The 228,086-nt window shown below is 51.6% G+C and overlaps 1 protein-coding gene and 1 pseudogene across 2 annotated transcripts; one reads left to right on the top strand and one right to left on the bottom strand.

Annotated features, from left to right (window-relative positions):
* Nucleotides 1–7,419: 7,419 nt before the first annotated feature.
* PHACTR3 (phosphatase and actin regulator 3) lies at nucleotides 7,420–214,791 on the bottom strand. 2 transcript variants are annotated; one of them, XM_027623329.2, is made up of 13 exons: nucleotides 214,158–214,788; nucleotides 104,034–104,195; nucleotides 100,408–100,485; nucleotides 94,081–94,263; nucleotides 84,863–85,075; nucleotides 79,651–79,825; nucleotides 78,674–78,921; nucleotides 45,183–45,336; nucleotides 16,071–16,126; nucleotides 12,099–12,160; nucleotides 11,072–11,212; nucleotides 9,781–9,857; nucleotides 7,421–8,028 (listed from the first exon to the last, which is right to left on the bottom strand). In XM_027623329.2, exons 1-13 carry the CDS (start codon nucleotides 214,273–214,275, stop codon nucleotides 8,013–8,015), a joined length of 1,683 nt encoding a protein of 560 aa, XP_027479130.1. In that variant the 5' UTR covers nucleotides 214,276–214,788; the 3' UTR covers nucleotides 7,421–8,012. The 2 variants fall into 2 exon arrangements, with proteins under 2 accessions (XP_027479131.1, XP_027479130.1); XM_027623330.2 differs by lacking the exon at nucleotides 94,081–94,263 and having other exon boundaries at nucleotides 7,420–8,028; nucleotides 214,158–214,791.
* On the top strand, nucleotides 178,684–180,323 carry LOC113938147 (annotated as a pseudogene).
* Nucleotides 214,792–228,086: the final 13,295 nt, after the last annotated feature.

Raw genomic sequence — 228,086 nt, 5'->3', positions numbered from 1 at the left:
TCTCCAGAGAAGATGTCCAAATAGCTAACAAGCACATGAACATGCACGGAATATCATTAGTCATTTAGAAATTGCAAATCACAACCATAGCAAGATGCCGCATCACACCCACCAGAACGGCTAGAATCAAAGGACTGAAAATAAATATTGGCAAGGTGGTGCAGGACTCGGAACCCTGTGGGTTTCCAGGGGGAATAAACACTGTAGCCCCTGTGAAAACCAGTTTGGTGGCTCCTTCAAGAGTTAAATGTGGAATTATCCTGTGACTCCATAATTCCACCCTCTGGCAATACACCCACAGAACTGAAACCAGCTATTCAACAGATACGGTACAGGAATATTCGTCCACAGCAACACGAGTCCTGACAGCCAAGCATGGAAACGCCCTGAATGGGCACTAAGTGAATAAGCGCGGGTTGTGCGTCTATACCTGAGCTGTGCCTCGGCCATAAAAAGGAAGAAGTACTGATTCATGTTACAATGTGGATGAACCTGAAAAACATGCTACTGGGAAAAAAATAAACACAAAAGGTTACACTGTAGGACTGGATTTCTATGTAATACCCAGAATATGTCGATCCACAGAGACAAAGCCGGTTGGGGGTTGCCAGGGGCTCAGGGAAAGGGAAGATGAGCAGTGCCTACTTCAAAGATAGAGAGTCTCCTTTGGTTATAGGATGAACCAGCCGGAAACAGTGGTCGGCTGGCTCCGAGTGTATTAGACGCCGCTGAAGTGCGCTCTTGGCATGGTTAGCTTCCTGTTCTCGGCACTTCACCTGAATTTACTTGGAAAAAATTAATGAAAACCCACAAAACCTCTCTAGAGGTGTCCTTTGCGCTTAAAACCCAACCTTTCGATCAGGGCCTGAAAGTCCCTCCGTGAGCTGGACTTTGCCTCTTTCCCCACCCTAGCTTCCGGCTCCTCTCCTCTTCCTCGGCGGACTGCCAGCACTGTGGCTTGAACAATCCTGTTCCTGCCACGGGGGCTCTGTCCTTGGGCCTCTGTTCCCACGGGCACATGCTGTCCTCTGGGACTCACGTGCGGTCCTCGCTCACAGTCCTATCCCTCCAGAAATTTCTTTCTTCCTCCCTTCCATAAACCCCACTGCTGTAAATTCTATGAGAACAGGAACCTTGTCTGTCTGATTCACTTATGAGTGGTAACTTAGGTCACTATTTCCAGAGCCTAAAAACGTGCCTAGAGAAGTAAGCCTGCAACAGTGTGAATGAGTGAGGGAACGAATATAGCACTTCTAGGCAGGAATTTACCGAATTCAGGGAGGGCGGATATGCCTGAAACTCTCAGATCCTCAAATGCTGTACAGTTGTTGCATTTCCACCAAAACGGATAACGAAGTATTAGTCAATCAGCCACCTGCGTATCTATTATGTGTCCCATACTGTGCTTAGCTGTGGATGCAGAGATAAGAAATGAACCGTTTCCTTGTACTTAAAAGGAACTTAGCTCTCGGAAACAAAGTGAGTGTTGCTGGAGGGGGTGGGGGTGGGAGTGGAGTAACCAGGTGACGGGCATTAAGGAGGGCACTCGAGGGAATCAGCACTGAGTGTTCTATGCAACTGATGCATCACTGATCTCTACCTCTGAAGCTAATACTACACTATATGTTAATTGAATTTAAATAAATTTTTTTAAAAAGATGATTTTAGAAAGATGTGACGTGTGTATCCATGTTTTGTAAGAACAAGGAGCATGTGAATTTCAAAAAAGTAATCATAAAGAATTCTATGGATTTCCATTTTATTGGCCCCTTGGAAGAATTGTGTAGGTGTGTCAAATGTACATAATAGACTTTATTATCAAAGAAGATACAATGTTTTTGATGGTTATATTTGTGATGTTTAGTTTTGGGTTTTTTGAAAAACAGTAGGGCTCAGTCGGTTAAGCGTCTGACTCTTGATTTTGGCTCAGGTCAGGATCTGATGGTTGTGAGACTGAACCCCTCATCAGGCTCTACACTGAGTGTGGAGCCTGCTTAAGATTCTCTCCCTCTCCCTCTGCCCCTCTCCCCCCCACTCCATGCTCTCTCTAAAAACAATTCATTAAAAAAAATGAAAAACCGTAGGTCAAAAAAAGTCCATGGAAATATTCTAAAATAATATCTAGAGGAAAATAATTCAACATTTTTTCAGGAATACAGATGTTTTGAATGAGATCTATATGTTGCACTGTCTTGAATTTTAATTTAGATACTATAATTTTGGTTTATGCTGCTGTGATAGCAATAATTTTAAAAGTACAGGGAAGCTGGAGCAGTGTGGGTTGTCATACTAATGAAATGCTTGCCTTTAACATCAATAAAGCCTTTATTATTTACCTCATAAAATGTGAATTTTATGCAACTCTCCTACTGTCAGTATGAGTTTATAACGAACATTGACGTTTGGGACAGATTTGATGTCAAAAAATTTTAAGCATATTAAAAAAATGTAATTGCTTGACTTTGTTCTGTGTAATTCATTTTTAACATTTTATATATTTATTTACACTTAAGAAAAATTAGAGCAGGAGTTGGCAAATTATCTAAAAGACCATAAAAAAGTGTTTTAGGTTGTGTGGGCCAACAGGTAAATTGGAGAATATATGTAGGTACTTGCATAAACATGTAAGAACCATTCTTGGCTTGCAGGCCATTAAAAAAAAAAAAAAAAAGGCAGGCCTGGTTGGTGGGCTGTCATTTGCAAGACCCCTAGTGTAGAAGAAAACTTCTAAAGATCAGATCTCTCTCTTCTTTACTATACAATGTATTTCTCAATTTATCTCACTATTTAACAAAAATAGTGATTTAAATCAATTTTGTATTAGCAGAGCCTGTTACGTGAGTTAACTAATACAGCCAGAACTCCTTGATTTTCCTATTTCAAACATATTAAAAATAAATGAATCATTCTAGCCAAAAATTTGTATTTCTTACCGGGGTTGCAATTTAACACCATGTTGGTGTAGGCTTATCACACTTCCTCAACCAAACTGAGCTGCAAAGTGGCAACTATTCCAGAAGAACATATGGGAGAGAGAACAAATTTTGCATCATTAGTATAACCAAGCTGAAATATTTCTTAAATACTCAACTCTAGAGACGTTACTACAGAGATGTCAATGCCACCAAATTCTGACCCACGGATGCCTAGCAGATCCTCTGAGCCATAGTGGGCTGTGTGGTTTTCATTCCACACTTAATTCCACAGTGAACTGGCAGTCTACGGTGACAAAGTCTGACGACTCCAACCTCAGTGCAGGGTGTGAAGCTCATGGTTGCTGGAGCCAGCTCGGCAACCACCTGTCACTACCACCTGTTAACAGCTGACCCACTCACCGTTACTGTCCCTGGATTCCTATGTAGCTCCTGAATACATCGAAGGAAAAGTTAAGGAAAAGTTAAAGCAAGCTTGGAAGGAATCGTAAATGCTATGAAGAAACAACTGAAGTAGAATGTTGATCACAAGAACAGAGCAGGAAATAATGGCAACAAACGAAGCTAAGTTGGAATGTTAAAAACTGGAGCAAGGTGTTAGATGTTCCTGAGACCACTCTGTGCCACACCAGGAGTCACCACTGTAACCAAGAAGTTCTCCCGGTGGAAAGCAGGGGATGCACCATCCGTTTGGGGCACACACCTGTGCATTTTCAGAACATGCATCTTTGAAAAGGGGGAATAAATTGCATTTAGAAAGCAATAATGTGCATTTAAAAGCATGGTTTTTCACTTTAAGAATTATTAGTGTTTACACCATCTCCAGATTTTCTAACCATGGCTTATTGTCAAGAAAATGTGATTTTTAGAATTTCCCTATTCACCTTCTTTAAAGGGGATTTAACTGCTGAAAGACTTAAAAGTTACTTTTTATTACTCTAAACATAAAATACCATTGTTTTCATGAAGCTGTGGGAATTTGTAACTAGTAGCTTCTCCGTTGTTCATTCTAACATTGTCTAAACATGAACTAGTTGGGGCGCCTGGGTGGCTCAGATGGTTAAGCGTCTGCCTTCGGCTCAGGTCATGATCCCAGGGTCCCTGGATGGAGCCCCGCGTCGGGCTCCCTGCTCTGCGGGAAGCCTGCTTCTCCCTCTCCCACTCCCCCTGCTTGTGTTCCCTCTCTGGCTGTCTGTCAAATAAATAAAATCTTAAAAAAAAAAAAAAACATGAACTAGTGATATGTTCTTATATCATCAATACATTTACAGAGAAATTAATTTATGGTGATTCACTGTTTAAAAATATTTTCATACGTTCAGTTTGAGTCTCAACATGTTTCTTAATGAGCATCTTCTCATGTTTCTTTCACACGAAAGACTGGAAAAAATCTCTGGAAAAGAATGGGGTTTAGATTAGAAGCATGTGAGACTAATAATTTTAACAACATAATAGAATTCTACATTTCTGGATTTGAACTTGCTATTAAAGAACTTGGCTTATTTGCAACGACGTGGATGGAACTGGAGGGTGTTATGCTGAGTGAAATAAGTCAATCAGAGAAAGACATGTATCACATGACCTCACTGATATGAGGAATTCTTAATCTCAGGAAACAAACTGAGGGTTGCTGGAGTGGTGGGGGGTGGGAGGGATGGGGTGGCTGGGTGATAGACATTGGGGAGGGTATGTGCTATGGTGAGCGCTGTGAATTGTGCAAGACTGTTGAATCACAGATCTGTACTTCTGAAACAAATAACGCAACATATTTTAAGAAAAAAGAAAAAAGGTAACAGGAGAGGAAGAATGAAGGGGAGTAAGTCAGAGGGGGAGACGAACCAGGAGAGACGATGGACTCTGAAAAACAAACAGGGTTCTAGAAGGGAGGAGGTGGGGGGATGGGTTAGCCTGGTGATGGGTATTAAAGAGGGCACGTTCTGCGTGGAGCACTGGGTGTTATGCACAAACAAATAATCGTGGAACACTACATCAAGAACTAATGATGTAATGTATGGTGATTAACATAACAATAAAAAATTAAAAAAAAAAACTTGGCTTTTCACCTCTAAAATTTAGACTTGTAATTACTACGTATTTCCACAAGATGGACTTCTTGATGTTAGGGTTTAGGGATTGCTTTTATTTTTTTTAGCCATTTCAATTGTCTAAAAATTATTTAGGTAATATAATTTCAAAGTCCTTTTGACATGTTTAAAAATGTCCTTTTTACAGACTTACAATGTACTATTCCCCCTATCATGCCAGGTTAAAACTTGATACTTCTAGAAGTGATTTAATTTCCTCTCATAAAATAATCAGTTATGGTTTTTACATCTTTTAAACTCCTTAAAAACAATTTCTTTAAGGACTTCATATTCACTGTTACTTTAATAGTTAATCATAGTTTATTTTGTGGAAACGAGAACAAATGATTTGTGAAGTTAACGCATAAACACCTAATGACTCTTGGTGGTGAAGAATTGTGGTAATTCAGATGTTGTGACTGTTACTGAATGGGGAGGCAGCAGGACGGTTTTTTCTAAGTCTTCAGGCTCTTAAGTATATACACTTTCTCTTCAAATTTACAGAACATATGTAAATGTATATACAGAAGCGTGTGTATCACCCATACCATGAGATTTATAAGCTGCTTTTTAATTTTGTTCCTCCAACTAGGGTGAGGGACATTCGGGATGCCCAACAGAGCCTCCCTCAGCGCAGGGTTAGGTGTACGTAGTAGGTGCGGAGTGAACACACCTGACTCACAGTTTCAGTTGCTCTCTCGACTTCTGTAATACTGGATAAGGACGTGAAATATGGAAATACAACTTAAGGGAATAGATTTTGATTAATAAAAATACAATAGGGAAGTTAGATACTGTTGCTAAATATTTTGGTTGCAATGAAAAGGTCTTCTGGTCTTACGATATCTTAGAACCCTTAAGCCTGAACCAAACCAAACCCTCCACTGGGTCTCCTGTAACTTATTTCCATTTTGAATTGTATTTATCCATTCGTTAATGGAATTTTACTTGGGCAAAAAACCTGAAAATGTGTCCTATCTGCCAAGTTACCTCTAACCAGGGGCCCAGCTTCCAAGCAGTACTGTTCCTTTTGGCCTTGGGGGCCAGCATGGTTTCGGAAAAAAGCACCCTTTTCCCTTCTTTGTTTCGTAGTAAGTGCATTGATATTTCTATGTGAAAGAGATTGAAATCTTACTTTTACATAATTTGGGCTCACACTTAATATTCTGAACTGAGTAAAACAAAATAGGGAGCTGCTAAAATGTAGTTTAGAATAGGAAAAAAAATGAAAGTTTCCTGGAGGTTGGCCACAAATACTGGGTTATGAATAGAGTATACGTATGTATTAAGTACACAATATATAAACATACACATAAATGCTTGTAAAATTAAAGAACTGGGTTCGAGTTAGAAAAGCTTTAGATGTCATCTCATTTCATAAAGAAATTGAGGCTCAGAGAAGTGATGCAGTTCGCAGAAGCCTGCACAGCAAGGAAGTGGTAGAGTTGGAATTTTCCCACCATAACGGGGATTTCTTTTAGAGAGTCTAATTCAACCAACTGACACCACGTTCGCTAGCATCTAGGCTTGATCACAAGTCCTTCAGGACGAACTGCTGCCACAAGGGTTGAGCAGTTTCCATGGGCTCCTGACCCACTTCAGTCTTAAAAGAAGCTGAGCAGGAAAGGTCATAGAAAGCCATGAGGTAGGGTGCGCAGCGAGGAGTCACGGAGGACATGCACCTGCTCCAGGGGCTACTGGCAACCCCACCAGCGGCTAACATTTACTGGAGGTGTAGAATGTGTTGGTCACACTCATCTCCTTTAGAAGTTACAGCAATATTTTGAGAGAGATGATCTTCCTAGAGAGAAAATAAGTATCTTGGTGAATAGCGCAGAGCTGGGATTTAAGCAACAGGGTCTGCAAGCTCCTCAAGTCAGGCTCCAAGCCACGGGGCTTCCTGCCTCACCACGTACCAGGCGGGAGGGCGGGCGGACAGGCTCACCTGTGAGGATGCTTTTCCAAAGGCCAAGGAAAAATACCTTTCGGGGAACATTATTTTTTTTATTTATTTATTTTCCCCCTTTGTGCCAACATTAAGTTTTACCTTCGTGCTAGGGTAAATGTCCTCTTCGTAATCTGCACTCCATCTAAACCTTTGTCTCTTATAACAGAGTTTTCCATAATGTTTGCAAATGTGAACCTAAAAATACTCAAAGACAGCCTAATTTTCATCGTGGCAGAGTTTTCCACCAAGTTGTTGCTCATCTCTGGGTTCATTACTCAATGATACATGAAGTTAAATTAACTTGAAAAAGATAATCTGATTTTCTAAGGCACAGGTACTAACAGAATTTACAAAACAAAACACACAAAAAGTTGGAATTCTCTTTTATGTGTCTGGATCTGATGGCTCGAAAGGACTAAAACTCGACTTATTTCGCAGATCTCCGCTCTCCTCCCAACTCCAAAAAAACGTAAAACCCAGGTTCATTTCCTGCAATAAGTAGTCATTTAATTAAAGAACAAAATTAACAGGAATCAAAATGTTGCAGCTGTATTTTTTGTTAGACATTATATAAAAAAAAAGTATAATACAGTCAATAATTTTGTGGAACATGAACTTAAAGAGTTCTCAAATTAACTGTGATCAGAATAAAAATGTCTGTTCCAACAGAATCCCGAACGCCGCTGCGCCGCACGTCCTGCGTCAGAGGCCCGGAGGTGCGCCCGCGCATGCACGTCCCCCGGCCCCCGTTTCACTGCAGAACTGTAAGACCAGGTTCGAAGGCAAATGGCCGTTTTCTTCTGGGAGAGCAACTCTGGGTCTCCACTGGGCCCAACAGTTTCCACTCTGCAGACACCAGAGAGCGAAGGGCGTCCTCTGGGCTCCCCGCGTACAGGCGAGCTCAGCCCAGACTCCACCTGCCTCAGTGCGCCCGCTCCTCTCGCTGACGAGGCAGGGAGTCATGAGCCGAACTTCAGGAAAGTTCCCTGATGAATATTCAGTGTTGGTATCAAAAATTAAACACAAATTCTTCTCAGAAGAAAATCTCTATGGCCTGTGGAATCTAGGAATTATAAAAAGACAAATAGTGTAAGCTCATACGTTCCCAAGTTAAAATGGTCAAAACCTCCCACAAATGTATGTGTGGCTACTGAGAGCTGCTCCGAGAGCCAAGATGGAACACAGAAGGAGGCGCCCGCCTTGCTTCAGGCAGTGGAGGGCCTCCGAGGGCTCCCGGGCCTGCGCTGGACCGCACAAGGGATGATGGGCTGAGCTCTGCCCAACAGCCGGAAAGCTGCTGGTTAAGCTCTTGAAGTGTGCAAGGCCAAGGCTTTGCGACAACAGGAGAAGTGATGAATCGGTTAATAAAACCACCTTTCGGAAATGAGGGTTACCGTTTTGTTTTGTTTTTGTAAGTTGGTAATGCGCTTGTGGTAACGTGTAATACATTTAACAAAGTCTCGGGTGACTAAAAATCCTGTTCTTCTAAAAACTGATACTAAGTGCTAAAATGTGGTATAAAGACCTTAGGAATTATTTCCTGATGTCCAAGTTTTGGGCCAGCTCTTAAAATTCTATCATCCAAGAAAGGTATTAAAGACTTAGGAGAGAAGATGCATATCTTCAGTAAACAACTCTTACTAACGAGTAATGGGAAAGTGTATTCGCTATTTTGACATTAACACACGGAACACTATGTAACCATTCTATCCTTTTAACATGGTAAACATGAAAAATAGCTTTAAATGTTTCACTGGACAATGTTGATTTCCTAAACATTTCCGAGTGTTCTGGATAATCGAAACTAAGATGATCTATTCCTGCCCAAAGGTATGCCAGTCACGGGGACCTTAACAACTTCATAAACTGTTTACTTGCCGTCATTTCCTCCTGCTCTTACGGCCGCCTCTTCCTCCCTTAATATATTCACCCCGAAACCGTCCTGGAGGATGGAACCCCATCACACCCGGTTCTGCCCCACAGCCACGCCGACCTTACAGAGTTCGTCTCCTAGACCACCACAGGGGCCACTTGGGGACCAACCAGAAAAGGAAAGGACTCTGCTATTTTAGTTTAAGGCAGTACCCATCCTCAGGATCTCCGCTCTCTCAGTGTTTGGGGCTCCAGCGTCTCTAGGCCAAGGGGCCGTGGCAAAGGGCCGAGGAAAGAACATCCCTCCCAATAAGCAAGGGGAAGCCAGTCTTGCCCCCGCCGCCCCCGCCGGAGGCCCCGCGGCATCTGTGGACACCAGGTCCACAGCACACGTTCCCCACAACGACAACAGGACGGCTTGGTGCTGGCACATGGCCGATGTGTCCCCACCGCAACAGAGGCTCCCCGGAGCGGGGGCCCCCTTGACCTAACGCCTCGCTGCTGTCTCCACGCCTGGCATGACCCCTGGCATGCCACAGGGACTCCAGTATTTGAGTCTGGGGGAAGCATCAGCTTGTGTTAAAGATGCGAATATAAATGCAGGGAAGACAGGAACGGGTGAATGGAAGGGGCTCGGTGGCCTCCTGGCGGCACAGACGGGTGGGGCTCTGAAACGAGAGGTCTGGACACTACAGGAGGGGCGGCCGACGGGCAGGCAGGTCACGTTCACTGCGCATGAACTCCTTAAGGCCTGGACCCAGTAACACGGCTCTGCAGCCCGCCCGCCCGCCCGCCCGCGCCCCTAGGAAGCCGCGTGTTCCATCCGGCTCTCTGCAGAGACGCTGAATTTGTTCACCCAGACCCGCAGGTCTTTGTCTTTCTTTTCGTTTTTTAAAGAAACATGTGGTAAGTACCACTAAAGTCATACACACAGAAATCCGACCTTGTCAGATGCTTGCTTGATGCGTGTACTTCCATCTCGTTACTCTTGTATTCGTTGAGCTCCTTACGAATGGCTGCCTGAAATTCAAAAACAGGACGTTAAAAAATGAACACAGGAAATCAGTACCCAGGTTGTGGATGAACAGTAGTTCCTAATCTTCACTGAGTTCTGTCGTGCCGTAATCTATTTCAAAAGAAGAAGAAACGTGGTTGGGCCTAGCACAGCCTCTGACACTCGGTCGCAGTCACCCCCAGCCAGTCCCCCGCTGTGTCCCAGAGAGGCTGGTGAGGCCGCCCACAACCCCCACGGCACACACCACCACCGCCGCACCGAGCACACGCTGAGCCACCTGACGAAGGAGGAACAGCAAAATAATGCGGCAAGTTCGGCTTGGGGCGAACTCCCGCGGAATTCTGCAATGAGTTCATTTGGAAGCTGTTCTCATTTGGGCACAGGGTATGGCTCTGTGTTGTGACAAACAGCATCATAGCGCCTCAGGCCTGTCACCAGCCCGCAGGGACCCTGCGCTCCCTTGGAGGAGCCCTCCGGGGCCGGCTAAGGGCCGGGGAGAGGCTCTGAGTCAGGACGCGGGTCCACACGTATGACCCAGGACAGGCCTGCTTCTCACGGGGATATTCTGGGCCTTACAGGAAGCGATGCTGGCCAGGCGGGATTCAGAGACTCCGTCCAGGCAGAGCGAGGCTGGGGGAGGGCTCACTCAGCCCCTCCGCTTCCCCCACAGCTTCTGGGACCTGCCGCTTCCTCGCTCCCTCCCCGCGCCCCACACCAGTCCCTTCAGGCTGCTCCGGAGGCCCCCAGAGACACCGCACACCTGAGCGGTGGGGACGGAGCCAGAGCCGCCTCTGTCTACACTGCCCGTGTCACTGCAGCAGACTCTGCCTGAGCCCCGTCCTCTGCCTCTTTTCCACCAGAGTCTCTCAGCTCCCACACTCCTGACATCGGGGACTGGCTCGTCCTGGGGTGGGGCATCATGGGGCGTTCAGTGGCATCTCTGGGCTCCACCCCCCCACCCCCCATTTCTGACACCAAACATGTCTCCAGACACCGCCAAGGGCAAAACTGTCCCCTAGTTGCCAACAGCCATGAGCCCGGATCAACTCTGTGAAGCCGACATCGGGGCAAAGCACAGCCACAATTTGAACATCTGCTGGCACCCCCCCCACCCCGGCCCCGGGTCCAGGAACAAACTCGCTGGCCCGCCGTGGTCTGCCCTCGCGTGGTACGCCCCCCCAGCCCCGCCCGCCGCCCAGCATGGTGGCGCCGTCTGTACCTTGTCGGCCGCGGACAGTCGCGTCCAGGGTTTGTCTGCCCGTCTGTCATAGTCCTGAGCTTTGGCCACTTCCACATAATCGCTGAATCGGATCAGAATCTTCCTGTCTCGCAGTTCATCCACCGTGGGTCTCTGATTCAGCTGAAATCAGAGATGGCCCGTGAGCCGCCCACGGCCACACCAGCGTCCTCGAGGACTCAGGCAGACAGCACGTGTCTACAGGGACGCGGGACACTCGGGAACTGGGAGACACATGGCCAACACCAACAATCGCCCACAGGCAGAACTGAATTCCAGCCCCCGGCACATTCTGTGCCGGCGGCCCAGGCTCGGGGGAAGCTCGCTGAGGAAACTCGGGGGACGCGTTTGATGGCAGCAAACACTTGCTCCGACTCCCCTTAGACACGCCCAAGTCAAAGGTCCAGAGAGAGAGGATGCTGCCCGGAGCAGCACCCCGAGGTCAGCCTCAGGAAGGACGCCTGTTCACCTCCGGCGGGGGGAGGTCCCCTGCCCGTCCTTGCTCCGGAGCACGGAGAGCGGGCCGGCTCGCGGGGCTGTGACCTAGGCTGGCTGCGGCCGGTCCCACCTTCACCCCGCGGGTCCCACACCAAACCCTGGAGGCCAAGAAAACTTCTGCCACTGGAGCTTCTGGACAAGCTGAAGGTACCAAGGAGCCTGAAAGGTAAGTGAACGCTGACACCCAGGGATGCTCTTCCTACGCTCTGTGTGAAGATCTCAGGTACACGCAGGTGATGCCCAGTCACCGTCTGGCTCCCTGGGGATCCGTGGAAATGTCATCGGGCCTCACCTGCCGCACAAGCTGCTTCCCCCCGACCCGGGGCGCGGAGGGCGACACCAGGAAGGGCAGCGGTGCCACCTTCCCAGCGTCTGGGGAGCGAATTCGCTGCCATCCAGGAAGACATCACTGAGCGACACAGTGAGGCCCTGTGTCACCTGCCCTCCCCTCACCAGTGCACCTGTCACCTGTCCCTCAAGATCCAGGGATAAGACACTGAAATCATAGTACCTTTCTTGTCAATCTTTGCTTGATTTCTCTTCTTTCTTCCTGCTCTGTCTGATCATTCCTTTCTGTGAAAGATTAAAACAGAAAGAAAAAAAGAAAGAAAAACAGGTTGAGACTCTCCTCCTTTTGGCGGCTGAGGCAGGCTATCAGGGACACCCCATGTCACGGCTGGTCTTCCTCCACTTGGCCGGCCACACTCAGACCGTTCTCACTGCCATACAGAGACGCTGGCACCAAGAGAAGCTTCGCCCACGTTCCAGCCCTTCTCCTCGGCTTTCTCCGTGCTGGACTCAGCACAAAAACTCAGCTGCGCAAATTTATTTGCAGGAGAAACAAGAAGCAGCCCTCCCTCCCTCCCTCTGCCCCAACCAAATATCTACCCTCTGTCTGTATATTTACATCCAGGAGTATAGATGACTCGCACAAATACTTTCAGCAGGGTAAGTAAACGTGCACATCCGTGACTACTAATACGTACCACATACGAATATCATATATGAATATTAATAAACTGTCACTGCTTTTTTTTTCCCTTCTGCTCACTAGGTATACATACAGACTTTCAGCCAACCAACATACATAAGGAACACCCTTCTCCAGACTCTGGGCAACATATGCTTGCCTGGAATTCATACTTTCAGGGCATATTTCACATCTAAAGATACCATGCACCCAGCTGACTCTCCCCTGCAGGAGCGAGCTCACTCAGATGGCATAGCCTTTTAAGGGAGCCTCAGTGCTTCACTAAACTCGGCTTCGCCGCTGAGTTGTGACTATTAACATTCAAGCTGTGTTCATACCTACACGCGGGAGCTAAAAATAGAGAAGTCAGAGCCGTGGTGTAAAATGCAGGCTTTGCCCTGAGGTACAAGATAACGGATGTTCTATTTCTGGCGCTCCGGTTGCTAAATAAAGCCTCAGGTCCCAGGCTGTAGGAAGCTCCATTCCTGGGAAGGGAGGCTCATCTGCTGGCACAGACTCCTAGAAACACGGCTGGCTCGAGAAAGGGGGGCCCTGCTGCTTGCACTTCACATAATCTCACATCATCCGCCTTGACTTACAACATTCCACACATTTGTGCATTTGGGGGATTGGGTTCACGGGTGTTAGATATAGGGTACTCTTCAGTAACTTTTTTTAAAACGAAGACTTATCTTGCATTTGAATGTTTTAGAAAAGGAAATGAAGCCCTTTTATGTTCTTGGTTCCTAATCTAAGTGATAAAGCAGGAGAAACCACACGAGGAAGCTCTCTACAGAAAGTTGATGAGACAATCAAGAAAAAATTGTGGAAGTACCAATATAAGGCCGACCATAAGGGATTTCAGTGATGACATGACGCTAATTCTGCGGATTTCTTAAAAAATAGGCCCTGGACAAAGGCCAAGGGCCGCCTCCATGTGAAAAGGGTAAAACAAAACCAGATCTTTGTCTTTAATGACCAACAGTGTCATTACCAAGGTCACATGAGTGCCGCAGGTGCTTTGGAGAGGTGGCCAGCAGGGGCCCCTCTGGAGCAGGTGCTCTGTTGGGAGCCAACCCCCCCAAAAGTCCTTCCCCAAAGCTTGAGCCCACGGCTTCTCTCTGAGCAACACCTAGTGATGGGTTTGTGGACCTTCGATTCCCAGACCCAAAAAACGCTGTGCCTTATACAAACTAAGGGATCCACGACCACAGCCTCCCTACCCAGATGTTCTAGAAACAGAGCCAGCAGCTTGGAAGCCACGTTCGAGTCTTCTGTAAACCATCAGAGATGCACTGTTGCTTCTAATGCAGGGGTTAGAACACAGCCCGTAGAGCTGGGCAACCTTTGGCTCTAACTCCTTGCCAAGATTCATGTCAAAAAGCTGTATTACTCCTTTAGTTAGCTTCCTTACCAGGCCAATGGGGAGTGCGGTGCCACACCACACCAATTCAGCGCAGGTGCATAAGCAAGCCCTGAGTACCGTGGCTGGCACAGCGTGGGTCTAACGTGGGAGCATCGGGTTTGGGGTCGTCACCTGCAAAGGGGCCACTGTCTTATCCACAGATGACCCCCAAGCCGAGTTCCGAGTGTCCGTCAGACCTGATCGCAGTGAGTTGTGAGCCCACACTTGCAGATGAGCAGATACAATGTGACAACATTCTAAGGATTGATTATAGGCAGAAAATGCCCTAGAGCAGGAGGGCTTGAAGCCTGTGTCAGGGGCCTGTGATGATGCTGTTCTACGCTGGACCACACACGGCTACTCTATTCTCAGCTCCACAGAACAGAACAAAACAATCGTCCACTGAGAACTAGCAAGGAAATTCGCAGACACTCCCACTTGGGGCACTTGAGATGCTCCTGAGCGGACGCACCTGACTGGCTCAAGAGTGTGGAAGGGACCGCCGTGGCCTGTGCGGAGGAAACCCACTCTCCCCTTCTGTTCCCTGCACATGAGTGCATCAGTCCCAGTTAACCACTCTGCACCTCCACTCACCAAGCACTGGTGCTATTTTTAAGGCTCCGACGTTTATTTGCAAAGACTAATACAATTGGAGGTGCTTACTGGTGTGGGGACGTGGCATCCCCAGGAGCGGGGCCGAGATCCATGCGGAGCCGAGCCTGCTCACGGGGAAGCCCCGCCGCCCGCTGGGGCAGCAGACCCCTCTGCTCCAGCCCGCCCACCATCTCCTGGGCTGTGGTTTTGGGGGCATCTGTGAGGTCATTGCTTTATAAATGAGTGGTGGAATTTTTAAACATTCAAATACTTGGTGACTGAAATAGCTTGACTCTTCTGCCTCCTGGATCAAGCAGGTAGAGTCCACGAAAGGTTCTCTTTAAATCCTCAGAGGAGACCAAGTTCACACAACACAGAAGAGGAGGGGGGAGCCTCTGTCCTGGAGCCAGATCTTGCGTGCCCCGCCTGCCCCACCCAGCCTGGGGCAGGTCAGGAGCCCTCGCCCCTGGGTCCCAGCCAGGCCTCGTCGGGGGGCAGGCTCAGGTCTCACCAGACATCAAGACGAGCATCTTAAGTCTGACATCAAATACACGGAATCCCTTCCCTAAGGGTGAATTATGTCCCACCGTCCAAAATGGAGGGGCCCCGCTCACGCGGGGCGTGGGGTGGGGGGGAGGACAGGTAGCAGCCAGGACCAGCAGGGGGCTCTGCCACCCACAGGCTTTCTGGCATAGCGTCTGCTGGGGCGCTGCCCTAACTTCGGGAAGAGCTCACAGAATAAAAAAACCAAACTCAGAGAATATCTGCAGTGTTCATCACGTAAAGAGGAAAAAGAATGAAAATGCTTTAAAAATCCAGGCTCTTCGAGGACACCTTTTGTAGAAAATGTTTTGAAAACTAAAGTCTGCTGGCCGGACAGAGAACTCTCCGAGAAACACTTTTCAAGGGGTTTTACCACCCCCCAAACCATCCATGGCGTCCTCTGCACCGGGGAGGTTGTTTGAGGGCACTGTGACCACACACCTGCTGGGGGAAACCCAGGCCACATGGAGCCAGATGGACAGTCCTGCAATGGCACAGATGTGAGCCCCGGGGCAGGTTTCCCGGGGTTTCCAGGTCCCTGGAGCGGCTGGCTTCGCCTTGCCTAGCTGTGGCACCCCAGGGCTACGTGCTCCTGCCCTCGGGTTTCTGACATTGTCCACACCTTGCCTGTGGTCCCTGTGCCCATCAGGACCCCCCTCCCGAACTGCCAGGGAAACCTGCTCCAAACCCAGAATGCAAAGAGGATACTGAGCCATTTCCCCTAGATCTACAGGGCTAATTAAATAACCCGAAAATAGGGATATCTTTATGCCGCAAGGAGAGCTCTCTCTCTCTCTCTCTCTCTCTCTCTAATTGTAAAAGGGGAGATTTCCAAGCACATCAACTTCAGGGCTTGCTTCTGCAGCCAGACTTCACAGGGCTCGGGGAGCACCCAGACCGCAAAGCAGGCTGTGCAGGGAGAACCCGCCCCCCAGCCTCCACACCGGAGCCAGGGGTCCCCAGCTACTCACGTTTCAAGATGTTTCTTCTCTCCAGTTCCTCCACGGCCGGTCTTTGGCTCAGCCGTCTGCGGAAAAACACTAGAATTACATTTTGCACCATGCTGGCTGCAGATTCCGCCTGGTCTCTGCCAGGGGCAGAGGTGGCCGGAGCACCCCCGAAGATCGCGTCCCCAAAAGCTGGAGGAGGGGAGGGGACCCCTGGCCACGGCTTCTCGCTGGCCAATCCAGTAAGATCCTGCACAGGACGGAGGTCGCCCTCTGTCACGGAGTTCCTGGGGCGGACCCCTTGCCACCTCGGGATGTGCAGCTCATTTCCAGACCTGCCGATAGCAGCCCCCCAGCGGGACGCCCCCCAGGCCGAGCTCCGCCACTGCCGCCCGCCGCTGGGGCGGCACCTGTCCCGCTCCTGTCCCAAGCAGCCTCGCCGGCAGCCCTCGGCAGGGGGAGTGACAGGGAGCGCCGCCTCCCAGCCAAGCGGAGCCAGCCGCAGAGGGAGGGGCGCCCCCACCCGTCCCCCCTCCCCCCCCCGCCCCTGCCCGCCCCCACCCCACCCGCGCCGTCCCGGCAGAGGACCAGGCTTTCCAGCCGGGTTTTGAGTTGAAGGAGTCGGAGGATCCAGCCAAAAACAAATACATAAAATAAAGAAAAGGCTTGTCAGGAGAGAGAGGCATAATTAGCCAAATTTAGTGCCAAGTGCTCATTATTCTTGTAACTCTGGTACTGTTGTCCTTGGGTCAGAGCCAGGACGTCCCACTTCCGGCCCCGTTACCCCCCCCCCCCCCAGAGACAACAAGGCTGAGCCTGTGAACGCCCAGAATCTGGGGCCACCACACGTTGCCCCAAAGAGGATGCAGCCTCCAGAAACATTTGTCTCCTCTTCACAGTCCCTGTCCCAGCACAAAGCCGAGGGCGTCCCCAGGGCTCCCCTGCCCCTCCCTCCGCCGAGCGCACCACGGTCGCGGGCTTTGTGCGCCCCTGGCTCTGTGGGCGGCTGCTTCCACGGCTCGTCTTGATGTCTGGTGAGACCTGAGCCTGCCCCGCGACGAGGCCTGGCTGGGACCCAGGGGCGAGGGCTCCTGACCTGCCCCGGGCCGGGTGGGGCAGGCGGGGCACGCAAGATCTGGCTCCAGGACAGAGGCTCCCTCACCCTCACCGAAAGAGCCCCGATGCCCCTCACACGCTCCCTCAGCAAAGGACCAGGGAGGCGGTCCCACGCCTCTGGACGCAGCGCTGAACCAGCTCCCGCTGCCCTGGAAAGCTCAGAGTCTAAGGACGAAGGTAGACAAACCGTAAAAAAATGAACAAAACCATTCCAGGGGGTGTAACGCCACAGAGGAAATAGGACAAGGCATGTGACGAGTGAGCAACCAGGCGGGGGCAGGGGCGGGAGGTTTCGGGGAGACCCCTTTCCTCTGAGACCCTCACGAAGGGGAGGCCAGCCACGGGAAGATCACACCTGTCTAGCCGCAGTGCCCCTAACTGCTCACACACGGGGCCTGAAGATGGCGGGGGGGGGGGGTAGTGATCATGGCAGGTTTCGTGGAAGAGGGAACTTTGGGCAGAGTTGTGGAGAATCTATAGGGGGCAGAGCCTGGTGACAGGCGACACCTGAGGACTGAGGCCACAGATTTCCTCAAACCTGGAGAGTATCCCGAATCCCCACCGGCAATGCCTCCCCACCCCCGAGCCTCTTCTTGCTGGAGGCCTGTCTTCTCTTCCAAAATGAGAACCCATCACAGACTTCCCCAGAAGTGTGAGAACTGAATGAGGTAATGCACCGAGTGTCTGTGAATGCTAGCTTGGCACAGGGTAAGCTCTCAAAAATCATCTCAAGAAAACCCAACCTGTCAGCTGCCAACTGGCCACGGATCGAGTGCCCAGAAAGGCCCGTCACCCAATTCCTGCATCTCTGAAAAGCATGGACAGCTCACCACCAGGATCTATGCCACTGGGCCACGTGAAGGTGGGCCGGGCCCTGCCCCGCACCGCGGGGTCCTCCCAGATGCCACCGGGCTAACAGCACAGCTGGCCTCCAGACCACCTCCGACCCGGCTAGAATGGGCAGTCCTCTGGGTGGACGCAGCCCGGTCAGGGACACCGCTACGAGCAGAGCGCAGGCACCGTCACTCACTGACCCTCCCCGCAGAGACAGCCCGGGCTGGAGCAGAGGACCTGAGCCGCTCTGTGTGGTTCTTTCCAGGAGAGAGGATCCCAATCACCGGGGATGGGGGAGGAGGGGGCCCCAAGGGCAGTGCTGCGTGTCCAGAGTTCCAGTCTAGACTCACCCCTACCCAGGAGGCCACCCAGTACACAGGATCCCACTTCATGAGACTGTGAATTTCTGCCTTGGGTTCGCCCGACCTTCCTTCATCACGTTCTGGGAGCCCCTACTCATGACACGAGGAGCCCTGGGGACAGGGTGGTGAGATGTGGGACCCAGTCCTGTGCCGGGGCCTGCAGGCTCTCCTGGGGTACAGAGACTCACTCTGTTATCACGCAGCACAAGGACAAAGCCTAGGGTAGGTGGGCTGACATGGACAGGGCCGGCTCCCTGGAAGATGCTCCTGGAGTTGAGATCCAACAGATAAGTGGGGATTGCTAAGCGAGGAGGTGAAGGAAGAGCAAGTGCAAAGGTCCTGAGATCAGGAAGAATTCTGCAAGTGCTCTTTAGACTGAATGGAGGTGTGTGAGCATCTCTGGGGCAGGAGAGCTGGGTGGGGGCACAACCTGGAGTCCGGTGAGGAGTCTGGATTCGTTCCAGGAGTCTGAGAAGGCATACGATGGTTTGAAGCAGGAAAGGGTGGGGCAGGGTTGAGGGGGTGCCAAGGTCAAGTGTGCCTTGGGAAGCCCTCTCTGGACCCCTCCAGGCTGCTGTCCAAGAAAGGACAGGGCAGAACCCACCACAAGGAGACACCAGCCTTCCCAGGGCCAGGACCCCCGTCAGATAGGAAGGACGGGTGCTCCGGACCCGCGAGCGGCCAAGGGCTCTGTGAAATGTTCACGGCACCAGAAAGGTACTGGCTCTGGAGTAAGAACAATGCAAACTCCAAGGTAGTACCCATTAGACTAAATATATAAACCACAACATTCTGTCCACTTGCTGCCTGGAACTTGGCTCAGCTCTCTGTGTGGGCTGAGGCTTCCAGAAGCAGGAGTGACAACGACCCCACTTACTGTCAGAGGCAGACAGCGATGAGACCATGAAGGCCCATAGAGGCAAATGTGACCAGGTCTTACCGCCCAGGAAGACCCCGGGGCCTGGCGCCTGTGACCACACACAGTGAGACCAGGCGGCAAATGAGAGCACAGAGACCCCTCTCCCTATGCGGCCCCGAGGCAGGGGATGCTGCTGGAGCATCTTCACTTTCCTCGGTGGCAAGGGGCTCTCAGAAGGACCTGCAGACACAGCCCCAGGGTGGCTGGGCTGGGGGGCTGGGGGGGTCGGGGGGGCCTTGGCCTCAGGGAGGGCGTGGGTGCGCTCCAGCCCCCAAGGGTTCCCAAGCTCCTCCTGGAGGCTCCTCCTTCTCGCGATTCAGAAACGCACCCCAGCGAGCGAGGAGTGAGGGGCAGGTGCCGCTGGGGAAGATACGTTCTATTTCTGACTCTTCCCACGGAGAAAGCTGGAGTGTGGCGGCTAATTACAGCGCCACGGGGGGTGGGGGCGGCAGGAAAAGGAGTGTCAGGGTAGAGAGAGGCCCCTGCCCGCCTCCTGGCCCGGTCCCCACCTGTGCACACAGGAGACCTAGGGAGGCCGTGGGGGCTCGAATGGGAGGCGAAGGTCTGGAGCACCCAGCGAGGGCAAGGTGAGGGGTGTGGTACCCCACGGGACAGCGTATGCACACGTGGGTCCCCATGAGGGCCCTGTCACCAGCTCGTGCCCCTGGTCCCACGGGGCCCTCCCGCCTCTCCACTGAACAGACACCCCACACCCGACCCTGTGCTGCGAACACGGGAAACAACAGAGGATGGAGGAGACGAAGAGCGGAGGGTGTGTGGCCAGCCAGGATGCCTGCGAGGGCCGCAGGAGAGAAAGGATGCAGTCGCACCGTCCACGAGGCTCTGGCTCTGCACAGGGTGGTCATGTTTCCATCCCGTCCCCACCAGCACCGAGGGCCACTGCACAGGCACAGGGCCTGAAGTCGGGCCTCAGCTCTGCCACCTGCCAATGCCCTCCCGGACCTGAGCCTCGGGTCCCCAGCAGTCACCTGCCCCAGTGACCCCTCGGGGTTCTGAGGGGTGAGGGCACTAAAGACAAGGAGCTGGCACACAAACAGGGGACACTATTGTTACTGATACCCACAGTGCTCACCCGGTGTGCTGAGGCCAGTTCTCTTCCAGCCTCAAACGAGGGAGCTGCAGTCTCTAACCTGTTGGCAGCCTCTGTGCCGGCCAGGATCCCCAGGAAACACTCCTCCATCAGACACTCATTCATACTCCCTGCATCAGACACACACAGGCCTCCGTCAGACATTCATTCCCTCCTCCATCAGACACTCATTCATACCTTCCTCCATCAGACGTACTCCCTCCCTTCCCCATCAGACACTCACAGGCCTTCCTCCATCAGAGACTCGTTCACCCCCTCCTCCATCAGACACTCATTCATCTCTCTCTCCATCAGACACACACAGGCCTCCCTCCACCAGACACTCGCTCATCCCCTCCTCCATCAGACACACATTCATACTTCCCTCCATCAGACACACACAGGCCTCCCTCCACCAGACACTCGCTCATCCCCTCCTCCATCAGACACACATTCATACTTCCCTCCATCAGACACACACAGGCCTCCCTCCACCAGACACTCGCTCATCCCCTCCTCCATCAGACACACATTCATACTTCCCTCCATCAGACACTCACCCCTCTTCCCTTAGACACTCACTCACCCCATCCCTCCTCCAACAGACACACACAGGCCTCCCTCCATCAGACACTCACCCCTCTTCCCTTAGACACTCACCCATCCCTCCTCCATCAGACACACACGGGCTTTCCTCCATCAGACACTCATTCACCCCCTCCTCCATCACTCATTCATACCTTCCTCCAACAGACACACTCCCTCCCTCCCCCATTAGACACTCACAGGCCTTCCTCCGTCAGAGACCCATCTATCACTCACCCCCCTCCTCCATCAGACACTCACTCACCCCCCTCCTCCACCAGACCCTTGGTGCCAGGCTCACACCAGCACAGGCACAGGGTGGTGACTGAGGCCCAACCATCTGCCACCTACAAGGAGGTGACCCGGCTGCACCATCACACAGCGCCCACCCCGTCCTACTGCCCAGTGACCGTGGGCTCCAGCAGCTACCCTGGGCCAGTGGTGCAGGGACCCGGTGCTCACCAGGGTTGGGGGGTTCCCTACACTTCCCCGCCCCCTGCAGCCAGGCAGGGCTATGCGGATGGTTCGGAGCAGTGACTGGGAGCAGGAGAGCTGCTGGGTCTGGACTGAGCCTTGGAAGTGGCGTGGGAGCTTCTGCGGGCTCCCCTCCCCTCCGCAGGCGCCTGGGCCTCACCCCAGACGGCAGAGCCTCCAACCTGAGAGGCCCAGGCCCGCCTCCATGTGAGGCCAGCTGCCCTGGAGGCTCGCCCTGACCATGATGGACTCTGCATGGGAGGAGTACACCTGTGCTGCGTGGGACCACTGAGGCTGGGGCTGTCACCACAGCGCCGTCTGACCTCGGGAGGCACAGCTCGGGCCACAGCTGGCCGTGACCCTGGCTTTGGCCCCAGGGCACCATGCCATATGGGCCAGGCCTGGCCTCCCACCTCTGCCTGCAGCCTGGACCAGCCCAGAGCCTTCTCCAGCATGGGGCCAGGCCCAGGGAGCCCTGCAAGGCCAGGTGGACCGAAGGTGTAGGTGCTCCTCTGCCCCACACCATCGGGGTCGGGGCACCAGACCTTGACACCAGACCCATCAATGCTCCACACTCCAAATACAGCAGGCAGGCGCATTTTTGGCTCACAGGATACTTCAAGAAACAAGAACATGAAGGAACATATCGATTGGGAGTTTCACTTTCAAATACCTGTTTCCTGACTTTCCCGGGACATACAGAAGAACTGGCTACTTGGGAGCACACCCCTGACCTCCAGGGATGGCGTGGGGCAGAGTGGGCACCCTGGTGCCCGGCAGCCCCTGCGGCTCACCTCCTTCCAGGCCCGGTCAGCGGTCCTGCCCAGGCCTTGGCCAGACCCCAAGACCAGGGCCCCAGAGCTATCCAAGGACAAGAAGCCATGATGTGGGCTAGACCCTGCTCCGCGGCTGGAGGGGAGGCTGGCGGGGAGGCGGGGCAGGAACCTGCGTGTGGGCAGTGCCACCGAGAACAAGAGACACCTGCACACCCACCCCCGGCCCGCGCTTGGGGGCTCTGAGCACGGACCCCACCCACCCCCGGCCCGCGCTTGGGGGGCTCTGAGCACGGACCCCACCCACCCCCGGCCCGCGCTTGGGGGGCTCTGAGCATGGACCCCCACCCCCCCCCCACCGGCCCACACTCCAGGGGGTCTGAGCACGGACCCCACCCCCCACCCCTGGCCCGCACTCTGGGGGCTCTGAGCATGGACCCCACCCACCCCCGGCCTGCGCTTGGGGGCTCTGAGCACGGACCCCACCCCCCACCCCCCACCCCCGGCCCGCACTCTGGGGGCTCTGAGCACAGACCCCACCCCCCACCCCCACCCCGGGCCCGCACTCTGGGGGCTCTGAGCACAGACCCCACCCCCCACCCCCCACCCCCGGCCCGCACTCTGGGGGCTCTGAGCACGGACCCCACCCACCCCTGGCCCGCGCTTGGGGGGTCTGAGCACGGACCCCACCCCCCACCCCCCACCCCCGGCCCGCACTCTGGGGGCTCTGAGCACAGACCCCACCCCCCACCCCCGGCCCGCACTCTGGGGGCTCTGAGCACGGACCCCACCCCCCACTCCCGGCCCGCACTCTGGGGGCTCTGAGCACGGACCCCACCCACCCCCGGCCCGCACTCCAGGGGGCCTGAGCACGGACCCCACCCACCCCCGGCCAGCACTCTGGGGGCTCTGAGCACGGACCCCACCCCCCACCCCCCACCCCCCCCCCCCGGCCCGCACTCCAGGGGGCCTGAGCACGGACCCCACCCACCCCCGGCCCGTGCTTGGGGGGGGTCTGAGCACGGACCCCACCCCCCACCCCCGGCCCGCACTCCAGGGCGTCTGAGCATGGACCCCACCCCCCACCCCCCGCCAGCACTCCGGGGGCTCTGAGCACGGACCCCACCCCCAGCCTGCTGCTGCTGAGGGGTGCGTGTTGGGGTCTGGGGAAGTGTCCGACTGGTACCCCTCTCTCCAGAACCATGAGGCCCCAGGCTTCCATGAGCCCTGTGAACCCCAACTCTGTGATGTGCTCCTGTGCTCGCCACCTATCATTTGCCAGGGAAACTGAGTCACAGGAGTCGAACTCCAGCTCACCCTGACCCCCATACAAGGGCCACCTTCCCCACGCTCGCTGTTCGTCCTCTTTGACCTGCACCCGCTCCGCGGGTCGGGCTGTCCCGTCCACAGACAGCAAGGCTCAGCGCGGCCCTCTGGCTCACACCGCCCTGCCTGTCCCCATGGCCCCGTTCTCACCCGCGGGACTTGCCCAGCCCGCCCTCTGCCTCAGACCCTATCACCCACCGATGAGCACCCTCTGCCAGATACACCGCAGAACCCCCAAACAGGTCCTCACAAACAGTTCACAAAACCCCAGAGAAGCCTCTGGAACCACGCTCTGTGGGCTGAGCCTTCCCGCCCTTCACTGGCCCAATTCCCTGGGGGAAACGGCTCCTTTTTCTGCAGAGCGCAGAGCACCCGGGGAAGGGCCCTGCTGGGACTCAGCGACCGGCCCCGCACGCCTCACAGCAGGACCCCGCGCCCCCCCTCACGTGCCCTGTCCCCGGGCGGCTTGTGTCGGGGGACCAGCCGCACACTCCGCCTGCTGCTGCACTTCCGGCCCCGTCCAGCTTGCCCTCGCGTGCCCTGGCTCCCCACGCCCCCTGTGGCCTTGGGCCCCCACTCGCCACACCTGCTGTGCCTTCACCAGGCTTTCCGAGAAACCCCCCACCCTGGTACATCCGACCCGATTCACTTGCCTAGAGAAGGCCTTTCGGGGTGCAGCAGCCGCTGCAAGGTGAAGGGCGAGCACCTCGGCCCAGGTCCCTCTAGACCTTCAGTCCTGACCCCGCCACCCTCCAGCTCTGTGACATGGGCAACCCCCTGGGCCTTCTGAGAGGCACTTTTCTCCCCTGAAAACGGGAGGACGACCACCCACCTCTCGGGGTTGCTGCTAATGAAGTGAACCGGCCCAGACGCCCGAGCCCAGGGCCCGGCACACGGCAGGCCCAGGGCTGTGGCAGTTCCCAAACTGTCCCCACACGGCGCTCAGGGTGCAGGGAATTGGGGGTGCAAAGGGACAGTAGGCCTGGCTCGGGGGGGATGTGGTTCAGAAGCAGCATGCCCCAGCCTCAGGCTTGGCCCCACTTCGTACCGGAGCCCCAAACCCCACTCCGTCCATGGCTGAGGTTCGAACGCCACTGACGTCACCCCGCAGTGTCAAGCAAGAACTGAGAACCGAGTCCTTCCAAGGAGGCAGAGTGCCTTTCTGGAAAGGGAAGCCTCAGCTGCCGAGCAGACAGCTTCACACCCACGGGCCGCCGGGCTATTCTGGGAGCTCCTTCCCGGGAACGCCGCGCCTGCCGCTCCACCAGCCTGGAACCACCAAGGCGTGCTGGCATCCCTGCCCGGGACGGATTCCCCCGGCGGGGCGGCGTCTCTGCAGTCATTCCGCGGGGATTCCTCCCGCCACACACAGGCCCGTGCCGCGCGCTGACTTTGGGTAGCTCCCCCGGGGCGCTGTCGGGGCAGCAGACCCACAGGGGCTCGTGGGCCAGCCTGAGAAAGAGGGTCAGGGGGGCGAGGCCACTCGAAGGGGTGACCCAAGAACCAGGCCACAGAAAGCAGGGACAGGCTACGGGCTCTGAGGGGGTAGAGCCTTCCACGATGGGGAAGAGTAGCTCCCCCAAACCAGAGCCCCGTGTCCTTACAGTCATCCCACGTTGGTACTGTCCTGTGCTGTGGGGTCTGCGCCCAGCCCGAGGCCACGGCATCCATGGTTAAAGGAGGCGGGGCACGGGGGGGGGGGGGGCGGGAGAAGAGGTGGGGAGGAGGCAAGGTAGCAGGACTGTGCCAGGGACGGGAGCCCGAGGCCCGGTTCTGACCCAGCAGTGCACAGCCTGAGGTTAGCTGCCGTCCAAGCCCAGCAAGGCCACCCCCACGCCCCCTCCTGCTGCCCACCCCTGGGGAGACGGGGGCAGTGCGCGCACACCCAGAACAAGGCAGGCAGCTGGCCTGTTAGGGACCCAAGTCTCCCAGGGGTGGGGCCTTCATCCACCTGGCCCCTTTCCTGCCCCTGACTTCCCACGGCCATGGCCCCTGCCCCAGCGCCTCCTGCAGGGCTGGCCGCTCAGCCGGGGGTCCTGGGACGTGCTGAATCTCCCGGGGGCACCGGCAGCCGCTGTGGTAAGCGGGTGGAGCCCAAAGCCACCATCCCCCCAGATCCCACTGAAGTAACAACACAATCACAGGTCACTGTGTCACGCGCAGAACGGCGGAGGGCCAAACGGAGGGAAATTCAGGGTTGGCCAGAGTGTAAACCAACGGTCCTCCACCCCCCTTCGGTTGGACGTCAGCGCCATCCACCAGGATCATAGATGCCCATATCCTTTGACCCAACGATTCCAGCTCTAGGTGGGCAGTTTCTGAAGTGCTCTTATGGGCGCCGATGCGTTACAGCAAAATGCAGGGCAGAGGCTTTACGCCCATTTAGGGGCTGGGCAAAGAAAGCAGTTGGCCAGCAACAGAACTCTGTGCAGACATGAAAAGGACAGGGTGCATCTACGCTGGCCTTTATTGGAAGGCTCGTCCAACTGGACTCTGGGAAGAACAGGCAGAAAAGTGAAGACAGAAAATGCAAAATCATGTTGTGGTTAAGAATCTGGGCTCCGAACCCGGCTCGGCTGGGATTCTAACTGCTCCACAAATCAGCTATGGGATCTCCAACATGCTCGCGAACTTCTCACTGCCTTTTGCTCAGTGAGAAGTGTCCACCTGGCAAGGCAACGGTCCCCAGGTGTTCCTTCAATCCCTTATCCAGGTGCCACAGTGGAGGTATTTTGTAGATGTGAATACAGTCCACAATCAGGTGACTGTATGGAAAGGAGACTGTCCTGGATGCTCAGGGTGGGCCTGGTCTAATCACCTGAAAGGCTTTGAGAGCTGGGCTCAGGCTCTCTGGTGAAGAAGGAATTCCGCCTGTCGACAGTGGCCTCTGCCCATGTCAGAGGGTCTCAGCCTTTCCCGATGGCCCATGTCATGGATGCCAGACCTGCCTAGCCAGCCCCACAGTCACCCATGCCCACACCTTGCAATAAATCCCTTATTTGTCTCCTAGTGGGTCTGTTTCCCTGGTGTCCGACCGACACTACCTCCTTGCCCATAAATGAGGATGGCAATACTATGGGAGAAGCTCTCTCCTGTGTCCCCACTCACCGACTCCGGATGCACCAATGCTCCCAATCCTGCAAGGCCAGAGCCCAGTGAACGTGCTCAGCCTGCAGCGGATGCTCCCCAGCCTGTTCTCAACAGTGAACTCTGCGCCCATCGGGAACTGCTCCCTTTGTTCCCAAACCTATGTGTACCAGGTGTACTTATTTTTGTGATTAGCTAATTTAATTAAGTTTTATGCACACTGATTAAATGCCTTAATACGGGTGTGAAAGGAAAATTCTGTGAGAACAGGGTTGAAGGCTTGGAGTCAGGAAAGTGAAGATGCTAAAAATAGTGCTGTTGGCCTAGTGTGGGGGAGGGAGCAAAAACGATGGGAGGGAATCGAAAACTCTGGGAGGAGGCTGCACTTAGATCCTTCCAAGCGCCTCCCAAATGCTCACTCCCCTTCAAAGAAACCGACACTAGAAACCGTACTGGAGGCACCCCACCTCTGTGTCACGAAGAACACTCCAGTGTACGTCCTCCCTCAGCGGAATGTTCTCCATTCTCACCTGTGTGACTCAGGCTAAAGGAGCATTTAGAGCGAGAACAGATCGTGTTTATAATTTCAGCTTTTAACCGTCTTTCTGATGCATTGCCGGTGTCTCGCCCTGTCCTGTCTCCCCGTGGGCCTGGGAGCCATGGGCAGGGGCTGTGGACACGGGCCCAACCTAGACGACGCAACACCAAGGCAGATGGGAACCAAAGCTCCACTTGAAACCCTCCTCCACCAGACTCCACCCCAGAGGATTTCTACGGGACACGCAACCCCATCAAATGCACTCAGGAGCACCTGGACCTCACAGCCCGGGGGGAGCGGGGAGGGAGGGCAGGCGTCAGGGACTGGGGTGGGGCGCAGGACCTGGGCAGCAGCACCCCTGTACCTGGCATGCGGGGAGCATGTCCCGTGTCCCACCACCCCGTGCTGCATGTCCCTGCACCTCTTACACACTCGCGTAGCTAGCCCCCCTCCCACCCGCCCCGCCCCTCGTCCAGAAGGCACTGCCTCCATCCTTCCCCATTCCCCGGAGCTCGGAGCAGAGGTGGTGCACAGTTGCTCAGGAAGTGTGTCCTTGAACTGAGAGGCCATCAGAGTGGATAATCACTGAGGAAGGGACAAGAGCATCTGTCCACGTCACCCCAGCTTCCTGCCACCTCCCGGCGCTGGACCGTACGTGCGGCACTCCCCTGAGCCCACGGGGGCTCCACGGAGACTCCGCGGGCCAGATTGCTTTAGAAGCTGCTGCTACCTAAGATGGAATGTTTCCATTCCCTCGTCCATCTGTTTGCTCATTCCTTCCCTCTCTCTTCATTCTATCTACACGACAAAATTAACTTGAGCACCCATAATAGCACAGACTGCTAGTTTCCTGCCTGATCTCTAGTCTCCCTTCCCATGCAGCACCAGAAAGCTGATTCTGCTCAGGGCAGCCTCTTTCCTAGCCAAACCTGGCCACGTGGAGGGGTTCTGACCAAAGATATGCCGAGGAGCCTCTGGGAAGAGCCGATTCAGCTGGGATGTATGTACCTTTGGGACTTAAACGTGATGTCTGGTGCTCCTGCAGCCATCTTAGACCATGGAGGATAAATGCCAGTGTGAGCATAACTGAACAGGAAGACAGAAGGAACCTGGGCTCTCAGTGACTTTGGAATAGTCACGGCAGACCCAACAGTCTGCAACTATTCCACGAAGCAGAGTGGCTCTAGGCCCGGTGTTCAGAGCCAGCCTACCTGGGTCAGATCTCAACTAAGTGGCACCCTACTTGTGTGACTTTGAACGTCTACCTAACTTCTCTGAGCCACTGTCCCCTTAGCTATAAAATACAACAAACATAGTACTTACATCTTGGGCTTCAGCGAATGCAGGCCAAGCAGAGTCCACAACACATAACACAAGTTTAAAAAACGTTACACGCTACCGTGTCACTGACAACTACAGCCACAACTCACATGAGTTAAGCCCCGATTGCAGGTAGAGCGGGGCCAGGTGCATTCAGTCCCTGCAAATGCCAAGCAGGCAGGAACTACATACCCATTCCCTAGGCTCAGGTGGGTAAAGTGATGTGCCCTGCTGAGTCTCCAAGTCCCAGCCAGGGGACCTTTAAACCACCAGACCACGTGCTCCCCTGCTTTGGGATTCATGTTCTATTGGTACTGAAGGGAGTTGATGTCATTTTGCATTTTCTTACAAAACATGCTGTACTTCCTTGACAGACTTCCAAGCAACCAGGGAAAACAAAGAGCAGCTGACCCTGGGGCCGGCTCAAGGCTCCAGCCTCCCTGCACAGTGACACAAACAAGGGAGCCTGAGTCCCACACACTGGTGCTTCCTGAAAACTATGAGCTCCACCCAAAGACCAAGATTTACATTTATGTTCTCCAAAAATTAGATTTGTCAAACTTTTCCTGATTTGGAAGCTCTATCTTCTGTTGCTTAGCTACCTCCATCTAAAAGCAGAATGTACAAGATCTACACCTTAGATGCTGCTCTGACCGGACCCCTTTGGCCTTGCCTGCTGCCCAGGCCTTGCGGGACCTCGGAGCACCCTCCCTCTGGGGCAGAGGTCACGTCTTACGCTCCCCACAACACCCCACAGGGCCTGCTCACAGCCCTGCCTCTAGCGTTCCTTTTGCAGTTTTGCAATCAGTCCTAGAGAGCGCCCTCATAGATGGGGGCATTCCTGACTTTGGAGGCTGTGTAATATTGGAGGCCGGCCCCTCACCACGGCAGTGGTGCAAGGAGGTGCTGCCAAGCTGACAGCCGAGAGGGTTTGGCAGGATAAAGTAGACCTGCCCTCCCGGCATCTTGAGCTTTCTAAACAGAAAGAGAAGCAAATGGGCGCCTGGGTGGCTCAGTTGGTTAAGCGACTGCCTTCGGCTCAGGTCATGATCCTGGAGTCCCGGGATCGAGTCCTGCATCGGGCTCCCTGCTCAGCAGGGAGTCTGCTTCTCCCTCTGACCCTCCCCTCTCTCATGTGCTCTCTCTCTTTCTATCAAATAAATAAAATCTTTAAAAAAAAGAGAGAGAGAGAGAAGCAAAGCCCCAGGAACATGCCCAAGACCCCTGGGAGCACTGAGAAGCGCGTCAGGGAAATCTGCTTCCCCCAAAGTGGAAGAAAGGCAGAGAGACTGCTAAGCAGCAGGGTCTGTGATGCCCGTCCTCCCACACAATGCCCCCCATCTCTGCAGATCTGGCTCCAGGGGAGGCCCCTGACCGGGCTGTGGGTGTGGGTTTCAGCCCCCTAGAAGATGGATGGAACCCAGGGACATCAAGGGGCTGAGGCCAGTGTCCCCTAAGTGCTTCCTGTGCATGAGACTGGGCGTGTTAGCGACCCTGCCGAAGGCGACCATGATGAAGGTGGTGACAGAATGAGGACGGGTAACAGAGTGATGAAGACCCTGAGGAAGATGCTCAAGGTCTGATGAAGGTGACGGTGAAGAAGATGGAGATGCTAACACGTGCTGACGTTCGGGACCAGCCTGTACACACCGTCGCCCCCGATCCTTGTGGCAATAACGCGAACACATGCGGTGCCCGTGGGGCCCCCGCCTGGCCCAGGGATCCGTATCGGGGAAGGGCTGTTTCTGGTGGGAATAGAAACGTTCTAGAACTGGCGGTGGGGGCCCACAATGGTACAAACACACAGAAAGCTGTGAACCGCGCACTTTGAAAGGTGAGCTAACCAGTACAGACACTGTAGCTCAATGAACTGTTAAGACAGAAAAGACAACTCCCTATCCCTGTGGGAATCCTTACAGGGGCTTCCTCCCTGCCAGGCAGCTCTAGGCATCTCCTGTGTCCTGTCATAGGGCCTCCATTCTGCAGCCCCGCAGGATGGACTCTTCTGGGAGCACTCCCATTTTACGGAGGAGGAAAGGGAGGTGCAGGCCAGGAAGGTGTCCGCCCGTGGTCATGCAGCTGGAAACCAGGACCCGGATGGCAGCCGAGGCCTTCTGGACAGAGCTCAGCCACAGGGAAATGCCGTCCGTGATCGGGGTGAGCAGGGGTCCTACCCCAGCTCTCAGAGCGCCACTGCACCCTGGCCAGAGGAAGAGGAAGGTTCCACGGGCATTGCACAGAGCACTGGCGACTACCCTCTGGGCCTTGACGCTTCTGCTGCCCACAGCCGGATTAGATCCTGGTGCGTTATTTCTCTACGGCAACTCTATAGTCGAAAACCCCCTACGCTCAGCACAAGCAAGAAGGAGCTTCTCAGAAAACAAGCACGCAAGGGATTTTATATCATAGGTGCAAAGAGGTGGCCCCAGGCCAAATATGGCCCACAAATGTGTTTTATGGGGTCTACACGTTGTTTTTTAAAATGTGAATAGGCTGCCAACATTTAACCGAAGGAAAATTCACATAAACATCCCCAGTTTCTCTTGAAAGATCCCACCACACTGGTCCTGCATTCCAGAGGTGACATCCACACTTTGCTGGATAGCAGCTGCCCCCTTCAGCAAGGACACGGACTCCCCACCTGCCACAGATCCTGCCCGGCCCTTGTCCCTTTGGAACACGAGGGCTGGGATTTCTCTGTGGAGTGAGCTGTGGAGACACAGTCCGACTTCCCCTCTGGAGAATCAGATGGTGAGTCTTTGTCACTGCAGTAAAACTCTACTCTTCCTCCTGAAAATGCTCAGGGAGCTTTCGGAGCAGCCCTGTCATCTGCCGGCCTTCCGGGGATGGTGTGGGGGAGCGTGGGGGACTCCCACCCCAGGGCCCGAGGACCTGCAGCCCAGGTGAAGCCCAGTCTGGTCAGCTGGTCTGGGGGCAGCCCTGCAGCAGGAGATGCCCTGCAGCAGACCCTGGCGAGGGCACGCCCTGGGACAGAAGCACACTCCAAAATTAGGAATGCCCAGTGTGGCTCTGAAGATGCACATGACTCACAGATATGCTTCTGAATGTGTTGGTTACACATCAAACTGGTGAATGGAATCATTGCTTAAAGATATCCAAAGACCCCACTATGTAAAGGACGTCATTCATTCAATACATATTTACTTTGTGGAATCGAATTCTTACTGAATTGCAGCCTACCCACTCTGTGGGGTCCACCTTGATGTCCATCCATCCAACCATCCATCTACCCACCCACCTAACTACACCACCACTTAACCGTCCATCCTTCTATCCATCTGTCTGTCCACCCACCCATCCACATAACTATGTGTCCCTCCACAGCCCTCAGCTAAGCCCTCCAGCTACCCGTCCATTCAACAGTTGCTGGCTGGGAGCCTGTTTTGTACCAGGCGGTAGGGCAGGCACTGGGGTTAAAGCATCAAAGAAACAGGGTCCTTCCCTTCTCTGCCTCGGGGGAGAATCATACGAGCAAATCAGTGGTCTTGAACCAGGGATGGCCCATGGCGCATTTCAGGGTGCTGTCATGGGGCTAAGGCCGTGGGTGCTGAGGACTCGGATCGGAGCTGAGCCGGGCAGGCTCAAGCTCATGTCCTCACACAGCTACTCCCTGGCTACGAACAACTCTGAGCCTCAGTTTCCTCACAGGCAAAATGGAGATGGTGAGATCTATCACCTAGGGCTTAGCTACCATGACATCATGAGGTCCTGAGCCCAGACAAGCAGTGGCTACACAGGTAAAATTCTAGTAATGTTTGCATGTCCAGGATGCATAAAGCTTGCCTCCGATTCTTAAATCCGTGACCTTAAAGGTTAATAATCATGGACATGACGCTGCATTTTGCAAATTTGGGATTCACAGTGAAAAAGAAAGCCCATTATGGCTCCAAATGTATGTTCCCCACATAGCTGTGCTTCTTTTTGCTGAAGATGCCCAGCTGCTAAGTTTTTTTGTTCGTTGTTTTTTATTTTTGTTTATTTTTGGTTTTTTTTGTTTTTTGCTCAAGACTGATCTTGGGCACAATGAGTTCTTTATGAATTTACTCATCCACCTTATTCCCTCCACTTTCTAAAAACTCCTTTGGAAACTGACCCATTGGCAGCTTCCGACACTGAGCCAATGAATGTGATCTGATGCATCAGGGAGCTGAGCTCAGCCTCTCAGGGTCCTTGCCGAGGGGTGAAGCTGGTGCTGGCAGAGTATTCTGCCACCAAGGGGGGTCCTCAGCCTGAGACCTCTCCTGACTGAGTCCTAGGCCAGCTGCTCAGACTCCACCTCTGATGGATCAGGAGAGCTCACGCCCAGCCCTCCTCGGCATCTGAGGAAGAGCATAGCCTTCCCCATTGCCCATTTCATCCAAACAGAAACACTCAGCTCCTAATATGCCCGACCCCAAATCCCAAACTATTCAGCAAGGGCCAAGAGCTCAAGCCCTGCAGGCTTTCAAAACAGAGAAAAGTGGATTCCAAGTCCCCTGTATCTTGCTTTGCTTGCATTTAGTGCTGCCCCATTTCCAGGAGATCAAAAGGCTTGCTCTGTCCCTGGAGGTCAGGGAGAAACTGCTGGCCACGCGCTCGCTCTCTGTGAAAGCAGCGTGAAGTCAGAGGGAAGATACCTGGTAGGAAATGAACCGACAGTAACGAGAAACACACGATCCTATGAAATACCATGCCGGTCCCTCAGTGTCCTCAATCCTGAGCTGGTGCTGCTCTTGACCACAACCAATCAGTTCCAGGCTGCCAGCAGAGGCTCCCCACGGGGTCTCCCCGACCTCCTGCCGGCTCCCCGCGCGGTCTACACACCCCTTCTGCAAGCTCACCTGCACTTATGGATTAACCACTGCTAAACATGCCAGGGACCTGGACGTGCCAGGGGTCCCACCAAGGCTGTCCAGACCTGGACAAAGAACCTCCCTCACGCCTCTCCCTTCCTCCTGCTTGGGTCCCCTCCCTGGGGGGCAGAGCATCCAGATCCATCCTGGTGGGCGAGCACCTCAGGCCCTCACCCTCTCCCCCAGTTCTGCTCCTCCCCTCCCGTGCTCTCAAGTCCACACCCCTCCACCCCATGGCCCATGTGACGGTGTCCACCTCCTTGGCCAGCAGCACCTGCAGGACCAGCGTCCACCCGCCCAGCCTGCTCCCTGCACTCGACCCCCCATGTGTCGGCAGAGCGGTCTTCCTCAGATGCCTCTCACCCCACTGCGCTCCTGCTTGTGACCCCTCAGGGGTGGCTTGCCGCCTCTTGCAAAGACCCGACGACCTCTGTTCACTGCTTAGCACCAACTTACTGAGCACCTACTGAATGCATCAGGGACACATTAGTGACCAGATAGGCAGGATCCCAGTGTCCTGCGGAGGGGGCGGGGGGGAGGGAGACGGACCGGGAAGAGACAAAGAGGCAATTTCAGACAGCAGGGTGATGAGGAAAACAATAGGGTGATGTGACTGGAGAGTCAGGGAGAGTAAGGGGGAGGGGTGGTCATGGCAGGTCCCTCCGGGGAGGTGACCCCTGAGCTGAGCCAGGGACAAGCAGATGCAATTACCTGCGGATGGGGAGCATGGAAGGCCCACCCCTGGCCCCGCTGGGCCCTCTGGTCCCGGGCCCACCACGGCCCTCCACAGGAACACCATGTCCCCACAGCCACACTGGCTCTGGACTTGGTGCTTGTTAGCCGAGAGAGGGGCGGGGGGAGGGGGGTGGTCCTCTCAGCCTGGAACACCCTTGTGCTCCTGCCCGCAGGTTGACGGACGCCTACGGAGCCATCAAAATCGTGCTCCGAGCCACCCACTCTCAGATGCCCGTCCCCCATCCCTGCCTCCCTCCTGCCCAATCCCCTCTCCCTCCTAGACGCTGCAGCTCCGTGGTGGGGGCCCACGCCTGTCTTTGTGCATCTCAGAACAAGACTTTTCATTCCTGCCCCCCGGACCTGGACGTTTCTGTACTTGGGGGTGAGCACTCTGCTGCGTCCACGGGCATTTGGAACTGCTGGAAAAACCAGTCCTGCCAGCACGCACGGTGGGGGCTGCAACCTGGGCCTGCGAGTGATGTTCTAAGGGCTGATGCTGTGACAGGTGCTCGGAGTCCCCAGCCACACGGGACCGAGAGCAGAGTCCCAGGGCTGCCGCCGCTGAAGCAGGCAGACTCAGTCCGGCTGAGGGGACGCTGGCTGCTGCATTAACAGGACACGTACTGGAGGCTTCAGCAGCAGGTCGGCAGCTTTCTACACCGTGTGCAAGATGGGGGCAGGACACCCTGGCATCGGGTGGGGAGGCCCAGTGGTTGGGGGCAGGGGCTCTGGAATTTACTGTCCAACGCTCACTAACTGTGAGACTCGGGGACACCACGTTGCCTCTCTGGGCCTAGTTTCCTCATCTGCAGAGCAAAGACAACACTCCCGGCCCAGGACTTCGGTCAGGCCAGAAAAGCAATCGGCTCAGCAACCCACCAGCAGCCAGGGGCCAAGATCCTACTGTTGCCGTTATTACCAGGAAATGGAGTCACAGACACGTGTGTGGAAGTGAGACTCGGGGGCCATGCAGGTTCAGGCACAACCCCGCTGTGGAACAAAGGCCCCGCTTACCCCGGCCGGCCTCGCAGCCTGAACTGCTGCTCACTGAGCATGTGCTGTCCCAGGCCCTAAAACAGAGCCGCCTCACCTCCCACAACTGCAGGATGGAGATGCCTGGCGCTCGGCTGGCACGCTAGGTCCCGTGCGCCAGGGGGCGAGGCACAGGCACCACGGGGCAGCTGTGCAGCAGAGTCTGCACCCACGGCGACGCCTTGCCCCCACGAGGCTGGAAATCACAGCAGGTGTGCCGGCAAAGGTGAAGTGGGAAGACAGTAGCCAGGCTCTCGGGCACATGTGCTGCGGGCATCCTGAGTCCCTGTCACCTGCGCAGATGCTGGGGGCAAGCACGGTTAGGGCCCCCAGGCGGTAGGGGGAGAAGACTGGGGGTTGATGACCTCCCCGGGGCTGCACAGCGTGGTCTGGCTGCGGTCAGCCTGACTCTGGGCACCCTACTCCGGGGCCGGGCTGGATCCGGACCCCCATACAGCAGTGGGTCACATGCATCAAGTCATTAACATTTGCTCCGATCGGGGATCTCGGTGCCGACCTCGTTGTCTTGATGGGAAGGATGGGCCAGGACAGTGTCTCCCACAGAAGCAGCCCGCGTGCCATCTGAACGGTGGGAATGCCCGTCTCTCTGCACGGTCCTGAAGGCAAAGAGGCCGGAAGACTTGGAGGGTCGACAGATGCCTCGTCTGCTCCACAGCGGCCCCAGCACCACCACCCAACCCCAGCAAAGCAGAACCTGCTGACGGCAGAATCATCGTGTTTCCTTGGGACCCAAAGTTAACCGTCACAGCATTCTTCTCCTCTGTCTTTCATCAGAAACTCCCAGAAGTGGAATGTTCAGTGAAAATGCACTCCACACCGGCTGCTCACTGAGTCCCAAGCCACGCGGCTGCCACAGAGGAAAACGCGTGTGAGCCGCCACCTCACCGGGGCTGCGCAGGATTCTGCGGCTCCTTACTATTACTTAGGTCAGTACAAACGTTAGAGAGTCATATTTTAAAGTAGTATTCTTTGAAAGTTTTGCTGTCATTTTAATTGGGGATGAAAAGTTCTTTGTTGTTAGGAATTTCCGCATCTGCAGTTCCTAATGAAGCTCAGAGCTTCCCGTGGGTTTGCTTACCACCTTGGCTCCCTTCTCGCGAGCCACATGCGCTTCAGGCTTGCTCACCCGCGCACCTGCTGGGGTCCACCTGTGTTCCCTGACAAGTGGCCTCACCCCCGAGTGACGGGGACGCCGTCTAATTCAAGGTGGTTTTCCTCCTCCTGCTCTTCTTGCTTTCCTTCTCCTCCTGTTTCTGGAAACGCAGCTCATGACAATAATCCATAAAAAGGAAAACACGGATGTGTGAAAACGAGCCCTGTAGTTTTACTTTAAAAGTACAGATCTTGAGGGAAACTCCCAGTCTCTTGACTGTGGGAGGGAAGAGCCAAGATAGCAGATGCATCTGCTCCTTTGAGACGAGACATTACTAAAAACCAACATTTGAATTCTGTGTCACACTACGGAAACCCTTCTGACAGGATGCTAACGTGGCATAATCTCATATTTGCTAAGAGGGCCTCCCTAAAAAAATATGTATTTTTACTTACTTTTTACAGTAAAATCTAGAAATAATTTTGGAATCATGTATAGAAAAATATATGCCATAGAGATAAAATGAAGAGTTGAGGAAATCCAGGCAAAGGGCACACAAGGGAAGGTCAAACATGGACCCACACCTCAAATGATAAAACAGCTTTGCCACAGGTAGCTGCACACTTGGCTCTGAGCGTCCTGGTGGCCAAAGCAAAAAGGGAAACACAATTAATTACAAATTGTACATTCTCTCTCTCTCTAAGTAGGTTCCACACCCAGCATGAAGCCCAACATGGGGCTTGAACTCACAAGCCCAAGATCAAGACCTGAGCTGAGATCAAGAGTTGGACGCTTAACTGAGCCCCCAGATGCCCCTAAAGTGTGCATTCTCCTTAAGATACTAACGGGCAGCTGTCATGCAGAACGCAGTTTATTGGGATCCTGAAGCCTCAGAGAACAGTCTTCCCAGGGTCCCGAGGAAGAGACACAGTGCATCTCAGGGCAGCTGGGACACTTGAGGAAGAAGCGCCCTGTTAAAATAGAGATCCCTACTCAGGAGATCTGGAGCAGGGTCCAGGAATCTGTATTTTCACAAAGCTCCCTAGTGATCCAGATGCACAGTCAGAGATGGGCACTGGTGTAACCAGAAGACCAGTTAGCCACCCACGTTTCCTGCTGTGCACCCATGGGCAAGTGACTGCACTGTTCTGAGCCAATTTTCCTCATCTGAAAAATAGGACCATTGATACTAGCTACCCCAGAGAGCCCTTGTGAGCCTTCAAGGGGAGAATATTCAAGAAGCACTCCACAGGAGGCTGGTACGGAAAAGACTCTGAATAAACGTTAGCAACGACCATTATATGACCGTCTTGCAGGATGCCTGTGGGACTGGAGCCGAGTCACTCAGGATGAGCTGGGTTCCCACCCTGCAGGGTGGGGGGAATGGAGCAATACTTCTTCAATTGGCAAATATCTATCAATGCCCGGCTGCTGTGAGGAACCCCCACACCCCCCCGCCCCCAGGCAATGAAGCTTCACCCCCGCCCAAAGGAATGGCTTCGTTTCCAGCAATGAAAAATCATTTATTTTTCTGGTTAGCCCACAAAAAAGAAAGGTTTCTGTATTTTTGAAATTCTGTATCCACAGAACGGAGACCCTGCAAGGGACTCTCACCACCCTGAGGCTTCAGTGGACAGAAGGTACCAAAGCTGGTACTCAGGTCTAGGCAACCCCACGATAAAGCAGGTGCCAATCTCCATCCCTCAAAGCATCCAGCTTCTTCCTTCAAATTTTGCGGATTTCGAGGCGACCATGGTGGGTGGGGGCAGTTGCACATTTTTTTTTTCCCCTGGGAACCTTTGTTTCCATGGAGGCTGAGTGGTGGCAAACTGTTCTGGATAGAGCTGAACAAAATGTACAAAGAGACAAGCTCGAGGATCATTTAACTCCCGTGTTAACATGCTAAGTACCAACGCCCAAAGGACAGTACTGAGCCTTCATCAGCTTCTCAGGACGTGGCCCCGGAGTGGAGGGCCCCCCACGGGACAGTTAATAGAAAGTACGTGCATCACCCAGGCCCCTCTGTCCCAGGCAGATTATACAGCAGCCACAAATCACATTGAGAATGAGAACAGCAATCACATTGGCATTAACAACGATGCTGATGCTACTGTGCGACCTGCAGGTGAGTGTACAGGGGATGCTTGCAGAATCCTCCTGTGCAGGTGACCACTAACCCAGGGGGGCCCCTAGCCAAGCGCCTACCAGCAGCAGGTCCATCCCCCTGAGCGCCTCCCGCCAGGAACATGCTTTCTGTTCTTGCAAGGACTAACCAGGGGGAAGGCGCTGCCCTGTCTCCATCTTACAACCAGGAGGAGACTCAGAGATGGCAGGCTTTTCCCAGTTCCCACCACCGTGACGGGGAGGCTGGGATCGAGCCTGCCTGCCACATTTCCCCAGAGCCTGTGTATGGCTGAGGGGCCCTTCCTGGACATCATGAACCCCGCACTACTCCACGGGGCGGGGGGACACTGCATCATCTCTGTCCCCCCACCCGGACAGGGACAGGAAATACTCTGTGCCCAGGGGCCGGACGTGTTGGCTGGAAGCCCCCGGATGCCCCCTGAGAGAAGTAAGCCAGACCACGATGAGAAAACACAAGACCCTGAGATAAAGGAGGCAGAACTCTCCCAGAACGCTTCCCCTGGGCCTGGGGGTGGGGGGGTTCCAGGAGACACACCTGGAACCGTGGGACCCCGAGCAAGTCACTGAACCTCTCCTAAAGGCTTAGTGTGCTCATCTGTAAAATGGAGATAAAAAGGGGGGAAATCGGAGGGGGAGACGAACCATGAGAGCCGATGGGCTCTGAGAAACAAACTGAGGGTTCTAGAGGGGAGGGGGGTGGGGGGATGGGTTAGCCTGGTGATGGGTATTAAAGAGGGCACGTTCTGCGTGGAGCACTGGGTGTTATGCACAAACAATGAATCACGGAACACTACATTAAAAAGTAATGCTGTAATGTCTGGTGACCAACAAAATAAAATTAAAAAAAATAATCGGAGGGAAAAAAAAAGGAATACCTATTTTACCCAGTTCCTGCAAGGATTAAATTAAATGAAGGAAAACAAGCAGAACTTACTGCACGGGGTCGGCCCTGACAAATGAAACCTCCCAGGCATCCTTAATTGCCACGCCCTCTATATGGTGCACAAGTCCGTGCCTTTGGGCATGATTTCCAGAACACACCTACTGTGTGAAATGCAGGCGCTGTGGGTCCCTAACGTGCTGCCTGCCTCCAGGTGGACACGTTTCAGAGGTGCGCTGCCCTCCTGTAGGGAGGGAGGCCTGTGACTTCACAGAGTCCCCAGACCCAGTGCACGGAGCCAGGGACTGTGACTGCTTCACCAATAGCCCTGGGAGTGCCCCAAAGATAAAGTCTTCAAGGTCTAGAAATTAAGGAAAATAAATCAAAACAAAAACAGCCAGCACACTGGAGGGGGACCAGTGGATGGCGTGCTGCCATGGCAACCAGGGCTGAATTATTGAGAAAGTGTTAGCAGAAGACCCTGGAAGGAGGCAAAACAAAGACAAAGGGATCCAATTAAACCGTTTCTGCGGGGAAACAAGTAGCTGACCTTCCGGGACGCAACTTCTCAACTGCCACTCTCTGGAACCCCAGAACTAGACCCGCTTTTCTGTTTTCACACCTGGTGATGAATGCCCAAGGAGCTGCTCTTGTCCAAGATCTAAAATTAATTACAGACTCAGCAAGTAATGGGCGAAACCCAGTCCAGGGTGTGTGTTCGGGGTGCCTCTCCAAGCCCTCCAGAGCGGTTCCTGGCCCCCACCGACAGGGGTGGGGGGGCTCCCTGGACTTCTCTTACTCCAGGCATCCTCGTGATAATTTTGTCCTGTGTTTGAACTACATATACATCACCGTTCACTACTTTTCTCTTTTTTTTAATAAAGATATTTTTTTATTTGAGAGAGAGAACAAGCACGAGCGGGCAGGAGGGGCAGAGGGAGAGGGAGAAGCTGACTCCCCGCAGAGCAGGGAGCCCGATGCGGGGCTCGATCCCAGGACCCTGAGACCATGGCCTGAGCCGAAGGCAGACGCTTAACGACTGAGCCACCCAGGCGCCCCACTATTTTTCTCTTTAAATCAATTCACTTAATACTCTATTTTGAAAGAGAACTTGGTTTACCAAATAGAAAACCATTAGCAGTTGGCAGAGCTAAAAGTCAGCCAAAAAATAATACGGTTGCTTCTGGGTAGGGAAGGATTTTTTTGAACATGACACAAACAGCATGAAACATAAAGTATATTAGAGGTCGGCAAACTATGCCCTGTGGGCCACTGCCTACATTTGTAAATAAAGTTTTATTGGCACGCAGCCAGGCGCACTCACGCCACACGGCCTACTTGCTGCGTTAGTGCTGTGATAGACTTGTGTTGCTACAACAGATGCTGTCGGGTCCACGAAGCCGAAAATATTCACTCTCTGGCCCTTCACAGAGAAACCTGTGGATGCTCGAAGCACGATTAGTAATCCAATGACCTTCCGGCACACAGGAAAGTGTGAACAAAATGAAAATACGAGCCCCCAAATTGAGAAAGGAATGGAAACCACAATTTCCAAAGTACACTCCTAAAATTACTAAGACAAAGAAGGCAGCAGGTTAAGTACGTGAAAAGAAAAAGAAACCAAGTAGCTGATAAACACTGAGAAAATGTTCAATCTCACTAGAAATAAGACAACACCAAACCTCCTGTGAGCGCACATCCCATCAACAAGACCAGCAACAACGTACACCAAGCTTGACTAATGAGCATGTTCTCTTGGCCACAGTGACTGGCTCAGGGACGAGCATGTGACCCAAACTTGTCCAACCAGCCCCCTCTATCCCCTTGGTCAAGGTGATCGCTTCAGGAATGGGCTCCTGTATAGATGTAAGCCTGGAGCTTCGGGGGTTAGGACGTCCGAGTGAAAGAGCCAGAGAATGAAGTCACACAGAGCACAAGAGAGTCAAGAAACAGAAACAGACCAACTCCTGTCAATGCCATGCAAGCATCTGGATCCAGCCCTGCCTGTAGCACACCCAGATGCTGCAAGCCCCACAGGGCAGACAGTGCCTCTGTATTGTTTGCTATGACACCCTAGCACCCTGCACGGTGTCTGGCACATCATGGTTATTCAGCAGGTAGCTGCTGAGGCACGACTGCATGAGTACGAAGCAGTTTGCAAAGAAATGGAGGCAGAGAGAGGATCAAGACAGGTCGTTCCATCATGACTCCAGCGTGTGGCAGGAGGCTCTATTCATGGCACTCCCCTCTTCCCGTGGCTTCTCACGTGAGCCTTAGAATACCCCGGTGAAGAGACAGGAAACCTCCTTTATCATAAAAACAATATGTAAGTAGAACATGGGGCTCATGCTTCAGCAGCAACACTGACAGGAGACTGAAGGCTCGGTCCCTCGGGGGTCTACAGACCTGGAAGCTCTTGTCACAGCCCCCTGAACAGTGCTGTAGTTTGGGAAGCACAGACTGTCCCGTTCTTCACGTGACATGCTGGAACTGGAGCCCCGCGAGAGACGTGGTCCACCCGTGCTCAGTAGCTGCTGGGACTATACCATGAGGGCCGGATCCCCGCAGCCTATGATCCACCGTGGGGTCCGGGAGCCTCACCTGCCTATGCAGGCTGTCAGGGCCACACCAAAGCATTAGCCATCCAAGTCCCCCCAAGGTGGTAACACCATACCCCCAACCTCATCCCAGGATGTGGAGACCGTCCCCACCACCTCCCTGGTCCTCAGTCTAATATTCCTCCCACTACACCAGTAACTCACCGGGGGGGGGGGGGTGGTGCATGAACTTCCCCTACCCACTGTGGGTGAGGTCTGGGCACGTGGGTCTGGGTGGACACCCCACAGCCCCCCGGAACACCTCCAGCACAGCTGAGGCCAGAGCGATGCCAGGAGTGGCACTGCCCACGTGGCCATGCACGTGGCCGTCCCAGCACCCAGGAAGAAAAGGCCTCCTGGCTGCACACACTGGAGCAAAGATGCCCCGCCTCCTCTTCTAGAGCTGCACCTTGTGCTGTGGCATTAAAGGCTCTGATGTGTCCCGTGGCAAAGAGACCATTCTCGTAACGGTTCCCAATGCCTGCCGGTCTTTAGGAAACGCTGGTCCACACCCCCCTCTCCGGAGGGCCTCTGGGAGACCACGCCCCACAGCAGGCGCTGACCCTGGTCTGGGGCTCCGTGTCCTGACCCTGTCCCCTCCCCTGCCCTGGGGCATCCATGCCTGTGCCCAGGCCTCCTCTCCTCTCCGTGATAGCTGAACCCCTCAGGGATCCATGCATCTGTTTCCCTCCCCCCTCCCTCCTGCGTGTGTTTCTTGAGCATCTTCCCTGGACCAAGCACTGGAGTGGGCGTCAGCCACACGGGAAGGGGTCTGAGGCCGCTGCTGTTCTCCAGGAACTCCCGAGCTGACGAGAGTGACCTCCATGGCCCGGGCCTGTATCTCTAGCAACTGCCACCGTGCCCACCCCTCACGAGTAAATTAAGTCCTTGTTGATTGACCAGATGAAGTGATAAATGCTTGACGGGTATCACAATCTCACTGCAATCAGGCTAATATGGTCCAACACTGGGAGGTTCCCTCACCACACATTATCAGGCAATTGGTTAAAATGTTCTGGTCTCAGGTTTGGATGGGGCTCATGGATCTGCATTATAAGAAGCTTCCCACGGGGTTCCTGAGCCCCAGGTCAGCACCAAGCACCCTCCGCCACACAGCTTTGAGCCGATGCAGGAAGAGGACCCGGCTCCCAGAGGTCAGCAGCCCAGCCTCGAGCACCTGCCACATGACAGGGGCTCTGCAACATGCCTTCCTTATGCGATCTCCCTGAAACAGACAATGACCTTGGAAGGTCAGCACTCCATTTTACAGATGAAAAAAACAAGACCCGGGGGAGGGGGGTAAGGTCACCTAGCGCATCAGTAGAGAGAATTCAAATGCAGGTCTGCATGATTCCAAGTCCTTAAGACACTGGCTTGGCATCCCAGAGGCCTGCAGTAACGTGTGCCATGCTGAACCCACCCCTCCCCCTGCCATGGGCCTGGCAGCTGGTCTCATCCCCATTTTACAGGCGAGAAAACCGAGGTGCAGAGACTCACAGCACCCACCATCTGGGCTTCACCCATGCATGCTCCTTGGCCTCCACCCTGAAAACACTCAGTAAAGGATTTCAGTAGAAGGTGGGTACACTGGGGTCCATGCTTCTCAGCACAGAGCAGAAACAAGGGTTGGTCCACTTGAACACAGAGCCCTGGGCCTCAGGCAGAGGAAGGACTTCCTGGAGAAGAAGTCCAAGGTGACCTTCAGATCAGTGCATGTTGACCAGGACGGATTCTGTCCCCCAGGGGCCACTCAACAATGACTGGAGACATTGCAGCTTGTCACAGCTGGGCGGGTGGGGGGCAAGAGGAGTATCTTTTGGGTGGAAGCCAGTTTGCTGCGGAATGTCCCACCAAGACCCCACAGAGTTATCTGGCCTCAAATGTCAAGAGTGCCGGGGTTGGGAGATCCTGCTTGAGACCTTCGTTACTGCACATGTGGCCCACAGACCGGCAGGAACGGCATCCCCGGGAGCTTGTCTAACACGCAGACCCTCAGGCCTCGCTGCAGATCTGCTTCATCAGAATCTGCATTTTCCCATGGTCGCTGCAGGTGACCTGGGTGCAGGGGAAAGTGAGAAGTGTGGGTCAAAGGCAAATCAAGGGTGGGGCCCAGGGACAGCTGGTGTAGCTCATCATCATCAGATTGTCTCTTCCTACTCTGCAGGACCAGCTTTGGGGTTTAAAGAGGGAATGGGTGGGCTAGAGGGGATCCAGGACACCGTTCCTTCAGCCCAGCCTAGCCGATACGCCACAGGTGCCCAAGGTCGGGGAGATGGCAACATGTGGGCGGCTGAGTGCAGCACTGGGTGCCTGAAAGCCCATTAATATTTCCTCTCCAACACCCACATACAAATCTTGGGGCTACGATTTGGCCCGTCTCTTTGGGAGGATTGGAAGAAGCAGAGGCCTAGCCTGCTGGAAGAGCCTGACTCCCAACAAAGCCCTTTAGTCCAAGCTCAGCTCTGGGCTGGCTTCGTGGCGGGGGACGCCGGTGAGAGCTGGGAAGCCCAGTGTGCTCTGGGTTCTGGACCCCCGTGACCTCAGTTCCTGGAAAGCAACCTAGAGTCAGCCAGCACTTGAAACCGCCACATTGTCCCCGTCTCTCCCCCTCCTTACAAAGCATCCTTTCGCAGGTCACATAACGATCCCAACAGACCTCAGCCGCAGAGACCCACAGCTGCATGCTGCACTGGTCCGCAGCCCAAGGCACCTCCAGCCGGCCAGCCCTGGGGACCGCCAAGGGGAGCCTGGGAGCAGAAGGTGCTCACTCACGGCTCTGGGACACAGCCAGGTGGCAGATGGGCCCAACTCAGTGCACACACTGTGCCCCCAGTATAGATTTACAGATTTCTTGAACAACTTAGAGGATCTGGCAATACTGACTGCAGTTCTTGCAGGAAAATGATCAGGTGGGACCCTTCTCTATGCCCTGGACACCGACAGAGCACGTCCTCCCCACTCTGCCACTGTCTCTCCCCACAGTGACCCCCTTCACTCCTGCAGGCGCCCGCCTGGATGCTGTAGACCAGAGCTTCTCCACTGGGGGGGGGGGGGCAGGGGATGTGCTCCCCTCCCTGGGGGCATTTGGAAACGTGTGGGGACAGTTCTGATTGTCACAGGAGGATGTCACGTGTAGAGACCCAGCTTGCTGCTCAGTACCCGAGGGTGCACGGGACAGCCCCCACGACAAAGCACTGTCCTGTCCCCCGTGCGGAAAGTGGCGAGGTGAGAAGCCACCGTCAGAGCCCCGTGAGGGCACCCTGAGACAGCGCGGTCCCGGGAAGGCAGGGCCTCCGAGGGGCTCGGGCTGCCCAGTGGGACACAGCCTCCGCTTGTGGGGACGCGCCACTACTCACTTGGAGAGTTTCATCTCAATCTGCTGCCGGATTTCCTGTCTCTCTTCATCAGTCCTCCTGGGGAAAATATTCCTGTCTTCCAATTCCTGCTTGCTGGGCCGATTCCTCAGCTTCACCGCCAAGAGCTCCTTCTTGCATTTCCTTGGCAGTGTTCCTGAGCGCCAAAGAGGGGGAGAGAAGGGGAGAAAACACGTGTTAGTCAACCGCTGGCTGGCTGATCTAGCCACCCACCTGTTGGAGGGAGGCTTCAGCATCAGAGCCGTGGGGGTGCCTTTGTCAGCTTGGCGAGCCCTCCAGCGGGAACATGGGCAACACTGGGACAAAGGGCTGTCACCACCCATGGGCCACACCCTCCACGCGTGAGCGATCGGCCACACATCCCAGGCCTCCAGGGACCGTCCTGGTCACAACACCTGTTGCCCCGGGGTGATTATTAGTGGCACCCAGGTTTTCTTCTGAGTGTGGACCATGACTTATAGTTTACTCCCCACATGGCAGCCCCTCCTCTCCCCCTTCCCCACATGGTCCACACTCCCTACTGACCACTACCCTCTGGCCACGTGGGTCTTCTTTGAGTCCCTAGAACATCCCACCTCAGGGCCTCCACTGCCAGTCTGCCCTCCGCCTGCCACCCTGCTCTGCTGGACCATCCACGGCCGGCCCTGTCGCCACAGCAAGCCTTGAACCTTCCTGAAGAGGCCCAATGGGGCTCCAAACACCAGCACACCACACAGTTAATCCCCCCCCGTATCTCATCTCTTCCCCGTCAGTTACTTTATTCCGGCTCCTGCTCGAGACCAAGTTCAACGGCAGTCTGCCCTCCCGGGCCCCAGATCCGTGCTGATGCAGCATGTTCCCAGTGAATACTGTTGAATGAAGGAATGGGGAGGCTGACTCAGGGTCTCCAGGCTGAGGCTGATCTTTATTTCCACACATGTCTAGGATCAGCTGAGTGGAATCAGGGTGCGAGTAAGATCTCAGAGAATGGAATGTCTAAATTAAAAGAAGTGGGGTTTGGCAGTGTTCACGAGCAGAGAAGGATCATTCATTAGTGGGCTATTCGGAAATGGAGGTGTTCTGATTCGTTGAGCTTTCTGAATGAGACTCCCCACCTGCCCTGGAGAGTAACTGCGAAGTACAACGCAGGGTGTGTGGTTTTGTAGCTCTGTTGGGACACAGGTTTCAATTATGGGGCTCAAACCATCATCCACCCGTGGGTGGAAGGAAAGGTTATTTCTCAAAAAAAAAAAAAAATGGCTCCTGAAGACAGCCAATGTCCAGTGTCAAAGATGGGACACAAAGTGAGAAATGAGTCTAATAACGTGATAGTTTAACAGAAATTTGGGATAAAGTGAGACACAAAAATTGGGGCTCAGCTGAGATTTGAATTTCTAATATGAGCTTGTTTGCTATGTGTTTTATAGAGACAGAGAAAAATAGTGACTCCACAAACCATTTCAGCAAGGGCTCCAGCCTGAATTTATTTTAATAGCATTATAAATGACTAGAGCCCTATATTTATAGGGTCATAAAAAGCCTGAAGGAGTCACATGCATTTCCCATTAGTCTTTACTGTGTGTTCTGGGAGAAATCGAAAGCTATGGTGGCATTCATGAGTTAAGGGAGTCTCGAAGGTCTCGGGACAAATCCTTCGTGAATGTCAAGGGTCTAATACATGGCAAGGAGGGATTGCCATTTTCGGAGAACCAGAATGTGCTCAACCATGAAAGAGCCCTAAATGCGGTTTAATCTTTTTAGCTTTTGATAACGAAAGTCTTTTAAGCCCATTGCAAATGTCTTGGGTTTCTTATTATAAACTTTAATCATATTTGTTCTTCACTGAGAAAAAGCTCCCCTCATCAGAGATTTCCAGATGTAAATGAGAATTCGCTCTGCACCGGGAACAAGCGGTTCTCCCAGCCTCCCAGGCAGAGCCTGCGCACACAGTAGGGCCAGCACAAAAACTTAGGGGACCACTTCAGGTCTTCTCCAGAGTGTCAGCATGTTACTAGGTTTTGTTACTGAAAAGTCAAAAAAGGAAATTTCCAGACAAATAGCTTAAAATGAGCCTTTTCATAAATTTGCCCGGCACGTGCACCTGACCATCAGCATCAGTGTGACTGAGCACGCGTCCCAGAGCGCAGGCGCTAACACAGAGCAGGAGGTGAAGCTGGGAAACAGCGGCTGTGAGACCTTTCTGTCCAGACTGTGGGAAGCAAGCCAGCTTCCCTCCCCAGGTGCCCCGGGGCACACCTATGTTCCCGTGTTCTGACCCAGAAATCCCACTTCCGGGATTTCTCCCAAAACAAGTGGCACGAGCACATAAAAACACATAGAAAGGTATTCACCCAGCATCATTGATGAAAGTAAGAAATTACACACAACCAAAAAAGCCAAGAAAACACCTGTCAGATTACAGTGCATCGTACCACTGGACCGTGGCAAGCCCATCAAAAATGGTGGTGTGTAAGCTACTGAGTGCCAGAAAGACATTCACGGGATGCTTGTAACGTTTTGTAACAGCAGCTTGCACGAAAGTATGTATGTCATCTATAGAAATATATTTGTGTATGTGTAGGTGTCTAATTTTGCAAATATATTACAAATTGGCACAGAAATGTCAGGAATTGATCATTTTATGTATTCATTTGCTCTTCTGTATTATATTTTTTTATCACATAGTTCCCTTATACGAAAATAGATAATTATTTAAAGAGAAAGAACAATGCTGAGTGACATCAGCAACACGCTGGAAAATTCTCTCCTCCGTAAAAGCAACAAGACAACTGGCAAAAATGTTCAGGATCCACTTTTTCGGGACTCTGTAAACGCAACACAGGGAACATTTATCCAAGGAAAAGAGGCTGACTCTCTGTAAGGAAGTTTCACTCTGTCCGACACCAGACTCCTCCTCCTCCAGCCCTGCGGCAGCCTTGAACTCCAAGAGTTTGCATTCTCCTCGAAGACCAGCCTCCCAGCAGTCCCTGGAGGGCACAGCCAGGCCTGGTTCCCCAGGAACTGCCATCCTCTGACCCGTGTGCGGGCTCCCCAGATGCCCCCACGTGCAAGGCTGGCCACGCCGGATCCGATCAGAGCTCACGCAGCCCAAAATGTCTTTCCCTGGGTGCATTTGTTGAAAACTCTATTGTCTTTCCAAGGCCAAGACTCTCATGGACCTTCAGACCAGTGCTGCTCAATAGCCTATGGAGTTCTGTATTGGCAAAGCCAATAAAAAAAAAAAAATCAACGTATAGACCAAAATATTAAGTAAATTAAAAGTGAAAGCCTGATGTTGCCACATCCAGTCCAACACCAGCAAACGCTGGGGGCACCTTTCCAATGCACGCAGCTGACAGGCAGGGCATGGGAGGTAGATGGGGTGATGCTGCTACCTCTCCCCAGGTACCAGAGTGGCGCCGGGACAGCCACGGAGGAGCAGAACGAGGGCTCCAGCTCAGCCAGCAGGAGGCAGCCTTGCACACGCCTGCTCACTGATGCCCCAGCCCGTGTGGCACCCCCAACATCCCCCAGGCCCCTGTCCCGTCAGCTCCCATTACCCACCCCAGCAGAGCAAAGGAGGCTCTTGGAGAACTTCAGGCCGTCAGTCACTCCTTTTTTTTGTGAGAGGCTCCCTTGTCTTTCCCCACAAGCCCCCGCACCGGTCTGGTGTCCTCCCGCCTCGACGGCTGCACCTCAGTCTTCTTCACTGGTTCCTTGTCATCTCCCCAGCTCTGCATGTTGGGGTACCCTGGGACTCAATCCTCAGACTCCTCTGTCCACACCTGCTTCTCACATGACTGCCTCTGTCCCATGAGAAACTCCATCCCCACTATTAATGGCTCGGGATTTCCCCAAGCAGCCACACCTTCTTCTCTCCTGTACTCCAGACTTGCTTACCTACTGCCTTCAGGATGTCCCCACCTGGGTCCCTACCTGGCATCTCAAACGTAGCATGTTCACAACCAAGCACCTGCTCTCCCGCTGAAGCCCAGCCTGGCTGAGCGGCATTCACGGATCTGCTCAGGGCAGCCAGGCACCGGCCATGCTGCGTCTACTCCACACCCGGCACCGAAGTGAGGGCCGTGTGGTGTGTGTGGCTGAGCCTGCTCAGGCGAGGGAGGGAAAGGGGCAAATAAGCACCTATAATGACCAGAAACACAGGACGTGTGCCTTCTACGTGTGCATGCTCACAGCATATCCGAACTACCTGTTTGCCCAGCTCTTTCCCTGTGGTCGTGGCATGAGCTAGAGACATTTTCACTCACAGAGAAAAACAAATCTGCCAGGCTCATCCATGGAGAGGACTGTCCCTTGTTCAATGTTTCCCATACACAAGTTCAGAAAGCGCCTGCTGACTTGCATAGCGCCAGAGAATAAGCCACAGAGGAAAGGGGCATGAGGTAGAGCTCAGGAAAGGCTTCCTAGAGGAAGCGGGATCTGAGCTGGGGCCTGAAAGCGGCTCCCCACCCCACCCGGGGACATGTGGTCCCAGAAGCTAGGTTCACTCCATTGGAGGAATGTGCCAGGGAGATCTGCCTTAGCCTCCGAAGTAAAAGTGACGGCATGGACTTCTGCTTCTGGCCAAGACGGAAAATGGAGACTGGCTCTTCCTCCCAAAAAGAAAACAAAAAAAAGTCAAGCTACACGAAACGATGGTGAAGGTGCTGGAAAGCACAAAGATCCTGGTGGGACAGGAACCAGGTAAAGGGAGCCCTACGGATGCCCCACTTCTGCCCCCCCCCCAGTCTCTGGGCCGGGGACGGAGTTGGGGGGAGGGAGGAACTGGGAGGAGCCTGGAAGGTGAAGGAGGAGACCAAGGACCCCTGAGTCTGCCGCATGGAACTGGGGGGCAGGAGGCCAACCAGATGCAGAACCGAAGATCTGGATTTTATCAGAGGCTGGATTTAAACCTAAGTAAGAATTGCACTCAGTGCAAATAGTCTGAATACCCTCCTTAAAGGCAGAAATGCTCAGAATGGATAACAAAGCAGGACCAAACTAGATGCTGCCTACAGAACATACATGTTGAATGCACAGTCTTAAACAGCCTAGAAGTAGCAGGGGAATGATGCAGCGCTCTAAGCCCGACCACAGGAAGGCTGAAGGGGCATGTGAACAGAAGACACAGTTGGTTTCCCAGCCAAGAACCCCATCAGGGATAAAGGAACGATCTGAGTGATAAAGGGGCAACTTCATCATGAGGATGGAACAATGCTAAGTATTTGCGAACCTGGCAAGAGATTCAAAACCATAAAGCTAACCTGACAGAGAGTAGAAAGGATAAATCTAAAGGGAGAGTTGAAGGTTTCGAGACTGCTGTAAGTAACTGTAAGAACAAGTGAAGGAAGCGTGCAAGGATGTGGAAGACACGGACACCACCATCAAGCAGCTGGATCTGACTGGCGTTTAGACTGGTGTTTATAAAATCCCCGCACAGGAGATCCCACTGCTTTCTCAAGCGTATGTGTGGCGGCTGCCAAGATAACCACGGGCTGGGTTATAGTCCAGTCTTGACCGATTTAAAAGCACTCCAATCCTATAAGACACGCTCTCCGATCAGAGTGAAATGAAACTGGGCACTGGTAACAAAAAGATCTCCAGAAAAGTACCCAAATCTTTGGAAACTACATTAAAAAAAACTTTGGAATAACCCTCAGTTCCAAGAAGAAATCAAAAGGGAAATTAGAAAATATTTTGAAGTAAATAAAAACAGAACATATCAAAATGGTGGTGGGGGAGATTTTAAAGGCTTTAATGCCTGTCTTAGAAAAGAAGAAAGCCTGGGGCGCCTGGGTGGCTCAGTTGGTTAAGCGACTGCCTTCGGCTCAGGTCATGATCCTGGAGTCCAGGGATCAAGTCCCACATCGGGCTCCCTGCTCAGCGGGGAGTCGGCTTCTCCCTCTGACCCTCTTCCCTCTCGTGTGCGCGCACGCTCTCTCTCTCATTCTGTCTCAAAAAAATAAAAATCTTTATAAAAAAAAAAAAAAAGAAAAGAAGAAAGCCTTCAAACCAATGACCCCAGGTTCCATCTTAAGAAACTAGAGAAAGAAGAGCAAATTAAACCCACGGAAGTAGAAGGAATCATAAAGATCAGAAGAGAAAGTGAAATCAAAAACAGAAGCAAAATGAAAAAAAAACAATTGAAACCAAAAGCTGGTTCTTTGAGAAGAGCAATAACATTGATAAAACTCTAGGCAGACTTATCACGGGAGAAAGAGAAAGGGGGGGAGGGAAGGGGAGGGAGATGCAGGGAGGGCACGGGAGGGGGAAGGGAAGGAGAGGGAGGGGGGAGAAAATACCAACATCAGGAAATAAGACAGGTGATCTCTCCATCTGATTCTATGCAAACTACCAAGGCTCACTCAAGAAGAAATATAAAACCAGAATAGACTTTTATCTATTAAAGAAATTGAATTTGTAGTTAAAAACCTTCCCCCAGGGGCGCCTGGATGGCTCAGTCAGTTAAGCATCTGCCTTTGGCTCAGGTCATGATCCCGGGGTCCTGGGATCGAGCCCCGCGTCGGGCTCCCTGCTCAGTGGAAAGCCTGCTTCTCCCTCTCCCTCTGCACCTTTGCTCCTGCTCTCTCTCTCAGATATATCTTAAAAAAAAAAAAAAACAAAACAAAAAAAAAACTTCCCCCATAGAAAAAAAACCCCTACAGGCCCAGATGGATGCATTGATGATGAAACATGTAGTAAATAATACCGATTCTATTTTTTTTATTTTTTTATTGTTATGTTAATCACCATACATTACATCATTAGTTTTTGATGTAGTGTTCCATGATTCATTGTTTGTGCATAACACCCAGTGCTCCATGCAGAATGTGCCCTCCTTAATACCCATCACCAGGCTAACCCATCCCCCTCCCCCCTCCCCTCTAGAACCCTCAGTTTGTTTTTCAGAGTCCATCGTCTCTCATGGTTCGTCTCCCCCTCTGACTTACTCCCCTTCATTCTTCCCTCCTGCTATCTTCTTCTTTTTTTTTTTCTTAAAATATGTTGCGTTGTTTCAGATCTGTGATTCAACAGTCTTGTACAATTCACAGCACTCACCATAGCACATACCCTCCCCAATGTCTATCACCCAGCCACCCCATCCCTCCCACCCCCCACCACTCCAGCAACCCTCAGTTTGTTCCTGAGATTAAGAATTCCTCATATCAGTGAGGTCATATGATACATGTCTTTCTCTGATTGACTTATTTCGCTCAGCATAACACCCTCCAGTTCCATCCACGTCGTTGCAAATGGCAAGATCTCATTCCTTTTGATGGCTGCATAATATTCCATTGTGTATATATACCACCTCTTCTTTATCCATTCATCTGTCGATGGACATCTTGGCTCTTTCCACAGTTTGGCTATCGTGGACATTGCTGCTATAAACATTGGGGTGCACGTACCCCTTCGGGGCCCTACATTTGTATCTTTGGGAATAATACCGATTCTATACAAATAATTTCAGAAGGTTGAAAGAAGCATGATAACTTTAAAGCCCATCCTACGAAGCTAGGATGGAGTGATGTTAAAACCAGAAAAGATATTTGAATCAAAGAAAGACTTAAAGACTGCCACACCTCAACAACACTGATATAAAGTCATAAACAATTTTAGCAAATCAAATCCGAGAATTTATAAAAATGAGAATACACCATGACCAACTGGGAGATAACCATAGGGTTATCTCAGTAGACTCCCCTGTACCTACGGGGAGCTTGCCCAGTCAGAGCTGGAAGGGGCCCACCAGGCTCCCCCCGCCCAACCCAGGGAATGCCCTGGAGGGATGACGAGGCTCAGGGAGACCAGAGCTGTCCCAGTCACAGCTGAGCACAGAGCCAGCAGGCTGCCTTCTGGCTGTGACAAGTAAACAAGGACATTCACTTGCTCAGCTACAAAAACATGTCCTTGTCGCAGTTTCAGCTTAAAGCAGTATTAGGAGGGAAAATATCCCCTTTCCCGCCCACTTCTCAGCTCCAGAAGAAACCACTACTATGTTTTAGATTTACTTCCAGATCTGCTTCTATACAATTAACAACTTACCCGCACGTCACTCGTACGTTTTATGAAAGTGGGATCACGGCGTACAGGGCACCCTGCCTATGTGGTCCCACTCACATATCTGGCTCTGGTCCAGATCAGGGTGAATCAACCCAGCTCCTGCCCTTTAAGGGCCACCAATGATCCAAGACTGTGATGGTCACATAGCCCGTCGCTTGCTGATCCAGACCCCCAGGGATGGACACCCACGTGTCCATTTTTGCTCTTTCCCCAAAGCTACAGCCTCGTCCCTGGGACAGGAGACTCCTGAGCCACAGTGGGGCCAGTTTCACCTCCGACAGGTGCTCCTTTCCCCACCCTGCCCTGCTTTTCTGACCCTCCTGGGAAGGAGGAGGAAATGTAAATGGGGCTGTAGATAAGTAAGAACATATGGCTGAGAAGCTCTGCAGTTAAAGATAAACTCGCCATGAGATAGCTTTTTCTCAATCGGTGGCACTTTGGAATTTATCCTAAGGACGGAATTACAGAGATGCACAAGTCTTTGCTCCGAGGATGCACCCCGTCACGTTGCTAACATGGCCCGGACTGACCATCCCAGCTCCCCCGGGGGCTCCGGCCACAGGAACTGAGGCTGGGAGGCTTTGGCGGAAGAGAAGCAGCAAGCTGGGCTGGGTGCCAGGAGAGAGAGAGGCCCCCGCGTGCGCCAGGGCCCGGCTGGTGCACGAGCCCACGTGAGAGAGGCCCTCCAGCCTGTCTTGGCACAAGCAGTGACAGGGTGGGGCCGTTTTTCATCGGCAGTGACGCTGTTTTAGCTATTACACACTTTATCCGTAGAATTTGTATTCAGTGCTCTTTTATAGTTTTTTTCTCTGCTAAGATTCTCCATCTGGTCATTCATCCCATCCTTTAAGACCCTGAACGTACAACTGCAGGTCTATCTGGCTTTGAATGCAGTCTGGGTGGGGTCCCCCTGCCCCCCTGACCTCCAGCACCCCGGCCCAGGCCTCCCTCCCCCAGGTGACCAGGGCTGAGCCTCGTGGAGCCCTGCCTGCTCAGGGCACACTCCGGCCCCTGGCTCGCTCAGTCTCCCCGCCAGGGTCCGGGGACCCCCTTCACACGGCTCATCTGTTCCAACTGCCTGCCCTACAAATTCCAGCTGCTTCGACAGCCCAGAACACCCCCTACATCTCCTCGTCCCAGTGAGACCACCTCCCTGCCCCACCCACCCAGGCAGATGCCCAGGAGGAAAGCCGGACAAGCTGCATGGGGCTCACCCCGTGGGTCCCCTGTCTAACGGGGGTGACGGTCCTGCCTGCGGTCCAGTGCCCCCAGACAGTGGCTCCCACACCCAGGCCAGGTCTGTAGCTGCCCAGGCCCGAAGCAGCAGGGCTGGACCCCTTCTAAAAGCAACAGGGGCATTCATAAATGCTGCCACTGGACTCCCAGAGCCTCAGAGGCAAGGACTTGCTCCTACCCATCTCTCTCCCCAATGCAGGACGCAGGGAGGGGCTTGCATTTCCTGAATGAACAGAGGAGTTCTGGGAAGACAGGGAGGGGAGGAGGCAACTGCCGGAGCTTGAATTCCTAGAAACACGGCATGGACACGATGGAGAACGGAGACCCAGGAAGGCGGGTGGGTTTCCCACTCGAGGGGACAGCACTGGCTTCGGCTCTTACAGAGCTAGGGGCAGTCAGGGCATCTACAAGGGTACGAGCAAGGACAGGACCCCTGGGGCTTCTGTGCCGTGGAGCCCTACAGCCAGGGAGGAAGGCCGGCCACTCCCGGGGAGAGGCTGTGGGGACGGTGCGTGCCGATGAGCCAGGAGAGCCAGGAGCTGGTGGGACATCCAAGTTATAGGGGCAGGCCAGGGACAGGAACCGAGAGCAGGGAGCCAAAGAAGGCAAGGAGCAAGCCGGGCGGGGAGGCGGCAGGGCCATGGAGAGCGAGTTTGAAGGTCACTGAGCCACGGGGACCACAAACAGAGGAGAGACTGCCAGGGTGCCCAGCCCCTGCCATGGGGCTGCAGGGAAGGGGGTCACGTGGCTCTTGCCCATGGGGCCCCCGAATTCCTACAGTCGGCTGTTCCTTAAGATTACTGCTCTTCTGCATCTAAGAAACCACGCTGTGGACCCACCTGCCTTCTAAAAGGATTCCAACCTCCTTTTCCCCATCCATCTTGTTCAAAAGGAGGCGGCAGGCCCAGCCCTTCATAAGAATTCTCAACCTGACGGGGGAATCCAGAGGCCGGCATCCTGGGCTGACAACCCTCCCCAGGAAGAACACATTTTTCGGCGTGTATTTCAAACGTGAGCTGGGACAGCAAATCTAAGCGAGTGATTCTGTGGATCCCCCGTTTTCACGTCCCCAGGGCTCTCGGAAGCCTGGCTTCTGGAAGAAGCAGGGTGCTCTGCCCCATCTAGCAGCTGCGCTCACGTGGGAGTCGGGGCAGGAGTCGGGGCCTGTGTCCAGGGCCACCATCAGCTGGCCACACAACCCCAACCAGCCACGTAATCTCCTGGGCTTCAATTTGTCGCTGGTGAGATGGGCTAACAGCCGAGGTCACATCACCTCTGTCATCACTGAGGACCTACTAGGTGCCGGCACGCGGTTGAGAATGGTACAGAAACGGGGCATGGGAGGAGTCTGCGACCACTCAGCTGCCACACACACACACGGACACACGGACACTGTGTCAGCAGAATCAAAGCCCTCAGAGGTGTCCACTTCCTGACCCCAGAAACTACGAATGTGTGACCCTGGATTAGCCAGGGGCGGCCAACATCATCAACGGGGTGAAAGATGGTGGCAGGAGAGCCAGTGTCAGAGGGACGTGAGGAAGTCTCCGCCGGCCACTGCCAGCTTTGAAGGTGGGGCCGCGAGCACAGGGCACGGGCAGCAGGAGCTGGGAAAAGCAAGGAAGCGGTGCCCCCTGGAGTCTTCAGAAGGTGCAGAGCCAGCTGGCGGCTTTAGTGTGGCCCAGAGCGACCCTCAGGAGTGTAAGCTAATGACGTGTCTTACTAAAACCAAGTCTGGCAATTTGTTACCGCAGCAAGAGGACAAAACAAGTCCCCGAAACTCATCCCTGACCAGTACCCTCTCCGTCTTTATGCGGCTCCATCCTGGCCCCAGCGGGCCTTGGGTTCTCCAACTGTCCAAGGGAGGAGACCACATCCTTCTGAGGGGAAACTGAGGCTCTCAGAGAAGGGGGAGCCCAGGGCCCCTCCCCCTGCAGCGGATGAGCCCCCGCTGGGGGAGGAACTGGGGTGGGGGCACAGGGGGCACAGGGAAAACAGTGCGTCACCTTCACCACCACAGGGGAAGGATATTCAGATCTCTGAAACAAACGGCCTCTGAGACTCAGAGGCTACGTGAGGCTTGATGACCCGCGTGAACGAACAGAAATGTCATGTGTCGCTTGGGTCTCGCTGGAAGTAGGGGATGAAGAGGGAAGGTGGAAAACAAGACCAAGTAGCCCTGAGGATCACCCAGGTACACAGGCTCACCTGTCTCCCCCAGACGTCCCCTGGCTTCACTCACCATGCATGCAGGAGGCGCTCAATAAATGCTCCTGAGGGACTGTGGGGTCCCTGGTCGATCATGAGCCGGTCAGGGCTCCCCTCATGAGCTCACAGTGCAGGGAACCCCTTCCTCTCCCCTGAATTCTCTCTGAGCCGGTGGCCCCACCAACCCCGCTCCTGCCCACTTCTCCTCTCTGACTCAGCCTCCCCCCGGCCCCAGTGCTATAGACTGAGGGGTGTCCCCCGAAAACTCATGGCCCGATGCCCTACCCCGATCTGGGCCTGTATCAGGAGATGGGGCCTCTGGAGGGGATTAAAGTTGAGGTTGTAAGGGCGGGGCCCTGACCCGATCACACAGGGGTCCTGAGAGGAGAGGAGAGGAGAGAGACCCCGAAGTTGCCAGGCCTCCCCTCGTGCTCACAGGAGGACACGGTGAGAAGGTGGCTGTCTGCAGCCAGGAAGAGGGCCCTCAGCACAGACCACCTCTAAGACCTCCCACCTCCAGAGCCGTGACACGAGAAACGCCTGGTCTCCCAGCCGCCCCGTCGCTGGCATCCTGTTCCGGGGCCCATGCCGGCTGGTAGCCCCAGTCAGCCCCACCTTTCCCCGCACCCAGCCAGGGCCCTCCTCACAGCCCCCATCTTCCTCCCCCTTGCCCACATGCCGCCCCAGCCCAGGCACCTCCCTGAAGCAGGCGGGTCAGGACCAATGGGTCCACGGTCTCGATGTACTTCCTGCGGGGGCGTTGGAGCGGGTGGTGTGCATCAGGGCGTCCCAGAGCATGCAGCTGGCCTGCGCGCCAAGGCTTTATGATGTGGAAATCCACACGTTCTCAGCTGTGCACATCCTGGGACTCCTCCCTCAATCCTGAAATTGCCTCTCAGGGGGGCCTTCCTCCCCACGTGTGTGGGTTGCCTGCAGGCTGGGCATTCACAGCAGTGTGTGTTTGCTCGTGAATGACGGGGGCACACTCACATCCACAGAGCTAGAGAGGCCTGGGTTCACAGTGGCACATTCCTAACCCCTCTTCGCCTTGATCTCAAGATGGGACAATAGTAGTCCCTGCGCCCCATCAGGCTGCCATGGGGGTCAGGGGTGGACTGCACGAGAAGAGCCTGGGAGAACCCTGGCAAGAAGTAACGGCTCAAAGATACAGTTCGGCTGCTGTAGGTCATCACGGGTCTGGGAGTCCGCCCCCCGCCCCCCAGTGACTGCACTGTGTCCAGCAAGAACCACCCAGACCCGAGACTCCGCCACACAAGGCCACCAGGTTGTCCCCAAGCCTGCCCTGGAGCATCTTGCCTCCCAGTGACCATCTGCAGCACCACCTGGCGTCCGCGGAGGGAATGGCGGGGGTGCCAGGCCGGGCTTCCAGCAGAGGCAGGGAGCAGGTGATCTGTGAATGCGTGCCGTGGGGAGGACAGGTGAGCCCTAACTCAGGACAGGTGACTTCACAGGACTCCTTGCAAGAAGGTTTTCAATACACGCTCTGCCACATCTGAAATGGGATTCTATTAACATAGTACATTTTAGCTTTTGCTTTTCACAATGTGTCCCCCGGGAAAGGGTCCCGGAGCCTGCAGAGAGGGTCACCTCTTCTTCCAGCTCAGGCAGTGCAGGAAGTGCTCAGCCGCACCTCTGCGCACACCTACGTCCACATCCGTCCAGCCCGGTGTCCTGGGATTCCTCGCCCTGACATGGGCCTCTTTGGACTCCTTGCCTTTACGCTGAAAGGCAGCTTTCCAACGTTAGCAGGGAGCTCCTCGGATAGTCTAGTTTGTCCTTAGAATCCTCAGCCCAGAGCTAGGACATACAGTACTTCTTGAATAAACAATAAGGCATATTTAGAAGCTTTAAAAAAATTCTAGTTCTTATACTATTTTACACCAAGGATAAACTCTGGACCCAGGGCGTCAGAGTCACCCCCACCCCACCTGCGGGCTCTGACACGCTGACTCCCAGGATTCTGTAGGTCAGGCTGTGGCAGGAGATGTTAATACTTATATAGTGGCCATTCCATGTCCTCCCTCCTCCGTTACTCTTTCTGTGTACATTTTGTGATGTTTGCAGCATATTTGAATGGTACCACTCATGCAGTGTACAAATATCCGGATTGTACTTTTTCCCCTGGCTACTGGGGTGCACCATCAGAAAACTGTCTGAGCTTCTCTCTAGATCATTGGCGCTAAATCTGGTCACAGTCCCCCTGAGAGTCGTTTGCTAGGTCCCCCGTCCTCAGGGTAAAGTCTAGCCCCTGTCACCACCTGAGGAACCCACCACAGGAGTTCTGTCTCAGTTCAACGTATCATTTGGATTCACAAGACTATCACCGCCCCGATGTCTCCCTCATCTGCTCAGCACAAATGGCAGCCAAGGAGTTCAATGGGTGGGTCCCAGAAGCAGCTCACATGGCTCCCCAGAACCGCCCCCAGAGCCCCCCAGGTGAGGCGGCTCAGGTGGGAGGATCAGGCAGGGCTGGGAGCCGCCCCACAGCTGCTCAGGGGAATCACTTCATCCTAGGACAGCTCCCCGGGCTGAGTTGCCAGGTTCCCCTCAAGCCTCACTACACTTGGGAACTCAAGGGTTTATTGCTTATTTATTGTCTTTTCAAAACAGGTATGATTTGATGATCAGAGTCATTTTTTCACCATTAGCAATACTGGCTGGTGACGCCATGGCTGGTATTCCTAGTCTTGTCAGGTTACTTGGGAACCCGGAAAGCGATAGAGAATAAGACCCTCACATTAACCCTTGCTCCATTAACAAAAACCCTCCCGCACACACACGCCAGGCCCCACACAGCCCATGCCAGCTTCCTAAGTGCACCTTCTGTCCTGTCTGAGACTTCACCCACCCAGCAAACTCTCCTTCGTCCTCCAAACCCCCGCTGAAGCCTCCTGTGCCCTCCCCATCACGTCCACCCACCACCCACCCCGCTCCCAGCCTGTCTGCCCCCTACTGCAGGCTGTCAAGCTCTTATCACCTGTTCCGTGTAGTCCTCAAGGAAGGACAGTGCCTTCCCAAAAGTGGCGATGGTCTATTTGTGAATGATAAAAGTAAGACAGGCTCATTCTGAAAGGCCAAGCAGCATAGACAGGTGGAAATTTTAACAACTATCTTAAACCGCCTGCAACCCCTTCCTCTCCCTGCCCCTCCCATTCCCAGGAACGGATGCATGAAGGCGCTGGGGGAAATGGGTGCTTCCTGCTCTGCCTGGGAAGGGGATGTCAACACGGCCCCCCCACAGTGCTTTCCCCAAGGGTCAAGTGCAAAAGGCACATACATACCAACCTGGCATTTACTTCCAGGACTTTCTCCTAGGGATGCATTCACAACATTGCCTGAAGTGGGGAACAGACTGGCCAGACGTGATGTCCCACGCCCGAGGACAATGATCCAGATGCACACAGAATTCTGTTTCTTGCCCGCACATGCACACGCGCACACACACACACGCCCTCTCTGTGTGGCCTGTGTGCCTGTGGGAGACGCCCTCGCCCCCGGCCCTCTCTAGGACCACCTGCAACTCTGGGGGACCTCCTGGAAGAGGCTCTGCCCTCACACGCAGACACATCTCTCTCTGTTAGCCCTGTATGCGCACAAATAGCTGACTCTTTCCTAAGCAGATTTGGAAAGAAACAAACAGTAAAAACTACACTAGTTCTTGTTATCCTTAACTTTGTAACGAGCACAAAGTAAATGTACATCTCTAAAAGTCCCTCATAAGCATCACGATCAGCACTCTAACACTCCTGAAGAGGACACTGCTTTGTACTCGTTACAAAGTTAACAAGTACAGTACCATAGGTTTTACTGTTTCTCCCCTAAATAGAATCAAAAAGAAATAACCGTGGGGAAAGAGTGAGCACCTGCATCACTTTGAACAGCACCTCAGCTCTCACTCCCCGTCTTCTAGAACCTGAGCTGGACGCCACAAAAGACACACAGTGGGCGTGTTTCCTGCAGGGGCCTGGGGCTCGGGCTAGAAGACCCCCATTGAGGTCCCAGCCCGGGGCAAAGAGGAGTGCACTCATTTGTGCTTGGACCTTTGGCGTTCCTGTTTCACCTTGAAGATGATTAATACGCGTATACACCGGTTTTCTATTTCTGACTTTCATCAGCAGCTTTGACTAAAATGTAATTGGTTGGTCCTGATCATACTGGGTAAGAAAATGTCTGCTTCCTCATTTATTCTTTCTTCCTTATAATATAGAATATGGTTGTGTGTGCATATTTACATAGTTAACAAAAACAACCATTTTCAAGTTCTATCACCTCCCGATACACCTTGGATGCACTTCATGCTCAAGCCGGAACATTTGGTCGAATGCCTGTGCCCACTGCAGACACGGGATAAAACCTGACTGGTCCCCGACTGATGCCCACTCGGAGCGTTTCCAACTTTCCTGTCACAATTATTACACGTGAACATCCAGAGGCATCAGCGCTTCTCCACCAAAGGCAGCTACTCTCCTCTGGGGACATTTGGTAATGTCTGCAGGCATTTTTGGATGTCACGATGGGGGGTGGGCTGCTCCTGGCGCTGAGGGTGGGAAGGCCAGGGATGCCGCTACAGTGCACAGGGTACCGCCACCCACAGCAGGGACGCCCCGGCCCCAAATGTGACAAGTACCAAGGTGGAGAAACCCTGGTGCATATAAACCTTTGTGCATGAGTGCTAGGAGAGCCACGGGAGAAATTCCTGGGAGCAAAGTTGCTGGAAGAGAGAGCACAAGCATGGACAATTCCAACAGCTCTTTAGGGGGGTCCCACCCCTCTGCCGTGACCCCAAAGCACACGCAAATGCGGACTTCCCTCCCTGGGTCTCTGCCCACTGTCTTGTGCTGCTTTGGAGTCCGAGGTACCCGGGCTGCATGCAGTCCACCCCCGGCCACCTTGGGCTTCTCTTTTGACCTTGACTGTCCCCACAGAATAGCCTTTGGGGTCAGCATGCCTCACCGATCACTGCCACCAGCCGGTGCTGAGCACAGCTGGGGAATAGTTACCCCTGGGCCACTCTTCCTACGCTCATGGACAATCTGATAAGCGCTCACTGCTGACGGTCAGCAGCTCGTCGCCCCCGGAGCGGAACACAACCAGATGTGCATGTGGGGTTCAGCGAACACCCAACAGCCCTGCAAGTACTATTAGGGCATGGAGCAAAGTGCACAAGTTACTCCCTGTACTGGTTACATCTCAAGCAAAAGCCGGTGGGCTGTGCATCCCTCCACCTCCTCCTCAGAGGCCCTGTCCGCTGCCACCACGCTTAGGGCAGGTGTGGTGCCTCAGAGGCAACTGCTAGGTGTCAGGGACATTACGTGAGGGCATACAGGATGCCTGCAGTTACAAGGTGCATGGGCATCAGGATCTGGGGGCTCTGACAAACATGATTTCACATTTTCACATGAAGGGGAGTGATGAGAACACAGACGATGGCAGCCACCGCGTGAGCCCTGCAGGTGGTCACAGGTGATGCCTCGTCAGTCCCCTGGCAACCTGACCAGGCAGGCCCAACTGTCACCAGGTGTTACAACAGGGAAGCTAAGACCTGGGAGTCCTCCCTCCCAGTCAGGGACAGGTGGTTCACAGCAGGTGCCACCAGAGGCCTTCTCAAGGCGTTCTTCCCCAGTGCAAAGGGCCCCTGAGCCTGTCCTGCCAAATAGGGCACCCAGCAATTGTTGATTCTCCATGTCCTTGTTCTATCCTAAAGCCATGTCCAAGGACACAAATGTATGGATTACATTTCCCAACAGAGGACATACCTGTTTGGCCACAGGGACGCTGACACTCTGGTTAAACTAACGAATTGGCTGAGGGAATAAGGAACAAATCAGCTACAGAATATCAATAGAACTGGAGGCGAAACTCCTTCAGATCCCGGGCATGGTGGCACTCGGGCTCTCCCCTGTTCTTGCCCACTTGTCAGTGATGGCGATGATGATGGTTATTAGTGCAACACCACTCGGAGCACAGGGAGTCAGGACTCCGCCGGGTGAACTGTCCCTTTTAACCACCAGGATAACCCTCTTATCACTCCCATTTTACAGATGGTGTATCTGAGGCCCAGAGAGGTTAAGGGAGTCATCCAAGGTCACCGAGCTAGAAGGGATACATCCTGGCAGGTAGAGAGACTGCAACTGCTACAAAGTCTCTCTGTGCACGCAGTAAATCCAGAGAGGAAGGTGCATCTGAATGCACAGCCAGCCCTTAACCACGAAATTCCTGATGCTCCAGACTGAGTATGTAGGATGGTGCTAGGAGGTGCTTAGGTCATGAGAATGGAGCCCCTGTGATGGGATTCGAGCCCTTCTTAAACAGACTCAAGACATCTTGTTCCTCCCTCTGTCCCTCCACCACTGAGGACACAGCAAGGAAATGGCCACCTGCTAACCAGGAAGGGGGCCCTCACTAGACCCTACATCTGCTGGCACCTTGACCTTGGCCCTGCCAGCCTCCAGAACTGTGAGGAATAAATGTCTGTTGTTTAGGCCATGGAGTCTATGGTATCTCGTCACAGCAGCCCAAACAGAATCACACACCCGACGTGGGGAGAGCGGGGGCACCTGCTCCATCCCAACATGAATGCCCTGGCTCTGCAGGTTCACCGTGGTGAATACCCAGGGCAGAGACTGTCGGCACGAAGGGACAAGTGGCCCAGGTTGCTGAGGATGCTTTGGGACAGGTGCTCTCCCACACTGGTAACTCCTTCTCCTGCAGCACTGCTTGCTGTGAAGCCCATCTGTCCTTTGCTGTCCGCCCCCACCCCCTGCCCCGGTCATCCAGCAATCTCCCAAGCACCTGCTATGTGCCATCCACTGGGCCAGTGCAGGGACAGTGGACAAATGAGACAGATGTGGCCCTGAGTTCAAGATAGGAGAAAAGAGGAAAAACAAATTTCTTGACAGATTTTAAGTTTGAATCTTGGGGTGGCAACAGCATAAAAACTGTTCCTTATAAAATTCACCTCTGAGTGAGCAAAATGTGCTTTCCAGGTTGGCATACAAGGAACCTGGAAGTCACCACCCTGTTCTAACACCAAGTAAAAAGCTGAACAGACTCAAAATTGCCACCGCTTCTTGGATCTGAAAGAGAAGGACGACACAGGGCCAACCACCGCCCCGAAGAATGGAGACGGACAGGTGAACACTGAGTCACGGGTTCCAGAGCAGCGACTCGCGGACAGAAGCCTCCACGGGAACCAGCGCCGGGGCGGGAAAACCTGAATGGTAATTGAGGACTTGCTGGAGGCTCAGGTGGACAAGTCTGAGAGTTAGAAACTATAGTCAAAGTCACAGGGGCCCCCCACTGTACGGGGGGTTTTACCACCAGGAGCCCGACCAGGTTCCCACAGTGAACGTCAGAAAAAGAATCCCCTTCTGCTTCCCTCCAGCCGGGGAAAGGGGAAGAAGCGATCTGAAATACCCCAGAACCTTCTGTTCTCCTTATCAAGGTCTCCCTCTGGGGAAACTAGTTCACCAGAGCCTAACCCACTGGGGTATCATCAGAACTACATGATCTGGCAGAAGGGAGACACCCGACTCCAGCCCACAACAGCCCTCCGGTCCCACCTGAGGTGGAAAATAAAACCGAGAAACACTTGCGAGGTTCACAGTCCAGAGACATGACTCACGGACACAGTGAGACCCGGTCACAGGCTACAGAACACGCCCCCTCCTCACACCTCCCCTCCGCGTTACCAAAGCCCTGTTTACAGCAACTCCTTTTCCCCGAGGCGTCAAGTCCAGCTAACAGGAAAACATTACAAGGCATCCCAAAAGGAAAAATCAACCAGGTATGGCAGGGATGTTGGAATCATCAGCAATTTAAAACAACCCTGATTAACATGCTAAGGGCACTAATGGATAAAGTAGACAGCACACAAGACCAGGTGAGCAGCATGAGCAGAGAGATGGAAATTCTATGAAAGAAGAACACAGAATGCTAGAGATAAAAATCTGTAACAGAAACAAAGAATGCCTTTGATGGGATTATTAGTAGAATGGACACAGTTAAGGAAAGAATCTCCAAGCCTGAGGACATCTCAATAGAAACTTTAAAAACCAAAAAGCAGAGAAAAAAAAAAACTTAAAACAGAATATCCAAGGATTGACTGACAATTATAAAAGAAGTAGCATTCACATAATTGGCATACCAGAAGGAGAAGAACGAGGAAGGAACAGAAGAAATCTTTAAAATAATGTCAGAGAATTTCTTCAAATTAATGTCAAACATCAAACCACAGATCCAGGAATCCCAGAGAATACCAAGCAGGGTATATGCCGAAAAGAAACAAAACAAAACAAAAACTATGCTTTGGCATAACATCTTCAAACCACAGAAAGTCAAAAATAAAGAAAAAACATTCTGTAAGAAGCCAGAAGTAAAAACATAGACAGAAGAATGACAAAAAGATTTCTACCCAGCTTCTCCTCAGAAACCATGCAAGAGGAGAGTGAAATGAAATATTTAAAGTGTTTAGATAAAAAACCCACCAACCTAGAATTTTATAGAAAGTGATAAATCATCCTTCAAAAGTGAAGGAGAAGCAAAGACTTAGTAAGACAAACAAAAATCAAGGGGATTTGTTGCCAATAGATCTGTCTTGCATGAGATGTTAAAAGAAGTTTTTTAGGGAAGGAAAACAGTGCAGACCAGAACCTTGGATCTGCATAAAGAAAGGGAGGCCATCAAGAGGAAATAGGTAAAGGTGACAGAAAAACTCTTATTTTTCTTATTCTTAATTTATCTAATAGTTTATTCAAAATAATAATAACTATGTATTCAATCACATATACTTATGTATATATCAAACATACTATATGTTTATGCTTATGTACATACCTCATATGTATATATGTGCTTTTATGTAAGTGAAAGGAGGTTCAAAAATGATACAAAAGACAGAGGAAGGAATCAGGATGATCTTGTTACTATAAGGCACTCATGCTACCTGTGAAGTGGTCTAGCGTTATTTAAAAATGGAGTTGGATTATATGTATATTATATAAAACACATAAACTCAAGGACAACCACGAAGAAAAAGTATAACTGCTACGTAAAGAAAGGAGAGAAAATGAAATTATACAAAGTTCTGAGTTAAAACCACAAAAGGTAGGGATTGCTGCGAAGATGGCAGAGTAGGAGGACCCTAAACTCACCTCATTCGTGGATACAACTAGATAATATTCACATCAGTGTAAAGAACCCAGAAAATTCTAAGACTGGCAGAACAAACTCCTCCACTAGATGTAAAGAAGGCCCAGAGTAGGGAGAGAAACAGACTATCACAGCAGCGAGCCTGCACAGGGAAGGTGGTGATTTCCCTATAACCTCTGGCTCTGAAAACCAGAGGGCTGAATTTTTTGAGTTCTTACAACCAGTGGGTCTTAAAACCTGGAATTTTAAACATCATGAGGCAGGAGAAAACTGAGTCCCAGCCCTTAAAGGGACAGGACATCAAACAGTCCATGGAGATAGAGCATAGAAGCCTCCTGGGGCATATCAGAGGGAGTGTTATTTACTCATCTCAGAGCATGTTCTAGAGGGACAGAGATTGCAGGGAGACTCCTCCAGCAGCAAAGGAGCTGGCAGGAGCCGCCTCTCTCCCCTGCCCCACAGCATAAGAACACTGCCAGCTGTGGGAACCAGCACAGCACCAATACTCACTTCCTCACTTGCTTATCCATGCCCTCTCCCTGCCATGCTTCAGTGGATCCACCCCTCCCCCCCCCGGCCAAGCGTGCCTCAGCCACAGTGCTGCCGGTCCCCTCCTCCAGAAGACCAACGCAAACCTTGCTAACACTGCATCTCACCCTGCTTGCTTTGTGGATCCACATCCTCCCATATGCTCTTGGCCAGAGACCATCCAAAATGATGCCACAAGCCTGGCAGTGCCTAGGCAGCCCTGACAGGGACCAGTACCACTCCAAATAGACTCCTGCCCCAAGGAGAGGGAAAGATAATCACACACACCAGTCACACTGCAGACTCCCAACAGTGGGCTTGGGGTAGACATCTGGTCTGACTACAGGCCCTGACCACCAACAAAAGCATCTCAGGGGATGACATAGGGAAAGCACCCTGCAGTTTGGTACTACTGCATCTCTGGCAAATTCCTGGTCTGACTCAACGCAAGCCCAAGGAGGCCCCAGACTGGCCCACTAATACCACAGGTACCAAACACTGCCCACAACAAGCCAAGAGAGTGACTGCAAATGACTGGACTGAAGGAAAAAGTGGCTCAGCCACAATAGCAGGGTGCAATGCAACACACATAGGAGACACCACTGAGGTATTAGGTTCTGGTGAACAGGGGACACTGCATTGCAGGGCACTATAGGACCTCTTCTTCATAAGGCCACTATGCTCAAGAGCAGTAGACAAAGCAGAATTTCATAAAAGGGAGTTAGAAAAATGAGGACACAAAGGAATACATCCCAAATGAAAGAACAGGACAAAACCACAACAAAGAGACCAAACGAAATGGATGTATTATCTCTGGATAGAAAATTTTAAGTAATGATCATAAAGACACTCCCTAAACCTGAGAAAAGAGTGGAAGATCTCAGTGAGACCCTTAACAAAGAGATAAAAAAGAACCAATCAGAGATGAACACAAAAAATGAAATTAAAAATACACTAGATGGAATAAATAGCAGGCTAAGGGAAGCAGAAGAACAAATCAGCAGCGTGGAAGACAGAGTAATCGAAAATAATCAAATTTAGCAGGTGAGAGAGAAAAAATTTTTGCAAAATGAGAAAAGACTCAGGGAACTCAGTGACACTATCAAACATAGTAACATTCATATTATAGAGATCCCTGAAGAAGAGAGAAAAGTGAGCAGAAAATTTATTTGAAGAAATAACAGCTGAAAACTTACATAATCTGGGGAAGGAAACAGATATCCAAATCCAGGAGGCACAAAGATCCTCCAACAAAATCAACCCAAGAAGGACCACATCAAGACACACAGTAATGAAAATGACAAAAAGTAGAGATAGAGAATTTCAAAACAGCAAAAGAAGACAGTTACATACAGGGGGAAACCCCATAAGGCTAACAGCTGATTTTTCAGTAGAAACTTTGCAGGCCAGAATGGAATTGCATGCTATATTAAAAATGCTGAAAGGGAAAAATCTGCAGCCAAGAATATCCAGCAAGGCTATCATTCAGAATAAGGAGGAGAGATAAAGAGTTTCCCAGGTGAACAAAGGTTAAAGGAATTTGTCACTGCTAAACCAGGCCAACAAGAAAAGTTAAAGGGGACGCTGAGTGGAAAGGAAAGACCGTAAGTAAAGTAGGAAGCACAAAAGCAGTAAAAACGTCTGTAAAAATGAGTCAAGGGACTCAAGGGACAAAATAAAAGGATGTAAAGTATGACACCATATACTTAAGACATGGCAGGAAAAGGAGTAAAGAATGGATTTCAAGTTAAGTGATGTTCAACTTAATATAGTCTGCTATATGCAGAAGAGGTTATATACAAACTTAATGGTAACCACAAATCAAAAACAATAGATATGCAAGCAATGAAGAGAAATGAATCCAAGTACATCACTAAAGAAAGCCAAATAATCATAAGAAAGGAGAGCAAGAAAAGAAAGGAAGAGAGAGGAACTATAAAAACAGCCATAAAACAAGTAACAAAATGGAAATACATACTATCAATAATTACATTGAATATAAGTGGACTAAATGCTCCAATCAGAAGACCTAGCGTGACAGAATGGATTAAAAAAAAAAAAAACATCTATATGTTGCCTACAAGAAACTCATTTCAGACCTAAACACATCTGCAGATTGAAAGTGAAGGGATGCAGAGACATTTATCATGCAGGATGTGATAAGAAAGCTGGGGTAGCAATACTTTTATCAGAGAAAATAGACTTTAAAACAAAGACTGTAACAAGAGACGAAGAAAAACTCTATATAACCATAAAGGGGACAATCCAACAAGAAGATAGGACAATTGTAAATATTTATGCACCCAACATAGGAGCACCCCAATATATAAAACAGCCAACAACAAATATAAAGGACCTAATTGATAATACAGTAATAATAGGGGGCTTTAACACCCCACTTACATCAATGGACAGAGCATCCAAATGGAAAATCAACAAGGAAACAATGACTTTGAATGACACACTGGACCATATAGATTTAACAGATATATTCAGAACATTCCATGCTAAAACAGCAGAAAACACATTCTTTTCAAGTTCACATGGGACATTTTCCAGAATAGATCACATATTAGGGCCACAAAACAAGTCTCAACAAACAAAAAGATCAAAGTCATACCATGCATCTTTTCTGACCACAATGCTATGAAACTAGAAGTCAATCAGAAGAGAAAGTCTGGAAAGAGCTAAAATACATCAAAGTTAAATAACATGCTACTAAAGAATGACTGGGTTAACTAGGAAATAAAAGAAGAATTTAAAAAGGACATGGAAACAAATCAAAATGAAAACACAACAATCCAAAATCTTTGGGATGCAGCGAAGTTCTAAGAGGGAAGTTTACAGCAATACAAGTGTACCTCAAGAAGAAAAATCTCAAACAACCTAAGTTTACAACACATAAATGAGCTAGAAAAAGAACAAAACCCAAAACCAATAGAAGGAAGGAAATAAAAAAGATTAGAGCCGAAATAAATGACACAGAAACTAAAAGAAAAAACAAAAAAATGAAAAAACAAAAAACAATAGAATTGATCGATGAAACCAGGAGCTGGTTCTTTGAAAAGATTGACAAAATTGCTAAGCCTTTAGCCAGACTCATAAAAAAAAAAAAGAGGACTCAGAAATGACAGGAGAAATAACTGGTAACGCAGAAATACAAAGGACAATGAAAAATTTTACACCAACAATTGGACAGCCTAGAAGAAATGGATAAATTCCTAGAAACATATAACCTACTAAAACTGAATCAGAAAGAAATAGAAAATTTGAACGGATTACCAGCAAGGACATTGAATCAGTAATCAAAACACTCCCGAAAAACAAAAGTTTGGAACCAGATGGTCTCATAGGTGAATTCTACCATACATTTAAAGAAGAGTTAATACACATTCTTCTCAAACTACTCCAGAAAATAGAAGTGGAGGAAAGCTTCCAAATTCTTCCTAGGAGACCAGCATTACCGTGATACCAAAACCAGATAAAGACACTACAAAAAGAGTACAGGCCAATATCACTGATGAATATAGATGCAAAAATCCTCAACAAAATATCAGCTAACCGAATCCAACAATACATTAAAAAAATCATTCACTATTTGAAAAAGCACAAATCCATTCATGATTAAAACAAAAACAAAAACAAAAACCCTCAACAGGGGTGCCTGGGTGGCTCAGTCAGTTAAGTGTCCAACTCTTGATTCTGGCTTGGGGTCGTGAGATTGAGCCCCACATTGGGATCCACACTCAGCACAGAGTCTGTCCCTCTCCCTCTGCTCTTCCCACCACTCATGTGCTCTCTCTCAAATAAGTAAATAAATCTCAAAAAAAAAAAAACCACTAAACCCTCAACAAAGTTTAGAGGGAACACACCCCAACATAATAAAGGCCTTAAACAAAAAACCCACAGTGAACACTCTATGGAGAGAAACTGAGCGCTTTTCCCCTAAGGTCAGGAAGAAGACAGGGATGTCCACTCTCACCATTTTATTCAACGTAGGACTGTAAGTCCTAGCCACAGCAATCAGACAACAAAAAGAAACAAAAGGCATCCAAATAGGTAAGGAAGAAGTACAACTGTCAGTATTTGCAGATGACATGATACTGTATAGAGAAAACTCTAAAGACTCCATAAAAAACTACTGGAACTGAAAATGAATTCATTAAGGTCAGAGAATATAAAATCAATGTACAGGAATCTGTTGCAATTCTATACACTAACAATAATGTAGGGGCGCCTGGGTGGCTCAGTCATTAAGCATCTGCCTTCGGCTCAGGTCATGATCCCAGGGTCCTGGGATCAAGCCATGCATCGGGCTCCCTGCTCCGCAGGAAGCCTGCTTCTCCCTCTCCCACTCCCCCAGCTTGTGCTCCCTCTCTCACTGTGCCTCTGTCAAATAAATAAATAAAATCTTTAAAAAAAAAATCATGTAGCAGAAAGAGAAATTTAAAAAAAACACAATACCATTTACAATTACACCAAAGATAATACCTAGGAATAAACCTAACCAAGGAGGTGAAAGCCCTGTATACCAAAAACTAAAAATCACTGATGAAAGAAATTGAAGATGACAAAAATAAATGGAAAGACATTCCATGCTCACAGATTGGAAGAACAAATATTGTTAAAATGTCCATACTACCCAAAGCAATCTACAGAGTTACTGTAATCCCTATCAAAATACCAACAGCATTTTTCACAGAACCAGAACTGTCCTAAAGTTTGTATGGAACCACAAAAGACGCCGAATAGCCAAAGCAATCTTGAAAAAGAAAAATGAAGCTGGATGCGTCACAATTCCAGATTTCAAGATATATTACAAAGAGGTGGTAATCAAAACAGTATGGAACTCGTACAGAAATAGACACACAAACCAGTGGAACAGAAAAGAAAACCCAGAAATAAACCCACAATTATATGGTCAATCTTTGACAAAGGAGGCAAGAATATACAATGAGAAAAAAAGAGTCCCTTCAACAAATGGTGTTGGGAAAACTGAACAGCTACATGCAAAAGACTGGAACTGGACCACTTTCTTACACCATACACAAAATAAACTCAAAATGAATTAGGGACCTAAATGTGAGACCTAAAAGCATAAAAATCCTAGAAGAGAGCACAGGCACTAATTTCTCTGACATCAGCCATACCAACGTTTTTCTAGATAGGTCTCCTGAGGCAAGGGAAACAAAAGCAAAAATAAACTTTTAGGACTATGTCAAAATAAAAAGCTTCTGCACAGCAAAGGGAACAACCAATAAAAAGTAAAAGCATACTGAATAGGAGAAAATATTTGCAAATGACATACCTTATAAAAGATTAGTATCTAAAATATATACTTATACAACCCAACACCAAGAAAGCAATCCAATTAAAAAATAAATAGAAGACACAGACATTTTTTTCTAAAAAAGACATAAAGATGGCCAACAGACACATGAAAAGATGCTCAACATCACTCATCAACAGGGAAATGCAAATCAAAACCACTAGATTTCACCTCACACCTGTCAGAATGGCTAAAATCAAAAAACATAATTGTTGGTGAAGATGTGGAGAAAAAGGAACCCTTGTGCACTGTTGGTGGGAATGCAAACTGTTGCAGCCACTGTGGAAAACCCTATGGAAGGTCCTCAAAAAATTAAAAATGGAGCTACCATATGATCCAGTAATCGCACTACAGAGTATTTACCCGAAGAATACAAAAATACTATATTTGAAAGGATACATGCATCCTCATGTTACTGCACCATTATTTACAATAACCAAACTATGGAAGCAGGTCATGTCCAGCAACAGATGAATAAAGAAGAAGTGTTGTACACATACAATATATATTATTCAGCCATAAAAAAGAATGAAATCTTTCTTACCATCTGCAACAAAATAGATGGAGCTAGGAGGTATAACGTTAAGTGAAATAAGTCAGAAAAAGACAAATACCATATGATTTCACTTATGTGTGGAATTTAAGAAACAAAATAAATGAACAAAGGAAAGAAAAGAGACAAAGCAAGAAACAGACTTTTAACTATAGAGAACAAACCGATGGTTACCAGGAGGGAGGTGGATGGGGATGTGGGTTAAACAGGTGATGGAGATTAAGGAGTGCATTTGTGGTGATGAGAACCCGGTGATGTCTGGAAGTGCTGAATCTCTATACTGTATACCTGAAACTAATATAACACTATATATTAACTATATTGGAATTAAAAGGATACAAAAAAATAAAACCACAAATGGTAGAATAGAAGAACAAAGAATAAGGGCAATAAATAGAAAACAGTAACAAATATGGTAGATATTAATCCAACTATATCAATGGCCTAAATACACCAATTAAAAGGCAGAGATTGTCAGAGTGGATCAAAAAATAAGACTCAACTCTATGTTGTCTAGAGAAACTACTTTAGATATAAAGACACAGAGATTAAGAGTAAATGGATGGAGAGAAATATACCATGATAACACGAATCAAAAGAAAATAGGAATAACTACATTAATTTTAGAAGAGCAGATTTCAAAGCAAGGAAGGTTGTCAGGGATAAGGAAGGGCATTCCATATGATAAAGGGGCCGATTCTCAAAGAATGCATAACAGTTCTTAACAAGTGTGCACCTAACAACAGCACGTCAAACTATTTGACAAAAACAGAACTGCAAGGAGGGGTAGATTAACACACTATCATAACTGAGACTCCAACACCCTTATCTGAGAAGCGGGCAGATCCAGGAATGGAAAATCAGTAAGGACTTGGTTGAACCCCACAGCACTGACGACCAACTGGGTATAACTGACACCCATAGACTACTTCATCCAGCAAGAGCAGAATACACATTGTTCTCAAGGTCACATGGAACATTTACCAAAATACACCACATTCTGGGCCATAAAACAAACCCTCACAAATTTAAAAGAATACAAATCATATAATGTCTGCTCTCAGAAAACAATGCAGTTAAACCAGTAAGCAGTAACAGAATGGCAACTGGAAAATCCCAATATATATGGAGGTTAAATAACACACTTCTAAACAATACATGAGTCAAAAAAGAGATCTCAGCAAAAATTTTAAAATATTTTGAACTAAATGAAAATGAAAACACAACTTATAAAAATTTCTGGAATATGGTAAAAGAGCTTAGAGGGAAACTTATAGCATTGAATGCATGGATTAGAAAAGATCTAAAATCAGTAATCCAAATTTCTACCTTAGGAAACTAGAAAAAGAACAAATTAAATCCAGAGTAAGAATAAGGAGGGAAATAAGGGAGCAGAAATCTGTGATATTCAAAATATCAATAGAGAAAAATCAATGAAACCAAAAGCTGGTTCCTTGAAAAGATCAATAAAAGTGATTAGCCTCCAGCCAAGATAACTAAGAAAAAAAAGAGGCCACAGATTACTAATATCAGAAATGAAAGAAAGAACATCATTACAGATCCCATGGACGTTAAAAGAATAAAGAAATACTACGAATCACTCCATTCCCACAAATTGCATGACCTGGAGGAAATGGACCAATTCCTTGAAAGATACAATCTGTCCAAAATCACAAGAATAAACAGATGATCTGAACAGGCCTATATCTATTAAATAAATTGAATCAATAATTAATAACCTTACAAACAGAAAGCACTAGGCTAAGATGAGTTTACTGGTGAAATCTGTTGAAATTTTAAGGAAATTATACCAATTCTGTGCAATCTCTTTCAGAGGACAGAAGCTGAGGATAGGATGCTAACTCATTCTGAGGCCAGCATTACCCTAATAAAACCAGACAAAGACATTACAGGAAGAAAAAACACTACAGACCAATGAACACAGATGCAAAAATCCTCAATAATATATTAGGAACAATTATTTAAGCTGTTAAATAAGTTTTAGGGGCGCCTGGGTGGCTCAGTTGGTTAAGCGTCTGACCTTTGATCTCAGTTCAGGTCTTGATCTCAGGGGTCATGAGTTCAAGCCCATGCTGGGTGTGGAGCCTACTTAAAAAAAAAAAAAAAAGTTTAAAAATGCTAAATTGTTAAATTGTAAATGTTTATGCTAAATTTAAATGAAACACAAAAATTCTAAATTAAGTAAATTTTAATTAGCAAATTAGCTAGACCTGGACAGTCACATGTTAAAAAAAATAAATCTTGACACAGACTATATAACCTTCACAGAATAGGTCACACACCTAAATGTAAAATTCCAAGCTATAAAACTCTTAGAGGATAACATGAGAAAACCTAAGTGAGGTTGAGTATGGTGATGTCCTTTTTGAAACATTGCCCAAAGCACAATCCACGACAAAAATAATAAGCTAGACTCCATTAGAAACTTCTGCTCTGTGAAAGACGATGTCAAGAAAATAAGACCGGACACAGATTGGGAGAAATATGTGCAAAAGTTACATCTGATAAAGGACTGTGATCCAAAATATAAAGAGCTCTTAAAAGAAGAGCTAAGAAAATAGATAACCTGATGAGTCCAAAACCTTGACACCCCACCAAAGATACACAGGCAGCAAGTGAGCATATAGAGAGATGCTCCACATGATAGGTCTTCAGGGAAATGCAAATTAGAACAGTGAGATAGCACCCTACAGCTCCGAGAAAGGCCAAAATCCAGAGCACTGACGACACGAGACGCTGGCGAGGATGTGGAGCAGCAAGAGTTCGTTCATGCCGCCGGGAAGCAAAATGGCGCAGCCACTTTAGAAGACAGCTTGATGGTTTCTTACAAATCTAGACATAGTCTGACCATACCAATCTGGCAATCTCACTCCTTGGTATTTACCCAAAGGAGGTGAAAATCATGTCCACATGAAAAACTGCACATGGGTTTTTATAGCAGCTTTATTCATAATCGCCAACACTTGGAAGGAACTAAGATGTCCTTCAGTAGGGGATGGATAAACCATGGTCCATCCAGACAATGCAATATTACTCAGCACTAAAAAGACATGAGCTATCAAGCCGTGAAGACATGGAGGAAAACTTAACTGCACATTACTAAGTGAAAGAAGCCCATCTGAAAAGGATACACACTATATGACTCCAACTATAGGACATTCTTGAAAAGTAAAACTACAGACAATAAAAAGATCAGTGGTTGTGGGGATGGGAGGAATGAACAGGGGGAGCACGGAGGATTTTTGGAGCGGCGAATGAATGCTATGATCAACACAAGTCATTGTACATTTGTCTAAACACACAGAAGGCACAACATCAAGAGTGAACCCTTCGGGGGATAAGGGGTCAGTGTAGGTTTATCATTTGTAACAAAGGCATCACTCTGGTGAGTGATGCTGGTATCAGGGAGGCTAGGCAGGTGTAGGGCTGGGGATGCACATGGAAGTCTCTGTAACTTTCTCTAATTTTCCTGTGAGAACCTACAACTGCTTTTAAAAAATTAAATCTTAGGGAGCCTGGGTGGCTCAGTTGGTTAAGCGACTGCTTTCGGCCCAGGTCATGATCCTGGAGTCCCGGGATCGAGTCCCACATCGGGCTCCCTGCTCGGCGGGGAGCCTGCTTCTCCCTCTGACCCTCTTCCCTCTCGTGCTCTCTATCTCTCATTCTCTTTCTCTCAAATAAATAAAATCTTTAAAAAAAAATTAAATCTTAAAAATTCACCTTTGAGGAGCCTGAGAACGTTCTTGGTGTCCTGTTTTTACCCAGCACTGACTGCACGTAACTGTGCATGCTGCAGGCTGGCACAAAACATCACACGTGGTCTGTCACACATCTTGCTGTGTTGACCAAGACATTTTATTTGCTCTGCACAGAAATCCAACTGTCAGACTCAGAGTACAACAGATACATTTCTCACTACAACTAGTCAGGTAGGACAGCCTTCCAGCTGATTCACAAGGTAACCTGCCTTGGATGAGGCCACCACCAGCTCTTAGAAATGAAATTCTAACGATGCATAGGATGCCACCTCATCAGAGAATCCAGGGTGACACATCTTTGGACTGTTCACATGGCACAGGCCAATGCCCGCAAAACCTCTTGAACCCAAGAGAAGCAAATAGCTGATCCTTGCCGCCATCATCCCACCAGGCAAAGAATACGTTCATGGGCCTTTCCCACTGAAGTAACAGTCCTTCCAAAAGTAACACTTCTAGACTTTTTCTAGAACCAAAATAGAATTTTTTCCTCCAAGTGATTTATCTGAGAGGTTCTTAACTTGGAGAGAATCACGAACACATAGGAGAATGTGTAAAAGCAAGGAAACCACTTTCCACACTGGATTTCCATGCTTTGGGAACCCCGTATCAGGCACGTGGGAGGAGCACCCAGAGGCTCAATTTGTAGAAGACTGGAATCTCCAGATATTCCTGATGGTGTGTGCAACAAGCCCAGCCCACAGCAGGATGTTCTTAGGGTTGAACGTGAGGCCTCGATCATGAACCCAGAACACTGGTGTGCACGGGGGAGGGGACCGAGGCGAGGATGCTCCGCTCAGGGTTTGCAAGTGCAGCACATTCCCAGGCAGCTTGGCCGTGAGCCTGCGCACGTTAGCAACAGTGTTTCTAGGAGTTCTACCTTCCCTGCTCCCATTAGACCACAGTGGCTCAGTGAGGAGCATGTTATGCCATCGGGAGTGGCTGGAGAAGGTGGAATGGTGGCCGCAAAAGAAACGTGTACCCTGTATCTGTGAATGTGACCTTATTTGGAAAAAAGATGCAATTTGTCTTCCTAGATGTAATTAAGGATGTCAAAATGAGGAGAGTCATCCAAGATTATCCAGATGGGCCCTAAATCCAATGACTAGTGTCCCTGTAAGAAAAGGAGAGGGCATGTCTATGGCCATAGCACCCTGGACATGCTCTAGCTCGCCTGATCGTGGTAGCCAAGTGGGATGGGGCGTGGTTAGTACTTGGATGGGATGAGGGAGAGGGCCCAGGGAGCAGAGGAGAAAGGGATGTGACCACGGAGACAGAGACTGGGGGAAGCAGCCGCCAAGCCCAGGAGAGCCTGGAGCCGCCAGCAGCCGAAGAGGCAGACAAGATCCACCCCTAGAGCTGGAGGGAGCATGGTCCAGGGGGGTAGAGGCCAGAGGTGCCGCTAAACACCCTCCAAGGCACAGGGCAGCCCTCCCCCCAGAGAATCACCCAGCATCACTGGTGCTGAGCCTGGGGGCACCTGCACCAGCCTGGCATCCTCGTTTTCACCCGCCGTTCTCAGACATGTCCCGCATGACCCCATCCCTCAGAGGCTGACAGGTGTTCAAGGAAGAGAATTCTGGGGCTGGGTAAGCTTGGGAAAGTCCACAGGCTGCAGGCTCCTCTGACACATCCAGAGTCCCTCGGCCAACGGCTGGCTCCAAGTTTCTGTCTCAGTGATCAAAGTCAGCCTCTTCCCCACGCACAGAACACTGGTGCTCCTCACACGCTATGGCACCCACCCCTAGAAATGCCTCGCTGGCCGGGGTGGAAAAGGCTCAGAAGTATGCAAGGGGACAAGAAGGCTGACAGCCAGAGCTGCTAAGCCTGAGCTCCGTCCACCTGGTCACGGTGGCTGATGCTCACATCCCTTCAGGACAAGCCAGGACCAAGGTCAACGTCAGCCCCTTCCCCATTTGCCACCCGACACCCAAGGAAGAAGCAGCTTGCCTGGCTGGGTCCCTGGTGCCTCCACCCAGAGTCCTCTGCCCACGGTGGTGCCAGCATGAGACTGAGCCCCCGGCACGGCGCCGGCACTCAGCACAGCCTGCACCCTCCCCGGGCTCGCTTGGCCTGGCCTGCACCTCCTCTCCCTTCACCACGGGCCCTGCGATGCTCTAACTCCCTGAGCCTGAGTCCTCGAGGTAGGACGGAACGGTTACTCTGACCTTCAGAGCAGGCTGTGAGGACAGGCCTGGAGCTGGGCTTCCGACGGCCTTGGGCACATGCGTTCCCACACAAGCAGGCACTGCGCCAGGGATGGCCGCCGGCTCCTTCTCGCCCTCCCTTCACCTCATCTAGCTTTCCTGGCGGCAATTTCTGCTCTATTTTCCAAACGCTGGACCTCCGAGTACCAGCTGTACAACTTTCTGCCGTGTCTTCCTAAGCAGCGACGCTCTCAAAGTTACTCACGGAGCCTCTTTTATGTGTTTTCAAAAACACACGGAAATCAACATGCAGTTACCAAAATAAAACGGGCTCACTCAGCATCTCCTAGTCCCGGCCCAGGGCCCGTCTGCGGGCGCCCCTGCTCATCCTCAGAGGTGCAGGCCCCCGCCCCAGCCGGGGGGAGCACCGCCTCCACCGGGGCCCCGCACCCCGCACCCCGCGGGCTCCGGCCTCCCCTCACCAGAGATGATGGAGTCGTTCAGCGCCTCTTCATCCTGATACACCAGCAGGTCGTCCTTGAGCTCCGAATTCACGATCAAGTTCTCCTTGTTCTCCTCAGACCCCTTGGCGGCAGCGCGCTTGCTCTCCGCGACCCCGTCAAAGCTCCAGGCCTCCTCCCTCTCCTTGCCCCGCTCCACGCTGGACGTTCTCGACAGGCGGACGTCCACCCGCTTCTTGGGGGACGCTTTACTGTCCCTTCCTTGAAAACTGAAGCAGAAGACAGTTTGGGTTACGCGCGGTCCGCTTCCCCGCAGGACCCAGCAAAACCGGCCTGGGGGCTTGTGAGGATGCTGCAAAGGCGGTCCCCAACTGCGTGCGGCGCCCAGCTTCTGTCCTGAACGCGCAGGACGAGCAGCCGCAGACGGCGCATGCGCGGTCCCGAGGCGCGGAGGCATGCGCGTGGGAAGCCGGCCACGCTGCGCACGGCACGGGTGCGGCTCCGGCACTCCCCGGGAACCGGGAAGGGCACTGCGCTCGCAGGGCTTCCGCCAAGCCCTACGTGCGCCCCGTCAGCGGGCTGCTTTGCCCTCCATCGATCACTTCTCTTTCTCTATGGCCACGTGAGGTCAAAGATAAAAGAGTAAGCTTCAGGAACAGGCTTTGTCCTCCTGCTAATGGAAACTCAAAGTCTTCAGGGCCTGGGACAGCGTGACAGCTACTTCTCTTCCACGGGCGCTCGGTCCCCCGGGGAGAAAGGCAGGGGCTTTGGGGCCAGGCTCCCACCCGTGAACGTCCTCTCCCAGAATGGGGCAGCCAAGACCAGAGCCCGGTGCGAAGTAAAAAAGTGGGGCTCTTGTCCAAAAATTAACAATTTCAGGACAGTGACAGCAATGCACGGAGCCCAGTCCGGGGGCCCCGTGACTACACAGGGTACACCACAAGGCTGATGGGGATTCGGGCACACAGGTCTCCTTACCGGCAGGGAGAGGGCCTCACCTGTCCTGGCGATGCTTGGTGGCCAGTGCCCTGTGCAGCTCCTCAATGACACGGCTGGGGGGCAGCGGCCGGTGGACAGTGGTGAGATGTGGGGACCCCGTGGGCGTGGAAAGCTGTCCTCGGAGGGGAGGGTCAGCACTCTTCCCGCCAGGGCCCTGGAAGAGCGCAGGCTGGCCTGGAGCGTGAGAGGGACCAACGAGAATGTAAGTCTCTGGGAGCCGGGAGGAAGGACTCTGCAGAAAGACAGAAGCCCGAGAGCAGAGGACACAGCCCCCTGGCCGGGGGACCCTCACACCCTGTTCCAGACGTTGTGCCAGGTCCCCTGCGCCCAGAGCCAGAGACAGGGCTCACCTCTGTCCAGCTCCATCCACGGGCCCTCCAGCCTCCAACCCCGGGAGCTGAGCTCTATAGGCTCCCTGCAAGGTCTCAGGCACAGAACGCCCTCCTTCCTGACGCTCTGCTACAGATTTGGCTTCCCGAAGCCACACTTCCTATCGTGGAAACAAGCACAATCCCCCCAGCTCTGCAGGGTCTGCAGGGGTTACTCAGCCTGGACCACCATGGTCCCTGCTTCTCCACATCTCCTCCAACCCTCTCCCTGTACCTCACCGAGTGGGAGCTTTTGGGAAAGCGAGCCTCTCCCCTTCTCCTCGGCACAGCATCTGGGCTCTTGGCCCGGGCCCTGTAGGCTGCCCTGCTCGGTTCTCTGGCTTCATCTCCTCCATTATCCCCACCAAGCTCTCTTGGCTCTAGAACAGGAGGATCTTTCCAATCCTTGAGGGAACCACACTCTGCTCTGAGCCTTTGCACAGGCTGTTCCCTTTGCCTGCAATGCTTTTCCCCTCCCCTGTCTGTACCAATCTCACTTCATCAGGGAGACCTTCTGTGAATCCCCACCCTTGTGCAGAGCCCACCATACCTGCCCGTAGGACTCAAGGCAACCCTGAACACCCCTTTCCTCCCACTTGGAATGAATTACTTCATCAGGTCCGCTCTTCTCACCTGACTGTGCACCTCTGGGCAAGGCCTATGCCTGCTGTATCCCCGGGCCTGGCACTTGATGCGTGTGCAACAGGCATCCATTTACATGAAATGAGTCTGAAGACTCAGAAGAGATTTGCTCAAGTCCATCCTAAAAAGGTGAGGCTTCCCTCCCTAACAGATACTTCCTGAGTGTTCACTCCAAGTCCTGCACGGCGTCAGGTGCTCAGGGAGGCAGAAAGCATGAGTTTTTCATTACACAGATCTGGCCTCCAGGCTCCATCTGCTACTTACCAGCTGGAAGACCCCCATAGGCAAGTCCCCTGAACTCTTGAAGTCTCAGCCTTCTTATCTGTAAAGTGGGCCAAGAGCTCCCTGACAGGGCCAGCAGGAGCCCAGCTGCTGGGGTGGGGCCTGGCACCTGTAACATGTCGCTCCCAAACATGTCTCCGCAGAGGCAGCCTCCAGGCTCCCCCAATTTGTTTGACTGGGTACAAATAAATCAACTCCCTTTTTAGCCTCAACAGGGAGAGAGAGACACACACAGATCTAAACCACTCCCTCAAAGACAAAGCCTTTCTGATGTAATCCTAGAATGTGGACAGTGTCAATAAAAAACAAACAACAACAACAGCAACAAACCACATATGCACAACTAGAAGAAAAACTAAGTCCCATTGAAACAGGTGATTTCTTTCTTCACAAGCACCTGCTTCTGTGAGCATAGCCAGATAACACCAAACAGCCCAGGCCTTGCCCTCGATGGGCCTCGAGGCTGGCCGGATGAAACCAGGAGAGGAAAAGCAGACAGAAAGCCAACACAAGAATTTTAGGGAGAGCTGAGCCAGGCAGGTGGGCTGAGCACACCTGAGATGGGGAGCAGGTGGGCTGGGCTACGGAGCTCAGGCGAGGCTTCTCAGCAGAAGGGCCATCTGATCTGACACCCAAGGGATGAGACGGTACCAGCCATATGCAGGGCAGAGCAGACGAGGGCTCCATCCCGAGTGTGGCCCCCAGAACCATTCCAGTTCTCTACACTCTGCCAGCTCCACCCCTGCTAGGGCAGCCCCTGCTCATCATGGGGATCACCTCCCGAGCACGTGATGCTCTGTCATTGCCTGGAATCCTCCCTCTACACTTGCTAGGAAGGCCCCACCAGCCCAGGGAAAGGGAGGTGACATGGCTTTGCCTGGGCTCACTCAGCCTGGACTCTAAGTGCTTCCCACATGCCGCTCCACCAAGCACTTGCCCTGGCCCGCCTCGTCCAGCCTGGCCCGCCTCGTCCAGCCTGCCTAGGGCACCTCTTACCGCTCCCGTGTCTCAGGTGAGCAACCAGGCTCCAAAGCCAACTCCAAGTTATGCCTCCAGGGTGTGGCAGGGGCCGGGATTGGAACACCTTTAAGGGTAGTTGGCAGAGGCCGCAGGACCCCCTTACAGAGGGACAACTGTCCCCCAGCCGGGCAGGGGAAGCTTTGCCCTGAGGGGGTTAACTCACATGGGTCCTGGGTCCAGGCAGGTGAGACACAGGTGAGTCAATGAGCCTCATGCAGTTCATACAAACAGGGGGCGAGGGTTCCAGCAAACACAAAAGCACCAGCTCACCTTAATGGGCTGGTGGGACTCAGGGGGCTGCCAGATAGGAAGACTTCAAGAGGAGCCAAAAATTTGGATTACAGGTAAAAGTTACATGTTTGACACATGTTAATATTTAACACACATATTTGAATGTTTAAAATGTTGGCAACCCATTAAAACAAATTAAACACCATTCAGACCCAGCAAGGCAAGTCTGTGAGTGGGCCTGGGGGCAGGGGAGACGAGTCCCTGACCTCTGGTGGAGGCTGGGGGCACCGTCGAGACAAGAAAGAGCCCCGTGGGGACTCCGCTTGTGCATGCTGTCCAGCTGGGTCCCAGTTAAGCCCAGGTAAGGGGACTTTGTCCTCTGCTGCCACCTAGCGCTCACATGCTAAAGCAAACATTTCCCCCAAAAGAGAAGGAAAAAGAGGGAGAATGGAGAAAATGAAGACAAAGGTACCAAAATGGGGTCTCAGCTGTTAAAAAGAGATCCAGACCAAAACCACCCTCCCGTGCTCTCCCTGTTCCTAATCCAGTCCCCAGATTAGTCCCCCATACTGGGGGTTCTGGAGCTCCTGGGAAGGGGAGGGCGGAAGTCAGAGGCACCGAATATGAGGCCCTCGGGACCCAGAATTTCGGCTGTGAGAACAGGCAGAGGAGTCACAGTAGGGGAACGCGTGCAGCCTGAGGCCTGATCCGTCCCAAGCACAGGGGAGGCAGGACATCTCGGGGCTTACTGAGTTACCCAGGGACCAGAACAAATTATGCGTGAGCCAGAAGAAAACGTGGTGGAGGCTGCCTGATCAGATGGATTTCCAATTGTTTCAGGTCCCCGTGGATGGAGAAGAAAATCATCATAAGAACAGTAACAAGATGCAGGACAGTTTGATTCTGCTCAAAACTTTATCTGTGCAGCCCTCTCACTGACACACTGCAGGCTTGGACTCCTTCCCAGAAATGTAGAAACAGGCAGGCCGGGCTCAGAACACGCATCTGCTCCTTCAATCGCAGCCACACACACTCGCTGAGCACCTGCTATACGCCAGGTGGGGACTTAGGCTGGTGTCTGGGATCTGGTGGGGTCCGGCGGGGTCCTAGCCTGCTGTCACCAAGTCCCACCAACTGGGTAGCTCAGAACAACAGGACTTCATTCTCTCATAGCTGTTGAGGCCAGAAGTCTGAAACCCAGGTGTCAGCAGGGCTGGAGCCTTCTGAGGGCTGACAGAGAAACATGCCAGGCCTCCCTCCAGCTCCTGGTGGCCGCTGGTGACCCCTGGCACCCTGGCTTGCAGACAGGCCACTCCAATCTGTCTCCACCTCCGCATCATCTTCTGTGTCCTTTTGGGTCTCTTGTAAGGACATTCTCATTGGATTTAGGGCCCACACGAAGGCAGGATGATTTCATCTTGTTCCTGATGTAATTATGTCTGCAAAGACCCTTTGCCAAAGAAGGCCACGTTCTGAGGTTCCGGGTAGATGTGAATTTTGAGGGGACACGGTTCAACCCACTGGGCAAGGTGAAGTGATGTGGCAAATACCAGAAGGCAAGACGCATGTTGCTATGGGGTTGGGGTTGGGGACAGCTCCCCTCAAGGAGGGACAGAGATGCCCAGGCACTGACCGGGTGAAGCAAGGGGAAGAATATTGGAGCAGGAAGAGCAGTGGGAGGGTCACAAGCCTCAAGCCCAGAACTTGGGTCGAGTGTCATTAGCTATGGGACTTGGGACACGATGCTTGGAGCCCCCGAGCCTCTGTCTCTTTAACTGTGAATCGGGCACACATCCCCCCACCCCCACCCCAGAGAGACTGGCCCGCACATTAGGAACACGTGGTGTGTACTTGGGCCTCCTTGTGGCCCAGCAAGAGGGACGGAGCAGTATGGCGGGTGGAGGTCAAAGCTGCTCAGGTCTGCCGTCCACATCCTCTCCATGCCCGCTGCCCTCAGAGGCCACAGGCGAGGATTTACATTTCAGAACAGTCACCGTTAAGAACGTAATGGCCTGCTTCCCCCCAAGACTAGCCATGTCTCCTGTTGCTACCCGTGATGGGACAAGAAATGCCCAAACTCCAAAGGTGAATGTCCCGACTTCCTGGGATTATTCAGCCAGTGTGGCCACAGCTACGGAACTGGATGCTTTTGGGGGCCTCCCCCCAGCCGAGCTCCCCTCTCTGATCACCACCCTATAGGCCAGAATTTATCTCTGGCTCTGCCTTGCAGGATGGAGCTCACTGGGGAGACGTGGTGAAACAGAGATGAGCAGAGACTGTGAAAGTGAGAGGTGGGGACAGAGTGGGGAAGGAAGGGGAGAGGGAGAAAGAGTAGGAAACAGAAAGACACCTGAACATCCAGACATATAGACAGACAGACAAAATCCTCATCCTGGGGGCTGGCTGCATCTTCTGCATTCAGGTTCTAGAAGACACTTTTGACTCCTGCCAACAGACTGCTCCATTTGCTCGAGGGAGCCCGAGGGTTCTGCTCCTGACAACCAGAGCTCCCTGCTAAGAACTGCTCTCCTGTCTCCCGTTTTGCTCCCCTGGACCTGCCCAGAACCCTGACCACAAAAGCAAAGGGTGAGAACCAGCCTGCGGTGGGCACCCCACCAGGATGAAGGTTTGCATGAATGAATGGAAGGATGTATACATGAGGACCCACCTGTGACGTTTTTCGTGGTTTTGGAGCCTGCCTTGGGCGGTGGGGTGGGCAACAGCGGGGGGCTGGGGAGCTGGCCCACGGATCTCTCCAGGGGTCTGGGAGGACTGTCCAGGGAGTCAGACCCAGCTAAGGCTTGAGAGGGTTCATCGGTGGTCGGCGGGAGGTTGCCAGCGGCGTCTGCTTCTTCACCTCTGGATGTGGACGGCATCTTGGCTGGTTCAAAGGCAAAACAGAGCATTCACAAGCCATTCTTCCTCTGGCTGGGGTGGATGGGAGCAAGGACAGTTAAGGCAGCTTGGGCTGGGTAGGATTGTGAATAGGAACAGGGTACAGAGGGGACGTTTCAAATACAGACCTGACTTCTTGTGAGTTCAGAGGTCAATGGAACTGTCAGAAGTAGACAGGGGGAGGGGGGGAAGTAGGGGAGGATGGGGAGGAACGGGAGGGGAGGAGGGGAGAGGGAGGAAGGAATTTCAAGAGCACAGATAATGCTGTCCCTTTTCCCACTCAATAGGTGGTGCCAAAGTTCCTGCTCCCGCCTGACCTGGGGATGGTGGCCATCACAGGTTTTGTAATGAGACCTGCCCAGGCTCCCATCAGCCCCTGCACCAGGATCCTGGTAAATTACTAAAACCCTGGTGCCTCCATTTACCCACATGTGACATCTGACAAACACCAACAGTCCCTCATGGGATTGCTGCAAGGTTTAAATGGGAAGTAACAAAAAGATGAGTAACTCAGCAGCTGTTGACTTTACAGGTCTGGTTTTCCACAGCCCTGGCCCCTGACATGGAGGTCCCCGCAGGCGGTACGGGCGGCAGGGAGGCCCAGCTTTGCGGAAGGGTCAGCCTGCCCAGAGACCCGTGCCCGTCCCCTCTCCTCCCTGCTGCTCCCTGAGCACCATCCCTGAGCCTGTCTACCCCTCGGCCTTCTCCCAGGCCGTGGACACTCCCTTTTCACCTCTCCCTTCATCCGGCTCAAGTTCTACTGAGCGTCACTGCACCACCTACCCCACTGACACCCCCAAGTACTCTGCCTCAATTCCTTTCCATTTAGCTCCCTGGTGAGACCTCCGCCCCCCCCCCCAGTTCCCAGCCCGTGAGTGCTGCAGGAAAAGATGATGGAGGAACCCCGGTGTCTGCCCCCTCAGGACTGCCACAGTCGGGCTCAGCTCTGCCTCAGACTCTTGCCTCCAGCTCCTCACCTCCATCCTCCCAGGGGGCCTCACCACCAGGGGAAACTGAGGCATTCAGACAGGGGTGGGGGCACTCTTCTTGGATGCCTGACTCAAACACAACGGTCCCTGAAACCCCAGATCCTGATACAGGATCCCCATGCCCACCCGGGATCCCAGCACTCCCTGCCTTCTCAGAGCATGCCCCAGGTGCCCAGCACGGTACCTGCTATACATCTCATTTTTTAAGACCAGCTGCGGAGGAAGATACAAACACTCATCAGGAACAGCTTGGTAGAGCTGGTCCTAAAGTCACAGTGTGGGTGGGATTCATCCATCAGGAAGGGTTCTGGAGGGGCCTGATGGGCGGGGCACTGTCCGTGGTGCTGAAAGCACGGTGCCAGCCCCATCCCTGCCCTTCAAGAACTTCCAAAGAAACTTCAGAAGTGGACACTGCACATTCCACGGATGCCATGTTATTACCATTTCTGTTCTTTTACTATCCATGGCTGACTCCACGGCTGGGACACTCTCGTGGCACAACATGGACAGGCCAGTTCCTCCCGCTGGGCCCTGGAGTTCTGGACAAAGTGAGCAGTGTATGACCTAGACTCCACAGGTTCCCTTGGCTGTGCTGCCAAGGGAAAGGCTAACAGGGAGACTGAGCAGCCCAGGTCAGGGTCCCCACACCTGCATTGGCCAGGGCAGGTCCACTTGATCTGTCTCAGCTGTCCTCTCAACACGTTCCTCTTCAGCTTCCAGACACCTGTTCCCTGGTTCCCTCCAGTGACACTGGCCACACTTGCCCAGCCTCTCACCAGCTCCACGTGGGCTGCCTAAGACCCAGCCCTCAGTCCACGGCTCCAACTCTCCCATCCAGTCCTCTGGCTTCAGAATCAATCCCATCTTTCTGTCAACCCTTGACCTTCCCTCCAAGCTCCAGACTCGTACATTATCAGCCACTGTGACATCTCCATCTGGAGGTCAGAAAGGCAAAATGAAACATTCCCAAACCCATCTCTTGATTTCCCAGGGGAAAGCCCTCCCCAGTCTTCTCCTCCCTCACTCTCACCCATCCATCATCCAACCACCCATCTTGCAAACGTCCTGGCACAATTAGGGGTCCAGGCCGCCTTCCAGGAGCCACAGACAAGTCACTAAACCAGACAGATCCTTCACCAGGCTTCCTACACAGCTCACCAGCTTTGCAGCCACACTGGATACCCGGTACCTTGCCCTTTGTATATAATTCATGGATAAATCCTGTGTGATGTACTTCCAAAATATTTCCCAGCCATGTCCACTTTTCCTCCCTGTGCAAGCTTCCAAGGCCTTTGCCTGGACCACAACAATGGCCTCCAGGCTCCGTCCCTCCCTGTCACACCCCCACCCCAAATCCATTCTCAAAACCAGGGGTTAGGAAACTTTTTCTATAAAGGGTTTTGCAGGGCAGAGTGTCTCTGTTGGTGCAGAGTCCAGAAGGCTGGCCAATTCAAACAGCAAAACTCCCCTGTGTCCAAAGCGGATATGTGCCACCCACAGAACTTTCTGAGATGCTGGACAGATTTCCTCCCTGTCCATTTCAGCAGGCCACCAGCCATGTGTGGCCAACGAGCAACTGACAAGTGGCCAGTGTGACTGGAAAGCTGAATTTTTATTTCATTTAGTTTTAATTAATTTAAGCAGCCATGCTGCTAATGAGTACCAAGCTAAACAGGGCAGCTGCAGACTTCTGGGAGGGAGTCAATGGTCACAGCCCATACCCCCTCAATCAGAGAGAGACTGCAGGGTAAGCTTCTAACAGTTCCATGGAAATCCTCTCTCCCCACCAGCCCAAGGTGGAATGCAGGTCCCCCACCTCTGCCCTCGCCCCAGGGCCTAACACACCAGCAGATCTCACTAAAATCCCCTCGAACACCTTCCCACAAAACTCATCCAAGTTCATCACACATGAACCCCTATATGTCCCTGACCTGTCTGGGCCTCCACAGGCTGGGAAAGAGGTACTCCAGCATCTTTTTCAGCCTACATCTCCCTCTACAGCTCATGTGAGTGTGTAGCTACCATTATAGTTTGGAATCTTGTTGAAATTAGAACATTAACATCCGGGGCGCCTGGGTGGCTCAGTAGTTAAGCATCTGCCTTCGGCTCGGGTCATGGTCCCAGGGTCCTGGGATGGAGCCCAGCATCGGGCTCCCTGCTCGGCAGGAAGCTTGCTTCTCCCTCTCCCGCTCCCCCTGCTTATGTTCCCTCTCTGTCTCTCTGTCAAATAAATAAATATCTGTCAAATAAATGTCTGTCAAATAAATAAATAAAATCTTAAAAAAAAAGAACATTAACATCCATTAAAGTCTTAAGTGCTAGATCAGAAAAAAAAATGGAGAACACAATGTCAGTTTTCCAAGTTCCCCGCATTTGGGATCCTCCCTCGGTGAGGAGGGGAGGGGGGCAGGGGTGCTGTTCATGCACTCCCCTGACCAGCAGAGGTCACTTCTCACCAACTGAACTCTCAGCCAAGACTCCTGTGTCATCCTACAAACCTCAGCGTAGGGCTCAGTAGATGAACAGAAGTGACTGAAGCTGAGCCAAGTTTGTACATCCATGACTTACTTGCACATTTTACGAAACATTCCACTGACATGCTTCTGTGTGGCCCCCACGTACTCCCTTGGGCAGGGGCTGATAAACGTTTTGTTTATGTCCAGGGACAGAGAGTCAATATTTTAGGCTTGGCAGGACAAGAGGTAAACCCAAGAATATTATGTAAATGTTTCTGTAACAAGAGAAAAAGCTCTCCCTGCCCTTTAGCCTGGGAAGTGCTGCCCAGGTGGTAGGTATGCTTTGAGCCCATTTATCACCCGCTGGATACATTCCAAGACCAGGAGTGACCAGTGCTACAAGAGAGTCCTGGTGGGCTGGGGGACAGCTACTGTGTCCAGTTTCGCTGCACCCCAGTGACACCTGGCATGTCCTCGGTCTCAGGTTGGACAGCTAGCCATGGGCTCGGCAACTGGCGGAGTCCCAGGCGGAGATGGGACGAGCCCCGATTCTGAGCAGTGGGGAAGGGTGGCCACCGGTCAGGGAGGGGCAGTCTCCGCTTGGACTGGGTTTACAGTCCCGGCACCCTCGAACGTGCCATGCAGACACAGGTGGCAGCCAGATCTGACCTAAAGCCTGCAGTTTGCCATCCCCTCCTCTACTTCAGAAACAACCCGCATTCCGGAGCATTCTAGAAGCAGAGTGAAGGGGTATCCCCTGCTTGACGCTGTTTTGGGCTATAGAATATTATGGTTAAAAACATGTTTGGGATCAAACTCCAACTTGCTGCTTCTGGGATCTGTGGTCTTGAATAAGCAACAGCCTCTCTAGGCCTCTGCTTTCTCAGCTTAAAATAAAAAATTGGGCTGTTAATACAATGAACATAGTACATGCTTTCTGAATGCCACTTTCCTTTAATTAGCACACTCATGGGAATGAACGCCAGAGCCAGCCCCTGCCCAGCAACAAACACTGAACAGCCACTGGTCCCGTTCAAACCCAAAACAACAGATCTTTCCAGGCTTCTCAGGGAATGCTGTGTTGCTGGTGTAGCACCATCCCAATAAAACCAAGAAAAACAAAATCACCCCAAATACAAGGGTCCAAAGTCAACCCAAACCACCAAACTCAAACTGAGGGTCAAAGAAAACAATGGTCAGAATCTTTGACAGCATTTTCTTCCTAAGATATTTGTGATGTTTGGATAGAACTCCCGCCGCTCCCCTCCAAACGCACACAGCAGTTGTGGGCACGTGGAAGCCGCAGACCCAATTTGGGTGTTCCCACCTGGCCACGGAGCTGTCTCTCTGAAGCTGGGAGCTTCTTGACACACATATGGTCCCTCCCTCTCCCCCAGCATAGTCTGCAGAAGTCCACTATTTAAAAGAAAGCAGCTAACCCTCCAGGACACAGTGAACACCACAGCAGACGTCCACAGGGTGTGCCCGAGGACACAAGGTCATCCCATTCTGGGCCCCCGGACATTTCCAAGAATTTCCTGGGGCCAAGAAGAGAGCCCAGCACAGTAGCTGCCTAGAATCCAGCTTTCTCTGTTAGGCATTACTAACAGCACAGAGGGACGGGCCGGCCCACAAGCAGGTGGCTCCATCGGGTGCTGACGTGCAGGGTGTGGGGGCAAGAATGACAGAACAGCGTTCGATCACAGCTGGTCACCCCGAGCTCCGCATCGGGCCCTGCAGACCTGGGACCCCATCGTGCTTTAACTACAGCAGCCCCCCTCCATCTTTAGGGGATACATTCCAAGACCGCCATGGATGCCTGGAACCATGGAGAACGCTGAACCTGACAGGTCTTGGGTCTTTTCCTCTAGATGCCCGCCTAAGACACATGCAATTCATAGATTTGGCCCAGGAAGAGATTAACAGTAACTTGTAGAACAGAACAATGATAACCACATCCTGTAATAAAGGTTCTGTGAATGTGGTCGCGCTCTCAGAAGATCTTACTGGACTGTATTCACCCTTCTTGTAATGGGCGAGGATATGAGCCTATGTGAGATGTAGTGAGGGGAGGGGCACAGGCCTGGGGCTGACCACTAGGTTACTGTCCACCTACTGACCGCACATCAGGAGGAGACGCATCTGCTTCCACACAGCGGCTGACGGGGGGGGGGGGGGGGACTGAAACCACAGAAAGCGAGGCCACGGATGGGGGTGGGGGCCACTGCATTCACCACATAAGGATGAAGCCCAAAGCAGGTCACCCCCGTGGCAGCACAGAGGTGGCTCCGCAGACCAGATTCCTGACCTTCACAGAAGGGGCCGGGCAAGGGCGGACAGGTGAGGCCATGTGGGGGGCAGCCAGTGGCCATGGCTCTGAGGGAACACCAGCTCGGGGGGGAAAGGGGGATGACACGTTGATGGCTGGAAAGAAGCTGGCTGCACACGAAGATTTAGGTGAAATCTCCTCATTTTTAAATGTTGACTTGCAATTTTTTTTAAGCAGGGAGTTTAAAGTCTGTTAGATTTTAATGTGCTCCCTCCCCAAGGGGTTTTGCTCAAGCCCAGGTTTCTCCAACAGAGACCTGGGCCCCAGGGGTGGCCAGTGTTCCTGGGGCAGAACTCCAGGCCTACAGGGCTGCCAGAGACCCTGGTGGTGGCCTTCCCCTGCCCGCCCCCCCCCCCTGCCCCGCTCAGTAGCAAAACGCAGGTGGACTCACATCCCCAAACAAGCATGCTGACAGAGGCAGGAGTCTGGGGCATCTGCAGGCAGCTGAATCCTGCGTGTTACATGCCTTTGTCCCCAAGAGAGGCTTTTACTGCGAAGACGGAGTACTTGGGGTGTGTCAGGACGGAGTTAGGGGATTCCTGGGGATTCCATAATTTTAGCAACTCTGAGAGGTGGGGGTGGCATTATCCTCATTTATGGTTGACAACACAAGCTCAGAGAGATTGAGTGACTTAACCACTGTCACACAGCTTAGTTGAGCATTCAGCCGTGTCTCAAACCTGGGTTGGCCTGCTATCAAACACATTGCCTGAATTCCCTAACTCCATACCTTGGGTTAAATGAGCTAGCATATGTGTAGTGCTTAGAATGGAACCCTGCACACAACCTGTCTCCGTTAGAGATTTCAGACTGTTCTCCGTGTTCCTGGCCTTTGTTTGCTGTGTTTTCTTCTACGTGAACAAGTTTTTCATTTAAACTTGTTTATTAGGAGAACAGCCCTTCACTACCCTCCATGAGAAACCCGTTCCCCTTGTGCTAAGGAGAACAAACACCACCGTTAAAAAGTTTTCTAGTGAGTCGCCACATGCCACCTACGTGAACTCTTCTACCCTAGGGACACAGGACCCCACTGAGGGCAGGGATGCGGAGTGCAGCTCGAGGAGGACATTGTCACGGCCCCACATGGACCAGGCCTGGTGGTCTGGCTCACTCCCCAGGCCTGCTGCCCCTCGCACAGGGCGCATCCACGGCCGCCCCCCCCCCGGGGGGTTCTAGCGGGGCCTTCAGCTCCTCTTTCTCCATCTCACCCTGGCTCTGGCCACACATACAAACCGTTCATCCCATGGAAGTCCTATGGTCTGCCCTGCTCCCTGGCTAACCACAGCCCACCGAAACCCAGCCTGCGGGCTGCTTCTGCCAGTATGGTTTGTGGGCACATAGCCACGTGCTTTTGTTTGCACATCTTCTGTGGCTGCTCCCAGGCTACACGGAGGAGGGACATGGTTTCATCAGGAACCTTCTGACAGAAAGGCAACCATAGTTAAGTGGTCCTGTGCAGAAGCAGCTTGTGGACCCTGATTTCAGTCTTTGCAAAAGTTCTTCCCCTATCGGGGAAGCTCTTTCCCTCCCTCTCTGCCTGGCCAATGCTATTCATCCCTGGGCTGCCCCAGCTCCCAGGCTCAGGGAGGAGCCCCATGTGCATGCCCACCATCATGGACTTCGCTGAAGAGGTTCGGCAGGTTTGCTCACCTCCTCCCATCACTCTGGGGGACGAGACCCAGACATGTTTGCCATTATGACCCCCCGACCAATAGTACATCCTGCCCAGGAGAAAATCCTTAATACAAACCTGTGGTCTCCATAAACCAACTCTGCTCTCAGGAATTCTACCCCTCCACCAAGCATGCAAAGAAAGAGAGCACCTGAGGTTGGGGAGTGGGGAGGCAAGGGCAACAGGTATAGTCCTCCAAGCTGAGCAGGCAGAAGGAACCAGCTACGGAGAAGTGCCCAGCACCAGCGGCGAGCCCTGCAGAGCGGGAGGCTCCGTGGCCAAGGGCAGGGCTCGCCTGCAAGGACCCCAGGTGGAAACACACCAACTACCACCCTGACGGAGTCTGGTGTCTGGGGACACCGGGACTGTCCCAAGGGTCACAACCCTTCAGACCCCAAACTCCTACCACATCCCCACGCTGGGGTGAAACCGGAGAAGCGCAGCCACCCCCAGGATGGGCAAAGCAGACCTCTCGGCAGGGGCCTGCCGACCCTGGAGGGGTTTCACTGGCCAGGGCCGCTGGTAAAACACGGAGCCATGAGTCTTGTTGGCAGAAGGAGGCCGCAGAGACCAGATGCCTACCTGGCTCTGAAGCCAAAGAACCCGGCGGGCCCGTGCACAAGGCCTGGACTTCCAGCCTCCCACACGTGTGGAGACCGCCCAGCTTCAGTCCCCACACTGTGCCTGACATATTTTTGGCTGGCTACTTTACGAGGGAAAATGCTTCCAGCTTGACAGTGAGGTCCCCCTGAATATTTCTATAAAAACGCTGCTAATGGGTCCGAAAAAGAGGGGGTAGATATTTCAAAGCACCCAGGGACTCCTTTGATGGATTCATGTCTTCCTTTTCTCCCCACCTTTTTCCTCAGCCAGCACCTGTCCTGGTCTAGTCAATTAAAACCACCACCACGAACCCCACCGTCCCCAGTGATAACCCAGTGCAGCTCCTCCTGCCTTCGAACAACCCTGAATACGAAGGACTGCTGTTCCCATTTCCCAGAGGCTGGAAATGAGGCTTTGAGCAGCACACCCAGCATGCCCCACGGAGACGCGGTGAGGAGAGCCCGGCACGCAAGGAGCGAGGCATTCGGCAGCCCGGCCAGCACCCCGAGGCTCCAGGTGCCGTGTGGCAGGCACGGAGGCCAGGCTCCATGGAGGAGGGAGCCCTCTGCTGAGGATTTAGGCCACTGGGAAGGTCCCTCTCCCTCGTCCTGCCCCACAGTCTTGGGCTCAACTAAGATGCTCCCACTGGACACTGGCTCCCTTGGAGAGCATTTTCCCGCTCAGAGGTTCCCAGCAGCAAGCAACCGCATCCCAGGAAGAATGTATATGGGGAGGCCACCTGTGAATGTCTTCAAGCACCGACACCTCTGGGCTGTGCCAGGCTTGGGAAGAACAGTAGAGAAAAATGCTCTGGCAAATGTTGAAACCCAACCACAGGGCCGAGCACGGCAGGGCCTGGAGCCCAGAATGCTACCCAGGGGGCCACCCAGGCCAACGGCTGTCCTGACAGCAGCTCAGCCCTGCATGGTCTATGGCCAGTACCTGCGTCTTCAGAATAGGAGTCCGAGGACACCGGCTCGTCCAGGGAAGACTGGTCTGGCCCAGTGGCCAGAGGGCTTCCGGGCAGGGCTTCTTGTGAAGTCAGCGTCTCCTGCTTGGGGGTGGAGGGCTCGCTCTGTGCGGCCCGGGGCCCTCCATCAGGGCTGCAGGCTTTGCTTTCAGCATCTGCAAGGAAAGCCAGCCGTCAGCCGAGCCCACATCTCCCTTCCTACATGCTTTCACTCGTGTAAGGGGCCTTCCTGGGAAGCGAGCCACCCCAGGCCCCGGCATGGTACCCCCATGTCTCTTCCCCACACCTCCCGGGACTCCCTCTCCACATCCAGGCTTCCTAAGGAGGCCCAGGCACTGTCACGCCCCCAGTCCCCTGGTCTGTCCACTGCCTGCCTGTGGGAGACTGGCCAAAGCCTCCACCCACATCGGTACCCCCGTTCCCATGCTGGCCTCCGCCCTCTGGCTTGCTTTGGCCAATGGGGCCATGAAGCAGCAATGCCTTCAAAAGTGCCCGCACGCTCCCACAATCGAGCCGCCGCCTGTCCTCGCTGCCGGGACGCGCCAGGCCAGCAGGCTGGGGATGGAGCTGCTCCCGTCCGGCCAGCAGAGGCCAGCCCCAGATGGGCCCACACATGCCGACGGCTGTCTGCCCCGAGGTGCTGTAGGTGTTATGGAACATTCTCGTGGCTACAGGTAACCAATCCGCTCCCGCGCCCACCATTCCACCATTGGTCCCCTGGCACGCAAACCGTTCTCCACCGCCCACGGTGTGCCTGGGCCTGCATCCACCCCCGGGAGAAGGCGAGGAATAAGAAGAGTCAATCCCTGCCCCCAGCTGGCTCAAGCTCTGAGGCACTGCAAGCCAAGGACTGAGGGGGCTCAGAGCAGGGAGTCCCTGGGTGTAGACAGGTGGCCTTCTCCGAAGAAATGACCCCAGGCTCCCAGCAGGGCTGAGAGGAGGACTCAGTGCCTCCCCTTGCTTGGGGCTCAGTTGCTGGAAACTTTGAGGGTCTGGCCTATGATGGATTGATCATCTCCAGCGTCCTATTTTACCGAAGAGGGGCTTGGTGCTCAGGGGCATAACTGGTCCCGTCCCATGGCCACCAGATGGCAGGTCTGGACTTGGAGACACAGACAGCTGATAACAATCACCACTTCCAAGATGCAGAGCACAGACCAGCACGTGGAACACCCCCACGCCCCACTCAGATGCCACATCCCGTGCACAAGGCCACCCTGCACAGAGCAGCATCGTAGGGTCACCAGCCTGGCTCAGGACCACTGCCTCCCATCACTGTGGGGCATGGGGGGTTGATCTCAGAGTTCCCTTCACCCAGGCCAGTCTCAAGCCCCACCTGCTGCCCTCCGGTCCTCCAGCAACGTCCCTTTCACCCCAGAAGTGGACTGGTTGGACGAGAAGTAGAAGGTCAACCTCCCCATGGGCCCCATCCCACGGCAGACCTCTCTGGCGTCCACTTCCTCACCTCGGAGACGGGGAGAATGGCATCACTACGCGCTTCATGGCACCCATGTGGCAATTAAATGTGTTTATCTACACAACACGCCAAGCAGAAAGGAGGCCATGTGCTTGCAATCATCCTTACTACTACTGATGAACTCTGACGAGCAGGACAGACGGCCCGGCCCCTTGGCTGGGCGCAGGTGCCCAGGTGAAAGCCACAGGCTTCCTCGGCGGAGCCCTCACCGCACCCAGGACGTGGGCCCAGCCCACGGCGCGTGACCCCACAGGGATGGAAGTGGTCACCATGGCCCAGCACGCCCCCCAGGGCCACAGCCCTCTCCCCAGGAAGGGCAGAAAGGTCAGCCAGGCTGGAAGTCTGGAGATCTGGGGCTCGGAAGAGCTCATCTCTGCAGCCGTGTCCCCTGACCAGAGGGTCCTGAGGAGGGTTCAGCAACCTTTCCCAAAAAAGAAACAGAAGGCCAGTATTTTAGACTTTGTGGGCCACATGCCATCTGGCCCATACTGCATAGTCTTTTTTGTAAAAAAAAAAGACTTTAAAGTTTAATAACCATTACTCAGCCCAAGGGCCTTCCAAAAACTGGTCCTGGGCCAGGAACAACCTGCAGACTTGCATTATGGTTCGTCAACGAACCCCGACCCAGGAAAAGACCCAGACGCCAGCCAGGAGAACACACCCAGTGGGTACAATGAAAGGTCACAAAGCTCAAGCTCAAAACCGTACTTCCTCCCACCTTTGCTCAGGACTGCTTTACACGTCCTCCCTGTATGGCTGGGATGGGCTCTGCCACCAGCTTACTTGGTCCTTGGCAACAGAGGACAGAGGACAGCCAGCCCCACCAGAGACACGGCACAGGTACCCCGCAAGCACCGTGTCAGATGAATGCACACCTTCACCAGGTGAGACTGCAACCCACTGTTTACAGAGGCGGACTCCGAATCTTAGAAAGGAGAGGCCATTTGCTGCCAGTGATGGACAACCCCCCCATCATCATCACCAACAATACAGTGGTCAGAACACTGAACCTGGAGGGCCCAATGGTCTGCAGCCTGCCACCGGCTCGGCAGAGGCTCCACCAGACAGGCCGTCGGAGCATCCTCCACCCGCGTCCCAGCTCAGTGCACCTGTAGGACTCTTCTGGACCATGCTCAGAGCCCCCGTTCACAATCATGTTCAATGAAAAGTTACAGTTCCCAAAATAGCGCTGGTGGCAGGGCGGTTGCTAAGGAACGCTGGCTGGGGCGGGGGGAGCTGTGGGTGGCTGTCCCCTGTGCCTCACTGTTCAGCCAGCCCTCCCTCCAGGCCGATCTCCATCGGATGCCCATCCTCCCTGAGGGCTGTGGGGGGAGCACACAGCGGAGCACCTAGGTTACACGGAGCAGCCGCGGTGACCGGGAACATGCCGCAGACACGCACACACTGCCCCTGGCATGCCTGCCACACAGAAGCCACACGCACTTGATTTGTCACTCTCCACCCCCCACCCCCTCCAGGAAGGAAACCTCGTGCCTCTCAGGTCAGCAAACACAACACCAGGGGGACAGCGATCTCTTCTATCCCATGGTAGTGGACGAAATTCCTTCAGTTAAGAGAACGCCAGGCAGACACCTTCGGGAAGATGGAGGAATGCGCAGGCTCCTTACTTGCTGCCTTTGGGTGAGGACGGAGTGGAGGGGCCGGTGGGGCACTGCCTTGCCCCCACCTGTCACTGCTGGATCAGAGGAGTGTGACCAAAGCAGGGAAGACAGAGTGGGGGAGGGGTCACCTCCTCCCGCCCCACCCACACCTGGTCCAGGTCCCATGTCTCTTAATAGCACCCACAGGTCCTTCCCAGGTTCCGGCAGATGACCAAACTTCCCAGAACAAGAAGAGGGGTGGGTCAGGCTAGTTCATAAAATGCTTGGGTTCATAGGATCACAAAACAACACCCCCAGAGAGGGACATAGGCTTGCCGCCCCCCCCCCCCCCCGGGACTCTCTCCTGCCGGCCAAGCCCCGGAGCCAGCTCGCACCGTCATGCTGCTCAGCTTTGTGGGCAAACTCCCAGGTGACAGACATGGGTGGGGGGGGGGGCGGCAAGCATGCGTGTGGGTTTGTCCTGGCCAAGGAAGCTCAAGTGTGAGGTCGGGGGCAGCTCTGCAGGGTCTGTGCCCGAGCCCGTGGGGGCCTCTCTGGGCCCCACGGTCACGGTCACCCACACCCCCCAGCCAGGTGCCTACTGGGCGTGAAGTCCTGGGGACAGCCCTGCGCACAGGCTCGGTAGCACGGCCGGCCGCAGGAGGTGCTCCGGCTGCAGACACGTGCCTGGCTGAGAACAGGTGGTGGCAGACCAGGAGTCCATTCAAACCCAGGAGGGACTCACCCCTGCACCTGCACCAGACAAAGGCCATGGGAGGGGAGGGGAGGGGGCTCACAGCTCAGCTCCCAACCCAGAGCCAGGAGGGGGCTCCACACCCCCACCAAGGATTCCTAGCAATGAGCAGGAACGCTGGTTCACCCAACACCAGGATGAATGAGGGGACGCACATGGCCTGGCTGGGGCTGGCCTTCACCCCCAGCGGGAAAAGGCATTTTCTAAGCAAGTGCATGGCAAAACACCAGTGCGGGGCGGCCTTTACCCCAGGGGCCTGCTGCCAAACACCATCTTAGATCCCGTTGTCCCTGCACACTCAGGGGAGGGCACACAGGCAGGAAAGAGTTCCACAGAACAAGAGCACGTCCCCCTCCTCTCCCTGACCCCAGACCCCTTCCCAGAAGCACCCTACTACCCTGCTGCTAACACGTCACCCTCAGCAACTCCCCCGGCAGGCTCGCTGCAGACCCACTCAGCCCACACCCCTGCACTGCCCTGGGCTTGTCACCCAGCAGCTTCTGGGGGGTGCAGGGAAGATACCAGGCTCTGTCGGACCCGGGGCCCCCTCCCCCTTTTCAGTAACCCTGCACCTCTCCCACCTTCTCCCCTTCCTCCGTGGGGCTCTGCTTACGCTGCTCCTCCCGGCTGGAAGATGCGCACCACCTCCCCGCACTCTCTGCTTCTCAACTTTGATGTCACCAAAGCTGGAGGCAGCTGGGGAGGTTTATAAAGCACAGGTGCCTGGGTCCCGCCCCCAGAGTGTTTAATTGACACGCTCCCCAGGTGATGCCAGTGTGCAGCAGGCTCTGAGAACCAGCCTGTTCTCCTTTGCCCTGGGGCCCCACTGAGACATCACGCCCTACCCCTGCCCAGGCCGGGACCCCATGTCTCGTTGTCCGGATGCTCAGCTCCGCTGTGACTTTCTGTTGATCTGTGGGATTATCTACTATGGCATCAGTCTGTGAGCGCATTTCCAACTCTTGGGGAAGGATGCTGTTTGTTGGACCCACCTGGTTCCCGGCTCATAATCACTCAGCAAGACAGAGTGTGATCTAACGTGGGGGTTGGCAAATGACACGCTGGGAGCCAAAGGCAGACACCGCCTGCTCCGTGTGGCCCGTCAGTCCATCAGACAATGTCTTTAACAAAGGCTCAGAGTTGAGGAAAAGCAGAGCCCCCCTTCCATTCTGCACCCACCCCTTTATTCTTCCGACAGGAATCAAATCCACACCTCTGTTCCCTCTTCATTCACCAGCGATGGTAATGTCTGTAAGGGTGATAAACAGGCCTTTAATGTTGTTCTCATCTTCCCCGCCCCTCCCCAAGGTCCAAAGGAAGGTTTGTTGGCAACATATTCAAAATGCAGAGTTTGGAGCTGCGTTTTCCCATCCCGACTAAAACAGTCCGAATTTCCATCAGCAATGACACTCCCCGAAACCTGAGGGTCAGACTTTCAAGACCAGAGCACCACAGCACCAGGGACCAAGCGCCCCATTCACACGCAAAGTTCCATCACCCAGAGTAAGCACTTTCGTGCCTGGTTTCCCAGGAACACGGCATCATCGAAGCCCTTCCCCCTGCAGCTGAAGACAAGGAAGGAGAGCAGAGACCACCATGGGTTTGAGAGAGGCCAGAGGCAGAGCCTGTTACACATCGGGGTACCCCGGCTTCCCTAGTCCTGAGACCTGGGCCAAACCACACAAGCACTGGACACGGAGACAGGAGTTCCACAGGCTCGCACAGCCTTGGGGAATTGACGCCACGAGGCCAGGCCCCCCAGTCGGGAGGCAAGAGCGTGGTTGGGCTGTGGAGAGAGCTCCCGGCCGCGGCGAGGTCCGCCGACACCGGAGTCTCCGGAAGGACGAAGCACGGAAGGTGTGCATCAGGACCCGCGTCTGTGCCTCGTCGTCACCGAGAGCACAAGACCAGGGAGGGAGCTCCAGAACTTTGTGAATGAACGGCGAGCGGTAACAGCCAGTGTCAGCCATGGGCAGACACCCCCGTGGTGAGACCTCCAGAGCAGAGTGTGGACAGCGGCTGGGCCCTGGGATGCATGACCCCGGAGTGGCCCCTCCTGGACCCTCACGTTCCTCATCTGCAGAGTGGGGTCAGCACGGCCGGGGGGCTGGGGGTGCAGGGAAGGGGTGAGGCGGGTCAGCGCCCAGAATACCATCAATACTTCCCAAGGGGTGACAGGGTACTGGGCCGCGTGAGTCAAAATAACCTGCCCGAATTGGGGGTCATGGCCAACAAGGAGGCCAACACCACCAGCTCGGGGGACGCAGGACAGAGCGCCAGCCCGCCCCGTCACCTGACAGGTGACTGCTCTCAGCTCCATGCCCTGTGCACAGGTGGCCCGGAACCTCAGGATGGGCCAACGGGGAACAGCCACTGACGAGGCCTCCTTGGGCCCAGCCCCTGCATCTGGACATTGGGCGCCCCCGATCACTGCTCCGCCCTCAACGGGCCTCCGGGCCCCACTTACCCCGCTCCATCATCTCCAGCAGACCCTTCTTGATGAGCTCCTCCCGACCTTGCCTGCCGGCCATCTTCTTCTCCAGCGCTGCACAACACAAACATGCTGGTGAGTCAAGGGCACCACGGCCTGCCTGCACGCCCTGCTTACAACAGGGGCCTGCGGGGTTGGGGGCCATGGTGGGGAGGCGGGGGCTTGTCCAGGAATCCCAAGCTTTCCTACCATGGGGTCTGCCGAGCGTTGCACAGACGCACACCGAAGGAAGCCCATTCGGCGGACTACTTAAGGCAATAATTTCTGTGATTCATCTGAAAAGCGACGCCTCGGATAACCTTCCCTTCCCTAAGCTGACTTCCTGTCCATTCCTACCCTTTGCCAAATGCTCCTTAATGTCCCCACCTAGGACCACATCTTCTCTCTGCCCCCAACACCCTGGGGCACTTCTCTGCGGGTCCTGTTCTCTTTAGCTCACTACATCCTGATGGCTCTTGGGGTCTGTCCACAGAATGGTCCTCTGTGTCACTGCCCCACCAGAGGTGCCTCCGATAAAAACCCCAGCTTCAAGCTTTCAAAGAAGTCACCGAACAGAGAGGGAGGGGCCAGCCTCCCCCACCCCAGACCCCACGGTTCCAGTTCTCCTCAAATCCTCCTCAGAACAGCCTTCCCGCTGGGCAGCTCGCCCCAGACTCGAAGCAGGGGCCTCACTCTGCTGGACAGCTTCTTTTCTTTATCTGTCCAGAAAACAATTTGCCTATACTAGAACTCGGTTTCCAAATACCACCCCATGCAATACCTTGGACCCCATTACAAACATGTAATGGCAATGAAGTTATGTATTTAAAAATATTTACTGAGCACCTACTATGTGCCAAGTGCTGGGTACGCACTGGGGAGTCCCTGGGGAGCAGAACCAACTCATCCCCTCTCCCTCCAGAGCTCTAGGGGCCTCTGGGCGGGGAGCAGGCAGTGATAACGGGGCTGTTCTAATGATGAGAACTAATAAAGCCTTTACTGAGCACCTACTTGTAGCAGGCATGGGGGAGAAAGAAAGGTACGGCCTCTGATCATGGGCATCTACAAATGGGCAAGTGGAATGACCCAGAACCTGAGGGCGTCTGGGAAACCGGCTGTGCTGGAATGTCAGGGCTGGCTTCCCTGCGGGTGTTCACACCAAGAGCAGAGCATGAACAGGGAAAACCCAAACATCAGGAAGAAGACATTTTCAGGCAAAGGGAACATAATGTCCTTTCTTAGTCCAACTTCCAGGAGCCGGAAGCATGCAAGAAACGGAGAAACTGAACCCTGACTTGGGGAGGTGTATGTAGAGAGGCCGTCGTCCGGTCTAACAGATGGGGGTGAGCAGAACCGGGGTGGAGGTCTGAAGAACCGAGGGACCCCATGGTCCGGCCAGCCTGGGGTGATGCTCACACACAGGACGGCACCTGCCCTGACTCCTGAGCCTCCCAATGACCCAAAGAGGCAGCTGCGAGGGTCTGCTGTCCCCATCTCAGGGGACTGCTCCCCCAAGCAGGTGCCGGCTCGGGGCCCCCTTCCCAGACCGCAGCGACGGGGAGTCATCCTCGCCATGCAGCCCATGCTCACCCTTCCTGAGCCACTGTTGGCTTTGTTTGTCTCTTTAAATCACCTTTAGATTTACTTCCTCATGCTAACCAACAATGCCTGTGAAATCGGGGATCGATATACTGAAATAAATAACATCCCACACTTTGGGGGGAAGAATGGTTTAGTATAAATAAACGAAAGGCAGTCCTGTTCCTCAGATTTCCAAATGCCTGATAAAGGGCCCCCCCCCCAGGTGGGGCTCCCACAGGTATTAACCTGCAGACTTCAGTGCACCTGTAGGGACCCCCAGCATCCTGATGAACTTACAGGTCACTCCCCTGTAGCACGGTGCTGAGGGGGCCTGGGGTGTGGAGTCCCGCAGATGCACAGCTCCACATTCCAATTCTACGAACCAGAGCACATCAGGGGCTCCCGAGGTCACAGAGGTCACCGTGCCCCGGCCCCCTGTGCCTTCCCCAACTCAGTGCCTTTGCATTCCCTCTGCTACGATGCTGTTCCCTGATTTTCTCAAGGGCCCAGTTACATCTGGGCTCAACAGTGTTCCTCACCTGAAACTTCTCAGATCATCCAGCCCAAAGTGAGACCCAGCTCCTCACGCCTCCTCCCCAGCACCTGCTCAGCTCCTCTGCGGCCCTGCCAGAGCCGTGATGTCTCCCGGGCTTGTGCACACGCTCCCTGGCCTGTCGCCCCCATCCCCACTGGGCAGAATGCTCTAAGTGCGCAGGGCCCGCGCCCCCCATCTACTCTGTGTGGGGCACACAGCAGGTGCTCAGGATTCCTGCAGTGACACTGATCTGCTTTCATTCTCCACATGGAGGACTGGTCAATCAGCTTCTTGGGGGGTTAAGAAATCATTCCTAAAACATATAACAAGTGTGACTGGAGGGCCTGCTGCTGTTAGCAGCCCCTTCCCCCCGCCCCCATCGGCTCTGTCTCTGCAGTCTGCAGGGCTCTGAGGCTGCACAGGAGACCGGGGCCCCGGGGACCACTAGGGAGAGCAGCCTGAGATCAGCACTTCCCAGGCTGGTCCCCAAGGCCTAGACTGATTCCACGTGCACGGCTCCCTCACTAATGGTCTCCAGCCGTAGCTAACAGTATACCGCTCAGCAGTGTGGCCCAGGGGGAGCTGAGATGTGGTCTCCCCTGGGGTTTGCTTCTCGGAGCACCGACCTCCTTCCCCTTCACCAAGGACACCCTGTCATCCGGAGCCAGACTGGAGCCAGGCTGCCAGGGCTCACACCCCAGCTCTGGGGCCTGCTGGCTGCTCAAACCTGGGCCTGGCTTCCCCTACACCAAGCCTGCTGCCCCTCCCCAAGATGGGCAGGGTCCCAGGAAGAGCGCTAGCCCATGGGTTGGCCCTGAGTGTTCACTTGGTCACTACTTGCCATCACGGCCAGCAATGGTGTTGTCACTTCATCTGTCGTCCAGGGTCCCGGCCATAGTTCCTGGTGTGGATGCGAGGGGGTAGGGGCAACGGTACAACCTGTCGCAACCCAACCTCCCACAGAGCTGGGACTGGCAGGGTGTAAGGATGCAGCCCGAGGTGAGTGAGGGAAGGAAGCTTCTGGGTCCTCTGGTGGGAGGGCGTTGGGGTGGGAGGGCCTGATAACCAGCCTCTGCAGGAAGAGCTTAGGAGCTGGAGACGGCTGGCTCTGGTTTCCAGTAAGAGGGGAAGCCTCCAGGAATCCAGGCCAAGATGAGGGCCCGGACCCTCCCAGTCACACGCAGGTGGCTCCTGGGGAGGGCAGGCCCTGGCGTTCTCAGTGTGGTCAGCAAGAACAGCTTGGCCCAAGCCAGCCTCCCCGCCCCGGCCTGCAGGGACTCTGAGACTACATCAGCAAGGTCCCGGTGACTTGTGTCCCGTGGGTCTGGGCGGTGAATGGGTTGCAGGTGTGCCTGGTGCTGATCTGCCCCAGCCAGAAGAAGGCTGAGCAGCTCCTGCCGTCAGGGCCCACAGAGCTCAGCTGGCCCTCCAGTGGGGGCTGGGGAGACAACATCAGCATGGAGAAGCACGGTGACCGGGGCACCAGCTCCCTCACCCCCATGCTCACCGGACGTCGTCTGCTTCAGTTTTTCGTTTTTCTTCTTCCTCCATTTCCAGGGTTTGAAGATCCTGCCCAGGGTGGCCAGTTTGCTATTCCTCCTCACCGGGGGAGTTCGGATCCCTGAGACCAGATATTCGGAGCGCGCTGGGGGGGCTTGGTCCATCTCATCTGGGAGGGGAACATTGAGGAAGGGCTCACGTGATCACCAATCCTACATGACTCCATGGCCGGGGGGTTGCTGAGGTGCCTCCGCTCCCCCAAGGGGCCACCAGTGACTCTCCAAAGCCTGGGGCTCATTCCCATGGGCAAGTGCCCACAGGTAGTATGTACCAGCACCTGAGTTCATGTGCTCGCTTCTATGGAAACCCTCCCCGCCAGAACCCTTCTATGGCCTACTGGAAGCCCTCCCCCAACTTTGCATTTGGCCACAGCAATCTGAAGACTTCTCAAATTCCCCATGAAATCTCTCCCACCCCAGGACCTTTGCCCAAGCTATGCCCTTCGCCTGTGCTGTTCTCCTCGGCTTCTTTGCCCTGGAAACTTCAGCCACTAGGCTAAATTTGACTTTCTCTGCAAGTCTCCACCTTCTCCTGTCCCAGACAAGGTTCAGAGCCTTGCCCTCTGCTCCTGAAGCTACCTGTACAGGTATCAAGGAGCAGCAATGGTCCCTGGGTGCCTGCCCTCTAGCTCAGCTGTCAGCTCTCTGTCTCGGACCTCAGCACAGGCTTGGCCATGCTCCTCGCTGAAGAGCCATGGAAGGAGTCCGTCCATGAATGGTCCAAGGAAAGTAGCTCTCCTTTGGATCCTTTGTTCAGAAAACTAGGCCATTTTTGCACTCTGTGGGACACACACAGATGGACATCCAAGGACACTCAAGGTGCTGTTTGTCACACACAGGAGACTGGTATCATCGACAGGCCACTGGCTAAGTCACTGATCATCCCTCCCCTCTGTGACCTGTGTACAGACATGGAAGGAAATAAAGCAGATAGGCAACTTGGCCAAGATCGATTGCTAGGTCAAGAAAATCACGCACAATCACACAGCATATGCCAGCAACGTGCGTAAGGGGGTCATGTCCCTGCGCATGCTCTTAAGCGCAGAGAACACATCTGTGGGGCCCTCAAGCCACGGGGGACACGCGCTACTGGGGAGCCTGGGTGAGAGGAAGACATGAGCTTCACCACTGGCCCTTCAGGAGTTTATGATGTGTTCATGTTTAAAGAAAGAAGATTTGTTAGAATAGAAAACAATGCAATGGACAAGACCGAGAAATCAGAGAGCCACGTGAGAGGGACAAGTGTTGCTTCCACGGCTCACCAGGACCCCCATCCGCTGAGTGAAACTCAGACCAGAGCTCAGGCCAGTGCCGGGAGGATGGAGAAATAAGCTTCAGTTGACCCAAACCCCTCCTGGGACAGGGAAGGGACCTTTCTTCTGGCAATGATGAGGCTCCAAGTGCCCTAGTTTTAATCTCTCCATAGCCCTTGGGCGCATGTTCACAGACCCACCAGTGCTCCCAAGCATGGTTGCTGGCACACGTGCCCAACCTTGGCCAGGGCCCTCCATGCACACATGTACACACATGCTGCACAGCACACACTTAGCTCCACACCCAGTGGGTTAATTCACCTCACTGCTACCCACAGGCAGGGCGGGGAGCCCGAGTTTATACAGAGCTGAAAGGCCCCAGAGGGACACGAAGATGCTGGCAGAGCAGGGCTGGAGTGAGGGGATCTCAGGAGGGTTTTCAGCAGAAGGAGGCCACCAGAGGGGCCAGGCCCTGCGATGGGCTGGTTGCCGTCAAATCTAGCTCAGTGCCCCACGTGATGGGCGCCCCAGGGACATGCAGCCCTGGCGAGGAGCAGCCAGGAGATCCTCAGGGTCTGACACTTGTCAGTAGCCCAGGGCTCATGGCAAGCCCCAGCCCCTCTGAGCCTCGGTTTCCACATCTGTAAAATAAAGATAATGGTCATCCCTGATGCGTAGTGTTGAAAGAAAGATCCAGGGTGACCACAGGGTGGCCGCGGAGACTGGACTCTTAGGTAAACACATTTAATACTAGTTCATTGACAGTATGTTACAATACATGTAAAATAATATTATCTACGTTTTAAGGCTCTATAGACCCTCTGGTTAACATACCATGCTAGCATGGTGTCTCCTGTAGAAATTTCCATGGTGACTTATATTATACAAGGAACATAAGAATTATGATGGAGTGAAAGTCAGTCCCTGCTTGTCTGGGTCAGGTACTATCTTACTTCACCCTCACAGTACATCTATGAGATACAGACTGATCATATCCACCTGATAGGTGAGCACACTGAGGATCAGAGCCGTGAGCCATCTTGTTGATTCACAGAGCGAGGAAATGCTGGAGGTCGGGCATGACCTTGAGCAGCCTGACTCCAGAGACCCCCCCCTTGTATCTTCTAGGGTGACTGTAAATTTGTGTCCAGAGCAGGACACAAATGTGTGAGACACCAACAAAAGGCATAAACCAGGACCGCCCCAGCCAACCCGGGTGTGTGGTCACTCTCTCTAGCTGTTATTGTTAACTGTAGAGCAGAGACTATGTCCACAGCGGTCAACAGAGCAACCCCGTGTGGAAGAACAAGCCTAGGGGGTGTCTTGTTTGAGAAAGCAGCTTAGTTGAGCTTGTTTTCATCTGTGTCCGCAGCACCCGGCCCCCAGCGGGGGCCCAGAAAGCGAGGGCTCGGGAGGGATGTGCGGGTCATGGACCCCTCCCGCCACCGTCTATCTCCCCAGCTCCACGCCCCAGGCGCAGGATGCAGACGGATCCTTCTCTTCCCAGACGCAGTTTATTCTGTGTTATTACCCTCTCCTTCCCTTCCCACCCACGGACACCAGATGGAGCAGAACTGCTAGAGCCACATGGCCCCAGAAGGCTGCTGTCCAAGGCATTTTGGCACAAGGGGGAGAGAACTGGCCAGGTCCCCCTAAGCCTCTAGGCTGGTTTAAAGATGAAGGTGAAGATCCCCAGAGATGTGCAGGGGGATAATGGACCATTGTCATCACTTGGTTTATAACCCACAAAAGATGGGTGGCAGTTACCAGAAACACAGGGCCCACAAGATAAGCGTCTGCAGAAATCCAGAGGAAGGGGAGTCTGGACAGGACCACAGCGTCAAGGGCTTAGAGACACCACACGGACACCAGAGGAGGGCACACACATGGTTCTGAGCTTCCCAGCAGCCAAAGCAAAAGGGGGCAGCACACAGAATAAACCACAAATTAGACCCCAAATCCCACCCCGTTGGCTACCCACACCACGGTGACCCCGGTCCAGGCCACCAGCGGCTCCCCCCAGATGCCTCACAGGTGTTCTAACCGGGCCTCCCCATGGTACCCCCACCCCCTTTACAAACACAGCTCTGGTCACGTCACTTTTCTGCACATTCCCTGCCCTTTCCCTTCTCCCACAGCACAAAGTGCTGGTTGATTGCCAAGCCCGGACAGCTCCCCAGATCGGCATCCCGCGCCCACCCGCTGTGCAGTAACATTTCGGGCACGCCATGGAAGCCAGTACGGTGTGGCTGTGCAGAATGCAGGTGCTACGGCCAGGCATCTGGGCTCACATCCTGGCTCTGTCACTCACAGATCGGGGCAGACGTGCTGACCCCATCTCCTCCCTGCACCCTCGCGCCTGCCGTGGCCTTGCTGGGGAAGTGAGGGCACGGGACTTCCCACGTCCTTGCCTGGGGCTCGGCCATGTGGCTCCCTGAAGTGGTGGAAGGTGGGCAGAGGGGACAGCTATCCCCCTCCTCCCCAGCCCCTTCCCCCTCCCCACCATCACTACCATCTTTATTTGAATGCCTTGACTCCCTGCTCCCCCCACCCCACCTCTGCCCCTGTTGGCTGGAGCAGGTACAGGGTCCTCACAAACAGCCTGGAGCACAGAAGGGGCTGTACCCAGTGGCTTGAACTTGACCCAAAATTCAGCAGGAGCCACTGAGGGACCTTCACCTCCATTTACCAAATATTCAACACACTGGCCCAGGACAGACACCTTCACCTGAGCAACTCCTCGGGGGGCCTGCTGTCTCCAGGGGAGCAAAGCCCAGGTGGCAACAGGCTCCGGGGACTGCACCCGGGAGGAGCTGCCCTCTCCTCTCCCCCCCCCCCCGCCACCTCCCCCAGCGGGCCTCAGGTACAGGGCCTGGCCCAAGGACAGGAATTTCAGAAGAGACGCTGTAGCATCCAGTGAAGGATTCTTTACCAGAACCTCCAGGGCAGAGACGACGTGAATGTGTTGCTGACTATGTGCGTGGCGGTCCATGTGAGCAAGAGGTGGGTGTGCGTCCGCCCGGGCACGGTGTGGCCCCACTCACTCAAGAGTACGCAGGAGGGGCTGGGGCCCAGCGTTCTGGGCGGGCACGTCCCCGTACGTGTGTGTCCGCAGAGGGTGTGTGTCCGCAGAGGGAAGGCGGGGCTGGGTGGACGGGCCTGCAACCCTCTGTCTCCAGCCCGTGAAGTCAGCCGGTGTCTCTGGGGCTCGGGAGGAACCTACTCCCCGCGCTGGGAGGCTCCAGGAGGTGCAAACACATTAGCGGATCCCTCTAGCCTCGGAACAACACAGTGGTGCTATTCCAGAGCCACCTCTGCCACCTGCGAAGCATTAGCAGTTAATTAATGAAAAATGTTTCCCCACATCTGCGTGAGGAAGTAAAACATGCCGCCACAGGGCAGGCGGGGGCCTCCCGGGGTTTTCGAAGGATGGATGGGGCAGGAGGCCAGCCCGGCTGACAGCAGACAGCTAGAGCTGAAGGGGCAGGCCCCAGCCCTCTCCTGGTCCCCTCAGGGCCACATTGTCCCCTGGAGCCCGACGCTGCCCACCTCCCCCCACCAGTGGAGCCCACAGACCTGCGGCCCGGCGCTGTTCTAGAACAAGGCAGGGAAGGACACCAACGCCCCCGTGACGGAGCTCACTGGGCTACCGGGCTAATTCTCACACCTGACCCGGGGCCAGCTCCTCTCTTCATGACACCCATCCATCCTGGCTCTGATGGCTCTAGGATATCATCCTGGGGCCTTCTGTTGATGGTGGTCATCTGTCTTTCCCACCGGAACCCACGAAGCTCTGTGAGAACAGGATCTGTGGCTGTCTTGCTCACCGCGAGCCCCTGCCCGTCTCTACTGGTGCCTGGCTCCCAGCCGGTTATTAAATAAACCCATTTGGCCTGTGTAGCTGGGGTGTGGCGCCCCCGCGGCCGGAGCCTGGACCTGGCCCCCATCCGTCTGACTCCAAAGTCCACTCCTCAGTGAGCTGGGGCATTCCTGCTTCCTCATCTTCTATCCACGGACCTCCTGTCTCTCTCTTCCTGCCCTTGGCCTTTCCCCAAAACACGGTGGGGGGCAAGCCCCACCCGCTGATTCCTGGGTGCTGCCCGCCATGTGGCTGGCCTCGTGGGGAAGGCAGGCGCCCTCCGCATCAGACACTACAAACACCACTTCGGGCTCGTTTCCCCCACTCATTTGCAGGCTCGTTCGTCAGGTATGGGCTGTGGCCTGCCGGGGGCCAGGGCTGCTGGGCGGGAAGCCGACCTGCTCACGGAGCAGGAGGAAGACACAAAGATAGAAGCAAGGAGGGAACTTCAGAATATGGAATGACTTATGTCAGAGGCAAACCAGAACGGACCAACACAGCAGGGCCTCTGTTTCCTTAGTGAGCCTTCCTTGCCCAAAAGAATCCATCTCCCGATACTCAGTGACCACCTTCTGAGAAAAGCACCTGCCAGATGTGAGGCAGAACAAAGAGGTGCTGGACCCCCCCTGCCCTGGTAGGGCTGCTGACCACAAAGAAAACCAAGATGCCTGGAATCACCAGGAAGAGCCAAGTCAGGAGATGATGATACCTGCAGAGGACGCAATACTTCCTGCCTGGGGGGGCGGCAGTGGGGGGCAATGAGAACTCAGAGGGTCACTGGGGGGGCAGGTAATACTTGATTTGGGCCTTGGAGTTGAATAAAGGGTGCAAATCCATCAACATGCGACAGGACGTGGTGTCTGGGCAATGGGAATTAAGGCAGGGAAACATGATCTGATGTCCCCAGTCTCTGAGGTTCAGAAGAAGGCCAGTAAAATCCCCACATAGGAAACTGAGATCCACATAGAGATGCCAACTTTCTACGGTGCCAGTTAACAACCAACACATACACACAAGCACACGCGTGCACGCAAATATACCTACCCAAGACTACCGTCTATCATCACCACCACTGACTATACATACTAGGAAGAATATAATCTCAAAGTAAGAAAGACATCTTCTAGTTAGAAGTATATTGATAAGAGAAAAAGTAGCAATGCTGTGTCGTCCTTGGTGCTCCTCACTGACCAGCGTGGGTCTGTGCACTTGAATCTGGGAGCCCTCAGCGGGAGCTCGGGGTTTCTGGAATGGGAGTGAGAGCGGAGGCTGGGGCCTGGCCAAGAAGAGCCTCGTGGGGCTGAGATGGAAGCCCTGAGGGCGGGCAGGCGCTGAGGACCAGCGCTGTGGAAAGGCCTCGAGAGTGTGGTGTGGATGGCCGGAGCCAAGAACCTGGGCTGCAGGCAGGGGGGCCTTCAGAGAGGGGACAGGCAGGGGGAGGGCGGCGAGGGCCGGCACAGAAAGGAGGGAAGGGGGGCCCCTGGGTGGCTCCGTCGTTAAGCGTCTGCCTTCGGCTCGGGTCATGATCCCAGGGTCCTGGGATCGAGCCCCGCATCGGGCTCCCCGCTCCGCGGGAGGCCTGCTTCTCCCTCTCCCACTCCCCCTGCTTGTGTTCCTGCTCTCGCTGTCTCTGTCTCTGTCAAAAAAATAAATAAAATCTTTAAAAAAAAAAAGAGAGAGAGAGAGAGAGAGAAAAGAGGGAAGGACCCAGAGATGTTGCTGAGACAGAGTCCTCATTCAAGCCGGGAGACCCTTCAACATGGGACGTGAAGACACAGGGAAGAATCGGGAAAACCTAGATCGGCCACAGCAGTACCTCTGGGGTACTTGCTGTGCTGTCCTGAGCCCCTACCATGAACGAGCTCATTCCATTCCTATCAAGCCCCTAGAAGGCAGGTCACTATTTTCATAACCCCCATCACAAGGAGTCAAACAGAGGCAGAGAGATGGGAAATAATTTTCCCAGGTCACGCAGCGAAGGTGAGAGTACGCCCGGAAGTCAGGACATCCACTGCAAAGGCCCTCATCCTAAGCCCTGCAACAGACCACGCGGAGCAGAGGATGACGTCACCGTTATCGGGGATATGGGCTTCGGGATGAAAGCCGCCTGGAGCAGAGAGCATCGTCAGGGCAACGCAGAGCCAAGTCATGGCGTTCAGCATCAAAAGACCCCTGGCTTGTGTCCAGCCTGCAAAAGGTGTGGCTTGACATCTGTCTACAAGGAGGTGCTGGGTATTTTAAGTGACCCATCACCAGGATGGGTCTGAACCTCCAAAACCAAATTTTCAAAATGGACTTCAAGTCTCCCGGATGTGAAAGTTCTTTTGGTTTGACGTCTCCACTCCTCCTGGAAAATTCTCAAGTGACAACTGAAGAGCAGGACACATGGGGTGTAGTGATCAGTACAGGCAGAACCAGGACCACACCCGAACACCGTCCCGGAAGGAGGGAGGCACTCCACGTCATCACGGCTGGGGATGGTGGCGGGGACTGGCCGCTGGGGTGGGCAGGGGGCCGGTAGGGATGCAGTAAGAAGGGTGAGTTTATTCAAAAGGGGAGAAGAACTTCCAAGGGCTGATGGCTCTCTTCCCAGAACCTCTGCAGGCTTTTCCTACTGCTCTGCCAGCCTGCCCATCAGAAGCTGCAACCGATCACAGCCCCTGGGTGGAACACCGCAGCCTCCCCGGTACAGAGGCCCCGGGCCTCCACAGCAGGCTTCCACTCCTCCCTGGGCGCCCAGCACGACGCCTGCCATGTGGAGTAAGTGGACGAAGGAGAGAGTGAATTAATGCATGGATGAGAGAGCTGGCTCCTGCAGCAGGAAAACGGAAGTGGGATCAGAATGCAGGTCACTGTCACCTCCGTGCCCCTGGACAGTGGGGGATAATGACGATTCCGAAGCCACGTCCAGGCTTTGCGCTGCCTCACCCCTTCTCCCAGCTGCCACCACAAGCAGCCCTTGACGCAGATGGCATCTCCTTGCTGGGCCCTGCTCGTCAGTCGAGGGGCTAAGAAACCCAAGAGCCTGGCCGGCTGAGTTTCAGAGTGAAGAGCGGCCCCCAGAATATCATGAATTGAATGGATGCTTAATTGTAGAAGAACGCAGTTTAAATGCCTGAGGGGAGCTGCCAAATTCTTTAGCACCTCTGTTCCAAGCAAACAACCCCAGGGGGAGAGGGACTACCTTTCCAGCTCCATTTTACATTTAGAAAGAGGAGGCTGGGGGCGGGACCCGTGCAGGAAGTCACACAGCTGGTAAGTGGCAGGACTGACAAGGGAGCCCAGCGGGGCATTACACCAGTGTTCCCCAACGTACGTTCCATGGGACCCTAGCACGGGAGATGCTCCGTGGATGAAGGCACGGGGGAAAACACCGTGCACACTAAAAGTCCGCCACGTGCTTTCACCACATACTATCACAGCAAACAAAGGCTCTGAGAAGTCCTGCAGTCAGCAACACTCTATTCAGCTGTTCAGCTAACCTTTCCTACACAGATGGATCAGGCCTGTCTATGCCTTGCTGCCCAGACAGCCACAACCCCACGCAGGCTGGAGCAACAATGCATTTGGAGCAGGAGACGTGAGATTAAGCAGTCTAAATGTACTCCTGCTAAGAAGTGTTCATGACAATTTATTTTTGGAATATAAAATCTTGTTCCCAATACCTGTATTGCAAAGATAATGGGGATTCTCTAAGACCTTCGCAGAAGTTGGGCCTCGAAGCTTCCCACGTCCCTGAGCGTCCTCCAGCTGCCCCAAGTCCCTCCACAGCAACAAAGCAAATACAAAGACCAGACAATGAGCACCGTCTATACCCCAACACGAGTGAAGAAATCACGGCATCACTCAAGTGGCTTCTTTCTTCCTCACGTATATTGTGGAAAAACCAGCACATCTGATGAGAAAGCCCATCTGTTTAGCATCAACCCCATAATTCTGCCAAGGGTCGCTGGCGTCTGCCAGGCATATGGCCAGTTCTCCAAGTGAAAATCAGCTCAAATCTGTAAAAATCAAGTGGGTCTGAAACGGCTGTGTGGAGTTTGGAACTAGCAATTAAAGCATGAGGAGGATGGGATCAGGGAGGGAGAAAGGGCGGATCGGGGCAAAGCACCTTTGCCGTCACCAACTCTGGCAGTTGCTGGTATTGGGCTTAGCGGGAGGGTCTGTACTTGCATGTCAGCAAACGCTTACAGAAATTGTTTAGCAAGAAGCCCACAGATTCTGCAAAGACTAAAGGCTGCTTTTAGAGGCAGCCCCCTAAAGATCCTCTTCAACAGAGGAGAGAACAACGAGCGTTTCAGAGGGAGGCAAACCGTCAAACAACGCTCCGGGAGACACCAGCATCACACTGTGAATCCAGACAAATAATACCATCCACATCGTCAAAGCCCAAGTTCCAGCCCAGACTTTCCAAACCGCAGTGTAAGATGAGGTTCTTGTATGCCAGTCAAAGCTTATGGACAAATGTTAATTCTTTAAAATATGCATGCGTTAGCATTTTTCCGAGGAATTAAACACGTTTAAATGCTGGGAAGATTCTGAGCCAATAGATTTGTATTTTGAAAATGTGTCCCACATTCATCTTGCTGAGGTCAGGGTGGGCAAATGTTCTCTGTAAAGGTCCCGAGAGAGCGTATACATCTCTGGTGTCGTGGGCCATACAATCTCTGTTGTGACTGCCCGTCACTGCATGAAAGCAGATGCAGGTGACACCTAAGTTAATAGGCCCAGATATATTTTAGTGAAACTTTATTTATAAAAACCAGTGGAAGGTGGATTTGCTCTGTGGGCCATAGTTTGCCGACTCCTGCCTTAAGCAGTCCCTTTGGAAATGTCTTCAGGGAAAAGGCACCACTGGACGCTCGGAGAAGAAAAAGGGTGAGAAGGAATGGTTTTGGCTCAGGATCCCTAACCTTCGCTCTCACTCCTGACTCCCGAGGTCCAGGCCGGCATCACTCTCCACCTCCAACTCTGCAGCCTCCGCTAAGTCTGCCCCCTAACCAGACAGGCTCTGCGTCACTTCCCTGCTTAAGGTCACAGTGGCCTCTAGGATGACACACAAGACCCCAACAGCGACCCCAGATTCTAGTGTCTGCTTTCTTAAGCTTACCTCGCACCACGCCCCCTGCCTCACCCCACTGATTGCTGGCTCTCCTCGGCTTCGCCCTGCTCAAGCTCTCCCAACATAAGGCTGCCCCATGCCAATCCCTCTGGAGGCAACACTTTTCCCTGATGAACTCCTACTCACTCCTCACGGTCCCATCCTCCATACCCCCCTGTTAGGCTTCCTGTCACGTTTTTCACCATAGACTTCAGTACAGTTTAGAATTAGCTGTTGATTTGCCTGTTCATTAGTGGAATGTCCATCTTGGCTATCTGACCAGAAGAGCAGGGACCAAGTGTGTCCCGTGTAACTGACTCCCCAGGCCCTAAAACAGCGCAGGAGGGCCCAGCAAGGGCTCCGCAAGTGTTTGAGGAGCAGGAGGAAAGGAAAAGCAGACTGCTCTGTGCTCGAGTTCATGGTCCCTCCCCGTGGGGAACGCGTGCAGGCGCATCTGAAGTTTACAATCCGACAGAACAAGACACGTTTCTCAGGATTTGCCAACCTGGGCTCCTTCCTGAATTTGCTGACTTTTTAGCCACACTACGTTTTTGCCTGGCGCTGCCTCCTTCTGCCACCTCCGTGGTTGACTTGTGGCTGCCCCTGAGAGCAGAGGCCACTATGCCGAGAACCTGCAGTGTCCCTGCTTTTGTTGTCACCGTGGCTCCTAGCTTCGCCACAGGCCCCGTCCTGGCCCGGCTTCCCCCAGCGGCCGCTGTCACAGAAGCCACTGCAAGGTGGACACAGCCGGCCCCGCCCCACGGCCGGGCCCACCCACAGCCGGGCCCCGCCCACGGCCGGCCCCGCCCCACAGCCGGGCCCCGCCCACGGCCGGCCCCGCCCCACAGCCGGGCCCCGCCCACGGCCGGCCCCGCCCCACAGCCGGGCCCCGCCCACGGCCGGCCCCGCCCCACGCCGGCTCCAGAGAGCTCAGGAAGGGATCAGGGAAGGCACGGATGCATGGACGGGGTACCAGAACAGAGGCACTCTGTGGGCGAGGCGAGGGTTGGTCTCCAACTCAGGTGAGGTTCCTGCCAACGTGAGGACACCTGATGCGACTCTCACACACCCAGCGGGAGGTGAACGAGCTAGCATCAATATGAAAGAAAAGCACTCCTCCACTGTATGGACGCACCACGCTTTGTGTCTCCTTCATCAGCGCTGCTACGAATATTCGCGGACACGTTTTCGCTGGAAGACCTATTTCCAATTCTTCTGGGTGGACACCTGGGAGGGCGATTGCTGGGTCTTAGTTCTATGTTTAACCATATTTGAGCAAAGCTAGACTGTCCCCCACGTGGCTGCACCATGTTACACGCCCAGCAGGAACGACGCACTGACGCGCGCCACGACGTGGATGAACATCCAGAACGGGATGCCGACACAGAAGACGTGTCCACGGGTACGAAATGGCCAGAATAGGTAAACACCGATCAGTGGTCACCAGGGCTGGGGGAACGGAGACGGGGTGATTGCTGATGGGCAGGGTTCCTGTTTAGGTGATGAGAACGTTCTGGAATTAGAGGTTGCACAACCATATCAATGTACTGCATGCCACAGAAATGTACCCTTTAAAATAGTTAAAATGTTAAATTTAGGGGGCACCTGGTTGGCACAGTTGGTTAAGCATCTGACTCTTGGTTTCAGCTCAGCCTATGATCTCAGGGTCCTGGGATCAGGCTCTATGCTCAGCAGAGTCTGCTTGAGATTCTCTCGCCCTCTCCCCTGCCCGTTTGTTCTCTCTTTCTTTCTAAAATAAATAAATAAATCTTTTTTAAAAATTATAAAATATTCAGTTTAGATATTTTAAATGTTAAATTAAGGTCATTTTTACCTCTATTAAAACAAAAAGCATGTCCTGACCCAGTGGAGCTCTCTGTCATGTCACAAAGCCAGGGTCAGACTAATAAAACTGACCAAAAAGAACACTGGCTTCTAGGTAGGAAACGTAGAGCAAACAGCCTGCATTTTTCCATTCACCTGCATCTTGAGTGTGGCGTGACCTGGTGCTGAGGAAAGCTGGGTCCCAGAGAATAAATCATGCAATTATTCTAGCCCCAGCAGGTCTGCACCAAGGCGAGCAGCCTCCCTATGTACTTAACACCAGCTTGCTTCCCTGCCCGGGCTCCGCCTGCAGGCATGTCCACCCAGCCCTTCGCTGAATCAGGACTCTGGGGTCCAGAAGAAAGCCAGTTGGGATGCCGAACGATAACCCACACATACATCAGGACTGTGATTCATGTAGATCTGAAAGAGCCATATAAGCATAAAGTCTCATGCAAACTTTGCAATTACCCTAAATTAAAAATGTGTTAAGGATCACAAATTTCAAAGCATTCTGGCTGGGCTCACGCGATTGCCATGTGGAGGCACCACTTCGGCTGACAGAAACATGCTCCTGTGTCAGAGCCCACCAGAAATTGTGCAGCAGCCCTGTTCTTCAGGGCCTGAGCAGGCAGATGTGGGCAGGACACTGGACGTGAACTGACTCTGGGGCAAACTCCCAGGGTGGTCCTGACACCACGACTGCAGGTCCTCCTGGCTTCCCTGTGAAAGAGGGGGCAGTGCTAGGCATGGACACAGCCTGGCTGGCCTGAGCCGGTGACTTTACACAAGTAAAGCCCAGCCCCCTTGCCTCCATTAGAGACAAACTCTGGGGAGCTGCTCAGACCCCAAGTCCCCTGTAGGGTCAGTGCAGCTGCCTGAGCTCCACCCGAGACCATGCCCCCTCGGCCCCTTCCTCTTCCCTATTTCTGTTTCTCCTGAGACCACTTTCTTACGAGTTACTCGCTCTCAGACCCACATCCTAGAGTCTCCTTGCAATAAACCCAAACTAAGACTACCATCCACTCTGTGCCAGGTGCTAGGGTGACATTGATAAGCAAAACTAGACATGGTACCTGCCCTCACTGTACTCACAGTCTACCTGGGCTCACGGCCTACCTGGGGTCACGGCCTACCTGGGCTCATGGCCTACCTGGGCTCATGGTCTACCTGGGCTCACAGCCTACCTCGGCTCACGGCCTACCTGGGCTCCCAGTCTACCTGGGCCCACAGCCTACCTGGGCTCCCAGGCTATCTGGGGTCACAGCCTCTCTAGGCTCATAGACACACATGCATCAATCAAAGAATTGAATTTATAACTGTACTGTTACAACCTAGGTAAGTGTTTTGAGGGAGAGAAGTATCTCAGGGCAGGGAATGGGGGATGGGACAAATGTCCTAGAAGGAATCTGACTGAAGCTCAGATGAGAATGAGTTGGGGTGAGCCCTTTCCATTCAGAAAAACAAAGTATGAGGGGCGCCAAGGTGGCTCAGTCGGTTGAGCATCTGCCTTTGGCTCAGGTCATGATCCCAGGGTCCTGGGATCAAGTCACACATCAGGCTCCCTGCTCAGCGGGGAGTCTGCTTCTCCCGCACCCTCTGCCCTCCCCCTGCTCATGCTCTCTCTGTCTCTCTCTCTTTCGCGCATGTGTGCTCTCTCTCAAATAAAGAAATAAAATCTTAAAAAATAGAAGAGAAAAATGCAGTGTGTGAAGCCACCTGGAAAGAGGCAGCTTAGGATATTCAGTCACACCTTTCTCCAAAACATCTTCACTGCCCATTGATCTTGCATGTCCATCAGGAGCCATGTGCCAAAGAGACAAGTAGAACCTAGAAGGGCAAAGTGGCCCAGAATCACATAACACCGGGTGACGGCCCCGGACGTAAACATCGGGCTTCACATCTTACCAGGTGAAGATTTCTACACATCTCTGCTGCTCACCCACCCCCAAGACCAGACCAGAGTGTGACAAAGTGCACGCCTTGTCTAGCTGCTTTTGCAAACTCCACATATATTGTGGACCCCAAAATGTTCCCAGTTCTCCCCACTCAAATGCCTTTTAAAAAGTCATTATTCTCAAACTCCCTTTATAAACATCAAATGTTGAAAGGTCTTTGGTCACAGTTCCCAGCCTAACGAGTGAATCCCCACATGGAAGTTTAAATGCACTGTCGAAACTGAGTCCAGGGGGACTGCTCGGGTCTTGGCCTCAGAAATCATTTCTTTCCGGGCGCCTGGGTGGCTCAGTTGGTTAAGCGACTGCCTTCGGCTCAGGTCATGATCCTGGAGTCCCGGAATCGAGTCCCACATCGGGCTCCCTGCTCGGCAGGGAGTCTGCTTCTCCCTCTGACCCTCTTCCCTCTCATGTGCTCTCTCTCTCTCTCATTCTTTCTCTCAAATAAATAAATAAAATCTTTAAAAATCGGGTCTTGGCCTCAGAAATCATTTCTTTCCTCATCCATTAAGTAAATGAAGTGAAGCCTGAGATGCTCATCCTCCCAGTGGGTTGAAATGAACATGGGGAGGGAGAGAATGCAAGGACCCTGCTCCTGAAGGCGTCCTCACCCACAGGAGCAGAGAACATTGGATGCACTGTTTCACACGCAGCTGGGAGCTGGGGGCACTGTTCCCAGGTGCCTGGTTTGTAAATCGCCAGGGAACTGCTCAGGGCAAGTGTGACAGAGTGTGTCAGAGGTGTCCAGGGACAATCACAAGCGTGGGTGAGGATGTGAGAAATGGCAACCCTCAACACACGGCAGATGGAATGGAAGGTGGGGCAGCTGCTGTGGAAAATAGTCTGGCAGGTTCTTGACCAGTTACCCAGAGTCACCCTCTGACAATTCCACTCCCAGGTATTTATCCTAAAGAACTGAAAATATATGTCCACACAAAGACCTGTCCATGAATAGTTATAGGGGCATTACTCACCATTGCCAGAAAGTGGGAAAGAACAATCCAAACGTCCACCAACTGAGGAACAGATAAATAAAATATGGTCTGTCCATACAATGGTCAGTCATATAAAGGAATGAAGGATGGACACCTGCTCCACACGGATGAACTTCGGAATCATACTAAGTCACAGAAGACCACATATAGTATGATTCCGTTTATACAAATATGGTGATGGTGGCACATGCCTGGGAACATCAAACCACTAAATCATATACTCTACGTGGGTCACTTGTATGGCATGTGGATTATAGCTCAATAAAATTTACAAAAAATAAAAACACACATGCGGGGCTGGCCCGCATCCTCTCTCACCTCCATCTCTGAGCTGGTTGAGAGCCGTGGGGGTCTTTCCCAACTGCCCTGGATGGTAGTGTCTCTCACGACGGGTGGAACCCGGACCCAGGACTGCTGCCCACAGCTGTGGTCCTCGCCGCTCCCTGGTCAGGAGCAAGTGTGAGCACGTGCCAACATTGTCCAAAGCCGCCCGAGTTCCTCGTCCCACCGCAGACTCTCTCAGGTCGCCTAACCAGCTTCTGTAGCAAGAGCTCACTCCCTCCACCCACCCCAATTTCCATACTTGCTGTTCTACAATCCACTGGCTGCACAAAAGCAGAGTGATGGTCAAAATTACAAATCAGGCCCTGCCATACCCTGCTTAAACTCTCTAGTGGCTTCTCCCCCATTTGGGATCAAACCCAAACTCCTTGAAGACTCTCTGGCTTCCCTTGGAACCTTTTCCACCCCCTTCCCCCAGTTCTGGCCACAGTGACCATACTCTGCATTCCTTGAGCATGCCCAGTTGGTTGCTGCCTCAGGGCCTTTGCACCAGCTGTCCCCTCTGCCTGGAACGCATTCCCCCGAACATTGCCACATTGCTGACTCCTCATCCCCAAATCTCAACTGCACCAAGGTGCCCTCCCTCCCCATCCACCTTCCTACACCTTTCACAGCTTACTCTGAGAACTTCCCTTTGTTTCACTTCCTTTGGGGCACATGTTGCTCTCTGATGCTGTGTTATATATTTACCTGTTTGCTTTTCCATTGGAATACAAGCTCCTGGAGCGTTAAGGACTCTTTCTGTCCAGCATTATACACCAAGGGCAGTAGGGACTCCAGAAATTTCTGTTGGGCACCAGTCACCCCCTGCTCCAAGTCAGCTGCTCTCAGGAGAGGAGCCCAGGAGGCCCCCAGGGCCCTCCCCATGGCATCTGGTCTTGCCTACTCTTGACCTCATCACTGATCACCCAACCAGACTTCGTGATTCCTGAGGTCTCTCTTCTTCTGCTTCAAGAACTCTACACATGCCTTCCTTTAGAGAACCTTTTTGCCCCGCACCTTCAGCTGGCCAACTCCTACTCTGGATCACAGCTTAAACTTCGCTTCCTCCCCAGATAAATCCCTTTGTGCACCGCTCTGTGCACCCAGCCTCTCTATCACCGCCGCCTTCCATCGTGTCTCACAGAGCATTGCTGGAAGCCTCCACCAAGCACAGAGCCACGTGGGTCCTGCTCACCACTACCAATCAGGGCAGACCCCTGCACAAAGTCAGTCCCCAGGAAAGGGCTCTGGGGTGAGAAGTGGCCCCCGCAGGCCCGGCCTGCACAGCTTGGGGCAGCAGCTGCCAAGCTTGGGTGCCACCCATGGCCAGACAGACCACTGTGGATGCAAGCTCTTGTGAACTGCCCGACTGTGGACCAGTCACTTGGCCTCTCGGGGCCTCAGAGTCCTGACATCTGTGCAGTGAGGATAATGCCGGCCCCCTCCGCACACGGGGCACGGCGTGGTGTCCGGCACATGGCAAGTCTTCACAACCACTGGCGCCCCCCCACCTGCTTCGACATCGGTCTTTCTAGGCCCCTTGGGTGGCCTTGCCATATCACGGTTGCTGGCACACAGTAGACACTCAATGCATATCTGTCGAATGCCTGAGGACACCACAGAGATCCTGGGCAAAGCCACAGTTTTCCAGTGAATCACAAAAAAAAAATGACACTTTGATTAAGTCTTTACTTTTCAGCCATATGTCCTCAGGGGCCTGACAGAGACGCCACTGCCAAGTCACGCTCCACGGCCGTCCCCTCAGTAAGCAAGGGGATGGCAATGGAGAGACCTTATGTAACAGGTCATGGCCTCCACCTATTTCAGTCTCTACCTGCCTGTCCACACGAGCCTGTGGCCTCCTCGTGGCTGCTGGTAATGTTTACTGATGTGCGTGTGTCCACAACACAGGCCTGCAGGAGCCAGCAAGCCGCTGTGTGGGGTGGGGGCCACTGTGTGGGGCTTACCCAAAGAAATGGGGAGCTTTCTGGCCAGGTGTGTTGGCCTCCTGGGAGAAGCTGTTTGGTCCTGGACACGGGGCCCTCCAAGGGTAACATGGTGGTGATGCCCCTTCCTCACTTTAGAAGCTGTCAGCACCAAGCACTTTCTTCGGTGCTCGTCACCCGCCTCCCGTGAAACACCAGAGGCCACAGGGACACAGAGAAAGTGAGAGCAGGGCCTGCTTTCAAGGAGCTTACCACAGTCTCATTCGGCAACCTGGAAAGAGCCAGAGCCTCAGAGCTGGGAGACGTGGGTTGGCTGCACGCTCGCTGGCCCCGTGGCCATGGTCAGGCCACAGGCCTCTGCTGGTCCCTCAGGGGCCCTCACCACGCCGGTCATGCCCATGACAGAACCCAAAACTGGGAAAGGAATCAGCCACTAAAACCCAGGCTTCGGCAAGCCAAAACTAACTCCCCAGCACTGTGTAAGCTCCCCCCAGAAGGGAGACTTGGTGGGCACTGCACATGAGATTCGACCATTTCTCTGGGAAAGGTGACCAGGCTCTTCCTGTTGTGGCCCTCAGGCTCAAAGGACAAAATCCAGTTCAAGCCCCCACAGAATCTGGCAAACCTGGAATCACCTCAGAAAGGAGAATAAAAGGCAGGGAATTCCCTTTATAGATAGGCCACAAACAAGAAAAAGTGAGTTTCAGCCTGAGCGCAGCCGGTCGGCCCCACAGCCCCCAGGGGAGCCCCATCATTCACTGATTCATCTGCATCACCGAGGGCTACAAACTGATTTATTGAGGGAAAAAAAAGCCTCATGTAACTGTATACTTTGACACATTAAATTTTCATGAGATCTTCTTTTTTCTTCTCAAGGTAAGGAAGGAACCTCGAGATGACATTCCTGTCCCTTGGGCACGTGGAGGGCTTTCTGGTGACCGCGGGCCACGCGCAGGCCAACCGCTAGGCCCCACCCATGAGCAGCTGCTCGCAACACATGACAAAAATACGCTGAAATATGTTGACATCCTTCTTAAAATACAGAGCCATGCAAAGTGCTGCTCGGCATATTCCTCAACGTTCAATTTAATTTACTGTATTAGCTTGAACCATTCAAAACTACCGATATTCAGCTGTCACTGCCTTACAAAAATGGCAGTTTTATATACAGATCGACCTAATGTAAGTTACTAGATCTCGTTCTATAATGAAATAAACAGAGGTACGAATATGACTGGGGTTGTCCAAGGAGCTTTTTTCCTATATCATCAATAGGGGCCAGACCAAAGTTTGAGGAACGAGGCTTTTATTCTGCTGTAAATGGTCACCCTGTTCCTCTGTCTCAGGCACTGGCACGTGAGGAGTGAGTGTCCGTGGCCCGGGCAGGTGGCACCGCAGACCCTGGGGCAGGGTCCTGCTGGAGCTTGGCCACAAGCACAGCACCCATACTTCCCGCCACTGGGAACACTGGGGTGGGCAGCAAGAAGCCCCTTGCCCTGGGGTCATCCAGAGCCACGCAGGGACCAGGAGAGGAACCAGGTGGGCTTGGACATCACTCACGGAGCAGGAGAGAGCATGTGGCCGGGAGAGTGTGCACCCATAAGGACACAAGTACCCCCTGGCAGGCCTTGGGGAAGCCGTTTCCGATCTTCCAAGTGAGAAACTCTTGGGAAGGAAGACAGAAAAGGGAAAATCTTTGCTCTCTGCCACCTCCCTGCTAGGCTGCCCCAGCCACCTGGCTTCTAAGAACATGGGAGGACATGGCAAACCCGGGTTTCTTACCACCTGGGATCTCTTTCCCAAACCAAACCTCAGAGGGACATCCACAACCCTGGATGGCAGAGCTCTTCCAGGACACGAGGCCACTGCACAGAGGACGTGACTCCACCCACCACTGTACTAAAAGAAGATGGATGATACACGCATACATTCAAAGAGCTTCCTCTCAGAGACCCGGGGGCCCTGAACCTTTGCAGTTTTCCTTAGGCTTTAGACTTACAGAAGGTACTATTCTGAAGGAATACTCAGAAACACACCTTTCCAACAAAATTCTTTTTGTTACCCACGTCATTTTCTTCCTCAGCGATCTCGAACGAGGGACAGAGCCATACACTGTGGCTCACATCAGCCTGAGCTTCCGGGTGTGAGTCAGCTCCGCCGCGTGGTGCGTGCACGATGGGGCAGGTGACTTCACCTGACTAGCGCCCCGGGCTCTAGGACACGTGCAATGACACCATCTCCCTTGCAGGGCTCTTGTGACAATTACAGGAGACAAAGCACTCACGATAGCACCCCGAATGGGAATGAAAAGCTAACTGGCGTGATAAATTCTGGGGACTGTGTCCATGTCAGTATCCCCTATTTCTGACGCTGCCTGCAGATCTACAATGATCCCAGCACAGATTTTAAATAGTTAGCCGCTGTTTTCATTATTAGGATTGTTAATCCTGCTGAAAAGGATGCGGTGAATAAACACGCAAGGGTTCCTTCAATTTTTCATGAAAACAAAAAATAGCTGTCTCTATGTACTGTTGGTGATAGAAACAGAATGAGCGTAGGAACAAAGTAACTTCTGAAATAATCTCACTGTGATGACTGTTTCTGTCTTCCTCTGTGAGGGAAGCAAACTTCAATTACCCTCCCTTCATTCATTTACGCCACCGGTACTGGCAAAGCAGTGCGTGCTGGGCACGGGGACGCATGGTGGAAGCAAGCTGGATTTGGTCTTAATCTGCATTTCTGCATTTGTTTTTTTTTTGTTTTTGGCTTTTTTCATGTTTTTTTCCCCCTACTAACGTCTTCCCAGAGTCCTTTAGAAACGAAGGTAAGAAGTGCACATTTATTGAGCACCTAGCATGTGCGTGGCCTTGCAGGGGGCCCAAGGACTTCACTGTTGAGCAGGATGAATAGAGCTCATGTCCCTAGGAAGCACCACAATGTGGTGAGAACAAGTACCATTAAAACAACAATAATCCCACGATTAAACTGCAAGTTTGTAAAGTGCTAGGCAGGAAGAGAATGGGGCTCTGAGCCTGTGGCCTCAAGAACTTCATTTAGCCTGAGTGGCCATATTACCGTCTTTTATTTTCTGTATTCTGATGCTCTGACATCTAGAGCTTTGCTGAACCTGGAGGGACTGCCCTCCCCACACTAGCAAAATCTTAGAGACAGCAAATAACTTGCCCACAAGCATGGTTGGCAAATACAAACCAAGAAACCTGAAGCCACACCCCAGTGTGCTTCCCTACGGGGTCCCATGCTCTGGGCCACTATCCACTTGCCCGAACACCCCAGGGCCAGGTCCCAGACAAGGGGCAGCGGCCCCCATGCCCCAGAACTCACTGGAATTATCCAAACTAGCCAAACCCAAGCCTGCTTCCTCTGCCTCACCTGTTGCTTCTCTGGGACACCACAGTGAAGGCTCCTGTGCACATCTTCCCCTCGCTCCCTGGGGCTCCTGACCCACCCCAGGGCTTCCCTCCTGTTGGCGTGGGTGTGCCCTTCTCTTGGGAACGGTGACAAACTCTCTTTCCAATGGCAACTGTTGGCCTTATTACACCTCCAAGTCTCCATTTATCTACTACATTTAGAACCGCAACCAGCCAAGCCCTCACTGAAGAAATGACCTTTCAGAATGCACAGGGCTCGCAGAGCAGGAAGTGTCCCCGAGGCCCGTGGCACACAGCACACCCAGAGCCTGGAGACACGGGAGGAGGTCCTTGAGCAGGACCAAGAAGCCAGAGAAGGGGTCAGGGCCAGCACAGGCCGGGGCCGGGGGGAACGAGGGGTCCTAAGGGCAGGGACACACACTCTCACCCTGGCGTTGAAAGCACTCCTTTGTCCTGAAGGTAAACTCCCTGGCACGCGGCCTCTAGGTTTGGCTCCTACGGGGCCCTTAATGCCCAGCAGAGGCTGGTGCCCTCAGACATTCAGGAGATTTTTGCTGAATGAATGAATCTTCCCACTAAGGGGAAATATGGACAAGCCTCTCTGCTTCTACTTGTTTTGGTTTTGCTTAGTTTGCAACCATCTGAGAAGGATGTCACCTTTTCTAAATCTTTAAGTATCTGCTAGAGCAACAGTCAGCTTGACAGCAAGTCCCTCTGAGCAATCTGGAGGAAGAAATAACATCAGCCTTGCAGAGAATGAAGGAAGAGGGAACCCATTTTATGAGGCCAGCACAACCTTCACACACAGAACCAGAAAAGGGTGCGGCTAGGAGCGGGGCAGGCAGGACAATCTCTCTCATGAACATCCCTACAGACATCCTTCACAAAGGCTGGCAAGTCAGACACACAGGTACGCAGGGAGACAAAGTATCACACATCTGCCCGGCTCATTCTAGAAAAAATCATACTGCTTTTCCCCTGGATTCGTTCAACATCCAAAAACCAGTCAGTGGAAATCTCACCATATTAACCAAATACCGGGGAAAGGTCATATGATCACTTTGATAAATACGAAAATAGCACTTGATAAAACTCCACATCCATTCATAATTAAGAACTGTTAACAAATTAGAAATAGGAGGGAACTTCCTTGATCTCGTAAAGAACAGATACAAAATATCTCCTGCAAACTCATACTTACTGATGAAACATTGAAAGCTTTCCCTCTGAGATCGGGAATGAGACAAAAAATGTCCTTGTCGAAAACTGCACTAGAGATATTAACCAGTGTGGCAGGAACAAAAAGTTTAAGTATGGGATTGGAAGAAATGAAGCTATCTTTTTTTTTTCTAGAGTAATGTTTTTAGAAAATCCAACAGAGTCTCTAAAATTAGAATAAGTTAATTTAGCAAGGTTATTACATAGAAGGTTCCTTTTCAAAAATAAATTATATTTCTATATGCCAGAACCAAAGATTTAGAAAATGATATTTAAATAATGAGATCATTTAAAAGTCATCAAAAAAATATAAAATACCCCAGAATAAATCTAGTGAAAGATGTGCAAGAGACCTCCACAGAGAAAGCATTCCTGAGAGAAAAGGGAAATAACCTAAATATAATGTGAGATACACCATGTTCACAGACTGAAAGACTGAACGTTTTAAGGATTTCATTTCTTCCCAAATTGATTCAGAGGGTCAGTGGAACCCCAATCAAAATCACAACAGTTTGTGTGTGTGTGTGTGTGTGTGTGTGTGTGAGAGAGAGAGAGAGAGAGAGAGAGGGAGGGAGAATTAATTCAAAATTTCATAATTTTTAAATGATAACTTTTAGGGAGAGAGAGAGCATGGGGGGAGGAGCAGGAGCATGAGAGATAATCTCAAGCAGACTCCCCACTGATTGTGGATCCCCATGCAGGGCTCAATCCCACGACCCTGAGATCACGACCTGAGCTGAAATCAAGAGTCAGATGCTCAAACTGACTGAGCCACCCAGGTGCCCCCAAAATTTCATAATTTTATACAGAAATGCATAGGACCAAGAATGGCTGAGGCAATCTTGAATAAATAAAAGTAGTTAAGATTTACACTATCAAAATATCCTGACTGATTGTAAATCCACAATAACTATGACAATGTGCTGTTGGTACGAGGACAAAGAGGAGAATGGTGTAAACAGACCCACATCCACGTGGTGAGTGACTCAGAGCTACATACAGTATGCAGTAGGAAAAGGGTGGGCCTCTCAAAAATGTTGCTGAATCAATGGGATACCCAAACAGAAACATTGACTCTTGATCCCTCCCTCACACCAAATCAAAGTCAGTTCTGATTCTAAACATCACAGATAAAACACTAACACTTCTAGAAGAAAACATAGAAGAAAATCTTAATGGTTTGGGGATAAGCAAATATTCCTAAGAATGGAGAGTCCAAATTATAGAAGAATTTTTAAAACTTTTCATTCAAAATCCATATAAAACAAAGTCAAATGAGCTCTGGAATATATTCACAAGAAACGACAAAGGGTAAAATATTTTAATATACAAAGACCTCTTTAAAATCAACAACAAAAAAACACAAAAGCCACCCCTTGGAAAATGTACAGAAAACTTAAGTAGTCTTTCAAAAAAAAAAATAAGTAAACAGTAAAAAAATGAGAAGAAAACCCAGTTTTACCAGTTATTCCAAAGAAGCCAGTTAAATAATGTTTCCATTTTTACCAAATTGGTAGTTGAGTTTTTAAAAACCAACTCATCAGGGTTTGCAAAGATTTGGAAAGACAAGCATACGGTACAAATGGGAGTATAAATTAACGCCACCTTTCTGAGAAGCACTTTGGCAATGTGTGTCAAAGGCTTTAAAGTAGTTTATATACCTTGGACATAATTATATTTCTAAAGAAATAATCGGAGATACACATAAGTAAACAGTCTAAATAGTCCAATAGCTATATTTAAAATCAGGACACATAATTAGATCTACACTATGGTATCAGTATTATATTTTCTGTGTGTACATTTGCATTAAAAAAGATGAATGGAATATATACAAATATTTGCAGTGATTAACTGGCTCATAGGATTGCAGGTGATTTTCATGTTATTTGTAAATATTCTATAATAAGCATGTAACACTCTCAGATGCAGACAAACATTGCTCTTTTCGAAGTCTTCCTGAAGTTGTAGCACTTGACCCAGACCTTGAGGGTGGGGAAGAGCTTGCAGGGGATGGGAAAGCTGTGTTGCAGGGAGGACAGATGCGGGCTTGGGGGTTGAGGGGGAGCCATGGTGAGAGACGTGGGAGAGGAAGGATGGGCGCACAGACCCCAGAGGGACTTGGATGCTGAGCTAAGGGCTGATGAGCATGAAGATGATGGAACCGGAAATAAGGAAGTCACTGATGGAACCACAGGTTAAACTTGCAGCGCTGAAGGCTGTGTTGCAAGGGGCCAGGTGTTTCCAGGAACCACACAAGAATTGAAAAAGAATAAAAAAGCCTAATTGGAGACTGGGGGAGTCGAGAGTGTGTGTCTGCCTAAAAGGGTGGCTGGCAAACCCAGCTGTTACTGTGTCCATGATGCCCTGTGGATAGTGCTTTGAGCCCTCAAGTGTCTCCCACTGTCTCCCAAAGAACAAACCAGTCTCCACAAGTCAGGACCTAGTCATGATCCAAGGAGGACCATTACCATCTGGTGTCTCACAGATCCCATCCCTCCTGAGGTCCACTTAGACCGTGGGAGCATCCAGCCTGGGACCAAAACGGGGGGAACGCAGTGAACAAATGGGGCTGCTTCCATCTTTGCCATTCTTGTCCACAATACCCGAACAAATAGGATTCTCTGTGCTTCTATTGACTCAGGTGGTAAACCAGGGAGGATTTAAAGAAATCTTTCCAAAAACCAATCGGGAAAAGTAAAGAGAAAAAATATCACCGAACCAGAAAGACTTGATCACCAAACTAGACTCTGCCACTTACCAACGCCTTCCCTGAAACCCCACTGATTCTCCCCCCAAACGGGGACAGAGCTCAGCAGGTTCTGCAAAGCACCAGACCAGACTGGTGATAGAAGTGACAGGATCCCATAAAAGACCATGTCGCCGTGACTATGAGTAACCTGCACTAACCTGCACTTCAGAGATGCCGAGGACGGCTTTACGTAATCACAAAGGCACGGGAACCCTGACTCAGGGGACCTGAACCTGAGTCAGCCTCCATGCACCAGTGTCCCACTCACACCAACTTCCCCATCCCACCCAGAACCTCCACTGGCTTCTAAATGCATCAGTGACAAAGGGGATGCACAAGGCATGAAACATCCAGTTGCCTATTAAGACATGTTAAGGATAATTCTAAGTCTCAAGTAGATGCTCTCAGATTAGAAGCCACCAAATTCCCCCCAAGATGAAGGCAATATAACCAATATATATGGGAAAAGGCCCACCCAGATAATGAAGTCCAGCAGCACTGAACGAGAATCCAGAAATTCAAAGGTCTGCAAGATGGGGGAAAGCCCTCTGCTTCATTAACACAAACACCAACACAGAAGGCTTTGAGCGACAAGGACGCCTCTCCTGTCTCCCACCGTCCCACCTTCTGTCCCGGTCCCAGGAGACCCTGCCTTGTACATTTGTTTCCCTCTTACTAAGTTTGGAAATTCAAATTGTCCTGCCAAATTTTCTCCGCCCCCCCCACCCCTTCTCCACATTGATGAGGGAGAGCTTTCAAAGCCAGTCTCCTCCCCAGCGGTCTCTAGAATCCCTTTGTATTTGAGTCTTGATTTGAGGGGATTCATTTCTTTAGGTAGTGCATTAGATGTGAACCCAGAAATGTCCTATGGCATAATGTCATAGCACCAAGTGGCACCTGGCTGATAGAATATGGTTGTTCTCATTATTAATCATTTTGTATCTTGCCATGGGTTGTCTAATAAAGCTCTTGTATCCTTTCGTGAAAAAAAAATTTTTCATTCAAAATCCATATAAAACATATATGGAGTGTATCCTGGCAGCGAGAGCAGCCAGGGACGAGGTATGAAAGGAGGAGATCTCACTGGGCCCCGGCTGGCCCACCCCTCGTTAAAATCCCGAATGGACTTACGTGGTGTCTAGTAAATCCTTTAATAGACAAAAGTGTTCAGCAAAGGGACCGCGGCTATGGCTCTTTTGTGGGCATCTGAAAACCTCAGAGCACCCCAAATCAGACTCACAGGGAGGGCACATCTCAAACAGAATTGTAGGTGTGGTTGTTGGCAGATGAGGCCAAATAGAACCCAACAGATAAGCTTTGAGAGGCTTGTCTTGCCCAAACTCTCACCAGATAAAAGCAGCTACTGTGTGCTGCTGAATAAACGATCCTTGGACCTCACCCGCCAGGCTGAGAAAGCTGCTCACACCTCAGGAGCACCTTGTCTTCCAACATCTTCTCTTGACACAACCCACCAAGAACATAAGAAAAGAGGGTGTCCTAAGGGGTGGAGCTGGGGGGGGGCGCCGGTGGTTAAGAACTGTGCCCTGGGAGCTTGTCCTGAGGGCCAAACTGGATGTTTTATGGGCCATGTTTCCTGCCTCTATGGTCATGGAGACGCGTGTTGAGGTAGAGCCTCGGTCAAGCTGGGTCCCAGAGAACTTGCGTAAGCAGCGGCCCTTTGCTGTCCCACAGTCCGCATGTATAATCCGAGAAGAATACACATGACGGTTGTGAGTCCCTCAGATGTTTGGGGAGTGAGAGCAGCTAATCCTGACTAATGCTTCTCTCTCTCACCCTGTGCAGCCCCTTGTGCCCCAACGAGAATCAGCCCCAGGACGTTTTATGAAACTGCTGAGATTAACGTCTGTTTTCCCAAGTAAGGATTGCTGAACCTTGAGAATATGAGCCTGGGGCTCTAAAGAGCTATTTGCTACATCTTGGGGAGAGCCTGCCAGGGAGGAAGCCAGACCAGGTGGGGGCTAGAGCAGACCTGACAGAGAAGATTCCTGCCCACGAAGGACACAGCCGCCTGACCCACACGCTGGCTGGTGTTTCTCGTTTCTCACGGACACCACTCCAAGTCAGACCTGTTCCCTCCGCCCCCCTGAGACTCTGCATCTCCTCGGGAAGACAAGCATAAGATGCTTTAAGAGAAGCCCTGAGGAAAAGGGGCGAGGTGGGGAGCTGAGAAGTGGTGGGTGTTTTCAGCCCAGGAGACAAAGCTGAGTGGCTCCCCAGCCAGCGAACCAGGAGCCTGGGCCACCGGGAGCCAGGCTGCGGACTGTTCCCCTTCTGTCGGTCGGGCTTGGCTCTCAAACCAAAGGGCCCTTGGTTGTTCTGGCCCTTCACGCCTGTGTGTGACCGTGTGTGTTCACATTCTAAGCAAAATCACAAGATCGGAACAAGCAAAGCAGAACAAACATTTCTTTTCCCAATTAACAGCTCTGGGGGAAATGGCTCCATTATGTTTGCAGGCCCACGCGGAACGTCCATTAGCACTAATGGGATCCAGGCAGGAGCCCGAGGAGCACTGACTTCTGGGAGCCAGAAACGCCTGGTCTCTGCTCTGGGAGGGTGAGGATGATCATCCTTTGGGCCCAGCCCCCTGGGTGGGGTCAGAGTGCCCTTCGTCACTATTCCCATGTTTGCAAGAGCCTCAGGAAAGGCTATCCGTACCACCCGAGAGGCACAGGAGGAGTGTGCATCAGAAACGTGCCGTGGTGTGGGAAGTTCTCTGTGCCCCATCCTCATGTTTTAATGAAAAGTCCCAGACCTCACTTGGCTTCCGAGGGGACTTGTCAGCATCACACGGATTCTTCCCATTTCCTGGGACATAAACCACAGTCTGAACTCGCAAGTGAACAGCACTGTCCTTCGTGGGCATCCGAATGCTGCAGGCTGGCTCTTCCCGCCGCCTGACTGTTTGGTGGGGGCCCAGACCCCGATCACAAACGGACCTGTTTGGCATCCTAAATTCTCTCGTGGCACCCCTGTTACTCCCCTGACACCTGCCGGCTAGATGTGCAGAGTGCTCACTATCTACCCGGCCTCATCAGTGGACAAGACCCAAGGGCCCCTGCCTCCACGGAGAAAGGAAAGTGCCCCTCATGGGAACAGGGACCAGGGAGAATGGCTTAGTGAGAAGGTCCAGGAAGACTCCCTGAAGGAAGTGGTTCGGAACGCACAGCAGTGAGCAGGATGGGGGAAGGGGAGAAAGGTCCTTATCCTGGCAGCGAGAGCAGCAAGGGAAGAGGTATGAAAGGAGGAGATCTCACCACGTCAGTGGGACCCTGGGTCAGGAGCTGGTACAGGGACAAGGAGCACAGCATCCTGAAAATGCAGCAGGGGTGACAAGGATGGGCACAGCTGTCGGAAGGCTGCGGTCCAGCCCTGCGTGGCCACTTACCAACCAAGTGCTGATCTTTACTTATTTATTCTAGGATCACTGCCTGCAGGAGGAAAAGGCAGTTTAAAGCGGGCCAGAGGGCCGTTCTGCACAGAAGACAGAGCAGAAGCTGTGTCCGCATGAGCAACATCCCAAGCCGGGCCATTTGCATGAGCGCCATCCCGAGCCGGCCGTGGACATTTACAGGACTGGACGCACGCCCTCCTTCTGGTGCTGGCCCTGTAGGCAGCTGGCGGATCACATCTACACTCAGAGGACTGAGCCCAACCACCTGGAAAGCTATTTTAAATACTAAGAGTTTCTTAGGTAACTCATTACAAACGGAACGGATCCAAATCACTATTTTTTCCCTAATTAGTCAGCAATAATGACCCAGATAATTTAATACAGAACTAACAATCCCATTTGCAATAACTGATATATAGCATTGAACACACAGACCCAAAATTCCTAACACACTGTTGAACTCCTTGGGAAGAAGCGAGAAAATTTAAACAGAATTCTTTTTAAAAAGTCCCAAAGAGGGGAGAGATGTACCGGGTTCTTGAACAGGATGATTCAATTTGGCAAAGATGTGAATTCTCCAAAACTCCAAAATATAATGAGGTAGGTCTCATACTAAAAAATATACTGAATATATTTTAATTAATATGTAATTATAATTAATATATAACATAGAAATGTAATGAGAGAGGCTGGATATTAAAATACATAACCAGGGCGCCTGGGTGGCTCAGTTGGTTAAGCGACTGCCTTCGGCTCAGGTCATGATCCCGGGGTCCCGGGACCGAGGCCCGCATCAGGCTCCCTGCTCGGTGAGGAGCCTGCTTCTCCCTCTGACCTTCTCCCCTCTCATGGACTCTCTCTCATTCTCGCTCTCTCAAATAAATAAATCTTTAAAAAAAAAAATACATAACCATATTTATTAAAAGGACAGACTCAGGTAAATAAAAGAAAGTTAAAAGTCCAGAAGAAGAACTTAGTATAAATAAAAGTGGGTATGTTATAAAACATGCATTTCATATCAGTGGCAATAATGGACAGTTCGAAGGATGGAGCTGGGTCTCTGACCTAACTCAGAAGGTCAGGGCCTCCCACCTCTTGCTAAATGTATTTTCTATGAGCTGAAGGTCAAATATAAAGAAAAGGAACCTAGAAAAGAACCAGAAAAAATAGTAGGTATAGCCACTGCCCTGACCTGGCGGGGGGAACGACCTTCTTAGGTATGAAAGCAGCTAACAAAACCACGAAGAAAAAAACACTAGCAGATTTGACCTAATAATTTTCAAAACTTCTGAACACGAAAACACATCACTGAAAACAAGAAAAACAACAATACCACCACAGCAGAAAACTACTCCCTGGAGCAAATATTTTTAACAAACACAACAGGAACCCACCTGGCCCATTAGAGTGCCCAGCCACTTTTCATGGGGCATACCCTGAGGAGCCACTTTATGCCTTGCTGAGGAGAGTGAAGCTTGGCTCCTTCTCTCTGGCGAGTTACTTAGCAAAAACACGTAAAAGCCTTAAAAAGTGTTCAGGCCCTCCAACCCAAGAATTCCACTTCTGAAGATGGACTGTAAGGAAATGAATGAAGGTGGTCCTGAAGACTGTGGCAGGAGGGGGTTTCCAACATGATTTTCATACAATGAGATGGCATTGCACTATTAAACATCGTGTTTTCAAGGAAATCTTAAAAATAAGGAATTGCTGGTATTTTAAATGAGAAACAAGCAGGATACAAAACTAAATACAGGGAACTACCCAAATTTGGTTTGAAAGATATGACGCATATATACTTAACTTGATTTCATTCAGTAATTGGCCTTGAGCTTCTCAGGGGTAGACAGACACTCTGGAGAATGACAAGAGAGACAAGGGGCCTGCCTCGTTGGTGTTTACACTCTGATCTGGAAGCTCTCTCTCTCTCACACACACATACACATGCGCGCGCGCACACACACACACACACACACACACACACACACAGGAAATATACCAAAATGTCAATGATATCTGGTGGAACTTGGGTAATAATTTTCTTTCTTACACTTACCTGAAAATCTTTCCATCATGCACATGTCATACTTTCATAATTAGAAATGAGACTTTGGGTAAAATTCTCACAACTTCCTACCTAGGACACAATCCTTCCCCCATAAAAAGATGCAAGCACCTCACTGGCGTGTATGTAAAGCTATATTCTCCCAGCGCTGGCTGAGCATCATCTCAACTTCTTTCTCTGAAAATAATTTCCTTTGTTACAATCAAGAATGGGCAAGGAGAAAGACTATGAGACAATGATTTGCCTACTATATTTGAAAAATCTAAATGACCTTTCAAAAGACTTCGGCTTAAAATAAATGCATGACTCAGGAACAAGTGATCCCCAATGACTAAACGTCCTCACAAAAAATACCTTCAAACCATCCCCAACTGTAGATATTCCCCCCCCCAAAAAAAGACCATTCATGCTCATCAGTACCTACAAGAAAATGGAAATTTTGTCAGAAAGTTTCAGGACCTGTTCAAAACGCACATATTTATGGCACCTATCAGCATGCCAGGAATGAAGACGGGCAGAATCAACATAAAAATCTTCCAAAGGCTACATGGATGGGAAGGAAAAGGCAAGAAGTCTCATTTTAAGAAGGATCGCTTTGAAATTGATTCTTGCAACGTGTTTGTGTAGAATGATACACCACTGCGGAGGGGGATGTGGGCCAAACTCCAGCAGAAGCCGCATGCAAACGTGTCATGGTCCCCCCAACAGCTCCCTGAGACAGGACCCACACCCCTGAAGATGGACTGGCCCATCCCCTCCTTAATGGATGAACTCCACCAGTGCAGAGGTGAGGCAACCAACTTGGGGAGCATGGGAGCAGTCAGACCCATCCATATCATTCACCCATCCATTCTAGGGCTGGGAGATGGGGCCGGGGGGGAGTCAGATGGGTCCCCTCCCTCTGCGGGGAGACAGGTAACAGACAAGCTAACAGATGGGACCATTTCAGGCAGTGAAAAGTATAATAAAGGAAATCAAAACAGGAGCCTGTGAGGGATTCTGTTCTGAAATTTTCGGAAGGGGTCCGGGAGGGCTTCTCAGAGGAGGTGTCATGGGAGCCACTTGGACCCACCAGGCTGATGGCTGGCCTAAGAGCCTTCAGGACAGGGAGAAGACGAAGCGTGAGGTGCTGGTGTGGGTCCCAGCGTGGCACTGGGAAAGCTGGCCGGCTGCAGAGCGGAGGAAGGGGGGGACCCAGAAGGGGATGAAGCCGTACAGGGCAGTGAGGGCAGCAGGGCCCAGGACCCTTAGGCCTCAGGTTGTGAGGAGCACCTGGGTGGTGTTCCAGGTGCAGTGGGACTCACAGGTAAAATCTAACCTTTTTTTTATTACTATTAGTTTCAGAGGTAGAATTTAGTGATTCATCAGTTGCATATGAAAACATTTTTTAAAAAATGATTGTGCCAATAATAGGAAGCGAACTAGAGGCCCCTCCCCCTCAGTAGGGAAATGGACAAACAGTGGCATCTCCAGACAATGGACTGTTCAAGGACAAAGAGAAAGGAGCTATCAAGACCTGAGGGGGCACGGGTGTCAGCAGCCAGTCTGAGCTGTGTGCACACAGTACGGTCCCACCCAGGCGACCTCCTTCCTGCAAGAGGAAGAGCGGGGGAAGGGGGGGCTGAGGGGGAAGGGAGGTGCTGAGAAAGGGAGGGAGCGAGGGGCAGGCGGAGACCAGCGCATTTTCAGGGCAGTGAAGCTACTCTGTCCGATGCTATAATGGTGGATACATCACACATGACACATCACAGAACGCCCAACACCAAGAGTGAGCGCCAATGTGCACGATGGACTTCTGTTCGTAATAATGTACCGGTATCGGCCCATCATGTAACAAAAAGTACCGCACTATTGCAAGGGGTCCAAACACGGGAGAAACGTAGGGGAGAGAAAGTATATAGGAACTCTGCTTTCCCGGCGAGGTTTCTATAACCCTAAAACTGCTCTAAAAAATAAAATCTAAGAAGGAGAGTTGCTGATGTAATGTTCCTATAACCCACCTGTGACTGTCCTGTCTTTCCCATCCTCCTGGACCCTACCTACTAACTAGACCCTCAGAGCGACTGATGCCCCCAGAGCCTGGCGGGCAGGTGGCATGTGGAGGCAGCTGCCAGGCACAGGACAACCGGTCATAGGAGGGTGTCGCTTTCTTAGACGTCTGGTTCCCTGGTTCTGCCACCTACTTAGTCTCTCAGAACTTCTGTTTTTCATCTGTAAAACCAAACTAAAACTATGACCACCCAGACTCGTAGGGGTGCCCTGAGGGGTAAATGAGATGCCCGGGCACAGCACTGAGCCGGGTGCCTGGCACATGATGAGATTTTACGAAATGCAAGCAGGAAAATGAAAAAGCCAGGATAGCTCATCATCCAAGTTTGTTATTGTGTGGATCAGATGGTGAGACTGCTTCATACCTGACTTGAAAATTCCTGTTATAAAAAAGTATAAAGCACAGAGAACGGATCCGTGGCCTGCCACATACCCATCCCCTACTTCCACAGCACAGATGCATGGAGATCTCCTCTTACACAGCCCCTGCCCCCTGGCCCCCTGCAGATTGTGAAGCCAACACAAGGCATCATACATTTCAACTGTAACTGTGGCTTGAATTTAAACCAGAAACGACCTCTATTTTTAAACACTCTTCTTGACACAACTTTTAGAATGTCCGATCCACCTGGCTTGGTAAGGGTCAAGAAACAGAGTCCCTGCCAATTTCTGTGTGATGATGATATGTTGGTGGTGATGATGATGATGGTGTTGATGATGGTGATGATGATAGTGGTGGTGGTGGTGATGATGATAGTGTTGATGATGATGGTGGTGATGATGATGGTGTTGATGATGATGATGGTGGTGATGATGATGGTGGTGGTGATGACGATGGTGATGATGATGAGGGTGGTGATGATGATGGTGGTGGTGATGATGATGGTGGTGGTGGTGATGATGATGATGATGGTGTTGATGATGATGGTGGTGGTGATGATGATGATGGTGGTGGTGGTGATGATGATGGTGGTGGTGATGATGATGACAGTGTGCACCTTCTCCTGCTGCTTCATTTTTTCTTACCATACACATGCATTTTCTATTCAAATATTTTTAAAATAAATGTAAAGAGGAATGAGAAAGAAAGAAAACAATTTTCCAGATCGGGCACAAGACCCAGTGCCCACGGGGATTTAAAATGAATCATACACATAGGAGGCCAGAGTCAAGAAAACTAAGAGCAGAAAAAGGAATGCCAGGGCTTCACAGGTCACAGGGGCATGTGGAGGGTCAGCATGTTCCTCGGAATCAGTGGCTTCTGCTTTTGAAGCTGCTGCTTCAGGATATGTGTCCTGTAGCTCTTGGCCCTGAATCTAGAGGACGCCACATTGGATGCAGCCCAAGATTTAACAGAAGGACATGGGGCCATCTCCCGGCAAACCACACCCCCGCCCCACGCCTGCTGGCAGATAAAGACAGTGGCTCACGGCTTGGCGTGTCCGTCCGTTCCTGACTTGTATGTGATATTTCCCTGCTCTTTCTCTTCTTAAAAATAAGAAGCGACATCCCTTTCCAGTTAATACTCAAGCAATTTGCTGATGTTTTTAGAGCTCAGACATGACCTTGGACTTATTTTGGCCTTGGGAATTTTGGATCAGCAGGAACACGGGAACATCTGGGACAAATCGTGTTTCTGAATGTACATCCCAGGCACTGCTGGTCTGCTCTCCACATTCTGTGGCTTACATGACCCAGAGAGTGGCAATTTGAGTTCTTATCAAACGGAGAGAAAAAAAATCATCCGAGAGGAACACGATTAGAGGATTTATTTCCGTGCCAATGCTAGTGAAAGAACTAGCACCACAGACAGTTCTGGGGACCGTATACGTGATAAGCAATTAATAAGTGTCTGCTGAAAACATTCTCTAGGAGAAAATGACCTTACAAAAGTAAGGCAAATCAACCTTGAATTTAAAATACCACTCTTCAGCCCTCTCCTCAAAACTCCTCCTGAAATAAATCTCTTTCTTTTAAAATTGTTTCTTTAACTTCTCTGAATAATTTAAAAAAAAATTTAAAACACAGGGAGGGGCGCCCGGGTGGCTCAGTCGGTTAAGTGTCTGGCTCTTGATCTCAGCTCCCAGGTCTTGATCTCAGGGTTGTGAGCTCGAGCCCCACACTGGGCTCTGTGCTGGGTGTGGAGCCTCTTTAAAAATAAACTTTAAAATAAGTAAAAAATAATAAATAAAAGCACAGAGAATAATATATTAAACACATAGAACTGGTAGTTGTTAGTGCTGTTGTTTGGTGTGTATGTGCGATGACATATATGTATAATATTCACAGTGAGGCTCCCCGGGTAAAGCTGAAATTCTCCTTTACTCCTTTCACGGCCAGAAGGAATGATCGGAATGGACTCGGTTCGTGCCTTTTCAGCTCAGTACTTCAAGGGCTAGTGCACACTTGCTTGCACACGTGTTTGCTCACACACGCTCTCTCCTTCTCTCTCCCAGCGGCCTTCCCACACATATTTATAATGTATGATATTGTTTATATGGGGGGTAGGTTTACAAACAAGATAGCACACTGTACATTTCTTGCAACTTGATTTTGTCATAGAAATTTAGTCCATTGCTTTTAACTACTGCCCATCGTCCCAGGTAAGAACACACTAGTTCTGATCCCCCAGGCCCCTCACATAAGGTTATTTGGGTTGTTTTTAGTTACTTATTATTACCCACAAGGCCCTCATTGTAGGTACCCCCCTTGGCCTCCTTGCCCACATCTCCTTGCCTAGAAATAGATACGGGGCAGGGGGTGCAGGGGGAGCACATTTCCAATTTCCCTTGATTCTGCCAAACTGCCACTCCAAAATGGCCACACCAACCCATACCTGAAATGCACAAGAGCTCTTTCCCCACATTTTTGCCAAGCTTGACACTGTCAAAGATTTCCATTGTTTGGCCAATCCCTTGGGTGAAAAATGTCCCAAGCTTTCTTTTCTCTCCTGTCTTCTCCTAATTTTCTCTGTTCCTTTCTTGGCCAGTGCACCGCCTAAAGCATTGAGCACAATGACCATTTCCTTGGTCCTCGTGGGTAACTAAGCAATCACCGCCATCTGAGGCCGGGGAACGGTGTGTGACTTGCCAACACTCCCATGGTTAAGAAATGGCAGTGAGTCTCCAGCCGAGGCTCCTGTGGACCCATTAACCACTGCTTGATATTTGTTAGGGGCCTGTGTGTGCAAAGATGCGGACAGAGAAGTAGGTCTGCGCCACCGTGAAAAACAAGTACCCTCTTCCTATTTCTATAAAGCCATGACATGAATCTGTGACACATCTGAACTGACTGTTGTGCAGTCATTAGTAAAACAGGATGCCATCACACACTGAGAAGAAAGGAGGTAAGGAAGCTGCCCATGCCTACCACCTTTGTGGAAGGCTCTAGAGAAGGCTCCTGGGCTCTTGTCCACCCCTGGGACAACTCACCTCAATGCTCTGAGCCTCAGCTTCATAGCCTATTATGTGGGGCCATACGGCTCCCCCAGGGCCCTGCTGAGAACTGGTGCTCATGAGCGATCTTCATCACACCACCGGGAACTATTACCAGCCCTCTCCCTTCTCTGCCCAAATGTCTGGATGAAGCCTATCACACTCGGTCCCGCTCCCAGACCCGTCTCTGGATTACAGCTGATAGATTCAGCGTCCATCCACTTGTCCAACCAGAGACCAACCAGCAGGAGAGCTCAACACCTTCCAGTGTCCCAGTGTTGACTCAGGTTAAAGCAAGAATGAGGTGGGAGGAAGTTCAGTAGCCTCTAAGTCTCCCCAAAGCAGACCTGGGTATCCCGAGAGGCTGCTCTGGGTCCCGTCAAGCCGAAGGGGCCCAATGCCGGCCAGCCCCTCTTCCAGGCCATTGGCATTCTTTGTGGGCGTGGCTGAGCCAGGGTGGGGGCACCTCCTTAGTATTCGCCAAGTCGCTCCAGCCTTCTGGGCAAAGCAGGCTGGAATACAAATGCCCCGCGTCTGAATACACAAACTCTGCTTAGGTGTGGAGAGCACCCCAACAAAGTGAGGGTAGAAAACAGCCTGAGGCAGACGCCAGCATGCTTGGCCGCTTAGGAAAAATGGGCAAGTCCCACCCACGTCTAAAGGAGGCAGCTCAGGCCATGACTCCAATCCCACACCCATTGTTGCCACCCTCCCGAGGCTCTTGGGAACGCCCTGAGAGAGGCTGGCTACCCACGGCCTGCTGCTAATTGATGCCGTGTTTACAGTCGTAGAGGGAGCATCATCGGACTGTTTGTAATTTATAGCCAGCCACTGTCGATCGGAACACTTTGGAAATCCGTAAGTGCTCTCTGCTTTGACCTCCATTTAATTTTATTTTGTGCTAGTACCAAAGAACATAAAGCATTTTTTCTCTACATGTGACCTTCCAAGTACAGGTTTCTCTCGCTATTGAAAATAGAACATTCCTATGAAACCTTTCATAAGCCAAAATAACAAAGCAAAGAAGCAATCACCATGAATTTATATGGAAAAATTTTTTTAGCATGCCCGGTCCCCAAAAATAACCTCTCTTGGGCTTTTCTGATACCTGAGGGCACATCTTCGTAAGAGATGCACAAAACACATCGAGATAAAGCACGGATGCCCACAGACACGGTTCAGACTGGGGCAGCTGGAGGCTGAGAGGCTGCGTGTGGCTCCAGGGGAAGGAGCTGGGGGGTGCCACCCTCACTGCCCGGGGCCCGCTGCCTCTGCGACAGCTCACTGAATGTGTCTACAAAAATACTCTTTGGCTTTCTTCTGGTCAGTGGTTAGCAAAAACGGGTACTAACTAGGTCTTTCATAAAAGCGAAGTGGTCTGGGGTGTCTGGGTGGCTCAGTTAGTTAAGCGTGTGCCTTTGGCTGAGGTCATGATCTCAGGGTCCTGGGATCGAGCCCCACATCGGGCTCCCTGCTCCGAGGGGAGCTTGCTTCTCCCTCTCCCTCGGCTGCCACCCCTGCTTGTGCGCTCTGTCTCTCTGTCAAACAAATAAATAAAAAAATCTTAAAAAAAAAAAAAAAAAAGCAAAGTGGCCTAAGACCAGCTCTTGGAAGGCAGGGGATACCTGTAGCCTAGTACACCATCTGTTGTAGTGCCAAGTAAATGAAACATATCTGAAAGTGCAAAGCAGACGGTTATGGAGCTCAGCTGAGTGCATTAGCTCATTTAACCCTCCCTGAGGCAGAGCAAAATAAGCACCCTCTATGAGGTAGATACTGGTAAATCCTCATTACTGAGTTTAAGAGGTAAAATGAAAAATGCCTGACCCCCCAAATCCTCATTCAACAAGATATTCATGTGAAAATGTTCACAGAAATAATGTGGGGTGAAAAACACAGAATACAGTGAAACTAATATAACACTATAGGCTAACTCCACTGGAATTAAAATTTAAAAACTTAATAAAAAAATCACAGGATACAGCATAAGCAGTATTTTGTTTATGGAACCTCTATTTGCACACATGAATAGGGGAAAACACTGTAATGAGCTCGACTAAGACACCAACAGCATTCACCTCTGGGTAGTGGGATTATGTCTGGTGCAGCTTGTATTTTCACATAAGAGCGGCAGGGAGTTGTGGGCAGTGGGTGCCGACATCAGCAGAATCCATCATTGCCTATCTTCCTACTCCACGAGGTCACAGAGACCCACGACAGAATCATGACCACACCGGCAGTCCAGGCCTCCAGCAAGGGACAGTCAAGATCATCATGGGCACTCGGCCAGATGCTATTTCTAGGCGGATGCTAACTCAGAGCAAGCACAAGCAAGGGCACCTTGGAACCCAGCCACGTGTGACCTTCTGGATTCTCACCTACTTCTGTTTATTGTGATTCTGGTCCCGTGGTCCTGCTGGGGCAACGCTTGCCAGGCTCGGTTTCCACCGCTCGCTCCCTTGCTTGGGTACTTGTGAGATTTTTCCCACAAATTCAATGGAGCCACCCAACCCCTCTAACAGAACTTGCTTCCGACATTAAAACAAAGAAGTGGCGTTGGCTACACTGTAGCTTTGCTCACAACACTAACAGCAAAACACGAGATGAAAGCTGAATTCCTTACCATCCTTTCCTCTAAAATCAACCCAGCAGAAGGCGGCACTTTCACATAAAAGAGCAAATTTAAATCAAAGGCAGAACCCTGGGTCACCTGCGGATGGAGCTCCTCCACGGCAGCGGGAAAGGCCAGCTTTGGTTCGTCACCAACACTCACTCAGCGTTGCCTCGATAAAATCACCATGTTCCCTCTAGCAAGTGAGAGCTACACCAAAGGCAGGAAGCATCCCCCCGGGGTTCGAACCCTGCAGCCCCCGTATGTCTAAAATCCTGCTAATGTTATCAGAGATTCAGGAGACATACAGTAGATAAGCTAAAATTTAAACGAAAAAAAAATAAACAAGAAACCAGAAAAAAAAACAGAAAGAGGAGTAAGGTATGAGGGAAACGAGATTTCTCTCTTATTAAGAAACATAATACAGTGATAATTAAAAACAATGCGGTTTTGTTACAAGAATAGACAGATGTCAATGAGACAAAATGAAAAGTCCAAACATAGACCTCAAATCAAATGGGAATTTAAAATATCTCTAAAGAATGAAAATGAAAATCAGAGGAAAATGGGATTACTCAGTACGTGGAGTTAAGACAATCGGTAGCAAATGGGAATAAAAGTAGGTTGGCTCCGTCCCTCACACTTTACACGAAAATAAATTCCGGCTTTATCAGAGCTTAAAATACACAAAAAATGAAAGCATAAGAAGAGTAAAACATTTACAAAATCATCTCAGGGTGGGGAAGGCCTTTCTAACTATGATATGAAACCCAGATGCCATAAACAAAAGAACATCTTAATAAATTCACCTACATAAAAACGAGAATGTGTGTATGACAAAAATCACTATAAGCAGTCAAAAGACTAGCCTCAAACCAAGGAAAAGTACTTGCAACTCATTTCTCAGGCAAAGAGCTGAATTCCCCTAATAGACGAGCCTTCAGAAATAGAGAGAAAAAGCAAACAAACAAATGATAGAGAAGTGAGCAGAGCACAAGTGTCCCTGTGGACACCCAGGGGAGGGTCCCCACTGCAGGCGAGGCCACGGTGCCCCCGATTTGTTCTGCCACCTCCTGAACAGGGACCCCACAGTGGAAGGCTCGCCTCTCTTGACAGCATCCAACCCAGAGCGGGTCCTCGCTTCCTGCGTTCCTTCTAGAATCACCCAGCTCATGCCCCAAACCCTACAAGCAGCGCCCCCCAGCCTTTCTCACGGGGAGGCTGCCAAGGCCCCCGAGTGGCATGTCCTCCCACGCCGCAGCAAGTTCAATAGAACTCACTTTATTTGACTGCAGGAGTGTTGCTGGTGGCCTCTGGCTCATCTTTGGCAGTATGACCGACAGCAAATAATTCATTAAATAGTGATCGCTAGTAGTAGTCGTGGGTACAGCAGAGACCCTTCTACAATACAATAGGTAGGGGCTCTGGCGACAGTGAACTGAAGAGGGTCCCTTTTTCTGAGGACCCTGGATCTGAAACCACTCCCAACATGACGCTTCAGCAACGCAACAGAGAAAGGTTTACTAGGAGGACAATGAGGAGAGAGAAGACATTTCCTGCTCGAACCTCAGACTTCTCTGTGTGGCGCTTGGCCTCCGCACAACACTCGAGGTCCGTATCTGTTCTGCACGTGTGATGGTACCCTGGACAGGCACCTGCTAAAGACCTGGCACGTGGCGGCACGAAGTAGGTGCGCTTGGCTTTCATGGAGCCAACAGTCCAGTGGGTGAGAGAACCAGACAGAACCCCAATTCACCCACGAAGAGTAGGTTCTGGGTGTCCCAAAGGACCAAGAAGACGTGACGGATCCTGGTGAAGAAGCAGTTCTTGGACTGGGATGGGAAAGGGGAGAGGACTTAGCCAGGCAAAGTCCCAGGTCTGCATGTGTTGTGGTGCAGGTTATAGCACGTGTCAAGGTCCTGAGGCCGGAAGGACTGCCATGCTGTCATGAGGCCAGAAGGGCAGGGAGGGGCCAGACAGGCATGGGGAATGGGGAGGAGCCTGGGTGTTTTTAATCTTGTAAGTCATGGGCAGCCCCTGAGGAATTCTGAGCAAGATGGAAACATAGAAGAGGGGGCTGGAAATACTGCCATAATGAGATCTGAGGTTTAAAAAGATCATTCCAATTACCCAGCAGAAACCCAATTAGATGGGCCTATCAGAGGAAGTAGGGTGTGGGTCAGGATGCAGCTGCCTCCCCCAGACGAGAGACAAGGAGGCCTGGACCCTGGTGGTAGCTGGAGGTGACGAGAAGCAGGTGGATTTGAGCGGCACTCAGGGGAGAGTCTGCTGGCTGCGGGGCTATTGGTGGTGATGTGGGCTGAGGAGGGAAATGGGCGAGGCAGGTTTCTGGCTTCAGCAGCCGGGTGGAAAGGAGTGTCTTTCCCTGGGGACCCCGCAAAAGGATGAGGGGTTGCAGCTTGGGGCCCCTTCTGAGCCTCGGTTTCCCTCCACATCAAGTAACAAGGCTGGATTAACTGGAGGGGTCTTATTTCACCAGCCAGGTGTGGACTCCAACCAATCCACACAGCACGCCAACCAGAAGAGAGGGGACAGGGTGGGGGGCACTCAGCCCAGAGAGCCTGGCGTGCCCCTCAATTCTGAGTGCGCCTGTGGGGCACCCCCACCAAATTCTGAAAGATCCCCCGGCAAGTGTGGGGAAAAAGCACAGACCCCAACAATTTGGTCAGCTTCTGCTGCTTCCGCCCCGCTCCACTGTCTGAGTCCGTCTGACTCATCCTTCCATCCGGCCCTTCTGGCCACGGGACCTCGTGGCCCTTCCAGAACCCGTAACAACAGCACCGGGGACTGAGCTCTGCCCTGCTCGAGACTGGCAGCTCTCCGCCCAGAGGTTAACATCTTTGCCCTCAGCCCTTGCAAACCCACATGGCAAGTCCCCTGGCACGATGATAAGCCTGCACCCTATAAAAAAGCTGGCTCTCAAGACGTGCGTTTAAAAATACCCATGGGATGGTGTGGGTATATATAGAGAGAAGGAAGCCAGGCACCTCAGCCCACACAGAATGCAAATGTGTGCCTTGAAGAAATCTATGTTGTATCTTAAAGAGAGGCCCGAGATCGGAGCGCCACGGACTAACAGAAACTGGCGTTCGGAGCGATCGTGACGGCACCCGGCCCCAGCCTCCGAGAGCAAGGGCTCGCACCCCGCGCCGCTCTGCCTGCTCCCTGGTCCTGACCGCTTCCGAGGACCTCCAACCACAGAGCTGCCCCCAGTCTTGCAGAGTCTGAGGCAAGAGTGTCATCATTCCTTATTTTCTTATTTATTCAATTTATTCATTACCCCCACCATGTTTCAAAGAGGAGGTAAGATAACTTACAAAAATACCTATGGCCGTTTAGAAAAAAAAAAAAAAAAAAGATAAAATAGATAGTGAAAAAATACATGATTCCATGGTTTATTTTAAAAAAGAATTTTTAAAGCATTTGTTTATTTGACAGGAAGAGAGAGAGAGAGAGAGAGCACGAGTAGGGGGAGCAGCAGAGGGAGAGGGAGAAGCAGGCTCTCCCCTGAGCAGGGAGCCCGACGCGGGGCTCGATCCCAGGACTCTGGGGTCATGACCTGAGCCGAGGGCAGACGCTTAACCAACTGAGCCACCCAGGCGCCCCAGACTCCATGATTTAAATACACAAAACACACACTGAAGGATCTGTGCAGAGACCGGAAGTTTGAACTGAAGCGGGATGCCAGGCTTCCCAGCAACCCCCATGAAGAAAGAAACAAGATCAGTTACAACATTCTCTGCATCCCCCAAAATAAAGCAAACCAGGCTTCTCTGGTACCAAGATAATGTCTCCCTGTGGTTTCTCACAAAGCAGGTGTTTGGGATGGAGAGAAGCCCACACAGCCCCAAATGACCCCCAAACGTCCATCCTGTGTCTATTCCCACTTCCCTTACCCTGTCTTCCACTAGAGTTCTCTGAAAACTTACCAAGAATCTTTCTTGTACCACTTTTACGAGATTTTTGTCAGATATGCACACTCAGCTACATGATAATTTACTGTATATTTTAAGTCAACTTGCTTTTGCACCTCAATAAATTTATCTATTAAGGAAACTTTATACCTCTGCTCTAATAAGAAAATCAGAATCCATTTCCAGAAATTTTAAGTGGCCACAAAATAAATACAATGGAAACAAGAAAATGCAATTATATTCTGGCACTGTACCCTCCAAGGGCCCCATGCCTGAGGCTGTTCTCCACTTGTCAGAGAAAGGAAATCAGCTAGCATTTGGGGTCAAAGACACACCAGCCACAAACTAAAAGTTTCTCCTTGATAGTCACAACCAGAAGACTGAAAGAGCATTCAAAGGGGAGAGCCATCTGACCATAGGGTTCTGGGACATCAAAGCCCCATCTGAGTTACACAGAGAACAGTGGTGCTCAAAGGGCATCCAGACCACCACCCACCTGGAAAGTGAGTGTAGCCATGGCAACCAGGTAAGGATCTGTCCCAGGTGCCAATCCACGCCCCTCTCTTCCCTTAAGGGCGAAGTGTCACAGTGCTTCTCTTCACATTAAAGAAAGTACCAGTTTGTAACAGACTGGAAATTTTAAAACAGGTCCTACTCCACAGAGGGTGTGAGATATGCTGCTGGAAAATCTCTGATACCTACTGGGGCCGTATCCACATTCTAGGAAACAAGGATCCTGCCATCGGCCTCAGGAAAGTTCAGGTGCGGTAAAGTTCATGAGTCTGAATTCATCTGATACTGTGAATGGGCCCATTCCTCCCTGGCAAGTGCCTGCTGTGTCCTTGCTCTCCTCTCATTAGCTCTGGAGTCCTTTGTCGAAATGCGCTCTATTCCACATTTTGAAATCTATTATAAAACAATTATCATCACCATCACCACTACCACAATCACCACCACCATCACCATCATCACCATCCCCATCATCACCACCACCATCGACGTCACCACCATCACCACCAACACCATCAACACTACCACCATCACCACCAACACCATCACCACTACCACAATCACCACCACCATCCCCATCAACACCATCCCCATCATCACCATCACCACCCACACCACCATCACCACCATCACCACCATCATCACCATCACCACCATCAACACCACCAACACTACCACAAACAACACCACAATCCCCATGATCACCATCACCACCATCACCACCACCATGATCATCATCCCCATCATCACCATCAGCACCCACACCATCACCACCATCATCATTATCACCATCACCACCACCACCATGACCACTACCACCTACACCATCACCAAAACCATAACCACCGTCACCATCACCACCACCATCCTCATCATTATCACCACCATCACCAACACCATCACCACCACCACCATCATTATCACCACCATGACCACCATTACCACCACCATCACCTACATCACCATCACCACCACCACCATCACCACCACCGTGACCACCACGACCTACACCATCACCATCACCACCGCCAGTATCACAGCTGCTCCGTCTGACATAGCAATTACCATCTGCCAGGCACAGACCCTGTTTGCACACTTCTAAGTATCACTGACCCATTTAATCCTCTCAGCAACCCATGGAACAGGTACTACTGTTGCTTCCACTGTGCAGATGAGGAGGCCGAGGTAACCAGGGATAACAAAGTTGGCCGATGAACGGCAGGAGTCAGCATCACACGTGGCAGTTAGGCTCCTGGCCCTCTTCTCATCCCCTTCCTGCCTGATTCCTAACTCTGGGCTGTCTTGGGGAACCGGGTATCTGGCAGGTGTCTGCCACCTGGTAGGACATACTCCTGCCCTCAGGCTGGTGCTGGATGAATGCAGAGGAACAACTCACAGAGGAAGAGGTAGGTACAGGTGCAGCCCGCACCCTGGGCCCCCCATACCACGGTTCATGTCTGCATTCATGCCTTCATTCGTCTGTCCTTCCTCTTTCTTCCTTCCTTCCTTCCTTCCTTCCTTCCTTCCTTTCTTTTTCTTTCTTCCTTCCTTCCTTCCTTCAGAGTCCCTGGGGCCCTGCTGCTCTAGGCCCCACAGTGGAGGAAGCAGCAGGCAAGGTCCCCACCCCCGTGACGGGCCAATACTGGTCACTGCAAATACAAACCAAGGCATTCCGCACGTTGATAGAGTGTGAGAATAGGAGGCTCACTTTAAATGGGGGCCAGAGAGGGCTGCTCTGAGGAGGTGACGTCTAACTTGAGACCCAGAGAATAATGTGCTGAGCAACTGACAAGCCAGGGACAAGTGCTCATAGCAAAGGAAGTGGGGAGCAACCATGGGAACAAGTTCAGCCTGAACAAGTTCGAAGGTCATGAAAAAAGGTCCCAGTGGCCGGAGCACTGGGCACAGTGTGGGGAGATGGAGCAGACACACGGCGGTGACCACGAGCAGCTCGGCCGCGTCGACTGGCTCATCCTCAGGACAACCCATGCAGTGGCTAAAGTCACCGTCACCATCACAGGTGAGGAAAATCAGGAACCAGGCCATGAAGCAAGCACGCCGGGAGCCAGGCTTCAAACCCACACGGTCTGGGGCTCCAGGTCCATGTCCCCGACCCTGGCCACGGGGCCACGGCTCCACAGGGATGGAAGGTGACATCAGCGAGGAAGCCGAGGTTTCTATTCAAGGGCAACGGGAAGCAGGGATGGGATGAGCCCTGATCTGCACTTTGAGAGCCCCTCCCACTCTGGGCAGAGGGCGGCCCACAGAGGCCAAGAGGGGGTGCAGGGAGCCCACCAGAGGGCTGGTGCGGTTGCCCAGGGGCCAAGCGGCAGTGGGTGGAGCAGAACTTCGGCAGGGGAGCCAGAATGCTCACCGAGAGCTGTGGACAGAGGTGCAGGTGGTGAGTCCAGATTTCATACAACAGCGGGCCTTGGACGTACAGGCAGGACTCAGGGAGCTAGGCAAGCAAAGAGGACATTGCTGCGAAGATGTGGGGGCTGGGCTCAGGGGCCTGGAGTCAAGCAGTTTGCCTTCGGTGGCAGATTCCTTCCTCCTCCCATGCATTCCACATTCCGATATGTCCCCCAAATGCACGAGTTGGGCTGGGTGCGATGTGACCAGCCCCAGCAGCTCCTACTCACCAGGCGCCCCCAGCCCAGAGAAGGTGTCAGAAGCCTCGGGATTCCTGCAGAAGAGGCCGCAGGGACAAAACTGCCCAAATATACAACAGGAAGAAACTCAGAGGCCCCAAAACCTTCTATCACCAAGGGGGGGCTGATCCTGTTTGCACACTTTTCGTGACAGTGAGCTCCCCCTCTCACCACCAGCCATCGGCAGGCTGCAGACAACACGGGGAGCTCCAGGCACAGCATTCTGGGCCACCCACTGAAAAGGGACTCTGCAAGGACCCTTCCGCACACAGGCCAGCGCCCCGAAGCTGACCCACTACCGAAAGCACCAGCGATGAGCAAGCACAGCCCCCTGCCGCTTTGTTCTCAAGCAGGAAAGGTCAGCCATGGCTCACCAGGCACTTGAGGAAAACCTGTCACATGAAAAAGAGACCACAATAAACAGACGGGAAAAAGAAACTCCCCAGAAGAAAGAGGTGAGTCAGGAGGCAGATTATTTAATTTAAAAATACAAACTCCAAGGAGAATTATCAGAGAGGAAGTGTGTGCTCAGAGGGAATGGAAAGCTGGTTGTCTCCTCCCCACAGATCCCGGCGCCGCCCTCTGGAATTACGCGGGACAAATCCCACCCTTTCCTTCCAAGGCTGCCATCCCCCACGTCCGGTCTAGAATAAATAGCTGCAGCCCCCGCAGCGTTCTCGCAAATTCCAGTTTGCCAACGTACTTCGGAAAACACAGGATCCTAAAGTGAACCCAACTCCTAGCTGAGGGTCAAGCTGGACCCCAAGCTCCCTAACTCTGTACAGGGTCCAGCACCTCCCCAAGGGGTAGGCATAGACCTGAGGGTGACGAGGTGATTTTAGGGGGTTCAAGGACCCAGCTTAGTGGGTGGTGGGTGATATGATGATTCTGACACCTGCAGACATCTGTAGATCTAGGTGTTTGAACCTCGGCAGGAGGTCGTATCTAGTTTAAACTAAATGTTTTATGGTCATTGTTTTACAGTTATACAAGTGATATCAGCATTCTGCTTAAAGTCCTAACAAAATATTTCCTTTTAAAATGAGTTTAAGTAAAAATAAATAGAGTTGAATTAGAAGACAGTATTTACCAAATTATGCTAAGAGTGGCAGACAAATGGCTAAGGTGGGCGAGGACGTGTGGGTGCATGTTCAGTGCCTGTCCCACCACTGCCTCCGGGTGCAGAGCACCAGCCCCAGGCAGCACCCAAACCCCTCTGTCCGCACAAGCCCGTCCTGCTCCACCACCCAGGCAGGCAGGCCAAATCCCGAGGGGCACCCTCACCCTCCCTTTCCTGTCCACTCTGGAGGCCAATCTCACTGGCTCCACCTCCCACCTGCACCTGCCACGGCCGCCCTCCCTGGGGCCAGTCACAGGCTCTCCCCTGGACGCCACAGTGACCTCCAACCAGTCTTCCCCTCGCTTCTGCACTTCTCAGCTCTCATGCAGAGGCCCGGGTCCCTTAATCCTGAGTCGGATGCTGAGTCTCTGAGTTTCAAACCCTCCCACAGCTCCCAGCACACTGGGAGCAAAAGCCACAGTTAGGGTTGCACTCACCGCCCTCCCACCCCCTGGCTCTCTCCTGCCACCGCGGCTCCTGGCTGCTCCTGGACCCTCCGGCGGGCTCCCACCGGGGTCTTCACACTGGCAGCTCCTTTCCCGAGGCTCTTCCCCCTATATCCACATGGCTCCTTCCTCACTGCCTTCCAATCCTTGCTCAAATGTCACCTCCTTCGGGACGCCTACACTGACGCTCCATTCAATCCTCACTGCACTTACAGGATTCCCATACCTGCCCTCCTTCTCCTGTGCATTTCCCACAACACGTATCGCCAGCATGAGGGATGACTCTCTACTGGTTACGGGGCCTAGGTACTGTGTGTCTCCACCCCTCCCCGCCCTGCCCGGATGCAGGTCCCAGGGGGCCAGCAATCCTGTCTGTTGTGCTCACCCGTGTCCCATCCAGCAGGACAGTGCTCACACACTCTAGGGACCCAGAAGACGTGGGTCCAGCTCAGTGAAGAGGCCTGATTCCCACCCAAGTCCTCTCCTTGTTGGGCCTGGCACTGAACTTCATAAATCTAAGCTGGGTACTTGAAGTCCATCAGCATTAAACTCCGCCCTGTTGGCTCAGCCGCCCAAACCGTCTGTCAAAATATATATTTGACTCTTGAGTATGTTGGCCAGACTATGAATGCTTTCATCAATTTCTATCATCTACCCCGTTGGTTAACCTGTCAAGTTGTTAAAGCAAAGGCTAATGGTTCAGGGCCTAGAATGGAGCCCTGGCATTCCTTTAGAGATCCTGGGGTGGTCAAACTACCATTATCACAATGTTTTATGAAATTTCAACATACAGAAAAGTAGAAAAAAAAGTATAATGAACAATCGTATACATAGCACTCAGACTCTGCCATCAACATCTTGCATTTCCTTCGTGTGTGTGTGTGTGTGTGTGTGTGTGTAATCTCCACCTAGAAAGATACCCTATAGGAAAATGCAGGGGTCAGCACACTTTCTCTGCAACAATCAGTCATAAAAAATACATCACGGGGATGGGTACATTCCAAAAAACTTTATTGACAAAGCCCGGCAGCAGCCCACAAGCCTAGGGAAAAACAATAGTTTGCCCACAATGAAACTCTCTGAGCAGATCCAGCCACACCCCCACACGCAATCCTGAATGGAAGCCCTGCTGCGGGGGCCAGGGGGCATCGAAGGCCCGTGGGACACAGGATGTGAAGCACGGAGCAGTGAGCCGCGCCGTCCGTTCGGGAGCTCACAGTAACTCCTCACCGGGAGGCGGAAGCCCAGAGGATCTGTCTCCAAGCTCTGAGGCTGAGCGCTGCCTGGAGAGGGTGAGTGGCCAGGGCCCAGGGCCAGAAGCAGAGCCCGGAACAGACTGGAAGACTCCCCATCCTGCCCCACTGTCTTCACCGCAGCATGGGGAAGAAAATGGGCTTAGTGTCAGTGGGCTCAAGATGGGATTAAGAGCAAGCTCCTTAAACCCCTAAGCCTCAGTTTGCCCATCTGTAAGATGGTAGCAATGACAGGACCTGCCTCCCAGGCCCCGTGATACACTGCTGGGAAGGAACGGATGAAATGTTTTATTTCCAAGGGTGAAATTTAACACCAAGTTTCTATTGTGCCATTCTCTTGTAACAGAAGCCATGTGGAAAGAAGAAGAAATAAGGAGAGAAGGCAGGCATGGGAGTTTCTTCCTAAGTGGCCTGGTGGCAGCAACTCCCAGCCCGGGGCTGGTGGCCCAATCTCACACACACCCCGAAGTGCTTTTCCGCTACCTCTGAGCCCTGCAGCCGCAGCTCTGGGCTACGCCTACCTTCCGGGGGCAGAACTCTCTAGCTGGTACTAACTCTATCCATGTCTTTGTCCCCAGGCAGGTTCTGGAAGGGGCCTCAGGCCCTGCATTCAGGGAATTCTCCTGTTAAAAGCTGGGGGGTTAATTCACGGGGAGACACCCGAAGTCAGGAGCTTGCATGTCGGGTAGGAATCGGCCCCCTTAGTTAACCCCAGCTCCAGGAGAGAACTTCACACCGGTCCTAGTAAGACATCGTGAACCAGGTGCATCATCGCAGCCCAAGGACTAACAGGAACAGCGACCAACCGCACATCAGAGCTTCGTGTGTGCCACCCATGTGCCCGATACTCCCAGAGCCACTTCGCTCTGAACACCCACATTATCCTGACTCAGCCACTTTTTACGCACACACAGGAAAGCACAGCTGTGTCCTCAGACCTGTGATCGTTCTTAGCGTGTTAATATGATTTTTGAACTTGCAGAAAAGAATTAAGAATAGTGTAATGGACACCCCAGGCTGAGCGATTACTAGTATTTTGTTGCATGTGCTTCCTATGTTCACACGGGTGCACCTGTTACAGACCCTGGGCCGGGCAGAGCCATCTCAGAGGACGCTCCACCTCTAAGCAGTTCACCCCCCTAAAGCAAAACAAGCACATCTAACACCACTAAGAACACTCCCCTCGCTCCCCGAATCCCAGTCCCTTTAGTAAATAAAGTTTTCATCTAAACTTTGATTTATTTCCCTATCATGTCCATCTTCAAACCACATGGATAGGATACACAGCCAATAAAAGCCTCCTGCTCTGCTGTCTGAATATTTCTTCAATTGGCTTGCCTTCCCCAGACAGAGGCATCTCCCAGCCCCTAAATCTTTACTGACCCTGTACTGTGATCTGGATCAGTGATTCTGAGCCGTGCCTGACCAGCAGCATCACCTTTGAACGTGTTAGAGCTGCAAACTCTCACACCCACCCCAGGCCCGCAGAACCCAAAACTCTGCAGGTGGAGCCTTCAGTCAGTGGTGTGCCAAGCACCATCCACCCCCACCTCCCCTACTGGGGATTCACAGGCAGGTTCTGAACCCTGAGAAGCACGGTCCCCATCCCCTGGGCTAACAGCTGGGATAATAGTCCCTCCCCTCAGGTGCTCAGGGCCAGGGAAATTAGCATAGAAACAAAATAAAAGGATGGGTTTTATTTTGCATGTACCTTTTGAAGTTAATTGGTAATATCTTAACTTCCCACCTGAGTAATAACAGTCCAATATGCTCAGGCAAAGACGATGTCTGCCCCACAAAACCCAGACTGCAGAACACAGGAACCTCTGCAAAAAGATGGGATTCAGCTGTGACATGTCAAATTATGTCAAAATACAATGAAGAAAGGGAGCTAAAAATAGCACCACAAGGCTGAGCAGTAAGGGCTCTGGTTCATCCACTCCAGGACTAGAAAGAAACAGCCTCCAGCCACTCCTCAGGTCCCGCGAGGCTCCAGGCGGGAGGAGCTGCTCTAACCATATGGCAGGTGCCCTCATGCCCACAGCACTGCGGTCTGCAGAGCGTGGGGCTCCAAGGGAGGCAGGAGCGAGCAGGTTGCTCCTGAGGAGGATATTTTATGGCTTAAAAATAGAATGTTCGGAGTGTGCACGATATGAACAGTCACCCCACGAGCAAAGCTATTGCATTATGTAACAACGATGTGATTAAAAAAAAAAAAAAAAACACGGTGAGACACAGGTTGCAGGTCAATAATGCACGTCAACTGCTCTGCAGCCCAAGAGTTCACAGGGAACAAAACACAGACACAATATCTCTCTCTCTTCCAGGCAGAGAGCTGCAGAGTGTCCTGCTACTGATGGGTGTGGCTCAGGGTGGGAAGATGCTGTGCGCTCCAGAAACAGTGCATTTTCCTACGGGCTTCTTATTTTAGCTCGCCCGGTGAAAGCCGGGAGATTAAACAACAGCCAATGTGCAGAGTGTCTCGCCGGCCGAGTTTGCTTCTGCTGAGGGCGGCACGTTCCCCTGTTCCTCTCCTCCATCCAACACTGTACCCCTGATGATTTCTGAATGAACTTGGAGCACGGTGTTTTTTTGATGATTGGTTATTCTTAGAGTTTGGAAAGCGGCTACCATCATTATGCATGTGCATAATTCTGTAATTCATCCCTGCAGAATAACATGCCCGGGGCTCGGCACCACACAACTGCTAAATTACCATCTTTTCTCCCCGCACACGCCCCTCCCCCAGGAAGAAAGCGAGCATTTCAGGGGAGGGAGGTTGGCATGCTGACAACTGCCCTCTCCTGAAGTCCTCGTGACTTCATTTCCCTCTGAGTCCAAAAACTTGCAGCTTAGAAACACAGCGGGGCACCATCAGGAACCAATTCTGCTTCCAGGAACTTCCCCTGGCCCATATTAACACTTGGAATCAGTTCCCCCATCCCCCTTGGTGGCCCCAACTCCAGATATCCAACCTCCCTAGCAAACTGTTTTTTAGAACCCCAAACTGACAACGGATACTAAATGCAAAAATCACAGAAAAGCAAAATGCACACTCCTCCCCACCTCTACCCTCCCGGGTCAGAGTCTGGTGGAGGGCCCCCGAGGGACAGTGACGTTTATTCCAAACACGAAATGAAGGTTTAAATCTCCACTGCGGGAAACCTCCCCTACTTTAAATTTTTACAAAACCTGGCTTTCGAATAGAACCCTGGACTGTCAAAATGCACATCGAGGACAATCTATTATTTCCTGGAAATTTTCATACAGGCTGGAGATGAAAAGGCATCCAGGTGGAATTTTTATCTTTAGCCCAGAAGTAATAGGGTCAAAATCACATTCACCTGGAAACAAAAGACCTGGGCTCTGGGGCAGATCCCAGGCTCCTGGCAAATGCTGGTGTGCTCACCAGGGGCTTGAAAAGGGCCCGTCTGCGGGGAGAGGGGCAGCACGCATCCCTCAGCCCAGACTCCAGACTTGGACATTTGATTCAAGGGGGCGAACAGTGCCCTTCTTCCCTGGCTGACCCTGTTGCTGCTAATGTTTGCAAGAGGCCTCTCCCCAAAAGATGTCCGCTTCTCTCCCTCCCCAGCTGTTTCTGGGGGAATTCCACTTACCTTATGGTCAAAGAAGGGTTCTGAATTACGGTCCTCATCTTCCTAGGAAACTCTGTCTCCCTTTGGGCTCCAGGATCCCGGCTCCCCAAACCTCCCTTGGAGGTAATGCTTGGCAAAGGGCCCCCACAGAACCGGGGACTCGCTTAGCTTCCCAAAGAGCCTCCAACCCCCAGCCCGGCACGGCACTGCAATTGTCAGCAAGCTCTGTCTGCCTTTTGGGGCTGAACACCGTTATTATCTGTAAACATTTTTAAATATAGATGTTGCAGGAGTGCGGGCTCGGGGCGGGGGTGAGGAAGGCCACTTGGGGCTGAGGAACCAGCTCAGTGGACCAAGCACGACACGCACCAGCCCCCACCAAGCCCCCTGCTCTGCTCAGTGCCCCTGATTTGTCACACAGCACTGTCAGGACGCTGCTCAGGCCAGCAGCTGGCCGGAGCCTGGCAGAAATTGCCAAACCAAAGCCTTAAATCCCACCTATAAATAAACCCACCGTGCCAGCAACCTCTCCGGGCCTTAGCCAATCTCTCCGCTGAGTATGGGGGTGCTCTCCCTTCTCCTCCCCCTGCCTCAGCACGGCCACGCTGGCCTTGGGGAGAAGGCACCTTGGCCAGGCCGTCTTGAGCCAGCAGCAGCAGCCTCAGACCAGGGAGGCTGCCCGGAGCCAAGCGAAGGGACCACGGCAGAGAAAGGGTCTGACCTGTGGCCTCAGGACAGAGATGCTGAAGGCAGACGTCCAATGAGGAGGGGGCCCAGAGCAGGGTTTCCCCAGCTCAGCTCGGCACGGCTGCCATCTAGGGCCATGCACTTCTCTGTTGCGGGCCGCGCAGCACACTGGTCTCTCCCCACTAGAAGCCAGAAGCACCCCCCACCCCAGGGGTACAACCAGTGTCTCCAGATATCGCCGATGTGTCCTGGGGGCAGAGCTGCCCTGTTGAGAACCCCTGTGTTGCAGAAAGGCAGCTGGGGGTCTGAATCAGGAACCACATGACTGTGGGGACTTGGGATTTCACTCCTCTGAGCCTCAGTGTTCCCATCTGCGAAGTGGGGAGTGCGGAGCCCAGGCCAGGGGCTAATTAATGGAGCTCTTACCCAGAGGGGCCCAGACCCTTCTTGCTCAGGAGAGGGGCCGGACTCTGCCTCCACCCACTCCCCCGTGGACCCCTCTGCTCATCACCAACCGTGCAAGGGCATGCGTTCCCCAGGCTGGCTGAGCGGAGTTGAGCTGTCTGCAGAGGTCCATCAGCACACAGCAAAGGCTCAAGAACCAGGAGCTGGGGAAGGGCAAGGAGAAGTAGGGGGGAGGGGAGGGGGACCAGTAGGGAGAGGGGGCAATCCCAAGGGCAGGGCTCACAGGAGAGCCAGGTCCCCTCAGAACAGTCCCTGGGGTAAGTACCCTAACCCCGAACATTTTTCACAAGTTATTCCACATCTGGGGTCTCCCTGGAAACCTCTAATCCCAGGAGTCAGTGATTGGTTGCTTCTGCCTTTTAGAAAAGAGGGCTTGCCCTGCTAAAGGCAGCTCTGCGCGGTCCTGCCTGGGGCCGGGGCGCACTCAGCGCTGCGGCCAGCGACCCGGCTCTGCCCTTTCCGGGGGAAGGAGCGCAAAGGACCGCGAAGGACAGGGACCGCAGCTGACCGCAGAGGATGCAGCTCTAAACGGGTTACTTCCCCTCACCTCCTGCTCAAGGTGTTTCTAGAAGGAGCGCTGGAGAAGCAGCACAGGGCTTCCAGGCCCCGGGAACAGCGGGGCTCCCTCTGCCAGGCACCGTGCGGAGGCCTGCAGTCTCACCTGGCCTCACCCTCACACACAGCGGTCCCAAGGGCAGGCACTTCCATGATCCCTCTGTCCAGTGGGGAAACCGAGGCTCAGAGAGGCAGAGTGATCGGCCCAAGGCCCCTCATTAGGAGGTGGCTGGGGGAGGGCGACAGAAACTACGTCTGTCTGCCTCTGGGCCTGGATGTGACCCTCCGCGCTCTAAGGCAGCAACACCCGGGGCGACTGAGTCATGGTCCCGGCTCAGAGACAGTCACAAGGGAGCACCGAACAAAGACTGGAGCAAGTCCTGATCCCGGGGAGCAGAATTCCAGGGGTGCCATCCCAAGTGCCTTTCCTCCCCAGGGGCCCCCAAGCCAACTGAGCCCGGAACTGGCTGTGAGCAGGAGCAAGAGAACCCACAGCCTTCTTCCCTGGCTGGGTCACAGCCGCACAAGGTTCACTGCAGAAACTCCGCTCAGCACAGTGCCAGGCTCCCGGGACACATTCAGCACCCTTGGGGCTAGCTTTCATGAGGATGGCCCATTACCAGATTCCTCCCATCGGTATTTCACGAGCCCGTCTCTCTGCCAGGGACTTCCAATATCAGGTCTTCTGAATCCTCGCAGGAGGCCTTGGAGGGAGGGATTCTATCCCCATTCTACAGAGGGGGGAACTGAGACCCAAAGAGGCTCAGCAAGGCAGCAGGTTGACAGGGTCCCGGACCCAGTGTTAGGACATTCCTGCCCCTCTAACACATAAATCATGAAGACAAACGAATTAGGCTTGTCTCAGAAAGATGCCCCGAGAGCTCCAGGTTTACTGAAATCCATATACCATACTGACTCAGATGCTGGGACACACGAGCGAAGTGGGGTGCCCTCCTGCCCCCAGATACCTCACAGTGCACTGGAACAGACACATCCGATCTATTGGCAACTCCTCCCGGCTCCTCCTCCAGGATCTCCCTTTCACCTCCACCCCAACCCAACTGGCCCCAGCCCAGACGAAGCCACGATCACCTGTGCCCTGGAAGCCCCACCAGCCTCCACTTGTCTCCCCACTTGTGGGGAGGCACCCAGGTGTCCATCCACCCCCTCAAACTTCCTGAATGCTCGCAGAGCGTGTGGGTCAGAGGGCAGACTTGAGGAGCAGGGATGATGGAAGAACAGGGATGGTGGCGGGTGGGGAGGCCAGGAGCTAGATTTTAAAGGGCACAGTTGCACCCGCACAGAGAGCCAGGGCCCACGGGGAGGAGGGGCAGGACGGGCTGCTCACCCGCCATCATGTTCCATGTGCCAAGTCCGGGCAAGGTCCATTCAGTGCTCACATCCCAGAAGGGTGCTCTCTCGCTCTCCCTGATGTCTAGGTGAGCAAACGGGCTCACTGAGGGCGAGCAGGATGGCTGAGGTCACCATCAACATGCACAGAGCGTGAGATGCCCCAGCCAAGGACCACTCCCTCCCCAAGAGTCAGAACTCTGCTCCTTGACCCTGGGTGCAGGGTATCTAGTTAGCATCCCCATGGTAGGGATGGGAAACTGAGGCAGCAGCTCGGTGGCACACAGTGATGAAATGGAGTTGGGATGGGAAGCCAGGGCACTGTGACTGTGGAACACAGCTTCTCAGTCCCCGCACCACGGACACGGAGGCCACATGGAGGCCACACGGTTCTCTGTAATGGGGTTGTCCCGTGCATTAGATGATGCTCAGCAACACCTGGGGCTCCACCCGGTCAACGCCAACAAAGCTTCCCTCCCAGGTGTGACAACCAAAAACGCCTCAGGACATTGCCAAAGCCACTCCCAGTCGAGAACCGCCGCTCTGGATGGAACACCAGGGGGTAGGAAGAGGGTGGCCTTTGCCTCTAGCCGGGGGCTGAGACTTCTTTAACCTGGAAGATGAATAACAAAAGGAGCATTACAGGCCCCTGCACACACATCGTCTTTCCCTTCCCTTCACACACGGCCACTTACACGGGGGGCACTCCCCTGGCAGACGGCAACAAGTGCCGTCCGGCTGACCCCTCTCCAGAATGTGGTCACTCACAAGGGCTGTGCCCACAGCCGCAAGTGTCAAGGCTTGCTCCTGCAGAAGGTCAGGAAGCTTTATAGCTGCGGCCTGGAGCACCACAGGCCGACTAAAAGGCACACGGCTGTGCCCGAGAGGCCAGGCTGAGTACACAGGTAAGGAAAGGTGGCCCTGGGGTGAGTTCCCCACACAGGTGGTGGGCACGGTGGGTCCTGCCCGGAGCACGCAGCCAGCACGCAGCTGTCTGCTTTTCCATTTGTATTTACTGACCAGGGCCTCCAAGCAGGACTTTAGGCGAAGAAAACAAAGCACTGAACAAAACAGACAGAAACCTTGTCTATGTGAAAGGTACAGTCTGGAAGCCCAGCATTGCCAAAGCCCTGGGATTTTCAAGCCAAATGTTTGCGTGAAATCCTTCAACTTCTTTCTTTCTTTCCTTTTTTTCAATTTTAATTCCAGTTAGCTAACATACAGTGTCACATCAGTGTCAGGTGCACAATACAGAGATGCAGCGCTTCCATCCATCACCCGGCGCTCATCACGGCGAGTGCGCTCCTTCATCCCCATCCCCTTTCCCCGTCCCCTGCTCACCTCCCCTCTGGTGACCAGTGTGTTCTCTATTTCCTGGTTTGCCCCTCTCTCTCTTTTCCCCTTTGCTCATTTGCTTTGCTTCTTAAATTCCACATATGAGTGAAATTATATTCACTCATTTGTCTTCTCTGACTTATTTCACTTAGCATGACACTCTCTAGTTGCATCCATGTCATTGCAAATGGCAAGCTTGCTTTCTTGTTTATGGCTGAATAACACTCCTTTAATATATATACACCATCTTCTTTATCCATTCATTAATCAATGGACACTTGGGCTGCTTCCATATCTTGGCTATTATAAATAACGCTGAGATAAACATAGAGGTGCATATATCTTCTCCAATTAGTTGTTTTTATATTCTTTGGGTAAATACCCAGTAGTGGAATTACTGGATCATAGGGCAATTCTACTTTAAAATTTTGAGGCACCCCATACCCTCTTCCCCAGTGGCTGCACCAGCTTGCATTCCCACTAACAGTGCATGAGGGTTCCCCTTTCTCTGCATCCTCATCAAAACCTGTTGTTTCTTGTGTTGTTAATTTTAGCCATTCTGACAGGGGTGAGGTGGTATCTCATTGTGGTTTTGATTTGCATTTCCCTGATGATGAGTGATGATGAGCATCTTTTCATGCATCTATTGGCCATCTGGATGTCTTCTCTGGAGAAAAGTCTGTTCATGTCTTCTACCCATTTTTAACTGGATTATTTGGGGTTTCCTGGTGTTGCGTGTTATAAGTTCTTCATATACTTTGGATACTAGCCCTTTATCAGAGATGGCATTTGCAAATATCTTCTCCCATTCAGTAGGTTGCCTTTTAGTTTTGTTGATGGCTTCCTTCACTGTGCAGAAGTTTTTTATTTTTGATGTAGTCCCAACAGTTTATTTTTGCTTTTGTTTCCCCTGGAGACATATCTAGAAAAATGCTGCTATGGCTGATGTCAGAGAAATTACTGTTTGTGCCCTCTTCTCAGATTTATATTGTTTCAGGTCTCATATTCAAGACCTTAATCCATTTAGAATTTATGTTTGTGTGCAATGTAAGAAATTAGTTGTTTCATTCTGCATGTAGCTGTCCAGTGTTCCCAACACCACTTGTTGAAAACTGTCTTTTCCTCATTGAATATTCTTGCCTCCTTTGTTGAAGATTAATTGACTACATAATCGTGGGTTTATTTCTGGGCTCTCTATTCTGTTCCATTGATCTACATGTATATTTTTGTGCCAGTACCGTACTGTTTTATTTACTACAGCTTTGTAGTATATCTTGAAATTTGGGATTGTGATACCTCTAGTTTTGTTTTTCTTTTTCAAGATTGCTTTGGCTATTCAGGGTCTTTGTGGTTCTGTACAAACTTCAGGATTATTTGTTCTAGTTCTGTAAAAAGTGTAGTTGGTATTTTGATAAGAATTGCACTAAATCTGTAGATTGCTTTGGGTAGTATGGACATTTTAACAATATTTGCTCCTCTGATCCATGAGCAGGGAACATTTTTTTCATTTGTTTGTGTCATCTTCAATGTCTTTCATCAGTATTTTATACTTTTCAGAGTACAGGTCTTTCACTTCCTTGGTTAAGTTGATTCCTACATATTTTATTACTTTTTATGTAACTGTAAATGGGACTGTTTTATTAATTTCTCTTTCTGCTACTTCATTATTAGTGTATAGAAATACAATGGATTTCCATATATTGGAAATCCCTCAACTTTTAAATCTTCATTCAGTTACACACACACACACACACACACACACACACACTTCACCAACTCAAACAAGTCTATAGGTTAACCTTGGGCCGTGAGCTTCCTGTTTTGAACCTTGGGTTTCTACCTTCCTTTCCACCAGATTTAGAGAAGAACAGGGCCAGGCCACCTCCCTGGACTGCTTCTAGACTTGGTGGCTTCCAACCCAGGCTTGAGAGAGAAAAGAGAAAGCATGATGGCTTCAGGGAAAGCGTGATTCTACATTTGACTTATCCTGGCCAGGAGAGGGGAGGCTCATCCAGCATGGAGCTGTGCCCCGGCTCTTACCATGAAACATATGGAAGGTCAAGTCTCCCACTCGCCTGGGCCAAGGAAGCCACTTAAGGAAGGCCAAATATTCTGGAAATCTCTTCCAGTTGGCTCCCATGATTTTCCATGCTGGGAAGTGAAGCTAAAAGAAGGAGAAAGCTCTGAATAAGCAGAAGGAGAACCACGTGGCTCTCCATGGACCAAATGTTCTCTCTCCCTGGACCAGGGGAGGAGCTGATGGGTAGAGGTTCAGCCCGTCAAGGTCACTCAGAGCACACACCATACACCTCCAGCCTCCGGCTTGGGAGCAAACATGTGAGACAGCAAAGAAGCAGGAAGACCAGCAGGGAGGCCACTGCACTTGTCCAGGTACAAGGAGTGGGTGGGTCAGTGAGGATGGGAACAGCTGGGCATATTTGGGAGATACGTTAGAGAGAGAAACCACAGCTGACTGCAATGGAAGACAGCGTGTACTGCAAGCTATAGACATCACACACCCCATGCTGTTGAAGGTCAGCATGGTGCACTGACCACTGGCCATCCAGAATGGAGACACAGAAGGTGCCCACTCCAGCAAATGCCCGCCCTCCCTTCCTCTCCCCTGAGAAGGCCAAATGCAGAGAAAACATGGAGGTCGGGTGGAAGGTGGGTCTATGTTGTTGCCCTTTATACCCGAAAGTGTCCAGGATACGTGGTGCTAGACTACACATGAGGCTGTTTCACAGGGAGTAATAAGGGCCTTTTGCCTCAAAATTCTGCCCAATCTCCAGCCCTGGGAAGGCTCATCCACCCGTCTCTGAACCTGACCCAGACCAAGTGTGGGCTCTGCTCACACCCCTTCTCGGAGGGAGCCTTCCCTGACAACCACATCAGAAACAGACCTTGTCACTTGCCTTGTCTTTGCCCGGCTTGGCTGATCCTGGCACTCGCTACCCCTGACGGATCACACTTCTGCTTGTGCACTGGTCACAGAACGTGCCCTCCCGCGACAGCGAGGGGTTCATCAAGTGTCTCACAGAGCACTCAGAACATGTTAGGTGCTCCATAAGTATTCGTTGGATGGATAAAGAGATGGACTAAGGAACCTTAAAACAGAGACAGATGGATATCCACATGAGAATGTTGTGAAAGGCAATTCAGGTTGAAAAAGAGTAGGAACAACCCAAATGTTCTTCAGCTGATGAATGAATGAACAGAATGTGGTCCATCCACACAGTGGAACATTAGTCAGCCACAAAAAGGAACAAAGCACTCAACTCCCTACAATATAGAGGAACCTCAAAATCATTATGCCAAACAACAGAAGCCAGTCATAATGGCCACAGATGGTAAGATTCTATTCATCTGAAATGTCCAGAGAAGGCAAATCCACGGAGACAGAAAGCAGATTGTTGGCTGCTGGGTGAAGAAGGGGCTGGGAGTGATTCCCGAATGGGCCCAGGGTTCCTTTCCTGGGGAGGGGGGTGTTCCAAAACTGATTATGGTGCTGGTTGCACAATTCCGTGAATTCTGAAAACCACCAAACAGTATGCCTTCAATGGGTAAATTTTATGATATGTGGTGTGGACTACATTTCAATAAAGCTGTTACCAAAAAAAAAAAAAAATTAAAGAAAATTTTGGGGGCACCTGGGTGGCTCAGTCGGTTGAGCCTCTGACTCTTGATTTCACCTCAAGTCATGATGCCAGGGTCCTGAGATCGAGCCCCACATTGGGCTCTTCACTGGATGTGGAGCCTGCTTAAGATTCTCTCTCTCCCTCTGCCCCTCCCCACCCTACTCCCTATTTCCTGGCTCGCATGCACATGAGTGCACTCTCTTTCTCTCTAAAAAAAAAAAAAAAAAAAATTATTAAAAAAAGAAAGAAAATTTCCAAGGCAGCTTATCCATGGGTCAGATGCTCCCAATTTGGAAGCCACATCCTAAGTATAAATTAGGCAATAAGGAAAGCAGCCCTAATTACTTTGCTTCCCCAGGTGATCGGTAATTAACCCCATCTTTAGTTGCTAAAAAAACAAGATGTTTGAGACCTGGAATGCTAAGAAATCTCATGGCCATGCATGCTGTCATCATTGGCTTTTACTGATACCTCCTCTGTGCAAGGGCGCACTGAGAGCTCTCCCTGCCCCCCTAGCGGATAGAGTCTTCGTCTTCAATTCACAGAGGCTCAGAGAGGTTGAGCTGCAGGCTGAGGGCACAGACACCTCAGTAGCAAGTCCATTTTATCTACCTGTGCATGTGAGCTGCAACCAATGTCCTTCTCTCCCCTTGAAGGCCCTCCTCGCCTTCTCTCAGGCCCTGGTGTTGGAGCCACAGTGGACTGGATTCATCTTTGTGATTCTCTGCTTACATCACCCCACATCCCCACCATCTTTGTCCAACATCCGCCTCCTCTGAAGCTCAGGACCTGCAGCTCTACCAGCCCCCATCTCTGTCCACCATCAGCCTGTCCTGGCCATGCCCCCAGGGTTCTGGGAGCCCAGCCACTGTCTTCTGTCTCCTCCCAACCATCCCCCACATGAGGACCAGTCCAGCCCCTAGCATCATGTGTCCTTGATGTTCTCAACACCAACCCCACCTCCAATCACCATGACTGTGGCCACCATGGAGATAGCTTCCCCCAGATCTGCCCCCCAACTGAAAACATGAAGCCCCTGTGTCTCACCTCCCTCCTCGCAAGACCTCCCATCCTTCCATCCACAGGGCCCTTGAGGCCACAGAGACTCTGTCTCCTGCCTTCAGCCTCTCAGCTGCCTCCTCCCAGGTGTTACTTCCATCCAGTTCAACCTGAGCCCCCATGGTCAGCGTGTCCGACCAGCACCCTAGGCTCAGTACATCTCTGCCCCTCCACTACAACCTCCTTGCCCCTGCCATCTGCTTTTTCTCATTTTTCCTCCCAAGCACACAGCTTAAAAGCTGCTGGAGAAAAATCACAATACCGTGCTCCACAACAAATTCATTTTATTTGACTTCAGCCGGGCATTGAGTACCTTCAGGTTCTCTACTCATTCCCAGATGATTTTCTATCCCATTTTCCAGTCCTCATGGGGGTGCAGTGAAATCACACCCCTTTGTGCATTGCTGCTAGCCCTGGAAGTCAGCACATCCCTACACAATGGCAATCCTGCATTATTTTTTGAGAGGCATAGAACATTTAACTTCTTAAACTCATGTCTCAGACTCTACGCTGAAGAAAAAAAATCCTAAATGCAGAGAACACTACATGCATGAAGGCTTTACCATTTTATTAGTACTCACACTGAAAAATCTGAAGCATTGAAAATATCCAACAGACGGAGGACCAGTTACATAAATCTTACTGAAATGGGTACTCTACTGAAACACAGCCTATGCCAACATTTTGGAAACGAAACTTCAACTCAGACTACTTGAAATAAATTCTTTTATTTGATTACCAAATAAAATAAGACAAAATGAACCAGGTACAAAGTAAGCGGACTGTACTCTTAGGGCAGAAGGTGAGAGCAAGCACGGAATGCACACACAAGGGCAGAGAACATGAAAGTGGCCGAGAGAACCCACTTCCAGACTGAAGCGCTTAGTTAGCAGGAGGACATTCACTCTCCTCTCATGAACATCAGGGCAGAGGCTTCAGAGATAGGGTCAGATTCTGGGACCTGACTTGTGAAAGCTGGCATCCACATGGTTGGCAGAGGATGTCTGGTACTTCCAGTGAGTGCTGGAGGTAAAGACTTGAACCAAGGTCTTAGCACCTTTGCAATCCCGCGATGTACAAGAAGCTGGGCAAGCAGCCCTTTGACCTTGACTGCGGTTGAGGGATGGATAAAAGCCTGGTCATGTGACTTCTGCCATCAATGAGGAGCCAGCTCCCTAGGACTGGAAGAGGGATGTTTGGAGGTTGAGGATGCGGGCTGCAGGTCAAGGCTGAGATCCAATGGAGAGTGAGGCTGGGTCTGGTCCTGGGACCCAGACTAGTTCAGCGAGGCAATTGGGCCAGGAAAGGACTATAGGGTGAGAAGGAGGAGGGCCAGGCACAGGGTCATAAGGAGGTGGAAGGCAGGCAGGACTATACCAATGAGCTGGCTGCTTGAGTTTAATTCTGGAGGAAGAGTCCTTCTGGGTGATATAAGGATCAAGGGTAGGACCATGCAGGTGGGTTGCTGAAGGAAGCCAGCTAACAACTGGACTTCTCAGATCAATCAAATTAAAAGTTCTTGGTCACTGCTCCTTTTGTGGATTTTTCACTTCCTTGCCCTCTTTCTAGAGAGGAAGCTTATTGTTTTCCTTATTCTTTTGCTTATTATTTATCCATCAAGCACCATTTTCCCAGACTACTAAATAAAGTATACCCTTAGTAAATAAGAATCTACAATTAAGTGGGGTTTTTCTGTCCTAGGTGTTCAGGAAAGGAAGAAGAATCACAAGAAACCAAGCACCTGTCAATAATTGGCACTGAAGAGTAACATGGAAGTTTGGACAAGCATCACATAATCACCGACAACCTCTTGTTTCAGGTATTTGGTAAAATATAAAATAGAATCCTCATACATAATTCCTCCATTAAAGGTAAAAACAAAACAAAAACCACTCTGCCGAGCACTTTCCAGCATTATATGGTTCTTTCCATGGCACTATCCCTGTTTTTGTCCCCACTGCACAAAGGAAGCAACTTAAGCTCAGAGGAGCTCAGGTACACACAGCTAGAGAGAGGCAGAGCTGGTCGGTGCTGAGGGGTCAGCCGGCCCCCCTGCGATACAGCACGGAACCTGCACCGGGTGAGACCTCGGTGGTCATCACACTATTGAAAGTGTACAACCTTCACGGAATCGAACCTACGTCTGCATAGCAGTTTACAGAACAGCTTGCACTAAGTAAGGGTGAGCTGAAAGGGTTTCCACGTAGAACAAAACAAAAGGTCAACCCGAGGTGCAACAAAGACTGTCACTCCACCTGGTCATTCACCCACGCCCACGTCAACATGCTTTCCAGGCTCAGTGGCCCTGCCGTCTTCATGCTGATATCTGTCTATCCTACATATCCACCCAGTCACTCAGCCAGAAAGCTGGAGCCACCCTTCACAACTCTTCCTCCAGCAGTCCCCCCCTAATGTCATGTCTTCCTGGAACCTCAGAAGGAAACAGCCTGCTCACCCTCCCACAAGCCCCTGGCACACACAGTTCTCTCGCCTGAACACTGTCCTGATCCTTCCTTCATCTCCCACCAGTCACTCCTCATCTGGGGAATGTTGCATCTCCTGGGAGGTCTCAGGGACAAGGCTGCTTCCTGGGGAAACCACCTCTGTCCCACCCCCACCCCAGACTGGGTCTAGTCTCCCTGCTAGGTGTTCCACCATATCCTGAGCCTCTTCACATAGTCGCATGTGTAACTGCTTGTTCACCATCCATCTCTCCTCTAGACTACAAGGCTCCTGAGGGTAGAAGTGGCTCCTATTTGCCCCCATGGCCCCAATGCATCGCACGGAGTCTAGTACATAGTAGACGTACAACAGATAGCGGCTGAGAGAATGAATGAATGAATGAATGAATGAATGAATGGACATAGATGCACACAGAAAGACCCTGGAGTACAAGGTTTATGTCTCCAATGGTGTCCTCTGCAACACTGAGTAAAATATGCCTCCATGATTCCCTTTTGCAGGGGTCAAGAGAAACGGATCCAACTTGAAGCAATCCAACCAGAAGACGAGGGGCCTGCAGCAAGGAGAAGACTGCTCATGGTCACCATTGGATGAGGGAAGCCAAGACAGATTTGTTTTGCACCATCTAACTGCTGAAGCCAGTCATGCAAACAGGTCAGATTTCCATCTGATTAGACATCCTGAAAACTCCCACTGAGAGGCAGGGCTGTCACTCCATGGCCAGTCTGAGGGAGCCAAGGTCACAAGCACATAGGAAATAACATGTATGGGCTTCTCTGGCCACAGAACACCCTATGGAAGGCCAACCCAGACACGTTTCCAACACAGTTAAGAAGATTTGGGCAACACATTCACTGACACAGGCTGCAGGCATGGGGGCCAAAGAACCAAGTCCTAAAACAAGGATGCTGGCAATTATCCAGGGACCGTTACAATGGAAATCACCACTTGGACTTGTCCTTACTATAGGGAATGACTTTGGAATCCCATACCACACACAGCAATAAAAGAACAGCCCAGCTGGAAAAGACCACTTTCTCTGGCTCAAACTTCCTTAATTCTGGGCAAAGTCACAGTACCTGGGTGAGGCTGGCAGATTATGCCCTCAGTCCTGAGCCCAATTTTCCTGCATGACTGGATAATAAGAGGCTTTGGAAAACCTGGACAATCCACCGTTCACTTGAAAATTTTGAAATTTGACATTAGGAAAACAAGAATCACAGTGTGAAAAGACATGGTCAAACAGACCCTTAGGCTGCCACCTTCTCTTCCTCATCCATTGGAATTTTGAAAGACTAAAAGACGTCAGTAAGGCAAATAAAAAGTATCCTCCAGAGATGAAGTCATGATCCCCTGAATTCCCTTCTCTATAATTTTCTCAGGCAAAGCAATGACTATTGTAGCGTTTTGGTTTTTTTTGTTTTGTTTTGTTTTTTTTGACTAAATTAGAGATGTTTCTTAAAGCAACTCACTTTCTGGCTCTCTAAGAGAATGAACGTATATGCAGTGTTTACATATGACTAACATGAGTATGAAATTCAGAGAATGGAAATGAGTGATAGAAGATATTATTTAAGGAGTTTGGCAGCTGTCTGCTCTCAGCCCTGACAGCACAATGACAGAATAGGAGGAAGGAGAGACTCAATGATATTTTAGTGAATATCTGATGGCCAGGTAACAGATTAGAATACGAAGAAGCCTGGTCTCCGACTGAGTTTTCACCCACTGGCAATTCTTTCCCACAGGTAAAGCAAGAAAACGAAAAGACCCCTGCAATGTGTGAAGCCTCCCCCCAGTGAAAGACAGCAGTCCCCTGAAAGTGGGGGCCTGAGGAGGAAACTCAAGAGAAATCCATCCGAGAAATTCCAGTTTTCAGTCATTGATGTCTGGGGGCATGGGAATGTGTGTAGCAGGGAACCCCATCAAGGCATCGCAGGACTTCACTAAGTATAAGACAGGTAGGAGTCTCCAAAGTCAGGAAGCAGCATAGCAGGACATAAAATAACACTCTGTGACCCCTACTTCTGCTAGCTAAGCTGTGACAAGTTTCAGAAGGCTGGCAGGTAAAGCACTAGAAAACTTAGTGGTCAGAGCTGAGGTAAGCACTTGCTGCTGGTAGTGAACCAAATCAAAATAAAGCCACAGGAGAGTCCAGACTCAGCTCAACTAAAAACAAGCTTGACTCACGGCTCAGCTCCAATTTTGATAGCCTGAAAGAAGGGAATATACTGTTATTGATACAAATGTTGGATGTGTAGTAAAAAATAAGATGTGTGAAGAAGCAATAAAATTTTGATGCATGATCATTAAAGGAAACAGAAAATAAAAGAAGAACCTAAAATAGTTTAGCTATTGAAGTTATCAGATAGGGACTTTAAAATAACTATGATAAAAATTCTAAAGAATACTGTGTGAAAAATAGTAATACGCCTCAAGAGATGGAGAATTGAAAGACATAGAAACTAAGAGAAAAATGCAAATGGAAATGCTAAAATGAAAAATACAATATCAGAAATGAGTAATTCATTAGGCTTAATGGCATACTAGGCAGAGCAATGGAAATTATCAGTGAACACAAAGACAGGTGTAGAAGGCCAGTAGCTAATAGCAACAAGATAAATTGTAGGCCAGCTAGTTCATCAGAAAAAGAGCTAAGAAGAGCCTTCTTAGCCAAAAATTAGCCTCAAAAATAGCAAAGGGGCCCAAATTTAATTGGCTCAGACTATAGAGGAATATAAACCCCTGTGCACTGACAAAAATAATAGAGCATTCAGCTGGCAATTAGTGTACCCCAACAGCTTGGGGGGATAACAACAGAGGCAAACAGACTAACAGAGAAATTAGGGGGAAAGGTCAGCCATCAAAGAGAGACCTGCTAAAACTACTGTCCTATCAGAGTGCCTGTGCACACCCCCAAGGCTGCATCCTTTAAGAAGAAACACCAAGGGCTGTGGGGAGAAATAAACACCAAAATAGCCTATCTAAGTCACAAAACATAAACAAACAAACAACAAGCTCAAGGGAAAGGGAAATCAATATCCAGAGTTGCTAAGGTATATTATCTAAAACATCTAATTAAAAAAAATACCAGATGTGTAAACAAACAGGAAAATATGACCAACACATAGGAAAAGAGCAGACAATGGAAACAGCTTATGAAAGAGGCCAGATGTCAGACTTAGCAGATAAAGATTTCAAAGCAGCTTTAAAAACAGGTTCAAAGAACTAAAGGAAACCATTCTTAAAGAGAAAATGGGAGGTTTAATGGCAATGTCTTATATAAAAAAAAAGAATGTCAAAAAAACAGACAATTATTTAAAAGAATCAAATGGAAATTCTGTAATAGAAATTTACAATAACTAAAACAAAAAAAATTACTAGAGGGGATCAACAGGTCTTTGAACCTGCAAAAGAAAAAATTGTCAAACCTGAAAGTAGACATTATTCCACCTGAAGCACAGAAAGAAAAAGAGTGAATAAAACAAACAAACAAAAAAACAAAGACAGAGGCTCAGAGAATTTGGAGTCACCAGAAAGTGCACCAAGATACGCATAAAAGGAGTTCCAGAATGAGAGGACAGTGAGACAGGGGCAGAAAAAATACTGGAAGAAAAAATGACTGAAACTTCCCAAATTGGATCTAAAAAAGTAATCTGTACATTTAGGAGGCTCAATAAACTCCAAAGAGGACAAATACACAGAAATCCACATACTAATGTTGAAAGATAAAGACAAAGAGAATACCTTGAAAGTAGCAAGGGAAAAATGACAAGTGACATACAAGACAACTCCATAAAGATTAACAGCTAACTTCTCATCAGAAATAATGGGGGCCAGAAGGCAGTGGGATGAAACTCCTACTTTCAAACAGTGGAAGGAGACAACACTGTACACCACGAATTTTATATCCAGCAAAACTATCTTTCAAACTTGAAGGTGAATAAAAGACATTTCCAGATAAATAAAACATAATTCACTGCTAGAAGATCTGCCTTATAAAAAATTCTAGGAGATTTTCAGGCTGAAAGTGACACTAGACAGTGATTCAAATCTACATACAAAAAAAAAAAAAAAAACACAGTCAAAATGATTATGTAATTATAAGAGATAGCATGAATGCATATTTCTTCTGCTTTCTTCTGTTAACTGATTTTAAAAACCAATCACACAAAATGCACACACACAAGTATTATTGGGTCTACAACTCACAGAAAGGTAATGTGTTTGACAATAGATACAAAGGAGGTACATGGGACAAAGCTGCATGAGGGTAAGGAAATCACACCAGAGAGTAATTTGAGTCCACGGGAACAAATAAAGAGAACTAGAAACAGTAAACAGAAAGGTTAATATAAAAAAAAATACTCTCTTAGCTTCTTTAAAAGACATAACTTCATATGAAGTATTAATTATAACAGTGTATCATAGGAGTTTTAACATATAACATGTAGTATGTATAATAATTATAACACAGAAAGAGAGAAGGGAATGGAGCTATATAAGAGTAATGTTTCTAGACCTGACTGAAATTAAGTCAGTATAAATCATCTGAAAAGGTAGCATCCATATAGTAGGCCCTAGAGTAACCCCTAAGAAAGTAAGTTTAAAAAGCCATTAAGGAAAGAGAACCGTTACACTAAAAAGTATTCACTAATGCAAACTAAAGCAGTAAAGGAGGAACAGAAGAACAAAAAAGATATGAGATATAGAAAACAAAGAATAGAGTGGCAGATGCAAATCCACGTGTGGATAACATTAAATACATTAAATGGATTAGACAATTCAACAAAAGGCAGAGACTGTCAGATAATAAGAAATCAGATCTGGGGCACCTGGGTGGCTCAGTTGGTTAAGCATCTGCCTTCGGTTCAGGTCATGATCTCAGGGTCCTGGGATCAAGCCCCACATTGGGCTCACTGTTCAGCGGGGAGTCTGCTTCTCCCTCTCCCTTTTCCCCTCTCCCTGCTTGTGTTCTCTATCAAATAAATAAATAAAATCTTTTTGAAAAATAAGAAATCGGATCTAGCTATACACTGTCTACAGGAATATACTTTTTTTTTTTTTTTTATGAGAGAATGAGAGAGGAGAAGGAGTAGAGGGAGAGGGACAAGCAGACCCCGTGCTGAGTGCCGAGCCTGACATAAGACTCAATCTTGGGACCCTGAGATCATGACCTGAGCTGAAACCAAGAGTTGGACACTTAACCAACTGAGCCACCCAGGCGCCCCTAACAACATACTTTCGATTCAAACATATCACAGGTTGAACTCAAAAGGATGGAAAAAGATATACCATGCAAACAGCAACCGTAAAAAGGCTGGAGAGGTTTACTAATGTCAGACAAAATAACTTTAAAACAATGTTTCTAGAGACAGAGAGACATTTTATAAAGATAAAACGGTCAATCCATCAGGAATGCATAACAAGTGCAGACATATGTACCTAACAACAGAGCTCCAGAATACACAAAGCAAAAATTAATAGAGTACAAGGGGAAATATATACCTTCATAACAATAGTTGGAGATGTCAATAGCCCCCTTTCAGTCATGAATATAACAACCAGGCAGCAGTTCAAGAAGGGACAGAAGAACTGAACAACACTACAGACCACCTGTACCATCTACAATATGACAGACATCTATAGAGCACTCTACTCAGCAACCGCAGAATAGATATCCTTCTCAAGTGCACATGGAACATTCTCTAGGACAGGCCATGTGCTAAATCACAAACTAAGCCTCAATAAATTTAAAAGCATGTAAATCATAAAAAGTATGACTTCTGATCACATGGAATGAAATTAGAAATCCTTAATAGAAATTGGAAGAATTCATAAAAACGTGGAAATTAAACTACATGGTCCTAAATAACGTATGAATCAAGGAAGAAACCACGGAAAGTACTTCAAAATGAATACAAATGAGGGAAGAGCAAACCAAAATGTATGGGACACAGCTAAAGAAATGCATAAAGGGAAGTTTATAGCTACAAAATGCCTATATTAAAAGAAAAATCTCAAAACAATAACCTAATGCTCCAGCTGAAGACAGCAGAAAAAGAAGCATAAACTGAACCTAATGCAAATGGAAGGAAGGAATAGAGAAAGATTAATGCAGAAACCAACAAAATAAAGAATAGAAAACAACAGAGAAAATCAGTGAAACCAAGACTTGGTTCTTGGAAGATCAAAAAAGATTTACAAATCCTTAGCTGAACTGCTGAAGAACAGAAAAAGAGAGAAGGCTCAAATTTCTAAAAGAAGGAATGTAAGAATAGCCTTCACTACCAACCTTGCAGAAATAAAAAGGATGAGAAGAGAATACTATGAATTATTGCACATCAATAAATCAGACAATTCAGGAGAAACGGACAAATTTCTTGGAAGTCACAAACTACCAACTGTACAACAATACGAAAAACCATTAAAGTATACACGTTAAATGTGTGACTTGTATGGTATGTGACTCTCAATAAAGCTGTTTTGTAAAAAAAAAAAAAAAACTAAAAAAATCATAATAAGTGCCAATTCCTATTCACCTGAATGGCAAAATTAAAATGACAGACAACACCCACTTCGGCAAAGGGTGTGAAGCAACTGGAATTCACATCACTTAGAATTATTTTAACTTCTTTGTAATGTTAATTATATACCTACTCTACGTTATAGCAATTTCACTTCCCGAGAGATATAAAAACATATAGCCACAAAAAGAATTGTACAAGAATGTTCACAAGCAGCTTTATGTACATCAGCCAAAAATCAAAAACAACACAAATGTCCATCAACAGAAGAACAGACAATTATGGGATATTTATATAAGGAAATACTACTCAACAATAAAAAAGGAACAAACCAATTATATATATATAAACACACACACACACACACACAATATGGAAGAATTTCTAAAACATTATGTTTAGTGAAATAAGCCAGACACATGCACGATGCCATTTAAGTTATAATCTATGGTGAGATCTATGGAAAATCACTGTTTCTGCAAGTAAAGGTGGAATTGAGTGGCGGAAGAAACTAGGAAAATTTCCGGAGTGATGGACCTCTTCCACATCTTGTTCCAGAAGGCAGTTAACTTGTTAACATTTTCCTTTAGCCCCCATTTTTCCTGCAAGCTGGTAGTAAGGTCAAGAAGCTTGATCATATTCAGGGTTAATTTTTTTAGGCAAGAACCTGTTCCAGATGGTGATGTGTGTTTCCAGTTGTGTATCAGGAGGCCTAGCATGTGTGGTTGTTGTACTTTGAGAGGGGTGAAATGAAATCAGTTGATCCAAGTTATATCTGCAAGATTCGTCCATTATACAATTCCCCATCGATGCATACCAGAAATGTTAATACCCAGTGATGACAATTGCCTAGACCTGTTAATTCACTAGGGTTGTCAAATGGTAAAATTTTCAAATTGTATCTTTCCTTCTGCATTTATTAATCGGAATTTTTCTCTAAAGAAAAACATTCTATCACCAACTACTTGGTTACCCTGAAATGTAAGCCAAACAGGAAGGCAGAAATGTATGACTCTTTCTCCTTATCTAGTGGCTGGCAGAATAAGGAGCTGGTGCCCTGGCAACATACAATGGTGACCAATTATTTTTTGAAGTATCATTCTGGAAGGCATAGATTTTTATAATTTTGAAGTGTTTCAATTAATTCTAGTCATTAGCTTGTTTGATATGCAAGTATCTCAACTTAGCTGGTGGAGAATCATTCAATTTAATTCCTATATTCTTCTGACATAATCCCATTAACCTTTGATAGCTTCCTTCCTTTCTGGTATGATAAAGTATCCACACTAGGAACCCGTGATTTGTCCAAGTGAGGCACTCTTCGTTCCATGGGAAATGGTATTTAGCGACCAAACTCTGGGCAGTAAGGAGTGTTCACTGCCAAAGTGTTATCACTGCTTCTAGCCCTCTTCAGCATGCAGAGTATGATGGACATAGTTTGAAGAGCAAAGAATGTAATGAATTCATCTGGATATTTCCAATTCAAAGTTAATTATGATAGGACTTTAGGTAACTTTGAAAAATACTCTTCCTCACCTCTGTTCTATCATGCTAAGAATCTTGATTCGCTTATTTGCTTTCTCTAAAATTATTCCTGGGGCGCCTAGGTGGCTCAGTCGGTTAAGCATCTGTCTTCAGCTCAGGTCATGGTCCCAGGATCCTGGGATCAAGCTCCACATCAGGCTCCCTGCTCAGCGGGGAGTCTGCTTCTCCCTCTCCCTCTGCCACTTCCCCTGCTTGTGCTCTCTTTCTGTCAAATAAATAAATAAAATCTTTAAAAAAAAAATTATTCCTATAATGATCTCAAAGTAACAATATCAACATTATAGCTAATGAGACTAACAAATGCTGTTTATGATCTCTTTGTGTGTATATATGCATATGTATCTTTATACCCCACTAGGGATGGACAACTAAAACACTGGGTTTTAAAGTCACTTGAAGGCATTATTTTCTCTCAGGCAATGCCACCAAATGGATATACAGTTAGGTTCAATTATTATACATCTTTCAGTTTTTTTCCCTTTTTAATTTAATGTTTTCAATATGTAAAGTATTGACGTTTCAAAACTCAAAGTTCAACCACCAAGTGCATTAACAGAGGCCTCACTTCTGCACCTATGCCCTTCAGCTCATAGGTTTCCTCTATGTGCAGCTATGTTTCTTAGGTTTTGCTTTATACTTCCAGGGTTCCTTTTGGACAATCTAAGCATACACATAGGCACACGTGCATACACACACACACACACACACACACACACACACACACACACCCTCCTCCCTTTTTATGCAAAAGTTAGTATACGCTAAACACTGCTCTGTAAACTTGATTCTTCTCCCACTCAAGGATATATCCTGAGCATCGCTCTTTACTGCTATAGAGTGCATCCTCACTTCTCTTGAGAGCCACCCAACACTCCGCCATGTGGATATACATTGTTTAGCCAACCAGTCCGCTATTTGGTAATATGTGGGTTGTTTCCAACATTTTGCTGTAACAAATAATGACAAAATGAATAGGCTTTGCATATGTGCTATTTTATATTTTGCCAAGATACTCTGGGATAAATTCCTAGAAGTGGGATTAATGGTTCAGAGGGTAACTGTATATGTCATCCTGCTAAATATAGCCAAATTTCCTTCCATAAGGCTGACAGGGCTAGTTTGTAATGGCAATCTAATATAGTATTTTAGTTTTTCTAACTCCTATTTTTATATTTTTTTTAATTAATACACACTGGCAGGATATTTTGGCAACCAACAATAGTTTATAATTTACTATATACTTCAGTGGCTTGACTGATTCTAGTTTCTGAGATAAAGAATTCTACTACTTTAAAAAATGCAATCTGAATGTGTTGATTGCTTTTGAATAATACACAGGCAACAGAAAATAAACACGCATGTGTCCAGTGGCCAGAATTAGCAAAGATTAACATCTTGACATAATTACTCAAAATAGGTTTTCTTTTGGGGTGCCTGGGTGGCTCAGTTGGTGAAGCGTATGTCTTCAGCTCAGGTCATGATGTCAGGGTCCTGGGATTGAGCCCCGTGTTGGGCTCCCTGCTCAGCGGGGAGTCTGCTTCTCCCTCTCCCTCTGCTGCTGCCCCCTGCTTGTGCTCACTCGCTCTCTCTCAAATACATGGATAGAATATTTTTTTAAAAACGGGTTTTCTTTTTATTAGGAGAAACAAGCATTACAGGTGGAGTTAAAGCCCCTGGAGTAATCTCAGGAGCCCCCATGCATCACCTGACCCTGCCACCTCCAGGCAGTTGGCTGTAGTGGTGGGCCTGTGGATTCTCTCTGCCATGATTTCCCATTCCTCTGTTACAGCCCCTCCCATTTTTTCCTCTACTGAATCCATGCTGTGATAAACATCCCTGGATAACTCTCCTGCTACTCAGGGATGCGATTTTCTCCAGGGCGAAGGTTTGGAGCATCCTTGCTGGGGTGGTATTTTGACTTCAAGGAGACATGCTGTAATGCTCTCCAAAGTGGTCAGACCCATTTATGCTAACATCCACAGGACTTAAAGTTCTTGTTTCTCCAACTTTCACCAATATTTCCCATTGCTACCTGCTTTTACTTTTGCCAGCTGGATGAGTCTAAATAGCATCTCATTTTCATTTGCATTGAATGAAATAACATTTTAAAACAACAGTATCTTTCTTTAATGGGAAAGCTTACTTTCAATTGGCTTTTTAAAATTAATTTTTATTCCCACAAGAACAATCAGCACAATGCAAAAGACAGAGAACAGCTTCATATATATTATTTCTCATCACTAAGAACTTAGCTTCTTTTCACCTGCAACCTTTTCTGTAAATCTTAGATATGTGCAGATACATAAGCCATATAGTTTATTAATTTTAGAGAAAACACAAGCATAAGCATGCAGATCCATTTGGAATTTCCCCTGATTTGCTTTTTAATTGATGGTCCTCTTTTTAACTATTTCTTTGCTTTGTTTCACAGCAGAAACAGATTTCTAAGAACCCTATCTTAGAAAATATGAACAAAAAACTCTCCACATTTTATATTATGAGTATTATGCTGTACCCAGAGCCTAGTATTTCATTCTTTATAGTTTGATTTGTTTTATGCTCATTTGCCAAAAGGAAATCCTTCCCAGGTCCCTTTATATCTGTTTGTATACCCATAAAAATTAAACATGTGTACATCTATAAATTATTCATCTACATTTTGACAGATGTTGCAAATTCACCTTTTGACCTTCAGGGGAAAAATATATACAGGAAAATACCAATTGACTTTTAACACTGAAAATATTGGAAACCTATTAATTATCAAGTGTGCAACAAGACCTCTAAAATAACTCAAGTAAGTCAGACAAAAGCTAATTTATAAAAGCATATCTGCACCGCAAACGAAGATAATGTGGAAAACCACATTACAAGGTTTTTGCTTCTTATTTTTAACATGTGAAGTCAACAGTAATCGGGTACTTATGGGACAATTTGTATCTAATATGGAAGGCACTCCAATCTATAATGATACTTTATACTACAGGCATGACATCACTGAATATTACTGCGCCATGAACTGGTAAAAAAAAGTCTTCAAAATAATGAATTTGTACTGGCATCTGAGTTCTTCATGGGAAAAAGCATTTCTAACTGGGATTCTAACAGGATGATCCTTTATAATAGGCTGAGGTACAGAGAAATTCTTTAAACCCAAATAACAATAAATAGACAAGTACCCAAATATCCATCTTATTACCACAAAAATCCATCTTGAATAATGTAGCCCCTAACTTACAACATGAAATACATAGTATATTGTCTCCCTCTCAGAACCTTCCTGCCTCTGCGTTCGGACCTCGCTGCTCCAGCCTCTGGGACACGTCCCATCCTTCCAGCCTGCGGTTAGCAGTATAGAAAAAAAAATTCCCTATCATTTTCTTGCCCCGTACACACCTTGAGGCAAGCAAAAGAATTAAAAATAAATTTTAACAATGAGGGAAATCGTGCATATCCAGGCCGGTCAGTGTGGCAACCAGATCGGTGCCAAGTTCTGGGAGGTAATCAGTGATGAACATGGCATCGATCCCACTGGAACCTACCACGGTGACAGCGACCTGCAGCTGGATCGCATCTCCGTGTACTACAGTGAAGCTACAGGTGGCAAATATGTTCCTCGTGTTATCTTGGTGGATCTAGAACCCGGGACCATGGACTCTGTTCGCTCAGGTCCTTTTGGGCAGATATTCAGACCAGACAACTTTGTTTTCGGTCAGTCCAGGGCAGGCAACAACTGGGCCAAGGGCCACTATACAGAGGGGGCTGAGCTGGTTGACTCAGTCCTGGATGTGGTGAGGAAGGAGGCTGAGAGCTGTGACTGCCTGCAGGGCTTCCAGCTGACCCACTCGCTGGGTGGGGGCACAGGCTCTGGAATGGGCACCTTGCTCATCAGCAAGATCCGAGAAGAGTATCCTGACCGCATCATGAACACCTTCAGTGTGGTACCCTCACCCAAAGTGTCTGACATGGTGGTTGAGCCCTACAACGCCACCCTCTCCGTCCATCAGCTGGTAGAGAACACGGATGAGACCTACTGCATTGACAATGAGGCCCTGTACGACATCTGCTTCTGTACTCTCAAGCTGACCACGCCAACCTACGGGGACCTGAACCACCTCGTCTCGGCCACCATGAGCGGTGTCACCACCTGCCTCCGCTTCCCTGGTCAGCTCAGTGCTGACCTCCGCAAGCTAGCCGTCCACATGGTGCCCTTCCCACGTCTCCACTTCTTCATGCCCGGCTTCGCACCTCTGACCAGCCGTGGAAGCCAGCAGTATCGGGCCCTCACTGTGCCCGAACTCACCCAGCAGGTCTTTGATGCCAAGAACATGATGGCCGCCTGTGACCCCCGCCATGGCCGTTACCTCACCGTGGCTGCTGTCTTGCGTGGGCGGATGTCCATGAAGGAGGTAGATGAGCAGATGCCCAACGTGCAAAACAAGAACAGCAGCTACTTCGTGGAATGGATCCCCAACAACGTCAAGACGGCAGTCTGCGATATCCCCCCTCGTGGCCTCAAGATGGCCACCACCTTCATCGGCAACAGCACGGCCACAGGAGCTCTTCAAGCGCATCTCGGAGCAGTTCACGGCCATGTTCCGGCGCAAGGCCTTCCTGCACTGGTACACAGGCGAGGGCATGGACGAGACGGAGTTCACTGAAGCCGAGAGCAACATGAACGACCTTGTCTCCGCGTACCAGCAGTACCAGGACGCCACCGCAGAAGAAGAAGAGGATTTCGGTGAGGAGGCCGAAGAGGAGGCCTAAGGCAGAGCACCATCACCTCAGGCTTCTCCGTTCCCTCAGCCTTCTTCCTCAGCTGCCCCTGTCCTCTCCCTCAGAATTGCATTTTCTGCCTCTGTCTCATTTTATTTTGTTTTGTTTTCCTTTTTTGGAGGGGGGGATCCTAGAACAGTGCCTGGCACATCATAGGCGCTCAATAAATATTTGTTGTTTGTTGGAAAAAAAAAAAAGAAATACATAGTATATGTAAAGAAAGACATCATGGGGTGGGGGGATGGGTGAAATGGATAAAGGGGGATTGAGAGGCACAAACTCCTAAGTATCAAATAAATAAGTCATGGGGGTAAAAAGTATGGCGTAGGGAATATAGTCAGGAATATTGTAATCATTTTGTATGGTGACAGATGGTGCCTATGGCGTGTGCAGTTTGTAATGTAAGTCATTGTTGAATCAATCACCGCGCTGTACGCCTGAAGCTAATATATTATATGACAACTGTACTTCTGCAAAGACAGAAAAGTCTAACAGAACAAAAGGAAAGCAAGCAAGGACGGGGCTACTGCCCGAGGTCACTCTGTTGAACTTGCTTCATGAATACATGTCCCTGTGTGGGAAAAAAAGCACATTAAAATGGGTGCCTTGAAAAATCTTTTAAGAAAAGATACATTTCTCTATCTTGGTTGGAATCTCTATAACCATCAAGCATTAAATAGAGTTGTTTTGTTCTCACCATTACCCTAATAACTTTTCTTATAACAATTTCATAGATGGGTTATTCCCTACTTGCTTTTCAATCTAGTTACCATAAAATTTCCCTTAATTAGCCTTTTTTTTTTTTTTTAAATGTGAGGCCAAGTCGTAGAAAGAAAACTCAGAAATTAACTCAACTAAGTAAACAATTACCCAATGTGTAAGCTCTGGGGCGACAAACAGTTTGGTTCTTTAACATACTTCTGAGTCGACGACACTGAGCTGGACAGAGCCAGGGGTATAGAGTTTCTATGTCCACCCTTCATGGCTCATCATTTCCACACTGGTGTCTCCACACAAAGGGGCATGAGGGTTCCCTCATTCAAGCAGGTGTCTTGGAGGAGGTGGTTACTGAATCACCCCCAACCCCCTGGTGAAGCAGGCTGTCTGCGCTGCTTGGGGGATGGGGGTTTCTCTAAGAGCGAGCTCCTCTCTCCCACTCCCCCCACACTGACTCACATCCACCCAATCTATCATTCTACTAATCCAATGTGTCCTCTTTCATTACTGCCAAAGGACATGACAGTGATGGACGCTGGTGAGCTGAGGAAAGGACAGGGCCCACGTTCATCAACAAGGTCAGGGCAAGTCTGTTATTGGGAAGCAGAACAAGGGGTATCATCAACCCCCAAAGGTCAGGCTTTCCAACTCCTTCCCCCCACCCCCACCCCCACCCCCACCCTGGTCTGCAGGATAATGAGATTCAAGCCACCCTCTCAGTGGTTAAGCAATCACTGGGAAATTTTAGAGGAGAGATTTCTAAAAACACTGAAATTGACATTTACCCCCCTACACCCTTTTCTGGTGGCAACCCCTGGACGTCCCTTGGGGCACCCATCCCTTGCCCATTCAGTCCATAGGATTTCAGAGACACTGACCATCCCCAGGCCAAGAAGACAAGTTCCTAGGGTTTTGTTTTTCACCTAGCAGGAAAGGGAAATCCTCCTCTTTACCAGAGCTGGCTGGAGCCTGGAGGCTACAAGGGCCCCCCGAGGAGGACGAGCAGCCTAAGAACACAGGTGAACATAGAGAATCTAGCCACAAGATGGAGAGGGAGCCAGTGTTGGGGCCCTAAGGAGACCCCCTGCATCCAGGGGCCTGAAGTCAAACTCTCCCCAGACCAATCCAATCTGTAGGTCCCTAAGTGTCTTTTACGGGGAAGCCAGTGTGGTTGGATGGGTTTCTCATGGATGAGAAACTAAGGGCAACTAAACCACAGGCAACTCAAAGAATCTTGCCTGACAAGATGAAGCACCTTCTGGAGGAAGGGCACCTCGCCTGCGTCATCCATCAATTAATCCAAAGAAGTGTTCTGATGTCAGCAGTCTATACAAAACAGAAGCACATGGAGCGTTTCAAAGCTGGAAGGGAAAGGAGAAATGGAATAATCCAAATCCCAGATTGCACAGATGAGGAAGCCCAGCTGAGAAAGGCCACTGAGGGCATAAGCCCATCAGCGGTGGGGCTAGAACGTGGATTCAGGGACCCCAATTCTTACCACATTCAGGAAACCAGGTTAGGAATGCGGACGCTGCAGGAGATGACTTCCTACAGGGCATGTGTGTCCACACAGTACTGCGTGCACTCCTAACACTCCTTGCCTTTTGAAACCGAGGAGCCTGTTGGTCAAAGGGATAAGGGACTAGTGGGGGAGGGGAAGAAGGGTATAAAAAGATTAAAAATAAAAAGACACTGTCTCTGGGTCAGGGTTTCTATTGGAGACACGCCTTGGGGTCTTCTCAGGAAATCAGGAGCATTAAGATCCTGGAATTGCCACAGGACTCGGAAGGAGCTTCCCACTGTCATCAGCTCCACGCTCCGGACCGTGAGTCCTCCTTGGTGAGCCCGAGCACCAGTGGTGGCTGGCCGTGGGTGAGGGTCCTAGGCTCAACAGCCTCATGAAAAATACAACAAAGTGAATTCATTCATTCATTCATTCAAGTTATATTTAAGCCTTCAGTGTGCTAGGTGCCAGGTGCTGGAAAAGACTGTCTTCATTTTAAATTATATTCTGGTAGTGTACACAGGCACTGGTGCACACATGACTACGTATCATCTGCGCACATGTTTGTACCTTATATATAATTAGTAGTCAGTGTGCATAAATAATGTATTTCTGGATGGTGCTAAGTGTGCTCAGGAGAAAATACAGTGGGATGAGAAAAGGGAGTGATGGTGATGATGAGGGAGGGGACAGCATCTGAGCGACAGTGGCCAGAGAGGGTCACCTGGAGCTGAGACATATATGATGAGGGAACCAGTGGTGTTAAGAAGAGGGAAGGTTATTCTAGGTGGGAACGTCTTCCCTCCTTGCTTCCTCCCGTCCTCCCCCCTCTTCCCCTCTTGAGTCTACAATAGGAGGTGTGTTGGTTCTAAAAATACTGAGCACCTGTAATCTGGAGATAATATGGAGGCCAGCCCAGCCCTGGTAAAGTGACCGTCCAGCACAGCCGGGCCAGCCAGGTGGGGTGCAGAGACAGTCCAAGGGATGGACAGGCTGGGAGGGCTCAGGATAGCCTCCAGAGAGCGTGGCGGGGGGGCAGCCCGGGCTGTGATCAGCTCTGGATAAAGGTGCCTCTGCCCAAAGGCCCATCTCCAGGCGCTCAGGACACACCGCAGCACGAGATGAGCTGTGTCTCATGGAGTCAGTATGTACACCTGTCCATCCTTCACACACCAGGAGCTACTACATGCCAGCCCTCCACTAGACCCCGGAGTCCTGCCTGGAAACAAAGGAGACTCAGTCCCACCCTCCCGGATTTTACAATTTAGTGCATGTGCAGTTGGGGTCAGAGACTGGGAAAGGCAAGAGTGCGTGGACACCGAACAAGAGAAATCGTAGCCATTATTCTATGTGACCCACTTCATTCGCTACCGCAACAGGTAGAAGTGAATTCCAAACTGTTTTCACCTCAAAACATAGCACACGTTGTTTGTCCAGATATACACTCGGCTCCCTTTTCCATGACAAACTGGCTGGAGACCGACTGATTAGCATCTGCCTGCTCCATCTGATGGCCAGCTCTGTTAAGGAAGGGGGACGTCGTGCCCCTTTTGCTCATCAGGGTCCCCCGGTCCCTACGTCTGTGCCTGCACACAGTAGGCATCTGATGAGCCTTAGCTTATTAAAGGAGCCTCCTCCACCCACTCATCCTGCCACAAATGTCTGCAGGTGGATGGTGCCTGCCATGGAATGTTCCAGGTCGACTGATATCATTGAAAGAAAAGCTGTTCAAGACCCAGGGTGTCTGATCTACCTCCTTCCTCAAGTATCGCCAGGAATGTTCCCTGACAAGCTTACAGAACACCACCAAGCGGGACTTCGTCCCTCCTAAGGGCTACCCTCGCAATCGGACTATGGAGGACATCACTGGAAGGATGCGTACCGTTCATTCTCTTCATTTGGAAGTATTTTTAGACAAAGTGAAGGGACTGCGTCAGCAACACCTATGCATTTGTCTGCATGCTCCCCGAGGTCAGGGAGCACCACTCGCTCCCACTCGCTCCTCCCCACTGCACTGGGCGGCACCACAGCTTGCCTGCACTGCCACGAAAGACAAGTTCTCCCGCTGGGATTTTATTTAGATGCATTTTAACATGCACTGTTGCCCTTCTAATTTTAGAGTCCAATTATCCTGTGAAGACCAAGGCAGATGTCTACTTTCCTCTTGGAGTAAGGACACAGTTTCATGCAGAATTACTCAAAAAAAAAATAGGCAAAAGTTAGCAAAATTGGGAGGATCACATTAAATCATGATGCCTAAAATAATGATAAAAAGAGATCGGTCTCTGTGTGTGTGTGTGTGTGTGTGTGTGTGTGTGTGTGTGTGTGTGTGTGTGTGTATTTCCTCAGTGCTTTGCAGGTAAGGCCAATTTAAAGAGACCAAGAAATCAGTTATAAACTTAATTCTAAGAGATGGGGGAAATCACCATAAATGAAGAAACAAATCACATTCATTTAATGTACACTATGTGCTGGGGGGGCTGTGCCAAATGCTTTCTCATCTACTCATCCCCAACTTTCAGGGGTAGAATTACATTTCTTGAGGCTATTTGATTCAGCCAGATAGCCCATTCTCTCCACAAACACCTGAATGCCTCCAACCTTCATCCCTTTGACTCAGGGACCCTGCTTCTAGGTATTCAACCTAAAGAAATCACCAAAGATGTACACAAAAAGATATGTAGTCTGAAGTCCACCACAGATTTATTTATTATAGCAAGAAACAAAAAGCAAACAGAAGTGTCAAGCCAGACTAAGTTTCCAATAAAAGAGAATGGGCAACAAATAAACAAGTAAATTTTGGCAAATTCATATTGTGGAAAGCATCATGAAACCATCACAGACTGAGGCTTCAAGTATGCAGAGAGATGTAGAAGTGCTTATGATATGCTAATTTAATAAAGAATATATCGATTAATCCCAATACAGTAAAAAAAAAAAAATTACATAGAAAACAGGCTGGAAGAAAACACAAAAAAGTAGTAGCAAGAGTTATCTCTGGGTAGGGGGTGGGGAGCGTGTGAATGGTGTTTATTTCCTTCTCAGTATTTTTCTGTGTTTTCTGAATTTTCAATAATGAATATATTTGTCTCTGTGATCAGAAAAAAAGTCTAAAAGAAAGATATGAAAAGACATTAGAGGGGTAGCTCAGTCGCTTCAGTGTCTGCCTTCAACTCAGGTCATGATCCCAGGGGCCCCGGGATCGAGCCACATGTCAGGCTCTCTGCTCAGCGGGAGTCTGCTTCTCCCTCTCCCTCTGCCTCTCCCCCTTACATGCTGTGTGTGTGTGTGTGTGTGTGTGTGTGTGTGTGTGTGTGTGTGTGTGTCAAATAAATAAATAACTAAATAAATAAATAAATAAATAAATACCCAACACCCCCCAAAATCCAGGATGCCAGAGAAAGAAGAGTCTGGGCAGTGTACTATGTCTCAGTTCCTTTGATCCAGACCCCTTCTTTCCAGAGCCTAGCTCTCTACAGTCAGCCTGCCCAGCCAGACACCAGCAGCCCCACGCCCACTGCCAATTGTAGGACAATAAAACTGCCAGAGACCCAAAGGGGTTGGTCCCCAAGGAAGTTGTCACATTCTCCCTAAGAGCTAGAAGAGCTATCGGTCATCCGCTTGGTTTCCTAAGTGACAGGGACCTGATTTTCACAGGAGGAACTGGGACTCCCTGAAGTTTAATTGACTTTAAACAGACTAAGAGAAGAGTAATTAATAAGATCAGACTAAGGTATCAATGCTGCATAATTTATTTGTACATAAAGAGACACTGGAAACCACCAGGTCAGAGGTAATCACTCCCTCAAGGCTGTGAATCATCCTTGACGAGATAATTATATATTATAAACATAGGTACACACATACCTACAGATATCTATATATAGGCATGCATCTATCTATTCATCCACTTAAAGAGAGACAGAGACAGAAACAGAGGAGGAGGAGGGGAAGGAGGGAGGGACAGCATAGGGGAGGGGGGAGGGAGAGAGAGAGAGAGAGAGAGAGAGAAACAGGAGAGGTAACAATAGAGTGCCATACACTTGATCACGTGTCCCTGCTGGTCCCTTTTTGGCCCATTTTTATAACTGAGAAGCCAAGTGCTTGATTTCCAAAGATGCATTTATGACCCTTTGCCATGACAGGTGCACCCGTCCATATTCTCCATATAGCTCGTCACATTTACAAGGTCCGTCGTCTAAGGTCGCACTGCATTCCTCCAAGGTGCAAGGTGAGAGTTCACAACCACAAGAGAGTCATCTGTGTGATCTCTCTCGAGAAACAAAACTTGTGTCCTCACAGCGGCTGCCTTCTCTCCCGCTGGCTGACAGACTCATCACTTAGGCCGCTCATACTTTCCCTTTCCTTCTGTCACTTCTCATCTCTGCCTTCTACACTGTGAGGCAAGAAATATGTGTAGTGTGTTTTTTAAAAAAAACAAGAATTGAAAGCAAACATTTTTAGAGTCAAGATATTCCATATGAAAATCTCAACTTTCAAGTTCTCTTCAAAGCCACAAGCCTGGCGACCTTGAGCTCATATTCCCACATAATCACAACGAGCTGGCCTCACAGCAGCATGCTCTTCATACAGGGGCAAGGGTGCTCAGGAGCCGCAGGCCTCACTGCTCCCAGGGTCTCCCAGCCCCAAGCTGGAGGCAGCGGCTGCATCTCCCCATGCCTGGGGATGCCTGCCTGGCCCCAGAGCATTTGCATCCTCTGCCTGCGCTCTGAGCCCAGCCCGTATCCAACCAGGCTCTCTGGGCAAGTCTCTCAGACCGACTCGTACAAGGTGCTAAGGCATTCTTACACTCACTGCACTTGCTCCTACTCACCCTCCAAGGCTGGCGCTGCAGGAGGTGAAAGCCTGTCCCAAGACTGCTCAGCTGGTGAGTGGCTGACCCAGGCAGGTATCAACCCACCTGCTATGCTCCACTCCCCTGCTGCACAGACCACGGGCTCAAACCCGTGTGCACAGGACCAAGGACACCGGCTTTGCCCTGTTCCACAGGAGGCCCTCTCCCCAGGCCAGGGCTGGAACCAAGAAGGACTCTGCCAGTCCCCAGGGGGCACTGTGGCTGGGCTGTTGAGTTCTTTGGGTTTTTTTGTTTGTTTGTTTGTTTTTTGCATTCTAATGGATAATATGGGGGATGGGCATTAAGGAGGGCACGTGATGTAATGAGCACTCAGTGTTATATGCAACTGATGAATCACTGAACTCTACCTCTGAAACTAATAATACACTAAATGTTAATTAAATTGAATTTAAATACAATTAAATTTTTAAAGACTAATGGATAATATGGAGGACAGAGAGAATAAATCTTAGAAAGTAAATTCAAACATAGTACATCTCTTCCAGGATTTTTTTTTTAAACGGAAACACAGAGAGTGAAATGGGAAGTACATAAAGGAAATGGGCACCTGCTAGACACCCATTTTGGGCTGGCGGTTCTCCATGTGTACATGTGCCCCTCCCCCTCCACGGACCCACAGGCCGGCCTGATGATGTGCACGCCGAGGTTCAGAGAGCTGAAGGAACTGGCCCTAAAGCACACAGCTGGTACTCAAACGTACGTCTTTGTAGTGCCAGTACTCTTTGTGGCTGCCTCCAAAGATACTTCGAAGTTACCTTTGTGAATATTCTCATTTCAATCAGCCAGCCCAGAAAAGTCCCAAGACAGGAAGGTGGAGGATGAGGTTCGAGCTGAGAGATTCGAGCCAGCTGGAGGCCAGAGATGTGTCTGTGATGGAGCTTTATGGGTCAGGAGAACCTTCTCCTGAGTGTAAGCAGACACCGCTGTGAGGGTATCTCGGCCAAAAGGGAAGAAAAGACATACATGCAAAGCTCTTCCTCCAGGTGCTTCTTTCTCCAGAAGCTGAGGGCAACAAAGCTGGGGGACCATGAGGGAAATCCCCTCATTCCACAATATGACTGCTTCTTTAAGCATCCGTCCTTGCAACTGCCCATCCTTCCGTCCCCATCCATCCACGCATCCATCCGCCCCCCACTCACTCATCCATCCATCTATACACCCATCAACCCATCCACCCATCACCCACCCGTCCCCCCACCCATCCCCCCACCCGTCCATCCATCCATCCACCCAATCCACCCATCACCCACCCGTCCCCCCACCCATCCCCCCACTCATCCATCCATCCATCCACCCAATCCACCCATCATCCACCCGTCCATCCATCCACCCCCCCAACCACTCACCCACCCACCCATCATCCACTCATCATCCAACCATCCATCCATCATCTATCTATCCATCTGTGTGTTGATCCATCCCTCTATTCATCCATCCAGCTGTTACTGAGACCCACTGTGTGTGCAGCTGTCTTCACAAGTCTATGGCTCGGCCTATAAAACAGACTTTCAACTACCAAGTTCACAAAGAACAGTCAAAGCGCAGTTTCGGTGAGTGCTACAAAGCCACTTTCCAGATGCTAACAGGGCTTATACTAGAGGGCTTCACCTGGCTGGGGTGGGTGGGAGGAGGTATCTCCATCTAATGTAGACCTTGGGGTTGGAGGCAAGATGGCGTAGCCTCAGATCCCGGCTCGGTGACCATGCTGCTCTGAGGGCACACAGCCTCACTTCCCTGGGTCTCAGTTCCTTTATATGCAAAATAGGGAGAATAATAGGGAATCCCTGAGGGCTGTCATGAGACTTTAGGGAGGTAAGTGGGTGAAGAGCTAAGTGTGGTACCTGAGAGAAGAGCAGTCCATCAATAAAGATGTTGCTGCCATCACAGACCCATCACTGACCCTACCTTCTAGCAACTTCTCCACCAGAAGAAAATGCACCCAAACCAACCACAATAAGGAGAACGTCTCTGCCAAAGGAATGAGTCAGCATTGTCTAGGCACCGGGATAGACAGATCTGCCAAAGGAATGACTTTCCCCTGCTGTTTGATGGGCTTTTTTCCATTGTGGAATGTCGGTTGGTTTTCAGGCTCATTTCTGATCTGTTCAAGGTGGGCACCACGGTTGGGTTGAGGACGGGGACACTCAGGAGTCAACAACATGGTTCTTACCTTTAAGAAGTTGTCATTTCCGAGAGAGATGCGTTCATCACAGACACAAATTTCCATGGAGAGTTTAATCCCTGGAATTTTTACCAGCAGTAAACTTGGACCAAGGGAAAGCTAAGATGTCATAGCCTGGCCAACTCTGTAACCCCAGGAGAAGGTGGAAGACCCCTTCTGGATTGGAAATGAGGGTTACTCTGGGACGTGCCCACAGACCAGGCCACCGGTCCACACTGAGGTCTCTTGCCTACAATGCAAAGGCCAGAGCCATCCCTGGACACAGGTAGTCAAAACTGGGAAACCACAGGCACCAGTTCCGGCAGCCTCAAGTCCCACTTCTGATGTGGAACAGGCATCTCATCATCAGATCCCACACACAAAAACATACCCACCAGCTTGCAAAGGTGTGACAAACCAGGGAGGGCAGTGTCAGCCACCCAGGAGGCTGGGAGAACGGGCTGCTTGTGAAGCACGGTAATATTCTTGCCTAAATGGATCGAAAATGCTACTGGCTGCAGTGGATTGGCTCCTGGTCACTGTGGCGGGGAGGTCTGTCTTGGTGAGACCATCGAGGGCCCATGAGGAGCTTTCAACAGTGACCTTGGGCGGGCAAAGTTTGCACCGTTAGTTAGGTTACAGAATGTGGAAATATACATTGCAACATATTAACGAAATAATGACAGCTAATACCCAGGTAGGTAGATGTTCTAGACACTTTTTTTTTAACTTTATTTATTTATTTGACAGAGAGAGAGACAGCAAGAGAGGGAACACAAGCAGGGGGAGTGGGAGAGGGAGAAGCAGGCTTCCCACCGAGCAGGGAGCCCGATGCGGGGCTTGATCCCAGGACCCTGGGATCATGACCCGAGCTGAAGGCAGACGCTTAACGACTGAGCCACCCAGGTAGACACTTTCTATTCATCATCTTCACTCCATGTGTTTCATCATTGTGCTAATAATTTTTGCTGATAATACAGATAGAAGCCACCATTTATCATTGATGAGGTATAAGGAACGATGCCAGGGCCTTTACACACTTCTCCTTGAGACAAAATCATCCTCAAAACAACCCCACAAGGTAAAAAAATCTGGAATCCCTCTGGGAGCTGTGAAACTCTGAGGGGCCACCTAATTTTGCCCAGCCAGAAAACCAGTAAGTGAGCCCTACTCCAGCCGGATCTGCGCTGCCCCATCTCCCACACCTCCCCCTGCACCGCGCCTCCCTCTGGGGGCCTGAGGAGTGTGAGCCCTGGGGGCAATCTGTTTAAGTCCAGACTCTGTTGCTCAGTTGCCTACAGCTTGAGAGAGCTCAGTTTCCAATACTGAGATAATAGTGCCTGGGTCATCAGGAATGGAGGTGCAAACACCCGCAAAGTGCATAGTAAAGCTCTCATTAAATACGAGCTCCCATTAAAGTCGGCTATCTGCAGACCCAACACACGCCCCCACCAAACTGCCCAAAGATTCAGGAACTGGTTCCTAACGACTGGCCCAACCCAGAAATTACAAGGAGCAAGAGAAATGACCAGAGATGTTTCCAAGCAGTGATGTCTGGGGACACATCTTATTCAAAGTCAAAGTGATACAAACACAAAGAAGTCATTTCTTATTGTCAGACTGACAGAGGTCAGGAACATGAGCAAGACTGAGCATTAAGTAATGTGGGAGAGAGCAGAAACTTCTAACACATTTTACAGGAACATAAACTTGATAAAAGTCTCTTAGGAGGGGTGCATGGCAACTCTGTACGAATGTGAAAAACAAAACCACAAAGACACTTTAGAGCAAGGGCAATCATCCCTGGACTGTTTACAAAGTCTCTAACCACGACCAGCCCGAAGAGCCAGCCCAAGAGGCGGTCGCACCACTGAGACTCTTACAGACGTGGATCACAATCCCATGGGGCTTTATGTGTGCATCTGACCTATGGGCAGAGTAGGGTGGCACCCCTGGGGACGTTTTCACCCCCTCTTCCACAGCATGCGTATATATGAGAGTTTTAATTAACTAAGACTGAATAAAATGCAATAAAGACATCTCTGGGTAGCTACTCAATTCTGCCACTATAGTGTGAAAACAGCCACAGACAGAACATAAACAGATGAGTGTAGCTGTGTCCCAATAAAACTTTATTTATAAACACAAGAGGCGGGCTCCCGGGGCATAGTTCGCTGACCTTCGCTCTAGTGAATACTAGCATTACCATCATCACCCTGTGTGGGATCCCACCTTAGGTGCTCCACCTGCATTTTCTCACTTGATCTTCACCACAACCCACACGGGTTAATACTACTGGGATCTCCATTGTACAAAGGAGGAAACGGAGTCGGAGATGTGAAGTAGCCAACACACATGCAGAGGCTCGGACCCACACCCAGGCCACCCTGCCCCCAGAGGCTGCACATGTAGCCCTCGGGAGAACGAGATGGAGCCTCACAATTTCATTTCTGGCTCTACAGCATTAAAATATCACTTTGTGTGGCAAACCTTTCCAAAGGCTTCATAAAGTCTGAATCTATGGTCCGTGTTTCACAGGTAGTAAAATGAAAGACAAAAGCTCTGAACTGAAGACCTCTGGAATGATAAGAACACCAATATTTAAACCTGGCAGAGAAATAATAGGAAAATTAGACGTTCCCCAAAATAACTTTATCTAGTTGGGTGATTTTAGAGAAAATATTCTTTGGAAAATTCAAAACAATAATTAAGTGAGGAACCTGTTAGTTAATCTGTTACAAAGTCTTTGGTCTTATAAGAACCTCCTGTCTCCGTGTTCTAAATAATGCATTGTGTCATCCATTAACCGCGAACTCTTACACCACTCAGAGCCAGAGTGGAAAGCCACAGGAGGAAATAAGCGGTGAGCATGGGTGTCTCATTATTAAAATGAAATACGTCATTAGCAACTCCTGAGCATACCCTTTGCAGTGACTTACAGCGACTGGATGTGACACGCATGCCCGGACAACATAAAAGTGTCTGAGCAAACCCCACTTTCATGAAAAAAACCTGAACCCCCAGCACCTGCTACTACATCAGGAGTCATGAGGTCCTTCCAACAGCAGAGCCACTGACAGACGCCTCCTGTCACAACCCCATCCAGTCCCCCAGTCCTCCAGACACTCCCGTGTGAAAAGCCCCAGGAACCTTCAGTTAGGCAGACCCGGTGAGGACTGGTGGGCAAAACCGGTTATGTTCTGGAGTCCGCTGGGCCTGCGGAGGTGCTTGGAAGGACAGAGAGTGCAGTGTCGGGGGAGAGGCCGGGCACTGGACTCCAGCCCTGACACACCCGTCCCGGGATCTGGGCAAGGGCCCTTTCCTCCTCTACGTGCTGTGATCATCAGAGCCCTTCGCTGCGAGTGCAACCAGCTTAAGCATCACAGGGAGTAACTGTTAAACTGAGAATCCAGCGTCCACGCTGCATCCAGGCTGAGATGATGCCGGCAGGAAGTTGCCCTCACCTCTTGGACCCATTCTCCAGCAGGTCCCCCCTGAGCAGGTTGGGAAAGTGGCCGCCAGCACTCCAGGCTCACATCTTAGGAGCTTAGTGATGTCTTCACGAAGAGAAAACACCTTCCCAATGAAGCCCGGGAACAGACTCCCAGGGGTCAAGCCTGAATCACGTGTCCACCCTAGCACCGCTCACTACAGGCAGAAGGGCACCACGGAGGGCGGTATTCAGTCCCACAAGGATGGAGAAAGGAGGCGCTCTCCCTCCCAACCGGGTGGTGAGGAAAAGCAGGGCACTCCCGAGACCTCCTCCAGCTTCGGCACTCAGCCCCAACACCACCCAGGCTGGGGTCTCAGCAAACCAGGCTGGTGAAGCCCGTGGCTCACAGTGGCCTACGAGGGACATGGAGGAGAGACCACTAGGCAAAGGCCCAGAGCCGAGGCAGCGCCGGGATGGTGACCTCCGGGGAGGGCAGTGCGGGGGGAAGGGGCCCTCTGGCTCCCGGGCTCACCCAGCCCAGACTATTCCTCCCAGGAAAGGTCAGAGCAGCCCCACAGGTGCCACGCAGGGCCTTCCGGGGACGCTCTCACGGCTCTGAGCACCACAGAAATGGCCGATCTTACAGCTACAGCCCCAATCCTCAGCCTGTCCGTCCCTGCCAGTCTGTGGTGACATTTCCCAAGACCCCCAAGTGAGGACAATGCCGCAAAGCACTCTTAAGGCTAGCGGCACCTACTTTAAAATACGGCCCTCTGCCGGCGCGATGAGCCTCCCTGCTTCTTGGGACTTTGACTTCCATTTCTTTCAAGAAATACCTGGGGTCATAGTTGGATGTTTCTTTTTTTTCTTCATTGTTGTCCTTTTGTTTCAAAACATCTCTACTTGGCCAAAATTATAAAGTCGGCAACCTGGGCCCACCCTTCCCTCCAGGCTGAGCCACATTTAACAAGTGACTAACCTTTAACACCATGGCAAAGTGCCCCGTCCCCTCCTGCCCTCCCAGCACTCCGAGGACTCGGGGCTCTGCGGAGCAAACCTCATGTCACTGGAGTGAGGATGGCGGCAAGCTTCCGTGGGGGCTGGGGGCTTGCTGGCTGCTTGCTGGAAATGCAGAGTCTCAGGCCCCATCGCAGACCTGATGAGTCAGAATCCACACCGTAACAAGGTCTCCAGGGCATCTGTGCGGGTGCACACAGAAGTCTGAGAAGCAGGGGGCCAGACTTTATCGGAGTAAGGACCTCTTCTCGCTAATGAGGCCACTAGAGGGCCCCCGAGCATGGGCATCTGCCCCTTGAGTCCATATTTCCCTGAGAACTGCTTCTCTCCCCGGCGGGGGCTACACCACTCTATTAGCTCTTCTGCAAGCCCACACCTTGACTGCCATTCAACGACAACAGGCCAGGAGTCCCAAAGCCTGCACCGTGACGGTCACCTCCACAATCCCCACAGACCCATCTCCTGTCCTTCATGAAGCTTCTGCCAAATGCCTCCACACACCCCCATCTACACCAGGCATCTAACCTTTCTCCCTGAGTCCCCCTGGGACCAAGGAGCTTATCCAGGCTTAGCAAGTTCCCTGTCCCTGTGTCCACGTCTCCTGTGTTATCCCTTCCCTCTTCCAGACTGTAAGCTCCTGGAGGGCGTGCTGGCCCAGGCCCCCTCCTCTGCGCCTCCTGAACCTCCCACAGCACTTCTCCTGGACGGGGGGCTTCGGGACTCTGCACAATGCAACACCTCCCACATTTCACTAGCTTGGCCACCACTCCCAAGGACTCTGCCCTAATAAAACCACTTGGCCTATAATTAATATAGTTTTAACGTTCTCTTAAGTAAGTTTAAAAGGAAAATTTGGCATCTACTTTAATGGAAACATTGTATTTTTCAAATAAAAAAATTAAGCAAAGATACACACCCTATACAATATTTGTCACCTCCTAAAATCACATACAGACTGCCAGGAGATCAGTATCCTACTGGGCTGACCGGCAAGTGGGTGGCCATTGGAACATCCTCACAGGGATCGAGCATGTACATCCCTGCCCAGAGCTCGTAAACTCTGCACGGCCATCTCTCCTTTCCTTGGGCCGCATGAACGTCTCGGTCGGTAGCCACACCCACGTGGGTAATCCCCAAGGTCATCACCAGCTGGGATGCTTTCTCTATGACTTCCCATCGGTCATGGGTGTGAACGCAGGTCATAGTTGTGAATATAATCCTGGGATTCTCATCCTGTGTCACCCACTGGCATTATTTAGAGGACAATAATTGGATTGAGAGGTGGCTTATTTTCTTTGTATGTTTTGAAGAGCTCACACAGAACCACAAGAACAGATCTCCGATGCCAGAGGAGGAACTATGTGTATTCTGGTCCATTTTCTGACATGGGACAGAAGCTGCCTGCTGAAGGTGACCCTTGACAGCCTGAAGCCTCAGGATGTTTGGGGCCGGTGTGTAGCTCACAGCCTGTGAGACCTTTCTTGGCAAAGAGCACAGAGGCAGGACAGGGGCTCAGGAAGTAAAAGCGGGAGCTGAGCACATCCCTCTCTGGCTGAATGATAAAGCATGTTTACATGAACAGGGGACATGGGTGACAGTTGAGTCTTTAGGGATTAATGATAAAGCATCATGACATGACCTGGAGTCACAGAACCCGGATCCCAAACACTTTGTTCGTTTCCTCAAGGATGTTTTAAACTTGCTTCTAAGCTGCTAGCTCCAGAGAAGTGACATTTGAGTTGTGGTCTGACAGTGACAAACATCAACAAAGATGACACCTAACATTCCTTAGGCATATTGGAGGCAGACACAGTTATGAGTGCTTTGCTAATAAATAATTCCGATAGGTTGGCATCACTGCTACTCTCACTTTACAGATGAGGAAACTGAGGCACAGAACTGACCAATTTACTAGCTAGTATGTGGTAGAGCTGGACTTGGACCCAGGTGGTTGCCCCCAGAATCTAACCACCACATCCCACCACCTCTCGAGGTTGTGCCAGCGCATTTCTATGATAAGAAGGACTGCTTTGCTCAGCTCTTCAGAAGTGCCGAGCCCCACGTGCCTTTCCGTGGGTCGTCCCACGAAATGATCACAACGAGCCTGTGAAGTGAGGACCATCATCCCATAAGTAATAACTGAAGAATGGCCAGGCCAGGAAGCTTAAGTAACTTGTCCCAGGCAAAACCACTGTCTGAGAACACGCAAGTCGCTGTCCAGGTGCTGGCCGATGCCGCGGGACGGTGCTGCTAGGATCTCTTCCTTCCTGGAGCTCTTGATCAGGATGGAGGAAGAGGGAGAGGGAGATGGTAAAAAAAAAAAAACAAACCCTAAAAATATGTAAGTTACAAATGCAGAAAGTTCAATGGAAGACAAAGAATGGGATGTTGGGACAAAATGCTGAAGCTCTGGGAAAGAAAAGAGAAGGCATGCAGGCGTTTTGGAACCCAAGGTGGAGACACTTCATGGGGACGGCGGTAGCTGGTGGCAGGAAAGTTGCACCTGGCACAGCCAAGGAGAACCACCTGGAACAGAGGTTGGGCGTCTGTCCTCGGAGGCTCGCCACCCTATCCACTCAGTGGCCAGCACATCCCCACTTCGCCCTGCGCCCTGCAGCACCCCATTTTTCTTCTGAGGACGACCCCATCTCTGTGCATGGGCTTCAGTGGAGCTGACCTACCTCGGGTGCCAGGGGCAGGCATGTGACCGGAAGGAACCAACCCGGACCACAGCTTGATCTCGAATCTCCAGCCTCCAGAACCACAAGAGAGGACACTTCCGTTCCTTAGGCCACCAGTCTGTAGGGCTCTGTTCCAGCCGCCCCAGGAAACCACCGCAGCCCCAGGAAGGGAAAGGGACACAGGCAAGTTAAGGTCCTGGGGCAGCCCTTGCAGAAGGGGGGAGGGTCCTGAGCTTCTTAGGTGGGAAGAGGGGCCCGCCCGGGACCAGCAGCGGCCCTGAGGCCCCAGTGCCATCACAGGAACCACATGCTTTCAATCTAGAAGTCAAGTCTCACCTGCTTGTGATAAATCTGTAAATGTAATAAAATTTCACACAACTGACACCAAGAACATGCAGGTAAAGCGCGGTGACATCGGCCCTGGCCTCTGGTCTGGTTAAGATATTGCACCAAGGGCAGTCTCCTGCTGTCCATCAGCATACTCTGCGAGCCACAGCGTTACTACTTTTTGTGACTTCCATGTGAGTTTAAGATTATTTCAAAATAAAAAGTTTAGAAAATGTAAAAAAAAATTTAAAAAGCAAACTCTTGCCTCTTTCAAGCTGCTCACAGGCCGCCCCTTTCCTTTGTCTTATTAACATCAGGCCTACTGGTCTTCCCCTCGAAGCCAGCCTCCATTCAGCCCATCTGCAAATAAGTTGTAGGGAACCTTCCAGAACACTCATTCCCCCACAGGCAGGTCTGGAGGCCCACTGGCAGCCACAGGAGAAAATGAACCAATCGTCTCACCACTTTGCATTTCTTTGTGTTTTTGTTCGTTTTGTCAGCCAGAGCCCCAGGAGGGAACAGGGCTGGCTTTCTCCCTGGGACTGAGAGAAGCCAGCCTCAGAGGCGCAGCCAGAGAGCAAAGGGCTCATTCAGGCGCAAGCACGCCGGGGCTTGCCGTGGAGACAGGGCGCGGGGCTTGCTTTCTGTGAAATGCCTAATTTTAGTTTCTAGCCATCATTTGCTCTTCCACAGCATCCCCTGGCCTGCCTCAATGGCGGGCCTTGTCCACGCGGAGCACAAAGCCGCCTTTGCCCGGGGAGCCAAGAGGAGGGAAGCTGCAGCTGAGGTGGGGGCATCCCCCCACACTGACTGGCCCCATTCTTCCCCAGCACGCTGAGGGCTGCCCTGCCAGGGGACGCACGGCTCTGAACTCCCAAGTGCCTCTCTCCTGGCAAGTGGAGAGTGTAAATAAATCTTGGGGTGAGGAAATGGGAGAGAAGCACAGTGCCCAGATGACACTGTGCTCAAGTGGTCCCAGGAAACTTCTAAGCGGGATCCTGAGGAAGTAGGGACTTGCCTGTCCCTGGGGGCATTCAAGCAGGGGCAAGGCTCCATCTGGGCAGGAGTGCCAAAGACGGGTTGGAGGGAAGCAAGAGATGGATGGATGGACGGGAGCATGATAGACAGGTGATTCACAGACACCAGATATACGTAAATAGACGGTAGGCAGGTAGATAGATGAGGTTGATAGATTGATGGATGATCAATCAACTAGTAGAGAGAAAGACAGATGATGTGCATACAGACGGTGATGACACGTAAACAGACCACGGATCATAGACAGAAGGTCAGCCCCCTCTCGAGTGTCAGCTCTGGAAACTAAGCCCAAGCCCCCAGCTGGGCCTCAGCACCTCCCCAGCATCCCAACCCTGCCTGCCCAATTCTCATTGGCTCTAACACCTCCACTCCCCCCATCACTCACTGTACTTAAGCCTCCTGGCCCCCTTGTTCACCAACACCCCAAGCACACGTCTACCTCAGGACCTTTGCACTTGCAACTCCTCTCCCTGGAGGGCTATTCTGCAAGGCGTTTACATGACTAATCCCTTCACTTCGGCCTTGTCTCTCTGGCTGTGCTACCTAAAAATAGCCCGCCTCCCCTCCCTACCACTCTCCCTCCTCCAGGCAGGCTTTGGGGCATTTATAACTGCCTAGTGTCACACCATACATCTGTATCATTCTGATCTGTTTCCCCTCATTCTACAAGATGATTCACTCTGTGAAAACAGGCACAGCGTAGTCTTTACTGCTGGATCCCCAGCACCCAAAACAGTGACGGGCACAGAACAGGTATCCCATAAATACTTCTTACTAATGGCCGTCAATCACAAATTCCAGGGAGAAAGTTCAGATTGATTTCATTTCCAAGCTCCCCACAGGGGATTGCAAAGAACACTCCTGGCTCAGAATACTGGAGTTGAAAGCCCTTCAAAACCCAGCCCAGCCCCAGGGTCCTCTGATGGGCTGGGCTCTCCCCAGCCCTACACAAGCCCTAAGATCTCCCTGTTACTGGCTCCTGGGATAGAAACCTTCATATCCATCAACACAGACCAGGTGCACATAGTCACAGATGTAACAGATGCACCCTCCAAACTCAAGGCAGACCCAGAACCAGCCAGAAACAGAGAAACCGTATTGAAAAGTCAGTACCTGCCCAGCAGCTTGGAACAAAGGACCACAGTGTAACTCCAGGCGAGAACTAGCTCCCAGGACCAGTGAGAGTTTGTATCTGTTAGCTATCAACACGTAACAAACCACCCCACATCTCAGGGGCCTATTTTAGGACTTCACTGTTCACTGCTGTGGGCCAGAAATGTGGGCAGGGCTGGGCTCACTGGTACCACGGTGCTCAGCTGGGAGCCTGGCCTGGGCCGGCGTCATCCAGGACGGAACCACTCACCAGCCTGGCAGCTGGCACTGGCTGTCATGGGGCCACCTCAGTTCTGCCGCGGCAGGATGGCCCAAACAATTTCACGTGGCCGGCGAGAGGACCACAAGAGGGGCCACGGGCTCTAAGTTCTAGGCCCACAAGTCATACTGTGTCACTTCTGCTGTCCCTGTTGGTCAAAGCAAGTGACAGGGGACACAGGGGGCAGGAGACGGCATCCCTCCTGATGGGGGACACAGCAAAGTGACACTGTCAAAGGGTGGGTGGGGTCAGAGGTAATCGTCGTGGCCACCTTTGGAGACACCTCGAATCCCACTGTTGTCCCCTTTTTGCAGGTGGAGGAGAGCACAGAGAGGGCAAGCGACTTCCCTGCAGTCAACCAGCCTCAGGACTCAAAGCCACACAGTCTGACCCAGCATCCCCCCTCTGAGCCACCCCTCCCAGAGTTTAAATTCAGACCTGGACACAAGCCACCTGTGTGGCCAGACCAGGTCCCCCAGCCTAGCTCTGAGAGGACAGGGAATCTTCTGGGTGGGTGGGTGGGTGGGCAGACAGCGGGCTGACTGGCCAGGGTCCCCCAGGGTGACCCGAGACAGGAAAGAGTCTGGGTGACCTTTAAAGTCACTCCCCAAGTCCCACACCCTGACTGTGAAGGAAAGCACAGAGCCTCGAATTGGCACACCAGCGCGATTTAGCTCTCTGCCCAGCTTACACACCCAGGTCCTTTCTGGTGTCTGTCCCAGCCTGTCTCCTAAACCCAAGCTCTTCTCCTTCGCAAACCTCTCTCCTCAACCTTCCCATCTGATGGCCCAGGTCCCCATCTGGGCATTACCCGCTCCCCCCCCCCCCGCCCCGCCCACCGAGTGCCCATCCTGTGCACCTCACCTCCACCGACATCTCCCCATCCTCTCGGGTAACGACCTCCCACACACACTCAACCCATCTATCCCCAAAGCAGAGGCAGAATGAGTCCTCCCAGTTCCAGACCAATGGGTCACCCTCCCATACAACATTCAACAGCTCCACATCGCTCATAGGAAAAAGACCAAATCCTCAGTGGGGGCTTCCACACTCTGCCTGGGCTGGCCCCCGCCCCTCTCCCCACCCCCACCAACAAGCCATCTGGCCCCCACTCGCCCCCAACGCCCCCTTCTGCCCCGGGGCCACCGCACATGCTGTTCCCTCTGCCTGGACAGCCCCCTTCGGATTCTGGCTCGTTCCTGCTTAACTTTCAAATTTCGTATCTCTATCTCCAAGACACAGCTTGAAGAGGAAGAAGTTTTAAGAGGGCAATGGGGAAAAGATGATAAGGAAATAATGCAGAGAAAGTTTCTGAAGGCACATGCAAAAGCTCATCGAGGCTGTCTCTGGGAGGAAGACCAGGAGCACAGGGGAGACCCCATGTCCGGTACAGTGAGACGAGTCAGTGCTGGCTGAAGGTGCGCCATGCATCGCTGAATGCCCACCATAACCACACAGTGCCCCCAGTCCACAGGTGGGGAAACTGAGGCCCGGAGAGGACAAACAGACAGCTGGCCAGAGCAGACCACAACCCAGGCCTGATGACGCTGAGCCAGCACCCGAGCCTACTCCATCCTGTCTCCCGCCGTCACAGAGTTTTCTCAACATGGGCACGTACTACTTTTCCAGTCTTAAAACCCTGTTTGTTTTTAAAAGAACAAGATCTGCCATCTCCCAATGGAAAACGTTTATTTTCCCTTTCCTGCCTATATTTCCGAGGCGGGGAGGGGCACATTATTTTCCAAGGCTTACACCGCTGATGAAAACATGCTTCTGAGTGTTTGCTAAAGATTTTCTTGGTCAAAGCTAAGGTGATAAAAATTAGTGCAGAAAGCCTCCTCAAAATAAATGTAACAATGGGATTGCATATTAGCTCGAGTGTTCTCCTCGAACAAGGTGAGCTCAGACTGCTCTAGACGGTGGCTCATGGCTTTCAGGAAGGACGCAGGGGTCCTGGGACAGAGTAAGAGTGCCCGGCCCAGAGGGCTCTGGCTGTGTGCGCCCTGCTCCCTGTGGGACCCGCGCCCAGCTCAGTCCCCAGGAGAGCTCTGAGCCCTGCCCGTCCTGCAGCCGGAGGGGCGACAGAGACATGAGGCTTTCCCATGCACGGTGAGACATGGAGGGTTTCTGAGGCCACGCCAGCAACCGGGGAGCACCGCCCTCCACAGTCAGGGCAGCTCCCCCAGAGACCCACCACCCAGTGGGAAGCAGGAGAAGGGTGTTATTCCACAGGGGCCTCGCTGCCCCCGCCACCGGCTGACACTCATGGGCAGGCACCTGCCGGCCAGTTACAGCTGACCTACTGGGCGGAGCCCACACGCCTCCTCCGAGGCTCACAACCTCTCCAGGAGCGTAGAGCTGACATTTCTCCACGCACGAAGGAGGACACTAGGCACGGCCTGATGCAGGCACCTGCCGAAGCCAGCCGGGGGCAACGGGCAGGGCTGGAAGCCTGGAGCTCTTCACAGGCCCTGAGCTCTGCCTCCCGGTCTCCCTCTCCCTCGCACGCAGGTGCACACACGTGCACGCGCAGCCCCTCCCTCCGGGCTTCCTGTTGCTTCTGCAGGAGCAGTCAACCCCCCACTCTGCCCAGGAGTCCCTGGTGCAGGCTCCTGGTCCCTCCTCGGCACCATCCGGCCACACTCCCCCCTCCTCCCCACCCTCCAATCACTGCCCAGCTTCAGTCCCTTGAGCACCCCTCACGCTCCTTCCCACCTCCTCCCCCCAGAAAACCCTGCCCTTCCCACTCGGGCTGGTTCCCTCCAACCCACCTTCTGGCCCTCAACCCAAGTGACGCCTTCCCTGAGCTCCTCCGGCCTGCAGGCCCCTTCCCAGCACCAGGGCAGCCTCACCCTGGTGGGACCAGTGTCTGCCTGTGGGATCACCCAGGCCCAGCCCACCCCTAGTGAGACTAGCCCATGGCGATGGGTCAATGCCTCTGCTGTCCATGCTGTCCCCATGCCTGCTGTCACGCCTGGCCTAAGAGAAGGCACTCAGTGTGCCAGACGGGAGGGAGGAAGGAGGGGAGGTGGAGGGGAGTCCCCACTTGCAATGAGCCCCCTGGTGTGCCTCTTCTTTTCCCAACCCAGGCTCTCTCACTCTTGCAGGGAGAAGCCATCTAACACCCTCTCTGCAGCGAGCAATGTCCCACCCCATGAAATGTTTGGTAACTGGGCTCCTGGGTGCCAGTGGGAGGGGCGACCCAGGTCCCCTGGCCCAAGAGTCCACCAGGTGAGATGCAACGTGCGCTCCACCCGGGGTCAGAAAAAGGAACCAGAAAAACAAGACGGGTGATTGGAGTCTGTATTTCCCTGAGGGAACAGCTGTTCTGGGCTAATGTCCTCCTGGAATAAACTGTCATTAGTTCATTTAAAAAACCACACAGAGACTAATTATTAACAAATCTGTAGGCTTCTTTTTAGGAGCGCGTATCACCAAGAAGTTGTGCTCCGAGCGGCTGCCCTTCACACCTGCTAGGGAAAGACCATTCACCCCAAAGTCTTCATGCCCTGCTGTCACTGCCTTTCTTGGGGGATTTTTCCCCCCTCGATTTTACTTTTCCTGATGGGTCCCTGCGAGTGGGAAGAAGGGGCTGCATGGTGTCATTACCATACGCTCGAGATAAAGCCAGCATTCACTGAATGTCCCTGGAGCAGGGACATTCTGGAGCTGACAGCAGAACAGTGGACAACAGAAATCCTTACAGAAAAAAGGTACCAACATAGTTCCCAGGCAGCGGGGAAGAGTTGGGAAGATACGAGGAAACGTGTCACATAAAGATGTCACCAATGTTCACAGTAATGACCTTAAGGAAAGGCGAGCCCCACCAGATCCCCCGGAGGACATAAATGAGAAAGGGCCTGTGCCCCCCCCCCCGAGCCCCCCGAGGGGCTGCCCAGACAAGCAGAAGCACGACGCGGACTCTTAGTTTGTTCCATGTTTGGGTTATTGAACGGCCCCCACTACTCACCCTTCCCACTAAAGCAGTGAGACAAAATAATACATCATCCCTAAATCTTCTGTTGCTTCATATTAAGGCAGAACCAGCTACCCATGAGGACTGGGGGGGCAGGGACACCCCAGTGTCCCTGCCCAGACAAGAGGAGCAGGAGGGCCCCATGGTCCACGTGCCGGCTCCTGAGCCCAAGGCCCACCTCAAGCATCATCAACCCAGCATGCTCACGGTGTAACATCCCGGCTGGGGCTGTGACTTGGCCTTTGACCTTGCCCTTTGACCTGGGCCTGTTACGTCCTGACTTCCCCAGCCCCGCTCCCCAATTAGGAAGATAGGCCCAGGGCATCCAGAGGAGTGCCCCTCCCATACCAGCGACCCCGTGAACCAACCCCAGGGCCAACCAGGGGCAAGGGTGGGAAGGTGGGAAGGGATGCCTGATTATCGCCTGGTGGTGCTGATCTCAGGCCAGGAGGAACTCTTTTGGCAACATCATGAGGGCACCAGTGGGAGGCGTGGGTGGCAGAGCCTCAACCCTGCACAGGATCAGAGCCCCCCCCCCCCCCCCACCAACCCTGTCACTGGCCAAAATGCTCAGGGGCCACCAAGAGGCCTTGGGTGGAAACTTCTCCATAGTGACAGGCACTGTGCCAAACGCTTTACAGAAACTAACCCACCTGATCCCCACAGCCACCTTCACAGTAGGCACTGCTACAAGTAATCCTCATGTTACAGATGGGGAAACTGAGGCTTGGAGATGTTAAGTGGATCTGTCAAAGTCATGCAGACCCAGGCAGTCTGACATCGAAGAGTCCACGTACCGGCCAGTCCCCCTCCAGACCTCCCGGGGTCGGGCTGCCATGTTAGTGGAGCAAGAGACACTGACATGAATCTGACTGAGCCAAGTCTCTGGGAGCTCAGGAGGTCTCTTGTATCTACTGTGACCTGCCTGCTCCTTCCACCGAGACATGGGGTCTATTTCCCTCTCCTTGGCCTTAAACTGCCCCGTGCCCACTCTCATAGAATTGGGCAGAAATGCAGGTCCTAGACCCAAAGAGGCTCCATGCATTTCCACCACTGCCACGAGACAATGTTGCCGGGTCCATGGACGGTAAGGTACACGTGGAGAAGAGGCGCTAGCAGAGCCCAGCCTGGGTCCTAGACCTGCCGGCCTGCAGACACCTACTTGCAGACCACGGATCGCTGGTAGAGAATGAGCTAGACACAACACAGAAGGGGACCAATCTGAGAAGTCCGGTGCTTACAACACAGGGATCCTGTCATCGTACTTGTGAACGTGGTACCGTCAATGTGGCTCGTCAAACTGTGAGCTGGCCGGGTGGGCGATCCAGCTCCCCACATCACGCTCCCCGCACACAGCAGTGCTTACTGCGTCAGCAGATAAATGATCATCAAAGAGTCACAAGCCCAGGATGATAATATATAGCATTTCCCCATCTCCCTGAAACTGACACCCCCTGTGACCTTTGTGACCTTTGCTATGTCTGTGTCTCCTCCTGTCTCAGTGCATGACCATGGCTACTTTACTAATGTCCTAAGGCCATCTTCTGTACATAAATAAATTTGGTTTCATATAGATCATATACGATCACTCTCTACGGAGAACCTGTATCCCCCACCACACCTGGAGTCTAACAAGAAAATAAAGAATGTGGGGCAGGGCCAGGTGACCCCAGCATGGCAGCACCCAGGCACTGAGACAGTTTGGATGCTCGCAAGTGCTCAGAAGCTTTGCACAAAAGACCCTGCTGACAAATGTGCCAAGGTCAGCAAGAACGTGACTCATGTGACTGCAGAAACACAGTCATCCCCGAATTAACATTGCCCGAGACAATGTTTTCCTGCCAAAGGGAAGCAAAAAGATAATTTCTGGCACTTCTCTCTAACTTGATTCAAATCCCCTGAGCTGGTGATTACAAGGCAAAAATTTTTCTGCACGTGGATACAACTTCCAAGAAGTAGTGGGACCAAAAACATAAAGTAGTAACACAACTCATTAGTAAGAGTATTGAGACAGATGGTAACTTTAACAAAGTGTTACATTTAAAACAACTGCATGACAATATATAATAAGTGTATTTATTAGGCCACATGGCTACAGTCCTCCACTTGCGTCTTGGCGGATTCATTCTGTAACCATCCACTGAACAATGTTGGCCTATGTGTGCCGTGCCCGTTAGATAAGGTGCACTGCCAAGCTACCCATCCAGTGACTTGCTCGAACAAACAGGGACACCACCCCAGCCCATTAAAGAGGAAACCTTCAATGACTCTGCCGACAGCTAATTCACTGCCATCACCTTGCCTGACTTTCAATAAATAAATCTCATCCTGGTGGCCATTCTGGTTAAATGAACTGGGAAGTGAAAGAGTATGTCTGCGTCTGTGTGTTCATATGACTAAAGATACATACATGGCTATCAGACGGATTGCCTGAGCCAGGAAAGGGATGAAACACAAGTACCTGTTCCATCTAAGAGACTGAAGCCCTTCAGGTAAGATGTATGAAGGGGCCCAGAGAGAATGGGCCGGGCAGGCAGGGAATAGGTGGGGCAGAGTGGGCGGGGCAGAGTGGATGGGGGAGACAGAGTGGGTGGATGGAAAGGGGTGAGTGGGGCACGGAGTGGGTGGGGTAGGAGGTGGGCGGGGCAGACGGTGGTCTGGTGGGCGAGGCACCAAGCTCCCTGGATCCAAGCTCCTCCCCCAGCCACCTCTGCCTGTATATGTGCCCATGGGTGGGACACTTGGTCTCCCCAGCCCTCCGGCGCTACCTCAAGGGTTTAGAGGAAGGTGAAACAGAAGGAAGCATGATGGCCCCGCGTGGAACACAGAGTTGACAACATGCACATTTTCACTCCAGCTATCAATAATTTACCAGACTGTCAGCTCTGTGAAGGCCGGTGACCTTGTCAGTCTTGTATCCGGGATAAATATTATCAAATAACATTTGGATGGACATAATGTTCAGGCTTAGATCACACATCTTAGTCCAACCTTTAATTTCTTGGTAAAGAAATGTCATGAAACATAATAATTGCTTCAGTCTTCCGGAGATTCCTTCTGCACAATTTTCAAAGGGCAGCCTGCAGGCCACATGCAGTCCCAGATGCGTGGTTTGAGTTGGGGTTTTGTTTGTTATTAGGTTGGTGCGGCAGGGGCCGTGGCTGATTACCTACAGCCACTATGACTATCCCCTCCTTCACCTGCTCTTGTAGGGGTAGCCATGCACCTACCCAAAACAAACAACCAAAAACCAACCAAACAAAACCCCACATTTCCCAGCCCCCCAGCACCTGCCAAGGAGGCATCAGTGGATTGTCCCTGGGTAGGACTCCCAGGAAAGCAGGGTCATGACTCAGCAGGTGGACACCCCTCAACCTGTCACCATCCCCTTCTTCCTGCCCATAAGGTGCCGCACCTCTAGCAGCATCCTGCCACCAGTGGCTTGCAAGAAAGTTGCAGAGCCTTCGACCCTGCAACCAGAAAGCAGGTGTGCTGTCTGAACTTCTGTAAAAGAAAACCCCAATCTTATTTTAGCCAGCGCTGCTTAGCTTTCCTATTACACGAAGCCAAACCAATCCCTAACCGATAAACTTGACAATATCTAACCATCATATTTCACATAAAAATCTGGATGTCCAGCCTCCGGATATAAATAGCGCGATCTGGCAGCCCTAGGTCCGTGCTCCCACAGGGCCCTAATGGGCTCTATGGGAACAGTCCGATCCCTGACTTGCCTGCTGGCCAGGGTGGGACTCCGATAGACCCTGCAGCTCAGGCCCCATGTGAGACAATTTTATAGGACATGGAATAGCTCCCACCTCGCAAATGCAAAATAATAAGTCCCAAATCCTCTGATGTCTATTGGTTGCATTCACACTTTCTCCTTTTGCCTCTCTCCCTGTGACATTTTACGTCCACCGCATAAACGACAATCTGGTTGAAGCACTGGTGGGCGATCCAGAACATTCTCACCCTTCACACCCTCACGGGCAGCTGCAGCTGGTGTGACCACTCCACAGCCCTAAGTGTTACAATGGCTCAGCCATGTCCTTCCAGAAGGTGTCCTTCCCCAAAAGGGCCCTCCAGGCAAACTCACAAAAGTGAAACAACCCCCTCCTCCAAAATACACATTCAAATCTTATTTGAAGACCACCAAGATGCTGTCCCAGAATTATAGCACCAGTGTCAGTAACTTCGAGAAGGTGAGAGGACCCTGGGTGGACTGCAGGTCCGGGGAGGGGTCTGGCAGGCAGCTGGGGAGCAGCGTCTGAGGAGGATCCTCCTGACGAGCCCCGCTGGCTCAGTACGGGCTTACCCACATTCACAGGTGGGGGAAATGAAGCGCAGAGAGGCTGACAGCTTGGCCTTGACATGGACCCAGTTATAGGAGGGGCTGCCAAGGGCCCCGGGAGCTGTCCCACCCATGCCCCCCCCCCCCACTCTCTTCACAGCGTTCTCTGCCTCCTGCCTTTATTCACAGAAGATGGAATCATCTCGAGGTGATCAGAGAATGTCTGAGGGGACATTTGCCTCCTCGAAGCTGTGAAACCAATGACCGGTGTCTCAAAATTTACTCACGGTCATAGACAATGGCTCAGTAAGCCTCACCTGCCAGGAGTTAGGGACAACAATTACCACCATGTGACATAAAGGAAATGGATGTTCGGAGAAGTGAGGTGACTTGCCCAAAGTCATTTAGCCTGTGTGTGGCAGAGCCAGGACTTGGACCCATCCATCCGGCTCCAGACAAAGTATGTTTGGAGGTCATTGTTCTCTTAGTCAGAGAGCGCCATCCAGCAAGAACCAAACATGGCGTATTTTAATTCCTCTGGGGAAGCTCGCTGAGTTGAAATAAATTAATCTTGTGTGGATAGGAAATGGTCTGTTTGGACACCCTCCCCACCTTTTTTTAAAGATTTTCTTTATTTATTTGAGAGAGAGAGAGAATGAGAGAGAGAGCGCGCGTGAGAGGGGGGAGGGTCCGAGGGAGAAGCCGACTCCCCGCCGAGCGGGGAGCCCGATGCGGGACTCGATCCCGGGACTCCAGGATCATGACCTGAGCCGAAGGCAGTCGCTTCACCGACTGAGCCACCCAGGCGCCCTGGACACCCTCCCCTTAACAACATGAGAAGATCAGACTGAAGGAGGCCAAGGGCCTCTCTAGCATGAGAGCTCTGGACCATGACAATCCCACTCTGGTGAACTCAACCAATTAACAAACATTCACTGGGAAACAGCCAAGTGTAACATAACCAGGAGGACACGGGACAAGGCCCAGCCCTCGGGGGGCTTGCGGTCCAGAGCAGTGCTGCCCAGCACTGTGGGGATGGAATGTTCCAGATCTGCACTATCCAACTTGGCAGCCACCAGCCACATGTGGCTACTGAGTTCTTAAACTGTGGTCAGTGCAACTGAGGAAAGGAAATTTTAATTTTAATGTATTTAACTCAGATTTTAATGGCCACAGGTCGCTAGTTACGGTACTGGACAGCGTTGTCTAGAGGGAGAGACATAATAAACTAGGTTATCAAATAAATCAGTGAGATCACGTCAAAGAGTGACAGAGAGAAGGCAATTGGCAATGGATCAAGAGGGGCGCAGGGTGGAGAGGGGGAAAGCCGGGGCCCTGAACTTGGTGCCTGACCTCCTCATGCCGACAAAGCCCTCCCTGCTCATGGCTTCTGTGTGGCTTTCAGGTGGGAAGGGGGCGGGGAACAGAAATTTCAAAAGTATCTAATCTTTTTCTGTGCAGTACTTTTACCATCAGAAAAAAAAAAAAACTTTAAGTTTTTAAACTCCGTATCTTTTTAAAGCATGCAGCTTTTCTTTTTAATAAGCCCAAAGAAGCTGACAAGGTAATTACCGCATAGCTCTGCTGCTAATTAAGCCACACGGACACTCTGCCAGGGGCCACAGGGACGTCCCCAGGACTCGGGACTCGGGAGGGGAGCACCAGAGCAAGGAGCCGTGGGAGAGCCACCAGGCGAGAAACGGGGAGCATCTCCCTCATCACCACCGGGCCCTGGGGCTGCAGCAAAGGAGACACCAGAGGGGGCTTACACTTCGGAAAACTTCCTGCCCTGCCTTTTGCTGGACCAGGCAGGGGTACGAGAAGACCTGGGACTCAGTACTGAGGGTCCAGCCAGGAGGTGGCAGGGGCTCCCAGCGGCCAGTGACAGGGAAAAGGAAAGCAGCAAGAGTGCTCCCCAGGGAGGAAGGTGGATGTGTCTGTGTGTCAGTGTGCAGCTCAGGAGGGTACAGGATGCTCTGAATGGCTTCTCTCCCTCTAGACGTGGATCTGCCCCTGCAGAAGGCTGCAGCTGCTGGTCCCCCAGCCACCCTTTGGCTGCGCCTGAGCTGCTTTTCCACGGTGGCCGGTCCAGCTGACCAGCCACAAGCCTCGTCAGCTAAGACCCTGGTGTCTGCTGCCTGCATCCATTCATTCCACAAATGCTCGCTGGAGCCTCCTGCATGGGAGGTCCGTGCTGGGCTCTGGGCCGAGAGGGGGACACGCCACATGGATGACAGACCCCGAGATCCCAGGCAGAGAGGAGCGCCACGAGCAAATCAGAGCTGAGGGACGGGATTGGGGCTAGTTGGGGCAAGGCATCTCCTTTAATCTAGCCGGGTGGACAAGGAGGGCGTTCTGAGGAGGTGACATCAGCCCGAGACCTGAAGGATGGGAAGAGGACAGCAAGACACAGAGGTCCGGAGCTCAGGAGTCAGAGAGGTCAGGGCAGGGCCCCCCACACACTCACGCAGGGACACGCACACGTGGAAGCTGTCAGCAGAGACACTGAGGCCATGGCTGAGTGCTAGACTCAGGGGCTCCCCAGGTGAGCTCACCTGAGCCATTTTACCCCCAGGGGACGCCAGGCGATGTCTGAAGACATTTTTGGCTGTCATAACTAGGGGTTGGGGAGCTACTGTCATCTAGTGGGTGGAGGCCAGGGATGCTAACCATTCTACCTACAGTGCGCAGGACGGCTCCTACCACAGAGAGGGACTGGCCACAAACGTCCACAGTGCCAAGCCTGAGAAAGCCCGCCCTCAATCAAAGGTGCCCCACCTGGCTGGCCCTCCAGAGCAGACTCGTTGTAAAGGGAAACGGCCAGGCCCCGCGTAAGCGTTTTAAAAGGCAGCCCCAGCTGACTCTTAGGCCAGTCTCTGGTCCCGCACTGGGGAACCGAGGAGACACCCAGAGGGCAGGGCATGGGGAAAGAAGGCAGCCACGGGCCTGCAGGGACCCCCAGTGTGCTATGCCGGGAAGAGGGGAAGGAGCTGGGGGAGGAGGGAGCCCGAGAGGGAAAAGCAGCAGAGTCCGGGGGAAGGGAGGGTCAGAAAGAGGGACAAGCGACGGGGCAAGGACCGTCAGGGGACGAGACGGAGAAGGCTGAGTAGTGGCACGGGTTGGACAAGGAGGAAGCCTCCAGGTGGGACCACGTCAAGTCCCCGTGAGTAGGAACTCCGCGGAAGGAGGAAAGCTTATGTGTGTGCTGCCTTCCCTTGTTTAAAGCGCAATTTGGGGAGAAGGCCTGGCCACGCCTGTGGGTGCAGAGTAGAGATTCACAGAGGGGAGTGTGGCAAAGATGCACACAGAATCCCTAACGCGGTGATGGTGCGACGGAGAGAGTTAGAAGGATGGGCCCTGGGGAGCACCGTTCGCCCCGACACACAGCCCGTGGCCACAGACGTGGCCACTTGAGAGATCTGATGCACTAATAAGGTCACAAAAAGCTGCTCAAGCTCACCGGCAATCGAGGAGCCACAAATTAACACAATGAGCCACCACTGGTCACTCTTTGTGGGGGGGGGGAAGGAGACTGATGACCTCAGATGTTGGCAAGCCATCAGAGAAAGGGCACTCTCAGAGATTCCGGAAAGAATGTCAATTGGTACATTTTCCAAGGTGCAGTACCACAGAAAGAAAATGTGGGTCCCCTGTGACCCAGACATCCCACAAGATGGGACACACCCTAAAGGAAATGTACACAGGAGCACAAGGAGACTTTGCCTGGGTACCCACAGCCAAGGGGATTGTGATGGGCAAAAACTAGAAACAACACAATTATAGAAACTGAAGAATTTATTCCTTGGCATACTACGCAGGTATTAAAAGAGAGGGAGATAGAGATACACCATGTGACAAGAGCTCCAAGACCCAGTGTGGAGTAGAAACACGAGCTGAAGAACCTTATACACAGGGTTTTCTTAATGCCTTCTTCCAAGAACATGTAGCTATAAACCTACAGGAAAGGTCCAGAAGATCTCCTCTAAACTCATCACGGTGGGAACCTCTGAAGAGTGACAGAGGGATAGTTTATCTTTCCGAGAATGTTCTGAGTTTTTACTAAGAGAATACTGATGCATGAAAAACACATTCGGGGGGGGGGGACACCTGGGTGGCTCTGTCGGTTAAGTGTCCAACTCTTGATCTCAGGGTTGTGAGTTCAAGCCCCACACTGGGCTCACTAGGCATGGAGCCTACTTAAAAAAATGCATTTGGGGGGTGAGGGTAATGCAACCTTGGGCTGTTTTATAAAAATCTAGAACCCGGACGAAAGGAGGCAACTCTTCTCCTTGACTTTGTACTGGGTTATTCCACAGCTGGTGCACCAGCTTCACCTTTCAGGAGTAGATCTTTAGAGCAGCAGGAGGACAAATGAAGAAATCCTGAAGGGAGGTCAAGATGAGGGCTGGGACTTTTCAGCCCTACTGAAGAAAAGAGCAGATCAGTGTGATAACTGCCCTAAAATAGCAAGCTCTCTGAAACCCCCAGCAACACACACCATGAGACGATCCCACCAGGACTGATGGACTGCAGCCTCCAATAAGCCATCTGAAGAATTTTTAAATAGGTCTGCCCAAAGCAAAGCATGCCCCGCACCAGAAAGAAATGAGTTCCCCATCAAAAGAGGTATGCAAGCATGCCAAGCCAACCAGGCAAGGCTGTTAAAAGAAAATGCTCCCCTAGTCCACCCTTCCTGCTTCAAGCTCCCGGGCTGCTTCCAACTTGAAGGTTTTGATTCTCTTTCTGCCAGAACTCCTCTGCTTAACACAATCCATAAATACTTAATTGCTTAGTATCTTTAGCAAGGTTCTACCACTCACAGAATTATACATGCTATAGACTCTTCACCGCAGACATCTGCTCTCAGGGTCCCATTTTGACCATCTGAGCCAGAGACTAACTCAGGCGTTTGCCCTCCCACGGCACCATGTAAGCACCCAAGCCCTTCCACCTCTCCCTGGTGGACTGGCCCCAGCCACCTGCCGAGCCCACGGTTCCCACCCACGGAGGCATCAACTCACAGACAGCCAAAAAGCTAAATCCTCCATAATTTCCGTTTCAAGTTTGCTTCCTTTTACTGCCAGGGAGACAAAAGGAGCTGGGGAGGATTCTCTCGTGACGAGCCACTCAACTTCCATAATTGGAACAATCATGGATGTGCATCTCCAACACAGAGAAAACCAATCCATCATGGAGTGCTGAAGGCTTAATCCCCGATTCCTAATAAAAGGATTAATTAAAGCCTTAAGGGTCGGCTTAGGGCAGGCTCTGCTTGAAACTCCAAGGAAATTAACTTGCCCTCCCAGATGTAGAAAAGCCAGGGATTTCCTCTGGCTGGTACCTTAGTTTGACCAAATGACACAGTGTCAATAGTCCTAACAAAGAAATCTTACAAGCCTTGCATAGGTTTATTGTTTAAAATTTCAAATTGGGCCGTCGTGCCCAGAGCTGCCTTTAATAGGTCCCCCTTTGTAGTTAGAGAGTAAAGCTCCTATGTGTTCCAGTTAAGTGAAGGAATCCCTCCCCACAAAGCCTGCGTTCACCCCAGCCCCGGGGATTATCTTGATTTTGATGCCCACTGTTTAACGTGATCAAGTCCCCATCTGGGGCCGGTGCATTTAGAGAGAATAAGTCTTCTAAGGAAGGTAAGGGCAACTTAGGGTCGAAACATCATCTATGAGGGGATTGTGCTTCTCTAAGATAGGAAATTGAGTCCAGCACCTTGATACCAAAACATCAGCTTTGATTCTTTTTTTGAACCCTGCATTTCAGAAGCTCAGACTTCTCTCTGTGAAGTGAAAATTGCCTTCTGGTGGAGAAAGGTTTTAATGATCACTTTGCTTCCTGCGTCTCCATGGTGACAGGCCCCGCGCAGCCCACCCCCTCCTGCTTTATTAGGCCTTTCTTCCTCTCTGGAAAGTAATCAATCAAGCCATATAGACGCCTTTGTAACCGGGTTTATCACCTAAACAATCGACGCTGACGCGGGGGCGGGGGAGCGGACAAAGTCCATATAATGTAATGAAACCGGGCTCCGTCCTGGCGCACGCCCTTCATCTCCCTGCTCGCCGCTCCGCCGGGCACACCTGTCCCGAGAGGCGGGCGGGCGCGCCCAGGTGCGCCAGGCCCCGCCGGAGTTGGGCGTCCAGCCGAAGCCCCCGTGCGCCGCGGCCGCGGGAGCGCTGCCCTGCCGGGCCGGGGCCGCCGGGGCCTCCGCCCCGGAGAGGGAGGCAGAGCTCGGAGCCAGCGCTGGCAGAGGCGGCCACAGGTCTGACTCTCTTCCCCCAACTGGTCAGCACCCAAGGCAGGGCAGCCCCTCGGAGGGGACCGCGGAGCCCACAAGCCTGCAAGGAGGGCCGATGCGGAGCGCCCGGCTCTGCCCGGGAAATCGGTTCTTTTCCGGACAAAGGGCTCCGCGGCGACCCGGGCGCGTTCCTGGAGACGCGAACTGCGGAGCCCGAGCGCCCGGGTCCTGGCGCGGCTCCCCGATTGCAGAGCGCGGCGCGGAGCGGCGCCGGGGACGAGCCCAGCGCCGCCTGCCCCCCGGCCTGCCCACCTGCCCGGCCGCCCTCGCCCGGCCCGGTTACCTGGGTTCTCCCCGGCGTCGGCGGAGGAGGTGGCCGAGGAGTCGGTGAGAACGCTGGGGTCACTCTGCGAGCGGCCCCGCGACACGAGGCAGCCGCTCCCGTCCTCGGACGCGGCCATGGGCCTGGCCGGCGCGGGGGCAAGGTGCTGGAATCAGAGCATCCGCGGCGGCCAAGGTCACAGGCGAGGGGGCTGGAGGGGGCGTCTTTTTAAAAAGGAAAATCAAAAAGGACAGGGAAAGGGAAGGAGCCGGGGGACAAGGCCAGACTGGCTTCAGGGTGAGACAATGGCCTCGCGGCTGCAGCCAGCCGCATCCCGGCGCGCGCGGCCTCGCTCTGCTATTTATTCGTGTTTATTCCCATTCTTCAGTCTATATTCCAGGAAAAAAAAAAAGTTGAACCAGGAAATAAAAACTTTTTCTTGTCAGTGTTTATTGCGTGCTTGGGGCAGGGGGTGATGTCCAGGAATTTCTGGGGGCGCTCCCTCCCCCCACCCCACCCCCCACCCCCCCGGGGGAAAAAAAAGGGAAAAAGGAAAATCTTTGCTCTTGCAATTGCTTTAATCTGAAAGCTGTTCTTGGAGCATCTGTTGGAAAACATTAGGATTCTCCCATCATGCCGTGCGAGAGGAGCATGACGTCACGAGAGAGGGGAGTGAGAGCCAGCGCCGTGATGGGGAGGGGTCTCATATACCTGGGCTGCCTGCCGCCTGCCCAAGGGAGGTGGGGGGGCTGATCATGAGTTATGAACTGCCTACCCCCCACCCCAGCAGAGCTCTAGAAACATGAACGCTTCCAGTCCCACTTCCTCCCCTCCCCAGTGGCAGGGGAGGAGACCCTGAGGGTGCCTCCCTTGGAGGCAGGGCCTAATCTCCACCAGCAGCTTCAGGCAGCTAGCTTGTCTCCCCGCCCTCCCTCTCTTGGGGATATGGAGGCCAGTAGGTCCTCCTGCCCAGACTCCACCAGGGTGGGGGGGTGCCCTCCAGAGCTTTATCCCTGCAACCTTAACCCCTTCTCCACTGCCCACCCTGCTTCCTCCAGGCCCTCAGCCCCCTGCCTGGGAAGAGACAGGCAGCACAGGCCCCTGGTGCCTTCCAGGGACGCCTCCCCCAGATGCCTAGATGGAGTTGATGGGCCAGGCAGTGAAGGTGACATCCCCTAGGACTGCCACTTACAGAGGTGCCCTCCAAAGTGCTAATGAGCAATTCTCACCATTCCAGATAGTGGCATGGTGGGGGGGGGGGCACAGGCAGCTCCAGCGTCTCCCGCTAAGGCCTGGGGGACAGGAAAGGTAATGAAAAGAGGAAAGCCCAATAAAGGCGCAGGGAAGGATTGGGTGTGGCACAGAGCCAGGCCTCGGAAGGTGTCCAGAGGAGGGGGCATTTCACCAGGGACACCGCGGGAGGCTGCTCCCGCCGAAGACTGGCCGTGTGCAGAGGCCGAGCATAGACGCTACCATGCTGTGATCCAGTCTCAGCCCCTCAGACAACTCCAGGGGGCAGGCCCCGCTGCAGAGGAGGAAACTGAGATCAGAGGTGGGGCTCGCCAGGGGTCCCACGGCTGGCGACAGCAATGCAGGGCCTGCGACTTTCCGGGGGCTGTTCCTCCAGATTTGGTCAGCCCCTAAAGCAGGACTGGGGTGTATGGGGAGCACCCTGGCAATGTTGGATGAACCCCAACGAAGGGCCAAGGACAGAACCAAGAAGTGGGGAAATAACATGGATGCTCGCTCCACACACAGCTTTGGACTGTCAGCAGCAGTAGCCTCCAGAGCAGGCATGCATGCGTGCATTCATTCATTCATTCATTCATTCCAATAACCCGCAGAGAGTCTAGTGCATGCTGGGCACCACATCAGGCATTACGAATCCAGCAGTGACCAAATGCAGAAACAGCCCCCACAGTGGGTCGTCCAGGATGAGAGGGGAGGGTGGAGCTGAGAATGATCACCAACAAACCAAGGGATGCCCCCCAAAACAGTTACAGTTGACAATACCATGAAACAAAGAGGAAACGGGGAGGACACTTTCCTAAATACTTTTTATCCACATAGAAATGTGCCAGATAGTGATGTGCCCAGCTCTGGGCTGAGCACTTTACTCGGGGCATTGTTTCCTCCTCAAGGCACCTGAGGAGGTGAGAGCAACTAGAGTCCTCACCTCAGACATGAGGGCAAGTCAGAGAGGTGAGTGGCCTGCCCGGGTCACAAGCCAGAACTGGCAGGGCCTAGGCCTACTGGCCCAGGGTGTCTCCAAGTGGGTCTTCAGGCAGCCCCCCAAGAGCCAAGCTGAGTCCTGGCCCCACGGGTGGGCTTTCGAACCCCCTACCAAGCACACCATCAACACCTCCCACGCGGAGGTGAGAAAGTCAGCAGCAGGCAGAGATGGAGCAGCGGGGTGGCAGGAGGATGGCAGCCCAGGGGTGCGTCCCAGAGAAGAAAGAGGGCACCAGGGCCTCCAGCTATCTGCCGACCCCCCACCACTCTCAGAACCCGTGCTGCTACTGACATTAAGAGTTTGCTTTAAATCAGGAGCGCCTGGGTGGCTCAGATGGTTGGGTGTCTGCCTTCGGCTCAGGTCATGATCCCAGGTCCTGGGATCGAGTCCCGCATCGGGTTCCCCGCTCTGCGGGGAGTCTGTTTCTCCCTCTCCCTCTGCCTCTCCATCTGCTTGTGTGCTCTCTCCCTCTCTCAAATGAATAAAATCTTTTTAAAAAGATGATTCTTTAAATTAATTCTTGGCACTTACATGCATTTTAAAGGAAACCCTCACCGCTGCCCCAGCAACAGAGAGGTGGCCTCCCTGTCATCTACAGGAAGGACTACAGTGCTGACTGGGACCCGCCAGCCAGGTCCACTATGGGCTCCAGCTTCACTGAAAAGGGAGATGAGCAAGGGTGGGACAGGCGTTCAAACACTCAGGACCAAACAGAGATGTTCTTAATGCGACCAGAAGGACACAGCACGGAAAAAAAAATTTTAAGGGAGCCAATGTTCCTAAATGCCTGTCCGTGCACCACCCAAGATAATTTCTAGTCTCTTCAGTTGGTCTTCACTGCAATGCCATTCGCCTACCCCCCCGAAACGTAAGGGCAGGACACCAAAGCACATGATGGGGCGCCTGAGTGGCTCAGTTGGTTAAGCACCTGCCTTCAGCTCAGGTCATGATCCCAGGGTCCTGGGATGGAGCCCCGAGTTGGGCTCCCTGCTCCGTGGGAAGCCTGCGTCTCCCTCTCCCTCTGCCTCTCCCCCTGCTTGTGCTCATTCTCTCAAATAAATAAAATCTTTAAAAATAAAAAATAATTTAAAAAAATAAAAGCACATGAAAGAAGACTTGGCATTTGCTCCAGGAGTGGAGAGGCAGCAGACAAGAGTGACAACCAAGATTTCGTTTCTTAAAAAATATGCTTTAGCAAAATATTGTGATTTGTCAGAGCTGAGGAGACATGCAGCTTGTCGTTGTATTTTTCTCCGGCTTTGAAATGTTCCATGATAAAAATAGCTTAAAGGTAAAAAAAGAAAAAAAAAAAAGGTGACCACTGCTACTGGTCAAAAGAAACTAGTCTGCTGGCTAAGTGCCTTCAGGAGAGACCGACCTTCCAAGTCAGTCAGCCCCAGAGCAGGAGCGGCCGGAAGTCTGGGAGGATCTGGCCCATGAGTGGCAGAAGGCCACTGTCCACAGGAGGTCCCAGCCTCGAGAATCCTCAAGGGATCTTTGTGAAGGTTACCAACTATCCCTCCTCAACGGGATCCCTGTAAGCACCTGCTGGAAACCTTACAGGAACCAACAAGGCCGCATAACACATAAACAACCCCAAAGCCCATCCACTGATACATGGATAAATACGACGTGGCGTACCCACCCACTGTCACATTATTCAGCCCTAGAAGGGAAGAGAACACAGATACCTGCTCTAACATGAACGGACCTTGAAACGTTACTCCAAGTGGAAGAAGCCAGTCACAAAGGAGGACATACTGCATGACCTCATTTACGCGACATGCCTTCAGAGACAGGCAGATGAGTGCTTGCCTTGGGCTAGAAGTTTGGGGGGGATGCGGAAACAGTGCTGATGAGTTTGGAGCTTCCTTTTGGGGTGACAGAAATGTTCTAAATGTTCTAAAGTTAGATTATGGTGAGGACTTCACAACTGTAAATATATTAAAAACCGTTGAATGTTATACTTTAAACAGGTGAACCTTATGACACATACATTATTGCAATAAAGCTGTTTTAAACACACACACACAGCAGATAAAGATACCTAGGCTGGGCTTTGGATTTGAAGATGACTGGGTTTGCTTCTCACCTTTGCAGAGTGTAACCATACCTAAAACCTCTCCTGTCTCTGCCCAGGGCTTCAAATCAGGCTAAAGTCCTGTCCGGGGTCATCCTTCTGGTCCTTAATCAGAAAACCCAAAGCTATTTCTCGACTCCAGCAGCCATGATAACCCCAACATAGTGGCCTCCAAGAACTACAAAGAACCAAAGTCAGTTAAATTTGTCCCTTCAACAAACACTAAGTGGTGAAGGCCAAAGGAAGGTCTTCCTCTACCTGGGGCAGTCAGGAGGGACATCATGGTGTAGGTGACCCTGGGCATGGCAGAGACGCGCAGGAAGTGTAGGAAGTGTCCACTGTCATCAGGAAGTAGGGGAAAGGGGCTGCAAGGAGCCCAATCTCACCCACACATGTCTCTAGAGTTGGTTTTATTCTCATACAGTGTGCAGATTAAGACCTATTTTGTGCCAAAACACATGATTTTCCTGGAATATCACAATGAACAAAATCTGATTGGTCCGTGGCTTCGTGAAGCTTGTGATCTTGAGAAGACAGGATTCACACCTAAGCCATCAGTCAGTCCACGGATGTCAGTGAGCGCATTGCTGGGCACACCTCACCTGGGCAGGGAGGAGCCCGGGCTGAGGAAGTGATGCTCCTCCTGAAGCTGAAGGCTCCGTGGGGATTAACCAGACAAGTCAGAGAGGAAGCGGGACCCAGGCAGAGGGACCAGTCTGGGCAGAGGCCAGGAGGTGGGAGCAGCATGGGGCTCTGAAGTCCCCAAAAAGAGGCAGAGTGAGGGGCTGGGGTGCAAGCCAGGCTGGAGAGAGGGGCAGGACACAGACCACGCAGTATCTTGTGCTGCTCCTTAGAGTCTGGATTTTGTTCCAAGGATGGTGAAAAGCAGCTGATGGCAGAAGTGAGTCTCCAGAACTCACTCACTGGCTGCTGATGGAGAAGGGACCTCGGGCAGGGGAGAGGGACGAGGGGGCTGGCAACCATCCAGGCGGGCATGGGGGTGCCGAGGCCAGATTCCGTGTGCTGCAAAGGTGGTCCCAGCAAGTTGGCAAGGGAGTGGCTATGGAGGGATGGGACGTTGGGGGGGGGCACAGGTGACTCCCAGACTGTTGACTTTTGATGATTAACTGGATCTGGGCTGCAGGGACGTCAAGGTGCCCGTCACATCTGATATTGACAACGAGATGGGCACAATGCTGTTTCCAGGGTGGGGAGGGTCACCGAAAGGCCAGAGGGGGCAGCCAGACCAGGAGCCCCATTTGGACGAACTGCATGAGACATGATGTGGAAGAGCCTGCGGCCTTCCGTGAAGGGACACGAGCTCCAGGGTCCCGCAGACCCTCTGCTACCAGCCACAGCCCCAGTGACACCTCATCTTAGAATGAGCATGGTCACTCCTGCCTGGCTGCTCCACGAGGGTCATTCCAGGGGTCCGGTGGCAAGTGCTGACCCCGCCCTATGGTGCCTCTCCCAGGACCCCCTTGCCCCGTTGCCTGTCCACCAAACACACGTAAAAGGCACCCAGAGGGCACAGCAGCGGGGCAGTGAGGCACAGCCAGCCACCAACATGAGGCTACAGTCAGCAGGCGCTCAGATGGTTACACCAGCACCTACCGGCTTCTTCCCCCCGCCCCTCGTGCTTCCAGGAGCCCCAGAATCTGGGCGGCTGGGGTTTCAGCACCATGAGCTCAGGGATCTTGGTCAAGTCTGCTCACCCAAGAACGTGCCTGGCATGTCGCGGGCTCCCAGGAAGCAAATACATGTTGGCGGAGCTAATGCACGGACGCACACGGTGGGCGTGAGATCCCGACTCCAGGGCGGAGGGCTCAGCCTCCCCACGGCCCGCATCTGTAGGAACAGAATCATTTTCCTCTGACTGGCTTATTTCTATTAGCATGATACTCTCTAGATCCACCCATGTCGTTGCAAATGGCAAGATTTCACTCCTATGTGGAATTTAAGAAACAAAACGAATGAACTAAAGAAAAAAGAGAGAGAGAGAGAGAGAGAAACCAAGAAACAGACTCAACTTCAGAGAACGCACTGATGGTTCCCAGAGGGGAGGTGGGAGGTGGGTGGGGCTGGGGGCTGGGGACGAAGGAGTGCATTTGTCACAAGGAGCACTGGGTAGTGTGTAGAATTGTTAAAGCACTATATCGTACACCTGAAACTACGTAAGTCTGTCTGTTGGCTACACTGGAATTAAAATTTTTTTTAAAAAAAAAGGAACAGAATCAAGCCAGCAAACTCAATCCCTTACAAATCACAGCTCAAGCCGCCGTCTCTGTCCAAGCTCTTAGGGAACCAAGGGAGGAGGGACAAGAGGGCCAACCCCAGGGTGGGGACTGGAGGCCAAGGGACCAGCGAGGGACCAGCCAAATGCATCTCGGGCAGCAGAGCCCGGCAGTAAGGAGGGGAGCAGCGCCCTCTGCTGACCACCGGAGAAGCGACACCCAACGCGTCCCCCGAGGGGCCTCCTGGACCTGGCCTGGGGACTCAGCCTAGCACTTGGTTTCTTCCGCCCTTTGGCCACATTCTTGATGGGGTCTGCCCCTGCAGCCATATCCATAAGGCTGCCCAGGGTGCTACTTCAGGCAAAGCCAGCTAGGGCTCTTTTTAAAAACACACGCAACTCTTTTAAAACAAAACCCTCCGTTTTACCAACCATGCTCTCCGTACCGAAAGGCACCGGCAGCCAGAGCTGGCCTGGGAGACCCTCGACTTCCCAGCGATGCCCCCAGCCCTCCTAAGAGTACTGTCCACTCTCAGACTGTCCAGCAAAGCCCTTCCAAGCAGGAGCTGAAGACCCAGGCATGAGACGGGGTTCAATGGCTTCCCCTGGGTGGCCTCAGGTTTGCCACACTGCCCCTGTGCCCCGTGTTTTGAGTGAGGGGACAGCCTCACTCTCTGGGTCTGGGCATTGGGCACAGTGCCCAGCACCCCGGACACCTCCATATGTGCTATAGCAACGCACCGTCTGGGGCAAGACTTCCGATATTGTCGAAGGCGCCCCACGCACATGCAGGTGGCCAGGGGTCAGCAGGTAGGTGGCGGCGATGGATTTGGGGCAAGAAGCACAACCAGGGGAGAGATGAGAGCACTCCCTACAGGAAAGCAGAGAACAGCGCAGTGGGCTCTGGCTAATCCGGGCCAGGGGTGTGTGGGCAGCACAAAGCTATGACCCTCGGGGGAGCTTTTCTCCAGGCACTGCACATCCTATGCATTTCCCTTGCTGCGTGTGTTTGGTGGGGAGGTGGGGCACGCCCTGTCTCCAGCTGATGAACAGAGAGGGGCCGGCTTCCGAGGCCTCCGGGAAACACTGCTACAGACCAGAGGGCCACTTACAGAAAAGGCATTTGCTGTTGGGACCGTTGCTGAGAGCTGGGCTCCTGCTTCCTGCCTCGGAGTGTCCTGTGGGGTCTGCAGCCTCGGCAGCCAGCCCGCGACCCTGCAGTACCACACGTACGATGGCATGCCCGCTACCGCAGACAGAGACCTCAGGTGGCCTCCCTCCAGATCTTGTGTGCAGAGAGCGAACCTCCTACGACTCCAGACACTGCTCCTGGGTTTTCAGTTACTTTACGTGTAGACCTTAGTCTGTGCCGTTCTAAGCACTTTATAACTACTAATGTGGCTAGTGCTAAAAGTCACCAAATATGGGAGGTCCTCCTACATTCCCATTTTGCAAGTGGGACGCAAATTGCTTAGTACTTGCCTGGAGAGCAGAGGCAGGATTTGAACCCAGGTCCTCTGCTCCCGAGCTCAGGCTGTTACCACATCAAGCACAGCCTCAGTGGCACACGCAGGGACTACCCGCTTTCTCAGTCCCCCAAAAGCCACTGACTTGACGATGATGACGGAAGATTTAACAACTGCATTTCTGCAATCATACGGCTTACCGAGAACCTGACATGCGTGATTCACAATCCTGGGAGGCTGGCATCACTGTCCTCTTTCTAGGAACCGTGAAGGTGAGCCCCCGAGAGGGTGTGACTTACCAAAGGTCCCAGAGCTAAAAAGTGACAGCGACAGGACAAGACCCCTAGCATCTTTCCGCTGTGCCCGCTCATCCCTGATGCCTCCCATCCCGCCTGATAACTCACCGTGACCCCAGCCTAGCCTGAAGCCATTTGCATGGGCAAACACACTCAGAACCCAACTCCAGTCCTGGCCCCATCGGGCTTGCTGACAGACCAGCTAATGCTGGAGCAAGAGGGCTGGCTGCCTCTGCCAGGACGAAACCCAACCTGTCCCTCACACAGCACAGACATCCCCTGTCATCTACTCCACGGGGACCCACATGCACAGGAAGATACAAACAAGGCAGATAAAGTGAAAACAACCTAATGTCTCTCAAAGCCTAATGGCTGATCTTGGATAGATCCAAACTGGGGGGTGTGACATAGAGGCTTTTTTTTTTTTTTTTTTTTTAATGAAATGAATCTGTGTGTGGTTACTTCCAGGGCAAGTGGATACATTGCATACCAACAGTGCCAAATGCCAGAATCACGCTGCACGTGCTTAGACGTGGGGTTCTGGGCTGCCCCATCCCCTGCTGCCCAAGTGGCTGCCTCCAGGAGCGGCTGCTCACCCAAACTCCCCACCAGAGGTGCTCTCATTTGTGTGGGGAGAAGGAGATCATGAAACGTTTGTGTGATTGTCACGTAAAAGATGAATAAAAGGGCAAACCTCTACCCCTGTTCTGCAGCTATGCTTTTGCTGCAGGAACCGTCAGGTCATTTCACTCTTTGCCTTTTAAGAAAAGGTAATTCATGTTTAACTAATGGTCTTTGTCACCCAAACACTTAATTCTTCCTCCAAAAAAAGTGTACATTTTAATATGTTCACCAGATCGATATTCTGAAGAGAAATGTTTCTCTTCCCGTGGGAGACGGCAGAGCAGGGCTGACTGACTTAACCGTAGAACAGATTGATATCACCAACACCCTGTCATAGAAATGGCAGACGGAGCGCTTTACACCGTAACAGTCCAAACACAGCACTGAGTTGATCTATAAATTACAGAAAATCCATAGCGCTAGGTTTATAGGTAGTACTTTAAAAATACATCCTAAGTCCCGTGGCTGGAGTGATAATCCCAAGAATCCACTTGTACAAACCCATAAATAATGCTGATAACGTCTGTATTTTCAGAGAAGCCGTGATCTCTTTCAGAGGCCGGCGCTCATTAAAACTGATGTGAGTTCTCAAGCCGGTGGGCCGACAGGGACTTCGAACATGAGGGAGCAATCATTTAGGAAATCAGACTTCAGCATCCCCACCAGACTCCTGCCAATCCCACACCAGTACCAGGGATTTCTGCAGCCTCTTGGGGGGACAGCACTGATTTCTGTGTTTAGCAGAGGACACTTCAGTCAGCCCCTGGGGTACAGCAGCTACTCCCGGTGTCTCACAATGGAGTCTGGAGAGTTTCTGACCCTCTTGGTTCTTTTCCAGGGCTACTCGGGGGACCCATGTGTCTACTCATGCCGTGGCATAAAAGAGAACCTTAGAGTTTTAGGACAATGGGCCTGGAAGGCTATCAGCAGGAGGGAACAGAGGTGCAGGAATCTCAAGTGGGGTTGGCCCTGGCTCCCACCAGGACCTACAGGAGACGGTGAGGACGAGAATCGGGTCCTTTATTTAGATCTAGGCAGGGGCCCAAAGACCACACAGATCCACCAGGCTTGGTCTGAGAGAAACATCCTGGAGAACATAAGACCCTGTGTTGGGTTTGATTGATTGATTTGCTCATGCATTGATTCATTTGTCACTCATTCATAGTATGTGAAAGGCATTATGCAGGGGGGCCGGGGAGCGTGCTCCTGACAATAGCATGTGCAAAGGCCCTGAGGTTGGGCAGTTTGAGCAGCTGGGAAAGGGCTGGGTAGCAGGGAGTGGGTGGGCAGAGAGGCCCCAGAACTCAAAGGGCCTCGTGACCCATGGGGTGGAGCATGAATTTTATCCAGGGAGGAACAAAAAAAACCCAACAGGGTCTCCAGACAGGACTGAGACAGGATTTAACTTCTCTCAGGACATTATGGGGCCACTGGGTGGAAGGTCAAGTGGAGGGAGGCGAGAAGGGGCCAGGAGACAAAGGGCTGCATGGGGACCGCTGCATCCAACATGGAGGACGGGGAAATTCAGGGCAGTGTGCAGAACCAGATACACTCTATATTCTGCCAACTCCTCATTCAAATGTATCTTGCAGCTACAACTGTAATAAAGAAAAAAATCCTATACACCATCACTATTAAAATACAGATAATTAACAACGGATTTATGTGCTAAGTTAGAGGGAGGTTTCTGTTCCAGTGTTAGGATTCCTCCAAGCGGGACTCAGCCGCCCAGCCCCCACACGCTCGTGCAGCTGGGGCAAGGTGGTCCCACGAACTGGCGTCACCTCACTCACCCCATCCGTACTGAGCAGCTCCCTGTGGGCCAGACCCTGGGCTAATCTACTTACCCAAAGTGAGGAAGGCAGGATGCTAACCCCCCCGGGGTTCCCGACCCCCAGTTACTCAATCAAACACTCCACTAGGCCCTGCTGTGAAGGCTTTCGTGGACGGAATCAGGGCTACAATGAGCAGACCCGAAGACGGGGAGATTATCCTGGATGATCCAGATGGCCCCGTGTCATCATTGGAGCCCCACCACGCAGAGGGGAAGGCAGGAGAGGAAGGGAGGCGGGGCGGAGGGGAGGGAGGAGGGACTTGAAGCTGTGAGGAGGAGTCAGCCCCCACTGTTGGCCTCGAGGAGCCACAAGCCAGGGACCAGCGGCCTCCAGAAGCTGAGTGATCCCTGCCAACAGCCAGCAGGAAAACAGGGAGCTCGGGCCTACCGCCTACAGCCTGGGAGCTGAAACCTGCCAAGCAGCTTCGTGAGCAGGAAGCAGAGTCCCCCCCAGAGAGTCCAGTAAGGAGCGCAGACCTGCAGATCCCTGATCTCGCCCTGCGGGACCCAGGGCAGGGGCTCAGCCAAGCCCACCGGACTCACACCCAGGGAAGGTGGTGAACATAAGTGGGTATTACTCTAGGCTGCTCACCGTCCTTTCTTCCAGCAGCCATAGGAAACAAATACACACATCCTCTCTTCCATCCCCCCAGGCGGCTGAGGACACCGGTCCTGGGGTCATCCTCCAGCATGACTAGAACGGGGGAGGTCACGCGGGGAGACAGCGGTGCAGGCGGAACCAGCCATCCACCTGACTCCAGGGGTCCTTCTCCCAGCTCTGCTCGGCTCTGCACCCCTCCGCCCTGCATAGAGGACCACAGAAGAGAGACGCACTCACCTCCAAGGTCAACTCAAGGCTCAAATAAAGGGAAGAGGCTGCAGAGGCGGACGGGTATGGTGGACCCTCCCCCCCCCCGCCGCCATCCCCCTTGCAGGGCACGCACTGTGCCGTGTGGGGAGCATGGCTCTTTCCTGCCACCAGCCTCCTTGTTTCCAAAGCGGGCACCTCCAAGGTGCAGCTGGAATTGGGTCATCCATTAAAGACTCTCAAATTAGGCACTAAAAACTAGTACTGCCTTCCAGAACAGACGGGAGAGAGCACAGATTTCGAGAGTCAGGATAGCAAATGGCTGGGAATCCAGAGTTGGCCAAAGGAGACCACTCAGGTTCAAAGGTAGCCCCACCAGCTGTGTGACCTTGGGCAAGTGATCCGATCTCTCCAAGGCTGGGTTCTCCTCATCTGTCAAATGGGGTCATAGCTCCTCTACAGACGTGCAGATGGATGAGCAGACTGAGTACAGCACTCAGCCTGGAGTCTGGCACTGGCCGGCGTGATGACCACTGTCCCCGCAGGGTGACTTCACGGTGGCTTCTCTCTGGTTCCACACCAGGGTGACTCCCAGGCAAACCCAATTGCAGGTGAGAAGCGTAAGGTATGTGGCACTTTTACCCATGACCATAATTCTCCAAGTTGGAGATCCCTTTAATCTACAAATAAGAGAGGTATGTCTTTTTATTATCCCAATGTTTAACCCAGAGGTAAAACTTTGCCATGATTTTCTGTGGATTATAGAAAAAAGCACAGACAACAAAGCCATTAAAATAAAAATAGAAATAGAAAATTGCAGCAAGCCTCTGCCCTACCGGCATCCTCGTTATCTGAGTGAGTGAGAATTACAGTAAAGAGACTCGCAGTCGGCGGATAACGCTCCATTCCTACGTGGTACTAGACACAAGGGGAGAGATACAACCCTTACCTCGTTTAGCAACCTCATCTAGTGCAGCCTATTTTTAGTTCTTACTCTTTGGGGAAGTGGCAGAGAACTCCCATCAAAATCTGTAATGCACACTCCTCAGGCAGTGGGACTCTGCCCACCTTCCCAGAGACCACGTTTGTGGCCAGAGGAATGGGCCGAGGGCGGCGCAGCGACAGGTGAGGACACTCTGACTATGGCTTCGGTAAAGGCGGCTGCCAGGTGTCTTTCAGGGAACCTGCGCACAGAACATGGGGTCGGTATGGAGAATAGGGCCCCACGGTCTACACACACCCATTCACGTTTCCTTGTAGAAACGGTATGTAAATCATTCGATACAGTCTGAAAATACGGTGCGTGTTCAGGAGAACATGGGAGCCACTCAGAGACCCATATGAAGAGGCCGCCAGGCTGCCTCCTGCCCTGTGAAGGTTAAGTGCTACTGAATGTGGGGATTCGAGGGCCTCATGGTGCCCCCTTTAGGGAGGAGCCAGAGGCTCTGTCAGAACAGAGGCCACCCGGAGGAAGACTCTGCTGTGAGCTCTGAGGATGGCTCTCTCCATGGGGCCAGGAGAGAAGATGTTTCCCGCCACCAACTGCCGCTCGTGTGCACAGTAGGGCCACAGAATTGGTAGTGCACCTACTATGTGCTATGCACGCCAGGCACCGAGCTGTGTGCTATGCACATCACTGCTGCAAGAGCAGGGAAGACGGGTCATTAATGGGGGAGCAAACACGTGACTCTTGCGTGAGGACCACCTCCAGGTTTGGGGAGTCACCAGGGGCCCAGACACAGTCAGATGCACAGCCATGACTTACTATATCATACTGAAAAGACCACAGAGCACCATCAGCAAAGGGAAAAGGTGTGCGGAGTGAAGCCCAGGGGAAACCAGGCACAAGCTTCCAGAAATCGCTCCCAACAGAGGCATGCTGACAGCACTCACGTCCTCCTTCTGACAACACCTGTGAACTTCTGTCTCCCAGGGAAGCCCCTCAGAGACCCAGCACCCACAGTTGGCACCAGGGGCTGGTTCTGCAGATGCGCTCTGCCTGGCGCACACCAAGAGGCCCAAGAAGCAGGTGCTCAGCCTAAAGCACGGTGTGCAGACAGCTGAGAGCAGCGAGCCACTCTGGTCCTTCAGAGAACTGTGGGACCTGTCCCGAAGCCCAGCTGCTTGGGCACCAGGTGAAGGCCAGCCTTGCAAGCAGGACTTTCTAAGGAGAGCGGACAGGCTGGCTCGGTTAACCCTTTTCACACAATTACACACTGTGGTGAGGGCTGCACAGGAATTAAGAAGAGCATGTGTTAGGCTCGGAACAGCAAGAGGAAGGGGTCGTTCAGACAGGGTGGTAGATGCTAATTTCCAAATATGGCCACAGCATCGTCCCACCTCACAGGTCCTTCCCATGTGACCTTGCACCTCCCC

The sequence above is a fragment of the Zalophus californianus genome, chromosome 8 (assembly GCF_009762305.2).
Source record: "Zalophus californianus isolate mZalCal1 chromosome 8, mZalCal1.pri.v2, whole genome shotgun sequence".
In the NCBI taxonomy this organism is placed as follows: Eukaryota; Metazoa; Chordata; class Mammalia; order Carnivora; family Otariidae; genus Zalophus; species Zalophus californianus.
The sequence above is the reverse complement of the archived record's forward strand: the minus strand, read 5'-3'. Positions and strand labels throughout refer to the sequence as shown.

Bases quoted from the DNA above. Each gene is read 5' to 3' on its own strand.
- PHACTR3 (XM_027623329.2), bottom strand. From the start codon at position 214,275: ATGGCCGCGTCCGAGGACGGGAGCGGCTGCCTCGTGTCGCGGGGCCGC. The intron at 104,196-214,157 runs GTAACCGGGCCG...TTCCCCTCCCAG, and splicing joins CGACGCCGGGGAGAACCCAG to ATGAGATGGACCAAGCCCCC. The intron at 94,264-100,407 runs GTAAGTGGGGCC...CTTTCCTTGCAG, and splicing joins GCTGGAGATGATGGAGCGGG to ATGCTGAAAGCAAAGCCTGC.